The 288,358-nt window shown below is 37.5% G+C and overlaps 1 pseudogene; it reads right to left on the minus strand.

Moving 5' to 3' along the window:
* Window positions 1-56,832: 56,832 nt before the first annotated feature.
* On the minus strand, window positions 56,833-57,640 carry LOC102401022 (annotated as a pseudogene).
* Window positions 57,641-288,358: the final 230,718 nt, after the last annotated feature.

Below are 288,358 nucleotides of genomic sequence, written 5' to 3' on the forward strand. Positions count from 1 at the left end.
GTATAGTATTAAGGAAATGTATCCTAAAAGCAGAGGTGTTTTAAAATGCATTTTGACATTGCTAATACTTTTTTTTTTTTCCCAAATAGCTGATAATTCAGAGCCCTGAGCATGAAAAAGCATCAGATTTAGCCAGATCTCTAGAATATGGGTGAAAGAGATGCAGAATCACAAAATTCACATGTTTGCCTGGGGTCCTAAACATATCAAATCATCCACACTTCTCAAATGATCTGGATTGCTTTAACTTCTCGTCCTGGATCTTTGTGTCACAGCAGATACTGTGAGGGCCAGCGACCCAGTATCCATGGCCAATTTCTTTGTTTAGAGCCCCATCTGGTTATAAAACCTATCTTATTCCTTGGAGATAGACCAGAACCATGGGTCCAATTTACATGGGTTAGGTGGTACAAGTGCCTCTTCAGTTGCAATATTCTTCATAAGCTGCAATCCATTAATTGTGGTTTATTTAGTTTGCAATGACTTAGTAACAGCAGCAGCACGTGGTCTCCTGACCACATGGCTTGATGGCCATCATGGCCTCCCAACAGGGCTCTCAGCAGGGCTTCTGCAGTGCTCCCAGCCTGTGTAGAATGCAGCAGCACAGCCCCTTAGTGGTGTGAGTAACCGAAATTGGATTTGATTGTCTCTCCTCTGTAGTTTGGTTTGGGCTACTTTTGTGGTGGATTGACTCTCAGTTGGCTTTGCAGATTTTTAATGAGGAGCAAACATTGTTTTGGAGTGGCACAGCTGAGGAGCAGGGGCCTGGTGAAAGATGTTGTTTTTGGCAGAAATCATGGCAGAATCAGGAATAACAGCTGGGAAGAGTGCACTTAACTATGAAAAAAATAGAGGGTCTACTAACTGGAAAACTCAATTGTTGGTGAAGCTTCAGTCAATAGCTCTGAATTGAAAGTCATAGGTTTTTGCAAAATACTGAATTTGGAGTTATGGTTTCAAAGAATCTAAAAGAATCATGTGTAGGAACAAACCATGCTATTAGTGTTCCTTTAGCATCTCTATTGGATTTGGGGGTTTTGTCATATTATCATTAACTTAAAACATTTATGTATCCATCCATTTCTTTTCTGATTTCAACAATGAGTATTTCTTAAGGACTTACTGTTTACCCTTCAGATGATAGGAAATTTCATTAAACATAGCCCCTATCCTTAACACTTTGCAGTCTTACAAGTGGGGAAAAACATCTCTAAATAACTATGCAAAATGAGATGACATATAAAGTGTTATGGGAAGGAAATTTTTCTATCTAGAAGGGTTAGAAAAAGCCTTGAGATAGGGATAACACTTAAATATAGATTTGAATGAGTAGAATTGAGAAACTCAGTCATAGGAAAAAACATCTCAGTGGAGGAAAGGCAAAGTAAAAATACCAGATGTAAATAGTTGTTTACTTTTATTGAAATGTACAAGCTAACCAGTGGGAGGTATATTTGAGATATCTCCTGCTGAAACTTAAAAAAAAAAACAAACAGATCTTTCAGGCAAAAATACCAGTAAGACCATAAAAGAGCTTCCCGGGTAGGGGTAGTGGTAAAGAATCTGCCTGCCAATACGAGAGACACAAGAGACACAGGCTCAATCATTGGGTTGGGAAGTGGCAACCCACTCCAGTATTCCTGTCTGGGAAATCCCATGGATGAAGCAGCCTAGTGTGCTACAGTCCATGGGGTCACAGAGTAGGACATGACTGGGGATACAAGTGTTAAATACATTTAAAAAGCTATATAAGCTTTTTTTTTTTTTTAACTTTACAAAATTGTATTAGTTTTGCCAAACATCAAAATGAATCCGCCACAGGTATACATGTGTTCCCCATCCCTCCTCCCTCACCATACCATCCCTCTGGGTCATCCCAGTGCACCAGCCCCAAGCATCCAGTATTGTGCACCGAACCTGGACTGGTGACTCGTTTCATACATGATATTATACATGTTTCAATGCCATTCTCCCAAATCTCCCCACCCTCTCCCTCTCCCACAGAGTCCATAAGACTGTTCTATACATCAGTGTCTCTTTTGCTGTCTCGTACACAGGGTTATTGTTACCATCTTTCTAAATTCCATATATATGCGTTAGTATACTGTATTGGTGTTTTTCTTTCTGGCTTACTTCACTCTGTATAATAGGCTCCAGTTTCATCCACCTCATTAGAACTGATTCAAATGTATTCTTTTTTAATGGCTGAGTAATACTCCGTTGTGTATATGTACCACAGCTTTCTTATCCATTCATCTGCTGATGGACATCTCGGTTGCTTCCATGTCCTGGCTATTGTAAACAGTGCTGCGATGAACATTGGGGTACACGTGTCTCTTTCCCTTCTGGTTTCCTCAGTGTGTATGCCCAGCAGTGGGATTGCTGGATCATAAGGCAGTTCTATTTCCAGTTTTTTAAGGAATCTCCACATTGTTCTCCATAGTGGCTGTATTAGTTTGCATTCCCACCAACAGTGTAAGAGGGTTCCCTTTTCTCCACACCCTTTCCAGCATTTATTGCTTGTAGACTTTTGGATAGCAGCCATTCTGACTGGTGTGAAATTGTACCTCATAGTGGTTTTGATTTGCATTTCTCTGATAATGAGTGATGTTGAGCATCTTTTCATGTGTTTGTTAGCCATCTGTATGTCTTCTTTGGAGAGATGTCTATTTAGTACTTTGGCCCATTTTTTGATTGGGTCATTTATTTTTCTGGAGTTGAGCTGTAGGAGTTGCTTGTATATTTTGAGATTAGTTGTTTGTCAGTTGCTTCGTTTGCTATTATTTTCTCCCATTCTGAAGGCTGTCTTTTCACCTTGCTAATAGTTTCCTTTGTTGTGCAGAAGCTTTTAAGTTTAATTAGGTCCCATTTGTTTATTTTTGCTTTTATATCCAATTTCTGGGAGGTGGGTCATAGAGGATCCTGCTGTGATGTATGTCAGAGAGTGTTTTGCCTATGTTCTCCTCTAGGAGTTTTATAGTTTCTGGTCTTCTATTTAGATCTTTAATCCATTTTGAGTTTATTTTTGTGTATGGTGTTAGAAAGTGTTCTAGTTTCATTCTTTTACAAGTGGTTGACCAGATTTCCCAGCACCACTTTTTAAAGAGATCGAGCATGGTTAACTTTAAGTAAGTCACATAGAAATTTTCATTCAATAACTGCAAAGCACATATGTTCAAACGCACTGGGCATAGCAAACACTCTCTTCCAACAACACAAGATAAGACTGTACACATGGACATCACAAGATGGTCAATACTGAAATCAAATTGATTCTATTCTTTGCAGCCAAAGATGGAGAAGCTCTATACAGTCAGCAAAAACAAGACCGGGAGCTGACTGTGGCTCAGATCATGTACTCCTTATTGCCAAATTCAGACTTAAATTGAAGAAAGTAGGGAAAACCACTAGACCACTCAGGTATGACCTAAATCAAATCCCTTATACAGTGGAAGTGGCAAATATATTCAAGGGATTAGATCTGATAGAGTGCCTGAAAAACTATGGATGGAGGTTCATGACGTTGTACAGGAGACAGGGAGCAAGACCATCCCCAAGAAAAAGAGTTGTCTGAGGAGGCCTTAAAAATATTTGAGAAAAGAAAGGAAGCTAAAGGCAAAGGAGAAAAGGAAAGATATACCCATTTGAATGCAGAGTGCCAAAAAAGAGCAAAGAGAGATAAGAAAGCCATCTTCAGTGATCAATGCAAAGAAAGAGAGGGAAACAACAGAATGGGAAAGACTAGAGATCTCTTCAAGAAAATTAGAGATATCAAGGGACTATTTCATTCAAAGATGGGCACAGTAAACGACAGAAATGGTAGGGACCTAACAGAAGCAGAAGATTTTAAGAAGAGGTGGCAAGAATACACAGAAGAACTGTACAAAAAAGATCTTCATGTCCCAGATAATCACAATGGTGTGATCACTCACTTACAGCCAGACATCCTGGAATGTGAAGTCAAGTGGGCCTTAGGAAGCATCACTACAAACAAAGCTAGTGGACGTGATGGAATTCCAGCTGAGCCATTTCAAATCCCGAAAGATGATGCTGTTAAAGTGCTGCACTCAGAATGCCAGAAAACTTGGAAAACTCAGCAGTGGCCACAGGACTGGAAAAGGTCAGTTTTTATTACAATCTCAAAGAAAGGCAACCAAAGATTGCTCAAACTACCACACAATTGCCCTCATTTCACATGCTAGCAAAGTAATGCCCCAAATTCTCCAAGCCAGGCTTCAACAGTAAGTGAATCATGAACTTCCAGATATTCAAGCTGAATTTAGAAAGGGCAGAGGAACCAGAGATCAAACTGCCAACATCCGTTGGATCATCGAAAAAGCAAGAGAGTTCCAGAAAATCATCAATTTCTGCTTTACTGACTATGCCAAAACCTTTGACTGTGTGGATCACAACACTCTATGGAAAATTTTTCAAGAGATGGGAATACCAGACCACCTGACCTACCTCCTGAGAAATCTGTATACAGGTCAAGAAGCAACAGTTAGAACTGGACATGGAACAACAGACTGGTTCTGAATTAGGAAAGGAGTATGTCAAAGCTATATATTGTCACCCTGCTTATTTAACTTACATGCAGAGTACATCATGAGAAACACAGGGCTGGAGGAAGCACAAGCTGGAATCAAGATTGCAGGGGGAAATATCAATAACCTCAGATATGCAGATGACACCACCCTTACGACAGAAGGTGAAGAACTAAAGAGCCTCTTGATGAAAGTGAAAAGGAAGAGTCAAAATTTGGCTTAAAACTCAACATTCAGAAAACTAAGATCATGACATCCAGTCCCATCATTTCATGGCAAATAGATGGGGAAACAATGGAAACAATGGCAGACTTTATTATTTTGGGCTCCAATCACTGCAGCCATGAAATTAAAAGATGCTTGTTCCTTGGAAGAAAAGCTATGATCAACCTAGACAGCATATTAAAAAGCAGAGACATTACTTTGCCAACAAATGTCCATCTAGTCCAACTTATGGTTTTTCCAGTAGTCATGTACGGATGTTGAGAGTTGGACTATAAAGAAAGCTGAGTGCTAAAGAATTGATGCTTTTGAACTGTGGTGTGGAGAAGACTCTTGAGAGTCCCTTGGACTGTAAGGAGATCAAACCAGTTGATTCTAAAGGAAATCAGTCCTTAATATTCATTGGAAGGGCTGATGCTAAGCTGAAACTCCAATACTTTGGACACCTGATGTGAAGAACTGACTCATTGGAAAAGACCCAGATGCTGGGAAAGATCAAAGACAGGAGGAGAAGGGGATGACAGAGGATGAAATGATTGGATGGCATCATCAACTCTATAGACACGAGTTTGATAAGCTCCAGGAGTTGGTGATGGACAGGGAAGTCTGGTGTGCTGCAGGCCATTGGGCTCACAAAGAGTAGGGCATGACTGAGTGACTGAACTGAACTGACTGACTGAGCTGACTAAATTTTGAACACACCTTAGGCTATTAATTAAGACTCAACAACATGGCAATCTTATTCTCTAAACAGAAAGCAATTAAGTTAAAATTAAACAACAATAACAACAAAAACCATAAATAAAGCCAAGTAGAAACAACCATATTTGGAAACTTAGAAACATGTTTTAAAACCATTTGAAAGATTGAGTGCAAGAGAAGGGGGTGACAGAAGATGAAATGGTTGGATGGCATCACTGGCTCAATGGACATGAGTTTGTGCAGACTCAGGGAGATAGTGGACAAGGGAAGCCTGATGTGCTGCAGTTCATGGAGTCACAAAGAGTCGGACATGACTTAGCAACTGAATAACATGAAAATAGAGGAAAGAATACTCATATTGGAAATGAAACATTTTTAGAATGGAATAGTAACAAATACTCTACGTTGTAAAACTTAAGGCACACAGATGAAGTATTTAGAAAAGACATATATATCATGAACGAGAGAAAGCCTTAATGTACTATCTTAACATTAAGGAACTACCTTAAATACTTAAGAACAGAATTGACAAACCATTAGCCAGACTCATCAAGAAACAAAGGGAGAAAAATCAAATCAATAAAATTAGAAATGAAAATGGAGAGATCACAACAGACAACACAGAAATACAAAGGATCATAAGAGATTACTATCAGCAATCGCTGATATGTCAATAAAATGGACAACTTGGAAGAATGGACAAATTCTTAGAAAAGTACAACTTTCCAAAACTGAACCAGGAAGAAATAGAAAATCTTAACAGACCCATCACAAGCACGGAAATTGAAACTGTAATCAGAAATCTTCCAGCAAACAAAAGCCTAGATCCAGACATCTTCACAGCTGAATTCTACCAAAAATTTAGAGAAGAGCTAACACCTATCCTACTCAAACTCTTCCAGAAAATTGCAGAGGAAGGTAAATTTCCAAAATCATTCTATGAGGCCACCATCACCCTAATACCAAAACCTGACAAAGATGCCACAAAAAAGGAAAACTACAGGCCAATATCACTGAGGAACATAGATGCAAAAATCCTTAACAAAATTCTAGCAGTCAGAATCCAACAACACATTAAAAAGATCATACGTCATGACCAACTGGGCTTTATCCCAGGGATGCAAGGATTCTTCAATATCTGCAAATCAATCAATGTAATACACCACATTAACAAATTGAAAAATAAAAGCCATATGATTATCTCAATAGATGCAGAGAAAGCCTTTGACAAAATTCAACATCCATTTAAGATAAAAACTCTCCAGAAAGCAGGAATAGAAGGAACATACCTCAACATAATAAAAGCTATATATGACAAACCCACAGCAAACATTATCCTCAATGGTGAAAAATTGAAAGCATTTCCCCTAAAATCAGGAAGAAGACAAGGGTGCCCACTTTCACCACTACTATTCAACATAGTTTTGGAAGTTTTGGCCACAGCAATCAGAGCAGAAAAAGAAATAACAGGAATCCAAATTGGAAAAGAAGAAGTAAAACTCTTACTGTTTGCAGATGACATGATCCTCTACATAGAAAACCCTGAAGACTCCACCAGAAAATTACTAGAGCTAATCAATGAATATAGTAAAGTTGCAGGATATAAAATCAACACACAGAAATCCCTTGCATTCCTATACACTAATAATGAGAAAATAGAGAAATTAAGGAAACAATTCCATTCACCTTTGCAATGAAAAGAATAAAGTACTTAGGAATATATCTACCTAAGGAAACAAAAGACCTATATATAGAAAACTATAAAACACTGGTGAAAGAAATCAAAGAGGACACTAATAGATGGAGAAATATACCATGTTCATGGATCAGAAGAATCAATATAATGAAAATGAGTATACTACCTAAAGCAATCTATAGATTCAATGCAATCCCTATCAAGCTACCAATGGTATTTTTCACAGAGCTAGAACAAATAATTTCACAATTTGTATGGAAATACAAAAAACCTTGACTAGCCAAAGCAATCTTGAGAAAGAAGAATAGAACTGGAGGAATCAACCTGCCTGACTTCAGGCTCTACTACAAAGCCACAGTCATCAAGATGGTATGGTACTGGCACAAAGACAGATATATAGATCAATGGAACAAAATAGAAAGCCCAGAGATAAACCCACGCACCTATGGACACCTTATCTTTGACAAAAGAGGCAAGAATATACAATGGATTAAAGACAATCTCTTTAACAAGTGGTGCTGGGAAAACTGGTCAATCACTTTAAAAAGAATGAAACTAGAACACTTTCTAACACCATACACAAAAATAAACTCAAAATGGATTAAAGATCTAAATGGAAGACTAGAAACTATAAAACTCCTAGAGGAGAACATAGGCAAAACACTCTCTGACATACATCACAGCAGGATCCTCTATGACCCACCTCCCAGAATATTGGAAATAAAAGCAAAAATAAACAAATGGGACCTAATTAACCTTAAAAGCTTCTGCACATCAAAGGAAACTATTAGCAAGGTGAAAAGACAGCCTTCAGAATGGGAGAAAAAAATAGCAAATGAAGCAACTGACAAACAACTAATCTCAAAAATATACAAGCAACTCCTACAGCTCAATTCCAGAAAAATAAATGACCCAATCAAAAAATGGGCCAAAGGACTAAATAGACATTTCTCCAAAGAAGACATACAGATGGCTAACAAACACATGAAAAGATGCTCAACATCACTCATTATCAGAGAAATGCAAATCAAAACCACAATGAGGTACCATTTCACGCCAGTCAGAATGGCTGCTATCCAAAAGTCTACAAGCAATAAATGCTGGAGAGGGTGTGGAGAAAAGGGGACCCTCTTACACTGTTGGTGGGAATGAAAACTAATACAGCCACTATGGAGAACAGTGTGGAGATTCCTTAAAAAACTGGAAATAGAACTGCCATACGACCCAGCAATGCCACTGCTGGGCATACACATCGAGGAAACCAGAAGGGAAAAAGACAGGTGTCCCAATGTTCATTGCAGCACTGTTTATAATAGCCAGGACATGGAAGCAACCTAGATGTCCATCAGCAGATGAATGGATAAGAAAGCTGTGGTACATATACACAATGGAGTATTACTCAGCCATTAAAAAGAATACATTTGAATCAGTTCTAATGAGGTGGATGAAACTGGAGCCTATTATACAGAGTGAAGTAAGCCAGAAAGAAAAACACCAATACAGTATACTAACACATATATGTGGAATTTAGAAAGATGGTAACGATAACCCTGTATGCGAGACAGCCAAAGAGACACAGATGTATAGAACAGTCTTATGGACTCTGTGGGAGAGGGCGAGGGTGGGATGATTTGGGAGAATGGCACTGAAATGTGTATAATATCATATGTGAAAAGAATTGCCAGTCCAGGTTCAATGCATGATACAGGATGCCTGGGGCTGGTGCACTGGGATGACCCAGAAAGATGGGATGGGGAGGGAGGTGGGAAGGGGGTTCAGGATGGGGAACACATGTACACCTGTGGCGGATTCATGTTGATGTATGGCAAACCCAATACAATATTGTAAAGTAATTAGCCTCCAATTAAAATAAATAAATTTATATTTAAAAAAAGAAAAACAACAGAATCACCTCACCCAAAAAAAAATTGAGAAAGAAATTATAAAGATGAAACAAATTAGTAAAAAAAAAATAATGAAAACTAATATAAAGTTGATGCTTTCAAACTGTCATGCTGGAGAATGAGAGTCCCTTGGACTGCAAAGAGATCAAACCAATCAATCCTAAAGGAAATCAACCCTGAATATTCATTGCAAGGACTGATGTAGCTGAAGCTCCAATACTTTGGCCACCTGATGCAAAGAGCTAACTCATTGTGAAAGACCCTACTGCTGGGAAAGTTTGAAGGCAAAAAGAGAAGGGGGTGGCAGAAGATGAGATGATTGGATGGCATCATTGACTCAATGGACATGAATTTGAGCAAACTCTGGGAGATAGTGAAGGACAGGGAAGCCTGGTGTGCTGCAGACCATGGGATTGCCAAGATTCGGACATAACTTACAACTGAACAACAGCAACAACAATATATGAGGAAAAGGATAAAAAAAGAAAATGTAGTTGCTTGACAAAGCTACTAATGTTGACAAACATCTAGTAAGATTTATCAAGACCTGAAGACTAAGACTATAAATAAGTGACTTTAAGAAAGGAAAAGAGAACACGACCACATCTGCAGGTATATAGAGTAAGAAGGCATGTAGTTTATATATTATAGTAACAAATTCAGATTCTGCAATCAAATTGAGTATGTTTGAATCCAATTTCCACATCTTATTAATGTATTAAATGATCAGAATGTTAGGGGAAATATTGACTGAAACTGGCTGCCTTATCAGGAAAGATAATAGCCATTTATACAAGTTATCTTGCAAAAGGAGGTCCTCTCAAGGAATGTGGAACTAACAAGCCGCCCCCAACCAGAGTAATTCAAGAAAGGTCAAAAGGAAAGAGGAGACATCAGTCCACATGTCCTACCAACCTCCCAGAATCCTTCATGCTGGACTCCACGTTGGCTGAGCAACACGCTCATGAGCAGAAAGGACCCTGGGTCAGAATGATTGGCCAGAGACATCTCGGAAAGTAACCACGTTACCATAAAACCTGAGACTGCAAGCCATGTGGCAGAGCAAGTCTCCTGAGTTTCCTTACCTCTGCTCTCCCATCAGGCACCCCTTCCCAATAAAGTCCCTTGCTTTGTCAGCATGTGTGTCTCAGACAATTCATTTCCAAGTGTTAGGCAAGAGCCCATTCTTGAGCCCTAGAAGGTATCCTCTTTCCTGCAACACTAGCCTTCCCCAAGTTCCAAAGAGCAGATTTAACCAGAGAATTGAGAAAATGTAGAAACAAAGTAAAGCACTCAAGCCAAATAATAAAAGTTTAACCGTAAAGCAAGGTCAAGCACTTTCAGTTCCTCCTCAAGGGCTGGAGATATTATCCTGAGTCACATCCTTCAGTTGTTTTGCAGATGCTAAAATCCCCACCAGGTGGAAGAAGTTAACTGCATGCTGACCACCAACACACAGATGCCAGATAGGTGGGAACTAGAAGGTTGATGACTGAGATTCCAAGACATCACCGTGTTACCTCACCATCACCAATCAGAGCATTGTATAAGAACTGATCACACCCCCTGTGATCCTCTCCCTTCCACTTTTCCCTAGAAGTCATCCAGGAGTTTTGGTCTTTTGAGCATGAGCTGCCCATTCTCTCTGCTTGGTCCTGCAGTAGACACCAAGTTTTCCTTCACCACAACCTGATGTCAGAAGATTGGCTTTGCTGCACAACAACAGGCAGACTGACTTATTTGGTTCCACAATATTTGTAGTTGCAGTCTTTAAAAAAAATTACATTAGTTCTTCATATTATCTAAATTTTGATCTTATAGGTGACCAGCTTTAGTTTCTTATTCAACAACCTCCATGAAACTGTTCCTGATGATGAATTCTTAGGCAGCCTCTCTCAGCTAATACAGTACACATCCCATCAACTTATTAAAATGCCACTGCAATTTCATATGCTTTTCAAGGTCCCAGCTTGGATTTCTATGTAGAAACTTCATACTTTTTGATGCTGCTTTCCATTATCTCTTCATTTTATTAATTTAATCAACCAATGTTTATTGATTCTTTAATATATATCTGGGATAAGTCTTCCCAGGTAGCGCGAGTGGGAAAGAATCTGCCTGCCAATGCAGAAGACACAAGAGACATGGGTTCAATCCTTGGGTCAGGAGGATCCCTGGAGGAGGAAATGGCAACCCACTCCAGTATTCTTGCCTGGAGGTAGGAGACTGGTAGACTACAGTCCATGGGGCTGCAAAGAGTCTGACATGACTAAGCGACTGAACACATAGGATAAAAGAAACACAAATAAAACTACTTCCCCACCCTGATGGGTCTTTACAGCATAGCTAGGAAGACATATAATTCCTTGAGTGATGATGTAGAGTGTAATGACTGAAAGGATATAGCGCCTCAGGGATCTTTGAGGGCATAGTCCCTAAGCTTTTTTTCTTTTTTCTTGGCTGTGCCACACAGCTTGCAGAGGGCTTCCCAGGTGGTGCTAGTGGTAAGGAACCCACCTGCCAATGCAGGAGATACAATAGTCTTGGGTTTGATCTTTGGGTTGGGAAGATCCCCTCAAGGAGGAAATGGCAACCCACTGCAGTATTTTTGCCTGGAGAATTCCATGAACAGAGCCTGGGGGCTGCAAAAGAGTCAGACGCAACTGAGCAACTAAGTATAGCACAGCAGTGGCACAGCTTGCGGGACCTTAGTTTCCCAAACAGAGATTAAACCTGGGCCCTAGGCAGTGAGAGCACGCACAGAGTCCTAAACTCTGGAGTGCCAGGGAATTCCCAACAATCTCTTAAACGAGAAATAAGGAGTCAGGGAAGACTTCTTTAGTTTGTAGAGCCTTTGCTTCTGAGGGGATTTAAAGTTAGAACAGTCTACTGAATTGGTTATAAGTGGCAGAAACTTGAAACAAACCCTGGTTAAGTAAAAAGGGGGACTATGTTGGTTCACATGAATGATAAATCCAAGGGTAAAACTCATTTTAAACCAAGTAATTAATCAAGAATCTGTCCTTGTCCATACCTGCGTCTTCTTTCTCTTAGTTTTCATTTTTTTATTGACTTATTTTTTCAGGCACTTCTTATGGAGCAAGATGAAGCATTCTATCCTACCTGCTCACCACTCCTAGAGGTAAGACAATGTTTTCTTTTCGATCCACCTAGCAGCAGTCTGAGCTTGCTGCTTGTTGGTTTAAACCAAATGGACGTCTATTCCCTACCCACTCACCAGAGGAAAGGAATATAAAGCTCAGAGCACATGTTCACCCTTAGCATTGGGTGGTGCATATGTGAAGGCCTGGACTAAATACACGTGAGCGGCATGGATGAAGAAAAGGAGGCATTGCTTCCCAAAGGCAAATTGAAGTTTTTTTTTCAGAGAGGAACAGATGCTTGACAGAGAAAAAATAAAAAACAACAACAAAAAATCCAGAAGTAAAAATTTCCAAAAAACCCAAGCACAGTAGATATCTACTGTGGAGGAAGGTAGAAAGAACATTCTGTACAAAGAAATAAGTATGACACTCACAGAGATATTGCATAACTGGGGGAGCAATAGTAGTGGAAAGTGTTTGGAGCCAAGATGAGGAAGTGGTAGCTGAGGTTAAGAGCACTGTTTGGTAGAAGTATCTGAAAAAGTTACCTTTTGTAAACATTCCCGGTTATGACAGTTCAGGCATGGGTTGGAAAGAATTTCCAGACATAGAGCATTTCAGAAAGGAACGAGTTTATTAAGAGCAGAGGGCAAAGATACTGTGGGTGCTGCAAGCAAAGCAGGCTGACCTCCTGACAGGACAGAATCGACTTCTGAAGGGAGAATTAGAGTGGGAAACGCTGTTAAAAGAGCGAGCGAGCTCAAAGGAAAGCCACACTTCTCATGTGTTTCATAGCACAACACAAGACAAAGAAAATTTCTGCTGGAAGGGTGGCATTAGGTGATTGGTTAGGCTGCTCTTGGATGCATTCCAGGATGAGTATTTTGGGATGAGTATTTGGGATCAGGAAGCTGGCTGGTAAGGGCTTTTGGCAACAGTTACAGTGGGACTCAGTCAGTTCCAGAGATGACGTTGGTGTGGGGCTCCATGTCTGTGGTCTTGGTACAAAGCCTTGCGCTTGTGACCTTGGTATATGGGACTCCACCCCCTCCTTTCTCTGAACCCTGGCATTCTCATAGATACTAATTAAGAACCACCTCACCTGGTAACACAATCTGCAACCTTGTTTCTAGTTCAAGGGAAGTATTTGAAAGCTGCTTAAATTTTGTGGCTCTTCAGTTCAGTGGCTCAGTTGTGTCCGACTCTGCAACCCCATGAATTGCAGCACGCCAGGCCTCCCTGTCCATCACAAACTCCTGGAGTTCACTCAGACTCATGTCCATCGAGTCAGTGATGCCATTCAGCCATCTCATCCTCTGTCGTCCTCTTCTCCTCCTGCCCCCAATCCCTCCCAGCATCAGAGTTCTTTTCCAATGAGTCAACTCTTCGCATGAGGTGGCCAAAGTACTGGAGTTTCAGCCTTAGCATCATTCCTTCCAAAGAAATCCCAGGACTGATCTCCTTCAGAATGGACTGGTTGGATCTCCTTGCAGTTCAAGGGACTCTCAAGAGTCTTCTCCAACACCACAGTTCAAAAGCATAATTCTATGGCACTCAGTTTTCTTCACAGTCCTACTCTCACATCCATACATGACCACAGGAAAAACCATAGCCTTGACTAGACAGACCTTTGTTTGCAAAGTAATGTCTCTGCTTTTGAATATGCTATCTAGGTTGGTCATAACTTTCCTTCCAAGGAGTAAGAGTCTTTTAATTTCATGGCTGCAGTCACCATCTGCAGTGATTTGGGAGCCCAGAAAAATAAAGTCTGACACTGTTTCCACTGTTTCCCCATATATTTCCCATGAAGTGATGGGACTGGATGCCATGATCTTTGTTTTCTGAATGTTGAGCTTTAAACCAACTTTTTCACTCTCCACTTTCACTTTCATCAAGAGGCTCTTTAGTTCCTCTTCACTTTCTGCCATAAGGGTGGTATTATCTGCATATCTGAGGGTATTGATATTTCTCCCAGGAATCTTGATTCCAGCTTGTGTTTCTTCCAGTCCAGCGTTTCTCATGATGTACTCTGCATAGAAGTTAAATAAGCAGGGTGACAATATACAGCCTTGACGTACTCCTTTTCCTGTTTGGAACCAGTCTGTTGTTCCATGTCCAGTTCTGTTTCTTCCTGACCTGCATACAGATTTCTCAAGAGTCAGGTCAGGTGGTCTGGTATTCCCATCTCTTTCAGAATTTTCCACAGTTTCTTGTGATCCACACAGTCAAAGGCTTTGGTATAGTCAATAAAGCAGAAATGGATGTTTTTCTGGAACTCTCTTGCTTTTTCCATGATCCAGCGGATGTTGGCAATTTGATCTCTGGTTCCTCTGCTTTTTCAAAACCAGCTTGAACATCAGGAAGTTCATGGTTCACATATTGCTGAAGCCTGGCTTGGAGAATTTTGAGCATTACTTTACTAGCATGTGAGATGAGTGCAATTGTGTGGTAGTTTGAGCATTCTTTGGCATTGCCTTTCTTTGGGATTGGAATGAAAACTGACCTTTTCCAGTCCTGTGGTCACTGCTGAGTTTTCCAAATTTGCTGGCATATTGAGTGCAGCACTTTCACAGCATCATCTATCAGGATTTGAAATAGCTCAACTGGAATTCCATCACCTCCACTAGCTTTGTTCATAGTGATGCTTTCTAAGGCCCACTTGACTTCACAATCCAGGATGTCTGGCTCTAGGTCAGTGATCACATCATCGTGATTATCTGGGTCGTGAGGATCTTTAACACTGAAATCAGATTGATTATGTTCTTTGCAGCCAAAGATGGAGAAGCTGTATACAGTCAACAAAAACAAGACCGGGAGCTGACTGTGGCTCAGATCATGAACTCCTTATTACCAAATTCAGACTTAAATTGAAGAAAGTAGGGAAAACCACTAGACCATTCAGGTATGACCTATATCCAATTCCTTATGATTATATAGTGGAAGTGAGAAATAGATTTAAGGGCCTAGATCTGATAGAGTGCCTGATGATCTGTGGATGGAGATTCGTGACATTGTATAGGAGACAGGGATCAAGACCATCCCCATGGAAAAGAAATGCAAAAAAGCAAAATGGCTGTCTGGGGAGGCCTTACAAATAGCTGTGAAAAGAAGAGAAGCGAAAAGCAAAGGAGCAAAGGAAAGATATAAGCATCTGAATGCAGAGTTCCAAAGAATAGCAAGAAGAGATAAGAAAGCCTTCCTCAGCGATCAATGCAAAGAAATAGAGGAAGACAACAGAATGGGAAAGACTAGAGATCTCTTCAAGAAAATTAGAGATACCAAGGGAACATTTCATGCAAAGATGGGCTCGATAAAGGACAGAAATGGTATGGACCTAACAGAAGCAGAAGATATTAAGAAGAGGTGGCAAGAATACACAGAAGAACTGTACAAAAAAGATCTTCACGACCCAGATAATCACGATGATGTGATCACTGACCTAGAGCCAGACATCCTCGAATGTGAAGTCAAGTGGGCCTTAGAAAGCATCACTACGAACAAAGCTCTTCAGGAGAACCCAAATGGTCACTACTTTTTCTTATTTGTAAGAACAGAATTACCCTCCCTACCGTGGTTCTCAATGTACAGAAAGCAATAAGGAAAAGTATTTTAGTTATTTAAAAATAGTCTGCATATCTTTTTTTCTTTGTGAGGCTTTTGGAAAAAAATATTTTCTGAATCTGGCATTTTTTATCCTAGCATACCGCATACCCATTCACAGATTAATGCTTTCATTTTATTCGAATCTTAGTGTTTTCAGGTTTGATCTTTGTTTACCTTGTAACACAGTCATGTCTGTACATTTCTGATTTTGGTCTTGAACCTTAAGGGGACAAGGTAGATTCTTTTTCAAAATTTTGTGTGTATCTTTTTGTGAAAGCCAGTAATTTTCTTGCCATAATCTGTTCTCAATATATTTTGTTTTGATTGAGTTAGATTGAATTTTATCCATCAAAAGTTTTACAAAAGAAGTTGCCATTACTAAGCTTGATGTGACATCATTCAGACTCCCATAATATAGTAATGATTGTGTTTTTTATTGATATATAATCATCTGTTTTCAAAATGCAACAAGAAACTTGCAATAACATGATATTGGACTAAAGAGAAAGATGACCATTGAAAATATCAATAGATTAAAAGAGAGAGGAAGAGAAGTGGCAGAAAACACATCCACAAATTTGCAGCCTTAGAAGAAATTATAAAATAAAACTATAGGAATAAAGCCATAATACTACATAAAGAAAAATAGAATTTTGATATCAGTATCCCACATACTCATGATTCATATTCCAAAGTTTATAGAACTGATACATTTTCCTCATAATGATGAGCATGTAGGTAAAACTAAGTAATTTGAAATTCAGGAATTGGCTCATTCAAAATCAGAATACCTGAAGTTTTTCTCACTGTAGCAACAAAACTGAAAGCTGGAACCTACTGTTATATAATTTTATTTAAAATGTTAATATATGTCCTTGCTTTTAAAAATATATACCATAGAGTCTCATTTTATATTGGACTTTTTTGTAAAGTAAAACATTATAAGGCAAAATTAAGATGTACAAACTTATTCTTGAGAGTCCATTAAGTTGAAAACAAAGTACAGGGTACATGGCCAAACATATATTTCTATTGGAGAGTGGTTTACTACCTCTTCACAATGTCAAGCCATAAGTTTCGAGTGGCTTCTAGGTATACTTAAGGTTCATGTCATACAAAACACCTTATATTTAAGGTTGATGTTATACAAATAACAAAACAAAACAAAAAAACACAAAATGCACATCATAAGAAACTAACACTGCAAGAGACACAAGAGACAGGATATATGAACTGATGGGAGGAAAGGAAAATTTATCTTTTTCACCTAACTTTTGGTTATAAGCTCATTTAGTAGAATATCAGACAGTATCACTTTAGTTCATTTCAGTCTCTCAGTCGTGTCTGACTCCTTGCAACCCCACGGACTGCAGCACGCCAGGCTTCCCTGCCCATCACTAACTCCCGGATCTTATCCAACTCACATTCTTTGAGTCGGTGATGCTATTCAACCATCTGATCCTCTGTCGTCCCCTTCTCCTGCCTTCAATCTTTCCCAGCATCAGAGTCTTTTCCAATGAGTCAGTTCTTTGCATCAGGTAGCCAAAGTGTTGGAGCTTCAGCTTCATCATCAGTCCTCCCAATGAATATTCAGGACTGATTTCTTTAGGATTGACTGGTTTGATCTCCTTGCAGTCCAAGAGACTCTCAAGAGTCTTCTCCAACACCACAGTTCAAAAGCATCAATTCTTCGGTGCTCAGCTCTTTTTATAGTCTAACTCTCAGATCCATACATGACTACTGGAAAAACCATAGGTTGGACTAGATGGACCTTTGTTGTCAAAGTCACGTCTCTGCTTTTTAGTAGGCCATCTAGGTTGGTCATAGCTTTTCTTCAAAGGACAAGTGTCTTTTTTTTTTAATTTAAATTTATTTATTTTAATTGGAGGCTAATTACTTTAATTTCATGGCTGCAGTCACCATCTGCAGTGATTTTGGAGCCCAAAGAAATAAAGTTTCTCACTGTTTCCACTGTTTCCCCATCTACTGGAAAAGGTCAGTTTTCATTCCAATCCCAAAGAAAGGCAATGCCAAAGAATGTTCAAACTACCGCACCATTGCACTCATCTCACACACTAGCAAAGTAATGCCCCAAATTCTCCACCAGGCTTCAACAGTACATGAACCATGAACTTCTGATAGTCAAGCTGAATTTAGAAAGGGCAGAGGAACCAGAGATCAAATTACCAACATCCGTTGGATCATTGAAAAAGCAAGAGAGTTCCAGAAAATCATCCACTTCTGCTTTATTGACTACGCCAAAGCTGTTGATCGTGTGGGTCACAACACTGTGGAAAATTCTTAAAGAGATGGGCATACCAGACCACCTGACATGCCTCATGAGAAGTATGCAGGTCAAGAAACAGCAGCTAAAACTGGACATGGAACAACAAACTGGTTCCAAATTGGGAAAGAAGTATGTCAAAGCTGTATATTGTCATCCTGCTTATTTAACTTATATGCAGAGTACGTCATGCAAAACGCTGGGCTGGATGAAGCACATGCTGGAATCAAGATTTCTGGGAGAAATATCAATAACTTAAGATAGGCAGATGGCACCACCCTTATAGCAGAAAGCGAAGAAGAACTAAAGAGCCTCTTGAGAAAAGTGAAAGAGTGAAAAATTTGGCTTAAAACTCAACATTCAGAAAACTAAGATCAGACAGTATAGCCTATATTATTTAAAGTTTGAAGTGAAGTGAAGTCGCTCAGTCGTGTCCAACTCTTTGCAACCCCATGGACTTTAGCCTACAAGGCTCCTCTGTCCATGGAATTTTCCAGGCAAGAGTACTGGAGTGGTTTGCCATTTCCGTCTCCAGGGGATCTTCCCAACCCAGGGATTAAACCTGGGTCTCCTGCATTGCAGACAGACACTTTACTGTCTGAGCCACCAGGGAAGCCCCAAAAGTTTACCTTTTTTTATATTGCTATTTTTCCTAAAATCAGGTATTTGCATTCATGTAAGTGCATACACAGTGAGAATCCATGTATATCACATATACATTTACCAAATAGCAAATATCATTTAATTTTTCTTTTTTATGATCCAGACAAAGTCATGGTTGTAAAGAACGCATGAAAATTTGGACTTACTCCTTGACCTTCCCTGTCTTTTTTATCTATCTCTCTCCTTGGTGAAGACACACAATTTTTCCTAATCTATGTTGTTGTTTTTTTAATTAATTTATTTTTTAATGAAGGATAATTGCTTTACAGAATTTTGTTGTTTTCTATCAAACATCAGCATGAATCAGCCATAGGTATACATATATCCCCTCCCTTTTGAACCTCTCTCCCATTTCCCACCCCATTCCACCCCTCAGGTTGATACAGAGCCCCTGTTTGAGTTTCCTGAAACATTCAGCAAATTCCATCGGCTATCTATTTTACATATGGTAATGGAAGTTTCCATGTTACTGTCTCCATACATCTCACCTTCTCCTCCCCTGCACCACCCCATGTCCATAAGTCTGTTCTCTATGTCTGTTTCTCCATTGCTGCCCTGCAAATAAATTCTTCAGTACCATTTTTCTAGATTCTGTGTATATATATGTATCAGTATATGATATTTATCTTTTTCCTTCTGATTTACTTCACTCTGTATAATAGGCTCTAGGTTCATCCACCTCATTAGAACTGACTCAAATATGTTCCCGTGTATGTCTGAGTAATTTTCCATTGTGTATATGTACCACAACTTCTTTATCCGTTTCTCTGTCGATGGACATCTAGGTTGCTTTATGTTATAACTAACGTAAATAGTGCTACAGTGAACAGTGGGATACATGTGTCTTTTCCAATTTTGGTTTCTTCAGGGTGTATGCCTAGGAGTGGGATTGTTGGGTCATATGGTGGTTTTATTCCTAGTTTTTAAAGGAATCTCCATACCGTCTTCTATAGTGACTGTATCAGTTTATATTCCCACAAACAGTGCCAGAGCATTCCCTTTTCTCCACACCCTCTCCAACATTTATTGTTTGTAGACTTTTTATGATGGCCATTCTGACTGTTGTGAGGTGACATCTCTTTATAGTTTTGATTTGCATTTCTCTAAAAATGAGCGATGTTGAGCATCTTTTCATGTGTTTGTTTACTATCTGTATGTCTTCTTTGGAGAAATGTCTGTTTGGGTCTTTTTCCCACTTTTTGATTGGGTTGTTTGTTTTTCTGGTATTGAGTTGTTTGAGCTGCTTGTATATTTTGGATTAAAGACCTAAATGTAGGACCAGAAACTATAAAACTCTTAGAGGAAAACATAGGCAGAACACTCGATGACATAAATCAAAGCAAGATCCTCTATGACCCACCTCCTAGAGTAATGGAAATAAAAACAAAAGTAAACAAGTGGGACCTGATTAAACTTAAAAGCTTTTGCATAGCAAAAGAAACTATAAGCAAGGTGAAAAGAGAGCCCTCAGAATGGGAGAAAACAATAGCAAATGAAACAACTGACAAAGGATTAATTTCCAAAATATAACCCATGTTATTTTAACTCTCTTCACTCAAGGGTCAGCAAAGAATTGGGGAAGTCATTTTTGACTCTGTTTTTCTCTCACATCACAGACACAATTTGTCAAGAAATCCCAAGTGCCCAACCTTCAAAATGTATCCACAATTCAACTACTTTTCACCATCCCCATAGTTATTCAATCCACTCCAAGCAATTTGCGTATTGTCTTTAATTAACTTGTCTATTTACCTACTTAAATTTTTTTTGCCTTCTGCTAACAAGACAATCAGTTGACATTCAGTGTTCCTGGTAATATGCAGCAACTCTTTACCCTTTTTATTTCTTGCAACTGATATTACTGAGCTTATTAGAATTTAATAGAAAATAAGTCAGTGGATTTTGAAGAGAAATGTGAAATTCTAGTACATATAAAAAACATTTTTATACAATATAAATGAGTCATGGGCATGAAATGTACAGTATGAGGAATGGTGAATAATAACATATCTTTGTGTGGTGACTAATCATGGTGATCGTCCTTTGATGTATAGAGATATCAAATCAAATCACTGTGTTGTGAATCAGGAATGAACATAGTGTGGTAGGTCAATTATACTTAAAAAAAAATTCATAGGAAAAAGAAATCATATGTGTTTCCCATAGGTGAGGGTAGGGCAAGGAGGATTGGATGAAGATGATAAACTAGTTATAAATAAGTACTAGATATGTAATATACAACATGATTAATATAATTAACACAGCTCTGTTATATATGAAAATTATTAAAAGTCATAAGAATTGTCATCACAAAAAATATTTTTTCTTCAATTTTGTATTTATAAAAGATGACAGACATTTTCTAAATGTATGTTGATAATCATTTCATGATGTATGTTGAGTCATTATGCTATACATCTTAAACTTACACAGTGCTGAATGTCAATTATATCTCAGTAAAACTAGATGAAAAAATTTGTAAATGCATGGATTTGTGAATTTCTTTTGGCTTCTTAGCAGATGGTTTTGTTTATATTCTGTTTCTTATCTATGTTTCAGATAGTTGGTGTGCTTAGATAGTTATGTCCTGCTGAAATTAGTTTCATGGATCAAACAAAACTGATCCTTAAATTTTGGTCTTTTCTCAAATTATTAATGGATCATCAACTTGGAAAATGTTTTCACTTTGATTTTTAACACTTTATTAATTTTTTGTCAAAAAATGCCATTCTGTTTCAAGGTTTTATACTATCAACCTTTCCTTTAGTTCTTTGAGTTTGCTTTTTCAGATTTCAGGTATTTAACAGATATCTAAGTTTATATTAAATGGCATATTATCTACAAAAAAAAGTAATCTGAAACTCTGGATCTGCTTTTCAAATAAATAAGATAATTTTGAAACTGCTAATGTCTCAGGGTCAATTTTCATGATTTAGTATTTTAAAGAAAGAATTGAATGTGGCTCCAAATAGATGAATTACCTGGACAAAGCAATGCTTTTCCTAGTAAGCCATCAACTAGAAAAAAATTTTGAAAAAGATTGGAACTGAACTAAGTTACTTATCAGGTTAAAATAAGTTCTCTCAATCATCGATTCTTCTTTTTTAAAATGACATGACATTAAATTATAATTAATTAATGGAATTTATATTCTAGTTTATAAAATAAGTTTAAATTTAAAATATGCTCAATCTAAAATTTTATGAAGAGGCACATCAAAATGAACATTTTGTATGATCAATAGCTTAACATATAATTCTAACTCTTACAAACATGCATTTAATTATTCTCAGCTGCCCTATCCAATAATGATTGGGTAAATTGGATTCCAGTAACATCTTTTGCCATAAGTTGTGATTCAAAAAAAACTTGTGATTCAACCTTTTCATTTAATGCCTGAGCACCAGGTTTTTATTACAATTAATATTCTTGCTTAAGAGAGAATAATATTAAATGGGTGGAAGCTGGCTCTTGGATTATTCAGTAGGACAATGTGGAAATAAAACGCTATAGAAAAATATGTTTGTGTGTATTTTAACATAATCTTTTCTATATTATGAGATCACATGGATACCAATCAAAGTAGATTCTCCAGAACATAATTTTTTAAACTGAAAATCAATTAGATACTGAAATTATAGAAAGTCCTATATAACAAGGTACTTTTCCAAGTCTGACTGTGAAAGTTCAATGATGTGTAGATGGAGACTTAGACAAGATCATTGCTATCAGCTTCTGAAGTGCATATAACACAATCTAATACAGTGTTGAGGATCAATGCATCTGTTCGTCTTGCATATCTGCCCTGCTGGAGGGAGCAGCAGTCAGACCAGTGGAGAGATCACAGTTGCTGAGCAACGGTTCCATCACTGGACAGGCTCTTTGCTTTGCTTTGGTGCAAAGACAAGGAGTAGATATATTTTTATATACACTGAAACAAGTGTATCATGGAACAGAAGGTTAGCAATAGCAAAGAATTCTATGGTACAGTGTGAAGATTACAATTACTGATCTTTAGAGAAAATACATTTAGTCATACCAATGTGAAAGGAGATAATTTGGCTGTGAATTATACTGACACTGTGCATTCATAAATGATTGCTCTGTATGCAGAAAAGGACCAAAATTAGGCTAGTAAAATATTTTCTTAGAGTCTAAATGATTACATCTTTCCTTTCCTAACCTGTTCATCAGACTGCTTGCAGTGAAGAGATCACACATGTGGTGGTTTGGGGATGATTCAAATCACTTTTCAATTTGAAAGCACATTATGGTTTCTGTTAAATAGGGACATGGATAGTTGGGAATGCTCTGGATTAATGTCTAATTTACTCTATTTGCCTTTCTTCTTATAACTGGACAACTACTTGTAGTCTCATAATTTTTGAATCATCACCCATGAGTCTTAGGTCTTTAGAATGAACTTTCCGAGTCCTTGTTATTTGTTAGCAAATGTAAAGAACGGGGTGCATTGGCCAAATCTCCATATGCAAACCAAGTGGAAATTAAATGATCTAATGTAACAAAGGAACAAAATGAAATTATTTCTCGCAGTATCCTTTGTTTGTCTATTCTTAACTACCATCTTAGAGAAGTGTAAATTAAAAGTCAAAATGATTTATTTCAGAAACTAAATAAATAGAGCACACTGCTGCTTTTTCATTTCATTGTGTACCTTCACTTCTGGTATTTTTTTTCTCCCTCTGAAAGCGCTATTTCAACAAGACCATGTAAATGTCTATAATTGCGAGAGAAAATGTTAATATAACATTTACACAGTTCAACAGCTTCAAAGCTGTTTCAGTGACTATGCTTAAAAGGAAACTTACACACAGAGGCCCCAAGTCCACATAAATGATAGTTTAGTGGGACATTTGGTGACAGAGCCTTGAAAACAGAAACAAAAAGGAAGGGAAATCAAACAGCCCCATCTTCCAGCCTAATTCAAGCCATTTAGAAGCTCTGTGCTTAAGCCTGGGATTACCAGTGATACTATCTACTTCAGCTTTGCTGTTCAGGAAGAAATGTCCCTCTTATTAAAGAAAAAAGGCGAAAAAGAAAGGGGGGAAAAGAAAATAGTTTAAAGCCAAGTAATTCAGGCTTGCATAAATCTTTAATGGGTTCTGTCTTCATATGATTGGCTGTGCGTTCTTTCCTCTGCCCAGGGGAAACACTATATGTCTTAGAAGAGAATAATAGTAACTCCATCTTGTGTGTTATACGATATCTTCAAGTAATCCTGAGGATTTTGGCTTTGTCTGCTGTAAACAAAAGGCCACCCATACATAATGTGTCTGGGCTATTCCAGACTCCTCACCTTAGCAGGTGACACCCATAAGATGGACGCAGGCAACTAAGCCCGTATGTAGCTGGAGGCAGTTTTGCTCCCAAGATTACTCAGAAGATGTAAAAACAAATAGCACATTTCTCTTCTTATAAGAACAAAGTGTGATCAGCACCCTGTAGTTGTGTCAATTTTCTGGCTTTTCTCAGAAGTAAAAATGAAACACCATTCTTATGCTTTGCTTTGTGAACGATGAAGAAAATCCGTGCCGTAGATTCGTTCATTGAAAATGTATAAATGATTCCAAGCCCTCTATGTCAGACTGCAAAAACAAAAGAGAAATTAAGGAGTAAAAGTATCCATCATTTACATGTTAAGATTTTAGTGAAGATTTATAAAAGTTACATGGAAAAGTCTATTTTTACCATCATTCTCTTTTTGTTTGTTTTTCTGGGGATATGCTTACTGAATGGATAAGCTTCCTAGCTGATGGATTTATTCACTCAACAAATGTATACCTATTTCATATAAGAAACTTTCTTTCACTCTGACACTACGAGAAAGCTTTGACTTTCAGATGGACTTATTACACAGGCTAACATGGTAAAATTTCAAATCTTAGAGTCATAACGGATCTGCTCAATTTCTTTATTATCTCTGATGCAGTATTAGTTCTCAGCAATTCTATGGTTACTCATTACATTGCAAATAAATAAGCATGCCTTTATTTCACTATTCATTTAAGCAGTGCCAACAAATGTGGAGAGGAGGGGGGACTTCCTTAGTTGATTGGCTAAAGCCAATCATTTAACAAACTAGGTCTTATAGTAAAGAGTATTTTGAAAAAAGGCCAAAACAGTTTCTGCTCTTCAGTAAAAATCACAGATTGTTTCTAGGATACATTTACTTTTATGTACAAGTGCATGTTTATTTTTATTTCAAATTCCCAGAGAAGTTTTTCTGTGAGGTAGAAAAGAAATACGCATTGTCAATATCAATTCTCAGTGAGATGGTAAATTACATTTTTGAACCAATGAATCGATATAACAGAGGACAAGATGCTCATCAACAAACTCAGATAATAATTCTAAATATTGAAAATTTGCTGCAGTGTGTAATATATTGTGGCAAATATAGTAGCTGAAAAATAAAGTAGTTGGTAAAAGAGAAAATGGATTCCGAGAGATACTATTATTGTTATTTTTAATGTGGGTTTAAAGCATCCATTTCACAATATATTTCTGAGTAGAGTCATTATCTTTATACTGTGCTTCTTAGTTACCAGAGTTATATGAACTGATTCATTTTTAGACTATACATCATTAACTAACAAAATAAAATGGCCAACTAATCCTTCAACAGATCATGTTGCTTGATTTTTACTCAATCTCCCATATTTAAGTTTCACAAAAATTTTAAAAAGTTCCCAAAGAGGATCAGGGCATCAAAATGGCCCAATCATATTATGATCATGTGACTAATGTGTTAATGTATTTTTATATGACCCTTAATTAAATGGGAAAATATATGGAAAGGTTAAGGTTAACCTTTCTTCTTCCCTGGAAAAGGAAATCTTCAGGTTTCAGCATGCTCCATGTTCTCCTAGGCTCTGCTGTCATTCCTTCATTCAAACCACTGTGCAAACCACCTTTGAATTCATTTCTGTGTTCTGCCTATATTGCGGGCTAGGACTGTTTTATACAGTTTACAAAGGGTGCCCCCCCCCCCATACAAGTGTAGTTTATAAATATATTGTAAGCGTTATTTTTGTGGTTTTGATCATAAAAGTGAGGTGGAACTTAAACCAAAACACTCATTTTCCCTATATATGTATTATATATAATGAAAACTTCAATAATTATTATATGAAGTAAAGAAGGGACATTTGATCAATTGAGAAATCATTATGTCTTCACTCTGGAAAGGAGGTCTGGAAGACACTAAATAGAATGTAAAGATATGAATCCACTTTATTGTTAGTTATTTCAATAGAGTTAATATATAAATGATAAAAACAATACATATTAGAATTATTAACTTTGACATTAAACAGATGTGGGGCATAATACACATGTTATTATTTCTCTACATCATCCTTTCATTGAGATAACTAAAAGAATAATGTCTACCATTCATGAGAAGGGCTTTCCAGGTGACCCTAGTGGTAAAGAACCCACCTGCCAACGCAGGAGACATAAGAGACATGGGTTTGATCCCTGGGTTGGGAAGATCCCTTGGAGAAGGAAAAGGTAACATCTCCCATATTCTTGCCTGGAGAATCCCATGGACAGAGGAGCCTGGGAAGCTAGTCCATGGGGTTGCAAAGAGTCAGACATGACTGAAGTGACTTACGTTCACATTCATTATAAACCTCATATTATCCAGACAATCTATCAGACATTCTGATTAAAAGAAATATTATAATGTATTGAATACTTGGTGTCATTGATGGATATTAACAAGGATAATTTTAGCTGCAGTAACAAATAATGTTCAAGATTTCAGGGGCATAACACAATAGGGATTTATTTTTTCTCACATCACAGCTCAGTATAGAGATGCCTAGTTAGTACATAACTTTTTCATGATTAGGCAGGTTTTCAGGCTCCTAAAAATTAAAGGCTCCAATAATTCTTGAGGCTAGGATCTCTTTGTGCTCTGCACCTAGCCAGGGAAAGGGACAGAGAGCCTGCAGGACACTAATCTTAAAAGCACTTTCCACTTCTGCTCTTGCCCTGTTGTAAGATCTAGTGTCGAGTTCCCATTGAACGTGCATGCTAAGCCACTTCAGTCGTGTCCTACTCTTTGCAGTCCCATGGACTGTAGCCCACCAGGCTCCTCTTTCCATGGGATTCTCCAGGCAAGAATACTGGAGTGGGTTGCCATTTCCTTTTCCAGGGAATGTTCCCAACCCAGGGATCGAACTCATATTTCTTATGTCTCCTGCTTTGGCAGGCGAGTTCTTTACCACTAATACCACCTGGGAAGCCCTTCAGTGAATGTGAGGCATCTCTAAACTAGAGTTCCTGGCTGATAGCTGCCTCCCAGAGACTACTTGACACTACGGATATTTAAATCAGACAGTTTTCTGTCTCTGGTGCTTATGATATAGTGCTGGTAACTCTATATTCACTGTATATTTTAGTCCCTTACAAGCAATTTGAGCTTGAAATTATTATTTCTTATTTTACAGAAGAGTAAACTTAAGCTCAGAGAAGTTATTTGCACAAGGAAAAGTTTGAACTCAGGTCTAACAGTAAAAAAATCATGTTCAATAATTATGATATATGTTATAAATTATAAGACATATAATTATTTCCAATACTGATACTAATAATATTAATCAAATTTGAACTCTTTTTATGGATTTGGCACTGTTCTAAATATTACTCAGGGATGCCTTGTCTGAAAACCCTTGGCACCTTCTCTTCCTTCAACTGCCACCACCAATTTCAACCAAATGACATAACAATCATTTGTTAAGCAGAACACTAATGACTTTTTATGACTTTACAAACACAAGTGGGACACCTGTTGTAAGCACAAGCGAGATCAAATATGCCACTTCTCTCTTCCTCTCAGACACAGCATCAGATCTGAAGAAGATCTTAAAGGCACTTTGGTCTCAACATCCAGCAAATGTAAGTTCTTTATGATTTCTGGGTAAATATTCCTAGTAATGGAACCTATCAACTCACAAGATAACCTCCAGGTTTTGATAGAAACTACTTAGAATCATAGAGTCATATAAAATCAGTCTAAATGTAGTCTACAATTTTTTCTACTGTGTTAGTCTTACAGGTTTAGATCTATGAGATCACTTCCCAAATTTTGTATCTGTGAAAGTGTAGGCCATGAGTCTTCAAAAAATAAATTTGCCAAAAATCCATAGCTGATTTTTCTGGAACTTCAATGTTGACCCTGTCCTTGGAATTACTCAAAGCAATTAAAATTTCTTATCTACCTGACAGATTATTATTGTTCTTGAAACCAACTATCTTGTTTTCTTTACTTCTTTTCTTCTCCAAAAAAAACCCCAATTTTCTCATAATTGCTTATAAAAAAATCCTTTCAAGTATTGATGATTTGGACAGTTCTTTGTTTTTCAATGTCTCATAAATACCTTTCCTTATAACACTGAACTCCAAATGTGGTTTGACCAGGGCAAGATATAGGAGGAATAATTTCAATTTATTATTTGACTCTCTGCTTATGTTAATTAAATTTAAAATTAAGTTAGTTTTGCTTTGTTTTTTAGTCTAGATTTCCTGGATGGCTACTCATGATGTAGTTCCATAATATTTTTCCTCTGTCCTCTTCCTAAAAATGATATCTGAATAGATAGGCATTGTCAGACTCATGTTAGAGGGCAAAACTATGGATGGTGTTGTGGTCTTTCATGAAGAGACATATACTGTCTTTTTCAAATCCATACAATCTACAACACCAAGAGCGAAGTTCAACATCAACCATAGAATCCATGTGATTATGATGCCTCCGGAGAAGGCAATGGCACCCCACTCCAGTACTCTTGCCTGGAGAATCCCATGGATGGAGGAGCCTGGTAGGCTACAGTCCATGGGGTCTCTAAGAGTCAGAAATGACTTAGTGACTTAGCAGCAGCAGCAGCAGCAGCATGATGCATCAGTATGGGTTCATCAATGTAATAAATGTACCATTCTGGTGAAAGATCTTGAAAATAGGGGAGGCTATCCAAGTGTGAGGACAGGGGGATGTAAGAAATCTCTATCTTCCTTTCAATTTTTCCATAAACATAAAACTTCTGTATAAAAATAGTTTTTATTAGAAAAAGAAGTCTGACTATTCAAATTTTCTTGGCTTCCCTGGTGGTTCAGTAGTAAAGAATCTGCCTACTACTGCATGATACAAGGGTTTGATCCCTGGGTCAGGAAGATCCCCTGAAGAAGAAAATGGAAACTCTCACCAGTATTCTTGCCTGGGAAATCCCATGGACAGAGGAGCCTGGTGGGTTACAGTCCATGGTGTCACTAAAGAGTCGGACATGACTTAGCAACTAAACAACAACACAGTTTTCTTAGAATATGTCTTGTTGACCATTCTGTATCTATATTCTCAGGTAAAAAAGATATACGCTCTCAATAGGAGGCCCAATTTAAAAAAATTATCACATTTTTCTTGAATGAAAGCTTTTAATGTATTTTCTATTTTCGTGCTTTTGTTATGATTTTCTATGTTGGATTTTCTGTGCCTGTCTTCAATGAATATCAACACCCTTTAATTACTTTCTTCTTTTTTTCCTAAGGCAACATTGATTTATAACATTATATAAGTCTCATGTGTACAACATTTTATTTCCACTCTTGTATACACTGGGGGCTTCCCAGATAGTGCTAGTGGTAAAGAATCTGCCTGCCAATGCAGTACACTCAAGAGACGCGGATTAGATCTCTGGGTTGAGAAGATCCTTTGGAGTAGGGAATGGCAACTCCCTCCAGTATTCTTATGTAGAAAATTCCATAGACAAAAAAAAAGAAAATTCCATGGACAGAGGAGCCTGCTAGTCTATAGTACGTGGGGCTGTAAAGAGTTGAATATGACTCATGCCTGAGCACACACACCTGTATACACTACAGCATGGTCACCACCAAATATTTAGTTTCCATCTGTCACAATTCAGTTGACCTCCTTTACCTATTCCACCCTCTGCCTCATCGACTTGCTGGTAACTTCTACTGTGTTCTCTGTTTCTACATGTTTGTTTTTGTTAAGTGTTGGTTGTTCATTTGTTTGTTTGTTTTGTATTCCACACGTGAGAGAAATCATATGATATTTGTCTTTTTCCATTTGACTTGTTTCACTTAGCATAATACCCTCAAGATCCATCCATGTTATTGTAGATGGTAAGATCTGATCTTTTTATGGCTGAGTAGTATTCCATTATTCCATTGGAGAAGGAAATGGCAACCCACTCCAGTGTTCTTGCCTGGAGAATCCCAAGGACGGGGGAGCCTGGTGGGCTGCCGTCTATGGGGTCGCACAGAGTCAAACATGACTGAAGCGACTTAGCAGCAGCAGTATTCCATTATGTCACATCTTTATCTATTCATCCATCAATGGGCACTTATGTTGTTTCTATATCATGGCTTTTGTAAATAATGCTGCAATGAACAGAGGGGTGCATATATTTTTTCTAATTAATATTTTTATATTTTTCAGATAAATAACCATAAGTGGGATAGTTGGATCATATGGTAATCCTATTAACTTTGTGAAGAATTTCTATACTATTTCCTATAGTGGCTGCACCAATTTACATGAACAGTTCCCTGAATGTTCCCTATTGCCACACCCTCTCCAATGCTTATTTTCCCTTTTAGATAATGACCTTTCTAACAGGCATGAGATGATACTCTATGTGGTAATTGATTTAACAGCATGATATTGGCATAAAAACAGATACATAGATCAATGGAACAAAACTGAGAGCCCAGAAATAAACCCACACATTTATAGAAAATAAATGTATGATAAACGAGCAAAGAACACAATGGAGAAAAGATTGTCTCTTTAGTAAATGATGTTGAAAATACTGGACAATCACAATCAAAAAGAAAAACCATACCATATCTCACCCCCATACAAAAATCAACTCAAAACTTGGATGTAAGACCTGAGACCATAAAATTGCTAGAAGAAAACACACAGTATGCTCTTTGATATTGCTCTTAACAATATCACAGGCAAGGAAAACAGAAGCAAAAATAAACAAATGGGACTAAATTAAAATGCTTAATTAAACTACATCAAACTAAAAATCTTCTGCACAACAAAGGAAACCATTAACAAAACTAAAAGACAACCTACTGAATGGGAGAAGATCTTTGCAAATCATACAGCCAGAAAGAGGTTAATATACAACATATATAAAGAACTCATACAACTTAATAACCAAAAAAAGCACAATTAAAAATATAGGCAATATGGAGCTGAGTATACATTTTCCAAAGAAGACATAGAGATGGTCAACAGGCATGAAAATATATTGTGTCATTTTATTCTTTTCTTAAAGAAAACTAAAGTTTCTACTTTTGACTTTTTATTTCTCATCAGGCATTCTTTGTTTTGTAATATGTGTTTTTGTGTTTATTCTTTTTTATTTTTCACTCCTTAAGGGATGTTTTTCTCATTTATTTCTAATTCTATTTGAATTTTATCACCTCCTTTCTGTTTTTTTTTTTTAATTCTTATCTATAGAATGCTTGCATCTCTAATCATTTTCTTAACATCTACAGTGCACTGCAGATGGCTACAATTTCTTTGACACTCCTCTGGTTGATGCTAGGAGTGATGGTAAGGACTATGTCCCCTTTCTGCCTTCTTTGAGCACCAAACCACTTTGTAAGAAATATTACCCTGGGATCTGTGAAAAATTCAAGCCAAATTGACTGGATCTTAAGGGTGAGATTCCTTTAGGAAAGAGAGCACCAAAGAGCACCAAGCTGATGGATGTGTGTGTCAATGAAGAAGCTATCTTGGGATTGCATTTTCCAGCTCTAGTTGCTTGATCTGATGCCACATGGATCAGAGACAAACTGTCCTGACCAGGTGTCCCCAAATTCCTGACCCATGAAATCACATGGATGATTTTGAGCCACTACATTTTTGAATAGTTCGGTACCTATCAATCGATAACCAAAACAGTTTCTTCAGCTCCTTTTGAAATGCTTGTGCTTAGTTGCTCAGTTGTGTCCGACTCTGTGACCCCATGGGCTGTTGCCCACCAGGCTCCTCTGTCTTTGGGATTATTCAGGCAAGAATACAGGAATGGGTTGCCATGCCCTCCTCCAGGGGATCTTCCTTACTCACAGATTGAACCCACCTCTCTTATGTCTCCTGTATTGGCAGTGGTGTTCTTTACTGTTAGCGCTACCTAGAAAGCCTGTAGGAATTAATCACCTGCTCCTTACAGTCTTTTTTTTGTTTTTAAATAATATCTTTGAATGAGAGTTGACTTCCAAACTCCACTGTTTTTCCTTTTTACACCAGTTTAGTCTTCTTGATAGGTTCTCAAGGCTTTTCCAACATGAGACAGTTTCCTCCTCTAATGTTTTCATGCCATCTTAAAATATCTGGCAGCTGTTTTTCTCTTTTATTTATTTATATATTTATTTTTGGTGGTATCTTGGATCTGTTCTCTCACCTCACTTTTTCCAGGAGTCTCTCTCTCCTTTGTCTTTGCTCTTCTTTTCTGCTCAATTTTGATTCTACTCTTGACACTTTCTCTTAAATGCAATGCCTTCTCCTGTAAGGAAGCCAAGAGGTCAGTTTCACAATTTCATGGAGTCAACCTGTGACAGCTCCTTTAGACTGGACTTCTTGCACTTATTGGGATTAAAGAGGGTAAAACCTAGTCAGTTCACTGGTCCACCATGCTTGTTATCAACTGGGTTCTCTTGCTACAGGTCTGCCTGACACCGTCTTGATTTCCTCTGCTTTCTCCTTCAAGGTACTGCTAACAGAAGATCTTGGAAGTACCGATGGTTCCTTCTTTCATATTTCTATTTTGTTTTGAGGGAGATACCTCATCAACCTAGTTTTTCATGTGTCCTGTCCAAGTCTTGTTGGTTTTGCTCTCTAGTTAATCTTTCTGTTTTCACAGGGGAGTCAGGAAGATCCCCAAACTGCCGCCATCTCCACTATCTTTCCATAATCCACTCTTCGTATACTCAATTGTAGAATTATGTGCTTATTTTAAAAAAGTAAGTTCTTTTAAAATATAATCTATTTTGCTTACACAAGAGATCCCACTGTACTGAAAGTTTACTCCTCACATGTAGATATATAATTCTCCTGCATTTAAGTTTGTTCCAAGAGTAATATACAAATATAATAAAGAGTAGTTAAGCATCTAATTAACTGATTTTATTTGTCTTAGAATTTAGAAGAGTTTTTCAAGGAAAATTAGAATGGGTCTTGTAAAATAAATTGTGTAAGGACTTGTTACTGCTGTATTTCCTTTTAAGTCGAGGAAAGGATTTATATACAAAACTATTTCATTTACTTAGAGCCTCAGCAAAGTACTACAATAACTCAATTCCACAAGTTTGTGGTGAGGATGATGGCATTCTGTCCACAAAAACACTTTTATAAAGTAGGGGTGATCTAGTATTTTTTTATTTTAATTAGCAAGCATTTATTGACCAATTACTATGTGCAATTCTTTATACCCAACATAATGAAAGTTTAAAAGAATGGCAGAATCTTTGTCTTCAAGCACTCCAAAAACTGATAAATGAAATTAACATTTATGCAATTATCAATAATATAATTGAGAATGACAGTTTGAAAACTAGTTCAGTATTTATAGAGACAGCCCCCTCAAATATAGGACAGCTACATGACAATAACTGGGAAAAGTTATTAAAATGACCAACTTAGACTGAGTCTAAATTTATTTAATAGATGTGCACACTTACATAGAATATTAAAATATTTAGATACTCTAGGCCTTGATGTTTTCATTTGTAAAACATAAATTCTCTCAATTTTGAAGAGGTATCATTTTATACTTCTATGACTTCTTGGTAGATACCTAAGTTGTATGCATACCCTGAATAATCTTAAACTCCTAATTTCCTGTGTGCAGCAACTGACAGAAAGTGTACAAAGCAGCCTGGATTTCTCATATGTTTTCCTGTATATACATATGCTCAGAAGCACATATTTTCTATTTGGATAATAAGCAGATTTTTAAACTTTCTATAGTCCATTTGTAGCAGAACCACAATCTTGGAAAACTAATGCTTGTTTGAATTTACAAATTCTTTCTGTAATCCTTCCTTTTGATTTTTATTCTAGTAATTATGAGTCATTTGACTTTATATAGTTCCCTTATTAACCAAGTACACTGTCTCCAAAGGACCTAGAGTTCTCTACATACTAACGATAACTTCCGCCATGAGTGCTTCCATCTGTGACCTGACCAGTGATCTCAGAAGCAAAAGGGATAAAAAAGAGATCACCTTTGATTAAATCAATCATTTAATCAACAAGTATTAAGAGCTGTGAGAGAGATACAAAAAACAAGATAATCACCTCTGCTATCAAAGAGCTTATAGTCTTGTTAGAAATGTAATACATGCAAGAGGCAAGTAGAGAATAAGACAGTATATAATGAAGTGTTTTAATTGAGATGTGGGTGCAACCTCAGCTCTTTTGCTGTAAACTAAAGAGTTAGACAATATGGGCTTTAAGATCACCTCCAGGAGTACTGTCTCTGAAAAGTAGAATGTGGCTGCTGCTGCTAAGTCACTTCAGTCGTATCTGACTCTGTGCGACCCCATAGACAGCAGCCCACCAGGCTCCCCCGTCCCTGGGATTCTCCAGACAAGAACACTGGAGTGGGTTGCCATTTCCTTCTCCAATGCAGAAAAGTGAAACTGAAGTCGCTCAGTCATGTCTGACCCTTAGTGACCCCATGGACTGCAGCCTACCAGGCTCCTCCGTCCATGGGATTTCCCAGGCAAGTGTACTTGAGTGGGGTACCATTGCCTTCTCCTAAAAGTAGAATGAGAGAACATTAATGAAGGTAAAAGCCTTAAAGAAGTTGCTTACTTGCAGGGCAGGAGTAGAGATGAAGACATGGAGAATGGACTTGTAGACACGGTGGGGGAAGGAGCGGATACAGCCCAGGGAGCTCAGCTCAGTGCTCTGTGATGACCTAGAGGAGTGCGATAGGAGGTGGTGTAGGGGGGAGGCTCCAGAGGGAGGGGGTATGTGTGTACATACAGCTGACTCACACTATTGTACATCAGGAATTAATACAGCATTGTGAAGCAATTATTCTCTAGTTTAAGAAAGTAAGTAGGGACTTTGCTGGTGGTCTAGTGGCTAAGACTCCAACTTCCCAATGCAGGGGGCCTGAATTCAATCCCTGGTCAAGAAACCAGATCTCAGATCCTGTAACTAAGGGTTGAGATGCCAAAACTAAAGATCCTGCAGACCACAGCTAAAAAAGATCCTATATGCCCCAAGTAAGACCCGGCACAGCCAAATAAATAAATGTTAAAATAAAATAAAAAAGAAAGTAATTTATCTCTTTGCCACATATGTTTCTTTTCTCCATCCTACTCCCCTTCCATTCTAAATATTGAGGAAATGTTCTGTTTATAAAGTCTTGATTCACGGGTATAATTTTATTGATCATATCTCATAACTACAGACATAAACTCTTTTTGACAAGCCATCAACTGAAGTAGAATGACAAACACCTAAAATAGTATCAATGTTTAAAATTGTTTAATGTAATTATTTTTACTGGAAGAAGATATACATATTTTCAATAAAGGCAAAAGTTCTGAAACACTATAAACAGCGCCTGATTGGGTATGAATCTCCATTAGAAGAGAGGCAGGTTATCCGTGTCATGCAAATAAAGCAGTTACTGAAATGATCGCCAGAGACGACCCAGAGAGAAGGGCACAGTGAAGGTATGGCATTGCACACCGCATGACTACTTCCACCGGACATCCTGGGAAGACTGGGGAAACCAATGACTGACTTAAGGCAGCTGCTTCGAAATACGCTGGTGAGTTTAGAGAAGAAATTAAAATGCAGCCCTTTAAATTCTTATATTGAGATGACATCAGAAGACCATGATCATCCACGGATGTCCTAAAAGAATCATCACTTCGTTACCTCTAGTGGCAATTGCCTAACTAGACTGTCCAGTCTGACTCTAAGTTGCTAAATTATATTATAGGTTATATTCTGAACCTCCTCAAGGTTCTTGTAAGTTTTAGAGCACTTATTGGGAAAGAGTGAGATCTGCAAATTAGAAAACAAACATAATAAGTATATGACTTATACTTTATAAGTCTTCCATATATGACTCTGCAACCCATACTAGGAGACTGGCCATGATTTGTTTGAATACCTCATAAATACCCCTGCCTAATAACAAATGCTAGTTTTTCTGAAATCTCTTTCAAGGTCTCCAATCTCAGTTACTCACGTAATTGTGACTACAGCTGTATTAGAGAGTGGTAAGGAGGGGTGGGGGCAGAAGCAGAGGCTCAACTCTCAAAGTCCCCCTTTACTCCTAGATCTTTAGTTTCTTAGCTCCTAACCCAGGTCTGCATGTTCTGCCCGGTCATTCCTTCATTGTTATTTCTCTGCTAAGCTGTGGCTTGTGACGAATTTAGTCATGTGTTAAGTCCAATGTCAACAGCTGCTCAAGAACTTGTCTCTTTATTGAAGCATATCAACCCAATCTCTAGCACTGGGCATGAAACAATTATCTGGCAAAGCCAGGGTCTCTGTCTCAAGAAGCAGAAAATTCCAGGGCAATTGGTTTTCCTCTCAGTGACAATAGTATAACTCTATTGTATTACTCCAATTTGCCACTTTCTGGTTCTTTGTCATAATTTATTCTGCTGGTACCATGGTCAACTCATCATTGCATAGAGTAGTATGCAGGCCCACTCGATAGAGGTCTCTATGCTGATAGGAGCTGGAGAGCAAGAAATAACTATGATCTATGTGTGTATGTGGGACATGCATGCAAGAAGGTGAGAGCTGCATGCTGCAAAAAACCAGAGAAGCTTGTAGAGATCCAGTAGTGTGTCATAGGTAAGGTAATCTCCTCAAATGTAGAAGAACCCTTGCCAGACTGTGTATCAATTAGCATTGGAGAAAAAAAGGCATAATGCTTGTTGGACTTCTTTAGATTTAGAGGCAATTTAAACAATACTTGTCGGAGAAAGCAATGGCAACCCTCTCTAGTACTCTTACCTGGAAAATCCCATGGATAAAAGAGCCTGGTAGGCTGCAGTCCATGGGATAGCGAAGAGTCAGACACAACTAAGTGACTTCATTTTCACTTTTCACTTTCATACATTGGAGAAGGAAATGGCAACCCACTCCAGTGTTCTTGCCTGGAGAATCTCAGGGACGGAGGAGCCTGGTGGGCTGCCGTCTATGGGGATCGCACAGAGTTGGACACGACTGATACGACTTAGCAGCAGCAGCAGCAAACAATACTTGTGGGTGTTTTTATAACCCATTCACTGAGTATGCCTTGAGGCTGCCAACTTTGAGTGAGTCCCAGAGAAGAAAGGGCTTCCCTTGTGGCTCAGATGGTAAAGAATCTTCCTGCAATGCAGGAGACCTGGGTTCCATCCCTGAGTTGGGAAGATCCCCTCGAGAAGGAAATGGCTACCCACTCCAGTATTCTTCACCTTGTCTAGGCAGCAGTGGAAGAAGTTTCTCCTTTGGGCCTACATGGTACAGCATATATAATGATGCTTGAAGATGAGAAAAATAAATGAAGACTCTGGGAATGCTAGATAATCACTGACCAGGCCTGTTATATTTTGGAACAAGGCGTTTTGTGGTCAGTGAATTGTTCTGCTGGCATGCTACTGGAATGTATTGAACACCTGAGATACTGAGTGATTGTGTGTCTTGGACTCCCCATCAATAAGCAAGTGTTCTTATCACAAAGCTGTGGGGTTAGAAGTTCAAGCAGTAGTCCATAGTCCAAGTTGACACAGTTTGTACAAGATCAACCACAAGCATTTTCTGAAAATCATAAATAAGTTGCTAGGGAAGGTGTCTTTTCCTCACATGGTGCCTATTTTTTCCACACTGCCATTCTTCCCTTCCCTGCTACCTCTGGCCTCATGGAGAAGACCCATAAAAGCAATCTATTAGTTAACAGGTTGTAGAGGATGCTATGCTTTCCTTAACCAGAAGTGGATGCTCCCAGCATTGTAGCTGTATTCAGAAGTGGGCTTTAAGGGTAAATCTTCCTAGCAGGTAGAACCTTTGGCAACAGTTTTCTGGAAGGAGACATGACCAGGGCCTCTTCACTGGCTAATGTTTTGGCCAAGTGGTCAGGTGGAAGATTAGTGGCAAGAAAAATCTAAGAATTTTCTAAATTAGATTACTGCTGCACATCACAGGCAGGGAAGTGACCATCGCCCTCCCAGAAAACCACTGGGAGACTGGCTGACACCTGCAGAATAAGACACATCAACCTGTATAGGCAGATTCTTCAGGAATGACTGTTTGGGTTACTCTTCTCTATGAATAACAATGACCAGCTGGGTGTTGTGGCTAAGAGCAAAGGGAATGTGGACTGGGCATTAGAGGAAGGATTTTATCATATTCTGATTCTGAATTAATTGTCATTTACAGATGGTAAAAAATCTGCCTGCCATGCAGGAGACCTGGGTTCCCTCGATTAGAAAGAGCCCCTGGAGAAGACAGTGGTTACGCATCCTTGGCTGGAGAATACCATGGACAGAGGAGCCTGGTGGGCTATAGTCTATGGGACCCCAAAGAGTCAGACATGACTAAGCGATTAATGCTTTCTTTTTATAGAAATAAGACTGTTGTTACTATCCACAGTGTATATGTTTATACAGAAAACACACACATGCATAGCTCTTTGCAATGAAAGTATTTCAAAGGTAATGAGATTGGTTACTGACTTGCCTCATCCACCCAGTCCCTGCTTTCAAATGCTTCCCACATGGGATGGAAACGTGAAGCCCAGAGAAGAAGTAGCAAGCAGCTCCATCTCAGGAAACTGAGGGGTGGAGGGTGAGGCCCTCTGTATCCCACTGTATCAGGATGACTAGAATCCCTGCCAAAGTCCTAAAACTCACAGCCAGGGAAATGGCACAAATTCTCCCTGTTGATATTTAAGGCAGAAGAGACATTTAAGGCAGAAGGAACCAGGTGGTTCCTAATACGGAGGGGCTGGAACTTACTTGTTTTGCAGAAAAGTGAAAGTGAAAGTCATTCAGTTGTGTCTGACTTTTTGCAACCCCATGGACCATACAGTCCATGGAATTCTCCAGGCCAGAATACTGGAGTGGGTAGTGGTTCCCTTCTCCAGGGGATCTACCCAAACCAGGAATTGAACCCAGGTCTCCCGGATTGCAAGCAGATTCTTCACCAGCTGAGCCACAAGTAAAGCCCAAGAATACTGGAGTGGGTAGTGGTTCCTTTCTCCAGCAGATCTTCCCAACCCAGGAATTGAACCAGGGTCTCCTACATTGCAGGTGGATTCTTTACCAACTGAACTATCAGGGAGCTCTGTTTTGCAGAAGCAAGACCCTATTTAACTTGCAATACAGGTTCACGCTGGTCAATTCATTCATCTCACCTGATCCCCCACTTTATGTGAATGAATTTTTGAATCCTGCTTATTCCTTTTCCCCCCCTCTCTTTTATCTCATATATGACCATGGTTGCTAAGTTTATTATTCAGTATATATGATTTATATGGTAATAAGGCAGGATGGTAAAAAATCCACCTGCAATGCAGGAGACACAGGAGACATGAGTTTGATCCTTGGGTCAGGAAGATCTCCTGGAGGAGGGCATAGCCACCCACTCCAGTATTCTTGCCTGGAGAATCCCATGACTAAGGAGTCTGACAGACTACAGTCCACAGGGTCACAAAGAATTAGACACTACTGAAGTGACTGAGCACACACACATGAGGCAAGACTCTAGCTGAATTAGAAAAAAAAACACCTTATTAGAGATAAATACAGTAATGGATAGAACTTTGTGTCCACCCTTTGAGAGGGGGTGGGGCTTTTTCATTTCTATTCATTGTACTTGTGTGATGGAGACTGTGGCTGTTTTTCTTATCGATACTGTACCTGGGTACGACAAAAAGTGTATATATGGATATTATGGCTGTTCGGAGCAAAGAGCTGGACTGTTGAACTCTCTTGTCATGCTGTTTTATATTGAAGTGGGTAAAATGCTAAAAGCCGTATTTCCTAGGCTCCTTTAATGGTAGGTCCTGGATGTGACCAGGGGCCCCAGTCCAGTGCAGTCACCTGAGTCTGAAAGTCAAAGGGAGGCAGAGGCCATGCTTCTGAAATACCAAGTGTGTCTGCTGACAGGCAGTGCTGAGAAGGGTTTGATTTTTCTTCTCGACATTAACTATGAACTAGTGTCTTGTCAAGTTGGTGGATGGTGAGAGGGAAACTCCAGGATTCCACTGGTTGGAGAGAGTCATATTAGGCATGGCATGGTCCTGGAGCTAGTAGATAGCAGTTCACCTATTAGGTTCATTCAACAAATCCTATTGAGCTCTTATGCAATGCTAGACACTCTTCAAGGTCCATGGGGTTTCCGTGAATGGAGCACATCCTGCTCCCTGGTCTTGTAGAGCTTACCTGCCTAGTTTATGATAGTTATGCTTGTTCCCTTCATATGGGCAAGGACAGGGTGCTCTTGGCCAGGGATTTCCTGATTGGTGGAACACACAGCAGTTCCTTTGTGGCCTGAATCTGTGTCTGACTCTGAAAGTTATTTTAGAAAGTGCAACTGAAAACCTTTCCTCAGTTCTCCCAAAGATTTATAAGCTAAATAACACTTTATATTAAATTCCTTCTTGCTCAAGCTATTTAGAGAGAATTATGTTCTTTGCAAAGGGAGCCTAACCAACACCAGCTACCTTGGAGTGCTCATTCATTCCCACTCTGGCCACCTTGAAAGTCCCACACATTCTTTAATGTCCTTCAGCTAACATGTTACCTCTGACCCTTGTCTGTACCCCATGCAATTAATCACTATTTCCTCTGGCTACCACAGCATCAAAGCAATGCCTAAATGCTTCCTATATGGAGCTTATCAAGCTGTGTGCCTTGGCTGCCTCTCTTGCTCTCTTCCCGTCACCTACACGACACATAAGACAGGGACTGGATCTTATTTGCCTATAGTGCCTTGACAACTGACAGTGTTGGATGAGCAAGTCGCCCATGTTTCATTTACTCATATTAATAAATGAACCACAACATTCCTGATTACAGACATGTTTTTAACAGCATTTACACTCTTCTTTTCCATATACATGTATTTGTATCACTTAAAAAATTATGTAAGAAATTATCATTGAGCTCCAGATTAAGGAATAGCATCAGAAGTTAAGTAGTTCAGACTTTTCCAGGTCAGGAATTTCAGGCCAGAAAAATCTGGTTTCTCATTTCATGTTTAGTGTTCTTTTTTATGCTACAGTTACTGATAACATATTGGCTTGTGCTTGATCGGGTTTGTAATTTCAGTGAAAACATGTACTGTCTCTGAGACTCCTCAAGGTTCCCCAGGCTTTGCAAGTGGAGAGCATAACTGGCCATACAAGAATTCAGATTTTCCTCAAATATGCATTTATGGGACTGGTAATGCAGAGACAGGGTGTTTGCCTTTTATAGCAAGTAATTTTGTCAACAAATAGGTTTATGGACACTAGATAAACTGTAAAATATTTGATTCTGAATGGCACCCCACTCCAGTACTCTTGCTTGGAAAATCCCATGGATGGAGGAGCCTGGTAGGCTGCAGTCCATGGGGTCACTGAGGGTTGGACACGACTGAGCGACTTCACTTTCCCTTTTCACTTTCATGCATTGGAGAAGGAAATGGCAACCCACTCCAGGGTTCTTGCCTGGAGAATCCCAGGGATGGCGGATTCTGGTGGGCTGCCGTCTATGGGGTGGCACAGAGTCGGACACGACTGAAGCGACTTAGCAGCAGCCATAAATTATATATCTCTCTCTTCTACATTATAGTTTTACTCTGTGTGCTGCAAAATGATTCTAAAATATGAATGCACGTGCTTTTATTTATAAAGTGGGTGAGAACTAGTTAAATGTTTTAAAAGAGAACTTTGTAAAGATTTTTCTTCCAACACTTAACCAGTTTTATTCTAAGCATATTCTCCCATCTCTCCCAGGAGACTGGACCCCATGAGAGCAAACTTCATATCTTCATGGTTGTTGCTGTTCAGTCGCTCAGTCATGTTCGACTTTGTGTGACACAATGGACTGCAGCATGCCAGGCTTCTCTGTCCTTCACCATCTCCCAGAGTTTGCTCAAATTCATGGTCATTGAGTTGGTGATGCCATCCAACTATTTTATCCTCTGTTGTCCCCTTCTCCTCCTGCTTTCTATCTTTCCCAGCATCAGGGTCTTTTCCATTGAGTCAACACTTCACATCAGGTGGCCAAAGTATTGGAAACTTCAGCTTCAGCATCAGTCCTTCCAATGAATATTCACCACTGATTTCCTTTAGGATGGACTCGTTTGATCTCCTTGCTGTCCAAGGGACTCTTAAAGGTCTTCTTCAACACGATGGTTCAAAAGCATCAATTTTTCAGCACTCAACCTTCTTTACGGTCCAACTCTTACATCCATACATGACTACTGGAAAAACCGTAGCTTTGACTATAGGGACCTTTGTCGGAGAGTAATGTCTCTGCTTTTTAGTGCTCTGTCTAGGCTTGTTATAGCTTTTCTTCCTAGGAGCGTGTTTTAATTTCATGGCTACAGTTACCATCCACTGTGATTTTGGAGCCCCTGGCAAAATAAAGTCTATTATCACTGTTTCCATCATTTCCCAGTGTATATGCCTTGAAGTAATGGGACTGGATGCCATGATCTTAGTTTATGGAATGTTGAGTTTTAAGCCAGCTTTGGCACTCTCCTCTTTCACTTTCATCAAGAGGCTCTTTAGTTCTTCTTTGCTTTCTGCCATAAGTGTGGTGTCATCTGCATATCTGAGGTTATTGATATTTCGTTCAGCAATCTTGATTCTAGCTTGTGCTTCATCCTGCCCAGCATTTCTCATGATGTACTCTGCATGTAAGTTAATAAACAGGGTGACAATATACAGCCTTGATGTGTTCCTTTCTCAATTTTGAACCAGTCTGTTGTTCCATGTTCAGTTCTAACTGTTGCTTCTTGACCTGCATGCAGGTTTTGCAGGAGGCAGGTAAGGTGGTCTTAAAATTTTCTTTAAGAATTTTCTACAGTTTGTTGTGATCCAAAAGGTCAAAGGCATTAGCATACTCAATGAAGCAGCAGAAGATGTTTTTCTGTGATTGTCTTGCTTTTTCTATGATCCAAGGAGTGTTAGCAATTTGATCTCTGGTTCTTCTGCCTTTTCTAAATCCAGCTTATACATCTGGAAGTTCTCGGTTCAAATACTTCTGAAGCCTAGCTTGGAGGATTTTGAGCATGACCTTGCTAGCATGCAAGATGAGTGCAATTGTGTGGTAGTTTGAACATTGTTTGGCATTGCTTTTCTTTGTGATTGGAATGAAAACTGACCTTTTACAGTCCTGTGGCCACTGATGAGTTTCCCAAATTTCCTGGCATATTGAGTGCAGTACTTGAACAGCATCATCTTTCGGGATTTGAAATGGCTTAGCTGGAATTCCATCACGTCCACTAGCTTTGTTCGTGGTGATGCTTCCTAAGGCCCACTTGACTTCACACTTCAGGATATCTGGCTCTAGGTGAGTAATCACATCATCATGGTTATCCAAGTCATTAAGATCTTTTTCTGTGTAGTTCTTCTGTGTATTCTTGCCACCTCTTCTTAATGTCTCCTACTTCTGTTAGGTCCATACTATTTCTGTCCTTTATCGAGCCTATCTTTGCATGAAATGTTCCCTTGGTGTCCCTAATTTTCTTGAAGAGATCTCTAACTTTTCATATTGTATTGTTTTTCTCTATTCCTTTGCATTGTTTACCTAGGAAGGTGTTCTTATCTCTCCTTGCTATTCTTTGGAACTGTGCATTCAGATAGGTATATCTTTCCTTTTCTCCTTTTCCTTTCTCTTCTCTTCTTTTCTCAGCTATTTGTAAGGCCTCCTCAGATAACCATTTTCCTTTTTTTGCACTTGTTTTTCTTGGGGGTGTTTTTGATCACTGCCTCCTGTACAGTGTTACTAACCTCCATCCATAGTTCTTCAGGCACTCTGTCTATCAGGTTTAATCCCTTGAATCTATTTGCCACTTCCACTGTATAATCATAAAGGATTTGATTTAGGTCATACCTGAATGACATAGTGATTTTCCTTACTTTCTTCAATTTGTGTCTGATTTTTGCAAAAAGGAGATCATGATCTGAGCCACAGTCAGCTCCTAATGTTGGTTTTGCTGACACCACAGTGCTCTTCCATCTTCGGCTACAAAGACTATAATCAATCTGATTTCAGTTTGATCATCTAATGACCTTCATGGTAGTAGGTTTAATTCCTAATAAGGTTCTTGGCCGAGGCTATATGTTTTGTTTGTTCATGAAGGTTCTTATATGCAAGGCAACCAAACTACTACATTTCCCAAAATAAATGTGGTGAGACCATTTTCGTTTATCCCCTTAGACTAAGAGTTTATTCTTTGGAGAAATGGGTAGGTATTTCCTACTAGTTTATGGATTGTTCATTTAACTTTAACAAGTGTCTCAAGATCTTTCCACTATTTTAAGGAAGAGCAAAATTTCATTTGGTCTGTGTTAGTTCTTTGCAAAGGCTATTCAGTTTTCTTTCCCAAATCGCTCCACGCGGCATGGAGTATCTAGAGAACAGACCTATGAGTACTTTGAAATGACCCCAATTAACAAAGTTGACAACTACTTCAACAAATATCATCAAAAGTGGGAAAGGTCCATTTTTAAGTGGTACTTCTGAGAAGTGTGAACTCATCATGGAAGACATACTCACGTAATCACTTACAAATGATTCATCTTGAAAATGAGTCCTACACAAGTTAGATATAAAACAGCATGGTTCTGACAGAGCACACACATGTGAACTCTAATGAGTGTAACAAGATCCCTTTCCTGGTGACAGTCGTGGTTGGCAGCAGGTGCTGGGAATGAAGACCAGGGAATAGGAAATACAGTTGTTCAGGGAAAGTTGCAAATGAAGCTCGTGGTGACGATTCCTGTGTGCTTTAGAACAGGAGGAGTGAGCTGTGTGGACATTTCTTGATCTAAATTAAAAGATACTGCAAATTAAATGACATAATGAAAAACAGGAATCAAATTCAGTACTTGGGTACTTAGCTCACTCGGTCTTTTCATCATATTTCCTAGGTGAGTTGAAGAAGACATAAGAGGATGTTTTTGGAGGAATTTTAGATATCTCAGGGAATAATGCAACTTTTACATCCCAGACTACCCCAAATAAAAAGACAGCAAGAATTGTTTTCCACAAGAAGCTCACCGTGATTACCAATACACACTGAACATAAATGAGAGCCTCCCCACCCTTTAACACTCATACTGAAGAACTAGGTCCTATAAGCGATTAATGTGTTAACTTGATTCATTAATGCAGAGAATATTCACAGTTTTCCACCTTGGCAGAGACTGATTCTGTCATCGCTTTAATAGAACTCTGTTGGAAATCAAACACAATTTTTATTCTAGGGAATGATTACTGTGTCTTGTTTAATTCTCCCCTAACAAATGTCAGCACTAATGTATTACAGATTATTCAGTCAATTTGATGGTTCCAGGTGAAAGAAAGGAACACAAATCTCTTCTTTTAGTGTAAAAAGGGTCAGCCGATGACTTCCCCTGCAGGAGCCGAGATGAGGCTTGACATGAATCAATCAAGAAGGCTCAATTTTACAGTTATAGTGCCTAATGCCTAAACATGAGCGGACGGTTGGAAATTAGCACCCGATTATGAGCATACATGATCTTCCCCTGGAAGACAATAATATTGGCATTAAGCTTCTCAAGAGGGAAGATGCTGCTGGTTTTTAATATGTCTTAAATTATGTCAGGAAAAACACTGGAACATCACACAAAAGCCACAGTCAGTGTCTATTGCTATCTCATAAAGCTGGAGATCTTTACAACAATATTGACACAGGAGCAGGCAAGCAAATGTCAGCCAATATAACATATGAAATACTTAACGTAACCAATTTTCAGCTGTCAATCAGCAGGGAATAATGACTGATGCAAGGAATCAATACACCACAATTGAATTCCAGCTCACAAACTTGTTTCGTTCTGTGCTATAAAAGACTGTCAAATGTCACACCCCAAGAGATGCAACAGGATTCCAAAGATTTATTTATTTCAAGCTCTGAAGTCTATTAGCAATAGTGCTCCTTTGCTATTGGAAATAGAGCTTCAGTGACATTAAATTTTCAGAAATGACAACTCAAGTTTCTGACAAATTAATGATAGGACTTTCTTAGTCCCATATTTATTTATTTTTTGCCAACATGAAGTACAATTATACTCAACCAATTCTCAGGATTTCAGAAAGCAAATATTTGACATAATTTGTCAAGTAAACTGCTCACAGAGCCAACTGATCTTAGACAAGTTGTCCTATACATTGTAAATAAATGGAAATTGCATATGACAAACCTTAAGCTTATGTTAAATCCAAACCTTAATATTATGAAAATGCTTGATAGCAAATTAAATCTATGAAATGTTATTTTCCTCCAATAACAATATTAAATTCTATTCTTTCTACTACATAGTTAACTTTTAGCAAAAAAAAAAAAAAAAAAGTAGTGTATCTGTGTGTTAAAAAAAAAAAAAGTTGTGTTACCCAGAACACCAAGAGCTTATTTTAACTTGTTCTATTATTCTATGGCAGAAATTTTAAAGCTGATAATCTGAAGCTATGTTTTAAAAAAACCATTTTGGCATTAATCAAACATTTTTAAAATGTGACTTTGATGTGATGTAGTAAATCCAGAGATGCTTTTTATAAATGGGGAGAAAAATAAAACAGAAAATTGCTATTGACCCTTTCCTAACTGTTCCTACAAGAATATTTTGTTTTTCTTTTTGGCCTCTTTATTTTATATTTTGCTAAATATTCTTCCAAAATCAAAGGGAAAAAACATAAGACATTAGTTTTATGAAAGAAAGAACAGTATGTCAGTGGTGATATCCCAGCAAGCATTCATTTTCCCTTTGGGGCCAAAAAAATGAGTCACAGACTCTTCTGAGCAAAATGAAGCAGCAAGCTTACACCCCTCAGGGCCCAGTTGTATGCAGCAGACATATAGCAGTTTTTCGCCATCGCTAATGACTGTGAGGACGGGGCCAAGTGAAAGCCTGCTACTCTTTGGGCAGGAGCTCATGGACGCATCTCTAAAGGGGTACAGTTATCGCCAGGACTCTTATTTGGTCAGACACTTGTTTGTGGCCCTTTTCTTTCTTTTGTTTTTAATACGGAGTGTCAGTATGGTAGGCCCGTACATTGACGCCAAAGCTGTTGTCTCAGGTAGATTTTATGATCTCATGTCAACTCCCATTATTAAGTTGATCTGACTTAGTATTAAATGTTTTAAAGGAAATTATTTTCTTCAGATGTATTTGGCATAAAAAAAAGATAAAACCCAAATACAGCATGTTGAGAATCTGATGTTTGTTTATGAACAGATCAGAAAGAAGCCTACATTGTTTATAAGTGGGAATACAAAAAATACTGTTAAGGCAGAGTTACTCATGTGGTTGAGTGGGCTGATTAAACCCAGAGAGAGCATCTTGGGCAGAGCTGCTGTATCCTTCATTTGTTCTTCACTGAAAATGATAACATCGAACTGTAAAAGTTGAGATTGAAAAGCCACTAGTGTGTTGTCTAATTTCAACTGCAGAAGCTGCTGTGCTCTCTTGGTGACTTTATGAGGGAATAAGATTACAGGTCACAAGAGCTTCTTTATTTCCCACCTGTAGCTTCTAACAACATTTTATTAAGGATTTTCCCATCTTCTTTCTCTGACCTATAGGGGTTGAAATCCTAACAGCTGTTACAGGACCTTGACCAAATGGTATTAATATAGATTAGTGACTCTGAAACGAAGTACCTTTTATCAGAGCTGTATTTATGGGTGGCTACTAATATTTTCATTGTGCTAATAAGATAAACATAATATATCACTATGTAAATAAAAAGGGAACCCTCAATACAGTGAAAGACTTAGAGCTTCCTGTTTGCTTCACAGAAAATCACACCAAGCTCTTGTTATTTGAAGGTTTAATGTTAATTTGTAAAACAAACATGTCAGAGAGTTGTCCATAAATACCATCTTGACAGGGGGTTGCTTCCTGACTAGTTTAGATGGTTTTTTAATTGCTCACTCGCTGACAAGATCTCCAAAATAAAAACTAGGAGGAAAAACTTAAGTGCCTAGATGTATAGTAGACACTCTTATTGGAGGATATAAATTCTTATTTTCAAGAACAGTTTTTGAGATGAGATGTATGATTTCTTGCCTGGATCATTTTGAAGAGTAATAGATGATATTTGCAGGGAACTTGTAGAGCTAGGAAGGATGCTAACCACCCAATATGATCATTGGTCTTCACTCAGAGATATACTTTAACTGAATAAACGTGAACACAATGGAACAAGAACACCCTGTTCACCACTCTGGTAGACTAAAATTTGGAGGCAATACATGGGTCATTGGAATGTCTGAAGTTCGTGTATTCTTATTTTTGTTTGTTTGTTGTTCTTAATAACTGTCTTTATGCCAAAGGCAATGCTGCTTTTTTTTTTTTTTTCTTTTCTGGAAACTCAGTATTTCCAGACGTTAGCTCATTAATTCTGAATCTGTTTAGTTCCAGACACAGTCAAGTTAGGCTCCTAGGTTTAAGTTTTTAAATTGTTGGCAAACTTGTACTACTATTTAGGTAAATCAACCATAAAGTCCACTTTATTTTTTGTTCTTAGTAAAATGTGGGGGGGAAATGCCTTTCATTTGTTCTGCAGTCAAATGGAGGATTGGAGAACACTCTGACAATAATTATGCTTAAATAAAACATATCAAAAAGAGTCAGTCTGGTATTTTCAGTTGTCTTAATGACAAAATCAGATTGTCTGCTCAGCTGATTCAATCAATAGTGAAGAAATCGGTTGATACAGCAGAGTGATTGGAAAGAAAACCAGGGGATTCAGTACAGTCCTGCCTGTTTATCTAAGAACCAATGTGTTATTTACATTGAGGTATTTCTCTGCTCTGTATTTGTCCTTAGAAATGTATATATAAGTCTAGCAGAGAAACAAATATACATTGCCTAGGATGTCTTTGATTATTAAAATGGATCAGATTGAAAAGCCACCAAACTTTGGCCAAAATTAAGTTTTTTAAAATTTGGATTATGTGTTAATAGAAATTTCATTAGGTGATAAGGGTAAGAACTAAAAAGTGACAGTAAGGACAAATTTCAAAGGTATGTATTTAATCTAAAAGGAAGTGACTATTTCAAAACTAAGTTGATTTTGTCTTAGATGCTTTCTCTAGCCTCTCTTTGTCTATCCTCTTCTTTTTTATATAATGTAATCCTTATAAGGAGATCCCAGTATTCTACGGAGAAAGCAATGGTATCCCACTCCAGTACTGTTGCCTGGAAAATCCTATGGATGGAGGAGCCTGGTGGGCTGCAGTCCATGGGGTCTCTAAGAGTCAGATACGACTGAGCGACTTCACTTTCACGTTTCACTTTCATGCATTGGAGAAGGAAACGGCAACCCACTCCAGTGTTCTTGCCTGGAGAATCCCAGGGACAGGGGAGCCTGGTGGGCTGCCCGTATGGGGTCGCACAGAGTCAGACACGACTGAAGTGACTTAGCAACAGCAGCAGTATTCTAACCTGTACATCTTAGAGTGTAACATGATTGAAATGCAAATGTCAGACTGGATAAATCCAGCCTTATAGGTTGAACTGCATGCCCACAAAAGATGCTGAAGTTCCCCGCCTGCAGTTCTGGCGTGTGTGCATGTTCAGTTGTGTCCAGTTCTTTGTGACTCCATGGACTGTGGCCTGTCAGGCTCCTCTGTCCCCAGATTTTCCATTCAAGAATACTGAAGTGGGTTGCCACTTCCTACTCAGGGGATCTTCCCAAACCAGGGATTGAACCTGCATCTCTTGCATCTCCTGCACTGGCAGGCGGGTTCTTTACCACTGTGCTGCCTGAGAACCTAAGGCAGTTCTGGTGACCTTATTTGGAAATAGGGTTTTTTGCAGATGATCAGGTTAAGATGAGGTCACTAGAGTGGGACATAATCCAGTATGATTGTGTCCTTAATAAAAAGGGGAAATTTGAATACAGATACAAAAGGAGACCACTTTTTGAACATGAAGCAGAGACTGGGTAATGTGTCTGTAAGCCAAGGAACAGCAAAGACTAGCGAGCTAGTTTTAGTGACTAGGAGAGAGGCACAGAACAGATTCCCCTCCTTCAGAAAGCACCAAGCCTGCCAACACCTCATCTCAAAATTCTACTCTTGGTGTTGTTGAGACAATAAAGTTTGGTTAAGTTTGTGTACCCAGTTTGTGGTACTTGTTATGGCAGTTTTAACCAACTATTATACCCAGTGGTCACAGATTAACATATATTATCAAACTTTTATTTTTTATCCTTTGATTTATAATAAAAAAGGCAAAGAATAAAATCATCTGAGGAACCTCAAGTCTCCTGTAATTGCATTTTTTCCCTGAACGTATGTCTAGGGTAATGGTTGTTGTTGTTCATCTAAGTCATGTCCAACTCTTTGCAACCCCATTGACTAGAGCCTACCAGGCTCCTCTGTCTACTCTTATGCAAAGTTTGCTTAAACTCATGTCCATTGAGTCAAAGACGGTAATGCTATCTAGCCATCTCATTCTCTGCTGCCCCCTTCTCCTTTTGCCTTCAATCTTTCCCAGCATCAGGGTCATTTCCATTGAGTCAGCTCTTTACATCAGGTAGACAAAGTACTGGAGCTTCAGCTTCAACATCAGTCCTTCCAATGAATATTCAGGGTTGATTTTCTTTAGAATTGAAGGGTTTTATCTCTGGGGTGATGGAGTAGACCAAACTCTGCTTGAGAGTCTGACACAGAGGGTCAGAAAATTCCTGAAATCTCCAGAACATTCTAGGTCTTTTGATGAACAGGATTTTACATATCCTTGGGCAAGTACCCTACTAGCCGATTCATTTTTATATTTGGCAAAACTAATACAATTATGTAAAGTTTAAAAATAAAATAAAATTTAAAAGAAAGAAAGAAAGAAAGAAAATTTCTTCCTTGAGACTTGACATTGGATATATAGATTTTTCTTAGCTGCTTTATCAAAATAGAAGATTCTCACCAAAATGCAGTGGCAAAGCTAATTGAGTCAAATTATTCAGAATCTTGCCTGGGAAAGACCCCCATTAGTTCTCTCTTCAAGGAAACTGGGTCATCTGAGTCAGAATTAGTTTAGAAGATAAGATAGCTAAATGACCTTGTATTTGTGTCAGAAAATGAGCCCCTTTGGCTATAATGTGCCTGATGCCATTTCCTTGATGGAATTGATTTATTCCTCACCAAAACATGTTTTTCCTCCAACACTGAATATACAAATTGAAATTAAATTGACCTACCAAAAAGGAAAAATATACAGTGGACTCCCTGTATGAAAGGAATACTTTCTCATAGTTTAATATTTTCCAGTCTTAATAGGGACACTACATAAGCACAGATTTATTTACTATGCCCATTTTCCTCATATTTGGTTATTATTTTGAGATTGGACCTCCCAATGTATTTGTACATTACTAAACACTGGGGAAAAGATGAAGTCTACTGTTATGTAAGTAATACTCTAAAACGTCGTTCTCTCTCTCCACTTCCTCCCTCCCCCTTTCACCCCCACACCCGTTTTATTTCTCAGTAGCCCTCTGTCACAGGTGAGAAATCTCGGGATAGCACAATAAATTTGGAAAAACAATTACCTCAACCAAAGAATGAGGACAGTACGTTCAACCTTCTGATTGGTAGTCTGATATAATTACTCTCCAAACCAAACTTCCTGTCCATGTACTTAGCATGCAATATATATTGGGTTTAAAATTATATTTTCAAAGCCCTTTGCAATGCCAAAAGTACCATTATGTAGCCTATTCTCTTTATTAAAAGATAATATTAAAAGGTTATGTAAAGGCAAAAGATTAAATTGTTTAAAGTAAAAATAAGGGTCCTTTACAATTGAATTCTTGCCTGCATTTTATAAAACTGAAATGAGTTTATTTTGCTAAGTCAAGCAGTAAAAAGAAGGAAATACTTCTCTTTTATGGCCATGTACCTCTAAAACCACTGTCCAGGAATTTTCCAGCACTAACATTTTTTGGTCTAAAGAGACCAAAAATATGCAGATAAAGTTAGTCCCAGCAAAGATTCCACAATGTTACCAAGCTTTCCTTACTTACACAGGGGGAAAACCAACCCATCAACTTAATACAAATTTCAAAAAAATGTGGCCTTGTAAAACTGTCATTCGGTGATCAGTAAGGACTCTGCTTTATCTATTTAGTGGTGGACATTAACATTTCCTCTGGGCAGACAATGGTCAACACGGTAATAAGCCAGAAACCTGTGATGGCTTGCAGTGGGGTTTTTTCCTATGAACATATTAAAACTGCCGTATGAGATTTTATAAGATGCATGGTTACCTAATAACTGAAAGAAATCATTAAAAACAAAACAAACTTGAAATCAGGCTGTACAACAAAATTAGAGTTACATTCCAATAGGTGTTTGTTAAGTATCTAGAAGGTATCCAAAATTTTTCTACAAGCCACAGACATTTCTCTTCCTTTACTAAACACAGAATTGTTGTTAAACCCAGTAAGCTTCATTCTGAAATGTCACATTCCAAAAAGAACATCTTAATGTTTGGTGAATATTCGAGTCAGTTATTACAGGTCTTTGACTTGGGCTCTTTGACTGACAGTTGTCAAATGACACTGATGGACTGTCTGGGTTGGTTTGCCTTATCCAGAGTAATTTCTGATTAATTTATGGCATAATCTTTCATTTCACATATTGTCCCCAAACAGTTTTTCTCCCCAACAGTATTTTTTTCTAATACATTTTAAAAGAAATTTGTCATATCAGTCACAGATTAGGTATGATTAAAATCAATCATAATTCATCTAGAAAAAAAAAGAGGAACCAAATTTATGTGTCACCTACCAAATTTGCTCATTTAAAAATATTTTTTTAGCAATATTGCAGACAATATAAATGCTATTTATTATTTTTTCATGTTAATAAATTCTTGGTTAAGTTCAGTCACTCAATCAAGTCCAACTCGTTGACACCCCATGGAATGCAGCACGCCAGGCTTCCCTGTCCTTCACCATCTCCTGGAGCTTACTCAAACATGTCCATTGAGTCAGTGATGCCATCCAACCATCTCATCCTCTGTCATTCCCTTTTCCTCCTGCCTTCAGTCTTTCCCAGCATCAGGGTCTTTTCCAATGAGTCAACACTGCATCAGGTGGCCAAAGTATTGGAGTTTCAGCTTCAGCATCAGTCCTTCCAATGAATATTCAGGACTGATTTCCTCTAGAATTGACTTGTTTGATATCCTTGCAGTCCAAGAGACTCTCAAGAGTCTTCTCCAACATCACAATTTGAAAGCATCAATTCTTCAGCACTCATAGCTTTTCAGATCCATACATGACTACTGGAAAAACCATAGCTTGGACTAGACGGACCTTTGTTTGCAAAGTAATGTTCCTGCTTTTTAATATGTTGTCTAGTTTGGTCATAGCTTTTCTTCCAAGGAGCAAGTATATTTTAATTTCATGGCTGCAGTCACCGTCTGCAGTGATTTTGGAGCCCCAAAAAAGTCTCTCACTGTTTCCCCATTTGTTTGCTATGAAGTGATGGGACCAGATGCCATGATCTAAATAACAATAAAACATCTCTGTTATACCTATAATGATATTATGAACCTTCATTCTCCTGCTGACTAAAACTATTATAAAGATATCTAAAACCAAAGAGTCTTAAACTTCTGGATTTCAGATGGAAATCAGAACATTCCCTTTCTAAAAGTGGACCTGGGGAAGAACCAGGCACAAAGCAGGTTTGCTAACTGATTTTTTAATATATATATTAAGAAAGTCTGTCCCACATCACTATTTTAGATGAGTCACTTCATTACAACAAAAAATTAGGAAGACAAATGCTCGGACTAAAAGAATTATATTCACAAGACAAAATAATTGACAACTTTACCATCACACACATAAAAATTTTGTCTTTATTTTTCTTGTTTGGTCCTGAACTTGTGAAGATTTGCTCAAAGCCAACCCTGGTCTGAGAACTGGTATATGGGAACCACAGCGTCACATTTCCTTAAGGGGAGAAAGAAAATGAAGCATAAATTCTGCACTTTAGAAAAGACCTGTTCTGAATTAAGGACGCCTGCTTTAACTATTTAGCTGTCTGGTTATCTATTCATGATTATAATACTTGGAGTTTTTTTCCCCATAATCAGTATGTATTGATCATTTATGGTATACTAGGCACCTTAGAACATACAGAGAATATTGTCCCTGCTCTCAGGGAGCTTACATTCTAGAGGGAAAAAAGTACACCTCTTTTAAAATAATATTTTTGTTTGATGTTTTTTGCAAGGTACTGAGGAAATAAAGGGTGAGTTTTGGGTATAACTTAGTCCCATCAGTATTTAAAGAGAGGAAGAGGCAGGATTTTAAAGGTAAAGACAATGACAGATGATTCAAGATAGGTAGGGTTTATAGGGAGATAAACAGTCTCATCAACTAAGGAAAGATTTGCTGCAGTGAAAAGAAAGAGGGAAATAGTTTGAGAGATGCAAGCAAAGGAAGCAGGGTGTCCTTGAACAGAGTGGAGCCAGAAAGACCATGCAATCTTTCTCCCAAGTACTGGGTTGGCCAAAAAGTTCATTCAGGTTTTTCTATAACATCCTATGTAACATCAATACATGACTACCAAGTAGGAATGGTTGGTGACAGACAGAAGGCTAAAAAAGAAGCAATCCTGTGCTCCTGAAACATAGAGAGAATAATGTATCAAAATTGAAGGCACGCTACAAGTATCCAGAAATTCTTAAAAACAAAAGTGATTTCAAAGTACTAAACTGGCAGTTAAAGCTATCCAGTTGCCATGATGATGGATCAAGAACATTGTGGCTTCCTAAATTAGAAAATGCCATATACCAAAAAAATTTTAATATAATGTATTATTTTTTTCAAACAATCCCCTTGTTCTGAAAAGAAAAACATTTTATTTCAGGGGAAAGGATTGATATGAGACCTGGTTAGGAACAGTAGTATTTATCTTAGTAGTATTTTGTTGTTATAATAAACTTCATATTCAAACTTGGTAAAAGCCCCTTAGCTGCCAAGAGGGAATAAGGAGTAAATTTCCAAAAATGTACAATTTTCTTTAGAGAAGTTTCAGAACCAAAAGACTAATTTACATGAAAAGCTGTAGAGAAAGTAGCTGAAAAGTCCATGGAATAAAACTTCTATTCCATTTACACAAACTTAATACACATGTTCTTAACAATTATGCTTGGATTATTCTTGACAATCTCTTAAGACATTAGACAAAGCTAGCCATCATCTCAAGTTATTTCCCTGTTAACTAGTTTTATAGTACAGACATGTTAGGCAAGAATAATTAAAAAAAAACTAAACTGAAAAGTTAAATACACGTTTTTGTGTTTTACTGCCCTGCTTGATATGCATGAAGCAATGGATATCAGACAATTCATTTTTACTGCATCTTTTCCTGTTCTTAGGTTGCCTAAAGCATTTAAATATAAATAAAATGAGTATAGCAAAAATAATGAAAACAAACAGCAGGTAACTACAAATAATGGGATATGAATTATTTCTGCCCTTATCCGGGGAAAATTGGGTCACAGCTAAACGAACACTTCTGTAACTGTTGTCAACAGTGAGCACATTGAGAATGGATATTCCACGGATAACACCTGGTTTAACGTGTAATGCTCATGGGACATCCATTTCTACTACAGCCACATAAGCGCTTCGAATCTTAAAGTACCCACAGCTACACCTGTGACCGGAGCCCACTATCTCTTTTATCCCCCACCAGGACAAACCAATGTGTAGGCAGCTTTCTTTGCTTAGACATGGAAGCAGTTTTAATACTGGCCCTTGTGAAGCCACAATGTACCAAAAGTACTATGCCAAACTTTTATTTCTTGTTTAGTCACTCAGTTTAGTCCGACTCTGCGACCACATGGACTGCAGCACGCCAGGCTTCCCTGGCCTTCACCATCTCCTGAACCTTGCTCAAACTCATGTCCATTGAGTTGGTGATGCAATCCAACCATCTCATCCTTTGTCATCCCCTTCTCCTCCTGCCTTCAGTCTTTCTCAGCATCAGGGTCTTTTCTAATGAGTTGGTTTTTCACATCAGGTGGCCTTAGTATTGGAGCTTCAGCTTCAGCATCAGTCCTTCCAATGAATAGTCAGGATTAATTTCCTTTAGGATGGGCTGTTTTGAGCTCCTTGCAGTCCAAGGGGTTTCAAGGAGAGTCTTAAAGAGCCTTCTCAAATACCAGAGTTCAAAAGCATCGATTCTTCAGCACCCAGCCTTCTTTATGGTCCAACTCTCACATCCATACATGACTACTCAGAAACAGAAGCCAAGCTTTTATAACTTGTATAAAATTTCCATGTCCCCATATTGGCCACCTCAAGATGAGAACAGATAACTCCCGATATGTTAATTGGCTCTATGCTGGGCTTAGTCACTCAGTCATGTCCAACTCTTTGTGACCTCACCAAGCCCTCCAGGCTACTCTGTCCATGGGGATTCATTCTCTAAGCACGAATACTGGAGTGGGTTGCCATACCCTCCTCCAGGGGAACTTCCCAACCCAGGCATCAAACCCAGGTCTCCTGCATTGCGGGTGGATTCTTTCCCATCTGAGCTACCAGGGAAGCCCATGAATACTGGAGTGGGTAGCCTATCCCTTTCCAGGGGGTCTTCCTGACCCAGGAATTGAACTGGGGTATCCTGCATTGCAGGCAGATTCTTTACCAGCTGAGCTACTAGGGAAGCCTGTTAACTGGCTCTACTCCTCCAATATTAAACATAAAAAACACATGGAACATATAGAAATTCAAACAGCAGTAACATTAACCTGTGAGAAATCATAAATAATTATCAGTAGATAGCATAGATGACAGATGGTCTATGGTGCAAGTTTTACAATGAGGCAGAAAAAATTTGGAAGGCTGGGCAATTTTCTTCTTCATCTGCTTCAGCTTCATCTCTTTGGGTATCCAGTGTCCACAGGTCAAGTTGTCTCTCAGTAACTGTATTATTAACGTGCTGTCTTTGTGTGACCCTTTGCTTAATGTATCAAGTTCAGCAATGGCTCCATCAAATGCTGTTTTTGCACGAGAGCCAATTTTCTCAGGGAACTTCAAAATCTCATAATAGAACACAGAAGTTAAGGGAGAGATCCAATCTGATAGGATGTGTTAGTTGTATTTACTTTTTGCTGATTTCAAAAGCTTCTTGGTATGCTTGCCATGACTGATCCACAATCCCTCTCTTATTATCACCAGCAACAACCTTAGCCAAAGAACAGTAGTAGTCTCCTTTTATTTTCAAATAGAAGACTTTGCTCTCTGCTTGTGAAGCACTGGGGATCAAGAACTTTCCCAAAAGAAACAGTATATCATTGCAGATATCTCTCAGCTTTGTCTCCATTTTCTCTCTGTATTCTTGAACCATCTGCTGTTATCTCTCAGCACCTTTATCTTTTGATCAATACTTGAGACAAGCCTCCAAGATGACCTACAGGCTCCTACAACCTTTTTATAAGCATATAAGTCTTCACTGAGTGAAGACTCCTCTCCTCAATGGATAATTCAGCTCCTTGCTCAGTTACAGACTTCATACAGGCTGCCATATCATCATCTCGCTCAGCCTGCTTGGCCAGTTTGGCCTTCTGCACCAGTATATTTTTATCTATGTTCTGTGTCTGGAGTAGGTATGGCAGACGCATGGGACTCAGCAGTCTCTGGGCAGCAGTGCCAAGGCTGAGACTCTACCTGGAGTGTTTTAAGAGACAGACTTCTTATATCTTTTCCTGCAGGAGCAAGAAAACATACGTGGTTATTCAGGTTAAGTGCAGTCTAGATGTGTCCACAAGGACTTGGGCTGAAGGTTGGCTGCACCTGGGAAGATTGCCTGTATCTTTCAGTTCAGTTCAGTCACTCAGTCGTGTCCGACTCTTTGCTACCCCATGAATTGCAGCACGCCAGGCCTCCCTGTCCAACACCATCTCCTGGAGTTCACTCAAACTCACGTCCATCTAGTCGGTGATGCCATCCAGCCATCTCATCCTCTGTCGTCCCCTTCTCCTCCTGCTCCCAATCCCTCCCAGCATCAGAGTCTTTTCCAATGAGTCAACTCTTCCCATGAGGTGGCCAAAGTACTGGAGTTTCAGCTTTACCATCATTCCTTCCAAAGAACACCCAGGGCTGATCTCCTTCAGAATGGACTGGTTGGATCTCCTTGCAGTCCAAGGGACTCTTAAGAGTCCTCTCCAACACCACAGTTTAAAATCATCAATTCTTTGGTTTCTTCACAGTCCAACTCTCACATCCATACATGACCACTGGAAAAACCAAAGCCTTGACTAGACATACCTTTGCTGGCAAAGTAATGTCTCTGCTTTTCAATATGCTCTCTAGGTTGGTTATAACTTTCCTTCCAAAGAGTAAACATCTTTTAATTTCATGGCTGCAATCACCATCTGCAGTGATTTTGGAGCCCAGAAAAATAAAGTCTGCCACTGTTTCCCCATCTATTTCCCATGAAGTGATGGGACCGGATGCCATGATCTTCGTTTTCTGAATGTTGAGCTTTAAGCCAAATTTTTCACTCTCCTCTTTCACTTTCATCAAGAGACTCTTTAGTTCCTCTTCACTTTCTGCCATAACTGTGGTGTCATCTGCATATCTGAGGTTTTTGACATTTTTCCCGGCAATCTTGATTCCAGCTTGTGCTTCTTCCAGCCCAGCGCTTCTCATGATGTACTCTGCATATAAGTTAAATAAGCAGGGTGACAATATAAAGCCTTGACGTACTCCTTTTCCTATTTGGAACCAGTCTGTTGTTCCATGTCCAGTTCTAACTGTTGCTTCCTGACCTGCATACAGGTTTCTCAAGAGACAGGTCAGGTGGTCTGGTATTCCCATCTCTTTCAGAATTTTCCACAGCTTAGGAAAGAGCAAAGAAGAACATACTGTCTATAGTGGGTGAACGTTCTTCAAAATCTCTCAGTTTCATCTTTATATGGTTATATACTTTGGGAGCCCAAACAAGTGAATTCCCTATCCGTAACAGTCCTTGGGTGGGTGATACTCCAACACTTTTAAAATTAGTTTGTATAAAAAGAATGAAACTAGAACACTTTCTAACACCATACACAAAAATAAACTCAAAATGGATTAAAGATCTAAACGTAAGACCAGAAACTCTAAAACTCCTAGAGGAGAACATAGGCAAAACACTCTCCGACATACATCACAGCAGGATCCTCTATGACCCACCTCCCAGAATATTGGAAATAAAAGCAAAAATAAACAAATGGGACCTAATTAAACTTAAAAGCTTCTGCACAACAAAGCAAACTATAAGCAAGGTGAAAAGACAGCCTTCAGAATGGGAGAGAATAATAGCAAATGAAGCAACTGACAAACAACTAATCTCAAAAATATACAATCAACTCTTACAGCTCAATTCCAGAAAAATAAATGGCCCAATCAAAAAATGGGCCAAAGAACTAAATAGACATTTCTCCAAAGAAGACATACAGATGGCTAACAAACACATGAAAAGATGCTCAACATCACTCATTATCAGAGAAGTGCACATCAAAACCACTATGAGGTACCATTTCACGCCAGTCAGAATGGCTGCTATCCAAAAGTCTACAAGTAATAAATGCTGGAGAGGGTGTGGAGAAAAGGGAACCCTCTTACACTGTTGGTGGGAATGCAAACTAGTACAGCCACTATGGAGAACAGTGTGGAGATTCCTCAAAAAAACTGGAAATAGAACTGCCTTATGATCCAGCAATGCCACTGCTGGGCATACACACTGAAGAAACCAGAAGGGAAAGAGACACGTGTACCCCAATGTTCATCGCAGCACTGTTTATAATAGCCAGGACATGGAAGCAACCTAGATGTCCATCAGCAGATGAATGGATAAGAAAGCTGTGTACATATACACAATGGAGTATTACTCAGCCATTAAAAAGAATACATTTGAATCAGTTCTAATGAGGTGGATGAAACTGGAGCCTATTAGACAGAGTGAAGTAAGCCAGAAAGAAAAACACCAATATAGTATACTAACGCATATATACGGAATTTAGAAAGATGGCAACAATAACCCTGTATACGAGACAGCAAAAGAGACACTGATGTATAGAACAGTGTTATGGACTCTGTGGGAGAGGGAGAGGGTGGGAAGATTTGGGAGAATGGCATTGAAACATGTAAAATATCATGTATGAAACGAGTCGCCAGTCCAGGTTCGATGCACGATACTGGATGCTTGGGGCTGGTGCACTGGGACGACCCAGAGGGATGGTATGGGGAGGGAGGAGGGAGGAGGGTTCAGTATGGGGAACACATGTATACCTGTGGCGGATCCATTTTGATATTTGGCAAAACTAATACAATATTGTAAAGTTTAAAAATAAAATTAAAAAAAAAAAAGAAAGCCATGGTACATATACACAATGGAGTATTACTCAGCCATTAAAAAGAATTCATTTGAATCAGTTCTAATGAGATGGATGAAACTGGAGCCTATTATACAGAGTGAAGTAAGCCAGAAAGAAAAACACCAATACAGTATACTAACACATATATATGGAATTTAGAAAGATGGTAACAATAACCCTGTATACGAGACAGCAAAAGAGACACTGATGTATAGAACAGTCTTATGGACTCTGTGGGAGAGGGAGAGGGTGGGAAGATTTGGGAGAATGGCATTGAAACATGTATACTATCATGTATGAAACGAGTCACCAGTCCAGGTTCGATGCACGATACTGGATGCTTGGGGCTGGTGCACTGGGAAGACCCAGAGGGATGGTATGGGGAGGGAGGAGGGAGAAGGGTTCAGGATGGGGAATACATGTATACCCGTGGCAGATCCATTTCAATATTTGGCAAAACTAATACAATATTGTAAAGTTTAAAAATAAAATAAAATTAAAAAAAAGAAAAAAAATTAGTTTGTATATTTTTCTGTTAACTTTTAAGACAATGTGCTCTAAAACTTGTATTTATTTTAGACTGAGAATACAATCAGATAATGTCTCTGATTTCCATGGTCAGGAAAAAACAAGAGCATACTTTTCTTTTTACATAGGCTCTTTCTCCTATTGGGAGAGAAGTAAAAAGAGCAAAATATATGTATTTTGTACTTTCCGTATTAGGTTTCCTTTTATTATGCTTATAAAATAAAGTAGGGGAAATATGTGAGATGTGTTTTTACAAATACATATTGTACTAATGAGCTTCTCACGTGGCTCAGGGGGTAAAGAATCTACCTGCAATGCAAGAGACACAGGAGGTGTAGGTTCGATCCCTGGGTCAGGAAGATTCCCTGGAGGAGGGCATGGCAAACCACTCCGGGATTCTTGCCTGGAGAATCCTATGGACAGAGGAGCCTGGCAGGCTACAGTCCACAGGGCAGCAAAGAGTTAACACAACTGAAGCAACTGAGGACACACACATTGTCCTAATGGAAAATATAATAGGAGTTAGTTGGTACTCAAAGGAAAAAGATGAACTATCATTTATCATTTATCATTGGGAAACTCTGTAACTGTGTACTTATGACTAGACAAGTTCATAATGTGACCATACTGTTTTTTAATTTTATATTAGAGTTTATATATAATTTTATAAAATAATTTTATATAAGAGTTTTGAACTCAGGAAATAAAGGATTTTATTTTGCTGTTAAAAAAAAAAAAAAAAAAAAGAAATGTTGCTTAAATAGCTTATATGTTGACACCTCTCTTTCTAAAATTAAAAAAAAAATTAACAGCATGAAAATTACATTCTGTAATTAATTAATGAAGGAAAATTAATTTTCCTTCATTCAAATTTGAAAATAATTAATATAAAATTTAAAAATCCATAAAACATAGGATTTATAGCATTAGACCTAAAATTCAGAATCCTATCAAATTTGTGCTATTACAAATGCTCTTTATCTCATGAAAAGATTTGGCAAAACTGTTTCAGAAAATGCAGAGTGACAGGACACATTTCCCCCTTTCACCAAATCACCTTACTTTTGTGAATTTCTGTCAAAACTTAATTATTCATTCAATGTGGGAATAAAGAGCAGTCACCTTTTTTCAGTGGAGAAAAATTTTTTTCTTTTTAATATTTAACTCATAAAGCTGTACCAATAGATAACAGAGTTTAACAGGTTGATTAGAACTAAGATATTTTAAATTGAAGTTGGAAGAACTCTAACTTGCATGTGTTATTGGGCCACAGAAGTTTGAGAAACTAACAATAGAGGTGAATTCTGTTTGGTGGCAGTGATTCTGAGACTTTTCTCACCCCTCAGATAACATGGTTAATGTGGGGTAACCCTACTGGAAGTACCTTCTCACATATTTTGTAACTTCATGGGTCTTCCAAAGGATAGTTTATTTATTATATTGTAATAAATAATATTTATGTATTAAGAAAAATATAGCAGTGCTATTTAATACTCTTCAAGAGACTTTCAATCCAAGAAGAAAAGTCATTTCATAAACTCTGAAGCTCATTAACCTTCATAAAATACTGGTGAGTTAGGTGGCAAATGTTACTCTTCTCAGTTCATAGATGACTGATCTGAAGCATCAAGAGGTTAACTGATTTTTCCAATTCACAAAACAAGTCACGGCACAAAGTGAGGTCATGCAGAATTCTTGACTGTTGGTTCATATAGGGTTCTACTCTCTGGACAAATGCTTTATTAAATAAGCTCTTATTGATTGTCATTTTCTGGGTAATGCCATTTGGCATTTGTCCAGATATTTTGCTCATGACACAATTATCACTTCAAAAAGGACGAAACTGTCAGAATTACCCAAATACTATAATAGTTTGGATCATTACAGTTGAAAAATCAAAGGAAAAATTCCAGGCTGCTTTGTCCTAGTGAAACTATTAAAATATATGAATATTTTAAAAATTAATAGCTTGTTTTCACCAATAAGTAAATAAACATCACATTTAATGAACCTTCTATAAGGAAGTCTTCAAATATAATATATGGGAGAAAATCAGACACATTTTTATTTCTTGTTGCTAATGTAAAAGCAAAAGAATATCCAATTTTTTTAAAAAATTAGAAGTAGTAAGAAAAATAGGGATTCTATGAACACATTTGATGTGATATTGTTAAAAGCTATGTGATGGTTTAAAATGGGCTCCTTTTTATTATTTTTTTACCATCGTATGCTTTTTAAAGGGCTTCCCTCATGGCTCAGTGATAGAGTCCACCTGCAAATGCAGGAGACTCGGGTTCAGTCCCGGGGTTGGGAAGATCCCCTGGAGAAGGAAATGGCAACCCACTCCAGTATTCTTGCCTAGAAAATCCCATGGAGAGAGCCTGGTGGGCTATAGTTCATGGGGTTGCAAAAGAGTCAGACATGACTTAGTGACTAAACAATGACAAATATATTTTAAGTTTTAATTTAAAATATTAAGATAAGTGAATTATTGAGAACAACTTCTAGAACATGTAAAATAATTATTCAAAATAAAAATAAAATTGAAGTATGCATATTTAGCAGTGGACATCAATTTGATGTATTTTGACCAGTGATCTAGAGTGTTGTTTAATACCAAAACCAATTCAGATAAATAGAGTGTTTCCCAAGTTGTAAAAGGGCTTCCCTAGTGGCTCAGATGGTAAAGAATTCACCTCCAATGCAGGAGACCTAGGTTCAATCCCTGGGTTTGGAAGATCCTCTGGAGAAGGAAATGTCAACCCACTCCAGTCTTCTTGCCTGGAGAGTTCCACGGACAGAGGTGCCTGGTGGGATACAGTCCATGGCACCACAAAGAGTCTGACACGACTGAGTGACTAACACTTTCACTTCAAGTTGTAAAATGTTGAAACCAGTGAACCAGCAAAGTTGCTCAGTCATGTCTGACTTATTGCGACCCCAGGGACTGTAGCCTACTAGGCTCCTCCGTCCATGGAATTTTCCAGGCAAGAGTACTGGAGTGGGTTGCCATTTCCTTCTCCAGGAAGATCTTCCTGATGGAGGGATTGAACCCAGGTCTCCTGCATTGCAGGCAGATGCTGAGCCACCGGGGAAGCCACCAGGAAAATGTTGAAAGATGATCTTATACGTCAGCTTTTTTTTAGTGACAAAATAGAAAGAAGTGGTTGTTCAATATTAAATAGTGTGGTCATTTATTAATTGTATGGGAAACTACTTCCCTTTTCTTGCCTCAGTTTCCTTATCTATAAAAATGGAAATAGTAACATACTTCATAGTATTGTGAAAAGTCAATAAAAGACTTAAAATAGTATTTGACACAGAATAAGCAGTTGATGAATATTGTGTAATTATTATTAGTTCCCTTTTCAATAGACTTGTGGCGGATTCATGTTGATGTGTGGCAAAACCAATACAATATTGTAAAGTAATTAGCCTCCAATTAAAATAAATTAAATAAATAAATAAAAAGAAAAAAAAATAACCTTCTTTCAGTCAGTGTTTACCTCAGAACCTCCTTATTTCTCTCAGATTTTACCTTAGAATCTCCTTCTCTCTGTCAGATTCTCTACCATCTGAGCCACCCAGGATGTACTAGAAGAACTTAAGTTTAAAATTTCGGGATGCTGCTTCATTGGAAAAATTTTCTTGAAATGAAATCAACACTAGAAAATAGATCTGAGAGACTGGGAAATGGAAAAAACTGGAGAACTGAACGTATTTGAACTCATGGACTATCCATACATGAAAACAGTTCTATTCATGAGCTCTTCTCATATATGGGGGAATATACTTCCTTTTTCACTTATGTCAATTTGGGATTCTATCTCCAATAATATAAATTCAGTAATTACCACATAAACAGAATTGAATTAAATTGAACTGAGATTGTTTCCATTGCCACAATTCAACAGTAAACACACTTATCCATTGATTGAAGATATACCTAACAAAAATTAATTATAGAGTAGATTCTAGTTTGTGATGTTAGTAGCCCCTGATGCAATCTTTTCCAATTCCCAATGTAAGGCTTAAGAAGCACCAAAATTAGTGAAGTCTAAATGACACTGAAAATTAGCAGAGTATGATTCTATTGCCAGAACCTGGAAAGCGTTTCCACTAGCAGTAAAGTTGATAAAAACAGAACTGAAAAATACCAATCATCATGCACTACAGAATATTAAAAAAAAAAAAATCCTCATTGTGTCAAAGTGAATGGAAATAATTCTCATCCACCATTTCCTCTTTCTGATAAACGGGCTCTAAAATAACCTGAAAACTCTAGGAGCATTTTCTACTGCCTGGTAACTCTGTTTCTCTCTTCCCTTTTTCTTCAACCTCACAAATCCCCCATTAGTTTGTTCTCTGTGAGCAAATGTTCGCTAGGCAGAAGGTAAGATGGAATACTGGGGGTTTATTGCCAACCTGAGTTTCATCAGAATAGGAGAAACTCATTTCAGGATATCATAAATTCACAAGATACATGCCTACCAAGGTCAGATTTAGAAAAGCAGTTGTATGTTCTTGCATAGCCTCCAGCTTTAGATCTAAAAATGTAAATCATGCACAGAGAGTGAATCCGGTTAAGACCATATATGGAGTGATTCTAAGTGCATTTAGATTTAACATTTTCTGAGGATCAAACTTATTTCTCCTAGTTTTAGAATAAGTAAAAAAGAAATAATACACCATTATAAAAACAAGATAAAAACAAGCCAGGACCAACTGGAAGACTAAGAGGAGGAATAGACCTCAAAAAACAAAATGACACCAACTGGAAGACTAAGAGGAGGAATAGACCTCAAAAAACAAAATGACACAGAGAAGGAATACTTTATAAAATTCTTTGTCATTCTCAATATACAAAGATCTATGGTTCTTTGATGTGGAAAGAAAAAGCTAAAGAAAAAGCTGGAAGACTAAAATCAACCTGATGTTATAAAAAAAGTTTACTGTAACTAAGTAGAATTACATAAAAACTAAAAATTTAACAGCAATATGAAAATAACATGGGAAGCATTGAAGAATAGGATTTCTGCTTTTCCAATTTTTGGCTGACCTTCTTTCAATCTTTGACATTAGATTTTTCTAATACTTATTTTTTTTTAATACTGAGCTACTGAAAAATAGATCACAGAAGGAAAAGTTGAAGCAGGAGTTTGACAGGTATGAGGAGGGAAAGATGGCATCTCTAGTGTAGGTAAACCAAGATTTCTATGGGTTGAGACTTTAAGTTCAATACTACTGAGTTATATGTTCCCCTTAAGAGTAAAGACCTCAAAAACAAGTAAATGGGAATTGATTTCTGTTATTGTATGTGATGTGCTCTTGGGGGAAAAATTAACACCACCAAATTCATAGAATCAAATAGTGGAATGATGATTGCCATAGGCTGAGGGGACAGGAAAATGGGGAGTTATTAATCAGAAGGCAGAAAATTTCAGTTAATTATGATCAATAAGCTCTAGAGATCTGCTATATCCATTGTAACTAAATCAACAACAGTGGAATGTACACCTAATTTGTTAAGAAGGTAGATCTTAAGTGTTCTTACTGGAATAAGATAACTAATTTTTTTCTTTTTAAGAGAAGAATGACGAGGAAAAACAAAGTACCTGGAATAAGAGGGACTTAATATATAATTTAAGTTATTTTTCTTTTGTTACAATTAAGCTTTATAGATCAAATAGGTAAAAATTCAAAATTAATAAATCTCAATCCCAAACTTACCAGAAATGAGTCAAGAGAAAAGCTTAAATGCACATTGTCATTAATGAGTTGAAACAAAATTAAGGAATCAAAGGAGGCGGTGGTAAATGTTATAGTAAGAGTTATGATGCTGTGCATTAAATTAGTCAAATGGGATATTCATTAGAAATTTGTTCTTAAAAGTGTTCAAAATTTTAGAATGTATGCCTAAAGACAGAATGGATAATGGTAAAGTAAAATGTTAGTAATGATATTCTTGAGCTTCCCTGATAGCTCAGATGGTAAAGAATCTGCCTGAAATTCAGGAGACCTGGGTTCAATCCCTGGGTCAGAAAGATCCCCTGGAGAAGGAAATGGCAACCCACTCCAGTATTCTTTCCTGGAGAATCCCATGGACAGAGGAGCCTGGTGAGCTACAGTCCATGGGGTCTCGAAGAGTCAAACATGACTGAGCAATTAACAGAGACAGACAGAATGATGTTCTTGTTCCTAATTCCTCCCAAAACCTAGAAAGTGAAGAAAGATGGTGACAAGATGTGAAAGGAGTAAAGATAAGTTTATCTTGTCTCAAAGTATATCCCTTCTTGATTTTGATAAATAGATAAATATGTTTAAAATGTTCTTTAAGCATAAAGTATCTCAGAGAGGACTGGGTTGAGCCCCACGTGCCCATACAGTGGCTTCCCACTAGCTATTTCACATCTGGCAGCGTGTAGAGGTCAGTTCCACTCTCTCAATTTGTCCCACACTCTCCTTCCCCCACTGTGTCCAAAGTCTGTTCTCTTCACCTGTGTCTCTGTTCCTGCCCTACAAATTGGTTCATCAGCACCATTTTTCCAGATTCCATATACGAGTTAATATATTATGCAAAATTTGTTTTTTATCTTTCTGACTTACTTCACTCTGTATAACAGGCTGAAGGTTTATCCACCTCACTAGAACTGACTCACATGTGTTTCTTTTTATGGTTGAGTAATATTCCGTTGTATATATGCACTACAGCTTCCTTATCCACTTATCTATTGATGGGAGGGATGGGGTAGGTGGTGGCAGGGAGGTTCAGGAGAGAGGGAACATATGTTCCCTTGTGGCTGATTCATGTTGTTGTATGACAGAAGCCAACATAATATTCTAAAGCAATTGCCCTCCAATTAAAAATAACTTTAAAAATAAAACTAAAATATGACTAATAGATTTCTAAAAATTTAAAGTAAATTTCTAAAAATTTAAATCTCAAAGTGCTAAAGACTTAAAAAGTTGGAAAAGCAAGCATGTTGAAAACAAACAAAAAGAAAGAAAACATTTAAATAAAATTTTAATGACATTAGAATACTGCATTATTTAGTACAGCAAGAAGCCTGTGAAAATAAATACATGATATAGACTCAATTGTTCAACTCAATAAGAAATAACCAAAATGTTAGTGGTGGTTATATTTAGCAGTATGATTATAAATTGTTTTTTTTTTTTTCTATGAAATTGTCTTTGTTTTATGCATGGAGTACAAAATTACATTTGTAGTCAGAAAATAAGCTTTTATTTTAAAAAGAGCAGAAGCAAATGTGGCCACTGATGTAGACTAATTCTAGATTGTGAGGCAGAGAAACAGAGTTGAGGAAATGTGAGAAGAATTGAAGTGTTTGAAGCAAGAATTCAGAAGTATTATAAAAAGATGTACATACTTGTGGGGCAAGAAAGAGGAGAAGACAGCTTATATTTGCAGCTGTGTTTTTCTGAATTTTAAGACTGCTCCTGGGAGCACAATTTAAATGGAGATAAAAGCAGGATTGAGTCTAATAAAATAATGGAGTTTATAAAGTCTGTCTTCCAATTGAGTCAATATCTTTTTTTGTTTTCATTTGTTTGTTTGTTCTTAAGCTATATACCTTCTTTTGGAAATTTGTAGAATTATTAGGAAAAAATTCCTGCCTTTGCTTGGCCAGTGCCTTGACAAGTGTCTAATAGTCAAAACTATCACGGCTTCGTATTTCTTCCCACACCAAAGTCTCTTTTACATGATTCATTTATAAGCATTAACATTTAAGTAACCTATCAAATGTCTAAACCAGACTTTACCAAGAATAATGTCAGTTAATAGTGCTCTTTGTCTTAAATCAGATTAATTTGCATCATCAGTTGGGAGGAGAGTTACCTTGGAGAAACTAAAGCTTTCTCATCGTGACTGTGTTTTGGCCTAAAGCTTATGAGTCACACAGAGCAAACAATTCTCTCAGCCCCCTTTCCTTTCTTTGTTCACAGGAAGTCAGTGAAGTTTCTGGATTCCTTTTGAAGGGAATTATCAATGTCATTCCAAAGATGGACGTACAGGGATCAGTGTTTGGGGGCTGACATAAAATACCTATCGCCATTATCTGTTCCACAAGCTCCTTCTTGACTCTTATCTTAGGGGGAATGTTTTAAATCTTTTTCATTCTGTCCACATTGTTTTAATGAATGTTTAATCAGCATTCCTGTCTTCTACTAAGTATGGGACCTTGTGAAATTTCCTTAATCTTTGTAAAATAAAAGACTTAGATTATATTTATTCATTTGTTCATTTAATCTTCCCACACACTTCTAGTTAGTTCTAAGTATGTGTCAGCCATTTGCTGAGAGTTGAGGATAGAATTCTGAATAAAATAACTTTCTATCTTCATGGAGTTGGGGGTTCAGCAGTGTTTGATTTCAGAAATCTTTACATTCCACCATTTATGATTCTATTAGCTCTTCTATAACTATGATAGAGTGTGTCAAGGAGGACTTGAAAAGGCAGACAAGACACCTACTGGAATTTGCCATGGATGTCCTCTCTTCCTGTCAGTCCTTTACTTAATAGCTCCAAGAATTACAAAAGCAAGATCTAGCCAAAAGGGAGCTCTGTCTGCCTCCAGGGGTCAGCCTCTCCTTGAAAATCCTTCCCCGAATTGCCTAAAGCCACTTCTAAGGATCGCAGGCTCTCAGGTAGGAAGAAGCCTTCAAGAATTTTACTTGCATAGGGAAAGCAGTGCTAAGTTTTCTTTCAAACGTGAACTGAATCTCAAGCAAGTCTTTCCCTTTGATTGAAATAGAGGGGCTTGTGAGGGTGCGTGTGATTTGTACGTTTACATGCACTTTCATATGTCTTTGAAACCTAGACAAAGATTTTTGCCTTAGGCCACTAAGGGAGGGAATATCACAAAAGGGATTAGCATGCTGTACTTCATAGCATCACATCTTGTATTGGGGTATTAGATCATACTTTTAATTCAAATAACTTCACATATGTCCAGTTCAAGACAGAATCATGAAGGCACATGACTGAAAAGAGAAAAAAGATTGGCTTTACTTTGAAATGAATCTACTAGGATGGTTTACTTGGAAGACGAATAATCTTCTGAGTGCTTGTACATCCAGCACTAACATTCTAGCCCTACTAAGAGGCCGCTTCATAACCACAGGTGTGTGCCATTTAAGATCCGCCTGCTGTCTAGCACCCCTCCCAACCTTCTTCATTCTACCTTGTCCGGAAAACTCATTGAGCAATTAACAAAATGAAAGCATTCGCCTTCTGGAATTTTGACTTTCAAGGTGGGAATTTAATTTGCAAAACTGCCTGCAACTAATTAAAATGAGTAGTCACTGTTGGTTTGAAATGGATTATCTCTGAGAAAATCACACTTCAAATTGTCAAAAGAGGGTTTATATCCTGATTTTGAAAAAGCATTTCCCTCCATTGTAAATGCTTTCTCTGTTCAGCTGACTGATGCTCATTCGAATTAATGGAATCTGAAAAAAAGCCAAACTGAAGATGATTGATACTCCAAGGTTAGTTTTATACATAGATGCTTTACCTCACAGTATTTTTGAAAGGATTCTTATTCCTTTTTCCATTGTCTTCTCATTTCTTTCACTTCTGACCACTATTTCTATTGTGTAATATACAACCAAAGAAGTGATGTTTTAGATTTAGTGAATAAATTAAAAATACTTTCTAGCTCATCAGCTATGTATTTGTATTGCACATTATCCCCATGACTCTTCACAGTTAATTTCATGATAGTAATCTGAGAACAATTGTGTCATAATTAGAGGGGATATAGCTATAATTCTGCCAACTTTCAAACAGAGTTCTGTATGTGCCTGAATCTCAAAACATTTTAAGGCAAATTAATTTTTACAAGTTTAATCAAAAATTTAGGTTTCATCTCACATAAAAACTTGCATGGACTTATTTTCTTCCATTGATCGACTTGAATTAGTTTGGTTAGTCTAAATATAATAGGTCTACTAACATTTATCATTTTTAGTTAGAGCATTGATAATAGAAAGTGTTTACGATATGCTTTTACCTATGTATGCGCTCATGCCTTTTTCTATACCCAATACTCAGATCTTTCTTTTTAAATAAGTCGATTAACTATTGTATGAACTAAAAGATCAAGAAATAGTAAGGATTAAAGGAATTGATGTTTTAAATGTAAGTATCATTAAGCTACTGCTCATTATATGCAGTGGTAATGCAAACAAAAAGTTGTTTTCATGAATCTGAGTAAGGATAAATAATATTAAACAAATTTTAGCAATACAAGAAAACGAACAAAGACAGGATATTATATTTTGATGCCTTACTGTCAGTAAGTTCAGAAAGAGTTTTCTAATTAAATTCTTTCATTAGGAATAATAGTATTTCACACTATATGAACAAATGTATTGACTTAAGTTTTGAATTTCCGAAGAGATTTGAATGCTTGGAAATATAGAAAAGAGCTACTTCTGCTTAATTTTCTTAAATTATTGGAAACCTAATTTGTAATCACAAGTAACCAGTGATATTAAACAGAACTGTAATATAATGATGTTTAGAAATATCACTCTGAAGTGAACGTGAAATATATATTTTTATACATTTATTTGCATATATATGTTTTGTTACATTTTGGTGGTTTACAGCTGATTAGGAATTATCTTTAAGAAAGATATCCAGAACTTAGAAATAGTACTAATAACATTCTGGAAACATTTGCTATGACTAATCTGTCTAGATCATGCCACAACATGTATATAGTTTAAAAGACAAACAAATGTGCATCATACAGGAATATGCCTGAAATCGAATATTGTGCTAAAAGAAAGAACATTCAGAGAGAATGGGTGATTATAAACTGCAGAGCAGTAACAGGTATTGAAGCAGAAATACAAAATATATTAGGAAGATATTTAGAGCACAAATCCGTCTTGAACACACAGAAATGGGCCTGTACATCAATACTTAAATTTTGTTTTCTGGCAATGTGTTGCTCCCATAAATAACATTGATAGTTGACTTAGCTAATTTATGGGTTAACCTAGGTCATTCTCATTAATTTACCAAAAGCTTTAAAGCCATTAGCAGCACTTCCCTTTGATCATTTCTTAAGTTTGCCCCAGGATTCTTTTCTAAAACTGTTAGTTTACCCCTCCCTTTTTTTATGATATAATCCTTAATCTTTCAGTCACGTTGTGTGTTCTTTAGGTGTTGATCTGTGCCCCACTAAATCACTTCAGTTTTCCTTAATGGGTCAGGATTAAGAGTCTCTAACTTGAACACACACTTAGGTGCTTTTTCATGTACATTCCCTATTGCCTTCTATGCCAAGGGCAATGTGGAGCAAATGTCAGCCTTAAAAATTCATATTTTTTATATCTTTGGAAATAATTTTTAGAAAAAGTGGGGGGAAAATGACAATTGCTTGGAGGCATAACCCATAAGAAACAGCAAAATACTCACATCTGCTTCATAAATATATATATATATACATATATATCCCACAGATTTTGCTATCAATTAGAGAAAGTTTGGCTTAATTTTCTTGTCAAAGCTTTACAAAAAAATAAGAAGATTTGCATCTTGGAATGTGTTCCTGACTCAAAGGAGGGCGGACTCCACAATCAGGGATTTCACGAGCAACACAGAATATGAGCTAGCATTGCAAAGGGGTAAATTATACTTACTTCATACACGCTATGCCTGATGACATCTATCTACTTGTTGTATCTCAGCCCATAAAAAATGACAAATTCAACACAAAGTCTTCAATCTGACACTGAGACATACACCATAATCTTTCAACAATCTCTGCAACCATAACCATGGATCAAAACAGTCATAAAGGTGCAATAATCGTATGAAATAAACATGGGTATTTGAGTCAAGAGATCTGTGTTCAGATTTCAGTTCTTCTACTCTTTCTCTGTTCATCTATAAATAAGGACAATGGTATCTTTTCTTTGTGTTGAACTGAGATCACTGGAAATAATAAATGTTTTTCCTAGTACAATTCCTAGGATTCAGGGAATATGCACTCAAAATTTATTTCCATAACTGCTTCTACTATGACCAAGAACTCCAACTTTGGGCTAAAAGGAAAGTTTAAAAAAGCAAATGGAAATATCTTTTAATATTTCTGTTGTTACAGAATATTGTCAACAGCCTTGTCCTGAAGGCTGTATTTAAAGACACAGATAAAGAGGTCATAACTGTATCTGGTGCTCTTGCATGGATCTGTTCTTGTCATGGCTAAGGACCATGGATTCATCTAAGCTCGGTTTACATAGTGGAAGTATGACAGGGAAGCCCTCATTGTGAATACACACAGCTTTTAAAAAAAGTATTGTGAACTACTTTATTTTTTGAAAGATCTTTGTTTTAACAGTAAATACACACACACAAAATACTCCGATAGTAGTCTCCCAAAAAAGTACCTATTTTTTTGCTTTCCTGTCTTCTCATGCATGGGTTGGCAGTGTTTTTTTTCCTAGCTACTGATTTCCCTCTAGGAGTAAAATAGAATATTCTAAAAGATTTAGGACAACCTAGAGTCTTAGGTAATTTTAGATTTCACTGAGACTCATATCAAATGATTAGTATATGTTCAAATGCTTCAAGTTTTTAGAATTAGCCTGGGAAGGAGAATTGTCCCTTTATTAACTGTTGACTAAAGGATATCATGGAGACTTCTACTTTCTTAATCTGAAACCTAAGGTCCTTTAGAGCCTGATACATGACAGAACTAAGAGTTAAAGACACTCTATGAAGAGCCTGAATCTATAATTGTGAGTGCCTCAACCACCCCTCATCTTATGTTTTCCTATTACGTAGTTCAGAGTGGGGGAAGTGGTTCAGTTCAGTTCAGTCGCTCAGTCATGTCTGTTTTGCGACCCCATGGACTGCAGCACGCCAGGCCTCCCTGTCCATCACCAACTCCTGGTGCTTGCTCAAACTCTTGTCCATTGAGTCAGTGATGCCATCCAACCATCTCATCCTCTGTCATCCCCTTCTTCTCCTGCCCTCAATCTTTCCCAGCATCAAGGTCTTTTCAAATGAGTCAGCTCTTCACATCAGGTGGCCAAAGTATTGGAGTTTCAGCTTCAACATCAGTCCTTCCAGTGAACACCCAGGACGGATCTCCTTTAGGATGGACTGGTTGGATCGCCTTACAGTCCAAGGGACTCTCAAGAGGCTTATTCAACACCACAGTTCAAAAGCATCAATTCTTTGGCCCTCAGCTTTCTTTATAGTCCAACTCTCACATCCATATATGACTATTGGAAAAACCATAGCCTTGACTAGACGGACCTTTGTTGACAAAGTAATGTCTCTTCTTTCTTATACTTCAAATTGAATTTTATGATGTTGATGGCTAGCTAAGCAGAATCATTAGAGCAAAATTCAGTGGGACTAATTTTACCAAACTTTGTTTTGTATATTCTGCTTCTATCAGTTTGTTCTGTTATTGCCTTAGGTTTTTATCTTTTTGTTTTATATATTCTGAGTATATTATAGTGATCAGATCTTCATCTTCTCTGCCTTACAAACTCTCTTTGGTAGCAAATAACAATATCCGAAGTCTATACAAGTCTTTAATACAAAAAGTCTAACATAGTAAACAATAAATAGATATGCAAAGAGGGAAGACCATATGATCAATGATCAGAAGAAAATCAATACAAGGAGCTGATTCACATGACCTATATAATCAGGTTATAGGAGGTAAATTGGGTAAATAAAGGAAAAACTAGGTGAAAGCATGAAAACTTTCAATAAAGAATCAAGGTGTATGAAAATAAAAACTGTAAACTGGAATACTTGAACTGAAAATCGCAAGATCTAGAGTAAAAACTCAGGATTGTAATTTGATTAAAACTCATAATTTAAAAAATATCAGACAGAGAAGAACACAGACTAGTGAATTATAATGGGAAGAACTATGCTGGAGAGTGATTTTATCTTACTTAGAAGTTCATTAGCTAGTCTTTTATGGATGCTGGCAGAAGACAGGAGATCCTTGAGTCCAAAACAAAGAACTTTATTACTCACAGCCCAACATACAGCATGAACTTCATTTTGTACCAGTTCCTGCTGCTTTACAAGCCCACAGAGTAATGCGGGAGGTCGCCCATGTGGATGCCCACACAATGCCACATGGCATTTCAGGAAATAAACACTGATCTAGAGGATTCACCACTTTGATAGCAAGCAGCGATATCCTTGATCTTTGTCCAGCAGTAGATGCTACCTCAGTCCTCAAGACTGCTCATTGAAAACACAACCCTAGAAACTGTCACAGACAAAATATTGTCAGGCCCTTATATTCTTGGGCCAAGAACAAGCAGGGTTGCTCAGAGCCCATGGTGGAAATGTGGAAATGCAGAAGAGAATGAAGCACCAGCAAGGGTAAATAAATAGTGTGGATAAATAAAACTGAATATAACCTCCACAAAACAATACTTGTAATAGTTTATTCTAAAATATAAGTAGAACTAAAGTACATAACAAAAATGTAAAAGATGCAAAGGAGAGAACACTTTAACGTTTCTAAGACAAACATTTGTTTTGTCAGAAGATGAGAGAATACTTTATATTTTTCTGTTATTAAGAAAGCATGGTATAATCTCTAGGGTAAATGCTAAAAAAATATATTGTTTTGTTTTGTTTTCTCTCTTTTTATTTTTTAAATTAGGAAAATATGGTAACACATTTACAGGAGACTTGGAAAATACAGAGCAAATTTACATATAGTTCCACTATATATTACAATTCTAAAAGAACATATTATTAACAGATTACCAGAAGCCATTGAAAATTTGGTTGGTTTGTTCCAGAGCACTGTAAACTCTAACATACAGATATACAATAGAAAAGTAAGGAATGGGTCACCAGTTAGAAAAAAGCCTTAGCATAAAATAAATGGGACAGCTATTGTGTAATTATTATTAATAGAAGTGGAAGAATGAGTATCTGATGCAGGACAAGGAGTTAAAAAGAAATTACAGGACAGGCTTAAGTGATACCTTGTCAATAGGAAATTATATATAATCCCATGTATAAAATATACTATAAGAAGAAATTGAAAATATACTGTTTATTTTTATAATTATTGTCAAGGAAGAATAAAATACAATTAAGCAAGCTATGGAACACAGGAGGAAAAGCAGGTACAATGTAATCAAGTAACTTGACTTGACTTTATAATCACAGGATCAAAAGAGTGACTAGCACCTTAAAAATGACTTAAGTCCCAAAGTTAACCCTCAGGATAGCCATCTGGTCTCTGTTTAGAATCTCCAGTGCCAGAAAGCATTGTGCCTGAGAGACATAATGTTATTTTTTGACATAAAATTTCAAAATAATTTCTTATTTTCCATCCCTGAAACTCTCTTCTGATGCTATTTAGAGTGCACACACCTACTTAAAGGAGGTAGAAAGTCTTTCCACATGATTCAGGACATAACCTTCCATCCACCATCATCCTGTCGTCTTTCCTATCAATTCAGCATACATTATGCCTCCACCAGAACTTTATCAAATTTTACTGTAGTGTTCTGTTTACATTATGTTTCTGTAGGTGGGGTTGAAGTTTGTTGAAGACCAGAATTGTGTCTGCATCCATGCTGTTTGCTGTGTACCCCTCGTCATTGACACTGATATGGCACACAGTAGATGCTCAGGGAAAGGTTTGCTCAGTATAGTAAGGTGCATTTTGAAGCCGTTAGTAGCCAATCAGATGGCAGAGAAGTCAGTTTGGGTGCAATCAAAACAGAGAAACCACACACAATTGACTAAGAAAGTTTAATATTAAAAAGGAACAAAATTGAGTCATTTGTAGAGACATGGATGGACCTAGAGTCTTTCATACAGAGTGAAGAGAGTCAGAAAGAGAAAAAAATATTGTATATTAATGCACGCATGTGGGATCTGGAAAAATGGTACAGATGAACCTATTTGTGGGTAGGAATAGAGACAGAGACATAGGGGACTGATGTGAGGACACGGGAGGGGAAGGTGGTAGGATGAACTGGGAGACTGGAACTGACATATGTGCACTGCTGTGGGTAAAGCAGATAGTAGGAACCTAGGAACCTAGTGTATAGCACAGGAAGCTCAGCTTGATGCACTGTGACGACCTGAATGCATGGAATGAGAGGTGGAGAGGGGAGGGAGGCTCAGGAGGGAGCGGATATATATATATATATATATATATATATATATATATATACACACACATATAGCTGATTCACTTTTTTGTACAGCAGAAACTAATGCAACATTGTAAAGCAACTATACTCCAAAGAAGCTATTAATTATAACAGGGGATTGGAGCAACAAGGGGCTGGTATATAATGGCTGAAGACAGCTTGAAAGACTATAGGAGCATGGCAGTTACAAGGAACAGTCACTACTGTTAAGGCTGAGATAGCATACCCAAGGGAGATGACCTGACGCTTCCTTAGGGCTTCAGTCCAAATCATGCTGACGAGAGCATGACCATGCCCACTGATGACAGGGAAATTATTATGACATCATGCTGGCAGAACTTGCAAGAAATCCACTCTCTGGGGTGCTGGGGAAAGCTATTGCTCTCATCACTTCTTTAGAGTGATGGGAATAGTCTTTAGAGATTATTCCTGGATGCCTTCTGGTTGGGATGTCAATCAACAAGTAGTTACCAAGATGAGCGAAACTCTTTAGAATTTCCACCACAGCACATAAAAGAATATTTTAGAAGGAGAGCATGGTTCCACATAGGTCAACATCTAGCTGCTCTGATGCTTCTCAGCCACTGCCCAGGTGGTGCAGTGGTAAAGAAACTGCCTTCCAATGAAGGAGACACAGGAGATGTGGGTTTGACCCCTGCATTGGTAAGCTCACTTGGAGTAGGAAGTGCAACCCACTCCAGTGTTCTTGCCTGGATAATTCTAGGGACAGAGAAGTCTGGCAGGCTACCGTCCATGGAGTCTCAAAGAGTCAGACACATTTGAGTGACTGAGCACGCACATGTTGCCTACCAGGATATGTCTGCCATCCTAACATATGTCCTCACCTCAGGATTAGTGACAAGTCATCATTTACTTGCTAAAACATCCTGCATGTTCTTCTGTACCTCTCCCAGGAGTTTGGCTCTATCTTCTGTGAGGCAATCTACCTATGAGTAACCGCAAACTGGTCCAAAGATGCAGAATGTTTTATTTGTCTCTCTTCTCTCTATCTTGTTCCTGTCAACAAAATAAAATTGGTATTTGTTTTAATTCTCTCCAACTTCATGTTTTCTTTTGAAGGAGATTTTTTTTTTCTAGTCTAGGTAGAAAAATAGAGCACACCCAATATGAAATATAAAAACATTTGCCTATTCTTCTAAATCACTTGTTTGGGAAGAATATATTGTGGCGGATTCATGTTGCTATATGGCAAAATCAATACAATATTGCAAAGTAATTAGCCTCCAATTAAAATAAATAAATTTAAGTTAAAAAAAACAAATATTTTGTTTAGTGTGAAATAAAAATAAATATTTTTATTAGTGTGAAATGCTTCATTTTAGGCAGTTTTGTACATGCATATATTTTCATCTACATGCTATACAAATTCTAAAAGTGAAATATGTGATCTTGCAAAGAACTTTCTCACAGGGAGAAAGCTGATTTTGGCCGTGAACCTTCTTCATGGACTTCCAGGGAATTTAGATAGGTTTCTCAGGCAGACACTGCCCTTCAGATTTAGCAAGTTAGTCCAAAAAGAGATTAATCTCCATAGACGTTCATTTTGAGTGCATTTTTTAGGTACCTTAGATAATCTCAGCCTGTCACTTTGTATCTTTAAAATGTCCAATTATCTTGATAATTGGCAAAATGAAACACTAAATCCTCACTACTGATGAAAGACAAGCAACCAATTAAGGTATTGGATATGGTGTGGAACAGGCTGATTTTGCATTGCCAGTCCCTATACCTCTTTGTGCTGTTTCGAACACGGGCTTAATTTGTCAAATGTTTTGTACCTTTACACTGAGAGCTGGAATATATGTACATATATATATATCTTGGTTTTATTACTCACCCAAAATTTCAAATTATGTCTTGGGGAAGTAAAATTTTTTTAAATAAATGTTATATCTGAGATGTGAAAGTTTACAAATTATATGATAGCATTTTTACAAGTTTGTTGCAACTTAAAAAAAATTTGGTGTATTATTAAGTGAACCTTGTAATTCTTGTTAGTTGTTCTTTTGTTTCCGATTCTTTGCATTCATTAGCAAAGGTAATTTTTTTCTTTTTGGTCAACAATCAGAATCCTACTATTCTGAGAACAGCTGCTGTGAAACTATTGAAAAGTCCTCAGCTAGCTAAGATTATATATACATAAAATAGCTGTGTCATTCACGTCTTTCCATTTATAATTTATATGCTTTGAGCCTCAACCAATGCCCTGCTCTCAGCTAGTCCCTGAGGATAATATTTAGTTTGACTCAGAGTAGCCTAACACACTTATTGTCAGGTATATGTTTTGCTAATCAAATTTGCACTTCTAATCTAGAGGACTCAAGGGATAAATTTCTTACCCTCTATTTTACTTAGCTTACAACCCCATGGGCAAGAACAATTTCTATTATCTGAATTTTGTTCATGATTAAGCTACGCAGGAAGAGTAAAGAGCAGAAAAGAAAATATTCTTTTGCAAATGCATTATTATATACAGAATTAGGTTTAAAAGACCCCGTTTAATAAATGGTCATATTATGATGGATATTGCTCATGGCAACCACACACATTGTAAAAATTATTTACCTTACAGTTTTAAGTATCTTGAATGTTATTGTTTTTTGTTTTTAGCCATTATTAAAACAAATGCATTTCCTCCTACTTTGTGCATTTGCCTATTAATCACATAGTTTTATTTCCTGATTTGAGAAAAATTATTAAATTCTGTAAGATCTGATTGATCTATTTGAACTAAACTTGTTTTGAGTTCTAGTGTTTAGATTGACATGATCACAATCTAAAACTATTCTGAAACAACACCAAAGGCATTATTGAGTATTTTTTTGGCAGACACAAATTTCCTGTCTACTGAGTTCTCAAACAACAATTCAAAGATAATGTCCATGTAAATCTGTTCCCTTTCCCAGTCATAAAATTAAATGCTTGTAAGAATTTGCCTGTATCCAAAATGTATACACCTAATAACTGATTTTTCCCTTTATATTTACTTGTTCAATGTCTTTAAACATAACTACATTTTAATATATATGAATACATTAATAATTGTACAGTCTTGATTTTTATTCTAATTATTTGTCTTAGATAATTTATTTTAGTTTTGCTTTCATAGACATGCTATAATAGCTCTTACAGTGGTTTTTCTTTTATAATTTTTAATAATTTTCTTATTTTGACATTTCTCCCTTCTTTTTTCTTTCTCTGCTGTGTTTTAAGTATTCTGAAAGTAGAGCACTTCTGGGGTCCTCAGCAAATTCTAATGCCTCTGCTTAGATGTTCATTTCAGCTGTTACATTGCACTTTTTTGCTCTAGGACAGATAATTTTTCTTTGATGACACTAAATAAGATTCACTCAGACAACTTAGTTTATTTTTTCAGCTGTTCTTTCATAATAATTTTAATAAAAACTGTGAAACGATTCCAGTCCAGGGATGAGGCTAACTGAAGAACAATGGTGTACCAAAAATGCTTTTGTCTGATTTCTCAGATGGGTGCTATCACCGAGAAGGGCTTTCATTACAGCCAGAATGATGATGATAAAGCTGGAGCACTGTGGCTGTGAACTCCCTTTGGATAATGCTTCGTGACATATGGAAAATGTTTCCTGACTTAGGAAAACTAATATCAGAACAGAATTTACTAAAAGGCTCGGGTCACTGGGGTGAAAGAAGCATTAACACAACCTTTAAATATACTCTTTAGATCAGAAATATCCTACAAAAGAAAGAAGTATAAATTTTGCCATTTCTGAGTTTTAAGAAATTATAGGTAAAATATACAGTCATATACCTAATAGTTAATGGACAAATTTAAATAAATAATTCTACATTCTTGAGAAACAAGTACATGCACTAAAAATGATAACAAATTGAATACTCTATACTGATATTTTTATGGAAGTATTATAAATCTCATTTTTATAAATGAAAAGTTTTAAGTAGATTATTTCATTAGGTTAAAAAACTGTGGTAGGTTTTCAAATGACATCAAAAAATATATTAAGGGTGGGAATTCTCTGGCAGTGCAGTTCTTTCATTATTGAGGGCCCCAGTACAATCTCTGGTCACAAAACTTAAGATCCAAAAGCTTGATGTTGTGCCCCCCTCCACCAAAAAGAGTAATGGCTCTTTGACTTGATGTATACTGTACACCAGATCAGGAAGACCTCCTGGAATAGGAAATGGCAACCCACTCCAGTATTACTACCTGGAAAATTCCATGGGCAGAAGAGCCTGGCAGACTACAGTCCATGGGGCTGCAAAGAGTGGAACAAGATTGAGCAACCAAGCACAAATATCACTAAAATAAGGCTTATTAACAAGACATCAGCTGCTGCTGCTGCTGCTAAGTCGCTTTAGTCATGTCCGACTCTGTGCGACCCCATAGACGGCAGCCTACCAGGCTCCTCTGTCCACAGGATTCTGCAGGCAAGAATACTGGAATGGGTTGCCATTTCCTTCTCCCAGACATCAGCTAGTAACTCATTTAAAATTCTTGGCACCCTAGCTCAGAAATTCGAAGTTGCTGCCATTAGATAGTTGAAGTGCCTTATTTAGTGCCAAAAACTATTCCTCCAGCCAGGGAATTTGACATATTGGAAGGTAAAACTAAATTCAGACTTACTTTCTATATTTGCAAATGCAGGCCTCATCACTGAATTAACTGGCTATCATCAATGTATTTAACACATCTCATGCAGACTTCTCTCCAAATGACTGAGAAATCCAAGGTGACTTCACAATGGCAGTCTCAAAAACTGGGTTATCTACAAGGTTGCCTGACTGAGGGCAGCTTCGAACCTCTAAACCCCTTGCAAGCATCATGCCTTTTTTGTTGTTTTTCTTCTGACTCTGCTCTTCTGATTAATTCTAATTTGTTGTTGTTTAGTAGCTCAGTCATATCCAACTCTTTTGTGACCCCATGGACTGTAGCCCACCAGGCTCCTCTGTCCATGGGATCTCCCAGGCATGAACACTATAATGGGTTGCCATTTCTTTCTCCAGAGATCATCCTGAACCAGGGATTGAACCATTATCTCCTGTTTGGCAGGTGGATTCTTTACCACTGAGCCACCTCGGAAAATCAATTCTAATTTACTTTTATTTATTTCCTCATATTACAGCTCTAGTCAGCATCAGTTTGGAAGAATTTTGCAAACGTTAATTACAGATGTCCAAGTTATTGGCTCTACATTTTCTCAGAAAAATTCTGGACATCCTTAGAATCTCTGGATCTTGTGAAAAATTCTGTCTCAGACCATGGACAAAGTTCCCCAGATGGTACAGATGCAAGTGAAGTCTTCAATGGAGGGTCATCTAAGTTACCTGAGCTACCAAAGAAAGAATACTGCCTCTGGCAGGAATACTTCACTCCAAGATAGCCCTAAACTTTACAATTCTTCCCAAATAAAAAGGACAAAGCTATTCCATAAAACAGTTGGTTATAAACCAGGAAGTTTTTTTTCTTTTTTCAAGTTTTTGCAATTACAGTAGAATTGAAACCCTGACCCCAGACCAAGGCAAGTCCAATTCTGGGGATTTAAAATCTAACTTTGGGATTTTACTGCCATGCTGCTGCTGCTGCTGCTAAGTCGCTTCAGTCGTGTCTGACTCTGTGCAGCCCCACAGATGACAGCCCACCAGGCTCCCCCGTCCCTGGGATTCTCCAGGCAAGAACACTGGAGTGGGTTGCCATTTCCTTCTCCAATGCATGAAAGTGAAAAGTAAAAGTGAAGTCGCTCAGTCGTGTCTGACTCCTAGCGACCCCATGGACTGCAGCCTACCAGGCTCCTCCGTCCATGGGATTTTCCAGGCAAGAGTACTGGAGTGGGGTGCCATTGCCTTACCAATTTTCAATTGGTGGTCAGAAAACAAAGGCTCAATCTTTGATTATATCAATTGGATACTCTTCTTGCTTAATAGCTGTTTTCTCCACTCATTTTTCACAAACACACATGCACATTTTACCTGTTCTTCTTCATTATACTCACATAAAAGGCAACTTTTAAATGTTCCTTTTGAGGTCTGTCTCCAAATAGAAAGATAGAGAGAGAGAGAGAGAGAGAGAGATGATAGATAGATAGGTAGATAGATGATGTTAACTTGTAACTTTTTGATGTTTCTCCCCACATCGCTAACAACTAAGCAAGGTCAGAGTACCTAGGTAAATAGATTTTTAGCACAGGGTAGCACTGGCAATGGCACCCCACTCCAGTACTCTTGCCTGGAAAATCCCATGGATAGAGGGCCTGGTGGGCTGCAGTCCATGGGGTCGCTGAGGGTCGGACACAACTGAGCAACTTCACTTTCACTTTTCACTTTCATGCATTGGAGAAGGACATGGCAACCCACTCCAGTGTTCTTGCCTGGAGAATCGCAGGGATGGCAGAGCCTGGTGGGCTGCCATCTGTGGGGCTGCACAGAGTCGGACACGACTGAAGCGACTTAGCAGCAGCAGCAGCACTTTCTCTGATGGTATGTACTGTAAGCAGATATGCATAAGCTATGGGATAATAAAACTTGGTATTTGATTTTAATGCTTTCTCTGTGATCTTGGTGATATCATGTAATATCTTAGAGATAAATAGTTTCTATATGTGAGTGAGGATTAATAGTTTCTGTTCTGCATGTCTAATAGAGCCACTGAATAAAATAAATTAGAGCAGCACTTTTCACATTATTTAAAGGACAGGATCAGACATTAATGTATGTAGGCATGTATATACGTTTTTATTCTGATACATCACAGACTCTACTTTTTGTAACATACAATTCATGAAAGTTACTCTAAATATTTTTTAAAACAAAGAAAAGTCAAAACATACAAAATTCATCATTCCTTTTTAACTGTTAGATTTAACTAGCGTAAAATTACTCTGTTGAATTGTCATAAACGTTTGTAAGCATTTACTCAATTTTTGGATTTCATTGGAGACTAAAAACAGTTATAGCTACTCTTTTCTGTTTGAACCATTTAATATATAATTAAAATGGTTATTTTTGTCCACAAACTTTTAAACATGTAAATATATTTAAAATAGTTTCAACTCAGAAGATGACCCTTGTACTAAGAGCTAAGTTGGCTTCAGTCGTGTCCAATTCTGTATGACCCTATGGACTGTAGCCCAAAAGGCTCCTCTGTTCATAGGATTCTCCGGGCAAGAACACTGGAGTGAGTGGGTTGTCATTTCCTCCTCCAAGGGATCTTCCCCACCAAGGGACTGGACCCCCATCTCTTACATTTACCTGCCTGAGCATCTTTACCACTAGCGCCACCTGGGAAGGTTATGAACTTCATCTTCTATGCCAGTTTTAGTTGTTAAACTTAGCTATCGTGTCAGTTCTACACATGTAGAAGATTCGAAAAGAAACCAACAAAGACAAACACTATCTATAAATGAGAATCATAAATAATTAAACATGTCTAGTATGAAAGTGAAGAAGCACTAAAGAGCCTCTTGATGAAAGTGAAAGAAGAGAGTGAAAAAATTGGCTTGAAACTCAACATTCAGAAAACTAAGATCATGGCATCTGGTCCTATCACTTCATGGCAAATAGATGGGGAAACAGGGGAAATAGTAGCTGACTTTATTTTTGGGGGCTCCAAAATCACTGCAGATGGTGATTGCAGCCATGAAATTGAAAGACGCTTGCTCTTTGGAAGAAAAGTTATGACCAACCTAGACAGCATGTTCAAAAGCAGAGACATTACTTTGCCAACAAAGGTTTGTCTACTCAAGGCTATTGTTTTTCCAGTGGTCATGTATGGATGTGAGAGTTGGACTATAAAGAAAGCTGAGTGCCGAAGAATTGATGATTTTGAACTGTGGTGTTGGAGAAGACTCTTGAGAGTCCCTTGGACTGCAAGGAGGTCCAACCAGTCCATCCTAAAGGAGATCAGTCCTGGGTGTTCATTGGAAGGACTGATGCTAAAGCTGAAACTCCAATACTTTGGCCACCTGATACGAAGAGCTGATTCACTGGAAAAGACCCTGATGCTGGGAAAGATTGAGAGCAGGAGGAGAAGGGGACGACAGAGGATGAGATGGTTGGATGGCATCACTGACTCAATGGACATGGGTTTGGGTGGACTCCAGGAGTTGGTGATGGACAGGGAGGCCTGGCATGCTGTGGTTCAAGGGGTTGCAAAGGGTCAGACATGACTAAGTGGCTGAACTGAAGTATGATAAAGGAAAGATCTTAATGATGCTCCCTCAAAATGTCAAGTTTATAACTACCTTGTATCTTCTACTTCCTGTTTTCTACTTAAGACTCCACTACACCTACCTGTTTTCAGCTAATATGATGATACAGGACAAAATTTAGTTCACTAGTTTTATTTTAATCTCTGTATCTAAATATGCATCTGTAATTTGGATTGTGTATACATGCCAAGTGTTTTATTGGGGGGGGGGCTGCGTCTGAGCACCTATTGCAACAATATAAATGGCTATGGGAGTGAGATGTGAGACATTTTCATAGAACTAAAGGGAATCTAGGCAAAAAAACAATGTTGCTCTCTTAGGAAAAACAGCATGATGTGATAATGATAATATCCTAATGAAATTTATATGGCCAATCTCTCTAAAGAATTCAGAGAAAATTTCTATTGTTCTTTTCATCCTTTCTGTTAAGATTTCAAGGAGTTTGAGATTTCCATTAAGTAAGCAATGAAAACTAAAATTAGGCTTATTTGGAAAATGGAGAAATTGTGATATGTTTATGTCAAGTGATTTGTTCAACAATGCAAAGCAGATCAGTGAGAGCTAGAACTAAAATATGCTTTATAATTTTCCTGTTTTTTACTTTTCATTATGTATCTCTTATTAGTTCTTTTCTCTCATAGACTAAAATGTTGCAAACAAATGAGATTATTTTTAAAGAATTTGTTATGTAGCATGCTCAGAAAGTTAAAACATATAAAAAGGTCAAGGAAATAAGCTCTCTTTTTATACCATTTAAAAATCAGGGATAGAGATAGGTTTCAATTTACAGTCAAAGTATCTCAAGGACCACACACGATCAGCAATGCAATACACATAGCAGATTGTTAATCAGTGCCTGCACAAAAAGTTCATACATGAAGCGGGTTAGTCATGAAAAAATATGACATTTACATAAAATAAAATAAGTTGTCATGTTCAAAATTACTCCCTCGTTTGTTTATGTGTAATACGTAACAGGCAATAAATTAGTTACTCTGAACACAAGGCCCATTTCATGCTCTCAATGAGCTTATAGTCATGTCAGAGAAACACACAATAAAAAGTCAATTTATTCATAGACTATAAAGTCCTGTGACCTAGGTAAGCCCACACCCTCTGGTGGAATGTCCATAGGATCCTGGAGGAAGCAAAGTCTGGTGGGTTTTAGGCTTTCCAGAAAGAGGTAAGAGAATGTCTATCCCAGAAAAGAGCACTAGAGGCAATAACTCACTGTGCAGGGAACACAAAGTTCGAGAAATATTTATGCCTCATGGACATATGCACATTGAATATCTTTGCATTTTAATTAACTGAAACATCTTGAAGAAAATTTTGAGAGTTTTACTACAAGCACAGTTTGTGGGAGATTTGATATGCTGACACGCCCCCACTATCCATGTCTTCTTCTGGTGGACATCCCCAGCTGCCAAAGCCTGGAAGGATGGGAAGTTAACCCATTGAGAGTCACCTCTGAATCCCAGCAGCCTGAACTTGCATGAGATTTCTAAGAACAGACCTAAAAGACCACATCCCACTAGTTCAGTAGACGCTGCCATCAGGTGTGACCCTGGAGACCTCGGGTAGCCTTGCCCGAGCATTCGTGTGTCTGTCACTAGCTCAGTGACTGTCAAGGGGCATTGGTGGCTGCCAGAACTTCCTGGCCCAGGAAAACAGCTCTGGCAGAACTCTCTTGAATGCAATTCCCCTGCAGCCTCCCTGTGCCCCACACTCCTGAAGATTCTAAGGCATGTCCCCCACCCCTACCCAGTGCTGGGGCTCTGGGAGTTTTTCCTGGGGTCCTTGTGGAAGTCCCATTCCTCTAGCATTGTAGAACATTCTTGCCCTAAATCTCTGTCTACTGTGGTTGTTGTTTAGTCAAGAAGTCATGCCAGACTCTTTTGCAACCCCATGGACTGTAGCCTGCCACGCTCCTATGTCCATAGGATTTTCCAGGCAGGAATAATGGAATAGGTTGCCATTTCCTTCTCCAGGGGACATTCCCAACCCAGGGATGGAATGAACTCGAGTCCTCTGCTTGGCAGGCAGATTCTTTATTGCTGAGCCACCTGGGAAGCCCAAATTGATTTTTTAAATCTTTAAAATTTCTTGGTGTTCTGTGTAACAAATTGACTAGCTAATTCTTCTGTTTTCAGTTGTGATACATACACTAACCAACAACAATTTCTTCCATATGAAAGGCAACCATTCCAGGCAAACCATGGAGACAACTAAAGAGAATTCAATAGAAGACTGAAAGTATTGAGCCACTTGCATGATAATTTGCATATAGCTAAATTTGAGTTCTGGAAGCATTAGATAATGATTGCAAGATAATTTCTTCAGAATTTTGGCCAAAACTGGTGGCATTTTGTCTTCTCTAGTCCTGTTCACTAACAACATGAAGTGAAACTATTTAAGAGGTACCAATTTTGTTATTTTATAAAAAGGAGACTTTAAATCACCACGAGTCTGAGTAACAAATAAGCTATTCAAGACAGTCAGCCAAGATTATTTCTATTCATTCTTGATTATGATTATATTATAGATTACATAATAAATAAAACATAATATAAAATCAGAAAGTGAAGCATACAAGACAGCACGCATCACGTTATAATTACTATGGTATCATGGGTGAATGACAGGCATACAATTTTCAGCTCAAGACAAACCTCTATGCATGACTCAAGATATAAATATCAAACTCAGATCTAAATTATATCTGTAGATTCACTATCTGGGCTTCAATCTCTTTTCTTTAGTAACTTACTCATAATCAAAGTCATATAAATAAAACAAGACACTCTAGGCCTTCAGTGGGAAATAAGGCTAAAAAGAGCTCTGGCAAAATGTCTTTCTCTCTCCATAGCTCTCTCTTTACTCTCCACAGAAGTCTCAACAGACGCTTTGGCTACTTTCACCATACTTTCCTGTGGGCACATCACTAACAGCAGCTGCAAAGCCAGCTTCCGAGGTCGGGCATCACATTTGCTCTACTGAGCATGACCTGCTTAAGAAACTAACACTATCAAACTGTCAGTGGCTGCTGTCGTCTCATATGTAGGGAGTCTAGGCTTATGGCATGTTTGATAGGGAAAAATAGATTGATGGAAATACATCGGTGTTTCTGGGGGAAAAGCATCAAGGACTCAATGGGAGGGGATTTTTAAAAATGGAAAACATTCTAATCTCCATTCATTGATGTTTCTGACAGTTTGAAACAATGAGAGTAGACCTGGAGAATTGGTATGCTCTAGGAGATTCTTTAGGACTTGGGTAGAACGGGTTGGGTCTTGCTTACTGGTTGATAAGAATTGTTCTATCACACTGCACTTACGTGGTTCTAACAATTCTATTATTTATCCTCTTTCAATGGTGACTCCACCTTATATACTGTATTGATATCCATACATTATAGAATGATTTGAATTAATAAAAAGAAGTAGGCATTTTCCAGGTGATATGAACTGGCATACTCTAGTGAGTCACCTGGAGGTTTCAATTCATGGAATAACGTTAGTAGCCCGAGATGTCTGTAAATGAAGAGAAAAACAGATTAACAAACTAATAATAAGTATGTATATAAATACTGAGGGATAAGTGGGGTTGAGAATGACCTACTACTTCAGTACAGAGCTGGAAGTTTGAATCACCACATTATAGACAAGTCAGTGTTCAAAGATGAGAACATTTAGGTGAATTCAGCTTGCTTTAGTTGAATAAGATAAGACATAGAGGCATAGCAGGTAAGGAAACAGATTCCAAAGCATCCACAGGCCCCAGTAAATAGCTGTAATAGCATGTCGAAAGACATCATACTACTGATCCGGTTTCAATACAATTAGTTAAAATGTGAAAAATGTCACTTGCTTTGTCCGCATGATGTCAAGATGTCTCTTTGTCAGTTTCTCATGAATTACAGTAAATGCCTCATTAAACTATAGACTTTCCAGGATGTTTCATAGGAATAAATTTTTATTGGACTTAGTCCATCATCTTTTAAAAAACAGGTATTTTTAATCATAAATATTCATAGAAACGTACTTATTTTGTCTGCCACTTAATCAATCACGTTTGATTTAAGATGAAAATGCACATGAATAAACCAAAAATATCTCCTCTAAGTCTTTCATATTTAGTGTTATGCTTCCACTAGATTTTAATACACTCTTAAGGTTTCTCTAATAAGGGGTTTATCTTATAGCAGACCCACCTGTTTGTCACATATTATCATTTTATTTTCCTGATTCAGATGAAATGCTATTCACAAGATTCAATTTCTAAAATAGCTTTTGGCAAAAGGTTGGAACCTTTTGCAAAAGGTTGGAACATTTTTATATCTTATCTTGTGTCCATTGCACTATGTGTTATTACACTGTATAAGCAATTTATATATGCATTTGTTAGGTGGAGTCCAGGAAAAGGAAGAAAAAAGAAAGCGTCAAATGAGTGATTTTCAGGTCCATACTTTCCTTGGAAAGCAATATGGGGAGGGACACCAGCCTGTTTGTGAGATTGCATTATGATCTAGTGACCCTGAAAATAGGGTCAGAAGGAGGTCTCCCTGCTAACTGGAAAACTAATCAATATAATTCAATGTAAGGACTGGTGCACCCAAATCACATAACTTCTCTCCTTTTCTGTTCCCCTCCACTACCAACCCTAAGACAGCCAACCTCCTCCACCTCATGGTTTTTGCCCTCCATGGCTCATACACTCATAGTCCCACATGTAGGCAAATGTTCACCAAAAAAATTGTAAGAATCTTGGATTTTTCATTAGCTGTATAGAAATCAAGAACTTTCAGTTGAATGTCATTTTCATATTCAACTTGTTTGGATTGAGACTTATTTGTTGGAAATGAGATTTAATCTACTTAAAACAGTAACTTGGGAATGCAGTTTTTGTTTCAAGGTCAGATAAAGGTATAGAATTGTGTTTTTCTTGAATAGATCAACATTATTGCTGATACCAAAATCCAGCTATTTAGATTTGTAGCAGATTATCAGAGAAACTTCTCTATGGACTGGTCTGCATTTGATTCAAATCAGGTACAGTTGCTGAGAAGGAGAGCAAGACAAAGGGTAAAAGGTCACTGGTGACTAATTTTCTGAAAACTAGCGGCTTGTGTAAGTAATAGAACATTTATTGCCTTTCGATGTTGTCCCAGCAATGAGCTAGAAAATCCATAAGAATTCCCAGCCCCAGCCTTTATTAAGGCATAGCCCTGGATTAGTTTAATGTGCAATTTAAAGTCATTGCCTGCCAATAGTTTGCTTACTTTTCTTAAGTAGGGCCATTTTCCATCTCTACTCCCCCAATCAAGTTGTCAAAAAGATTAAAAAAAAAAAAAAGAGGTGTCCTTTTTTTAATCATTTGAGAGAGAATCATTTTCCAATCTAAGGTATGCACTTATTTCTTTTTATATAGTATGGATTCTGATAAAATGACCAACTCCACGTGAAGCTCTAATTATTCCCATAAATTCACCAGTGTGGAAGATGAGGCCTGTTTCCTTTGTGCCCGTCTGCTTCCTGCCCAGGTTGACCAGTCCTTTGGATTCCAGAGCTTGTGAAACATTCACATATCCCAGAACTATTTTATTTAATACTTTAAAGTATAATTACAATGCCGAAGTAATTTTTAAGACTCAAAGTGTTTTTAAACTAGATAAATTTTAAATATTTAGAAAAGAGTGAGTCTTAACATTAACACCATCAGATAAGTGGATAAGAAAGAAAACTAACAGTATTTGATGCTAAGCAGTGTGTATATTTTATCTCTGAATCCACTAAGCAGCTTCATAAAGTAGGCTACATTATCATCTTTTTCAGGATGAGCAAGCTGTAATTCTGGAAGCTTCATAAACTAGCCAGGGTCTCAGAACTAAAAGAATTAGTCAATTTTGCTGTAACCCAAATATCCCTAATTCTTTTTACATGACTCTACACTGTCTTCCAGAAGTATGTTGTGGGTCAGAAAATCCTTCAGGCTTCTGATAATGTCTTTTATTAAACTAGATCTTTTCCAACCTCTGAAGCATGTTTAAAAATGCCAACAAGTTTTTTTTAGGTATTTAAAACAATGCTGAGTCCAAGCTCATAGAAAGTAAAGAGCAAGTTTTATAAATAGAGGGTTTATAAAGGAAGTTTATTTTCTTTGGACTTTTACTCAAGAAAATGAGAATCAACATATGAATGCAGGTATCAAATGAAGCAGAAAAACAAACAAACAAAATTATGCTGATGCTTCTTTGCTGCTAATTTTCCTGATAGAAGTTATTTTTAAACAATGCTAAAAATTTTAAAGTTATAGTTCAATATTATTAAAATGATATTTCAGAGTTAGATATGCGTTTTGCCAAAATCATGAAAATAACAATGGGGTTGGAACCTGGTTTTAATAATATTGGTATCCTTGTTACCGCATATAGTTCTTGGCACATAGAAGGTGCTTTATGTCTGGGGCTGTACGTAATGGTCAATGAAATACATGTTGCTGCTGCTGCTAAGTCACTTCAGTCATATCCGATTCTGTGCAACTCCATAGACGGCAGCCCACCAGGCTCCCCTGTCCCTGGGATTCTCCAGGCAAGAACACTGGAGTGGGTTGCCATTTCCTTCTCCAATGTATGAAAGTGAAAAGTGAAAGTGAAGTCACTCAGTCGTATCTGACTCTTAGCGACTCCATGGACTGCAGCCTTCCAGGCTCCTCCGTCCATGGGATTTTCCAGGCAAGAGTACTGGAGTGGGGTGCCATTGCCTTCTCTGAATGAAATACATACCCCCACCTAAAAAGTCATTGTAAGCTTTCATACATTTGAAAGCTGTAACACAGAATATTAAAAAAAATGTCAGAACTGTTCCTCCCTTAGTTTGAACTAAGGTGCTAACACAAAAGATATTAGATCTCAAACTAAGATAAATTTCCAGTACAGATTTTTCAAAAGAAGCGTTTTAGAGCTGGATGGGGTGGAGGGGGGATCCTATTTGAAACAACTTTAGCCTAACAATGGGCTCTTCTTTAGAAAGAGTTAGATAAATGAATTAAGCGAGACAGTATGTGTGACTTAAAGTGAAGGCAATGCTGTCTGCAACTCTTTCTGTTGGGGATGCTCTTGAGACCATCGATGCACAAGATTGCACACTATGGTGCAATACCGCACAGTTGAACACGATGGTGTGCTCACTCACCTAGAGCCAGATATCCTGGAATGTGAAGTCAGGTGGGCCTTAGGAAGCATCACTACCAACAAAGCCAGTGGAAAAGATGGAATTCCAGTTGAGCTATTTCAAATGCTAAAAGATGATGCTATGAAAGTGCTGCGCTTGATATGCCAGCAAATCTGGAAAACTCAACAGTGGCCACAGGAGTGGAAAAGGTCAGTTTTGATTCCAATCCCAAAGAAAGGCAATGTCAAAGAATGCTTAAACTACCGCACAATTACACTCATCTCATACTCTAGCAAAGCAATGCTCAAAATTCTCCAAGCCATGCTTCAACAGTACATGAACCGTGAACTTCCAAATGTTCAAGCTGGATTTAGAAATGGCAGAGGAACCAGAGATCAAATTGACAACATCTGTTGGATCATCAAAAAAGCAAGAGAGTTCCAGAAAAACATCTATTTCTGCTTTATTGACTATGCCAAAGCCTTTGACTGTGTGGATCACAATAAACTGTGGGAAATTCTTCAAGAGATGGGAATACCAGACCACCTGACCTGCCTCCTGAGAAATCTGTATGAAGATCAAGAAACAACAGTTAGAACTGGACATGGAACAACAGAACGGTTCCAAATTGGGAAAGGAGTACATCAAGGCTGTATATTGTCACTCTGCTTATTAAACTTATACACAGAGTACATCATGTGAAACGCCAGGCTGGAAGAAGCACAAGCTGGAATCAAGATTTCTGGGAGAAATATCAATAACCTCAGATATGCAGATGACACCACCCTTATGGCAGAAAGTGAAGAAGAACTAAAGAGCCTCTTGATGAAAGTGAAAGAAAAGAGTGAAAAAATTGGCTTGAAACTCAACATTCAGAAAACTAAGATCATAACATCCAGTCCCATCATTTCATGGCAAATAGATGAGGAAACAATGGGAACAGTGACAGACTTTATTTTATTGGGCTGCAAAATCACTGCAGATGGTGACTACAGCCATGAAATTAAAAGACACTTGCTACGTGGAAGAAAAGTTATGACCAACCTAGACAGCATTTTTAAAAAGCAGAGACATTATTTTGCCAACAAAGGTCCTTCTAGTTAAAGCTATGGTTTTTCCAGTAGTCATGTATGGATGTGAGAGTTGGACTATAAAGAAAGCTGAGCACTGAAGAATTGATGGTTTTGAACTTTGGTGTTGGAGAAGACTCCCGAGAGTCCCTTGGATTGCAAGGAGATCCAACCAGTCCATCCTAAATGAAATCAGTGCTGAATATTCATTGGAAGGACTGATGCTGAAGCTGAAACTCCAATACTTTGCCACCTGATGCGAAGAACTGACTCATTTGAAAAGACCCTGATGCTAGGAAAGATAGAAGCAGGAGGAGAAGGGGATGAAAGAGGATGAGATGGTTGGATGGCATCACCGACTCGATGGACATTAGTTTGAGTAAGCTCCAGGAGTTAGCGATGGACAAGAAAGCCTGGCATGCTGCAGTCATGGGGTCACAAAGAGTCGGACACGACTGAGCAACTGAACTGAACTGAATGCTGTCTGACATTTGAAAACTGGACACCTTGAGCAGTAACAAAGGTGAATTAAACCCTCTTGACTCTCAATCCTGGTGGATTGGTTAAACATTAGAATACTAGCCTGGCTATGTTATTTATTCGGGTGCTCTATCAGAGACCACATTTACCAACAGCTCAAGCAAGAAAAAAGAGTGTTTCTCTCACTTCAATCTGGAGGGAAGCAGTTCATCTTGGCTCTTCAAGGATGTCTTGTCTATTAACACTGAGTTTTGAGAATGGCTTGCGGCTGCTTTCTTAGGCCATCAGTGGGGAGGGAGGTGAAGCAAAGCAAACATAATGGGAATTCAGATCATGAGAAGGTTTCTGCTGCATCAGAGAATACTTAGTACTGTGGGTAACATTTTAGTTAGCTTTAAAGTTTGTGTACATGTTCCTGTGGCTGGAGGAACAGTGGGAGACTCAAGAGGTAGTAACAGCATAACAAGATGTCATGAAGATAGAGAAGAAGATAAATGCAATGCTGATTTGAGGAAGACAAGTCTTTCTGGCTTGTCTACAGAAGTTGTCTGTTCATAAATTGTGTTCCAGCTAACTTTAAAACAATCTATTCTACTGTTGATGGGTATTTGGATAGTTTCCAGCTTTTGGCTAATGCATACAGTGCTGCTATGAGTGTTTGAGTATATGTCCTCAGGTAAACATATGTACACATTTCTGATGGGCATATAAAACTAAGGATAGCTTGGTCACAGGATACAGATATTTTCTACTTTACTAGATACATTTATCAGCCATTTTGATATACTCTTTTGTAGTGTGTATATTTAGAAAAAATTTTACCCACTTTTTATTGCTTTTTTTAAACTTCCTATCGACTTATAGGAGCAGTACATTTAGCAGTCAGAAGACTTCTAAAAATTATCTTAGAGGATCTGTAAAACGTGTGGGACCAACTTGAAATTCTATACAGGTCCTGGAAAGAATGTGTCAACATAGTTCAATAAGGAGTGTCAGGAAAGAATTTTTTTCATGATTGAATCATACTTAGCCCAACTCATCTAATAAAAATAGTTATCCTTGTACACATTTTATATTTATACTAAACATTTATGTGTATACACATATTTTGTTTATTTACCAAAATGAGATTGCATTACAGACACCAATCAATTTCTTTTTCACTTAATTTACATTATTTTGTGGACATCTCTCCAGTTAAACACATAGACATGTTTCATATTGTAAACATTAACTTGATGCCCTTGCTTTATTATAATTCATGCAACCATTCTTTTACTGATGAGAGTTTAGGTTGTTGCTGAGTTTTTGTCCTCACCGTGTTGCTATAAGTATTCTTGTCCATATATTCTCATATGTAAATGTGTATACACATATGTGTATTATATGTTTGTGTTGTGGTGCTTTCATGTCTGACTATTTGGTCTGTAGCCTGCCAGGATCCTCTGTCCATGGAATTTTTCAGGCAAGAATACTGGAGTGCATTACCATTTTCTCCTCCAGGGCATCTTCTCAATCCAGGGATCAAACCCACATCTCTTGTTCTTCTGCATTGACAGGCAGATTCTTTACCACTGAGCCACCAAAGAAGCCCCATGCGTGCGTGCGTGCGTGTGTGTGTGTGTGTATGTATACATATGTGTGAAGAATTTTATAACAACAATGTGTTTTGTTGTCATTGTTGTTAATTGCCATGTATTAAATTCCCGAAGTCAGGTTGCTTTATCAATATTTGTATCAATGTTTATGCCTTTGGCTCAAACACATTGTTTAAACACTGTAGTTCAGGAAGCTCAGTTAGCCTCATATATTATGAACAGAGTAGATGAAATAGCTCTCATAATGATCAATTCTCGTGCACTTTCTGATTTTCCCCCACATTCCTCACTTTTACACTGGTATATATTTGAAAAGCTCTTTGTGATTGTGCTAAGTAGGAATCTTAAAGCCAAAGTGGCATGGTTTCCCTCCACATTAGGAATGCAGTAAGTGTGGTCTGGAAGCAAATTTACTCTTTTTAAATGATTTCTAGGTAAAACATATAATAACAGGTTGCATTTGCTTCTGACTTGACTTTGCTTCTGAACAGCTAGTTCAGACTGGTACTGACTAGAGAGTTCGCCTTGAAATCAGCCCACATGTACTCACTAAGATTTTTTAAAAAATTGCAGGCAAAATATTGCCTTTAAAAAATCTGTGTTACTCAACCTTTAGACTTGTCTAATTTAATTTGTGTCAGTTTTACAATGGGCATATCCCATATATGTTTCTATTTATGCATTTCTTTCTCTTACTAATATAAAATTTTGATAAGTGATGAAGGAAAAATTGTAAGACAAGATGTTTAGAACTTTTAAGTAGCTGTCTGTTGAACTGCAGAACAGCATATGGGTCATCTGCTTGCATTCCTCCTGTATCTGCCTATTCCCCCAACAGCAACTTCCACTAAATCTTCTCTTGCTTCTGTTGGTTGTGGCGTACTGGTCTTCATTCAGCTTCTTGAACATACCAACTCTCTGGGTTCAGGGCCTTGGCATATGCTATGTCCACCCCTGGAAAACTCTCCTTCTTTCCGTCTTCCTAAATTCTTTCCATCTGATTAATCTCCTCCTATCTTTCATATCTTGACTCAGAGATTATTTCCAAGGAAGGCTTTCCTAAGCCCCCTAAACTGTGCCAGCTTTCTGTCATATTCTTTCAATGCATGTTAACCCATTTCTTCATAATACTTATCTGAGTGTATAATAATATCTATTATCTGTGTGATTATTTGATTTATATCTATCTCCTCATAAGTTTATGAGAGGCCTCTATTTTTTCCTTATTCATGTATCCCAGGAATTTAGTACAATGTCTTTCATATGGTAAGAATTCAATATTTGCATAAAAAAATAAAATATATTCATACTTTCCTTGGGCTTTCCGAGATCCATTTTGAGAGAATACTGATCTTCTAAATGGAATGTGCAATGCAGGGATTTGTGTAGTTCTATGTTGGGAAAGGCTCTCTTTATAAAAAAAAAAAAGCAATAAATAAAATATGTTTATATCAAGGTAAAATAGAAAAACATTGATATCAGAAAGGCTACTCAAGAGTGAGAAAAGCTATTCAAAATGTATTCAGTTCTCAGTGATGTTCTAGATGATGACTAAGGGTGGCATATATAGGGGTCCAACAACATTTCACTGGACTTCCTGACCTTGACATTGACAAAGAGAACTTACTTGAAGGGCTGGGATGCAATAAAATCCTACAGCAGCTAGACAGAGAAAATCTTTCTAGACACTTGAGTGTACATTTGTATTTCAGACATTGGTAGAAGCTTGGCTTCCTGGAGGAAATAAATGAGGGTGGAGCGCACTGAACGAGACACACTGTGGTGTTAGAGTCTAGCAGAAGCTGTGCCACCTGGAGGCAGCAGCCCATTTAAGAATTTTGAATTTCACACAGAGGCCCTAGAAAGCCACTGAAGATATTAAAGTGAGAAGTATATGGTAAGACTTATGTTTTGCAAAGATTTTTGGTTGCTCTATGAGAGTAAGCAAACATTCATTCAAGGAAGCATGTTGAGAGGGAAAAGATGATGGTAGACAGGGATCATGTGGCCACAGGAAATACAGAGAGAAATAGATACCTTTGAGGGGAAAATATCAGTGATGAATAGGTTTATATCTTGAGGAAATGAGTAGATTAAGTAACTGACACAATTTGCTGCAATGAAAGTGAGTCAAGAAGAAATAAGATTAGGAAAAAAAAAAAATCAAGAGTAGATTCTGGGCAAAATACCTATGAGACATCCAGCTGAATCTATGGATGTGAGGCACAAATGAACGATCTACACTGGAGATACAAAAGTAAGTAACACCCACGTCTGAACATCATTCACAATGATGGTACAGAGGAGACTGGGAAGGTGTTGCAAATGTATTGGTAGGGAAGGTAAGAAACATGTCACCACAAGGAAGGAATGTTTGGCAAATTATGGGGAGTAAAATGTAAGATGGAAATAGGAAAAAAATGCTATTTTGTTTTGGATCTTTGTCAGCTTGGGCTGCCATAACAGAATATCATAAACTGGGTGACTGAGACAATAGAAATTTATGTTCTCAAAGTTCTGAAATCTAGAAGTCCAAGAGTTCAGCACTCTTCATTGTGAAAACTCCCACTTCAGTCTTCAGATCATATTTTCACCATAGCCTCATGTAGCTGAGGAATCATTTCTCTCATGTCTCTTTTATAAGGACATTGACTTCATTCATGAGGACCCTTCCTGCGTGAACTAATTCCCACTTCCAAACACCTTAGCACTGAGGATTAAAGTTTAAATATATGGATTTTGGGAAAACAAATTCAATCCATAGCAGATCTGGTAACCTGGATATCATGAGTCATTTTCAATTGAATGGTAGTGCTTGGAAGAAGATTGATTAATTATTTTCATTGAAATGGGCTGAATATTCCAGGACATCCACTTTATAGTTAAGATTTAAAATTTTTTTCACTGTGTATGCCATACTCAACTTGCAGTATTTATTAGCATTTAATTTTAAAAAGTGTCACTGATTAAAAATCATAGTTCACATAAAAATGCTCTGGAGGGAAAAAAAATTACTAAATCTGACAACCGTGTGCCTATGTTCCTGAATGGCAATAATCAGTTGGAGCTCGCTGGTTTACCCTGTTGCGTGGTTGCCTCTGCTTCCAGTTTACTAGAGGCCCGATTACCTCATGTTGTTTCACACCACCACCAACTTCATGTCACCTTCCCATCTGCATGGCTGCAAGCAACTTAAGGAAGAAACTGTGTGCCGTCTTTTTTATACTCCACAATGCCTAACACAGAATGTCGTACAGAGTAAGCAACCCAATAACATTCTATTAAATCAAGTTGATTCAGGTTAATAAAATTGAGTAGCTTCAAAGAGACATTGGTAAATATATAAAAAAGGATTTTTAAGGAAGCTTCGAGGACAAGCTGACTTTACAATTTAGTCAATATTTGATCTGGCCATTTTTACTCTTATAGATAGCTTGCTACACAATTCAAACTCTGTATTTTATTTAGTTACTGTTTCAATCTGTGATCATATCTGATATGGTTAATATTTTGAAAATAATTTCTTTCTCTTAAATAATTTCTAATTTGTAAAAGTTTTTATTGGCGTACAACACAGTCAATGCAATTTCCAAAGGTTGTGTCAAATTTTTGCTCCTTCTTATCCTGGTAGACAATAGGAACGAATTTAGTGACTTGAGAGAATGAGATAGATTCTCTCCTTGAGGACCAGAAAGACATATGGTACCAACATGCATCGGAGCAAGAAAGAGGTCTTTTATGTAGCCTATCCTAGTAATATAATTGATGGGCAGAAGACAGATTCCCACTGCCAACCTCCTACCACATATGTCCTAAATTTGCTTCTACATTGTGGAAAGAGTATGTATATTTATATCTCTTTCACAAGTACTCTGAGAGCTAAAAATTAAAACACATGATACTTTGTGCTAGCTTAGAGCCCAGCACTATTTCATTTCATGCATATTCTGTCCTTCTTTAAATTTTATCAGTTAGCCGTTGACAGCCTCTTACACATAAACCATCTTGGAATGTAATCAGTAACTCTCACATTAGTGTGAATCACATTGTTATTCTCTTGACACCTACAGCAATATATCTCAGTGCTCACTGGAGTGGAGCAGAAAACTGAGACATCATAGAGCAGAAAAGATGAGATGCCAAAAGGCTTCAAACTGCAGAAGACCAGAGAGAGAGATGGACGGACAACAAAGGCAAAGTGATTATTTCAAATTTCTGTCTGGGTTTGTACACCCCTAGACTAGAGTACCATCACCTAAAGTCTCTCCTCCCTAGTACTGTTCCTGATTAATCTGTTTCTTTCATATGGAAAATCCAGATGTATTTGTTTCCTTTCCGGATCATCAGAGTGTATAAATGAACAAATCTCTTATTTCTATAGAGATGCCTATGTCCTAAGGTGTGATCCAAGAAGTTTCTGCATCTATGCGTGTGTGTGCGTGCACACATCTGTTCATGTAATTTCACTTTAAAAGGGAAAGTGTAGGTGGGACTTTGAAGACCTACTCATGTTCTACAGATAATGGTTTGAATACAATTTTCTCCACATGTGCTATCATTGTTTTCAATCCTGATAGTGAGACTGACTTAAGAAACATAAAACTACAAATAAAAAAATGCCCAAATAATTTGTTTTAAAGTGATCTAAGAGCGTAAACTGACAATTTACAGGAGAAGAACCCTAAAGGATTAATAAATATATCAACCAACCTCATTAGTAAAGAGAAAATTCACATTAAGCAGCATGATGCCCAATAGATTTAAAAGTCTGACAATACCGGATATTGTTAAAAATGTAGGAAAAATCATAGTTTAATACTGAGTGGAAGTGAAAATTCTTACAACAGATTTTGGAGACTTGATTTTTGCAATATCTGGTAAAACTGAGAATTTTCTCCTCTTAAGATGCAGCAATTCTACACTTCAATAAATACCCTAGAGATAGTTTTACTCAAAACTATAGACAAAGAAACAAGCAAGAATGTTCATAGTGGCCTTGTTTGTAATTGCACAAAGTTGGAAGCAAATCGATATTCATCAACTTGAAAACTGATCAGTAATAATGGTATATTCAAGTAACCAGGTGTGTTTTCAGCCATGAAAATGAATAGACTTTATGTCAGATTAATCTCTCAAAGATAATGTTGAATGATAAAATAGATTGTGAACATTTTGAAAAATGCCAGGCCATGATACATGTTTTTCCTAGATATAAACATAGATAGTCAAAGTTTCAAAAACATATAAAGAATTAATAAAACTTCTCTAGACGGTTTATTTTAAAGGAAAGGGGGGTACAAAATGGAGTTCAAATTTATTATAAGACTTTATTAAAATTTTTTGACTTGGAATTTTAGGAATTTCTAATAAATAAATCTACACTGTGTTGGTAATATTTAGTCTCTATAATTTTCTACATGTATAAAATACTACACAACAAAAGTATTTCAGAGTGTATTATCTGTGCAGACGTAATGTTACCACAGCATGAGGCACACGCATCTGTTATAACAGTAACCGCATTCTCTTAAGATTATCTCCTTAGGACATTGAGTTTATCTCTTTACGACATTAGGACATTATTGACGCCACCAGTCTAGGACTGTTTCTTATTCAGTTCTTAATTTATTGCCTCAATAATTGTTGGTGAATGACTATAACAACTTTATTACAATATTAGAAATAAAGGTTGCAAAATTATTCATAAAATTAATAGTATACTGATCAATATTACAGTAAAGAGATTATAAAACACGTGTCTCTACATAAAGGTTTTCTCCTTTCTCCAGTTCCCATCTCAATTATAGGATGTCATTTTATTACACTGACTTTTGCTGATGGTATGAGATGACTTCACAAAATGCCATGTATCTGGTACACATATACAAATGAGCTGATGGTATGAGATGACTTCACGAAATGCCATGTATCTGGTACACATATACAAATGAATTACGCAGTGTGGTTCATAGTCATGACTGTAAATGAATAAGCAAACATTTTAACTGAATTTTACATTTGTATTTTCTCTGAACAAGGGCACTATTTTAGGAGCAGTAAAAAATTGAGGAATCCTTTCAATCACTCATTCTTAAAATTTGCTTTCTTCTTTACTGAAGTATAATTGATTTATGATGTTGCATTAGTAAAACATTGTAAAACAACTTGTGACAAGCGCTTGTAGTTAGATTTCAATTTTTTACGATCAGATAAATATTTTGTTATGGTTACCTGCCTGCTCAGTCTCAATAGTGTGCGACACTTTGTGACCCTACGGACTCTAGCTTGCCAGGCTCCTTTGTCCGTAAGATTTTCCCGGCAAGAATACTGGAGCGGGTTGCCCATTTCTCCTCCAGGAGAGCTTCTTGATCTAGGGATCAAAGCTGCATCTCTTGTGTTTTTGTTATGGTTAACCAGGAGCTAGTTTTGAATTTTTAAATCAACAGAAAAAGATTGACCATTATTACTAAACCTTAAAAACAACATCATTAAGAAAATAAAAACTAAAACAGTTCTCACGTAAATATTTGATGCATTGATGTACATATATTGAGCATTTAAACTGGTTAAGAGAGTCCTTCCACAATCTGAAGGACACTCATCACCACTCCCCAAACCCAGTGTGCATTGTTACCATTGACTTTGATAGCTCCAAGATATTCTAATAAGGTTCAAGCATTTAGAACCAAACATGAATCAGAAACGTTTCTGGATAACCCAGGAGTGAATGAACAACATCCCCAAAGATTCTGGTATACAATAATCTTTGTAAGCATACACAATTAAAACAAAAATTAGATTTAAAAACATAATTTTGTTTCCTGGAAACTAATATGAGACTGGAAACATGACTATCAAATAGTAGAATATTTTCTTCTAGTAAAACATTAAGAGAAAGATCAATATGTAAATAGATAATTTAAAGATCCACAAATATAGATGGAGGGTAGCAGAACACCTCTTACCAGATGGTGGTATATCCTCTCTGAATCCTTATGATTCAGAGGAGCAGGTTTATAAATCACTGGCCCAGAGGATCTGTTTTTGATAATGGTGGGAAAGCATTTATTAGACTAATTCTCCCACAAATAATAATTATAATCTCTGGACAAAATATAAAAAAACAACTCTTTGAAGGTATCAAAATCTGGCAGAAACTGTGTTCTGTTTAACCCTTAAAAGAAGAAAACTGTAATGAATGATATGTAGGTTGAAAGGGCATTTCACAACACAGATAAATGAATCAGCTAGAACTTAAACAGAAAGCCAGTTTTATTGGCCATAGAAGTAACAGGAGATATTTGCAATTGCAAAAGCAGTTAGAAATTAAAGAAGGATCATCTGGATACAATGGAGTTACAGAGGAAAGAGCTCCAAAATGTAAGTATAGGTTTTCTTCTAATCCGTGTCTTCAACTGTAGATTATGCACACATGGGCAAGAATCCAAAAGTCCAAGGGAACTAACCAGATTTTTCAGCAAATGCTTACCATAGAGGAAACAAAGGCTCAATTTATTACTCATGAGGTAATGTACATCTATTGTCTAACGTTTGTATAATTGGTTCCTAGAGTTGAGAAGAAACATAATGATGTAAAAAATGTATTTTAATAAATATAGGTCAAAATGTTTCACATTTGGTAAAAATACCATCCCAAGGAGCAAAGTATCTAGATAAGCCATAAAGAAGACCCCACCTTCACACACAGTAGTCAAATTGCTAAAAATAAAAGCTGAAGAAATAAGTCTTAAGAGCAGTCAAAAGGAAAGGACAAATGAAATAAAGGGAAACATATCAGAATTATAACTGACATCTAATCAGAAATAATAGAGAGCATAAAAAAATGTAAATGGCATATTTAAAACGCAGGAAAAATAGAACCTATCAGCATCAGATTTTTACCCTGAAAAAAAAAAAAACCTTCAAAAAATTAATGTGAAATAAGGAATTTTCAGCATTCACATGAAAGCTGAGGAAAATTGTCACCAGCATAGATACATGATAAAATAAAAATGCTAAAGATGTTCTTTAGGTAAAATAAAATGATACCAGATGGAAAACTGGATTTATTAGAAAAAAGGAAGATCATGAGAAATAATAATAAATATTCTTTTACTAATTTTCTTTTAAAACTCAACTGCCTATATAAAGCGAACCTAACAAAGCATATGGAGTATATAAGATGTAGAGAAATAGAGTAAATGACAATAGCAACATAAAAATGGAAGGCTGTGAAAGGGAAATATAGTTCTGCTGTCTTAAGTTTCTTATATCAAACATTTGATATTATAATATTATTAAAATATAATATTGTGATAAATTGTAATTCAGAGTGCAATTTATAGAAAAGTCACCAAAAATAATACAAAGAGATACACTTAGAAAGGCAATACTCAACTAAATCCTCAAAGAAAATGCTCAACTAATCCAAAGAAGAAAGAACAAGGGAAAAATGAATAACAGACAAATGCAAAGAATATTTACAAAAGAGATACTTTAATTTGTTTTTCTAAAACAGTGCAGATTTTTATTTAATATCTTTTTAAAATTTATTTATTTGGCTGTGCTGGATCTTGACTGTGGCATGAAGGATCCAATTCCTTGACCAGGGATTGACCCCAGGCCCCTTGCACTGAGGACACAGTCTTAGCCACTGGCCCACAAGGACAAAAGAGACACTTAAAATTTAAGGATACCACCAAATAAATTAAGATGATATACAAAGATTTACCATAAAAACAATAAACTTATAAAAGGTGAGATGCCTATATTTATATCAGATAATTAGAAAATAAATCAAATATAATCACAAACGATCATTTTCTAATTAATAACTGACATAAGACATAAGACTCCTAAGTGTGCATACATCTAAACACCATTTTTCAAAGTACATAGAACAAAAATTTTAAAGAACTAAAGAAAAACTGAGCGCCGAAGAATTGATGCTTTTGAACTGTGGTGTTGGAGAAGACTCTTGAGAGTCCCTTGGACTGCAAGGCGATCCAACCAGTCCATTGTGAAGGAGATCAGTCCTGGGTGTTCTTTGGAAGGACTGATGCTAAAGCTGAAACTCCAATACTTTGGCCACTTCATGCAAAGAGTTGACTCATTGGAAAAGACTGATGCTGGGAGGGATTGGGGGCAGGAGGAGAAGGGGATGACAGAGGATGAGATGGCTGGATGGCATCACTGACTCGATGGACGTGAGTTTGGGTGAACTCTGGGAGTTGGTGATGGACAGGGAGGCCTGGCGTGCTGCAATTCATGGGGTCACAAAGAGTCAGACACGACTGAGTGAACTGAACTGAACTGAAAGAAAAACAGAAAAATCCACAATGATACAGATTTTAATTTCTACCGGTTATTATTAGAATAAACAGACAAAAAATAAGTAAATAGAAGATTTGAATTAAATACTAATCAAATAGAATTAACTGATGTTTCTAGATTTATATTAAAAAGAAAAATTAACTATGTAAGAATGTTTATGGCAGCATTAGCCATAATTATCCAAACCTGAAAATAAGACAAAATGCTATTAAGGAAATAATAGGGAATAAGAGGAAATATGGAACACTCAATAATGCTAAGATGCCCTTTTTTCCCCAAATTATCTATGAATCCAATACCGTCTCAATCATTAGGCCATTTTCTTTCCTGTTAAGAAAATGACAATTTGAGTCAAAGTTTTACATGGAAATGCAAAAGAACACAAATAGCTGAAGTAATTTTGAAAAAGGACAAAAAAATGGGTGAATTATACTGTTTAGAGGTCTTCCCAGATAGTGCTAGTAGTAAAGAATCTGCCTGCCAATGCAGGAGATGCAAGAGATGAGGGTTCCATCTCTGAGTCAGGAAGATCCCCTGGAGTAGGAAATGGTACCCCACTCCAGCATTCTTGCTTGGAAAATTCCATGGGTAGAGGAGCCTGGCAGCTTACAGTCCATGGGGCCTCAAAGAGTCTGACAGGACTGAGCAACTGAGCCACACAAACTGTTTAGAGGCTTAAAGTTACAATAAACCAGACTGTGTGGTATTGGCCACTGGAAAGACGAAGAAATCAATGGAACATGATACAGAGTCTAGAGGTAGATCCACATACATGTGGTCAGTTGACTTTCACCCCAAATAATTTAATTGCAAAAAGATGCTCTTTTCAACATATGGTGTTAGAAACCCTGAATGTCTCTGTGTAAAACAAGAACCATAAGTTTTGTCTCATGCCTCACTAAAAAATTAATTTAGGTAGAAAGCCCAGAAATAAAACCACACACCTATGGTCAATTAATCCATGACAAAGGAAGCAAGAATACACAATAGAGAAAGAACAGCCTCTTCAATAAGTGGTGCTGGGAAACTGGACAGCTCCATGTAGAAGAATGAAATTAGAACACTCCCTAACACAATAAACACAAATAAATTCAAAATGGATTAAAGGCCTAAATGTAAGGTCAACCACCACAAAACTCAGAGGAAAACATAAGGAAAACACTGTGACATAAGTCAGAGCAAGATCTTTTTTGACCCACATCTGAAAATAATAAAAAAGAAAAGCAAAAATAAACAAATGGGACATAATGAAACTTGAAAGCTTTTGCACAGCAAGGGAAACCATAAACAAGGTGAGAAGACAATCCTCAAAATGGGAGAAAATATTTGCATACAATAACTCTTAAAGTCTTTTCCCCACTGCCCCCCCCCAAAAGGTCCCTTTTTAAAAATTATTTATTATAATTGGGGGCTAATTGCTTTACGCTGCTGCAGTGGTTTATGCCATGCTGCTGCTGCTGCTAAGTCGCTTCAGTTGTGTCCGACTCTGTGTGACCCCATAGACGGCAGCCCACCCGGCTCAGCTATCGATGGATTTTCCAGGTTTTTGCCGTACATTGACATGAATCAGCCTCGATGCAGACGTTCAGCTGACCCCACTAGGACTCCGCTCTCTCCTGGCTTCTCCCCACTGCTTGCTTCATCCTCCGGCCTGAGACAGTTCTCCCCTGGAGGGGGCAAGGTGGCGTGGGCAGCTCCAGCCTCACTCCCCTGGGTAGGTCCACTTTTAAACATTTGATGTTTGTACCTTTAAGAGAAAGGAATAGAGAGACAATCCCCTCTTTTCAAATAGAATTTCAATGGCTGAAACCACTGGAATAGTGTTTTGGGAGCAGTGGAAATGCCAGGAGGTGAGGGCTGGGAATGGCACTGTGTGGTCCTTTCAGACTTCTCCCTTGCTTGTCTAACAGGACTTCTCTTGGGGCGGCTGGGGTAAATGAACTGAACTGTACTACTAATCATTTATGAAAATTTATCTTACTATGTATAGTATTTGTTATCTTCAGACTTACAATAAATATCTGAAGTCAATTTGAGAGTCTCTAGTTTACAAATGTAGAAGCTAAAGTAGCAATTATGTGTTTACTTCATTAATGAAAGAACTAGGGCTGTACTTTAATGTTAACACTATTTTTTTTTAAATTTTTTTAAAATTTTATTTTATTTTTAAACTTTACAATATTGTATTAGTTTTGCCATATATCAACATGAATCTGCCACAGGTATACACGTGTTCCCCATCCTGAACCCTCCTCCCTCCTCCCTCCCCGGATAGAACAGTCTTTTGAACTCTGTTAACACTATTTTTAACTGTACAACCTAAACGGGTGCAATTTTGCAAGGCACCCATCTTTCAGAAATTTAGAAGCTTTAATTATCTAGACATTGCCTAGTAGAGAAATTCAACAGGTCAATTATGTTTAGAAATTCTTCTCAGGCATCTCAATTCAGTAATAAAGCTTTTAAAGATCTGCCACCCAAATCTAAAATTATTTTTCCGTGATTTGAAAATAAATGTTCAATATTTTATAATGTGCTGCTGCTAAGTCGCTTCGGTCGTTTTCGACTCTGTGCGACCCCATAGACGGCAGCCCACCAGGCTCCCCTGTCCCTGGGATTCTCCAGGCAAGAACACTGGAGTGGGTTGCCATTTCCTTCTCCAATGCATGAAAGTGAAAAGTGAAAGTGAAGTTGCTCAGCTGTGTCCGACTCTTTGCCACGCCATGGACTGCAGCGCACCAGGCTTCTCCACCCATGGGATTTTCCAGGCAAGAGTCCTGGAGTGGGGTGCCATTGCCTTCTCCGATTTTATAATGTAACACTATATAAATTAACACATGTTCTAAATTGGTTTAATTAGTAGTCCTCCTTTATAAAGAAGTAATTCTGTCACTTAACTATTTCTCATTCATCCACTGAGCACGGACTTCCCTGGATTTGCGATCTTTTAGAGTCGGACATGACTGAGCGACTTCACTTTCACTTTTCACTTTCATGCATTGGAGAAGGAAATGGCAACCCACTCCAGTGTTCTTGCCTGGAGAATCCTAGGGACGCGGGAGCCTGGTAGGCTGCTGTCTATGGGGTCGCACAGAGTCGGACACGACTGAAGTGACTTAGCAGCAGCAAAATTAGAACACCAACATAGAACTCCACAAATACTTAACTCTTATGGGTGGAGTCATGTGCCCTGAAAAAAGAAACCCAAGTATCTCAGGGTTTGACCTTGTTTGAAAGGAGGATTGTTGTAAATGTAATTAGTCAAGATGATGTCATACTTAGTAGAATATATCCCCAATCCAATATGGCTGGTGTCCCTATAAGAAGACAGCCACATGAAGACAAAGACACACAGGAAAACATCACGTGATGATGAAGGCAGAGACTGTTGTGATGGAGCTGAGAGCCCAGCGACACTAAAGGTCCCAAAGGATTACTTTTTCACTTTGCTATTGTTTTGTTTTTTATAAAGTTGTAACTTCTGATTATATTAAAACTTGAAAAGTTCTTCCTGCTATGTTTTTTTCTCTTAGCATACTAATTACTAGCTCTAATACAAGACTTTGCCTTTTAAAAGGTTTTGCAAGAGCTTACCTGAAGAAAGCCAACTCCAGTTTACTTTTTCAGTAAGCATTTATGTTTTTTGGTAAGGAGATTACAGGGGTCGAATAGATTTTTCAAAACTTAATTTTAATCACCTATCTTTGCATATTTTCATTGCTGAGAAAATTCATTGGTTAACATTTTCTTAGCCCTGCAGTCTTGTGATGATGATATGAACTTCTGACCATTGAATGGAGTCAGCTATTTGGCAAATCTGCTTAGGATCTGTTTTCACAACGTGGAACTTATTTCACACCACCTTTCTCGTTCAGGCTTTGCACTGAAGCTTCCCTGCCCTTGGGCATGAGTAACAGTGTTATGACACTGGCTTCAATAAGCAACTTTTTATGGTGTTTAATCATGTGCAAATGTGTTAAAATTGGTAGTTTTTAGCAAACAGTTATGGAACATATTACCGTAAGGCATTTGTTCATGGCGTGACAATGATTGGCCCTTGGCCACTTAAATGTTTTATTTAATAATGTGGGAATTTCAGTGTGTTTTCCTTTCATTATTTTTAACTTGAAAACAGAAACGGAAAGCCCCTTCTTTTAAGTTAAAACTTTACTGCCTACAGTCTGTCAAAAGCAATATAAGCATCTGGATTTTGGAGAGGGGCTTTTGCAAGATGTTAATTTAATAGACTGGCATATTTCATGCATGCTTTTTGTATTTTGTATGCTTGAAGCTATCTACAGTGACCACCCAGGAATGATAGACTTATTTTCGAGATCGTGCACCAAAGAGCAAAAAACTTTGTTCAAATAGTAATACAATGCTGGATTCAGTTTAATTTCATCACACTTGACACAGTGCTTGAAATGCCAGATAGTCATCCATGTATACTAAAGAACGGGATATAACTTCTTAAGATAAAACTTTGCTATTCCACAAACTGCACTAATTTTTACTTCCCTCTCTCCAGACTATCTCACAGAATGGTTTTCTATGAAATATAAGATGTCCAGCAGATACTGTATAAAGTGAATTTTCAAATAATTGCTGAAAGTAATCTTGTGTTTCCAAAAAGTAGAATTTTTGATCAAAATGAAATACTGTAATATTCTGCTTGATTTCTATAGGGACAGAACACTGTATATTTTAATGTTTACTGATCTGCAAGAATAAAAATATTCTTTATTTTCAAAGAGCACAGCTTAGTACTGTTATTTAGTATCTGAAATGATTCTTTCAGCCTGACTTTAGAGACTTTTCATGAGATTTAGCTCTTAAGTTTAAACTTAGCTCCTCTCTATTAAAATAATAATTAACTATAAGAAACCAAACTTAAGCTTTAATATGCACATTAGACTTGCTTAATTTCAAATTTTGAAAGGTCTGTTAAAATCTGTTTTCAGTGTACAATTTATACATAGCACAAGTTTGTTTTGGTGGTCTGCAAATTCATTTACAGAGCTAAGCTATTGATCCAAAGAGAACAGATGGGAAAGAAGACCTTTATGTTGGGGCTATTTGGCTTTAAGACGGGGATACTTAGCGGTCTTGATCCAATTTAGCATGCACCTAGGAGAGGAAGATGATAAGAGGGAAGCCGAATGCATCCAAAGCTCTTCATGCAGATCAGCTATTGGTAGCTTTGGTAGACACCACATTCTTGACAACTGCCCATTAAGGCCCAGTCTGCAAGACTAATAATCTCTGTAGACAGCTGCTGCAGGGAAGATAGAGGAACCTCTTAGACACATCCATAGGTAACTACACAGAGCTTCCATCTTCAAATAGAAAGCAGGGGCTAACTCTGCTAAGTGTAAAATGCAAAATCTAAATATATAATCAACTCATTATATGCATCCTGGGGAATTATTTAAATATTTGTGTTGTTATTGTTGTTCAGTCACTAATTGGTGTCCAGCTCTTTGTGACCCTGTGGGCTGCAGTACACCAGGCTTCCCTGTCCTTCACTATTTCCAAGAGTTTGCTCAAATTCATGTCTATTGAGTTGGTGATTCTAAGCATCTCTTCCTCTGCCACCTTCTTCTCTTTTTGCCTCAACCTTTCCAAGCATCAGGATGTTTTTCAGTAAGTCAGCTTTTCATGTCAGGTGGCCAAAGTATTGGAGTTTCAGCTTCAGCATCAGTCCTTCCAATGAATATTCAGGATTGACTTCCTTTAGGATTGACTGGTTCAACTTGCAGTTCAAGGGACTCTCAAGAGTCTTCTCAAGCACCACAATTCAAAAACATCAATTCTTCAACACTCAGCCTTCTTTATGGTCCAACTCTCACATCCATACATGACTCCTGGAAAAACCATAGCTTTGACTATGTGGACCTTTGTCAACAAAGTGATGTCTCTGCTTTTTAATATGCTGTCTAGGTTTGTTCTTTGGAAGGACTGATGCTAAAGCTAAAACTCCAGTACTTTGGCCACCTCATGTGAAGAATTGACTCATTGGAAAAGACTCTGATGCTGGGAGGGATTGGGGGCAGGAGGAGAAGGGGACGACAGAGGATGAGATGGTTGGATGGCATCACCGACTCGATGGACGTGAATTTGAGTGAACTCCGGGCGTTGGTGATGGACAGGGAGGCCTGGCGTGCTGCGATTCATGGGGTCGCAGTCAGACATGACGAGCGACTGAACTGACTGACTGACTGAGGTTTGTCCTAGCTTTCCTTCCAAGGATCAAGCATCTTTTAATTTCATGGCTGCAGTTATCATTTGCAGACATTTAAGCCCTTGAAAATTTTTAATTAGACTTTTAAAGTGATTCTTCTATTGATGCTTTAATAGAAAGATTTTAAATATTATGGAAAATGCTACTCAAATGAGACCAAATTCTTGGGCTAAAGTACAGGTATTTTTGCAAAATACATTATCTTATTTGATAAATTATTTTTATTATAAAATAACGTACTAATTTTAGAAAATTTAAAGTATATTTTAAAAAGGCAAAAGGAAGAAAATAAAAAATCACTTATAATTTTGTCCACAGATTGAATAGTGGTAACATTTCAGTATACCATAAAATACAAAATGTGTATAATATGCCTTTCATGATGTACCAGCATGTTATATATGTAGAGGCATATATATGCCACTGCTCATATGTATATAAATGTGTATGTAAATATGCCTCTCTGTAATAGGACTGATGAATTTTTATTGCAAACTATGTGTTTCTGTTTTTAGAAATCCCTAGTTCCTAATTTTCTTACTACATTGATCATAAGAGCAGCAATTATTTGATTAGGAGTTTGGTGTTTCATTATTGGGCTTCCCTGGTAGCTCAGGCAGTAAAGAATCTGCCTGCAATGCAGGAGGCCCCAGTTCAATCCTTAGGTTGGGAGGATCCCCTGGAGGAGGGCATGGCAACCCACTCCAGTATTTTTGCCTGGAGAATCCCATGGACAGAGAAGCCTGACAGGCTGTAGTCCATGGAGTCTCAAAGAGTTTCCATTACTAAGGGCAAGCTGTGAGGTCTAATGCTCCCAAAGAACAGGAAATGCCTCTTTTAGAGAGGAGGAGGAACTATAAGGCCCACCTCCTCTGAACTTGAATAGCACAGAAAGAAATGGAGAGGCAAAAGGAATTAGTTGAGTGCTAGCACTTTATTTCCACCCCACCTTGGACAAACCTTGAAAGAATGGGATGCGATGATCTTGAGGTCATCAGAACTGGCATCCACTTCATCAGGCAAATGTAGGAAAGCATGCAAGCTTCTAGAAGAAGCCCGTGTCCAGTTTGGTACCATGACCAACCAGTAACATAGCATTGACAGTAAGAGATGAGCCTGTCGCAGGACTGCTGGCTTCCCATGGCCTTTGAAAGGTTAACTGGGGTGCAGAAATCTCAGTGAGCTTCCTAGAAGGGATGCATAATTTTAAGATTGGTTGGATGTACCAGTAGAAGCAAGATGCATGGACAAGGAGGTCACAGTGATCAGAGACACTGAAATTCAACATGAGTAGTCAAGGCTGTGAACATGAATGGTTGGTAACAACCTGAAATCCCAACAGAGCAGATGGGACTAGTGTCTCCATGATGAACACCAGAGCAATGGCAGGAAGAACTGAGCTGCAGGGATTAGTACAGATAAAAAGCCATTGGGGGAAGAGGACGTCTTTTTCCTAAACAGTCAGAAAGTCATATAATTTTCCATCTACCCATATGTTTCCTACAGAGAATCAGTATACATGGGGATGTGAGGGAGAAGAGGGAAATTCCAAAAACTAAGCATTTGCCCCAAAGATACTAGAACTTTTGAATGGACTTAAAGTGGAAAACCTCACTGCTATTAGCAAGTAAATTTATCCTGATATATCTATCTCCACCAGCCCAGCAGCACGGGAAATAGTGCGGAAATTGGATCGCTTGTAGAGAATAAAGAAGTTAAATTTATTTTCCATCTGTGGAGCAGAGTTTCAGTATGCAACTCCGATACATGCATGTGAATCTTTCAGTGTGTGTATGTAAAATAAAAACTAATAGAACCTATTATTTTCGGTTTGTAAAATGTCACAGTCTTTCTATGTCTTCTAGTTTCAGGTCTATGTGATCATATATTAAATATGCCATACTTATTTAACTAATCCTCTTTTATTAGACATTTATATTCTTTGCTTTTTTGTTTTATAAATGTGAACATTCTAAAATCAGCAGTTTTCAAAAGCTAAATTAGATGGTGATATTTCACAAAATTAAAGGATTAGATACATAAAAGCTTATTAATTAAAATAATGGTTAGCATTTTAGCATCAAAGTATAAATTCATATTTCTATAAGATCTTGTTATTACACAGTCTTCCAAATCCTTGCCCAAGAATATCTTACTTGAAAATATCTTCTTAGAACTTTAGAAAGTAGTCTCATTGAATAGGATCCAGAATAGACACGGATTATAGTAAACTTTACCAACCATAAGAGCAGAAATAATTTTGTACTAAAAAGAAATTTTAGCAATAAAGAGGATGGGAAATTGGAAATAAGATGTTGGTCATTATCAGAAGAAGGAAAGAATGGTGGGATATTTAAAGGCAAAAGTGGAAAAGTTGTTATTATTTCCAGTGAGCATAGTTAGAGCAACTCTTAGATCAAGTTTCTAATAGCTAAAATGTGGGGGTGGGGGTGAACTGGATAATTCAGAGAAAACTTATTTATACATACATAATTTCTATGCTTCAGTTTGAAAGAGGAGATGTCTTCTACACACTTTTTTTTTCTGCCTTTTCTTTTACTACATTGCAGATCAACTGTCTTAATTTACCCCAGAGATAGTCAGTGGCCACATGGGAAGCATTGCTTTGATTCATGCACTTTAATTCTCATTAAAGCAAGTGTAAGTTTGGTTATGGCACATTGCTTTGAAAGCAGTTGGGATGGTGAGGGACAATGAGAGAGTGTGTAAAAGAAACAACTGGTTCATATTCTGGGAACACTGCCAGCGTTTGATTCAAAACCAGAACAAGTGCTGGCTGTCAGCTGAATCTGTGCTTAAAATAAAAGAAGGCTCATAAGAGCCTAGATTAACAGGAAGGAGGAACGATCTGATGTTGAAACCTTAGTACAAGTAGCTGAAAATGGTGGGTGCTATCTCTGCATATTTTGTGGCTTTTAATATCATTGCAGAAGACTTAGCTGATAAAATAGGAGATAGAATTTCCCTAACCCAAGTGCCCTATGAAATATTTCCTTGGTAATATTTATGAAAACTGAGTTTATGAAAACCAAGAAGGATCACAAATAAAATTACCATAAAACATGTAGAGCAAGTTCAGAAATGGCTGCCAACCAATGTCTCATATTAACTGATTGTGTAAAAAAATCAATGAATTGTAGGTGCCCAGTAACTACATTTTAAAAATTTGCTATAACCTCATTAATTCTAATATTTGAGGATTAAGTTGTGAGCTGGGCCCAGGTTCTCTTATATACTCTTCAGGAAGAAATCAGTTTGGTAGACCAATTAATTTTATTATAAGCAAGTATAAACGGGAATAATTATTTCACACAAGATGACAGTAAACTATTTTTAACATTTTATATACCAGGTATATGAAATTGAGATGAAAATTACAAATCATTATCATGAAAATGGCCACTAAGAGCATATCTTGCTAGATTATTTTGGCTTGCTAGGTATATATATTTGGAAATAGTAGACATGAATTTATTTGAAAATGTTTTTATTGAGATATAATTGACATGTAATATTAATTTCAGGAGTGCAATATATTCATGATATGTATGCACTGTGAAATAATCACCATAATAAGTCTAGTTTGCATCCACCACCACACATTAACATTTTTTCTCTCGTGATAAGAATTTTTAAGATCTACTCTTTAAGCAACTTCCAAGTATATAATACAGCACTATTAACTGCAGTCTCTAGTCTGTATATTCTATACCTAAATCTTTTTGTTTGGTTACTGGAAGTTGGTGTGCTTTGACCACTTTCACCCATTTCTTTTAAAATATCGTGTATATCAAATTCTCTAATTCAGATAATCTCCCCACCAAGTCCCAGCTACTAAAGATTTACAGTGTCATTTAAAAGATACCTGACTTACTTGATTTCACAGACCTTCAATAGTACAGCAGAGAGAAACCACTTGGAGCCCTTTATTACCAAAGAAAGCAACGAGAAGAGTCACCCCTACTTATTCTTCAGGGTCGCCGTCAGTGATTCACATATTCAGTGATTCAAACTAGCTTGTGGCTGTGTGGGAAACCCTACACAATTCAGCCATCACAAAGTTGGCCAACATGCACGATTGCTTTGTACTATTCTGCTTTAAATAAATACAGATAATTAAATAAACCTTTGCAGCAGTAGAATAAAGCATAAATCCAAACTTTGCCCAGCCAAAGGCTGCCTTGGCCACTAGCCAGAAGCCAGAGGGCCAGGGCTAATTTGCATAAAATTGAACAGATTGCTGCAGCTGCCAGCCTTATTAATACTGAGGCGTAATCATAATCAGGAGACATTCCGTGCACGGCAGAGCCACCTCCTGTGCGGTGCCACCCATTGCTTTGTGGGACCTATAGATGCAGATATATGATCCCACTTTAAAGAGAAAAGCTATTTCTAACAAAACAAACAAAAAAAAAAAACAACTTTTTTTCAATTTGCTTAAAAAAAAAAAATCCCAGCTCTTTCTCTGAGTAGACTTACCAAGATTTTGGGCCTTTGACTTATCAATGTAAAACATTACAGATATTTTGTATGTTGTCATTACTTGGCAAAAATCAGTGTGTGGAAATGAGTGAAACCGTTGATTTCAAATTTTCCTCAAAGGGGTTGTAGGGAACTCTTCACAAGTTCCTTTTTTTTTACATGTCTGCAAAATATTATTTATGATACAGTGACTGCTACCAGTTGCTGATGATGTCACACTTGGCTTTTTACATTCTGTCACCCCGATTTCAACTTCAGGAAACTCTACACGGCAGTGAAATGCAGAGAGATGTCAAAAAGCATGTGCTATGACTTATCACGCCCCAAACATGCTGAGAACACAGACACTATGTAATGCCTGATAGAGCGCTTTTGCATCAGGATATCAACAGCTCTCTCTTTGTCAGAACTACCAAATGAATCGGAAGATTGCTGTTCTACAGTTTCTCAGTCAGAAAGGCTGTCAGCAGTTTCATAAGGGCCATCTGGGGAAAACAAACTCTTGGCCCACAGAAAGATGATGTAACCGACAAGGAGCACTGGCAAGAACGGGTTGGATTATATTAAAAACCTATCATATTTGTTAGCTAACTGTGGATGACAGCGGTGGAGTGTAACAACAACAACAAAAAAATTCTTTTATAGTGCTCTGAAAATCCCATGAGTTTGCCACACGGGAAGACATCTTGAGCTCATCTATTGGTCTGGACACAGACTGTTGTTTTTCTCTGATCATGTAACGTGCATCAATATAGTAAAATAAACTCTAAATACCCATTTAGTGCCAAATTTTGTTGGTAAAGTTTTAAAATTTGGTATGCATCCTTTCTGCATCCCTATTATTTGAGCATGTTTGATTTTATGGTTAGGATTATATATTCATTGCCACGGAATTCCCAGTGTGCAGAGGGCTATATCTCTATGCTAATCCCTAAACCAAGGATTAGGGATTTTTTAGCCATTCTCAAATAAATGATTAAAATATAAATACATAATCCATATCCTATTAGAGAGAAATAAAATATCTCATGTAGTTTTTTCTCTTTCCATCAACATATTTCTTTCCTATGTGTTCTATTATCTATATGTTAGTAATTCTTAAATCTACATCTCAGTTTATAAATCTCATTTTTTGTTGTTTATGGACATTTCTATTTTTGGAATTCCCCCATAAATATTAAGGAGAGACATCAAATGGGAGAACGAGCTCCCAAAATTCTACCTTGAGTTCCAAAAACATCTCCCTTTTCTAAGTTTTGCTTTACTTCTCTACATTTGAGCCTGTCCAAATCTCCATGGTCCTTGCTCTGGTTGTCAATAAAAATGAGCTGAAATATTATATCTGAATTTACAGTCATTTGCTTCTTCTTGATGTGCTTCCTGATTAATTATACTTCTGTCTGGCTTGCGTCCCTTACTCTTTGGATTCATCTCCTTGAACTTTGAACCTTAAATGCAAACACTTTCTAAAGACTATAGGATGCACTTGCACCTTTGACTTCCCCCTTCCCAGATGCCTGGGGATAAGGAAGTGGAGTATAGTTTCAGCTCAGATCTTAGAACTTTTAAGAGGGAAGCCTCTTATCATATAAAGAGAAGGTATACTGATTTACAGAGGGATGGAGATCAAGCAACTGTTAAACCAAACTACTGGTATTGGTATTAGTATTAAAAGGCTCTTGCAGCCATTTATCAATGTCTCTATTCACTTCTTTGGGCCTGCTATGCTTTTTGTCTTTGTTAATTATTTTCCACTCTAATTTCCCCTTCAGAAACTATGTGCGGTTAAAATGATGAAACAAACCTGGGGATAATTCCCACTCAGGACCAGTTCTCACTCTGAGACATTTAAAGTGTGACTCCAAATAAATGTATAATCATGTAAGAGGTTTAGGCTTGTGGTTAATGTAGGCAAATTAGGGAATCCCATGGGTTTACACACATCCTATAGCTATTTTTCACCTAAGGGTTTGAGCCCAGTCTGATCCAGTAACAAGTAACAACTTCAGATGACCTCATTTTGTTGTTGTTGTTGTTTGTTTGCCCACCTCCATCAGAAAATGGAGAGGGTGATGGAAATGATGCCAACTGTTTTAAACAGATTCAAAGAGCTAGAAATTCTCATGCTAGCAATATGCATCAGAGCTGGATGTTCTCCTGATCATCGCAAGATCAAGATGGTGTTTTACTTAAACCTCCCCCAAAATACCACCTACATTTTTCCACACCAACTCAACTAACAAAGTCATGAGTGTGGATTCCAGTCCCCCAGATGACCTTGAAGTTATCTTTATCTTCTGCCCTTTGTTTGATCCCTATACCTATGGAAGCACTGTAGAACCCATTTAAGAAGTTTGATAGTTATCTAATTTTTGTTATCTGAATTATTACAATACCCATCTTCCACTAAGAAGAGATGTTCTTCCTACAATACAAATTTTCATACTTGCCAACTCAAAGACTTTCAAAATCCCCTGCTACCAATACTATTAATTTTGAAGTACTGAGAATGGCAGTCAAGTAACTATAAGAGCTGATTTTAGCCTACTTTTTCAGCACAAATCTATCTTTTTTGTGACCTGTGGTCCACAGTTCATATAGTGAGACTGTTGCCATCTCCTAACATAATTCTGTGTCTCTTCTTCATTTGCAGTTACTCCTCCCTCAGCCTATTACCTTCTTTGCCTACTTGTCAAAATTTATTAAATATAAATATCACTCAGTGTTGGCATTACTTATCCATTCCTGATTTGATTATTAATTGTTCTCGAACATGCTAAACTTAGAGCTCCATGTTGCTGGGAGGTTTTGTGCTGAAAGTGACCTAGTCTAAATCATCATTCTGCAAGGAAGGAAACATTCTGGAAACACTAGGTGTTTGGTATCAGACATCTCACAGTTCATACCACATGCACTCTGATTCACATCATAGTTTGCAGTCAAGTTAAATAACTGTAAACTTGAAATTCACTTAAACACCTAGGCTTGTATTTCATTGACCCATTAGTCCCACTAATTTTCACAAATGCTGTGAAAAGAAGGGAAGTGAAAAGCAAAGGGGAAAAAGAAAGATATACCCATTTGAATGCAGAGTTCTAAAGAATAGCAAGGAGAGATAAGATAGCCTTCCTCAGTGATCAATGCAAAGAAATAGAGGAAAACAACAGAATGGGAAAGACTAGAGATCTCTTCAAGAAAATTAGAGATACCAAGGGAACATTTCATGCAAAGATGGGCTCAATAAAGGACAGAAATGGTAGGGACCTAAGAGGAGCAGAAGATATTAAGAAGAGGTGGCAAGAATACACAGAAGAACTGTACAAAAAAGATCTTCACAACCCAGATAATCATGATGGTGTGATCACTCACCTAGAGCCAGACATCCTAGAATGCGAAGTAAAGTGGGCCTTAGGAAGCATCACTACAAACAAAGCTAGTGGAGGTGATGGAATTCCAGTTGAGCTCTTTCAAATCCTAAAAGATGATGCTGTGAAAGTGCTGCACTCAACATGCCAGCAAATTTGGAAAACTCAGTAGTGGCCATAGGACTGGAAAAAGTCAATTTTCATTCCAATCCCAAAGAAAGGCAGTGCCAAAGAATGCTCAAGCTACCGCACAATTGCACTCATCTCACATGCTAGGAAAGTGATGCTTAAAATTCTCGAAGCCAGGCTTCAGCGATACATGAACCGTGAACTTCCAAATGTTCAAGCTGGTTTTAGAAAAGGCAGAGAAACCAGAGATCAAATTGCAAACATCTGTTGGATCATCGAAAAAGCAAGAGCGTTCCAGAAAAACATCTATTTCTGCTTTATTGACTATGCCAAAACCTTTGACTGTGTGGATCACAAGAAACTGGAAAATTCTTACACCAGACCACCTGACCTGCCTCTTGAGAAATCTGTATGCAGGTCAGGAAGCAAAGTTAGAGCTGGGCATGAAATAACAGACTGGTTCAAAATAGGAAAAAGAGTATGTCAAGGCTGTATATTATTATCCTGCTTATTTAACTTATATGCAGAGTACATCATGAGAAACATTGGGCTAGAGGAAGCACAAGCTGGAATCTAGAGCAGGGGGAGAAATATCAATAACCTCAGATATGCAGATGACACCACACTTACGGCAGAAAGTGAAGAAGAACTAAACAGCCTCTTGATGAAAGTGAAAGAGGAGAGTGAAAAACCTGGCTTAAAACTCAACATTCAGAAAACTAAGATCATGGCATCTGGTCCCATCATTTCATGGCAAATAGATGGGGAAACAGTGGAAACAGTGGCTGACTTTATTTTGGGGGCTCCAAAATCACTGCAGATGGTGATTGCAGCCATGAAATTAAGATGCTTATTCCTTGGAAGGAAAGTTATGACCAACCTAGACATCATATGGAAAAGCAGAGACATTACTTTGCCAAAAAAGTTCTGTCTAGTCAAGGCTATGGTTTTTCCAGTAGTCATGTATGGATGTGAGAGTTGGACTGTGAAGGAAGCTGAGCACCGAAGAATTGATGCTTTTGAACTGTGGTGTTGGAGAGGACTCTTGAGAGTCCCTTGGACTGCAAGGAGATCCAACCAGTCCATCCTAAAGGAGATCAGTCCTAGGTGTTCATTGGAAGTTCTGATGCTGAAACTGAAACTCCAATACTTTGGCCACCTGATGCAAAGAGCTGACTCATTGGAAAAGACCCTGATGCTGGGAAATATTGAGGACAGGAGAAGAAGGGGACGACAGAGGATGAGATGGTTGGATGGCATCACCAACTCAATGGACATGGGTTTGGATAAACTCTGGGAGTTGGTGATAGAGAGGGAGGCCTGGTGTGCTGCGGTTCGTGGGGTCGCAAAGAGTTGGACATGACTGAGTGATTGAACTGAACTGAATTGATTAGTCCTGCATGACTTCAGGGCTTCAAGTCAATCTCGTCCTACAGAGTTTGTCCTGTCAAGACAGAGAGTTCATGAGGGTGCAGTGGGGGTTCTGAGTGCTCTCTAGCACACTTATTACTTTAAGCTCTCCTGTTTATCCACTAAGTTTCTGCAGCAGATGTGCCATGTCAGTATGTTAACATGTCTATTGTAACTAACCTCAGTTCAGTTCAGTCGCTCAGTCATGTCTGACTGTTTGCGCCCCCATGGCCTGCAGCACACCAGGCTTCCCTGTACTGAGAAGGCCAAATCTAGGACTTCTCAACTCTATGCAACCTATCCCATTTGGGGCCACTGAGTGGACATAATCCTAATATTCCAAGAAAAAGACTTGGACTCTCCCTAACTTCGGATTACATTTTTATATCTGTGCTTTTAGACAACATTGTTTTGTCCCAAACTCTCTGAGTCTCTTGGAAATATTTCCTTTGATTTCTTCTGTATTCTTCATCTCCACAGGGACTCAAAATCAGCCCCTGGTACCAACAGGTAATCAACAAGTTAGCTAGTTAGCTACCTTCCACTGCATTTTCCTCTGTCCTCCAGCCATGTGTATAACCATATTTCTCTCACTTCCATCCAGTCAAAAAGGAAGTCCTCAAACATATTAACTCGAATAGATAGACACATAGAGACTTGTAGCTCAGCATGTTTCTTTGGAGAATAAGTTTTCCTACATGGTCTCCTTCATGAAAACTGCTGGCTAAGAGTAGGTCATGACCATGTCATACTCACCTTTGTATTCCCTAAGGCACCTTGAGAATGAATAGCAGATAGTTGGAGCTGAACAAATATTTCTAGTTTGAATGAGGAACAAATGAAACAATATAAATTCTAAAGGTAGGTGATCTAATATAAAGCATTTGGATTATCTCATAGGAATAATGCAATGTTTTAAATTAAACAGGTTTTGTTAAGTAACCACAAGTAAAACTAGAGTGCCCCTACAAAAAAGGTACACAGTGACTAAGTGGTAAGTGACCTAGAATAATGTTTTTAGTCATTCCGGTTTATTCTTTGATTTAACCATGACTTAATAAATTCCAATCCTTCTATATGTGCTAAATGAATCCAAAATACTAATTATAACTTTAGTTCTTTGGGGGTATGTTTTCAGTATTCAATATCCTCAAAATCCTTTTCCTCCATATATGATTTTGCCTTGATTTCTTTTTATTTTTAATGTCACTTTTCCATTTTCTTTTAATGTTATTTCTCCCTTTTAACATCCTGTGTGGTTCTTTCTGCATCAAGAACAGAGTGTTGGGAATGAACATTCCACATATTTTCCATCCTATGATTTAAAATATTGTTTTTTTTTAAAAAAAGGTGTTTTAAGTACCTATGGTCTAGAGTTATAAATTTGCACATGCTTGTCTTTAAACTGTTCTGAAAAAAAGGAAATAAATCCTCAGAAGGCTCCCTTTCCTCAGTCTCCTCATTCATTTTAAATGAAGACAAGAATTTGGTAAGTATGTTGTGGCTCATCAAACCTCTCTGAATGCCAACAGGGGCCTCTGGCTCAAGCCTACATTTCCTTCTATTAAAAAGGTGAACTGCAAAGTAGATTCTGAAAAGTTAATCCTTATAATTTAAACCCTTATTCGTTCCACATGAACTAACTTCCAGATTGTTACTGAAACAAATTTTCTTTTATTTGTGTATTCAAATAAGTATGATTCACTTAAAAAGCAGTCCCACTCAACCACATTTGCATATCCTAATTAGTTTAGCATGTTCATTTTCCATTCACATGTTTTTCAAATAAATGCTTTTGAAGAATAGTAAAACTTAACTAACATCTGAGGCTGCAAGTTCACAAAAAGAAAAAAAGAAAAAGAGCTGACACACATATTAGCTAAAAAAGGCAAGAATTTCAATGTGTGGCACAGAGGATGTGGATTTGATTCTTGTTTCATAATGGAGGCTTGATTTGTGTTTAGCATGTACCAGGATGTGGGTGGCTTCAAGGCTAGCTCATTTGTATATTTGTATAACCAACACAGGGTAGAAATCAAAGTAATATTCTAAGACTCTACTAATACATATTAAGAATTTATCAATGTTTGAAGAATATATTTTATAGTCTAAAATAAGTTGGGGGTAAAAAGTTACAATCCATCAGTAAGGAATACTAGGAGAAAAAGCTATTGATAAAAGTAAACATCAGATTCTAAAACGTTCTCTCACAAGCATAGGTGCACATTTTGTATCTTATGGAACTACATGCCATCGATTTGAAAGAAGTTCTTAGTGGAATATGGTCTGTGATTGGCTTTCAATAAAGGGAAGAGAGGGCAAAAAAGGTTCTGTGTCACAAGCATGGTTTCAAATACACAATTATCTGCCTAAATTATTTCCTAAATCTCATTCATTCCTACAAATTAAAAAAAAAAAAACAACACAGTTACAGAGCATTATGTTGCTAAACTCAGATCCTTATGGGAATGTTCACAGGTAATTTTGGAAATTGTTTTGACTTAAATCCACCCACTTAGCCAGTCTTGCATCTTCTTTCCTTCACTTGTAAGAAGTATGAGAAACACTCCTTACCTTTTCATTCTAGTCCAGTTCATAGATCAAATCTGGGAACCTCCTGTACACTTTCCATATTTCTTTTCATTCACTAGTACTGCATTTTTGGATTTGAGTAATTATTTAATTTAACGCATCTATACTATATGAAATAGTTAGTCAGTCAGTCAGTTCAGTCGCTCAGCTGTGTCCCCTCTTTGCAACCCCATGGACTGCAGGCCTTCCTGTCCATCACCAACTCCCAGAGTTCACTCAAACTCATGTCCATTGAGTTGGTGATGCCATCCAACCATCTCAACCTATGTTGTCCCCTTCTCTTCCCACCTTCAATCTTTCCCAGCATCAGGGTCTTTTCAAATGAGTCAGTTCTTCGCATCAGGTGGCCAAGGTATTGGAGTTTCAAGTTCAGCATCAGTCCTTCCAGTGAACATCTAGGACTGATCTCCTTTAGGATGGACTGGTTGGATCTCCTTGCAGTCCAAGGGACTCTCAAGAGTCTTCTCCAACACCACAGTTCAAAAGCATCAATTCTTCAGTGCTCAGCTTTCTTTATAGTCCAAGTTTCACATTCATGCATGACTATTGGAAAAACCAAAGGTTTCACTAGATGGACCACTGGCAAAGTCATATCTCTGCTTTTTAATACGCTGTCTAGGTCGGTCATAACTTTCCTTCCAAGGAGTAAGTGTTTTTTAATTTCATGGCTGCAATCACCATCTGCAGTGATTTTGGAGACCCCAAAATAAAGTCAGCCACTGTTTCCACTGTTTCCTCATCCATTTCCCATGAAGTGATGGGACCAGATGCCATGATCTTAGTTTTCTGAATGTTTAGTTTTAAGCCAGGTTTTTCACTCTCCTCTTTCACTTTCATCAAGAGGCTCTTTAGTTCTTCTTCACTTTCTGCCATAAGGGTGGTGTCATCTGCATATATGAAGTTATTGATATTTCTCCTGGCAATCTTGATTCCAGCTTGTGCTTCATCCAGCCCAGTGTTTCTCATGATGTACTCTGCATATAAGTTAAATAAGCAGGGTGACGATATACAGCCTTGACGTACTCCTTTTCCTATTTGGAATCAGTCTGTTGTTCCATGTCCAGTTCTACCTGTTGCTTCTTGACCTGCATACAGGTTTCTCAAGAAGCAGGTCAGGTTGTCTGGTATTCCCATCTCTTTCAGAATTTTCCAGTTTCTTGTGATCCACACAGTCAAAGGCTTTGGCATAGTCAATAAAGCAGAAATAGATGTTTTTCTGAAACTCTCTTGCTTTTTCAATGATCCAACAGATGTTTGCAATTTGATCTCTGGTTCCTCTGCCTTTTCTAAAACCAGCTTGAACATCTGGAAGTCCACTGTTCATGTATTGTTGAAACCTGGCTTGAAGAATTTTGAGCATTACTTTACTAGTGTGTGAGATGAGTGCAATTGTGTGGTAGCTTGAGCATTCTTTGGCATTGCCTTTCTTTGGGATTGGAATGAAAATTGACTTTTTCCAGTCCTGTGACCACTACTGAGTTTTCCAAATTTGCTGGCATGTTGAGTGCAGCACTTTCACAGCATCATCTTTTAGGATTTGAAAGAGCTCAACTGGAATTCCATCACCTCCACTAGCTTTGTTTGTAGTGATGCTTCCTAAGGCCCACTTTACTTCACATTCTAGGATGTCTGGCTCTAGGTGAGTGATCACACCATCGTGATTATCTGGGTTGTGAAGATCTTTTTTGTACAGTTCTTCTGTGTATTCTTGCCACCTTGTCTTAATATCTTCTGCTCCTCTTAGGTCCCTACCATTTCTGTCCTTTATTGAGCCCATCTTTGCATGAAATGTTCCCTTGGTATCTCTAATTTTCTTGAAGAGATCTCTAATCTTTCCCATTATATTGTTTACAATATTTTATTAATACCTGATGCAAAAAAGTAGTCATCACTAGTAGTCATCATTATATTGGCCCTCATTTAAAAGACAAAAGTAAAAAAGTCATTGTAAAATGGTGCCAAATCTATTTTGTTTTGAATATTTTATTGTTCTATTGACTATTTTAAATCACTAAGATAGTCAATACATGAATGCAATAACACAGATTGATATCATATAGTGCCCTCAGTATTAGGGGTGAAAAACTCTGAGTTATATATCCTGGAGTGTCCTTGCCCACCAGGACACTTTGCTAGCCCACTTTCAAGATTGCATAGGCAACTTATTTGGAAGAGAAATTCTACTCAATAGCAAGAATAATCTTGGCTTTGGGAGACAAAAAGAAGGTCTGAGACTAGAGAAGACTCACTTTCATTTTAGGATCAGAGTTAATTGGGTATATCCAATATGTATAAGAAATCATCTAGAGTTACAAATTCATAAGTAAATCACATAATCTATATTTTGCGAAACATTTTTTTTCACAATCACAATCAAAAAATCCACAAAGCAATATTTTGTTTGGTTTGTGCAAATTCACTCTCATATTTTGTACCTGAAGAATATATAAAAACAAAACAAAAGTGATATCCCAAAGTCCCCCGAAAACAGGAGTTTCAGTATGAAATGGATGACTTATGTTTAAAATGGTGTCACAGCCACACATTTCTTATTTTATTTACATTTCCTAGAACTAGAGGAATGTTGAAAAAATCTGAGAGTTAGCTAAGAGGGGACAAATGGAGGAGTATCTGTGCTCCAGCTGAAAAAAGTATAAGCGGTGTCATGCTGGAGAGCGTTTCCAACCCTCTGTCACTTTCTTGTGTGAGAAATGAAGCTGAAGTGCCTGGCAGTTCTTGTCAACAATATGTCCAGGCAGCGACTGCACGATGCTGTGGCAGCTGAGCTTTCAAACAAAAACACCAGAACCTGCGAAGTATGTGCCTGTGATTAGTACCTGATGCTATGCGTCATGGATGTCCGAGCTCATGTTTTTAATGGAATCTCTTCTGTATAAAGCTAACCATGCTTCCCGCTCCGTTCATCACATCAGTGTGGAAAAGATCATATGGCTGCAATCAGTTCTTTAGCATGAAAGAGTTTGTTTCTTCCCTTTCCAGATCCATCAACAAAAACACATGAATTGAAATGCCATTTTTGCCTAACTCTAGACATCAACTTTGACAAAAAACAGAAAAAAGATGTACACATTGAGGAGGATAACAGAAATGCCTAGAGCTCCTTGATTCAAAATAGCAAGAAATATGCCAGTTCAGTCCCACAACTTAGAGTCCTTCCAGAAAGATTATAAATTTGAAGAAGACAAACTATAACCTCTAATAATAGCTTCTCTTTAATGTATTTTCCAAATGAATACCGGATACATCCTTCCCATTCTACTCCTAAACATATATACCCCAATTGAACAGTTCTATTTGTAAGAACATGCACTTTGATTCTGTGTAGTTATTTAGTTATGTCATGTCCACAAGGTACTTACCTGATTGGCAATCTTGATTGTTTTTTTCAATGAATCATGTAGCTCTAAGAAAGACTGTTACCTGATGACACCATATATGAAAAGAATGGCTGATGTATAAAGCATGATGAGGAACTTGAATGAAAAGAGTTACTTATTATCAATGTTTTAACTGTATGTGTGTGTGTGTGTCAGTAAGCAGATGGTATATCGGGCTTCCCTGGTGACTCATTGGTAAAGAATCTACTTGCTAATGCAAGACTCAAGTTCAATCCCTGGGTTGGGAAGATCCCCTGGAGCTGGAAATGGCAACCCACTCCAGTATTCTTGCCTGGGAAATCCCATGGACAGAGAAGCCTGGCAGGCTATAGTCCATGGGATTGCCAAGGGTCGGACACGACTGAGTGACTACACAGGCACTCATTAAATATAAAACTCACATAATTAAAGTTATGTTTTATGGAGATAATACCAACAGTATTGGGAATATGGACTAGAAAAAGGAGATAGGAGACATTTGGGATGCTATATTTTATTACGGTCCAGATGAAAGACAATGAGGACATAACCCAGAATGAAAACAATGAAACTAGAGAGATGTTTAGAAAGTAGTTTCAACAGGGCTTTCGGGCCATTTGAACATAGAATGCATGTGAGAAGGAAAAGGGAGAAATTTAAGATATCCATTCAGTTTCCTGTATAAGTCATTTGGCAAATATGATCTTCTTAGAATAGACAAGGGACTCGAGGAGGAAGCATGGATGGGAAAGTGTAGCAAGATCATGAGCTAATGCCAGTGGTTTATCTACACATCAGACACATTAATTAAAAGTGAGGATGTTATTGTAATTAGCTCAATCTATTCTATCCTGCCTAAGGAGACAAAGTTTAGTAATACCAGAAATTAAAACATTTTGCAGCAGTCTTGTTGAATAATACAATATGTTAAACTTTTGCTCTTTTTTAAGTGAGGTAGTTTTGATTCCTCTAAAACAGACACTTGCCATCTTTTCCTTATCTTCCAATGTAAAATAACCACAAACAGCGTTTAGAAATCTGTCTTGCAAGGGGATGCTGGTCAGATGATTGTGTGATGTGGCCCATGTCATTCATGAGGTCTTCAAGCATCTTTAAGTCTTTGCTATTTTTTCAGATTTAGGACTTAATAAAGTCAGTTTTCTTTAACTGTAAAATGGTGATGATAAAATAATCCTCATCTGTTTTGGGGCTATTTTTGAACATGTAGGAGTTCTAGGAGATATTAATATGGATTCTTGATAAACCTTTAAATGCATGTGTTTGCATGAACTATAAGGTCTTGATTTTATTTTCAGATGATGTTATTGACAGTGACCGCTATCTAGCAGGATGCACTGGACTAAAGAGTTGATTGTCAATAATCTTTATTTTTTTGACTACCACCACATTTGGATACTCTCTTGTTGTTCATAAAGAAGTTGAGATTTTCAAATCTTCCTACAAGACATGATTTTCTGAGAATTTATGTTCAAACAAAATTTTCCTTTCAAGTTACTATTCGCTAAAGCAGACATCTAAATGTGTGCTCTGCATCAAAGTGTGGCCGGTGTTAGCCACCACGGTAAGAATTAAGCTCTGTTCTCCTCTTGTTCCACTAAGCAGTGACCCAAGCATGTTAACTCCTGTAGAAAGATCAGGAGTATCCAATCCCTCATAGACAAATGCATTATTCTGTTTATTTATGGTTATAAACCATCTGTCAAACTGAATTGTGTGGGCACTTGTCATTGTGCCCATCATTATGAGTTGTTTACTTAATTAGAATTATTGAGTTTAATTTTGTGTTTATTAAATTTTGGACTCTCTAGAGAGTCTCATATTGAAGGTCCAATTGCAATAAAGAGGTAACAACAAAGGCATTTTAAATAGTAAAGCAGAAGCCACGATTATCAAAATGAGTTATGAGTTATCAAAGTAAGTTATGCTGATAGTTGCTAGTCTAGTTCTTGGAATAGTAGCAATGACTTCACTTGAAAAAACAAAGGCAAAAGATATGTAAACATGAAATATATATGTTTATTCTTACACACATTTTTTCTTTTGTTACACCCCAGCTGGCAGAAGTTATAATGCATAGGCTTTCCTGGCATAAGACAGCTGTTAGATATGCCTCCATGTGGAGTGCTATTTTACAGTCTACAACAAGAACATTAGAATCAATTTTGTTGCTATAAATGTTTCTTGGTAAAGGCATGCTAATTAAGACAGTGACTAAATTAGTTCTATAAAACTGCAGTATTATTTCTTTACTTTAAAAAATTATAGAATTTTAAAAGTAAATTTTGTGTAATGCATATGATAAATATAAAGTAAATATAATATATAGTCTAATATCCAATGTAAATAGCAAGTATAATGTAAATAATGGCTAAGAATTCATAGACCTATCTCTTAAAATAGTCCTCAACGTACCAAAGTATAATAGATTAAAACTAATTCTATTAGGTGCTCCAAATAAGGGTGGTTAGCTGCATGATGGTCCATCTTGGTTAATAGATGAAATATCTAGTACAGAGGATGGAGTGTGGGAATTACTAGCAAAATTACTTTGAATAAAACCTTTTTGAATAAACCTTACAAGGATTCTTTGTTTATTGTAGCCAAAAGATCTTAACTAGTACAATCATGATGGCAAATATTGCATTTCAGTAGTGATCTCATAATAATAATTTGAATATTACTATAGTCATTGATTAGTTCTAGTAATTTTCTGGTGGAGTCTTTAGGGTTTTCTATGTAGAGGATCATGTCATCTGCAAACAGTGAGAGTTTTACTTCTTCTTTTCCAATTTGGATTCCTTTTATTTCTTTTTCTGCTCTGATTGCTGTGGCCAAAACTTCCAAAACTATGTTGAATAGTAGTGGTGAAAGTGGGCACCCTTGTCTTGTTCCTGACTTTAGAGGAAATGCTTTCAATTTTTCACCATTGAGGATAATGTTTGCTGTGGGTTTGTCATATATAGCTATTCTTCACAGAGCTAGAACAAATAATTTCACAATTTGTATGGAAATACAAAAAACCTCGAATAGCCAAAGCAATCTTGAGAAAGAAGAATGGAACTGGAGGAATCAACCTACCTGACTTCAGGCTGTACTACAAAGCCACAGTCATCAAGACAGTATGGTACTGGCACAAAGACAGAAATATAGATCAATGGAACAAAATAGAAAGCCCAGAGATAAATCCATGCACCTATGGACACCTTATATTTGACAAATGAGGCAAGAATATACAATGGATTAAAGACAATCTCTTTAACAAGTGGTGCTGGGAAATCTGGTCAACCACTTGTAAAAGAATGAAACTAGAACACTTTCTAACACCATACACAAAAATAAACTCTAAATGGATTAAAGATCTCAACGTAAGACCAGAAACTATAAAACTCCTAGAGGAGAACATAGGCAAAACACTCTCTGACATACATCACAGCAGGATCCTCTATGACCCACCTCCCAGAATATTGGAAATAAAAACAAAAATAAACAAATGGGACCTAATTAACCTTAAAAGCTTCTGCACATCAAAGGAAACTATTAGCAAGGTGAAAAGGCAGCCTTCAGAATGGGAGAGAATAATAGCAAATGAAGCAACTGACAAACAACTAATCTCAAAAATATACAAGCAACTCCTACAGCTCAACTCCAGAAAAATAAATGACCCAATCAAAAAATGGGCCAAAGGACTAAATAGACATTTCTCCAAAGAAGACATACAGATGGCTAACAAACACATGAAAAGATGCTCAACATCACTCATTATCAGAGAAATGCAAATCAAAACCACTATGAGGTACCATTTCACGCCAGTCAGAATGGCTGCGATCCAAAAGTCTACAAGTAATAAATGCTGGAGAGGGTGTGGAGAAAAGGGAACCCTCTTACACTGTTGGTGGGAATGCAAACTAGTACAACCACTATGGAGAACAGTGTGGAGATTCCTTAAAAAACTGGAAATAGAACTGCCTTATGATCCAGCAATGCCACTGCTGGGAATACACACTGAGGAAACCAGAAGGGAAAGAGACACGTGTACCCCAATGTTCATCACAGCACTATTTATAATAGCCAGGACATGGAAGCAACCTAGATGTCCATCAGCAGACGAATGGATAAGAAAACCATGGTACATATACACAATGGAGTATTACTCAGCCATTAAAAAGAATACATTTGAATCATTTCTAATGAGGTGGATGAAACTGGAGCTATTATACAGAGTGAAGTAAGCCAGAAAGAAAAACACCAATACAGTATACTAATGCATATATATGGAATTTAGAAAGATGGTAACAATAACCCTGTGTATGAGACAGCAAAAGAGACACTGATGTATAGAACAGTGTTATGGACTCTGTGGGAGAGGGAGAGGTGGGAAGATTTGGGAGAATGGTATTGAAACATGTAAAATATCATGTATGAAATGAGTCGCCAGTCCAGGTTTGATGCACGATACTGGATGCTTGGGGCTGGTGCACTGGGACGACCCAGAGGGATGGAATGGGGAGGGAGGAGGGAGGAGGGTTCAGGATGGGGAACACATGTATACCTGTGGTGGATTCATTTTGATATTTGGCAAAACTAATACAATTTTGTAAAGTTTAAAAATAAAATTAAAAAAAATAATAATTTGAATATTTACTATAACTGCATTTAGTGACAAGACACTTTTTCAATTAAAACAAAAGTCTCATTACCAACAAACTATTCTTTTAAAGTATTTTATGGCTATAATTTTTTCTTTAAGCAAAATTTATTGATATATTTGTTTTTCCTATTTTCAGTAGGAAAACCCTATCCATTTTTTATGCCTGATGATAAAAGTATTTGCTTGAGGTAGAACTATAGTTCTTTAAATATTGGTTTTTCATTCAGTATGTTCTCCTTATCCTCCCCTTTTCCTGACTTCTTTAATTTTATTGTTCATTTGGGATTTATGCCCTCAGAGAGGAATGGCAGAGCAGAAATAAACTGAAAGACACTCTTTAACATTTTCAAACCTTAGTAGCATTAAAGTCTTCTTGCTAGTTGTCTTTGAGGCAATATAACAAGTCAAAACAAGCAAAGAAACAAACCAACCAAAAATATTGTTAAGTAGTGGAGTACCTCTAAGGGAAAAGTAGAGGTTACTGGGAGAAAAAATTTCTTCTGAGATAATATATATACATAAATACACACACACACACACACACACACACACACACATATATATACACACCATGAATAGTATATATAATAGAGGTTGTGGAGTAGGCAATATCTGAAATTCTTTACCCAGTTTCTGTTTCTGTATTTTTAGGAATAAGTTACCTGACAGAATTATTAGATGCACAGTTTAGGCAGTAATTTAGAGAACAAATAATAAATTATAATGGCTCCTAAGCTCATTTGATCAGGTTATAAAGTCTCTACAACATTTTAAAAAATTTTAATTGGAGGCTAATTACTTTACAATATTATAGTGGTTTTTGCCATACATTGGCATGTATCAGTCATGGGTGGAAACAGTGGCTCTTCTTAACTCAGATGACCACATAATTCATCATCCATACTAGGACACTTATGAAAGTGAAAAAGGATGCTGCTAATAATCACACCAGGAAAATTGATGTAACAGGACTTTTCAAACAGAGATGTCCATTTACACTTTTCACATTTTTATAAAAAATGAAACAAGAAAGAAGAAAAGTTAAATTTGGCAACTGAAGTACTCATGTTCAGTTATAATAATACTTGTTTTAACATGATATTTTGATTTTTTTTCAACTTGGAAATCAGATCTAGATTAATAGCTTCCTTCTAATATATGTGATTTCAAATTATTTCCAGATTCAGTTTTCCATATGGGAACAAATAAAATGTAACTTGATTAACATATAGTATTAAAATCTGTCCCCAATAATTTCAGACAATATCATTCCAAAAACTGGAGAGAATTTGCTGTAGGGAACTTAGGCTTTGTCTTTTAAAGGCAAAATGGGTAAAGGAAAACATAATCTCTAACATATTGTGGCAAATGAGTGAAAACTTAGGTGGAGAAGTCGAAATCCAAGGAACAGTTTTATGGAAAGAATGTAGATGTCATTTTATCCCATGCTTACTATTTGAACCTTGAATTCAGTGGAAACTTCTTGAATGTCTTTAATATCAGGATTTAAAATAGAATTTCTTTTAATCTAGTGTGTAGGTCATTTATTTTAATGCATTTTTAAAAAGAGAACTAATACAATTTTATGAAATTGAAATTGATAGATTTGATAGAAATAGAGATATAAAAGCATATACTATATGATACATAGTAAATATAAATATTACCATACATTGTAATCAACTTAACTAATGAACAAAATTTTCTCTTAAGTTTTTAATGACTGTCCAATGTGTCATTGTTTTCATGTGCTATAGGTTATTGAATTTGATTTCATCCAAATAAGTCCCACCAAAACATTAGCCCATAAGGTGTTCTGGAAAAAAAGACAAGGGAATATATTTTTTGGTTACATACACTTGTAAAAATACCATAGTATAATCCCTTTCTTAAAGATTCATGGGATACAAATTAATCATGTACTTCTGCGTGAAGAAATTGTCTAAATTTTGATTACCCAGACTTTCTCACCTTTATTTTGTCAATGACTATTTTTTTCATGTAAATCCTTTTAATGTCCTACAGAATTAATAATTTCATGGAAACACATGTTAGGTAACATGATTTTTAAAACTGTCTGTAGTTCAACATTTAGGAAGTTTTCTATTATCTTTTGTGTCTTCCCTAGTGGTTCAGATGGTAAAGAATCTGCCTGCCATGCAGGGAGACTGGGTTCGATTTCTGGGTCAGGAAGATCCCCTGGATAAGGGAATGGCAACCCACAGTAGTATTCCTGCCTGGAAAATCCCATGGACAGAGGAGCCCGGCAAGCTACAGTCCCTGGAGTCCCAAAGAATTGGACACAAGTGAGTGACTAACACACACTATTATAATTAGCCAGTCCCATGGATGGAGGAGCCTACCAGGCTGCAGTCCATGGGGTCGCGAAGAGTCAGACATGACTGAGCAACTTCACTTTCATTTTTCACTTCCCGGCATTGGAGAAGGAAATGGCAACCCACTCCAGTTTTCTTGCCTGGAGAATCCCAGGGACGGGGGAGCCTGGTGGGCTGCCGTCTATGGGGTCGCACAGAGTGGGACACGACTGAAGCAACTTAGCAGCAGCAACACATTTCATGGTAGTAAAATGGTAAGAGTAGATAGCTAAAAATGTTATAATGTCTAGTAATGATTTACTAAGAATATATTAAATGTGTAGAGGTAAGAGTGAGCAAACTGATTTTCCAATTTTCTTTTCAGCTGTAGTAGTCTATAATTTGTCCTATTAATTTTAACTGCAGTGGAAGATATAATTTGAAAGGATCCTATGTTCTTAAGGAACAAATGTTGAGCTACATAAGGTTTTTTTTCTTACTAGTTATTTCACTATTTTAATTGGTCAGTGAAGAAAGAAACTAATTTTATAGTTTATATGTAATTATGATTAAATTAATTAAAATTCCATGTTTTGTCCAGATACTAAGTTGAACTAAAATACAGATAATAGAACAACTCAGATCTTGAAGCAGAAATACATTTATTTCTAATTTGAAATCAATTAAGGCATTTTGGAAATCACAAATAGGACTAAAATGAGTTGAGTTTGAAATCTGAGATATTTTATGGGTTATATCTATAAAATAGAAGAAATCCTGGATGTTAAAGGCAAACTATTTTTTAAGATTTAACAATGAAAAACTTACTTTTCACTGCATTCAGGAAATTTGGTGCTTCAGCTTTAGAATTATGTATTTCTTTGATTATAAATTATTGTAAGTACTCTTTTAGTTGATTATGTGGGTGAATTGGTTGGCTTTTGTGATTCCAGAATGATGGAAAATGAAGTGGATATTTGAGTCCTTCTTGCCTGCATTTTGTTTTTTAAAATAAAATTAATGAAGATGAGAGGTAAAACAAAATTTGACTTTGTAAATACCACAGAAACCAATATAAAATTTTTCATGTTTTTGATGATCTGGTAACATTTCATGAATTTCTAACTTTTCTATGCTATTTAGATTTTCAAGTGAGTCATTTATTTATATTTCCTGTTATGACAGCTTTGGTCTTTCATTTCTTTAAAAAACTTTGGATATAGTTGCTTTACAATGTTTTGTTAATTTGGAGATTGGGATTGACATATATACACTAATAGATCTTTCATTCTTTGGTTTGTTTAAATGTATAACCTTTATACCATAATGTTTGGTTTGCATGCATGCATGCATCCTTGCTCAGTCACATCAGTCATGTCTGACTCTTTGTAAAGAATCTATAGACTGTAGCCTGCCAAGCTCTTCTGCCCATGGGATTCTCCAGAAAAGAATATTGGAGTGGGTTGCCATGCCCTTCTCCAAGGGATCTTCCTGACCCAGGTATAAAATCCATGTTTCCTGCATTGCAGGTGGGTTCTTTACCCATTCACCCACCAGGGAAGCCCCCACTGTTTGGTTGATGTAATATAAAATCTGTCAAAGTGAAAGTCAAAGTCAAAGTGAATTCGCACAGTCATGTCCGACTCTTTGCGATCCCATGCACTGAAGCCTCCTAGGCTCCTCCATCCATGGGATTTTCCAGGCAAGAGTATTGGAGTGGGGTGCCATTTCCTTCTCCAGGGGATCTTCCCGACTCAGGGATTGAACCCAGGTCTCTGGCATTGCAGGCGGATGTTTGATCCTCTAAGCCACCAAGGAAGCCCATAAAATCTGTAAGGTTTATCTAATATTGATGTCCTAATTGTATCAAAAATATTTCCTTTTAAAAAGTTATTTTATATAACAAAAGTTCTCTCCACATTTAAGCTAATAAATATTATCGTCCCTCTACATTCTGCTTGGTTATTATGTAGATTATTTTATAAGAGAATTTTCATTCAAAGTGACTCATATATTGTACATTCTTTTCATGGAAATATTTCTTTCCCACATTAATGATATAGATACTTCTAGGTTGAAAAGAAATAACTGTTCAAAAGTGCAAAGCAGCAAATCTACAAGGCTCTATTTCTTTCCAGATCAGATGACTTTTGTATGGAAGTCACAGTTTCATTATCTTTTTTTCTATTAATCTCATGTAGAATTCCATTTCAGCCTCATGTTTCTTAAATAGAATGAGCAGGTAGGGTTATATTAGGAATCTGAAAACTCGTACATATACATTATAGATAATATTTCAGAAAGATAAAAAAATTTCAGCTCTTAAAGAATGCTTCACACATATTAGTGGTCTGATCATGGCACTTTCCCCCTTCCTCACAGATGTTATGTTTGTATAACTTTATACACCTTCAAGAATCTTGCTTTCAGTGTGAGTACTATGCACAAATTAACAAAGTGTGTAATATTTAAAATATTATTTATGACATTTTTTATTGCTCAAAAGTGAGATATTTGAACAGGACACCCCAATATCCTTGGACCTCTCTTGGTAAACCTTTATATGTCCCATTATTTTCCTCTGACCAAATGATGTCAGTCAGTCAAATTGTATACATTTTTCAGCCCAGACGTTCAGAAGGATATTTTATAAATCATTCTTTAGATATTTTCTCTGCTTGACTAACAGATCATAGTGGAAAATCATTTTATGTTGTTGCAAAATAGTTTTTTTATGTTATATATTCATAGAATTGGAAGCAAAATTCTTATACTCAAATCCTGTCTCTATTACTCATTTCTTATTATTGCATGTGATCTTAAGCAAGTGCTGAACCTCTTTAATATATGTTTTCTCATCTAAAATAAAGTTAAAATGTGAAATTGAAAATTTGCAGCCTATAGAGGGGAACTGGATACCTACTTCATAGTACTCATAGTACTTCTTAATACTCATTTTAATGAGTATTACAAATTTTTTGTTGTTCAGTTGCTCATTTATGTCTGACTCTTTGTGACCCCATGGTCTGCAGCATGTCAAGCTTCTCTGTGCTTCACTGTCTCCCAGAGCTTGAGCAAACTCATGTATACAATCATATGAAAAACAAATTAAATTTTTTGCTACATAAACACTATGAATGTGACAGCTGTTAATTAATATCATTTCTCTTATACTAGAAATCTTCAAAATATATCCAAAGTATGAATACAAATTCCCCTTATAGACCTGACTTCTCCTTGGGTAGTAATTATGAAATTATGCTGTAACAGAACACTATTAAGTCCTTGACTTGAATAGAATATAAATTGAATACTAAAAGTCTTTTTCCAACTTGTAGAAAAAATAAAGGCATTAGAATTTCTCAATTATTTTTCTGTATATTTTACCTTTTAACCTTTTCCATTTTTTAGTGCTTGATTTTTAGTAGTATCTGACAGAAAAGTAAGTGAATGAATGAGTGGCAAAAACTAATAGATAAACTAGAATATCTGAAAACATTTGAACATTCTTGGTGGTGGTTTAGTCATTAAGTAGTGTCCGACTCCTTTTCAACCCCATGGACTGTAGCCCGGCAGGCTCCTCTCCATGGGATTTCCCAGGCAAGAATACTGGAATGGGTTGCCATTTTCTTCTCCAGGGGATCTTCCCAACCCAGGGATTGAACTCTCATCTCCTGCATTGCGGGCTTCCCTGATAGCTCAGTTGGTAAAGAATCTGCCTGCAATGCAGGAGACCCTGGTTTGATTTCTGGGCTGGAAAGGTCCCCTGGAGAAGGGAAAGGCTACCCACTCCAGTATTCTGGCCTAGAGAATCCAAGGACTGTATAGTCCCTGGGGTCGCAAAAAGCCAGACATGAATGAGCAACTTTTACTTTCTCCTGCATCGCAGGCAATCTCCTGTATTGCAGGCAAATTCTTTACCACTGAGCCACCAGGGAGTCCACGTTCTTAGTTAAAGCTTTTCTCTTTGTTTACATGGTATTGCTTGAATTTTATATTCCACATAGATATTAACATACATATGCTAGAAAAGTATCCCTATTTCATTCAGTGGAAACAAAAAGTGGCAGAAAAATAAAGTGCATCTGATATTTTTAAGTTGTATTACTTAAAAATTGTAAATAAAGTTGTAATACTTTATTTACATAAAGAAGAATCAAATTATTCCTCTTAAAAGTTGTAATTGTAATAACGTTGTATTACTTTATTACATAAGGAAGAATCAGATTATTCCTCTATATGGAGAAGGAAACAGTAACCCACTCTAGTGCTCTTGCCTGGAAAATCCCATGGACAGAGGAGCCTGGCCAGCTACAGTCTATGAGGTCACAGAGTCGGACATGACTAAGTGACTTCACTTTCACTTTCACTTCTATGTTAAGACTCCAAATTGCAGTATTGTACTTCTTTATTCAGGATAAAGAATAGTTGTTAAACTATACATAAACCATCTCTGCAGTTTCTGCCCAGAACAGCATAGAATAATTTACTTCCCTAATATTCAGTTTCTTCTGTGTCTATGCCTGGGCTGGACACTGAGGATAAAAGTATGACTGCAAAGGACAATGTTTATAGAATAAGAGGAAAAGCCACAGACTGGGAGGAAATATATATATATATATATATATATTTAATGGCAAATCTGATAAAATACTATTTTATTCAAAAAGTACAAAGAACTCTTAAAATTCAACAATCAATAAATAAACAATCCAATTAGAAAAATGGGCCAAAGACCTCCAACAGATACTGCACCAAAGAAGATAAGACACATAAAAGGATACTCTATATTCTATATCTTGAGAAAAATTAAAATTAAACTAAGAAGACATCACCTATTAGAACAGCTATAATACAGAACACTGACAACATCAAATGCTGGTGAAGATGTAGAGCAACAGGAACTCATTTATTGCTGGGGGGAATGTAAAATGGCACAACAACTTTGGGAGACTGTTTAGAAATTTCTCACAAACTAAACATATTCCTACCATATGATCCAGAAATTAAACTCAGTATTTATGCAAAGGAGTTGGAAACTTAAATCCACACAAAGACCTGCATACAGATGTTTATAACAGCTTCATTCATAAGTTCCCAAGCTGGGAAACAATCAAGATGTCCCTCAGAAGGTGATTGAATGAATTAACTGTGGTGCATCCAGACAATGGAATACTATTCAGCACTAAAAACAAATGAGCTATCAGGTCAGGAAAAGACATGGAGGAAACTTAAACGCACATTGCTAACTGAAAGAAGTCAATTTGAAAAGGCTAAATAATGTTTGATTCCAAGTACATGAGATTTTGGAAAAGACAAAACTTTGGAGATAATAAAATAGTCAGTAGTTGCTAAGGGTTGGAGGGAGTGATGGATACACAGGTTGAGCACAGAGGATTTTTAAGGCAGTGAAATTGCTGTGGTTGATAACTTTAATTGTGGATACATTTGTCCAAGTCCATAGAATGTACAATATCAAAAGTGAACCCTCATGTAAAGTCGGGACTTTGGGTGCTAATGATGTGTCAGTTGTAGACACTTGTAGATGTGCAGTTGTAACAAATGCACCACTCTGGTGAGGGATACTGATAATGAGGAAAGTTATACAGAAGACAAAGTTCTGTATACTCAAAGCTATGGTTTTTCCAATAGTCAAGTATGGATATGAGAGCTGGACCATAAAGAAGGCTGAATGCTGAAAAATTGATGCTTTTGAACTGTGGTGTTGAGTAAGACTCGTGAGAGTCCCTTGTGGACTGCAAGGAGATCAAATCAGTCCATCCTAAAGGAAATCAATCCTGAATATTCATTGGAAGGACTGATGCTGAAGCTGGAAACTCCAATACTTTGGCCACCTGATGCGAAGAACTGACTCATTAGAAAAGACTCTGATGCTGGGAAAGATTGAAGGCAGGAGGAGAAGGGGATGACAGAGGACGAGATGGTTGGATGGCATCACTGACTCAATGGACATGAGTTTGAGTGAACTCCGGGAGATGGTGAAGCACAGGGAGGTGTACTGCAGTCCATGGGGTCACAAAGAGTTGGACATGACAGAGCTACTGAACAACAACAAGGGGCAGGGAGTGTATCGGAAATATCTGTACTTTCTGCTCAAGTTTGCCATAAATTTAAAACTGCTTTAAAAAATAAAATGAATTAATAAAAGAAACTAATAAAAATGATGAATAATGTATCATTTCCAACTTTGAGGAACTTCCTATTAATGTAGTGAGAAGAGCACTGGTCTTGGAGTCAGCACTGTGCATTACTTTTACTTTCCCCACTGTCTTGTGGGATCTTACATAAATCATTTAATCTCTCTGAGAATTTTTCAGTATAATCCAATTCATCGTCATCATCATAATATCTATCATCATCACCCTACTTCAATTCCTCTCATTTTTTTCCCCTAATTGGACAACTGAAGTTATGCCATTTACATGCTTCCTGCACTCAAATTCATTTTATACCCCACTGCCAGAGCAATTCTAAGCATCACTCTTCTGTTTAAATCCTTTAATAGCATCCCGTATCTTCGGTATCAGTATAATCTCCATAACACATTCTTAAAAGTCCTTTAGGATCTGGCCACTGCACTCATAGCTTTCCACCACTTTATGATGGTGCTCCAAGCATCCCAGATTTCTTCCCTACATATCATGGACCATGTCAAGCTCCTTTCTGTGCCTGCATCTGGCCACATGTGCATTCCTTTGCTTGAAATGCCCCATTATACTGTTTCTTCAAACCCTCCTGTACCAAAAAAACTCCCCAAAGGAGTTTTGAAAGACCTCTTTGATCCCCAGCAATCTAATTTACTTGGCCTTCTTTTGCCTCTAGGCAGAGGATTTATCACATTGTGTTTTCAAAATGTATTCTGGACTAATTCAGCGATGCGCCTTTTTGTCGCCTGCACCCAAATGCCTAATTGTAGCTGGAGAAAAATCACACAACCAAGTCTAAAGGTTTCCCATTGAGTTTCTTTCAACATACTCTAGAAATCCAAAAGCTCAATTACATTTCTATAGATACGTCATTTTTCCTCTGATAGTTATTATTAATTTGGTGATAACTATTAATTATTAGATTGATACAAATGTAATTTCAGTCTTTTTGCACTGCTGAAATTTGCAATTTGATATTGGAATTTTTAAATACATGTGGTTATGTTATGCATCATTTTAATGCATATTTCTTGCTTCCTGCTTTTTTTTTTGCTGGGGACTTATTACTTGCTGTGTATTTTATATTTATTTTAGACTATGGAAATAATGTTAAAAAGCAAATTTGAGAGATTTTCTTATTCAAGATCAAAACGAGTGGTAAAGCAGCGGAGACAATTTGCAACATCAACACCACATTTGGCCCAGGAACTGCTAATGAATGTACAATGCAGTGTTGGTTCAAGAACAGTCTTTTGGACTCTGTGGGAGAGGGAGAGGGTGGGATGATTTGGGAGAATGGCATTGAAATATATATAATATCATATATGAAACGAGTCGCCAGTCCAGGTTCAATACACGATACTGGATGCTTGGGGCTGGTGCACTGGGACGACCCAGAGGGACGGTATGGGGAGGGAGGAGGGTTTAGGAGGGGGAACACGTGTATACCTGTGGCAGATTCATTTTGATATATGGCAAAACCAATACAATAGTGTAAAGTTAAATAAAACAAAATTAAAACAAAAAGAAGTTTGCAAAGGAGACAAGAGTCTTGAAGATGGGGAGAACAGTAACTGGCCATCAGAGGTTGACAATGACTAATTGAGAACAATCATCAAAGCTGATCCTCTTAAAACTACACGAGAAGTTGTCAAAGAACTCAGCATCGACCATTCTATGGTAATTCAGCATTTGAAGCAAATTGGAAATGTGAAAAAGCTTGATAAGTAGGCATCTCATGAGCTGACCAGAATTCAAACAAACAAACAAAAATTGTCATTTTGAAATGTCGTCATCTCTTGTTCTGTGTAACAGCAATGAACCATTTCTGTATTGGACTGTGACGTGCAACAAAAAGTGGATTTTACATGACAACAGAAGATGACCAGTTCAGTGGCTGGACCAAGAAGAAGCTTCAAAGCACTTCCCGAAGCCAAACTTGCACCAAAAAAATAGTCATGGTCACTGTTGTCTGATGGTCCGCTGTCAGTCTGGCTCACTTTCTGAATTCCAGCAAAATCATTACATCTGGGACGCATGCTCAGCAAATCAGTGAGACAGACCCAAAACTGCAAAGCCTGCAGCCAGCACTGGTCAACAGAAAGGGCCCAATTCTTCTCCGCAGCAATGCCTGACCACATGCCGCACACAAGTGTTGAATGAATTGAGCTATGAAATTTGCCTCTTTCGCCATATTCACCTGACCTTTCACCAACCGACTACCACCTTTTCAAGCTTCTTGAAAACTTTTTGCAGGGAAAATACTTCCACAACCAGCAGGATGCTGAAAATGCTTTCCAAGTGTTCATTGAATCCTGAAACATGGATTTTTATGCTACAGGAATAAATTTATTTTTCCTTGGCAAAAAATGTGTTGATTGTAATGGTTCTTATTTTGATTAATAAAGATGTGCTTGAGCCTAGTTATAATGATTTAAAATCCAAGGTCTGAAACTACAATTACATTTGCATCAACCTAATACACTTTTTTTCTTCTATTTTAATTTAAAACATTTTTTTTTTTAGGTTTGAAAACTTTATAAGTGTTCCTTTATATTGGAGTGTAGTCGATCTATGACGTTGTTTTAGTTTTAGATATTCAACAAAGTGATTCAGTTATGCATATACATGCACCTATTATTTTTCAAATTCTTTTGCCATATAGATTATTAAGGAATATAGAGTAGGGGTCCCTGTTCCATACAGTAGGTCCTTGCTGATTATCTATTTTATATATTTAGTAGTGTGCATATATTAATCTCAAATTCTTACTTTATTCCTCCCACTTTTCCTCTTTGGCAATCATAATTTGTTTTCTAAGTCTGTGAGTCCGTTTCTGTTTTCTAACTAAGTTCATGTGTATTATATTCCACATATAAGTGATATGATATGATATTTGTCTATTGTAACTTCTTAAACTTCCTATATTCCTCTCACTAACCTCATACTTCATACAGCCTGTAGAGGACTTGAGACTCTTGTATTAAAAGCTAGTCCTCCACTTAGGCTTGAAATGAAATACACTCTCTGGTCTTGATCTCAAGGACTTTATTCCTTCTTTTATTTTTAATAGTACATTTTCTTATCTTTCTCTTCCAACAATTTGAATCCTTAGTGTGTAGATGCAATTTCTTTTGTCCCTGGAAACATTTCCAAAGAATAGCTAGGAAATTTAAATTTTTATATATGATCAATGAGAATTCATTTAAGGACTTTAGGCATAGACTAACATACTCAGAATTCAGTTTTGAAAAATCACTTTTATATCAGGAGCTGAATTGTTTGTATCAGATCAAAAGTGATGTAGGTTCATCAAATAGCAGTTTATTACAATGATTCAGGCTAAAAACGATGACCCATCAGTATGGAATTGAGATTCTTTGGCATATAGAGAGCAGCAGAAGCCATGGACTTCCCTGGTGGCTCAGATGGCAAAGCGTCTGCTTACAATGTGGGAAACATGGGTTCGATTCCTGGGTTGGGAGGATCTCTTGCGGAAGGAAATGGCAACCCACTCCAGTACTCTTGCCTGGAAAATCCCATGGACGGAGGATCCTGGTAGCCTACAGTCCATGGGGTTGCAAAGAGTCAGACACGACTGAGCGACTTCACTTTTACTTTCAGATGCCATGTTGTAGAGAAGATATGCCAAGAAGAGGACAAGACAAGACATGTAGGACCATTTCATATGGGAAAGTCAAAGAAGAGAAATTTGGAAAGCAAAGTGAGAAGGGGCAAATAAAGAGAGGAGAGTATCTAATCAGGTGAGCAGATGTTGCTGCTGCTGCTAAGTCGCTTCAGTCGTGTCCAACTCTGTGCGACCCCATAGACAGCAGCCCACCAGGCTCCCCCGTCCCTGGGATTCTCCAGGCAAGAACACTGGAGTGGGTTGCCATTTCCTTCTCCAATGCATGAAAGTGAAAAGTGGAAGTGATGTCGCTTAGTCATGTCCGACTCTTCGCGACCCCAAGGACTGAGCAGATGTCACTGCATTCTAAAGAGATGTTTCAAGAAGAGATTGATAGGATCATATGGCTTTAAGTGAATGCACAAAACCCCAAAGATAGCCATTTTACATAGAGAGGTGCTCAAAGACTAAATTCTTGAGCACACCAATATACAAAGTGCAAGAATATGCAGAATACCAGCATCTTTCAGGGATTGTCAACTTGTTGAACATCAACTCTATGTTGAGTTGTAGGTGGACACATTTACAAAAGAAAGATAAGATAGTCAACATTATCTGGGTTTTCTGAGAATAAATGTGATACTAGATGTAGAAATTACGTGTTATGATTATTATAGGTCTTTTGCACACTTGGTGTTATAAAGCTGATCAGTATTAGTTCACTCAGGGGGAGAACACTTCATTCCCTAAGAAATATCTTTTTTTTTTTATGATGTACTAAATTGCCCCTAAGGCAAATGAATCTTTTTTTTTTTTTAAATTATGGAGAGACTGTGAATTCTAAAAACAAATGGACCACTTCATGACTTATATGTTTAAATAATGGCTGTTGGTTTGATATAAAGAACACGAGAGTTAGTTTTGGCCTTACTCAAAAATGAAAAAAATAACATGGTTGTGATGTGAATATTTAAGAATAAATATACCTAAGACAACTCTTCAGTAATAAATAATTTACACTAAGAATTCCCTCTATTTGTAGAGAGAATAGCTAAATAAATTCAGTGTCTGTGCTGCTAATGATCACTTAATGGGCAGAGACTTTTCCAACAAACTGTTTCATATATATTTGGTGGCTATAGCGCAAGATTAGGGTATCTTTTAGCATGCTGACTTAATGCTATGTCTGAATGGTCAGGATTAGTAGCAAATGCTACTAACTCATACATCTATGGTTTTTGTGTAATTAGAGCAATGCCAACCAGATGCCCTAGAGATTCTTGAGCCAAGCAAGTTACAGGACAAAAAGCTGAGGCAAAAAAAATTTGAAAGACATCAGAGGGGCCCTTGAGGAAGTCACTCCAGTTTCATAAGCACTGATATTTCAGCATGAACATTTCTAAAATGTATATTTCCTAGGCCATTTGGAGCAAATACAAAGACATGGTAGGTTTCAAAACCTCATTCAAAGGGGAGAAAAGACATTTTGCCAATTACATCAAATTTTTACTGGTTTTGCACAGCTTTAATTTAGGCCAGCTGAATGTAACACCACGCTAATCCCACACACCCACTATATTAAAGTCACTGGATAAAATAATTGCTTCTAAAATACATTAATATAAATGACCAATTTAGCAAACAGCTGAATACCATTTTATTTTTTTCCTTCTACAGTAAGGGTTGATTTACCACAAACATCTTGGAAGAACACGGGTTCTCCCATCTGCTACAAATTAATGTGAATCAGATCCTAGTAGTCATATTGCCTTTTGTCTATTCTGGGTGCATAAAACATACAAGCCGAAGTGAAGGTAAATAAGATGCCCTGCCATTCACTGTATGCTAAGAAGCTCACTCTGTTAAATAGACTGCAGTGCACCCTGGGAAATGTTGGATCAGTGCCTGCGGTTCTATTTGTTCAAGTAGCTCATCTTGAAAGCGTGCCCAACCTCAGCTGTAGACTTGGAAGATACAAAACAAGCAATTTGGATTTTCCAAGTCATCAGTCCCTGCAAAGGCAGGAAGGAGTCCAGTAATGACAAAGACTCCTCTAATTCTTAAGTAACCAACCCCCACAAGATGGGGATCATCGGAAGAAACAGCTTCTTCTGCAAGCTCGTGTGTGTGTGTGTGTGTGTGTGTGTGTGTGTGTGTGTTGTCATCTCCATAAGGGTGACTGAAAAGTGCTTTCTATCATTTCCAACATCTGTGCTGATTGCTGCTGTTCCAACACAAGCTTTCAGATTTTGTGTCACACCTGCAGTGAAGCTGGCAATTGGCGTGGCAGGAGATCCCCGCCCCCACCCCCCCTTCCGCCGTGTACTGTATAGCGCTTCCAGTGCCAGTGTTGAGTTCAAAGCCTTTCACAAAAGTAAATCTTTGCAGGCAACGCCATGATATATTCAAACAGGTTTAACAGTGACTGAAAACCTGGCCCATGCTACATGGAAGTATGGTGACCTCTGAAATAAAAGCAACCAAACACACATGCACAAAAATCGTTGTTTTGCAGACTAATGTAAACTGAGGAAATATGCCAAGAAATATTTATTTGGTGGGGTTTATATCTATGCTTGGAAACTGCAATGGAGATTTGTTAGGCACAGATATTCTATATCAAAACATACTAATTTTAGGAACATTTCCACCACCATTTAGTGGAAATAGGAAGTTTTATATTTCTAAGATTTCATAGATGTAACTTGAATCTGGAGTAGTAAGAAAAAAAAAATAAACTTGTCCTACTGTGTATTAATGCATATGTCACACACATATTAAATTATTTTAAAATATATGTTTGAACAAAGGATATTAATTATTTTTAGGTGTGTTTTGAGAAAATATTTTTTAAAATTGGCATATTTTATTTTGTGTGTGGACTGTATTCAAATTATTATTGAATTTGAACCCAAAAACAAACATATTTTCTCTATTATTTTTTTACTCTTCCATTATTTAAGAAATAAATTAGAACTTGCATAAAATAAATAAGAAAATTTCCAGATACACCAAAAAAATAAGTTTTACAATTATGCTAGTCAGTTCAGTTCAGTCGCTCAGTCATGTCTGACCCTTTGAAACCCCATGGACTGCAGCAGCCAGGCTTCCCTGTCCATCACCAACTCCCTGGAGCTTACTCAAACTCATGTTCATTAAGTTGGTGATGCCATGCAACCATCTTCTCCTCTGTCATCCCTTTCTCCTCCTGTTTTCAGTCTTTTCCAGCATCAGGGTCTTTTCCAATGCTGTTGGTCAACTCCAAATATGTACACTGACTCTCAATGCAAAGTATTTTGTAACATGGCAGTAAGTTTTTAAGAGACATCAAACATATATCTGGCCCTCAAGCAGTTTTAAGTTGAGATGTGGTAGAAGATAAGCACATCAATTATTATGTAAGAAAAGATCATAATTTTGAGGATGGCCAATTTAGTTTTGAAAGATTATAGACTTTACAGTCATAATTACCATGTCCAGATCACATTCTGTGACTATCAGCTATGTAATGTAGGAAAGTCATTAGGCATTTATCATGAAGAGAATAGCCCTTTCTCTGGTTTTATGTCAATGCCCTTCTTGTAATTTACAATAGGAAGCCTTGCAGTCTTAGGAAACTTGTGTCTCTAGTTACTGGGGAGGGTGCATGATCTAACTGGGGCCAAAAAGAATAATTTCCTGATATTTTTTCTAAATTTAATGGATAAGATTCCTTTTTTATAGGCAAGATACCGTAAGGATTAGAATCATAGCCATTTAAAAATATTAGTTGCAAACAAGTAGGGATATCTATCATGAAAAAATAAGCCAGTATTTAGAAAGAAAAAGAAACAAGAAAGGATTCTGACAGCGTGTAGGTCCCTGGTTAAAGTTATTTCTAAGCTATTAATAGTTTTCTTCAACTTTTCACAAAGTTTAACTACGTGACCAATTGAGTAACTTTTTTTCCAAGTAAATGGTGTTTGAGCTGTTTCTATCACATCTGCTCAAAGGATTTCAACTAATACAGGCGAATGACTTATACATCTTGATTATAATAGGTTGTGTTTTAGTTTTTAATTATTAGTTGAATAAAACACACACATTTTTTACCCTGAAGAAAATCCACTGGAAGAGAAAAAGACAGAACACATAATTCCCAAATAGCTGCTGTGAAACAATAAAATTCACTAGGATAAACAGAATCCATGTATCAAAATACAGAGTATAATGAAGAAATAGAGCAAGAAAAAAAGTCAGAAATTATATAACAAGATGGTATGGTAAGACTAAACAGAAACATTTTAACATAAATGTTAATCAATAAAAAAATCTAACAGAAAAAAAAACAATTTGGGCGAAAAACATCAAAATCCCTCTCATATATTCTGTTCATATTAAAGTCATCTAATGTATAAATATAAATGATTAAAATACATGCATTTATCTCTATGATGACATGTATTTTTATTGAATGGCCTAAAAACTAGAAAATTTCTTTTCAAAGGGAATTTTTATGTTGCTTATGAAAAGTGGAAAATAATACCATTAATATGTCAGGAACTTAAATTTCTGCAAGAAAAGATGAGGCTGAGGACAGTATCTTAAATCTTGTCTGAGAAGCAAGCACACATTCTCACAGTGTGAACCTACTAGAACTTTCAGAGTAGTAAGCAGCAATTTTGTGCTGAGGTAGTTGAAGGACATTCCAAAATGTTCAAGGATTCACAGCATACCACTACTCACAACCTTCTTGAAAAAGTAGGCCAGAAAAGACATGAATTATAATTAAGAAAGCAAAGAAGAGGAATGTTGTGGTGTCCCAAGAGAGTAGTACCTCAACACTTGTTATCTAGTTCATGCTCTTACCAATTGGCTGTATGACAGGGCAATAAATCAAAAGACTAGATTTGGTGGCAAGGAATAGTGACTTAATTCCAGATGCCAGAGGACAGAGAAGGAGGCAAACTAGTGTAGTGTCCCAAAGAAACATTTACCCAAGTTAGAACTCGGGCTTCTTAGGGAGGGTGTGCCAGCAAGACCCTGGAGGGGATGTGATAATCCTTGGTTCTTGCAACTGTCCATGGAGGTTTGTTCAAGACATTCCTATAAACAACCACCAAGACAAATGTTATTCTCCGTTTGGCAACTTTTTATCTCTATATGAATGAAAAGTACTACCCCTTTAATGGTCAAGCCTGGGCAGCAGAACCTTGAGAAAGGGCTATTATGTTTATTTTAAGCCATAAGCAACATTCCTTTACACAGGTGCAGAGTCAGCATGACTAAGCATGGGCAATCAAGCACCAAGTTTAGAGCTGGAGAATAGATCCAATATGGATCAGGTTTATTCTGTTACAAGAAAAGAGAAAAAAGGAAAGTTGATTGGTCATCTCCCACTCTTTGCAACCCCATGGACTGTAGCATATCACATTCTTCCATCCATGGGATTGTCCAGGCAATAATATTGGAGTGGGTTACTATCTCTGTTACAAGCTCACAGCAATTCCTCTTTCTCTGCAACAGACCCTCAGACACAGGCAAGGTACTCTGAGAGTCTTCTCTGTGATTTGTAATTCTAACTCCTTTGGTCCTGTGATAGTTACCTGACTCAATTTAAACATAATGCAACATTTGAATTAGAGCCATCAAAAGAAAGACTGGAGCCCTCTCTGGTAGCCAAAGTCCCTAAATAGCCCCAGATTTTCTTTTAAATTAAGTCTTATGGTAAGATAATGTATTACTTTCTTTTATTAAAATTAATTTGTTTTAATTCAAGGATAATCACTTTACAATATTGTGATGACTTTTGCTATACATCAACATGAATCAACAGATATACATGTGTCTCCCCCATCCTGAACCTCTCTTCCATCTGAGTTGTCTCAGAGCACCTGCTTTGGGTGACCTGCTTCATACATCAAACTTGCACTGGTCATATAGTTTACATATGGTAATTTTTGATGATATCGGTCTGTCATCTTTGGAGAAAGCCAGTCTTCAGTATTAAAGAATATAGATAATCCTGAGGAAGAATAGAAAAAAGTGAGAGAGTCCCAGTTTCCTCTAAGTTACTATAGATATTCACTTGCCTTATGCTAAGGTATAAGCAGCCAGCCCTAGCAGCTACAATAATTTCTTCCCATTTATTTTATCATTAGAGGCATTTTCATCATCCTTATGGTAATAAGTACACAGGAAATAGTGTAACAAAATCATACTATATTGCACAACAAATATTTCTATTTTTTCAACAAGATTTCATACCAAAAATGGGTTCAATGTACATTGTTGTTTGAAATTCAAGGTGTACCTTTTCCTTTTTTGCCCTTTGGCATTCCTGGTAGGCCCAGGAAATCTCCTGTATTAAAATAATCATTTCAGCATAAATTTTCTGGAAAAAGAAAAAAGTGAGAAGAGAGAAACAGAAGAAGATAGAAGAGGATAAAAAAAGAGAGTGGGAAAAGGACATAGAAGAAAATGTATAAGAAAAAAATATCATAGAATGGCTGAAATAGAATCTTTTACTATTTATAGGTATAAACCATAACAGATAATACATGAACGCAGTTTTGAGCATTTATTCCAAACTGCTTTTTAAACAATCATTATTTCTTTTTTTATGATCATAGCATCATTAACTTTTGTTACAGGAAACTTTGAGAAGAACTCAAATATTTTTAATAGTTTATATACAAATGAAATATCTATCACATTGGTAATATATTTGTCTTTCAAAAGCTGGCTAACAGTGCCAGAATATTCAAATAAATTTATACTTGAGTCATTGAGACTCAAAATTTTATCCAAAAAAGTTCACCTGACTAATTTTTGTACCATGGTAACTTTTCTGGATTTTGCAAGATTCCTCTCATAAAGATACCTACGCATTTGAATCATTGCATATATTGGTTTTAATTCCATTATTTCCCTTAACCTACCTCCAAAAACTTTCTAGTAATTTGTACCTATGTTTTCATAATATTATGATGAACGTTCTTGTGTGGTTTGTATTTATTTTTATTTTTATTGCAACACCATGGAATAAGAAATCTTATTTCCCTACAAACCCCACACCCCCTTCAGTGGAAGCATGGAGTCTTAACCACTGGACCACCAGGGAAGTCCCTGTAGCTATTTTTAAAACAAATTTTGACTAGGCGAATACTTACGTACACACACAAGCACACATGCATACATTCCAAAATAGTGGTTTATAACTAAAGAAATCTTCAAAGTAAGTAACCAAGTATTTATATATTACAGCATTTCATTCTCAATTGTTTTATATCATTATAGATAATCACAGTCACTTTCTTGTTGGGTAGAACCCAATAAAATCACTAAGTATGATAAACACTTTTTTCTTTCTCAAAAATGTAAACAGGCTGAGCAGGTGTGAGCCTTTTGTTAGGAAGGGGCAAAGGTCAATAATCTATTCTTCATTTTCTGTGGTATGCCCTCAAGGAGAAGAATGTCAAGAACGCTGCCATATTTGTAGCATAGGGCAGTTCTGTAAATTAAGGAATACTGAAGAAAGAGAAGTTGTAGGAGAGAGGTGTTTAAGTATATAAAGTTAGTTAGGGATTTGATATATTTGGCAAGTCACATCCATTTAGTTTACTGAGTCTCTACTGAGTATATGATCATATGTAAAAGAATGCATTTCACAGTCTTGAAAAAAGCCATGAACTATCTACCTGAGCTCTGCTCTTGGTTCCTTGAGTCACACTATGTTAAATAGTAACTCTTTTTTTTTTTTTCAAAGTTAATATGCACATTTTTATATTCATCTTGCAACCTATTAGATTTGAAGCAAATTCAAATAGGCCTAATGGGACATATTACTCTATTTGACCAAATATTTTATACACACAAAATAGGTATAAAAAGAAAGACAGAAGTGGAAAAAATTCACAAGTTCTAGATAAATAAGAATGGGAGAAGCAGGATCAATTATTTGTGGGTGGTTTTCATGAGAAAGACATGGAGAACAATTATTCTAAAGGTAATTAATCTGATTTGCCAAAGCCTAGCTATAAAATCATAAAATGCAATTATAGCCCAATAAGGAGAAGGCAATGGCACCCCACTCCAGTACTCTTGCCTGGAAAATCCCATGGACGGAGGAGCCTGGTGGGCTGCAGTCCATGGGGTCGCGAAGAGTCAGACATGACTGAGTGACTTCACTTTCACTTTTCACTTGCATGCATTGGAGAAGGAAATGGCAACCCACTCCAATGTTCTTGCCTGGAGAATCCCAGGGACGGGGGAGCTTTGTGGGCTGCCGTCTATGGGGTCGCATAGAGTTGGACACAACTGAAGCAACTTAGCAGCAGCAAGGAGTTAAAAGTTTATAAAACGACTACATATGTAGTATGAGAGTGAGACCTAGCTCTTGTGTGAACTGCAAGATGGTATCTGACATCTCTGTGTCCCTCTTACTTTCATCTGGGAAATAGGGATAAAAATTTTACCTTCCTCACAGGGTTGTTTTGAGGATAAAAGAAGAAAACACATATAAAGTGCTTAAAACAGCATGTGGAAAGTACTCAAAAAAGCTAAGCATGCATTTATCATTTAGATATTTGCAATGATAAACATACATTGTATTGTTGAGAGGTATCTGGCTCAGTAATAATTATGTTATACTATACTTAGTCAATGAAACATATTGTTTTAATTAATAAGTGCACATAATAGTTAATAAGTTTACACAAGATTCAAGCATAATGATAAAGAAATAACATAATTTAACCAAAGTACAAATGAAAAATATCTTGATCATTGCATAGAGTATTATAAATATTTAACATCTGATCAACCGGAATACATGCCAAGCATGTATTTGTAGGGTAGAAAATGTCTGAGAGGCTCCTGTCCATAATTAACAAAAGACAATGAACTGAATAGAGAAGTATAATCAAAGTGAGGTATGTATGTGTACATATATGCATACATATACTGTTCTGTCTGTGCTTAGTCGCTCAATTGTGTCCCACTCTTTGCGACCCCATGGGGATTCTCCAGGCAAGAATACTGGAGTGGGTTGCCTGTGCCCTTCTCCAGGGGATCTTCCCAACCCATGGATCAAACCCAGGTCTCCTGCAATGGAGGCAGATTCTTTACCATCTGAGCCACCAGGGAAGCTCATGAATACTAGAGTGGGTAGTCTATCCCTTCTTCAGGACATCTTCCAGGCCCAGGAATTGAACCAGGATCTCCTGCATTGCAGGCAAATTCTTGACCAGTTGAGTCACCAGGGAAGCCATAAGTACATATATATACATGTGCGTGTGTGCATGCTTGCTAAGTTGCTTCAGTGTGTCCGACTCTTTGTGACCCTATGGACCATAACCCACTAGGCTCCTCTGTCCATGGGATTCTCCAGGCAAGAACACTGGAGTGGGTTGCCATTTCCTTCTCCAAGGGATCTTCCTGACCCAGGGATGGAAACCGAGTCTTTTGTGTCTCCTTGACTGGCAGGCGGGTTCTTTACCATTAGCGCCATGTGGAAATACATATATGATAAATATTAAGTGCTATGCAAGTTCTTGGTATCCTGACTAAAGTGCCTGAAGTGCACCATAAATCAAATAAACAGTTCAGCTCTCCAAATAACCTTCAGTTCATTCAACACTCCGGGCTCTTTCATCCTTCATGGCCTTCACACATGCTATTTTTCACCCTAAGTAATTTCTACTCCAGGTGGTTCAGTGGTTAAAAAGAAAAGAAATCTTCCTGCCAATTCAGGATACCCAGGTTCCATCCTTGGGTCAGGAAGATGCCCTGGAGAAGGAAATGGCAACCCATTCCAGTATTCTTGCCTGGAAAATCCCATGGACAGAGGAGCCTGGTGGGATACAATCCACAGGGTCTCAAAGAGTCGGACAGGACAGAGTAATTGAGCACTCAATCAATTTCTACACATCTCTTGGAGTTCACTTAAAATGTCAGTTCCTAAAAAAAGTCTTCTCGGATCTCTAATTCCCAGAGGTCAAAACTCCTTCAGAAATCCCTCTGCTGTAACCAGCATGGTATAAATTTCCTCTCATAAGGATACTTTCGACACTCTGGCACTTTCCTTTGTCGTAGGGTCCTTTGGAAAATTCTAGAGCAAGCCTGATGATTGAATTTCACAAGCCCCATGTTAACAAGGCTGCAGAGTACTCTGATGAGGGAAACATGCTGAGTCCATAAAGTAAGAGTTCAAACTCACATCTTATTTTAAACTTTATATTATGATTCAATATATCATCTCTCTGCCACCTGTTTTTGTAAATAAAGTTTAACCACCACATTCATGCTTCCATATCATAATAGCAGGGTTGAGTAGCTCTGACAGTCCACCACACAGTCCTTGAAGCCTAAAATGTTTGCCATCGGGACCTTTACAGAAAACTTGCCAACCACTTCCTTAATCCATCATAGAAACTCTCTGGTTCTCTGACTTAAACTGAGAAGGTAAAGCCCTGAGTTTATCATGTTCTTCCTGAGAACTCTCTAGTGAAGACAGAAGCAACCATGTCACTTGAATGTTAGAGGAATTCATTTTCACCATTATGGCAACCACCCTATTTACCAAAGCCCTGCTAGCAATAGGCACTAAATCTCTGATAGTCGCAGATAATAATTTTTACCACAAAATGCCATATGATGTCATTATCATATTTTCCATTTGTAATGTTGCTGCCACTGCTATTTAGTCACTAAGTAATGTCTGACTCCTTGCCACTCCATTCACTGTAGCCTGCCATGCTCCTCTGTCCATGAATTTTCCCAGGCAAGAATACTGCAGTGGGTTGCCATTTCCTTCTCCAGGGGATCTTTCCTACCCAGAGATTGAACCTGGGTCTGCTGCTTGGCAGGCAGATTCTTTACTGCTGAGAAGTCTCCATTTGTAATTGAATGCTTTGAAATCTAATTAGACCAAAGGTCCCAAATTTCAATCATTAAGGTTTGGTTTCCTGGGATAGCTCTTAGACTCAATTATTATGTCAGTCGGGGTCCCATTAAGGCAAAAAACAAACAAAAAAAGACTCTAAATATTTTTGACTGGATACATACACTAAACCAATTTCACATTTTTGGTTCTGTTATTTTCAGCATCTAAATCTTGTTAGAAGCTCCAGCAAGATGGTAGGCTCTGGAGCAGCAGCTGTGCAGTGCTAGAGAGATTTTGAGGAGATACTCCATGTCCAAGGGCAAAGGAGAAGCCTCAGCAAGATGGTAGGAGAGGCAAAATTGCATTTAGAATCAAACCCCATACCCGCCAGAGAAGCTCAGAGAGCTCAAACAAACCTTGTGCGCACCAGGACCCAGAGACCCCACAGAGACTGAGACAGAACTGTGTTTGAGTGTCTTCTGCAGAGATACAGGTCATCATGGACTGTCGCAGGGGCAGGGGCTCTGGGTGCAGCAGACCTGGGTGTGGCATAAGCCCTCTTGGAGGAGGTCACCATTAACCCCACTAAAGAGCTGCCAGAACTTACATAGGACTGGGGAAACAGACTCTTGGAAGACACAAATAGAAACTTGTGGGCACCAGGACCCAGAGAAAGGAGCAGTGACCCAGACTTGACCGTGAGTGTCCAGGAGTCTCTGGCAGATGCGTGGGTTGGGGGTGGCCTGCTGCAGGGTTGGGGGCACTAAGTGTAGCAGTGCATGCATGGGGCCCTTTGAAGGAGGTCGCCATTATCTTCATTACCTCCACCATAGTTTGGGCCCAGGTAAATAACAGGGAGGGAACCCATCAACAGAAAATTGGATTAAAGAGTTACTGAACATGGGCCCCACCCACCAGAACAAGACCCAGTTTCCCCCTTAGTCAGGAACCTTAGTCAGGAAGTCTTTCATCAGGAAGCTTCCATAAGCCTCTTATCCTTTTCCATTAGAGGGCAGACAGACTTAAAACCACAATCACAGAAAACTACCCAATGTGATCACATGGACCACAGCCTTGTCTAATTCAATGAAACTATGAGCCAGGCCCATGTAGGGCCACCCAAGATGGATGGGTCATGGTGGAGAATTCTGACAAAATGTGGTCCACTGGAGAAGGGAATGGCAAACCACTTCAGTATTCTTGCCTTGAGAACCCCATGAACAGTATGAAAAGACAAAAAGATAGGACACTTAAAGATGAACTCCCCAGGTCAGTAGGTGCCCAATATGCTACTGGAGATCAGTGGAGAAATAACTCCAGAAAGAATGAAGGGAGAGCGCCAACGCAAAAACAACACCCAGTTGTGGATGTGACTGGTGATGGAAGTAAAGTCTGATGCTGTAAAGAGCAGTATTGCATAGGAACCTGGAATGTTAGGTCCATGAATCAAGGCAAATTGGAAGTGGTCAAACAGGAGATGGCCAGCAAACTAAAATGGACTGGAATGAGTGAATTCAACTCAAATGACCATTATATCTACTACTGTGGGCAAGAATCCCTTAGAAGAAATGGAGTAGCCATCATAGTCAACAAGAGTCTGAAATGCAGTACTTGGATACAAACTCAAAAAATGACAGAATGATCTCTCTTTCCAAGGCAAATGATTCAATATCACGGTAATCCAAGCCTATGCCCCAACCAGTAATGCTGAAAAAGCTGAAGTTGAATGGCTCTATGAAGACCTACAAGACCTTTAGAACTAACACCCCAAAAAGATGTCCTTTTCATTATAGGGCACTAGAATGCAAAAGTAGGAAGTCAAGAAACACCTGGAGTAACAGGCAAACTTGCCCTTGGAATGCGGGATGAAGCAGGGCAAAGGCTAATAGAGTTTTGCCAAGAGAACATACTGGTCATAGAAACACCCTCTTTCAACAACACAAGGAAAGACTCTACACGTGGATATCACCTGATTGTCAATACCGAAATGAGAATGATTACATTCTTTGCAGCCAAAGATGGAGAAGCTCTATACAGTCAGCAAAAACAAGACTGGGAGCTGACTGTGGCTCAGATCAAGAACTCCTTATTGTCAAATTCAAACTTATATTGAAGAAAGTAGGGAAAACCACTAGACGATTCAGGTATGCCCTAAATCAAATCCCTTATGATTATACAGTGAAAGTGAGAAATAGATTCAAGGGATTAGGTCTGATAGACAGACTGCCTGAAGAACTATGGATGGATATTTGTGACATTGTACAGGAGCCAGTGATCAAGACCATCTCCAAGAAAAAGAATGCAAAAAGGCAAAATAGTTGTCTCAGGAGGCCTTACAAATAGCTGTGAAAAGAAGAGAAGCAAAAGGCAAACAAGAAAAGGAAAGATATACCCATTTGAATGCAGAGTTCCAAAGAATAAGGAGAGATAAGAAAGCCTTCCTCAGTGATCAATGCAAAGAAATAGAGGAAAACAACAGAATGGGAAAGACTAGAGATCTCTTCAAGAAAATTAGAGACATCAAGGGAATATTTTATGCAAAGATGGGCTCAATAAAGAACAGAAATTGTAGGGACCTAACAGAAGCAGAATATATAAAGAAGAGGTGGCAAGAATACACAGAAGAACTATACAAAAAAAGATCTTCATGGCTCAGATAATCATGATGGTGTGATCACTCACCTAGAGACAGACATCCTAGAATGTGAAGTCAAGTGGGCCTTAGGAAGCATCACTGCAAACAAAGCTAGTGAAGATGATAGAATTCCAGTTGATCTATTTCAAATCCTAAAAGATGATGCTGTGAAAGTGCTGCACTCAATATGCCAGCAAATTTGGAAAACTCAGCAGTGGCACAGGACTGGAAAAGGTCAGTTTTCATTCCAATCCCAAAGAAATGCAATGCCAAACAATGCTCAAACTATCACACAATTGCACTCATTTTACACTCTAGTAAAGTAATGCTCAAAATTCTCCAAGCCAGGCTTCAACAGTATGTGAACTGTGAACTTCCAGATGTTCAAGTTGGATTTAGAAAAGGCAAGAGGAAGCAGAGATCAAGTTGGAAACATCCGTTGGATCATTGGAAAAGCAAGAGAGTTCCAGAAAAACATCTACTTCTGCCTTATTGACTATGCCAAAGCCTTTGACTGTGTGGGTCACAACAAACTGTGGAAAATTTTGAAAAAGATGGGAATACCAGACCATCTGACCTGCCTCTTGAGAAATCTGTATGCACATCAAGAAGCAGCAGTTTGAACTGGACATGGAACAACAGACTGGTTCCAAATAGGAAAAGGAGTATGTCAAAGCTGTATATTGTCACCCTGCTTATTAAACTTACATGCAGAGTACATCATGAGAAACACTGGACTGGATGAAGCATAAGCTGGAATCAAGATTGCTGGGAGAAATATCAGTAACCTCAGATATGCAGATGACACCACCCTCATGGCAGAAAGTGAACTAAAGAGCCTCTTGATGAAAGTGAAAGAGGAAAGTGAAAAAGTTGGTTTAAAACTCAGCATTCAGAAAACTAAGATCATGGCATCTGGTCTCATCACTTCATGGCAAATAGATGAGGAAACAATGGAAGCAGTGATAGACTTTATATTCTTGGGCTCCAAAATCCCTGCAGATGGTGACTGCAGCCATGAAATTAGAAAACCCTTGTGCCTTGGAAGAAAAGTTATGACCAACCTGGACAGCGCATTAAAAAAGCAGAGATATTACTTTGCCAACAAAGGTCCATCTAGTCCAAGCTATGGTTTTACCAGTAGTCATGTATGGATGTGAGAGTTGGACTATTAAGAAAGCTGAGCACCAAAGAATTGATGCTTTTGAACTGTTATGTTGGAGAAGATTCCTGAGAGTCCCTTGGACTACAAGGAGATCCAATCAGTCCATCCCAAAGGAAATCAGTCCTGAATATTCATTGGAAGGACTGATGCTGAAGCTGAAACTTCAATAATTTGGCCCCCTGATGTGAAGAACTGACTCATTTGAAAAGACCCTGATGCTGGGAAAGATTGAAGGCGGGAGGAGAAGGGGATGACAGAGGATGAGATGATTGGATGGCATCACCGACTCAATGGACATGAGTTTGAGCAAGCTCCGGGAGTTGGTGATGGACAGGGAGGCCTGATGTGCTGCAGTCCATGGGGTTGCAAAGAGTCGGACATGACTGAGCGACTGAACTGAACTGAATTCCTGTTACCAAATTCTGTATCCATTTGGATCTTGTTTGGCTTTTTGTAATATGTATATCTACTGAACAATGGCTTAAACTATTAAGGGATTATTTTTCTCATAAAATAAAGAACCCAGAGGTAGGCAGCCCAGTGCTTGTACAGTGGTTTCCTGGTGTCATCAGGAACCCAGGCTGCTTCCAGCTGTTGGTCATCCTTTAAGATTTTTCACGTTATTTAAGCTAGCTCACAGACATGAGCTTCAGGAATTATGTCTGCATTCCATTAGGAAAAGAGGGAGACCAAAGAACGAAAATATCCCTTTGTTTTTAAATAAGTGCTTGTTACGTCTAATCTTCCATATTATAACGTTTCCCCAAATGTTTCACTGGGCAGCTTTGCTCCCATCTCTTTTGCTAGGTCTGTGTATTATGGTTGCCTTTTAGTGCAAGGAAGACTGGGGAAATTTTCACCCTAGATAAAATCAAAATTCTTATAGTGAGAAGGAAGGGAATGTCTCATGTCTTAACTATACTGTTTCCCCTTGTTCACCACAATTCATTCTCCCCTCAGCAGTCAGAGTACGCTGTCTAAGAGACAATCCTATCATATCAGTCCTCTTATAAAGCTCTTCAATACAATCCTATTGAACTTAGTATAAAATAAGTTCAAAATCCTTACTGTAGCCATCAGATATTGTACACACTGTCCCCTGCTCCAATTCTATGACTCATTTTTTATCCTAGTTCTCACCCTCTGTGCTTCAGTCACATGGGCCTCCCATGATTCATTTAGTTGAGCTTGACCTGCTATATAGTCTTGCCCTCACTCATCACCTGAATAACTTCTCATTCTTGAGATATTTATTTTAATATCATTTACTCAGATAAAGTCTACAACTTCCCAAATTAAGCCATTAATGTCCCCATTTCAATCTCATGTGATTCCTTTTATTTCTCATTTATAGCACTTGAAAAAATGTGTTATCATATGCCTGAAAAAACTTAATGGAATCTTGTTTATATCTCCTAAGAATCTGAAAGATGAAGAAGAGAGTGACTTGCACAGCTAGTCTTTTCTATAAGCTTTAAATACACACACACACACACACACACACACACACACACACACCATAACTTAGCGCTTACCTTAGAAAGCTAGAACACTGAGAGATCTTTATTTCCTCTAAATCAACACAGAAGCAAGAGATCAGACACCTTTCTTGTAGTTCTCTCCAAATTGTCCCTGATTCTGTGATCTGTCAGCCAGCCATTTGTCTTCTTCTCCCGATGGTCTGCTTTCCAGTGTAAAAGCTCTGCTGTGGCAGATTCATTTTGATATTTGGCAAAACTAATACAATTATGTAAAGTTTAAAAATAAAATAAAATTAAAAAAAAAATAAAAGCTCTGTCAGCACTGGGAAGAGGTATTCAAACAGGGTGTACCCACTGGTCTTCTTGCCTGATTCTGTCCCTATATAATTTATAAGATTGGTGTGAATCACAGTTGAGCTGTTTGAATCTTTTCTCAGCTGTGTAGTCCTTTATAAAGATAAATTAGAAACATTTACAAATCTTCTCTGAAGATTTCTTCTTTGACCAAGCTGTAACTCTACTTTTTGAGGGTCTAATTCAACTGACTGCTGTTATGAATTTAAATGTAATTTTCACCAAGATTTTCTGGTATATAAATCCTCTCTGCTACATAGATGAGAAGCAGTACATACTGAGTACGATAAACTATGATTTTCATAATTTTTTTTTCTAATGCAGTAGATGAAAGTGAAAGAGGAGAGTGAAAAAGTTGGCTTAAAGCTCAACTTTAAGAAAACTAAGATCATGGTGTGTGGTCCCATCACTTCATGGGAAATAGATGGGGAAACAGTGGAAACAGTGTTAGACTTTACTTTTTGGGGCTCCAAAATCACTGCAGTGAGATGGTGATTGCAGCCATGAAATTAAAAGACGCTTACTCCTTGGAAGGAAAGTTATGACCAACCTAGATAGCATATTAAAAGCAGAGACATTACTTTGCCAACAAAGGTCCATCTAGTCAAATCTATGGTTTTTCCAGTAGTCATGTATGGATGTGAGAGTTGGACTGTGAAGAAGGCTGAGTGCTGAAGAATTGATGCTTTTGAACTGTGATGTTGAAGAAGACTCTTGAGGGTCCCTTGGACTGCAAGGAGATCCAACCAGTCCATTCTATAGATCAGTCCTGGGTGTTCATTGGAAGGACTGATGCTAAAGCTGAAACTCCAATACTCTGGCCACCTCATGTGAAGAGTTGACTCACTGGAAAAGACTCTGATGCTGGGAGGGATTGGGGGCAGGAGGATAAGGGGATGACAGAGGATGAGATGGCTGGATGGCATCACCGACACAATGGACATGAGTTTGAGTAAACTCCAGGAGTTGGTAACGGACAAGGAGGCCTGGCATGCTGCGATTCATGGGTTGCAAAGAGTTGGACATGACTGAGTGACTGAACTGAACTGACTGATTGGCCAAGAGTAAAGATTGGATTGAATCATGTAAAGACAGTTGAGATCCTTTCATTGGCTCTATAAGTTCTGAGCCACCTTACCCTATTTTTTGTCCCTAGAGAGAAAGAAAAGATATCCTAACAATAAGAATCTATTTATTGATGTGTCTTTATTTTGAAAATGGTAATCAGTTCAGTTCAGTTCAGTCACCCCGTCATGTCCGACTCTTTGCGACCCCATGAATCGCAGCATGCCAGGCCTCCCTGTCCATCACCAACTCCTGGAGTTCACTCAGACTCACGTCCATCGAGTCAATGATGCCATCCAGCCATCTCATCCTCTGTCGTCCCCTTCTCCTCCTGCCCCCAATCCCTCCCAGCATCAGAGTCTTTTCCAATGAGTCAACTTTTCGCATGAGGTGGACAAAGTACTGGAGTTTCAGCTTTAGCATCATTCCTTCCAAAGAAATCCCAGGGCTGATCTCCTTCAGAGTGGACTGGTTGGATCTCCTTGCAGTCCAAGGGACTCTCAAGAGTCTTCTCCAACACCACAGTTCAAAAGCATCAATTCTTCAGCACTCAGCCTTCTTCACAGTCCAACTCTCACATCCATACATGACCACAGGAAAAACCATAGCCTTGACTAGACGGACCTTTGTTGGCAAAGTAATGTGTCTGCTTTTGAATATGCTATCTAGGTTGGTCATAACTTTCCTTCCAAGGAGTAAGCGTCTTTTAATTTCATGGCTGCAGTCACCATCTGTAGTGATTTTGGAGTAGTAAGACTTTATTTTTATAGAATTTGTGGAAATTTATCAAGAATTATTAAATAGTTGTGTGTGCGTGCTAAGTCACTCAATCATGTCTGACTCTTTGTGACCCCATGGACTGTACCCTATCAGGATCCTCTGTCCATGGGGATTCTCCAGGCAAGAATACTGGAGTGGGTTGCCATGATCTCCTCTAGGGATCTTCCTGATCCAGGGATCAAATATGCATCTCATGTCTCCTGCATTGGCAGGTGGCTTCTTTACCCACTGAGCAACCTGGGAAGCCCATTAAATATATATTAAATAGTTGAGCACATGTTAAATAAAAGCTCATGACTTTGAATCCTATACATAAAAGTCATGCTTAGGGCATATTGGAACTGTAAATTAATTTCTGTAATTATTAGCATTAACCTTTCTCCATTATTGAAATGACAAATGTTTTCACTACAGTACCTATAACATACTACCTAGCATAATATGTAAAATTTTTTGTATGTCTGTCTTCACAACTTCACAATTTGCAAAATCTTTGAGTACAAGGACATAGTGGCCACTAAAATTTTTTGTTGAATTATTGAATTTTTAAAAGGTATTTTAAAGAAACATATTTAATTAATATTATATGTGTTTTTTAGATAGACACTATTAAAAATACTTCTTCATAAATTATAAGGGACACTGACAATGTATTAGCTTATTATTTTATTTGTATAAAAGCATAGAGTAATTTAGTCTATCAGATACTAAATTTTCTATTAAAATGCTAAGTAGAGTATAAAATGGCTTGGTAAATTTTTTAATACAGGGGCAAATATCACATGGGGAATTTGATTGACAAATGGGATGCTATGTATAGGTATAGTAGTTGATATATATTGCAAAATTCTTTGGTTTTCTTTCTCTTTAGGAAGATTTTGAAAGTATTTCTAGTGTAACTGAAGAGTGGACACATCAAGAAGCTTTCCTAAGATCCTTGGTTTTACTTCAGAAATATTGTTTTTAATGTAAATCTTTCCCACAAATTTGTACTTGTTTGTTACCATGGACAAAAGTTTGTGAGGGTAAAACTTGTCTTCTTCCTCTCTAAAAACAGCTTGATTTCATATTAAGTACATTTCTCAATGGGGTGACATACATATTTAAATTGAAGATATTAATATTAAAACACAAAGGGGTAAGATTCATATTAAAGATAGTGGCACAAGTTTTAATTTAAAAAAGTCTCACTAATTCATATCCCCCCAAAATAATTTTAGCTCTCATAAATCAAAGACATTAATGGAAATATGGTGCATTAATATGTGAACCTATTTACACATGCTCAATTTAACGTCATATATTTTCTTACCATTCTCATTTTGGAGAGAAAAAAGATATTCCCCCTGATTTTCTGACTTTTCCATTTTCCTAGCCAACTCTCTTTGTCACATATCTATAATTAAAACTAACCTGATTTTCCCATGTGATAAATGTGAGAAACAGATTGCAAAGGTTCATAATCATTGAGATATTAAAACATATGTATGTCCCTTGTTGCCATAATTAGTCCATACCAGTTCTTCATTACCCAGCCTGTATCACCATATGCCCCTCAGAGAACATTGCTAGCATTGGCACAATTTCCTTGACATGATTTCATTTTATTCATCAGTGCACACTACTTTAATATATTAAAGTGGAAACAGGTAGACAGCTAAAGGCAAAAGTAAACATTGTTAGAAGAGCATATTTATTGACCCGATAAACCAGCTCAGTCTTTGCAGTTGCAGATATACCTTATTATAAAATTATTGCTAAACATTTAAAAATAGCATTTATAAGGAAACATAATCTTTTAGTAGTCTTCTTTTCAGATCCATGCTTATACTAAATGAAATAATAAATGACATCAGTGTACTGATGTATTTGAGAAAAAGCACTAGACATAGAGAAGTCATTCCCTAGAGAAATGGGTGAATAGTGTTTCTGAGAGTGATGTGCATAGCGTCTTGGTCTGCCATTAAGAACAGTAGAGGGGAGAGGGTGAAATGCCTGTCAGAATTTGTCTTTGAGTTTTCTTACCTGTGTACAATAGCAGTTCAATAATTTAATTCTTTATCTTCTCTAACGATTTGGAAATCGGGCCCATGATGCTGTGTCCAGTATGTGCATGGTAGGTATTTATGATTATAAAGAAGTTATAAAGATGCAGTGTGTATGTTTCGTAAGATCTATTACTGGGAAAGAGGGAGGGGTTGCAGAAAGCTGGCAGGTGAGAGTGGGCTCAGAAATCTATACTCTGGGGTGGACTCATTTGCCCGTGAGAATCTGCAGGCTGTGAAGAGCTGGGAGAAAGTCACTTCTCATGATTTCATTTCTTACTTTTCAGGAGAACTTCATTTATCATCAACTTAACTTTAAAAAACATAATTTACATCATTTAAAAAAATAAAAGTCAACCAGAACCCAAGAATTCTTTTGACCCAAAGCCAGTGGCATTAATAAATAGAACTGAGAGGCTTGAGGGACATTCTGGTATATTTGAGATTTACACTAGATCTGCCAGTAATTAATTGTGTGATACTCAACTGATCACGTGCCATCTCTAGCTTTCCTGTTCGTTGCTTGGAAGTGAGAGGTCAGAATTCTCCATGAGTTCCCTCATATGGGCTTGCGAGATTCTGGATGATGGGGGCTCTGTCTATCCACCCTGAAAAGTTGAAATAGGTTGTTGATTTTAAAGAACTTGCTCTGTCCTTTTGCTATAAATAATTACATGGAACCATTGAGAGAGTTCAGTGTTCTTTGTAATTTGTCCATTTTGAAGTTCTTTAATCTCAGTATTGTTTTATATGCTATTTAATCTCCTAGGTAGGTCAGAGATCTGTTTATACTTAAGATCTCTCTGATTTCAAGATTCTATAATGTTTTGCTTATAAGGACCAGGTTTACCTGATCTGTAATAGAGTCTTGGTTTCCTGACAGAGAATTTTTTTGTTTTGAGAGCAAGGGAAAAGGAATATTTGCTCAGTTCCAGCAGACCTAATGCACAGTCTATTTCTGGTTTTGTGGCCAGGGGCCTATTCCCACTTCTTCGGCAAATGTCACAAGAATTTGTGTATATAAAGTTTTGTTTGTTTTGTTTTCCCTGTGTAATAGACTAAAGTAAGAAGTTTCCTTATGATTAAAATTTTCACATTGATTTTATTAATCTTCAATTTCTGACCCAAGTATGACAGAATCCCTTCCAGCAACCACAGTTTCTTGTTGTTACAGTTCTTGACTCATCCTGTATGAGCGTACAATTACACAACTGCTATAAGATGTGTAGTAAGATATAGCTTCTCATGAAACCAGAATATAATAAATTCTTATTGAATGTAATTGTTTTTATCATCATCATAAGAGATACCATTTTTAGCGCATTATATCTGAGACTCTCTGTGGGGTGGTTTATATACTTTAAAGAGATAGATCAACATGTTCGCATATGTAGTTTACACATGACAAATCCACTGTCTCAACTTATTGCTACAATGAAAGAACCATAGATAAATAAAACATTTAAAACGTGCTTAATTATTAAGTGATCAGTTTACACTGTGACTTGTGTTTAAAGCAGTTTAAATAACTTAACAAATGAGTCATTATGTACTTCAGAGAGGACCTTATCATAATTCCATTTTTTTTGCTCAGGATGAGCCCCAATGTTTATAATAAATGTAATGAGTTTTCCCATCTTAAGAGTTATCCTTTCCCCCAAAGAAAATTTCTTGGGGACAAGTGACATTTTGTAGTTTAAACCCTTGAAATAAATACAAAGAATCTGATAGTACCCATTTTACCGAGCTACTGAACTACTAACCCAGTTATAGAAAACAATTTTCTGAATAAATATGTATTGTGTATATTTACACACAAATTCTCCACTGCATCAGTGTATTTTAAAGTACTAACTGTACCACTCTGGAGAAGGCGATGGCACCCCACTGCAGTACTCTTGCCTGGAAAATCCCATGGACGGAGGAGCCTGATAGGCTGCAGTCCATGGGGTCGCAAAGAGTCGGACAGGACTGAACGACTTCGCTTTCCCTTTTCACTTTCATGCATTGGAGAAGGAAATGGCAACCCACTCCAGTATTCTTGCCTGGAGAATCCCAGGGATGATGGAGCCTGGTGGGCTGCAGTCTGTGGGGTCGCACAGAGTCCGACACGACTGAAGCGACTTAGCAGCAGCAGCAACAGCAACAACAACTGTACCGCTCTGACTATTGAAAGGAAGAGCTTCCACATTTTGACCTCACTCCCATACATTTGGATGTGAAGGTGCCTGAAATGATAAATCCAGGACTTAAGAGGACGGTACAGGTGACAGGGCTTTAAATTCAAGTACTAGGAAAACCAAGGCCTGGGAAAAGAGCTACTGCTTTTTTGACCATGTTGGCCATGATTCTGCTAGTCGTTGCGGAAGGTGTCTTTCCCACCTTCTTGTGTAATCTACACACAGGGGATAACTTCTGCATCTCGAAAACTAAAGGACAGATGGGTTTGGTCTAACACTGTTTTCTGTCTCTGGTGGAGAATTATATACTTGTATTTTGTGATATTTAACCTTTGTATGAGGTTTCATCTAGGGAACACCTTATATGTAGCATAACAAGTAACAAGAATTCTTGAGAAATGACTAGCTCAAAAGACTAAATTAAGGTATTTGTTTCTTAAATAAAAAGTTTATTCCTCGGGAAATTATTTGTATTATCACCATTTCTATCCTGAAAGAAAGCAGATAAACATGGTAGTTTAATTATATATTTTAGACAAGTTCCATCTACCAAAACACGTACATATTTTTAAGAGTACAAATTAAGCATGTCTAAGGTTCATATAGTGACTAGATCTGAAAGTCCAGCACAGTCCTCTCTCCTGGGCCCCAGACTTGCCGTTGAACTTGCCACCTATTCCTGAGTATCTCCATATTCCCTTAAACTTAATATGACTTCAAAAAAAAAAAATCCAACTGCTCTCTCTACCAACATTGCCTTCAGGTTATCTGGAAGTAGAGTTATAATTCTCTGAAGAACCAACCAAGAGCCTCCTTTTTCTCCTGGACATATAAGGCAGCCACTTTCGTGAGGATGGAGGGTAATAGAATACAGATGGTCTGGTTTCACTTGGTTTGGTTGTTGTTGCTTCTGTGGTTGTTTCTTGGAAAGTTCCTGAAGCTCTAAAGGATCTTTAAAACTTCCTGTGCCTAGGAGTTTAAAGTCACTTAAGAGTGGTCAAGCAATTTTGAGTTACAGCCAAGGAGTAGTAATTGAACACTTATTATTATGAAGTACTATAAAATAAGTGCTTACAGGACAGATATGATTGAGAAAGTTACTGCTTATAAAAATCTCTCAGTCTAGCAGAAAAGGCAAATCTGTAAGACCGAAATTAACATACCTCAAAAGTGCCCTGGAAGAGGATGGCTTCTGAATCTGAAATCTTGGATAATACATGGATTCACCCAAATGAATATATTAAAAGAAGTAGGTCCTAAATTGGTTCTGATTTCTTTAGACACCTATGAAATAGATTTATCTAAAAATGGGTTTGATGTTATCCATTTAATTCTATTCTTAGTATTTTTCAGATTTCACATTTGCACTGAGAATAAGTAATGTTCATCTAATAACTGCATGGTCAGTTAAAAGATTTGGAAATTGAATTCAGAAATCCCTCAAAATCCTAGTCTCTTGTAAAATATTCAGCCTGTAATATATTCTGCAGCATCTTTGGTGTACGATAATAAAAGAATTATCTTTTTATCTGTTTGTTTTTATCAGAAGTCCAATTGATCAAGTCTTCACAATTCACTGCTGTGAATGATGAAGAAGTAAAATAAATTAAGTTCAGGAACGTAAAGGTTTTCATCACTTGCATTAAAGTAACTTCTATAGGAGATAATTTTATTAAATTCTAAGAAATGTCCTTTAGATGCAGCTGAACTAAAAACATTGCTGCCTAAAAGACCCAAGCGTTTCAGTGTTTTCTATTACTAAGTCATAGGAAATACATTTGGAGTTAATGACTGAGAAATGATAAAGTAATGATTAGCATAGCTACAAAAGAATTTTAAATACAGTGTTTCAGGTTTAAAAATAAAATAAAATAACATTAAAAAAAAAAAAAAAAGCCTTAAGAGATACGTAATAGAGGGAAGCTCTGTTAAAATTAGGTCATGCAAACTTTAGATTTGTGCCTTTTATTGAATGCGATGTAAGACATTTAAAAAACATTGTCTAAAAAGGAGCCCATTAAAGCATTTTTTAAAATTAAAAAAAAAATGCCCACTTTGTATTAATGTTGGGTGTTTATAAACCATTTTTAATAAGTTATTTTTAAAAATAAAATCTCATTGCTTTCTTTTAAAGTTGTCTTTTATTTGCCTTCCAATTTACTTTTTTTTCTTTTGACCACACCATTCTGGCATGTGGGATCTTCAGGGATCGAACCTGTACTGCTTGCATTGGAAGTGCACAATCTTAACGACTAGACTGTGAGAGAAATTCTATAAACCGTTTTAGTTTTAAAAAGTCAAAATGAATGTGTAGTACTGCCATAGGAATTTCCATGAGTTATATTTCCAGCATCAGCTTTGCTCATCAGCTTTACACTGTATCTCCCGAATAAAGATAAAATATTCAGCCTTGTCACACCATACACTGTGACATTCACTTACAACTGAGTACCAGTAAGAAAATATGAAAATTAATTTCTTAAGAATATGCTTCTGCTTAAAACCATTTAAACTTATCAAGAAATCTTTGTTTCTAAATAAAGAAGCAAAAATTCAATTAAGAACAGAGGCCTAACATGTGAATACGATTTACATGATTAAGCGGTGATAACACCCTGTTCTGCATTTAATTCCCACACACAGTATTGAACCAAATGTGAAACTGATACTTTGGTGACATTAAATATCCATAGCTTTGAAATGTGCTGCCATTTAATTACTACCAAAGCCATGTGCCTGAGAGTTTTTATTCCTCTGTATTATGAAGCTCTCAATACGGTGCTAAGACAAAGACACTGCAGTGCTATAAAACTAGGAAAAAGAGTGCGATAATTAAAAATCTCATGCATACTATCACAGTGTTGGCTACATTAACAGGAATGAAAATGATCTCTGTACTCTGACTCAAAACTGAGACTCAGAATTCATATCCAAATTTGTGTTGTTAGCAATATGACAGTTTCCAAACCATGAGCCTAACCAAACACACATTTAAATCATTAACATCACTCTTCTACTCAAAACAAAAAAAGGAATGTATGATTAAACCGATAACTATGTCAGGAATTAACCAACTCCGAGAATAATGTTCATTTGGGATCCCTCATGCTTTATTAAACTTAAAATTGAACGTTACTAAAATGCTGTTTTCTTATCCAAGGTACCAAAGAGCAAATGTATGTGGATATATGCAAAAACTAAGTGGATATATGATTCCTCTTGTCAGCATGTTACAGAAATGAAAGAGAAGGAAGAGTAGTGTTAGGCATGTTGACCAGACTGTTTTTCCATATTAGCAGACCACTTAGAGTCAGCTTCTTTAACCAGCTCCTCACCCTAAAGTGCTTAGATCTTTGGGACACATCTTTCTGTTGCTGCTGTTAGTATTGAAAATATCTCTTCTTTTTGTTGTATCATAATAGCAATCATGCTATGCTAAGTCACTTCAGTCGTGTCTGACTCTGTGCGACCCCGTAGACGGCAGCCCATCAGGCTCAATGCAGACAATTACAAAGAAAAAGTTAAAATCATCTGTGAGGTCATCATTCAAAGAAAACCAGTAATAAACTGTAGGGTGACTCTTTCTAGACTCGTTACTCCCCACCCCTACCCAACCCTATATCCCACATACCCTGAGTCCCCAAGCCGTCACTCTGCTAAGTTGAGGCTTTTGCTAAAAGTTGCATGAGCAGCAAAAGGTGTAGCAAGAGTAGGAAGTCTTTGTCCAGAACTTTGAAGGATTTTTGAATTTAAATCTCAAATCTTATAACTGAACTTGCAGCGATTAGCTAAACTTTACTTACTCTCAGTACAAATGTGAAAACTGAAAAATATTAAGTGTATAATTATATGAATAATATCAAACCCATTATCAGGGAATCTACTTGATACACATCTAAAGAAGAATTACTCACTTTGTGACATAGGAGCTAAAGATATTTCATTTATATATATATATATATATATATCTCAGACAAGATATAGCAAGAAGTTAAGTCTATTGACTCCATAAAAACCATAAACACAATTCAAATTTTTGTTGGAAATCTTTAAGGACATGTGTCCTATTATCTGTTGGCACCTTCATTGTATGTAGGTGAGAAGAAAATTTCCACATACAGCAAGGAACCTGAGAAATCACCAAAAGCTTAGAACACTTGGGAAAATTTATACGTTTACAATTTCAAGCCAGGACAACAAACAGTTGTCGTTTTTACATTTTTTTAAAATAATTGAATGAGTATTTTTGTAGTTGCTCTATACCCATTTGTTTAGTTGAACTGGTTATAGATCTTAAAGATCCCTGAATGTTTATGTAGTATTATACAGAATGAATGCACAATGATTTATTCTACTGCTTTATCCAAATTATTCACTCTCCATGAAGCAGAAGTAAATGCTTTTCTAGAATTCTCTTGCTTTTTCTATGATCCAACGGATGTTGGCAATTTGATCTCTGATTCCTCTGCCTTTTCTAAATCCAGTTTGTACATCTGGAAGTTCTTGGTTCATGTACTGTTCAAGCCTAGTTTGGAGAATTTTGAGCATTACTTTGCTAACATGTGAAATGAGTGCAATTGTGGGGGTAGTTTGAACATTGTTTGGCATTTACCTTCTTTGAGATAGGAATGAAAACTGACCTTTTGCAGTCCTGTGGCCACTGCTGAGCTTTCCAAATTTGCTGGCATACTGAGTGCAACATTATAACAGCATCATCTTTTGAAATAGCTCAGCTGGAATAGCTTTGTTTGTAGTGATTTTTTGTATTTTGGGGGCTTCCAAGGCCCCACTTGACTTTGCACTCCAAGATGTCTGGCTCTATGAGTGATCACACCATTGTGGTCATCTGGGTCATTAAGATCTTTTTTGTATAGTTCTTCTGTGTATTCTTGCCACCTCTTCTTAATATCTTCTGCTTCTGTTAGGTCCATACTGTTTCTGTCCTTTATTGAGCCCATCTTTGCATGAAATGTTCCCTTGTTATCCCTAGTTTCTTGAAGTGATCTCTAGTCTTTCCTGTTATATTGTTTTCCTCTATTTTTTTGCATTGGTCACTTAAGAAGGCTTTCTTATCTCTCCATGCTATTCTTTGAAACTCTGAATTCAGATGGATATATCTTTCCTTTTCTCCTTTCCCTTCTCCAGAAAAACATCTACTTCTGCTTCATTGACTATGCTGAAATCTTTGACTGTGTGGATCACAACAAACTGTAGAAAATTCTTAAAGAGATTGGAATGCCAGATGACTTTCCTGCCTCCTGCAAAACCTGTATGCAGGTCAAGAAGCAACAGTTAGAATCAGACATGGAACAAAAGACCAATTCAAAATTGGAAAAGAGTATGTCAAGGCTGTATATTGTCATCCTGCTTATTTAACTTATATGCAGAGTACATCATGTGAAATGTAGGACTGGATGAAGCATAATCTGGAATCAAGATTGCCAGGAGAAATATCAATAACCTCAGATATGCAGATAACACCACACTTATGGCAGAAAGCAAAGAGGAACTAAAGAGCCTCTGAATGAAGGTGAAAGAGGAGAGTGAAAAAGCTGGCTTAAAACTCAACATTCAACAAGAGAAGATTATAACATCTGGTCCCATCACTTCATGCAAATAGTTGGGGAAACAGTGGAAACAGTGAGAGAGTGTATTTTCTTGGGTTCCAAAATCACTGCAGATGGTGACTGCAGCCATGAAATTCAAAGAGCCTTGCTCCTTGAAAGGAAAGCTATGACAAACCTAGACAGCATATTGAAAAGCAAAGACATTACTTTGCCAACAAAGGTCCATATAGTCAGCCCTATTGTTTTTCCAGTAGTCATCTATGGGTGTGAGAGTTGGACCATAAAGAAAGCTGAGAGCCAAATAATTGATGCTTTTGAACTGTGGTGTTGGAGAAGACTCTTGAGAGTCTCTTGGACTGCAAGGAGATCAAAGTAGTCAGTCCTAAAGGAAATCAATCCTGAATATTCATTGGAAGGACTGATGCTGAGGCTGAAGCTCCAATACTTTAGCCACCTGTTGCAAAGAGCCAACTTATTAGAAAAGATCCTGGTGCTGGAAAAGACTGAAGGCAGGAAGAGAAGGGGATGATGGAGGACAAGATGGTTGGATGGCATGACCCACTTGAGGGACATGAGTTTGAGCAAGCTCCGGGAGATGGTGAAGGACAGGGAAGCCTCGCATGCTGCAGTTCATGGAATTGGCAGAGTCAGACATGACCAAGAGAGTGAACAAGAATAATTCACTCTCAAAATGTTGCTTCTAGTGAAATGTTGGTGTAAAAATTAACTTGGCCATCAGCATTATGTAAAAATAACCTTATCCTTCCTTGCATTTCTACTAACAGTAGCTATTTTTTTTTTTAATTTCTCTCAAACTTGTGGGGTAAAGTGTAATTTCATCATTAAATTGTGTTTCCATTCTTAATAGAAATTTAAACTATTTTCAAAATGTTTCTAGCCATTTTCATCTGCCCCATGATGATTTTTAATGTCTCTGTAAGTCATTTTGTTCTGCACTTTTGGGGATGACCTTCGATATCCATGTTTCCATTTATAGGGAACTTCTTAATACAATGTACAAATTGATAAAATGACTAAGTGAATTATAAATGACCCACAAAATGTAACTTTGTTTTGCCACTAAAAATATTCTCTGAACATTTTAATGTTATAGGAAATTGCTCATAATATTACTTGAAAGAAGTAGAATCTAGTTATATTTCATGGCATTATGATTTAAGTTTTATGAAATAAAAGTGTGTATAGTCACACATGGACATTATTTAAAAAACTATAAAAGCATATTCCTAAATGACCTGTATTTTTATTCATTTTAATGTTTTCTATACAGCTGTTTTTCAGTCATTAAGTTGTGTCCAACTCTTTGTGACCTCATGAACTGTGGCATGCCAGTCGCCTCTGTGCACCTCTATCTCCTGGAGTTTGCTGAAGTTCATGTCTATTGAGTCAGTGATGCTATCTAGCCATCACATCTCTGCACCGCCCCACCCCCTTCTCTTATTGCCGTCAATCTTTGCCCAAATCATGGTCTTTTCCAATGCGTTGGTTCTTTGCATCAGATGGTCAAATTATTAAAGCTTCAGCATCAGTCCTTCTAATGAATATTCAGGGTTGATTTCCTTTAGAATCCACTGGTTTGATCTCTTTGCCATCCAAGGGACTCTCAAGAGTCTTCTCCAACACCTTGGTCAAGAAGCTCTGTAGTGCCTCTTCACTTTCTGCCATTAGGGTGGTGTCTTCTATGTATTTGAGTTTGTTGCTATTTCTCCCAGCAATATTGCTTTCAGCTTGTGGTCCATCCAGCCTGGAATAGTTCATTTAGTACATTTCACATAATGTACTCTGTATATAAGTTAAATAAGCAAGCTGATAATATACACCCTTGACATACTCCTTTCCCAATTTCAAAGCAGTCCATTGTTCCATGTCTGGTTCTAACCATTGCTTCTGGATTTTTGTTGTTGTTGTTGTTTGTTTATTTGTTTTTTAACACCAAGAACATTTCCTATTGAGGCATAGCCAATTAACGAAGATGTGACAGTTTCAGGTGAACAGTGGAGGGACCCAGCCATTCATACCACCCTGAACACTCCCAATCTTGTCTAAGTGTTGTCTCTTGACCTGCATACACATTTCTCAGGACACAGGTAAGATAGTCTGGTATTCTCATCTCTTGAAGAATTTTCCACAGTTTGTTTTGATTCACACAGTCAAGACTTTAGCTTCGTCAATGAAGCAGAAGTAGATTTTTTTTTCTGGAATTCTCTTGCTTTCTTTATGATCCAACGGATGTTGGCAATTTGATCTCTGGTTCCTCTGCCTTTTCTAAAGTCTGATTGTGCATCTGGAAGTTTTCAGTTCACATAGTGCTGAATCCTAGCTTGAAGGATTTTGATCATAATCTTGCTAGCATATGAAATGAGTGCAAATGAACATTCTTTGGCATTGCCCTTCTTTGGGATTGAAATGAAAACTGACATTTTCCCGTCCTGTGGCCACTGCTGAGTTTTCTAAATTTGCTAACATATTGATCAGAAATGAGGAAAATCTTATGAACTTTAAAAAAATCTCTTAACTGACTCTTTCTATTCAGAAATATGATAAATCTTTATACCAAATTAACTCATTTTATATCTTTCAAAAAGAAATTATCGTGTTCTCATAATCTTATTATTCCTTGTTTAGATTATTCTCATATTTTTAATTTTATTCAAATTAGTCTTATGTTTTCCCATTTTATGTTTTAACTAACAAATAAGAAAATATTTTAAAGCACTTATATACAGTTACTTTTTATAAGAAATATATAATTTCTTACATTTCATTACCTTACCAAATTCTTCTTAGGACTTTTAAATGGATTAAATTATATTCTGTAAATGTACTCTATTAACTTATAATTGTGAAAATCATGTTTCTGCCTTTTTCTGGTTCTGGCATTAATGCAGTGATTAGAATTTGACATTATCTTGTATATATTTAATTGCTGTATAGGGGAATGTTAAGTTCTGCAGTATAAACATGAGTTTCTATCAACTTACTGTGGCGTTTCTAAATATTTGTCATATATAATTCGGTGCTGTTCTTGGTGAATCATTCAGGGTATATATGTGTATATGTATATATCATTGTTATATTTATTGTAGGTTATACTTTTAAATATATATTTCAGTATACCATATATACAGTAAGTTGCATAAATTGTGTCTGCATAGGTAAATACATTTTTGCACATACTATATCAACTTCGACATCAAGATGTAGAAAAGTTCTGACACAGAAGTCTCCGTGTGCTCCTTCCAGGTCAATAGCTTGTGCTCTCCCAGGGGTAATCACTGTTCCAAGAGTTAGCTTTGCCAGTTCCTGACCTTCAAGTGAGTGAAAAAGAGTACATACTAATGACCACTCCTCAGTTTGTCTTTGACAAAGGGACCAAGTGAAGGGGGTCATTAATCTAGATTTTTGCCAGGAAAACCATTGGGTTTAGTAATATTATTTTATAGATTAAAAAATCTAAGAAATATACTGAGGGTCAAGAGTGGAGATGGTATTCCTAGTCAGTTCTGAAAATACAATTTAGTGAATTCAATCTACCATGCTTTATGTGGCCTACAGTAGCTTGGAAAACTTAATATATCACCCAACACTTAATTATTATAAACAGTGCTCAAACAGAAGAAAATGCCAGCAGAAAAGACATACAGATTTGATTATTGTTGGAGTTTAATACATACATTCACCCCTCAGTAAATGAAATAAAAATCAACAAGGAAGACCTAAATCTCAAAGACCTACAATGCAATGCAAACTTAAAAGTTTGCACATTCCATCATTAGGGTACCGAATCCCATTTTGCAGAGAGCACTAGAGTAAAATTGTTTAACTGATACAGGCTCTAGATGATCACTCAACTGGATCAAAAGAAATTATAACTTTATTCCACCATTAAAGCTTCTAACTTGCTTAGGACTTAACCCTTTCTATCATCTATCATTATGAAATCATTATTCTCTATTACCTTGCACAAATCATTTGTCTTTCTACTACTGATAATTACTCAAAGGTGCCCTTTTTCCTGCCCTTTAAATTCCAGTAAGTCAGCTATAATTATCAAACAGTTTCCTATGTGTGACATCACTGCAATAGACCTTTATAGGCTATATAGTTAATCTTAGCCATAATGACACAGCTTGTAATATTCTAAAATCAAATCCATTTTACAGCTCATTTTACAACTCCATGGTTAGTTGTAACAGCTCCCATGTGATGAGATTAATATATCTTTTACTAAACATGTATAACATTTACTCAGCTAAGTTTTGCTAGTGATTTTAGTATTCTTCACCACTTCAATCAATCAATGACTAAAACATAAATAATGAGATATGCTATTCATATTTGAACTATGTTGGCTCTGAAATACGTAGGCTACACACGACCATTCACATGACACTTAACAATTAAGAGACTCCATTTCTTTTTTCCTTCTTTTATTGACCATTCTGTAAAAAATTTAAAAAGTCAGTGGAAACACTCTCCCAAAAGAAAAATAATAATTGAAGACAGCTGAAAAGCAGGAGCAAGCTATACTTCCCTGGTAGTTCAGTGGTAAAGAACTGCCTGCCAATGCAGAAGATATGAGATATGCAGATACGATCCCTGGGTCGGGAAGATCCCCTGGAGAAGGAAATGGCAACCTCTCCAGTATTCTCACCTGGGAAATCCCATGGAGAGGGGAGCCTGGCAGGCTACGGTGCATGGGATCGCAGAAAGTTGCACATGCGCAACCAACAAAACAAAATTTCTTGGATACTACACTAAAAGCATGATCCATAAGAGAATGAACTGACAACATTGACGCTACCAAATTTAAAATGTCTGCTGTTTGAAAGACACCATTACAGAAATAAAAAGACAACACACAGTCTGGTAAAAAATAATTGTAAAATCTAATTAGGACTCGTCTCCAGAATTTTTAAAGAATTTCAGAACTCAGTATTAAGAAAACATACAACCCAATTTAAAAAATAGGCAAAAGATTTAAATAGACACTTCACTAAGGATAGCATGTGAATGACAAACTACATGATAAGATATTCTACCTCATCATTATTAGAGAAGTATAAATTAAAACCAAAAGTGTCTAGCCCAATGCTGAGCTTGAAATATGAATATATATTTTCGGTAAATCACTTAAAAGTAAAATAAATATGTTGAAAGTTAGGACCAAATGTTCTCCAACCCTTATATTGAACAATCCCAATGTATCTCCTATTATTCAAAGAGAGGCAGAAATCTCAACTTGAAAAATTAAAATATTTTTGTTCAGCTTAATTTAATAAATAAATGCCAAAGGGCATTCTTAGAAGTGGACATGGGAATGTTGAAAATTTTATAATAGAGAGGTAATGAATAATCCTGATAAGCAACAATACAAATGCTTTCTTCTGAAAACTTATTTTCTCGCATGGTCTGATGTGGAATATCATAGGATACCAACAGTCACCTACCCAAGGGTATCACATCATATATGGGTATAACAGCTTTCCTCATCCAGTGAGTCTAGGCCACTTCCTCTCATCCCTCACAGATACTGCTAATCCTTTTCCCAGTTAGAGAATGTGGAAGAGAAGCAATACTTCCAATACCTTTGATATTAATATTATGAGAAACTTTGTATTGCACTGTTGATTTTCTGAGTTGGTCTTAAAAAGTATCTTTGCTTCACTTAGTTTAATCAGACTGGCATGATTCTGTAAGAGTGGAAACAGAGGAAAGGTCAGCTCTGAAACTGAGTCTTTAAGCTACCAAGTACCCATTTAAATCTCTGTTTTTTCTCCTCTCTGGCTGACTGAAGATGCCCTTCAGTAGGTAGACACTGGAGGGAGAGAAGAAAGCAGACAGAAAAGAGAACACACAAAATGAAGAGATGTAAGAACAAGGAAAATTTGAATTAAATATTATGCTAGATTCACTTTTAACAATATTATCACCATGTTTTATATCAAAGATATACTTTATAAAAGAATGAAAGTGTTTAACAGAGATCTGATTCCATTTAAATTCAAGAGGGGTGAAGAAAAATCAAAAAGACATAGGGATATAATACTGAGGAGAGAAGTTCTAAAACAAGACATTATTTTTCACTGTCAGCAGCAACCATGAAAAGGCAGCACCCAGCTGGGGGAAATTCCTCCTCTCTTGGCAAGCTGGAGAAGCTACCTGAAGTGTGAAGACTTTGGCTAAAACCCTGGAGAGGGCATTCTGCAATAAACGACTTGATACCACTTTATCTTGTCATACAACCCTGAAACTCTTCACAATAATTTGAAAATATGCTCCTCTGCTTGGTACACAGGCAAAGCTCCCACTAGTGTCTGCATAAGAACAGGATCAAGCATTCTGTGTCTAAGTGGAAGAGCCCTGGTCACCCAGGCAGCTCTCTTGCTTCAATTGTTGTATTAGCTCTAATTCTTCAAGGAAATCTTTAAAAAAGAAAATGCAAACACCACAACAGCTGGAGGAAGCAGTTGAGTCCTTGGATTATATCCAAGCAATGTTTCACCTTAATGTTTTTGGACGTTAACTAGAAACAATCAAAATGGTCCATGCATATTTATGTGTGTGTATGTGTGTGTGTGTATATATATGTATACACACACATATACACAACACATATGCACATATGTGCATAGGTGTATATATACATTCATTGATCAAAATGATTATTTTGGCATTCATATTTAAAAGTACTATAGAACACATTTAACTATGCTGAAAGTGAAAAGTGAAAGTGTTAGTCACTCAGTTGTGTCCAACTCTTTGCAACCCTATGCACTGTAGCCCACCAGGCTCCTCTGTCCATGGGATTCTCCAGGCAAGAATACTGGAGTTGGTAGTCATTCCCTTCTCCAGGGGATCTTCCCAACCCAGGAATCAAACCCAGGTCTTCTGCACTGCATGAAGATTCTTTACCATCTGAGCCATTCAGATCAGATCAGTCACTCAGTCATGTCCGACTCTTTGTGACCCCATGAATCGCAGCACGCCAGGCCTCCCTGTCCATTAGGAAAGCCCTAATTATGCTGATGTGGACATTGTTCTCTACTGAGAATAATGATATCTATTGCTTCAAAGATATCTATTGCTGATTAAAGAACATATCACATAGATAGTTAAATACAAATATTATACCATAGTAATTATTCTTTGGCTCTGTCACAGAACATTTGAATAGAAAATATTCTAGTGATTAAGCTTTTTTGTTCTGAAATGTTCTTTACCAAACTAAACATGATGGTTATCTCTAATTGTGAGAATATGAGTTTGTTTTGTTTCAGTTGTTGTTGAATTTTGATTGGCTTCTCTATTTTTCTACAATCATCATGATTTGGCTGCTGCACTTCATTTTTTAGTTATTGTATTTTTTTTTTTTAGGTATTGCTTTTTATTTTGTTTTTAAATTTTATTTTATTTTTAAACTTTACATAATTGTATTAGTTTTGCCAAATATCAAAATGAATCCGCCACAGGTATACATGTGTTCCCCATCCTGAACCCTCCTCCCTCCTCCCTCCCCATACCATCCCTCTGGGTTGTCCCAGTGCACCAGCCCCAAGCATCCAGTATCGTGCATCGAACCTGGACTGGCAACTCGTTTCATACATGATATTTTACATGTTTCAATGCCATTCTCCCAAATCTTCCCACCCTCTCCCTCTCCTACAGAGTCCATAAGACTGTTCTATACATCAGTGTCTCTTTTGCTGTCTCGTACACAGGGTTATTGTTACCATCTTTCTAAATTCCATATATATGCGTTAGTATACTGTATTGGTGTTTTTCTTTCTGGCTTACTTCACTCTGTATAATAGGCTCCAGTTTCATCCACCTCATTAGAACTGATTCAAATGTATTCTTTTTAATGGCTGAGTAATACTCCATTGTGTATATGTACCATAGCTTTCTTATCCATTCATCTGCTGATGGGCATCTCGGTTGCTTCCATGTCCTGGCTATTATAAACAGTGCTGCGATGAACATTGGGGTACACGTGTCTCTTTCCCTTCTGGTGTCCTCAGTGTGTATGCCCAGCAGTGGGATTGCTGGATCATAAGGCAGTTCTATTTCCAGTTTTTTAAGTTATTGTATTTTTAAAAGTCTCTCTTTTGAAAGGTTTATTTATTTTTACTTCTTTGCTTTTGATTGTGCTGGCTTTCTCTAGCTGTGGTGAGCAGGGGCTACTCTTTGCTGCAGTTCTCAGGCTTCTCGTTGAGACAGCTTCTCTAGTGACAGAGTGCAGGCTCTAGGGCAGGTGGGCTCATAGTTGCAGCTCACAGGCTCGAGTTTAAGTGCTCTTAAATGGCAACCCACTCCAGCATTCTTGCCTGAAGAATCTCATGGATTCTCCAGTGATTCTCATGGATTCTTCAGCCACTGGTCAGTGGCTGTGGTGCATGGGCTTCACTGCCCCATAGCATGTGGGATCTCCCCAGACTAGGAATCGAACTCATGTCCCCTGCATTGGCGGGCAGATTCTTAACCACTGGACCACTAGGGAAGCCCTACATTTTTTATTTAATTTTAAACTATAAAAATGTGCCCCTCCAGACCCAGTCTCCAATTTTCCTTTCCCCGCTTCCTCTGTGTCCAAGATTCTGGTACATATAGAGCATAGGCAGGCTTTATTGTCATTTGGCTACCATTTTAAGTTTGGTCAATAAGTGGCAGACAATCACTGCATTAATGAAATTCAACATTAATTCATGAATTTAAAATTCGTGGTAAACTAGGGATGGAAGGCTTACAATTACTTCTACTAACAGAGTCACAGATTTATATAGTTCCTGCTTGTCTAAAGTTACTTAATATTTTTTGAAGAATTAAGTCATTTCATTTAAATTATCAAATACAACCATGTAGCTTTTTAAAATATTAAAGTCAGGAAGGAAATAGCAACTCACTCCAGTACTCCTGCTTGGGAAATCCCATAGACAGAGAAGCCTGGCGGACTACAGTCCATGGTGTCCTTTTGGACACAACTTCGGGACTAAACAACAACAAAGTATAAACGTCTGCAGGAATGGTTTCTCTCCTTAACATTCTTAGTCTTGGTTCTTTTTTTCACGTTTTTCCTTCTCTGTCAGTTTCATAAGATAATAAAATTTTCCCTGAAATTGAAATAAGACAAAGATGGAAGTTAACATCATAGCTATTCATCATTTTACTAAAGGTCCTACTTACAGCAATTATGCCACTCCTGCTCAGATGCTCAGTTGTGTCTGACTCTTTGCAAACCCATGGACTTAGCCTGCCAGGCTCCTCTGTCCATGAGATTCTCCAAGCAAGAATGCTGGAGTGGGTTGCCATTTAAGAGCACTTATACTCTTGTCTGGAGAATCCCATGGATGGAGGAGCCTGGTGGGCTGCCGTCTATGGGGTCGCACAGAGTCGGACACGACTGAAGTGACTTAGCAGCAGCAGCAGCAGCAGTTCAGTTCAGTTCAGTTCAGTCACTCAGTCGTGTCCGACTCTTTGCAACCCCATGAATCGCAGCACGCCAGGCCTCCCTGTCCATCACCAACTCCCGGAGTTCACTCAAAATCATGTCCATAGAGTCGGTGATGCTATCCAGCCATCTCATCCTCTGTCGTCCCCTTCACCTCCTGCCCCCAATCCCTCCCAGCGTCAGAGTCTTTGCCAATGAATCAACTCTTCGCATGAGGTGGCCAAAGTACTGGAGTTTCAGCCTTAGCATCATTCCTTCCAAAGAAATCCCAGGGCTGATCTCCTTCACAATGGACTGGTTGGATCTCCTTGCAGTCCAAGGGACTCTCAAGAGTCTTCTCCAAAACCACAGTTCAAAGGCATCCATTCTTTGGTGCCCAGCTTTCCTCACAGTTCAACTCTCACATCCATACATGACCACTGGAAAAACCATAGCCTTGACTAGACAGACCTTTGTTGCCAAAGTAATGTCTCTGCTTTTGAATATGCTATCTAGGTTGGTCATAACTTTCCTTCCAAGGAGTAAGCGTCTTTTAATTTCATGGCTGCAGTCACCATCTGCAGTGATTTGGGAGCCCAGAAAAATAAAGTCTGACACTGTTTCCACTGTTTCCCCATATATTTCCCATGAGGTGATGGGACCGGATGCCATGATCTTCATTTACTCTTTACTTATTTGTGTGCACTATATTGCTCAGTGCTTGCATCCATAAAAGTGAAAATGAACACAAACATACATGGACAATATATGACAATGGAGCAAAGAATACACAGCGGAGAAGAATAGCCTCTTCAAAATAAGAGGAGACTATTTTTTCTGGTGTTGGAAAACCAGACAGCCACATGCAAAATAATGAAACTAGACCACTGTCTTACATCACACAAAAAAGTAACTCGAAATAGGTTAGAGTCTTGAGTGTAAAACCTGAAGTCATAAAATTCTTATAAGAAAACATAGGCAGTAATCTCACTGACACCTTGGTGCTATTTATGTGGAACCAGCTCCAAAAGCAAAGGAAACAAGTGAAAATAAACAAATCAGATTACATTAGACTGTAAAAGCTTCTGTACAGCAAGGGAAACAGCAGTCAAAAGAACAGTCAACCTATTGAAAGGGAAAAGATTTTTATAAATCATATTAATATATCCAATAAGGGGCAAATATTCAAAATATATAAAGAACTCAAGCAACTCAACAACAACAAAAGAAACAACTCAATTTAAAATGGGCAGAATTTGTAGATAGATTATTTTTCCAAAGAAGACATACAGATTTCCAACCAGCACATACAAAGATGTACAACATCACTAATAAGGAAAATACAAATCAATACAACAATGAAATATCACCTCATACCTGTTAGAATAGCTTTTACTAAAAAGACAAAAATGACAAATGATGGAGAGGATGTGGAGAAAATGAAATTCTTTTGTACACTGTTGGTAGAACTGTAAATTGATGAAGCCACTATGGAAAACAGTATGGAGATTCCTCAAAAAAAAAATTAAGAATGAACCTACTGTATGACCCAGCTATTCCACTTCTGGATATGTATCCATGGAACATGTAAACACTAATGCAAATACATGCACCCTTATGTTCATTGCAGCATAATTTCCATAGTGTGTGTATATACATATAATGGGATACTATTTAACCATAAAAAAATGAAATTCTGGCATTTGTAACAACATGAATGGACCTTGAAATTATTATGCTAAGTGAAGTGAGTCAGATGGAGGAAGACAAATACCATATTTCTCTCATATGTGGATTCTAAAAAAGAAAAACAAAACAAATACAAACTCATAGATATACAGAGAACAGATAGTGGCTACCAGAGCAGAAGGGGGTTGGGGTGTGGAGAAAATGGGTAAAGGGAGTCAACTTTATGGTACTGGCTGGCAACTAGACTTGTGATTGTGATCACTTTGTAGTGTATAGAGAAGCTCAACAATAATGCTGCATTCCTGAAATTTATATAATAAAAATTCTAATTAAAAAATAAAATTTAGACGTAATTTTGAAAGGTATAAGCAGATAGACTGGACAAGTCTTACTGAAGCTTTCCCATTTGCCCTCAGGATATTCTCCTAGAAACTCTGCATTCTTTTACCATGTTGGGGGATGGAGATTATCATCACTGCTGTAAAATACATCTAGTTTAGCACATCCCAACTGTGAACCCAGACACTCTGTGTCTAATGCCACAATTTAGCTTTAACTGACATGGGCATAAATACAGAAAGGTATGAAGTCATACGGTGTTTTGTCCATGTCTTGAATAAAGAGGGCTCCGCCAGGTACCTACATATTGATTTGTGTCTTATATATATCTTGCCAAGATATATTATTGAAATTCAGGGTGGCCAAAAGGGATAACTGAAAAAAATTTACGTAAGAGAACCTGTAAGATACTTCAGTTCCAGGCTTGCTCTACAACAGATCAGCTTTAGAAAAGAGCAAATATGGTAGGGAAGAATTTAAAAAGTTGACTCCTTTAATATTATTCATGCCCTCATAGCACATAAAAGTCTTTATGAATCTCCAAAAATATGAGTAATCCAGTTTAAATACTGCAGAGTACCTGCATCCTGGCAGATTCTCAAATACAGTTTGCAATGAAGTCTCTGCTGCTTTAACCTGACCCAAAATGGGACTACGTATTTTAAGTTCTACTTAGAGAAATTTTGAAATTCATCTAGACTCTAAATACTAAGTATAACAGCATTTTTTACATTGTTGGCTCAATCTTATATTTCATTTCACTAAAACTCCAGTCATCTTTAAAATTAGAACCTCCCTAGTATGGAAGAGAAACAAATGAAAGAAACAGAACAGTTTCTCGAATTAATCGATATAAGTGCAGTTTATGTTCTTTTTTATTCTTTCAGATTCATTTTGATATTTGGCAAAACTAATACAATTATGTAAAGTTTAAAAATAAAATAAAATTTAAAAAAAACACACAAAAAAAAACAAATAATTGAAAGAAACAAAGTTTAGGAATTGTCTATAATGTTTCTTCATCTTGGAATCCAAATGACAGAAGTCAAGGTTAGCATTTGAAAAGAGAAAAAGGAAATATACTCCTCTTCCAGATGAGATAATATAGTATATAGAGAGAAGCATACTCCAGTGGAAAGGCAAATGTGAGTGGATTATTTGGGATGGTATTGAATACAAAACTCTGCAGTCTTTATTTGCATGGATGTTTCAAAAACAATGTTCACTGATGTGTTTGTTAAACTACATGATTCTTGGGTTTGAGATAACGCATATAGTCAGGGGAATTTACTAAGGTTTGTTATTAGGATTGCTTTAATTCTGCAGTATAGGTAGACTCAGTTCTAAAATGAGAACCCCAGTTATGCAATTACTTCTTTCCAGCAATTATGGTTATTACCAAAAAGCATTTTAAAGGGACATGCCTACCTTAAAAAATAGTCAAGGGGTGGCAGTTCCTTACCAACCGTCCAGTTTAGTTTTTATGCAGTAGTCAAAGTATCACAAAAAATATACCTGAAAACAGTTTTCTGCACACACACACACAGACACACAAGTACAGGCAGACACTTGACAGTAAAGTACTGCCTAATTGCTCTCTAAAGGCATTGTGGTAATTTAAGATTTATGGCTCCCTGTTCGTTGCCTTGCCAAACTTATTGTTTGCTGTCTTAGTGGTATTGATCTGGGAGGTATGAAATTTCATATTAATTAATTTGATTGCTATTAAGGTTGCATGCATTTTAAAAAATCTATTGTCCACCTGGTTTTCCCCCTCTGAATTTCCCGTTCATATTCTCCTCCTATTTTCATTGAGTTGTTCAACTCTTCCTTAATGATTTGTAGAAGTTCTATGATTATTCTCCCTGGAGAAGGGCATGGCTACCCTCTCCAGCATTCTTGCCTGGAGAATCTTATGGACAGAATAGCCTGGGGAGCTACAGTCCATGGGGTTGCAAAAGTCAGACAGGACTGAGTGACTAACACTCACTTTTTATGACTATTCTGCCTGCCAACTCTTTGTAATTTTTATGGGAAGCAATATCACTTTCCAGTCTACAGATTGTGAATTTATTTCTATTTATATATTTACTTATATTTATGCTGCAACATCAGTCATTTCCTCATATCATTCATTCACTTTTATAATTGCTTCTTCATATGATTCTGATCTCTTTTTAAACACTTCCATTTGCATTCCTATCAAACATTTTCACTTCCAAAATTTCTATTTCCTTTCCTTCTGCAACCAAATCTTTTTTTCCATAGGTCTCCATTTCCTTGAGATAATTCCTTGTATCCTAAACTGTGCAAGTCATCTCCAAGATAATTTCACATTTATTCTGCCAGTTAATCACTACCCAGAGGCCACTTTTGTTTTGTTACTCTTGTTTCTTTCTTCGTTGGAATATGTGTGTGCATACAGTGATTTATTATGGCCGCCAGTGTTTTCACAGCTACTTGATGCTCCAAATTTTATACAGGGTTTCAGTTACACTTAGTCATGCTATGACAACTCCATATACCCTGCCTTTTTCATTGCCTGAGAATAAAAACTCAAGCCTTTGTTTATCTCTTTGTTATTAAAGAGATGGGAATACCAGACCACCGGACCTGCCTCCTGAGAAGTTTATATGCAGGTCAAGAAGCAACAGTTAAAACTGGACATGGAACAACAGACTGGTTCCAAATTGGGAAAGGAGTATGTCGAGGCTGTATATTGTCACCTTGCTTATTTAACTTATATGCAGAGTACATTATGTGAAATGCTGGACTGGATGAAGCACAAGCTGGAATCAAGATTGCCAGGAGAAATATCAATAACCTTAGATATGCAGATGACACCACCCTTATGACAGAAAGTAAAGAAGAACTAAAGAGCTCTTGATGAAAGTGAAAGAGAAGAGTGAAAAATTTGGCTTAAAATCCAGCATTCAGAAAACGAAGATTATGGTATCTGGTTTCATCACTCCATGGCAAATAGATGGGAAAATAGTGGGAACAGTGACAAACTATTTTGGGGGGCTCCAAAATCATGGCAAGTGGTGATTGCAGCCATGAAATTCAAAGACGCTTGTTCCTTGGAAGAAAAGCTATGACCAACCTAAACAGTGGGAGAGGGAGAGGGTGGGATGATTTGGGAGAATGGCATTGAAACATGTATAATATATATGAAACGAGTTGCCAGTCCAGGTTCGATGCACGATACTGGATGCTTGGGGCTGGTGCACTGGGACGACCCAGAGGGATGGTACGGGGAGGGAGGAGGGAAGAGGGTTCAGGATGGGGAACACAGGTATACCTGTGGCGGATTCATGTTGATATATGGCAAAACCAATACAATATTGTAAAGTTAAAAAATAAAAAAAATTTTTTTTAATTTAAAAATAAATAAATAAATAAAAAGCAGAGACATTACTTTACCAACAAAGGTCCATCTAGTCAAAGCTATGGATTTTCTAGTAGTTATGTATGGATGTGAGATTGGACTATAAACAAAGCTGGATGCTGAAAAATTGATGCTTTTGAACTGTGGTGTTGAAGAAGACTCCTGAGAGTCCCTTGGACTGCAAGGAGATCCAACCAGTCAATCCTAACGGAAATCAGACCTGAATATTCATTGGAAGAACTGATGCTGAAGCTGAAACTCCACATACTTTGGCCACCTGATGCAAAGAACTGACTCATTGGAAAAGACCCTGATGCTGGGAAAGATTGAAGTGGGAGGAGAAGGGGACAACAGAGGATGAGATGCTCGGATGGCATAACCGACTCGATGGACATGAGTTTTAGTAGGTTCTGAGAGTTGGTGATAGACAGGGAAGCCTGGTGTGCTGCAGTCCATGGGGTCGCAAAGAGTCAGACATGACTGAGCCTGAACGACTAAGCCTGAGCAACTGAACTGAACTGAACTTTATCTAAGCTTGATAACTCTATCTCTCCCTACCCCAGAAGCATAGAGCAGCATTAACATCAACTCAAGTGCTTATATATTGATACTTTGAATTTTGTGTTCTTTATTTTTGGCAGTTCTCTCTCTCTCTCTCTCTCTATATATATATATGCTGCTGCTAAGTCGCTTCAGTCATGTCCGACTCTGTGCGACCCCATAGACGGCAGCCCACCAGGCTACCCTGTTCCTGGGATTCTCCAGTCAAGAACACTGGAGTGGGGTGCCATTTCCTTCTCCAATGCATGAAAGTGAAAAGTGAAAGTGAAGTTGCTCAGTCGTGTCCGACTCCTAGCGACCCCATGGACTGCAACCCACAAGGCCCCTCCATCCATGGGATTTTCCAGGCAACAGTACTGGAGTGGGGTGCCATTGCCTTCTCTGATATATATATATATATATATATATACACTTGTATATACATGTATATATATCTATGTATATTTGATTTGACTTGGGGAAAACATACTACATTAGCCTGCTATTTTTTGTGTGTGTGTTTTACTAGCTTTTGCCAGAACTATTATTTTCCCTATTTAGATATTGTGCTTATGGTGGGGACAGACACAGACATATGCATACTCAGCTTACCAAGAAGTCATATCAGATGAATACACTTGTTAGAAACTGACTTCAGAAAATGGAAGCATATTTCCTCTTTCAGAGAGGCAGAAAGAGGTCTTTTGTCCTTCAAAGATTAATATGAATGAGAAAAGTTCATTATGGTCACCTTCAAAACAGAAAATCAATCAATCTACTCACACTCTTATTGAGTGTTCGACTTCAAATAAATCCCAACTTTAGGAAGAGTGTTAATGAATTCCTAATACATCACCCTTCTTACTATTTATATGTGTTTCATTGGCCAAAGATATTTAACAAATTCTTTCTCATGAATACACTTTTTTATTTGAATTTATCAAAGATATCAAACTCACAATAATATATTTGTGATTTTGAAATGATTCTTCACAAGCCACAAGTCAGAAAGAATTTACCATAAAGTAGTCTTTTAGTGGCTAAGTTGTACTATTTTGCTTTAATTCAGCAAAAAATAAAACAAAATTTAGTACATAGCATAGAGTAGGCTAAAAATACAAATAGCTTTAAAAATAACTGCTAACAAGCAAATTAGCTGCTGAACAGATTGGCAGCAGATCAATAATGACAGTAAAACTACAGAGTTCTTGCTGATCTCATATTGTTTGTGAATGCAAACTGTAAAAGAGGTCCCCACAGGCCTCCAACAATAACCTACAAAGAATGAGACACAAAGGGTATTGAGCATAAAGATAGTTCAATTTCCCAAGACAGCCAGCTCTTGTCACATCAAACTACCTATTAGTCACAAACTCATACAACTAAGAATTCTCTGGCCTCCCGAGATCACCTGTCATCTTGAAAGAGATAATACCAATGAAAGGCACCAGTTTCTTTTGTAACATATTTAGTTTATTGTTTTCAATAGCTCACACAATTTATGATGTTGCTATTACATATAAATAAGATGCTATACGCTTAGATTGGAAAATGGCATTAATGTGTCTGCAAATGGAAAAGGAAAGGTGAACAAAATAAATGTGGAAATATAGATATATACCCCAAAGAGCACACAGCCTCCTATATTTCATGTACCTTTATATGATTTAGAATTACTCAAAAATGTAGTAATCCAAACAATAAAATAAAATTAAGAAATTTAAGTTTTCATAGTATGGTTAAAAGAAATTAATTGGATTGGATGGCATCACCAACCCAATGGACATGAGTTCGAGTAAACTCTGGGAGTTTGTGATGGACAGGGAAGCCTGGCATGCTGCAGTTCATGGGGTCGCAAAGAGTCGGACACGACTGACAGACTGAACTAAACTGAGTATAATTAAAAAGTAGCTTGTCTAATCTCCTTATTCAATAGATATGAAAAGTGAGGCTCAATGAATTTAAGTAGATGAGGTAATGTAGTAGTTTAATACCAGTATAGGGACAGGACTCTCAAGTCAATGATATGAAATGACTCTCTATGATATGAAAACGTTTTAGAATTATTTAGTATGAACATAATCCAAAACATTTCCTCCAAAGCTATAGCTATTTATAGGTCATATGATGCCACAGGAAAAGCAACAAATTTGTGACTTGTCATCTTTATAAATGAATATTGAGTGGCTGGGAGCTTCCCTGGTAGCTCAGCAGTAAAGAATCCATCTGCAATGCAGGAAATGCAAGAGACCCAGGTTCAATCCCTGGGTTGGGAAGATTCCCCTGGATGATGACATGGCAGCCCACTCCAGTATTCTTGCCTGGAGAATCCCATGGACAGAGAAGCCTGGTAAGCCACAGTCTACAGGGTTGCAAAGCGTCAGACTTCACTGAGGTAACTAAGCACACACACATTGAGCGGCTATGGTCTGTCAGGTTCTGAGAGAATTGCTAGGGTTCTAAAGATGGTATCCACCCTCCAGCAAAAGAGACACTGATGTATAGATCAGTCTTATGGACTCTGTGGGACAGGGAGAGGGTGGGGAGATTTGGGAAAATGGCACTGAAACATGTATAATATCATGTATGAAATGAGTCCAGGTTCGATGCACAATACTGGATGCTTGGGGCTGGTGCACTGGGACGACCTAGAGGGAGGGTATGGGGAGGGAGGTGGGAGGAGGGTTCAGGATGGGGAGCACGGGTATACCTGTGGCGGATTCATTTCGATGTGTAGCGAAACTAACACAATATTGTAAAGTTTAAAATAAAATAAAATTAACAACAAAAAAAAGAATTACATAGCCTAATAGGAGAATGCAAATGGGTGTTTCACTTTGGAAATAATTGGGTTTTGTGATGCTATTTGAATACAGAGAAGAGACATCTAAATTGTACTGCAAAATTGGGAGGATTCTAAAGACTTTCTAGAGAATGAAATTATTGAATTGTCTGAAATACAGTGGAAGACAGCTAGAGAGAAAGTAAAGGGTCTAAGAGTCCTTCAACAAAAGACCACAGCAGAAATGAAAGGTGAGAGCACTTGGAGAAGGAAGACAGAGCAGGGAGACAGGTGGTGATGCAGAGAGTTAAAGACCTTGTGAATCTGGAAAAATATTTTCAGGAGTTTTTTTTTCTCTATGATATGAAAAGAATTTAATATTTTAGTTAAAAGGTCACTCTGCAAGCATTGTGGAGCGTAAACTGACTAGAAGCAGAAAGAAACTCTAAAAGGTTAGTGGAAGAGGCCAGAGATTTTTGTCAATGGGTAGAATGGGAAAGAAGGACTGGATTAAAAAGGGAATTTGTGGAAGGTGGTGTCTACAGAACTTGGTTGCTACGTGGTTTGAGAGAGATGACTGCAGCTGTAACCAGGCCATTGTGTTGGTTTCTCAAAAGCTAAGGAAGTACAATTGAAAGAGAATATTTCAGAGTGAGAAAAAAGGAATATTTCTATTAGCTTTGGGCGTGTTGCATTTCAGACAGTGATAGGACATCCATATGGATGTGTTGTGCAGTTAATGAGGTGTAATGGAATTTGGGTAGCAAAGATTTGGAAGTCATCAGTGCCTAGGAAGATCTGAAGTCATATGTTTAGATAAAGAGAACATATAAGGATAAGAAAGCAAAGGTTTGAGGAAAAACTTTTAGGGCATCCAAATTTTTAACAAGAAAACAAGAAAAGAGGACCCAAGAAAGGGACTATGGAGTTAAGAGAGAAATAGGAAGATTAAAAAACAAACAATAAACTAAAGATTTATAGGAGCCAGAGTAGAAGAGTTTTTGAAAGAAGCACTCATTAGCCTCATTGCTGTAGAAAGGTCAAGTTGGAGAATATTTAAGTGTCCAATAAATCATTTTAATTTGAAGGCCATTGGTAACATTGGTGAGAAGAAATTTAATGTACCCTCTAGGTGGAGCTGATCAAATTAAAGTGTAATTAGGAGATATGAAATTGGAGAGTATATGTACAGATAGCATTTCTAAGAGAATTCTCTGTGAATAACAATTATTACTATATGGTTAAGCCTTTTGAGTGGTTACCATGTGCCAGGCTCTGTGCCAAGAATTCTGTAGTAACTAAGGCATTGAATCATTAAAATCTATAAAATAGGATTTTATATTTTATATCTATCCTTACTTTACACTGATAAAAATCTAAGACTTTCAAAATTTATGTGATATATCTTAACTCCCAGAATTACTAATATTCATAACCACTACACTGATGCCCACTAAGATAGGGAGATATTTACATCTGGCAATAGAAACAATAGATTGAGGAAAGGCATTTTTCTTTAATATATATATGAGATGAGATTGATCCAGTTTCTATTCTGGTGGAAAGGACCAAGATCAAAGGAAAAGCTAAAAATAAAAATTGAAGGAAATAAATCCTAGGGAAAACCAGAGCTCATAGGGTTATTACACACTTGAAGAGACTATCCTTGTGGAAGAGATAAAAAACATACACTTTCTAGGACAGCAGAACTGAGAGCGATGTATAATTACGGTGGTGGTTTAGTTGCTAAGTTGTGTCCAGCTCTTTTGACCCCATGGACTGTAGCCCGCCGGACTCCTCTGTCTGTAGGATTTCCCAGGTGAGAATACTGGAGCGGGTTGCCATTTTCTTCTCCAGGGGATCTTCCCAACCCAGGGATCTAACCTGGGTCTCCTGCAATGCAGGGAGATTCTTTACCGCTGAGCCACCAGGGAAGCCCATCTGTGACTGTATCATGGCTTGGTATCCTAAAACTTAAAAGTTTTAAAACTTAAAAAATTTAAAAACTGAAATTAAAAGACGCTTACTCCTTGGAAGAAAAGTTATAACCATCCTAGATAGCATATTGAAAAGCAGAGACGTTACTTTGGCAACAAAGGTCCGTCTAGTCAAGGCTATGGTTTTTCCAGTGGTCATGTATGGATGTGAGAGTTGGACTGTGAAGAAAGCTGAGCACTGAAGAATTGATGCTTTTGAACTGTGGTGTTGGAGAAGACTCTTGAGAGTTCCTTGAACTGCAAGGAGATCCAATCAGTCCATTCTGAAGGAGATCAGCCCTGGGATTTCTTTGGAAGGAATGATGCTAAGGCTGAAACTCCAGTACTTTGGCCACCTCATGTGAAGAGTTGACTCATTAGAAAAGACTCTGATGCTGGGAGGGATTGGGGGCAGGAGGAGAAGGAGACGACAGAGGATGAGATGGCTGGATGGCATCACCGACTCGATGGACATGATTTTGAGTGAACTCCAGGAGTTGGTGATGGACAGGGAGGCCTGGCATGCTGCAATTCATGGGGTCGCAAAGAGTCGGACATGACTGAGCGACTGAACTGAACTGACTGATCCTAAAACTTCAGTTTTCTCAACTATAAAAGGAAGATGGCAATAATTCCATCTGAATTTTATGAAGAAAAAGAAAATAAGAGAAGCTGAAGAATGTAAATTGGACCATGCCAATTTAAAGGGTAAGGTTAGCAGCAGTCAGTAGGCACATATGTGTGTATACTAGAATAGCAGAGCATTCCTGAATAGGGCTGAATCATTAGCAAACTTGACCCGTCTACCACACAGTTGTGGTTTCTAGGTATAACCTGTCTACAATTGCTCAAAACCTTTCCTTCTCCCCATTTTTCCATTTCCTTTTTTGGAGCTTATTGTCTGTAGCAGGCATTAAAGATCTTATTGCTCCGCATAATGCTCTAGGGCATTCCCACAACACTCCTGTATCCAGACATCATTCATCTTCTGGCTTTGGTCACATGGAAAATGTCTCGTGGTCCTTCCTTAGAAAAAGAGGTGCCTTCTCATTTTAAAGGGCTTCCCATGTGGCACAGTGGTAAAGAATCCACCTGACAATGCAGGAGATGCAAGAGACATGGGTTTGATCCCTGGTTCCAGAAGATCCCCTGGAGAAGGAAATGGCAACCCACTTCAGTATTCTTGCCTGGAAAATTCCATTTATAGTGGAACCTGGTGGGCTACAGCCCATGGGGTTGCAAAGAGTTGGACAGGACTGAGCACACCATTATCATTTTAAAAACAACTCTCTTCACCCGTGTCCTAGATTTCATCATTGAAGACCAACAAGAGGCAAACAAAATCAAGGTGTATTCCTACTTCTAGTGCATAATTAAGCACGTAACTTGGGACAATACTTTAACCTCATTGAATTTGGAAGTCCTCATTTGTAAACTGAGAATAAATCTAACTCAACAAAATCGCTTGAGGCTGAAGTTAGGTATTGTATGTGGAAGTGTGTGAAGAATCTGTTCCTATTCTGTTTCCTAATCTTTGGGATATATATATATATAGATATAGATATAGATATAGTATCCTTTTACCTCTTAATTTTCCATTATTTAATCTCTCCTTGTTATAAAAATTGTCACAATAATTTTAGTTTCTTTTTCTTTTCTATATACAGTCTTCATCTAACTTCTTGAATAAATTGCTTACAAGGCCAATGTTCACCTGTAGGCCATTTTCACATCTACCCCTCCCCTCTAAATTAAATCTCCTATAGGCCTCTGCAGAAGACAAACTACATAAGAGGTGCTTGTTGGATTAATGAATGAGTAAAGTACATGTGTTTACAAGTTCATTTTATAAACACTTCAGTAAACTATATCTTGATTACAAAATCAATAAGCTAAGCCACACATTTGGTTTATACAAATGAAAACACAAAATGGCTTATTATATCAATATCAGTAAATTTAGATGTCAGCTATGGCAGAACAAAGATCATTGCTATAATGGCCCAGCATTTTACACTTTGCTAGTTACATTGATTTGGTTCAGAATGCGGGTTAGAGCTGGATCTGGAAGAGACATAAGGACGTAGCTGAAAAGATACAAGCAGCAAAGTGAAAAGAGAAGTTTGCTCTTCTACCTTTCACCGTGTCATTGCCATTCCTCCTTTGCAACAATTATTCATCAAAGTGGATCAAGTAGATTTTATCTATTCTGGTTTTTACATAATTACTTATTTTTTAAAAAAATTTTGTTCTTTTAGAAAGTGATGTAATAAGTGATTTTGGCTCTCAATAAAATATAAGCTTGACTGGTTGCCAGAATCCCATTCAAGGGCAATGTTTACTAGTTTTACTTCTTTCTGTACGAGTTTCATCTTGCCACTACTCACCAAAGAGAGAGTGTACAGGTAAGCATTTCAAGAACTCTACAGGAAATTTCATAGAATGCAGAGTACTCATTTCCCTTAACACACTCAGAAGACTCCTTTCCTAGTATACATCCCTATAAGATGCGATCCTTATTCCCTGATCAAGTATTATATATATACCGGCATGTGCTCTGATTTGAGAAGTGCCAGAAACTACCCTCCCATACCACTAATTTGTTCACCACCCTAATTGCCAAAACATGTTAACGATACATCCTTGTGATAGTCCAAATGCAGTTTGATTGCTTGATTAAATCTTTTACCCATTCCCTATTGAGTGCCTCTCATAGCTTACACAATCTAACCCAAGTAGAAAAGAGAAGCACTCTGGAAAAATTAAATAACAGTTGACAGCAGTCTATAATTAGGCAACAAACAGAAACCTATAAAGCATGTGTATGGTTCAGGATATATAATCATTATATCTATAAGCATTAAAGAAGAGTAATCTGTACCACACTTGGGAACACCCTCTTTTTTGCTGGGCGGGGCTGAGACCAGAAGGGGCGGAGCTTAGACCAGAAGTGGCTGGGATTTTTTTGTTTTCTTTTTTGGTTAGGGTTAGGGTTAGGGTTAGGGTTCGTGTACCCCCTCACCCCAAAACTCCACACCCCCAAACTCGAGTTAGACTTAGCATTAGGCTTAGGGTCAGGGTTAGGGTTAGGGTTCGTGCACCCCCTCACCCCAAAATATTAACATTATGAATTTGCATCTCCTATGCCCACCAGCTTTTTGGCTCAGCCATAGCTCAGGGCACAAAGACATCATTCCGTACAATACATCTTAACAGAGGGGAGGGAGAAAAAAAAACCACAACCAAACATGTCTGGGGAAATATCATGAAGGATTCAGGACATGCACACAGTTTGATGCATGGATAAGCTTGGGGAGTTGAATAATAGAGCTCATTAATTGGATCTAATGCCCATGTATGTGGAATTAAGAGAATTTCAAAGGCCATCTGATGAAAAAACTGATAATAAAACTTTGTATCAAGATGTTTTTAAAGCTTGCTTAACATACTCCTTATAGGCTCTGTAGTGATGTTATTAGTAATACGTTGTACATATTTTATCATGTTATAAAATGGTCCTTGAGGGTAAAGAAAAGTAATTATTGACTGCATACCTTTTATTCCCAAATGGCTAAGTCTGCCTGCAATGCAGGAGACATGGGTTCAATCCCTGAGTCAGGAAGATCCCCTGGAGAAGGAAATGGCAACCCACTCCAGTGTTCTTACCTGGGAAATCCCATGGACAGAGGAGACTGGCAGGCTACAGTCCATGGGGTCACAAAGAGTAAGACATGATTGAGTAACTAAACAACAAGCAACAACAGCCTTTAATATAGGAGGACTGCTGCATACACATTTTTTTGTGTGCCAGTTATAACAACAGGAAAGTTTCATGAAGTGAGAAGTTAGTCTGTCTTGTTCACTGTTCTTTTCCTATCTCTCAGAACTTCCCTTGGCATATGGAAGTGATTCAATAAATACGTGTTGACTGAAGAGTTAATGTTGGAACAAATAATATGATCACTATTTTATGGATAAGAAGGCTGAAATGATTAGAGAGTTCATATTTATGCTAGCTTGACTCTTAAAATATGCCCTATTCCATTGGAAGAAAAATTCTGACAGAGTCGAATTAACATTATGAATTTGCATCTCCTATGCCCACCAGCTTTTTGGCTCAGCCATAGCTCAGGGCACAAAGACATCATTCCGTACTATACATCTTAACAGAGGGGAGGGAGAAAAAATGATTTCCCCTTTCCATTTTGTCTGTCTCTCTATCTCTCTGTCTACCTACCCGTCTCTCATATCTCCATTATGTCTTTTATGTGTTGTAAGAATGTCCGATGGAATCGGGTTCCTCCCTCCCAGTCCCCTCAGGCTCCAGCTGGGCCCTAAACTTGTAACTGCATTTGTGAACAATGTGGACTCCAGACTGAAGGGAATGAAGAGAAGACCCTTGCCCCTCCTTTCCTTCAGAATAACAGTATTTTCACAGTTCAGTTGTTCAGATGAAAAGTTAGCATGGGTTTTATGTCAGCCATCGCATGCATGCTTGCTCAGTTGTTCCAGTCGTGTCCGACTCTCTGTGACTCTATGGACCGTCACCTGCCAGGCCCCTCTGTCCACGAGATTCTCCAGGCAAGAATACTGGAGTGGGTTGCTGTGCCCTTCTCCAGGGGATCTTTCCAACCCACGGATCAAACTTGTGTCTCTTACATCTCCTGCATTAGCAGGCAAGCTCTTTACCACCAATGACAGAAGTATGTATTTTAAAGCTGTTAATAACTATTCTTTTTTCTCTCTTTATTTAATTTATACAGCAGCAGAAAAATAAATCACAATTATGTGTTTCTGTGGTTTACTTATATTTTCAACTGTTAAAACAAACCTGTATTAAATTCAAAAACTTAAAAGATCAATGTAGCTATTTATTATGGTTTTTAAAATACTTGTCGTAAGGTCACCAGTTTTTAAATGGGTGTTTGTGTCTATCTGTGTGAGAGAGAAACAGAGAGACACAGACGGAGACAAAGACAGAGACTGCAGGTATAAAGGAGGCAACAGACTGAGCTCAGGAATAATGAAAATACAAATGCTTCCTGACCCATCACTGACTTCAGGAAGTCTTCAGTGGCTTGGCTGGCCTCAGAGTCTATTTGATGTGGTTCTTTCAACCCTTACATATGTGTACATAGCCAAATCCACAGGGCTCTTTTTCCAAACCATATTTTTTAAAGGTCTGTTTCAACTAGCAGTTTGGGATGACTATCCTGACTGAGATTCACCAATTATGTTGGTAATATCTTGGTAAAAGTAAGGAAATCACTCTATTTAGCAAAATATTAAAATTAATATTTTTATTTGGCAAATTCAGAAATTATTTTATTTTCATATTAATTATAAATTAAATGCACATCCACACATTGGATTTAAAGATAAAGTGTAAAGAAAGATTTAATCAAATCAATCTCATAGAATCCTCTGGTTCTCTTTTATAGTGCTTATCAAAATCTTAATGTAATGATCATGCAATGTTGATTTAATGTCTTTTTTCTCCTCTTATTTCATGAAGGCAAGGTTTCTGATGTCTTTCTAAAGAATATACTCTGTGTCTAAATATATATATATATATATATATATATATATATATAGTGCCTGGCAAATATTAGCTAAGTATAAATAATTATGTGTTTGAATAAATGAATGACCACTGAGAGCATACTATAATTTTAGTACCCCGCAAGTAGTGTCAAAAAACATGTTTCGTTCAATTAAAATGCTGTAAATTTTCAGATGAGTGCAACAACTTATTCATAAAGGAGTATAGCTTTTGTGGTGGTTTATTTGCAGACACATAACTGATGTATCTTCAGTTAAGAAAACTTTCGGATTTCTCATTTCATGAACTCATAGCAATCAACTTGTATGACCATCATGTACCATCGTCTCTGTTAAGGACAATCAGGACACTGATTATTTAGCTTTGGGAGTCTGCAGATAAAACAAGTCAATTTCCAGTTATATTTTAGAGATCAATAGCCACAAACTATAAGCTTATTGAAGTCAGCGATTTCAATTTCTTGAAGTTTCCAGTATAGTGTTAGCTCCATGGTTTATACACAGCAGACTCAATAAAATAAACGTCAGTCAGCGTGAAGGCACTTTACAGTACGTGGAGACTGTACTGCGTATGTGTCTCTTACTGCATGGACAGCATGAGCACTTAGAGGGAAAGTGTGAAAGTGTGCGTTGCTCAATTGTGTCCGTTTTTGTCTCTTTGTGACCCCACGGATTCTCAGCCTTCCAGGCTCCTCTGTCCACAGGATTTCCCAGGCAAGAATACTGGAGTGGGTTGCCATTGCCTTCTCCAAGTGGGCACTTAAATGGCTTGCATTTTTTGTGAAGTATATTATTTCATAATGAGGTGAAGGGTCACACACACTCCAACAGATATGGGAAAGCAAGCAAGGGCTATAGTTTCTTTAGTACAAATCCACAGTCCGTTTTTCAGCCCTTGCTGCAAAGAAGATAAATTCAAAATGAAAAAAGCAATAGTAAGCAAGGTTGCCAGGAATGCCTATAGATTCTAGAGAAAGAAGTGAAAAGGGGAAAGATGTTCCGAAAAGGAAGATAATCAGAAAAGAAACTGAAACTAGAACACTCAACACAGAAAGAAAAACCTTTTGCCTGTTCTTGTGTCCCATTAAATGCCCATTCTTAGTTCTTGATTGATTTATTTTCTTAAACTTGTCTCACATTAGCAATGTTTCTCATTGGGGATTTTTTTAAACTCCTGCTAGAAATTGAAGCCTAATAATATATACAGTTTTTTTTTAAAGCTCCAATACTCTAAACTCAGCAGAAATACTTATCATTGCCTCCTCAAATGCATTTATTCACTTGACAAATAAACACCATCTGCCTACTGTGTGCTAGTTACTGTTCAAGGTGCTGAGGACCCAGTGATAAACTAAACAAAAAGGTCTGCCTTCACAGAGCTTAGTATTAATAAATGTGATCTCTGACAGCAAGAGCTAGGTGCCAAAGTGTTTTCTGTCAGTTATTTCATTTAGTCCTTCACTGATAATATTCACATTTCACATATGAAGAGATGGCTTTGATAGCTAAGTGTGTTAGTTGCTCAGTCATGACTGACTCTTTGTGACCCCATGGACTGTAGCCCCACCAGGCTCCTCTGACCATGGAATTCTCCAGGCAAGAATACTGGAGTGGGTAACCATTCCCTTCTCCAAGGCATCTTCCTGACCCAGGGATTGAACCCGGGTCTCCTGCACTACAGGCAGATTATTTACCGTCTGAGCCACCAGGGAAACCCCAAAGCTATTTGCAAAGATTACCTAGCTTGTAAATGTCAGAGTCAGGAACCAAATCCATTTAACCTCCAGAGTATTCACCTGAAACAGCACTCTGCATTGCTCCTTAAATATCTGAGAATGAGTGCAAAAACAAATCCTTTACATAATCTCAGAGCACCTGGCTCTTGGTTTGAGTTCTCTAGTTCTTATATACACACACACACACACACACACACACACACACACACACACACACAGCTATGAAACTAATTCATACCTTCCTTTGTTAAGAAAGAAATTTGAGATAAAAGGCCCATTTCCTCATCAAAGAGCCTTTTTTAGTAAATCACTGACACTTGCCCAAGCAATTATGGAAGAGAATTGGAAACAAGGGGAACATGCTTCCGTAACATCATAGTTATTAAAAGACTGGAAAACTCTAAAGGCCACAAATTTTTATAGCTATTTGACAGCTATTTTAAATCAGTACTAGACAGGGAGGGAAATGAAAATACATTATATTTTCAACTTTCATTGGCAATCTGTTGTAAGAACTGAATGTTGGATGAAGCAAGTCATCCATAGTAAATATAATCATCATCATCAGTTTTTGTTATTAACATGCTTCAGGTAAAAACCAAAAGAGTCAATTTCATCTTAATATATCAAAGTTTGAACATGCTTTTAACATTTATAAATAGGAATTCAACTTGACTTGGATGAATCCTTAAGCTTTGTGCAATAAGACAGGCATCACTCTGCTTACTATCTTCCCTTGCCAAAGTCCCCATCAGAGCAACTGCTGCTCTAGTCTTCATTATCTTTGTCTCTGGCACTTTTGTTTTGGCATTTATGTCACTGCTCATAACGCAAAACTTGGTCTCTAGGCCACATTAGTCTTCCAATCCCTTCTAAAATTGGCCCTTGAAGTTCACATGACTGCTGTCAACAGGCTCCTCTCAGCTAGCTTTTTGTCTATGGCCAGCAGCAGATAAAACTCTATGCTCCTTCAAAAGATCATCAGCCACAAATGTTGGCCCACTAGAAGCATTTCAGCTTCCCAGTCGGTGCTGGTGGTAAAGAATCCTCCTGCTAATGCAGGAGCTGCAAGAGACTGGCGGTTTGATCCCTGGGTAGGGAAGATCCGCTGGAGAAGGAAATGGCAACCCACTCCAGTATTCTTGTCTAGGAAATCCCGTGGACAGAGAAACCTGGTGGGCTACAGTCTATAAGGTTGTAAGAGAGTCAGATACAAACGGGCATATACACACAGAAGCATGCCTATGGTCCTCATTAAAATGTACAAAATTTCAAAATAAGAATAGCAAATTAGGTCACACCAAACAAAAAAGCAATTCAAATGTTCTAATATTTGTGTTTCAGAGAGGAAAGAGGAAGAGTAAGGTTTACTCCAAATGTGACAATAAAGAACATTTTCTTTAAGAATTAGGTAAATGCCACAAATTATTCCTTAGTAAGTGGTGTGTTTCCTTTGTATTTTCTAATTAGCCCCAAGCTTTCTTCTCAATGCAAACCAGTCATTGGGAAGACAAAACCAACAAAAATCAAAGTGACCTCTGTGTGGAAAGAGCCTTAGTCTATCTAGTTTATAAGCTTGGACCCAAGGGATGTTATCTCAGATGCCTCTAGAACAAAATGGAATTAGCAATTACACAGATTTTCTCCACAAGAATTGCATTAAAAATAATTTAACATACTTGTTACGTATACTTTAATCATATTATCCCATAAGTAAAGAACCACTGATCTCAAAGGTCAGTATATAATTACAATGTATGTACAAGGGGGAATACAACCCTGGACATTGGAATGTAATGTTGGCGCTATGATTCTTTTTTTCCTTCCTTATACAGTTCACTTGAAGAAACTAGATTCTTACCTCTCTTTGTCAAAATGATGAATAGAATTCTAAGAGGAAAGACTCTCTAGATCTGGCACGTTGCTTGAAATCTAACAAAAATACACTGTTTTCATATACAAAGATAATATCATCGTTAAGTATCTTTGTTGCTGTTGTTTTCAATCTAGTTATATGCAGAAGTATTTACAGTGGAATAGTGAACCTCAATCAACCATATACATGTATATTTAACTCATGACCTTTGCCAGAGATACAAAAATAATTGTATATTTTTTCAACAATCTTGGTTGTGTGCTACCATAGCAAACTGCACTTCACAGATTTTCTCAGAGTTAGATTCTGTACTTCTTGAGCATGGAATGGGAAAATGTTCTCCCTGTTACTTATCTAACCAGAAGTCTATTATTGAAATTTATGCCAAATAAGCAAAAAAATGATACTGTCTCCCTTTGTTGTTCTCTGGTGTTCAAGAAATTTTTCATGCATGCCCCTTATGATATATAAACTATTCTTGTTCACAGAGAGCCAGAGATGATGTGCTAGAAATATAGTCTAGCTTAGGCTTCGGCGCTTTCTGGCTCTGCACTCTTGTTCAGCAAATAGGGTCTATAACACAGAGAAAGGATGATGGCTCTCTCTCTCTCTCTCTCTCTCTCTGATATATACATATACATATATATATATTCCGATGCCACTACCTTGTATGTGATTCTACTTTGAACACCAGAGAAAAATATGCCAAGTGCCCTTCTTCCAAAGAAACATTAACAAAAGTAAATCAATACCTCTTGGTCTAAAAATGGAAGCAGTAACATGTCTAGTTTCCAAAGCTTAGTGAGAAGAAAACAGGAGAAAACCTGCTTACTGACAGTTTTATGGTGAAGAATTCTAGGCACTCACTTATTGGCAATCTGATAAACAATCAGTTCCTTAGCATTTATTTTTTTGGAATGATGATAATTCTACCTCACAGTCCCTCAAACTGTGTGTTGGGCATAAAGATTTACTTGCTAGCTCCTAAAGCTCTGATCTTTCCCAAATTAAATATGTCCCCAATCTCCTATTCCTCAAAAAATACATTTTTTTCTATTTAATGAAATAAATAATGAATAAAAACCAGGCAAACAAAAATTCAATTTTTATAGGGACTATTATTAAAAAAATTAGAACCTTGAGTAGAAACAATTTATGTGTTTTTATTTTTTTTGGAAAGAAGAGAAACATCCCAATCAATTAGAAAATTAAATTATTACAAAATAATGCCTTTCTCCCTATCTGTTGAGTATATTGCTTTAATAATAGAGTAGCCACAGTAATAGTTAGGACCTTATTCTAAACTAGTTATGTGTCTTTCACATACATTACACATACATATAATGAGTATTATCATGCTTTATAATATAAAGAAATAGCCTATGCAGTTGTACAATTAATATTTAAGCGTTTGGGCTTTTTTGTTTGCTTGCTGCTTTTACCCTTTTGAGTGCCTGGCAGTTTGTTCTATGACGCATCCATCTGGGGCTGCCTCACATCAACGTTAGCCATCCCAGTGCTTTTAGCTGCCCTGAGTCACTATTTGCCAAAGTTGCCTATTACCACTCCCCAAACATTATTCAAGGGCTATTGTTCCCATCCATGAACCTTAATGTTTGCAAGTATAACATACTACGTGGCTAGGATGAGTTCAAGATAGGACCCCCATTTCTACATTTTGCAAGTAAGCAAAGTTTACAAGATCATCATTTCTCAATTTTCTCTGCATTTGTACCTACTTTTCATTCTCTCTCATCCCAGCTAACTAGTTTCCATGGCTAAACTTTTAATTTGTACATTTATTCCAGACTTTTCCTCCACCAGTGATCTCACTCTCTCAATAGCACCTTAAATCAGTCTTTTACTAGATTTCCTCCTTCATCTATAAACATAGTCAAGCTTCCACATCTTAGGCAAGAAAATTGCATTTTCTACCAGTCATCATTGTACTTCCTTGCCTGAACTATTATAGTGGCTTCCAACTTGCTCCCTCTTTGTCTAGTCTCACTCCCTGAAACATAGTCTTTTTGCATAGATACAGCAATCACAGTGATCTTTTTAAAATATGAATTATGTGACTAGCTCCTTTGCTCCAAATCCTCCAGACAATCTCTCTTAATTTTCTCATATCCTCCACTCTGGGTCAGGTGCCCCTACTTTGTGCTTTTATAATATCCATGTATGTTTCTATTATGAGAGATGGCAATAATCACATTAATTGTATCTTTCTTCCATGGAATTCTTTTAATTCAGCTTACAGTATATTATCTGTTTTTGAATTCACAATGTCTAACAATAAGAGGGGCTTAATAAATGTTTCCTCATAAGTGAAAGAATAAATGAATATATTCTGAAATTACAGAATATAAATGAATATATTCTGAAATTTTTCCTTTATAGCCTTCTGGGTGTTACTTCTGAGTGTTACAGTTACATGATCTTTCTCCTGCCATAGTATTCTCCATCCTAAATTTAGCTTTCATGTCTTTCCCATTTCAAGCTATCATAGCAAATGGTAATCAATCTCCAAAGGAAAGACAAAGATTATCCCAGGGGAAAAAATCTTTGGATAAGAAGCAAATGACCTGAATCAAGTCTTTCAGGACTTTTCTAGTATGTGCCTTTGGTTAAGTCACTTACTTAGTTTTTTTATCTTAAAATGAATTTATAGACTTATAATAAGAGTCAAAGTATAATACTTGAGAAAAGACTTAGTAATATGTCAGCTCATACACAAATAATAATGCATATGAAGGTTTATAATTTAGGCATCAGAAATCATTCTAACAGCATCAACTATTTTAGCTTATTTAATAAGGGGCTTTTAAAAGGTGACTTGTCCCCATCTAATGCGGGTATCTATATATTCATATTTTACAGATGAGTACATTAAGGCACAGAGGTGTTATACCAGGCACTAATGAAAACATGGCAAATAAGTAGCAGAGCCAATATTTGATACCAGGACAAGTTTCTCTAGATTCTGAGTTCTCTACCTCAAGCAAAACACACTCATCCAAAATATTTTAAGAGAAAGAGATACCTAGAAGCATCATGGAATGACCATAACCGACCTCACTGTCTAGTAGACATAACTATCACTGAAAAATATTCTAAGGAAGGACAAGGATAATTGAGGATACTAAATGGATAATCCTTTTGCTTCTCTTCATACTTTCTCTGTATTCTCTGGTTTCCTCTATTCCTGCATCAAATCTCCCTGGCTATTTGCCACTTGCAGTTCACAGAGACATTGGAGCCAAGGGTGAATGGTGGGGCTGCAGCCTACAGATGACCGCTGATAGGGCCTGGGCCGCAGGCACCCCAAATTCTGGCGAGCTCTGCAGATGCATCCCAGGGCACTGCAGGCACTGTGCAGAGGCAGAGCAAGAAAAGGCAAGTCTGGAAGAAACTCCTCAAAGGAGGGACAAATCATCTCAAAACTTGGAAACGATTGTGTGTAGTCCTTTCCTGGTACTCATCCCAGGGATGAACTCAGAACAATATTCTGTCCGCAGGTTTCACTGACCCAGGAGTGCAGCATTTGTAAAAAGGTAAGAGTGAGGAGCCTTCTTAATTAGGTAGCTTTTCAGAGACCAAGAAAAAATTCCGCTTTTATCCAGCATTTTTCTTGAATGGTAGAGAGAGATTTGGATATGAGTGTTAATTTATAAATTTAGCACCTCATAAACTCAAGGATAAAGCAGCCAAGACATTGGAAAGGAGTTTTGTATAATCATTTGGATTAAGTAGTAATTTTTGCAGTTGTTTCATGACAAACTGAAGAAAAATAAATTCAATATGGTTTAGCAAATGCAACACAATGGTTGTAATGCAAGAAATCAAAACTAATAATTATGGGGAGGGAGAAAAGAGAATTAATGATGCATGCATCAAAATGTTATGCTGTAGTTTACACTAAAATTTGTTCTGACTTAAAAAAAAAAAAAAGAGGATCTAAACTCTATGGCCATTTTCAAACATTGTATCAAGGAACAATGAAAATTGCTCATTGGAATTTTTGTACTTGCTCCAAGATGTAGGGATAAACACAGGTCTCAATGGTTCTAGAGGACAGGGAAAAGGGAAATGCAAAAGGAAGTAGGATTATTACTGCAATTTTAAGTTGGAAACAAAATTCTATTTGAAAAATAAAAATTCCATTGTTTTGGATGTAATTTCTCAATACAAAACAAACAAAAGACAAAGTTAAATACATTAAAATATCTGACACTTAGAGCTTATCAGTAGCAAATATTATAATGCAGATTTTGATAAATGTTTGTGACATGTTCAGTTTAAGCAAATTTTGGCTTTAAAATTTAGAGAAAAGTAATTGCTAAATACATATTTTATTCTTTTAACCCAAATCTTTCAGGGGGAAAGAAACAAACAGGAATTGCCCCCAGTGTTTTACTTCCTTGATATAATCCTTAAAATACGTTCTCTTTGCTATGCTTTATTTCTTAGACATATATATTCTACTCAATGCAAAATAGTTCTTCTAAATAAATCTTATTTTTCAGTACTTTGCACAAAAAGGAGCTGTAGTTTCCTCTTTAACATTACATGGTAAAAAGTTTGGCTATGGCCATATAAACGATGGTCAAAAATTCTAAAGCAGACTTAAAAATACATTGACAGGAGCAATGATAAGATAGTGTCAAATGCTTATTACAGTGAACAAAATTTTAAAAGCATGAGGGTAATAAAAACAATTTCAAGAAGTGTAGTCATTAAATATTCCAATATTATGGTAACCAAAATATAGAACAAAGTGTATGTTCTTTTGAACATTTTCTGTATCTAGGATCCAAATCAACATCGACAACTGAACATGATCAGTATCAGTTTGAGTTTTGTCACAGTTAACAAGCCAAATTGATGCAGATCAAAACACCTTTTTCATGTCAGGAACAGAGCTTGGTTGTCAAAAAAGCATAGTGATGAGTGACCATGGGGAGAGATCCCAGCAATAATCAATTGCCAATCAGTCATGGAAAGTGCTTATTCTGCCCTTCTACAAGCCTCTTCATTACTTGCTGTGTACTGATCTCAGGAGAGAGAAGATAAAGGTTCCTTTCAATGAATAGAGCAATAGTTTTTATGCAGAGAAATGGAGAGGAAAGCAGATTAGATGGGGTTAAGAAATCACTTTTGTTTTTTAATTTTTTTTCCATTTAAAAAGATAACTTTAAGTGGCAATAGAAATAACTAAAATGGTGCTAAAATTTGCTTTTCTCAAAATGGGTAATTCAGCATTTCCTTAAATAATAAGTCAGAGATCTAAATATAAGTAGTAGGAAGTGATTAACTGAAGTGAATATGTTCTCTTTAAATATATATACATACACATACATATATGTTAGACTATATCTCTGTATGTATTTATGAAGAATGGCATGATGGTACATGGCAGCAGTTTCTTAAGAATATTAAAAGGTTAATCAAAATAATAGTTTCAAGTAAAGTTTACATAAATGTGCATGATTCATAAAGGCAAAATCCTCAGGTGGCTTGAATTTACAGATGCTTTTTTTTTTAATTAAAATTCTGTTCTCTTGGGATCTGTACACAATAACATTGAATCCCACTAGAAGGCCAAAAAAAAGTTATTTCTCCTTTTCTGCCTATTTATTTTTGAAACAGAAGCATTCTCTTTTCCTTAAGTGAGTCCACAACTACTTTGGCACCTACCCTGAGCTGCTCAGCATAACTAAATGCTTATGGTAGGAAAGCTGGTCAGGGAAATGATTTTGAATGTATTTTCGTAGTGGAAAACAGGTTTGCCAAAATAGTTTGACTTTATGAAAGGGGAGAACAGCTGTATTTGGTTTATAATAAATCTTTCACAAATCAGTAAAAGCAAATAGACAGCACAACTGCAGCCCATAAAAGTGGAAAATATTAAACAACAGTCAGTGAAGTTGTTAAACTTTCCCACAGACATTGCAGGTTTGAAAAAAAAAAAAAAGCATCTAGAAAATCCACACAGGCAACTCACAAGAAAAAGTGGACAGAATCACATTAGAAGGAGAGAAAGAATTATTGCTGATTAGAGGAAGAATTCCGTTAAAGTGACTTTTCTAGGCATCAGGATGAAGGTGTCCACAGCAGTTTCCTCCTCCTATTACGGAATGTTAGTGCAGAATAATTACTTGCTTGCCCAAAATGACAGGACACTGACCCTGCAGACTTATTGAATTATCATTGCCTGCCTCCAGGCCATGTCGGGGGTTATTCAATTTTGCCTGAGGAGGACAATCTATTATGAGAGATGAGTCAAGAAGGCATCCTCCTTGATTGCCCACCAAAACCATTATCGCAGCACAGAGAGGGCATTGGCAGGGAGTGGACAGACAAGACAACACTGATCTCGATTACCCAGGGACAAGATACAATTTACATTACTTGAAGCCACAGGACAGAGGGCAATCAGCCCTGGGAATCGGGCGGCAGCCCCGGAGTGAGCAGGTATTAACAGCAGAGCTGCATCTGAGCCACTTGCATATGCTGCTCATGACCTTTAGCCTGAGAAGGTAGTAACTGATTGGTTTGATCTGTAATTATGTAAATCATTTTACATTGAGAAACAGGATTGTTCTCCAAAACTAGAAGCAAAAACCAGAGTGCTAACATATGAAAACCTATGTATCATATTGACTTCATCATATCTGTCTTAAATTTTCTGCACTAAGGTAATTTCCCTGCCCTAGCAGTTAATTTGACCTAGGGAACTTGTTGCAACTAAAATTGTCTACCAGTAGTGGAAACAACAGCCTCAATCCTAATCTCAGCTGCAATCCCTGTAGCCTACAATGCTTCCTGTTGTTTTTTTCCCCAAAGTTTTGGATAATGAATGAAAGCATCCTTTGAGCATAAGGCCCCAGTGTGCATTGTGACTAGAGTGATGTAAAATTTTGATTTGAGACCCTGCTGAATAAGCTGGTTTTACGGGGCTAATGATAACATATAATGAAATTGAATAATGCTTTCTCTTTAGACTTGATCATTAGCTAAACTTTACTGGATCCCAATATCCTGTTAAACTTCTACTAAATTGGAAAATCGTACACTATTTTTATTTCATTCAATAAGAAATGTTTTATTACATATTTTTTAAAAATGATTTAATAGAGACAGAAATGCGTACATTTGCTGTGGATTATAAAGGTCAAGGACTATGGTAGGGGGTTCTCAATATAATGATATGTTCAATTTAACATATTGGAATAATAGTCTTCTCAAAAGACCTAGTAATGGGTAGATTTTTCTAATCTTGTGAGTTCCTGTCAGCAAGAGATAAAATTCCAATAGAAACAATAGCTCACATTTTCTAGATAATTATATAAGAATCCATGGGAAACTGCTTCAAATATGAAAAATAATCCATGTTATTTCAGAATTCTCCTGCTATGCTATTAGTATATCTGCAGAAGCTGAAAAGCAAATAACCTCTCATTCCCTTATGAACACTGATTAATTAGGGCATGAAACGAGGGTGATTTGTGAGAGAGCTTTGCAAAACAAAAGCTTTGTGTGATTTTATGCTTGAATCCTATTCTGAATCAGGCTAGCAACTAAAGAAAATTATATTAAACCACTGACTTAAAAATTAGAATATGTGCTAGAAAAAGGTAAAACATTACTGTCAGTCCCTCTTTTCAAGTTAGAATTTATTAAATAATCAAAATGCTTTGTGTTTGCGTTCAATCCCAGCATATACACAAATTGATATACCCCGAGTTCGGTATCCAAGGCGCATATGTCGTTCACTTCAAATGGTTCGTGAAATTGATGTCAAGAAAAAGAAAAGAAGAAAAGTTACTACTAAATTTAGCATATAGTGGGCACTGAAAATTATTGATTGGCAGATAACATAAAACATAGATTTTTAGTAAGCATTGGACTAAAGATCACAGGATATTAATATGTGTAAGGGACCCTATATTTTACAGTCGAGAAGATTAACCCCTTCATGTTAGGCTTACAGGGGATGTACAACTTAGGGGTTTAGAGCAAGTCCCTGGAGTTAGACTCTCTGCTCTGGAATCGTACTGTGTATCTTTGAGCAACTTACTTAGCCTCTCTGGCTTCAATTTTCTCACACACAATCTGGGGATAATAATAGTACTTGCCACACATCGTTGTACAGATTAACTGGAATAATATACTCATAAGAGACATTTATTAGGTACTTGGCACAAATTATGCCCTCAATAAAAATTAGCATTTACTGGTAAGTGCACAGCCAAAGGTCATTCAGCTGGGTGAAGGCAGAGCATCAATTAAAAGACAGGCTACCATTTTATTAAAATACATTATCACCTCTCCTCTGGGTCTTTTTGTATTAATTGCATCAATTTTGTACATTCAGTTTAGAAAAAGTAGAAAATTCAAATAAACCAAGCATATATATGTTTGAAATCATCTGTAAGCCCAACATCAAGAAAGAAGAGTCAGCAGGTTGGCATATGTTTTACCAGGTAGATTTATTTGTTTGCATATGATGTGTCTACATTAAAATGCTGCCACACACTATAAATGGGGTCTGAAATTTTCAATTACATAAAATGTAGATGGATTTTATTGTGACAGTAACAAAAAGACAGGATAATGAACCAGCACAGCTAGTTATCTAAACAGGAGAGCAGAGGGTCTGGTAATCGACTGACAGCTACAGAAGCTTTATCACAAGGTTTCACTTTACACATACACGTGTGCATACACTTTTTGTACATATGAAATCATGTTAGTGATTCATAAAGTTTGGATGCTCACTTCCTTTTTTAACAGTAGATTATGAGCATTATCCCATGCCAAAACTGTATCACATCAATTAAAATCTCTGGCTCTGGATTCAGACAAATTTGGGTTCCATTGTTAACTCTGATACTTACTAGCTGTGTGTCTCTGAGCAACTTACTAAGCCTCTATCTATAAATAAAGGGCATTAATCATCCATACCAGTTAGTTCCTAGGAAGCGTTAAATAGAATAATCCATATTAAACACATAATACAGTTCTCCAAAATTATTAGTTTTTTAAAAATTTTATCTCTATGATAATTTTAAATGCCTGGTTAGTGGTCCATCTTGTGGCTAGAATATAATTATCAAGAATTTAGAAATTTAGTTGTCTTTCCTCATCACTATCATAAAAAGGTTGTCATCTTACATATATATGTTTGCCAATTGTCAGATTCAATCATTAGAATCAGTTACTAGAAGCAAAATTTCCCAGATGTATATGGCAGAAACCAATACAATATTGTAAAGCAATTATCCTCCAATTAAAAATGAATAAATATATAAAAGTTCCTGGATCAGTGCACAGGCATTAAAAAAAAAACTTTTTGTCATATTTTGAAATTGCTTTCAGAAAGATTATATCTTTTCTATCAGTATTACATAAGATTCCAACTTCCATATTGTCATTTTTCTAAAATGAGGTGTAATCCCTATAGTACAAATTGCAAAATTTTAACCATACACCTGCATAGATTTTTACATACATATACATCTATGTAACCATAACCCAGATCAATATAAAGAAACCTCCAATACCCCGGAAAGTTAATACCTCCCAAGTCAGATGTAAATTCTATTCTGACATATACTAATATAAGGCTAGGTGTTTCTTTTATTAATTTGTTGCTTTTTCTTAAACTTTTTTAAAATGTTGTGTTTTAAGCCAACTTTTTCACCCTCCCACTTTTATCAAAAGGCTCTTTAGTTCCTCTTTGCTTTCTTCCATCAGGGTGGTGTCATCTGCATATCTGAGATTATTGATATTTCTCCCGGCAATCTTGATTCCAGCTTGTGCTTCATCCAGCCCTACATTTCGGATGATATACTCTGCATATAAGTTAAATAAGCAGGGTGACAATATACAGCCTTGACGTACTCCTTTCCCAGTTTGGAGCTAGTCAATTGTTCAATGTCCCATACTAACTGCTGCTTCTTGATCTGCATACAGATTTCTCAGAAGGCAGGTAAGATGGTCTGGTATTCCCAATTTTTTAAGAATTTTCCTCAGTTTGTTGTTATCAACACAAAGACTTTAGCATAGTCAATGAAGCAGAAGTAGAGTTTTTCTGGAATTCTCTTGCTGTTTACAATGGATTTTGGCAATTCAGTCTCTGGTTCCTCTGCCTTTTCTAAATCCAGTTTGTACATCTGGAAGTTCTTGGTTCATGTACTGTTCAAGTGGTGGCTCAGAGGTTAAAGCGTCTGCCTGCAATGCGGGATACCAGGGTTCCATCCCTGGGTCGGGAAGATTCCCCTGGAGAAAGAAATGGCAACCCAGTACTCTTGTCTGGAGAATCCCATGGATGGAGGAGCCTGGTGGGCTACAGTCCACGGTGTCGCAAAGAGTCTGACACAACTGAGCGACTTCACTTTCACTTGCTAGCATGTAAAATAAGTGCAATTGTGCGGTAGTTTGAACAATGACATTGTCTTTCTTTGGGATTGGAATGAAAACTGACCTTTTCCAGTCCTGCGGCCACTGCTGCATTTTCCAAATTTGCTGGCATATTGAGTGCTGCACAGATGGCATCACTGACTCGAGGACGTGAGTCTGAGTGAACTCCGGGAGGTGGTGATGGACAGGGAGGCCTGGCACGCTGCGATTCATGGGGTCGCAAAGAGTCGGACACGACTGAGCAACTGAACTGAACTCAACTTTTAAGATTTAAAATAGCTCAGCTAGAAATCCATCACCTCCACTAGATTTGTTCATAGTGATGCTTCCTAAGGCCCACTTGACTTCGCAATCCAAAGATGTCTGGCTCTAGGTGAGTGATCACAGCATCGTGGTTATCTGGGTCATTAGATATTTTTTGTCTAGTTCTTCTGTGTATTCTTGCCACCTCATCTTAATATCTTCTGCTTCTGTTAGGTCCATACCATTTCTGTCCTTTATTGTGCCCATCTTTGCATGAAATGTTCCCTTGGTATCTCTAATTTTCTTGAAGAGATCTTTAGTCTTTCCCATTCTATTGTTTTCATCTATTTTTTGCATCAATCACTTAGGGAGGCTTTCTCATCTTTCCTTGCTATTCTTTGGAACTCTGATTTCAGATGGGTATATCTTTCCTTTTCTCCATCTTCACTTCTCTTCTTTTCTCAGCTATTTGTAAGGCCCCCTCAGACAACCATTTTGCCTTTCTTTTTCTGGGGGTTAGTGTTGACCACTGCCTCATATACAATGTTATGAACCTCCGTCTGTAGTTCTTCAAGTACTCTGTCGGTCAGAGCTAATCCCTTGAATCTATTTGTCACTTCTACTGTATAATTGTAGGGGATTTGATATAGGTCATACCTGAATGGTCTAGTGGTTTTCCCTACTTTTTTCAATTTAAGTCTGAATTTGGCAATAAGGAGTTCATGATCTGAACCATAGTCAGCTCCTGGTCTTGTGTTTGCTGACTGTAGAAAGCTTCTCTATGTTGGGCTACAAAGAATATAATCAATCTGATTTCAGTGTTGACCATCTGGTGATGTCCATGTGTAGAGTCGTCTCTTGTGTTGTTGGAAAAGGGTGTTTGCTGTGACCAGTGCGTTCTTTGGCAAAACTCTGTTAGCCTTTGCCCTGCTTCATTTTGTACTCCAAGGCCAAACTTGCCTGTTACTCCAGGTATCTCTTGACTTCCTACTTTTGCATTCCAGTCCCCTATATTGAAAAGGACATCTTTTTTTGATGTTAGTTATCTTAAACTTAAAATAAATGAAATCACACAATACCTGTTCTTCTGTGTATGCCATCTTGTGCTCAGAAAATTGTTTCTGAGATTCATCCTGCTATGTACCAACAGTTTTTTCCTTTTTATGCATTCTTCCTTTATACAAGGGATTGCCGGGTGGTGCTGTGGTTAAGAACTCACCTGCTAATGCAGGAGCCACAGGAGATGTGGGCTCAGTCCCTGGGTCTGGAAGATCCTCTGGAGGAGGAAATGGCAACCCACTCCAGTAATCTTGCCTGGAAAATTCCATGGACAGATAAGCCTAACAAACTATAGGCCATGGGGTTGCAAGTTAGACATGACAGAGCAACTGAGCACACACATAGAAAAAATAAATTATTTACACAAAATAAAGAATTTAAAATTTAAGTTGAGACAATACCAATTAGTACTTAAAATCTCAAAAATGTCATATAATAAGGAATAAATGTCAAGAAGAATGTAGAAGCCTTTACAATAAAAGCAAAAAAAATTGGTGAAATTAACCACCTAAAATGGAGAACCATAATATTTTAATTGGATTAGAAGATCTAATATTATGAATGTATTGATTTTCCAAAGTTGATTTAGATGTTTTTATTTAGAGTCAATAAAATGTTATAAAATGTCATAGCAGTAACTTTTGTTCAAATAGATAAACTAACTTTTAAATTTATTTGTAAAGGCCAAAAATTTAGAATAGACAAGCCCATCTTTAAAACAAACTGTAAAATGTCAATAGTCATGATAGAGCTTTAATATAATAATTATGTAAGTGTGATATTGGCATAAAGGTAGGTAAATAGACCAAGACAATAGACCAAAGAACCATAATGTAAACTGGCACATATGTATTCACTTGATTTGTAGCAAAGGAATCAACACCATTTAAAGAGAAAAAATTACAGTATATCATGCTGAAGCAATAGGATATTTATAAGGAAGGAAAAGAAAACCTTGATCTCTGCCTCACACATACAAAAACTTAATTGGAGATTAAGACTTTTTTCCTTAGGAATATCTTATTTGTAATTTAATACATAAAAATGGTGTCTTGGTGACACTCCATTTGCATTTCTTTGGATACTAATATAATGTAACTTGTAAAATTTTCTACTTGTATTTTTCTCTTTATGATATTTGTCTTTGGAGTTTTTTATTATTTTCTTATTAAGATATCCACTAATTTCATAAATAAACTCTAAGGGTAAGTCTAATAACCCCTTTCTATTATATATGTTGTTAATTCATAGCATGCTTTTCATAACATAGTTTTTTTAATTGGATAAAATTGCTTTACAATGTTGTGCTAGTTTCCTTTTGCAAGGAAGTGAATCAGTAGATGTATACATATATCCCCTTCTGACTCTTGAACCTGACTTCTACCCCCACATCCCACCCTTCTAGGTCACCACAGAGCACCAAGCTGAGCTTCCTGTGCTAGCCAGCACGTTCCCACTAGCTACTTTACACACAGGAGTGAATAATGTCAATCCTAATCTACCAGTTCATTCCACATTTCCCTTGCCCTACTGTGTCCTCATGTCCCTTCTCCTTGTCTATGTCTCTATTCCTGCCCTGTAAATAGGTTCATCTGTACTATATTTTTTATATTCCACATATATGTGTTGATATTTGACTTATAAAATTAATAGATTTATTTAGGCAAATTTATTAATTCTTTTCCTTTACACCTAATGCTATAAGTGCATGCTTAGACATTCTTTTTCCAATATAATGCAGAAAATATTGTGGTTTTATTTTATGCTTTTAAATAACAATCCAGTTAATATTAACATTGGAATTTTCTTAGAATTATTGCTATGACTTTATTTTAAGCAATAGTTATCTTGTTGTCTCCATATCATTTACTGAATGGTTAACAAATCTTTCTTTTAAATATTTTGAGAGGTCATCTTCATAACTTCTAAAATTGAATGTATTTTTACATTTAATGGACTTTATAGTTTATTGTTTTGATCTGTGTGTTTTTACCTATGACAATACATCTACATAAAATACTATTTATAGTTTGAAGAAGACAGAGAGAATTGCCTCTAGGATTAGCTAGAAATTAAAGTGCAATGCTTTAGAATTGATATCAGCAACCATCCTCGTGTTGAACCTGACCAAAGCTTTCAGACATGATTAGAAGGATCAAATGTGTTGGAGAACATTCTTGAGAGTCCCTTGGACTGCAAGGAGATCCAACCAGTCCATCCTAAAGGAGATCAGTCCTGGGTGTTCATTGCAAGGACTGATGCTGAAGCTGAAACTCCAATACTTTGGCCACCTGATGAGAAGAGCTGACTCATTTGAAAAGACCCTGATGCTGGGAAAGATTGAAGGCAGGAGGAGAAGGGGACAACAGAGTATGAGATGGTTGGATGGCATCACTGACTCAATGGACATGGGTTTGGGTGGACTCCAGGAGTTGATGATGGACAGGGAGGCCTGGTGTGCTGGGGTTCATGGGGTCTCAAAGAGTTGGACACGACTGAGCAACTGAACTGAACTGATGATTAGCTAACACAAAAAGAATCTAAAGTCATGCTTCTCCTACAACTTTTTAGCAGCAATGTGACCATAAGCGACTAGAGTCGGCATGTTAACGCTAGTTGATAAGCAGGAAAATTTTCCTGTGGGCCTTCTACTGTCTTAATTAAGCCAAGAAACATGGGTAGATCCAACACCTGGTTAGAACTCTGCTCCACAAACCAAATAAAACAACAACAATAAAAATATCCCTAGTTTGTGTTTTTTATATCACAGATGTGATTGCAATCCTAAGAGCAATATTGACTAGGTCATAGTATGGATAGATATCTTCATGTCTCAAAATGAACATAAGTAATATTTTAAACTTCAGTGATCTAGAATAATGCATGAATCTTTGCTACTGCTTCTCAGGAATGGCAGATGGATATAAAATAAAGATAATAAAAATAATAAAGATTAAATATACTTACATACATACATATAATTAGAAATTTCACTTATGGTTTTAAATATATGGAGAATTTAAGAAGGATAAAAATTAACAAGTAATATTTTACTGAAAGAGCTTGTTGTGCTGCTTCTAACAGAAGTATATTGCATGCTGAGTGATAAGTATACAGAGTTCTGTATTTCATTATGTGATTACAAGTGCTAAATGCATATGAGTTCTATGACCAAAAATTTTAAAGTTAAATAGAATACATTTAGAAGTGGAATATGGGAATGTTATTATAAGCCCTCGGGAATCAACAATTAGGAGAGGAAAATCTTTGCTTGTCTCAAAATATTCCCTGGTATGATCAGAAAGAGAATTCTGAGAGAAGAGGCATCTTTTGTCTGACAATCTAAAAACATCCCCTCATTGTCCCATTCATTTTTATAAAATACTCCTTTTTGTGAAACAAGAGAGCAGATATTGCCCTATTTAAATCCTATTTTAAACTGCATAATTAGATTTATATTCCCTACAGAAGTATAATTGAAAAGTATTCCAAATTAGCTCTCATGGAAATGTCTGTAAATTGGTGAAAAAGAACAACCTGTTGGTTCTGTGTGCAATAATTCTTACTGTACACATTCTTACAGTTATTTAGTTCACTCACCTATTCATGTATCTATTCAACAATCACTGTGGAGCTCTAGGTATATAAGCTGGACAAAGCTTTGGAGCTATTAAACACCTTTAGATTCAGAACTACACTGCAAGAGTTTACAGTTTAGTGACCATCAAATTCTGAAAGAGATGGGAATACCAGACCACCTGACCTGCCTCCTGAGAAATCTGTATGCAGGTCAGGAAGCAACAGTTAGAACTGTACATGGAACAACAGACTGGTTCCAAATAGGAAAAGGAGTACATCAAGGCTGTATATTGTCACCCTGCTTATTTAACTTATATGCAGAGTACATCATGAGAAACGCTGGGCTGGAGGAAGCACAAGCTGGAATCCAGATTTCCAGGAGAAATCTCAATAACCTCAGATATGCAGATGATACCACCCTTATGGCAGAAAGTGAAGAGGAACTAAAAAGCCTCTTGATGAAAGTGAAAGTGGAGAGTGAAAAAGTTGGCTTAAAACTCAACATTCAGAAAACGAAGATCATGGCATCTGGTCCCATCACTTCATGGGAAACAGATGGGGAAACAGTGGAAACAGTGTCAGACTTTATTTTTTTGGGCTCCAAAATCACTGTAGATGGTGTGCAGCCATGAAATTAAAAGACGCTTACTCCTTGGAAGGAAAGTTATGTCCAACCTAGATAGCATATTCAGAAACAGAGACATTACTTTGCCAGCAAAGGTCCATCTAGTCAAGGCTATGGTTTTTCCAGTGGTCATGTATGGATGTGAGAGTTGGACTGTGAAGAAAACTGAGTGCCGAAGAATTGATGCTTTTGAACTGTGGTGTTGGAGAAGACTCTTGAGAGTCCCTTGGACTGCAAGGAGATCCAACCAGTCCATTGTGAAGGAGATCAGCCCTGGGATTTCTTTGGAAGGAATGATGCTAAGGCTGAAACTCCAGTACTTTGGCCACCTCATGAGAAAAGTTGACTCATTGGAAAAGACTCTGATGCTGGGAGGGATTGGGGGCAGGAGAAGGGGATGACAGAGGATGAGTTGGCTGGATGGCATCACTGACTCGCTGGATGTGAGTTTGAGTGAACACCGGGAGTTGGTGATGGACAGGGAGGCCTGGCGTGCTGCAATTCATGGGGTTGCAAAGAGTCGGACACAACTGAGTGACTGAACTGAACTGAATTGAAGAACGACAAAGTGGATCGTTAATCTTCAACTGAAACCTTTTCTGCAAATTTCGTATCTTGTAAATATGTTAAAAATGCATCTAAGCCATAGGAAACTACCTGTCATATTAGAAAGAATTAAAGATGATTCTATGACTCAGGATTTTCCTGATGGCTCAGATAGTAAAGAATCTGCCTGCAATGCAGGAGACTTGGATTTGATCCCCAGGTTGGGAAGATCCCCTGGTGAAAGGAATGGCTTCCCATTCCAGTGTTTTTGCCTGGAGAATTCCATGGATAGAGGAGCCTGGCGGGCTAGAGTTCATGGATTTTCAGAGAGTCGAACATGACTGAGCAACTAACATTTTCACTTTTCACAATTTGATCATAGCATGGTTTTCCCATTTTCAAAGGAAGAGAAGGATCTATCCAGACAGAGGAAATGTGGGCAAAAGCTTAAAGACATGAGCGTGTGTCACGTCAGTAGAGTAGTGGTGAGTTCCATATAATCAGAACATGGGAGTCAAGGATAGAAGAACATTAGTTTAAAGAGGGAAGGGGGGAAGTTCATGAAGGACTTTTGTGCCAGACAGAGTTAGAGTATAGTTTGGATGCATTTGAAGAAATTATAAAATGGGAGCATTTCATGCTTAGGGTTATACAAGGACACTTTCTTATGTTTGTGTATATACAGGGATTATTAATGGGGATAGGTAGACTCAGGAAGAAAAGAGGAAGCAATGGTGAAAAGCCATAGCCGGGGGAGTCATTTTAGAATGGTATTTTAGAAGGCAATTTTTAATGTAATACAGGAAGACTTGATCTGTTTGAGTTAATTACTGTATACCCAAAGGTTAGCATGGTGCCTTATTTGTAACAGACATTTAGAAATTATAGCATGAATATAGAAAAGAGTTTAGAAACAAGTGGTTGGAGCTTATCTTTGAAACTAAAACCAGGAGATATCATTTTATTACTTTTACTCTGAACTGAATTCCTTGCTTGTGCTATAAGGGCATTTTCCCATGCAATTACAATAAGGTGCTTTGGATATACATTACTATAACTTTTATAAATATATTACCATCCTTATCTTAAAACTAAAGATAATTAAATTTCTCCATTCCTAAAGTATGAGTTGGAGAAATGTATACTTTTTAAATGTTTAATATTCTTTAAGGGTATAATTTCTTTGTATCCAATTAGTAGAAATTCTTCTAAAAAGTATTTATCAAGTTCTAAAAAGAGCACAGAAATTCACAAAACTAGTACTTTGGAAAATTTATACATTGTTTCAGAACAGTTCTCACTAACCTGTGATTTGGGACAAATGATTTAACTTCCTTGTGTTTAACGACTCTTTCATTTGGCAGAAGAGACTAGCTTTATTAATCAGTTAATATTGGCTGCTGCTGCTAAGTTGCTTCAGTCGTGTCCGACTCTGTGCAACCCCAGAGATGGCAGCCCACCAGGCTCCCCTGTCCCTGGGATTCTCCAGGCAAGAACACTGGAGTGGATTGCCATTTTCTTCTCCAACGCATGAAAGTGAAAAGTGAAAGTTAAGTCGCTCAGTTGTGTCCAACTCTTAGTGACCCCATGGACTGCAGCCCACCAGATTCTTCCGCCCATGGGATTTTCCAGACAAGAGTACTGAAGTGGGTTGCCATAATATTGGCAAGGATTATTAATATGTGAAGATGCAAATTATTATTGCTTTATCTTTCTTTTCCTAGTTTTACATTTTCAGAATAAAATTTAGTTTCATTAATTAAACTTTATTTTTAGTTATTATTTATATGCAGTACTTATATGCAGAGTACATCATGAGAAACGCTGGACTGGAAGAAACACAAACTGGAATCAAGATTGCCGGGAGAAATATCAATAACCTCAGATATGCAGATGACACCACTCATATGGCAGAAAGTGAAGAGGAACTCAAAAGCCTCTTGATGAAAGTAAAAGTGGAGAGTGAAAAAGTTGGCTTAAAGCTCAACATTCAGAAAACGAAGATCATGGCATCCGGTCCCACCACTTCATGGGAAATAGATGGGGAAACAGTGGAAACAGTGTCAGACTTTATTTTCCCGGGCTCCAAAATCACTACAGATGGTGACTGCAGCCATGAAATTAAAAGATGCTTACTCCTTGGAAGGAAAGTTATGACCAACCTAGACAGCATATTCAAAAGCAGAGCCATTACTTTGCCAACAAAGGTCTGTCTAGTCAAGGCTATGGTTTTTCCTGTGGTCATGTATGGATGTGAGATTTGGACTGTGAAGAAGGCTGAGCACCGAAGAATTGATGCTTTTGAACTGTGGTGTTGGAGAAGACTCTTGAGAGTCCCTTGGACTGCAAGGAGATCCAGCCAGTCCATTCTGAAGGAGATCAGCCCTGGGATTTCTTTGGAAGGAATGATGCTAAAGCTGAAACTCCAGTACTTTGGCCACCTCATGCGAAGAGTTGACTTATTGGAAAAGACTCTGATGCTGGGAGGGATTGGGGGCAGGAGGAGAAGGGGACGACAGAGAATGAGATGGCTGGATGGCATCATTGACTCGATGGACGTGAGTCTCAGTGAACTCCGGGAGTTGGTGATGGACAGGGAGGCCTGGCGTGCTGCGATTCATCGGGTGGCAAAGAGTCGGACACGCCTGAGCGACTGATCTGATCTGATTATTTATTTAACACTTTCCCAGGTGGTGCAGTGGTAAAGAATCCACCTGTCAATGCAGGAGACATGGATTTGATCTCTGGGTCTTGAAGATCCCCTGGAGGAGGAAATGGCAATCCACTTCAGTATTCTTGCCCAGAAAATCCCATGGACAGAGGGGCCTGGTGGGCTATAGACCACAGGGTCAACAGAGAGTTGGACATGAGCATGTTGGATAAAACCTAAAAGATGATGCTGTGAAAGTGCTGCACTCAATATGCCAGCAAATTTGGAAAACTAAGCAGCGGCCATGGGACTGGAAAAGGTCAGTTTTCATTCCATATACAAAGAAAGGCAATGTCGAAGAATGTTAAAACTACCACACAATTGCACTCATCTCACACGCTAGCAAAGTAATGCTCAAAATTCTCCAAGCCAGGCTTCAAGAGTACATGAACCGTGAACATCCAGATGTTCAAGCTGGATTTAGAAAAGGCAGAGGAAACAGAGATGAAATTGCCAACATACGTGGATCATCAAAAAAGCAAGAGAGTTCCAGAAAAACATCTACTTCTGCTTTATTGACTATGCCAAACCCTTTGACTGTGTGGATCACAGTAAACTGTGGAAAATTCTTAAAAAGATGGAAACACCAGATCACCTTACCTGCCTCCTGAGAAATCTGTATTCGGGTCAAGAAGCAACAGCTAGAACTGGACATGGAACAACAGACTGGTTCCAAATCGGGAAAGGAGTATGTCAAGGCTGTATATTGTCACCCTGCTTATTTAACTTATATGCAGAGTACATCATGCAAAATGCTGGGCTGGATGAAGCACAAACTGGAATCAAGATTGCCGGGAGAAATATCAATAACCTCAGATATGCAGATGACACCACCCTTATGGCAGATAGTGAAGAAGAACTAAAAAGCCTCTTGATGAAAGCGAAAGAGGATAGTGAAAAAGTTGGCTTAAAGCCTAACATTCAGAAAACTAAGATCATGGCATCCGGTCCCATCACTTCACGGCAAATAGATGGGGAAACAGTGGAAACAGTGTCAGACTTTATTTTCTTGGGCTCCAAAATCACTGCAGATGGTGACTGCAGCCATGAATTTCAAGATGCTTGCTCCTTGGAAGAAAAGCTATGACCAATCTAGACAGCATATTAAAAAGCAGAGACATTACTTTGCTGAAAAAAGTCTGTCTAGTCAAAGCTCTGGTTTTCCAGTAGCCATGTACAGATGTGAAAGTTGGACTATAAGGAAAGCTGAGTGTCGAAGAACTGATGCTTCGAAATGTGGTGTTGGAAAAGACTCTTAAGAGTCCCTGTGGCGGATTCATTTTGATATTTGGCAAAACTAATACAGTTATGTAAAGTTTAAAAATAAAATAAAATAATAAAAAAAAAAAAGAGTCCCTTGGACTGCAAGGAAATCCAGCTAGTCCATCCTAAAGGAGATCAGTCTTGAATATTTATTGGAAGGATTGATGCTGAACCTGAAATTCCAATACTTTGGCCACCTAACGCGAAGAACTGACTCACTGGAAAAGACCCTGATGCTGAGCAAGATGGAAGACAGGAGGAGAAAAGGACGACAGAGGATGAGATGGTTGGATGGCATCACCAACTTGATGGACATGACTTTGAGCAAGCTCCAGGAGTTGGAGATGGACAGGAAATCCTGGCATGCTGCAGTCCATGGGGTTTCAAAGAGTGGGACATGACTGAGAGACTGAACTGAACTGAGCTGAGCATGCACACGCATTTGCACATGGGCCAAATAGTGTATTATAGTTGTAAAAGCATTATTTTTTCTGTCAAAAACGCCCAGGTGAGTAGCATTCCCATTGTACAGAAGAGTAAATAAGGTATAAAGAGGTAAGTGATCTGCTCAAGGTTACACAACTATATATCAAGAAACTTGGAAACTGTGATCAAAACTAATATGTTACAGTACTTAATGTTAATATCTGATATTATATATCAATCATAAACATTAATGGACCTGCTACTTCTCTTAATCTGTGGAGATTAAAGCTTAGCTAATCAATGTAGTTTATTCCTTACAATGACATAATAAGTAGGTAATATTCAATCACTTACTGTTTCTTCACTAAATTTGTTAACTCTCTGCATATATTCCCTGCAAAACATGTTTAGTAAAAGAAATACAGTGAAGAAAAGTAAGTCTTGTTTAGTAAAACAAGTCAAGTATCTTTATGGGTTCTATTATTTCTAAATCATAAAATAATTTTTATTATTACCAATACTACCTCCATTAATATTTCATTGCTCTAGTCTTATCAATTGATATGCTTATTGATTATCACATAAATCAATACATGTAAATATTGTGCATTTACTATCTCAATATGTAGTGACTTTCTATTTTAAAGAGTCTGAAATAGTCTCTGGTCCAGGAATTTTAAGCACTAAAATTCCTAACCACTTATGTTTCAGCATATCCAATGACAGCCTTTTATTTTCACATTTTGTGTCTCTAATCAAAATACTTTCCCTGAAATCAGCATTATTAAATGGCAAGACACCTTTAAAAATTTTTTTTTGATTTCATATACTAATACAATTCTTCATCAGGTTTAATTTCCCCTTAGTCTTCTTGATAGAATCTATTTCACCTACTAGTTTTGACATTCCAGTTAAGGAAATGTTATCTTTCTATCTCTATTATGTTCAATAGGTCATATTCTCCATCATTTAAAAACATTTCCAGTTAATCTTTTTAATTTCTCATTTACTTTGTAGTTACTTATAGACAATTAGGTCCGGTATGTTAATATTACTTATCACTTATCTTATATTTCATCTTCGCTTGTAGAACTCCCTTTTCTCTCCATTGTACATGTTAAGATTATTTGGGCTAAGCAAAAGATCCTCCTTTAATACCCAATTTAAAGCCAACTTAATGAGCCCTGCCAGTTCTGAACACAACAGGGAGTTTGGTATCCCATCTGGTTAAGTGGAGACTACAATAACTTCCATGATGAGGACATCTGTTTAGACAAATCAGAGTCCCATAAATCCAATACTCGCCTTCCTGTACCATTGAAACATTCATTGTTTGTGCATTATCTTTATTCTCTTCGTTCATTATTGCAAATCTTCACGATGACGCTCTTTCTTCAATTCCCTTTAACTAAACTGGATAGGTATAAAATAAAGCATACAAAGTTGATATCATGTAACAAGTTCAGTTTTGCCCCACTGTATTCGTGTCAAGTACATTTAGAAAAGTGATAAACGTATAGCTTTGATGATGGCCATAGCAATAATACTAGTCAACATTTATACAATGTTCACTGTATAAAAGACACTTTACTAATCAATTTATATTCAGTATTTCCTTTAAACATCATTTTAATCTTGAAAGTGAAAGTGTTGGTCACTCAGTCATGCCTTACTCTTTGCGACCCCACGGACTATAGCCTGACAGGCTCCTCTCTTCATGGGATGCTCCAGGCAAGAATACTGGAGTTGATAGCAGTTCCCTTTTCCAGGGGATCTTTCTGACTGAGGGATCAAATCTAGGTTTCCTGCATTGAAGATGGATTCTTTACCATCTGAATCACCTAATCTTAGGAGGAAAGTGGCAAATAAATGAGCATTGTGATTGTCTCTTCAAATGCAGTCCTCATCAATTGTGTAGCAAGTAAGAACATAGTAAATATACACTATAAAACATTCCACACACACACACACACAATTCCTTCCCTCCTCAGTTTCCATTTTCTCTTTCTCCTGACACCTTATTACCTGTGGAAGCCTGACCTATTTTCATATATGAACTGAGAAATTAATTTCCTCATGCTACCTATTTCAATGTTATTTTCACAATTTTACAGTGGAAACAAAAGAAACTTTATGCTTTAGTATACAGATGTGGGGAAATAAACCTTAGGTATGAATACCTCATCAAAACAAAAAACAACACAAAAGCATACCCTTGTATTTATGACAATTCAATTCGGCATCTACTCTTAGGACCTTTCACAACCATGCCAAATGTTGTGATAATAACGGAAAATACAAACAGAGTGAAAGACATGCTGGCATTTTCAAGGAGAATAATACTGGAGTGGGTAGCCTATCCCTTCTCCAGTGGGCCTTCCCAACCCAGGAATTGAACAGGGGTCTCCTTCACTGCAGGCAGATTCTTTACCATTTCAGCTGCCAGTACAGAAGATACTAGAAAGTAATAAAAACCTCTAAAGTAAGTAAAAATATTTATCTAATGAATATTATTACTAGAAAAAGCCTTAGTTTCTCTCTGCCTCTCTCTCTCTTACCTTATTTACCTCTATGTTACATACCATTTTAATGTCTAAAACAGCGTAACATCTTATATACAAGAACTTAGAAGAATGACTTGCTTATTTGGAGTAAAATGTGATTCTTTTTTTTTTTTTAATTTTATTTTATTTTTAAACTTTACATAATTGTATTAGTTTTGCCAAATATTGAAATGAATCCGCCACAGGTATACAGTGTTCCCCATCCTGAACCCTCCTCCCTCCTCCTTCCTCATACCATCCCTCTGGGTCGTCCCAGTGCACCAGCCCCAAGCATCCAGTATCGTGCATCGAACCTGGACTGGCAACTTGTTTCATACATGATATTTTACAAGTTTCAATGTCATTCTCCCAAATCTTCCCACCCTCTCCCTCTCCCACAGAGTCCATAAGACTGTTCTATACATCAAGTGTCTCTTTTGCTGTCTCATACACAGGGTTATTGTTACCATCTTTCTAAATTCCATATATATGCATTAGTATACTGTATTGGTGTTTTTCTTTCTGGCTTACTTCACTCTGTATAATAGGCTCCAGTTTCATCCACCTCATTAGAACTGATTCAAATGTATTCTTTTTAATGGCTGAGTAATACTCCATTGTGTATATGTACCATGGCTTTCTTATCCATTCATCTGCTGATGGACATCTAGGTTGCTTCCATGTCCTGGCTATTACAAACAGTGCTGCAATGAACATTGGGGTACACGTGTCTCTTTCCCTTCTGGTTTCCTCAATGTGTATGCCCAGCAGTGGCATTGCTAGATCATAAGGCAGTTCTATTTCCAGTTTTGTAAGGAATCTCCACACTGTTCTCCATAGTGGCTGTACTCGTTTGCATTCCCACCAACAGTGTAAGAGGGTTCCCTTTTCTCCACACCCTCTCCAGCATTTATTGCTTGTAGACTTTTGGATCACAGCCATTCTGACTGGCATGAAATGGTACCTCATAGTGGTTTTGATTTGCACTTCTCTGATAATGAGTGATGTTGAGCATCTTTTCATGTGTTTGTTAGCCATCTGGATGTCTTCTTTGGAGAAATGTCTACTTAGTTCTTTGGCCCATTTTTTGATTGGGTCATTTATTTTTCTGGAGTTGAGCTGTAGGAGTTGCTTGTATATTTTTGAGATTAGTTGTTTGTCAGTTGCTTCATTTGCTATTATTTTCTCCCATTCTGAAGGCTGCCTTTTCACCTTGCTAATAGTTTCCTTTGATGTGCAGAAGCTTTTAAGGTTAATTAGGTCCCATTTGTTTATTTTTGCTTTTATTTCCAATATTCTGGGAGGTGGGTCATAGAGGATCCTGCTGTGATGTATGTCAGAGAGTGTTTTGCCTATGTTCTCCTCTAGCAGTTTTATAGTTTCTGGTCTTACATTTAGATCTTTAATCCATTTTGAGTTTATTTTTGTGTATGGTGTTAGAAAGTGTTCTAGTTTCATTCTTTTACAAGTGGTTGACCAGTTTTCCCAGCACCACTTGTTAAAGAGATTGTCTTTAATCCATTGTATATTCTTGCCTCCTTTGTCAAAGATAAGGTGTCCATATGTGTGTGGATTTATCTCTGGGCTTTCTATTTTGTTCCATTGATCTATATTTCTGTCTTTGTGCCAGTACCATACTGTCTTGATAACTGTGGCTTTGTAGTAGAGCCTGAAGTCAAGTAGGTTGATTCCTCCAGTTCCATTCTTCTTTCTCAATATCGCTTTGGCTATTTGAGGTTTTTTGTATTTCCATACAAATTGTGAAATTATTTGTTCTAGTTCTGTGAAGAATACTGTTGGTAGCTTGATAGGGATTGCATTGAATCTATAGATTGCTTTGGGTAGTATACTCATTTTCACTATATTGATTCTTCCAATCCATGAACATGGTATATTTCTCCATCTATTAGTGTCTTCTTTGATTTCTTTCACCAATGTTTTATAGTTTTCTATATATAGGTCTTTAGTTTCTTTAGGTAGATATATTCCTAAGTATTTTATTCTTTCCGTTGCAATGGTGAATGGAATTGTTTCCTTAATTTCTCTTTCTGTTTTCTCATTATTAGTGTATAGGAATGCAAGGGATTTCTGTGTGTTGATTTTATATCCTGCAACTTTACTATAGTCATTGATTAGTTCTAGTAATTTTCTGGTGGAGTCTTTAGGGTTTTCTATGTAGAGGATCATGTCATCTGCAAACAGTGAGAGTTTTACTTCTTCTTTTCCAATTTGGATTCCTTTTATTTCTTTTTCTGCTCTGATTGCTGTGGCCAAAACTTCCAAAACTATGTTGAATAGTAATGGTGAAAGTCGGCACCCTTGTCTTGTTCCTGACTTTAGAGGAAATGCTTTCAATTTTTCACCATTGAGGATAATGTTTGCTGTGGGTTTGTCCTATATAGCTTTAATTGTGTTGAGGTATGTTCCTTCTATTCCTGCTTTCTGGAGAGTATTTATTATAAATGGATGTTGAATTTTGTCAAAGGCTTTCTCTGCATCTATTGAGATAATCATATGGCTTTTATTTTTCAATTTGTTCATGCGGTGTATTACATTGATTGATTTGCGGATATTGAAGAATCCTTGTATCTCTGGGATAAAGCCCACTTGGTCATGGTGTATGATCTTTTAAATGTGTTGTTGGATTCTGATTGCTAGAATTTTGTTAAGGATTTTTGCATCTATGTTTATCAGTGATATTGGCCTGTAGTTTTCTTTTGTAAATGAATCAGAGAGGATAAAAGAAAAACGAATTTAAAGAAATGAGGACAATCTCAGAGACCTCCAGGACAAGATTAAACGCTACAACATTCGAATCATAGGGGTCCCAGAAGAAGAAGACAAAAAGAAAGACCATGAGAAAATACTTGAGGAGATAATAATTGAAAACTTCCCTAAAATGGGGAAGGAAATAGCCACCCAAGTCCAAGAAACCCAGAGAATCCCAAACAGGATAAACCCAAGGCGAAACACTCCAAGACACATATTAATCAAATTAACAAAGATCAAACACAAAGAACAAATATTAAAAGCAGCAAGGGAAAAACAACAAATAACACACAAGGGAATTCCCATAAGGATAACAGCTGATCTTTCAATAGAAACTCTTCAAGCCAGGAGGGAATGGCAAGACATACTTAAAATGATGAAAGAAAATAACCTACAGCCCAGATTATTGTACCCAGCAAGGATCTCATTCAAGTATGAAGGAGAAATCAAAAGCTTTTCAGACAAGCAAAAGCTGAGAGAATTCTGCACCACCAAACCAGCTCTCCAACAAATACTAAAGGATATTCTCTAGACAGGAAACACAAAAACGGTGTATAAATTCAAACCCAAAACAATAAAGTAAATGGCAACGGGATCATACTTATCAGTAATTACCTTAAACGTAAATGGGTTGAATGCCCCAACCAAAAGACAAAGACTGGCTGAATGGATACAAAAAGAAGACCCCTACATATGTTGTCTACAAGAGGCCCACCTCAAAACAGGGGACACATACAGACTGAAAGTGAAGGGCTGGAAAAAGATTTTCCATGCAAATAGGGACCAAAAGAAAGCAGAAGTAGCAATACTCATATCAGATAAAATAGACTTTAAAACAAAGGCTGTGAAAAGAGACAAAGATGGCCACTGATCAAAGGATCAATCCAAGAACAAGATATAACATAAATATATATGCACCCAACACGGGAGCACCACAGTATGAAAGGAAAAATTAACAATAACACAATAATAGTGGGAGACTTTAATACCCCACTCACACCTATGGATAGATCAACTAAACAGAAAATTAACAAGGAAACACAAACTTTAAATGATACAATAGACCAGTTAGACCTAATCGATATCTATAGGACATTTCATCCCAAAACAGTGAATTTCACCTTTTTCTCAAGCGCACATGGAACCTTCTCCAGGACAGATCACATCCTGGGCCATAAATCTAGCCTTGGTAAATTCAAAAAAATAGAAATCATTCCAAGCATCTTTTCTGACTACAATGCAGTAAGATTAGATCTCAATTACTGGAGAAAAACTATTAAAAATTCCAACATATGGAAGCTGAACAACACACTGCTGAATAACCAACAAATCACAGAAGAAATCAAAAAAGAAATCAAAACTTGCATAGAAAAGAATGAAAATGAAAACACAACAACCCAAAACCTGTGGGACACTGTAAAAGCAGTCCTTAGGGGAAAGTTCATAACAATACAGGCATACCTCAAGAAACAAGAAAAAAGTCAAATAAATAACCTAACTCTACACCTAAAGCAACTAGAAAAGGAAGAATTGAAGAACCCCAGGGTTAGTAGAAGGAAAGAAATCTTAAAAATTAGGGCAGAAATAAATGCAAAAGAAACAAAAGAGACCATAGCAAAAATCAACAAAGCCAAAAACTGGTTCTTTGAAAGGATAAATAAAATTGACAAACCATTAGCCAGACTCATCAAGAAACAAAGGGAGAAAAATCAAATCAATAAAATTAGAAATGAAAACGGAGAGATCACAACAGACAACACAGAAATACAAAGGATCATAAGAGACTACTATCAACAATTATATGCCAGTAAAATGGACAACGTGGAAGAAATGGACAACTTTCCAAAACTGGACCAGGAAGAAATAGAAAATCTTCACAGACCCATCACAAGCACGGAAATTGAAACTGTAATCAAAAATCTTCCAGCAAACAAAAGCCCAGGTCCAGACGGCTTCACAGCTGAATTCTACCAAAAATTTAGAGAAGAGCTAACACCTATCCTGCTCAAACTCTTCCAGAAAATTGCAGAGGATGGTAAACTTCCAAACTCATTCTATGAGGCCACCATCACCCTAATACCAAAACCTGACAAAGATCCCACAAAAAAAATGTGATTCTTTATAACCACAGGAGAGGGAATCTTTGCAAAGACCTGGGAGTGTGTGTTCTCAGTCGTGTCCGACTTTTTGTGACCCCATGGATAGAGTAGCCCACCAGGCTCTTTTGTCCGTGGAATTTTCCAGATGGGAATACTGGAGTTGGTTCCCATAGCCTCCTTCAGGGGTCTTTCTGAGCTAGGGATCAAACCTGTGTCTCTTGCATCTCCTGCATTGGCAGGTGGATTCTTTACCACTGAGCCACCTGAGGATTTCCCTTTAAAAGACCTACAAAGTTAAAAAAAAAATTGATGGAGATATATACCATGGAGGCAAACAAACTACAATAAGCCCTAAGGAAACTATTATAACACATTGAATGATTAGTGATCATAATAATGTCAAGTCATAAAATGGAGTGAAATTATGATGAGTGCATTGCATTTGAAAATTCACAGAAGTATACAGTACATTTAAAATACATTTTCATTTAAATTAATCTTGTCTTTTTAAATGATTCAGCTTAAGAGCATTAATCATCAGTTATCCAGTGAACTTTGACGATACAGACCTTTGTCAGCAATGTCTCTGCTTTTTGATATGCTGTCTAGGTTGGTTGTAGCTTTTTTTCCAAGGATCAAGTGTCTTTTAATTTCATGGCAGCAGTCACAGTCCACAGTGGGTTTTGAGCCCAAGAAAATAAAATCTGCCACTGTTCCCACTTTTTTCCCCATCTATTTGCTGTGAAGTGATGGGACCACATGCCATGATCTTTGTTTTTTGAACGTTGAATTTTAAGCCAGTTTTTTCACTCTCTTCTTTCACATTCATCAAGAGGCTCTTTAATTCCTCTTCACTTTCTGCCTTTGGTGTAGTATCATCTACAAATCTGAGGTTGTTGATATTTCTACCAGCAATCTTGATTCCAGCTTGTGAGTTATCCAGTGTGGCATTTTGCAGACTGATGATGTACTCTGCATGCAAGTTAAATAATCAGAGTGACAGTATATAGCCTTTGTCATCCTCCTTTCTCAATTTTGAACCAGTCTGTTTTTTCATGTCCTGTTGTAACTGTTGCTTCTTGACCTGCATAGAGGTTTCTCAGGAGGCAGGTAAGGTGGTCTGGTATTCCCATCTCTGTAAGAATTTTTCACAGTTTGTTGTGATCCACAAAACTGTAGTCAGTGAAGCAGAAGTAGATGTTTTTCTGGAACCCCCTTCCCTCCGGTATGATCCAACGAATGTTGGCATTTGATCTCTGGTTCCTCTGCCTCTTTGAAACCCAGCTTGTACATCTGGAAGTTCTAGGCTCATCCATGAAGGGAAACAAGGAGTTTTACTCTCTCCCAAATCTCTAAGAATTTCCAGGAAGCTAAGGGTCCTGTGATCATTTTTGGTTCTGCAGCCACTGAATTACCATTTTGCATTTGCTAACTCTTTAACACAAATAAATTCACCAAAGGAACTCAAAAATGATTTCCTTAAAATTTTAAGACTAGGAGTAAATGAGTGTCTTATGCCTGATAAGGGTTTAAGAGTATTTACATGACCAAAATCCTGAGACTTGAAAACTTCCAGAAAAAATGGACAGAGAGGTGTCGGTATACTTAACCCCACAGGTGGGAAGGTTAATTTTAAAATGCTAGACAGATCAGAGATCTGACAGTATTCTAAAGGTACAACTCCCAAATCAGTGGTAGTATATTGAAAGATTAGATTCTACTTCATTTTAGTTTGCTCTCCCCAGATTCCAACAACATTCTCAGTTGCCAAAATGGAGACAGTCCCCTCAAAAGCGAATATATAGGAAATTTCAAAGACATGAATCTCATTTATATGCAAATCACTATTTTAAGAAAAACAAGTCATATTCTCTGAATATAAAATCCTTTTGCACATCTAGCTCCAGCATTCATACTAATAAGCTCCACATCACTCCCTTCTCAAGACTTCAGTAATAGTTTTACATCATTCCCTATGTCCTTTTTATTTTAAAAATAGCTTTATTATATGTATAACTGAAATGCAATAAATGACTCATGTTTGAAGTGTAATTTGTAAAATTTTGACATATATACTAGTCCACTTCCCTGATGGCTCAGATGGTAAAGAATCTGCCTGTAATGAAGCAGATCCAGGTTCAATCCCTGGGTTAGGAAGATTCCCAGGAGAAGGGAGTGACAACCTACTCCAGTATTCTTGCCTGGAGAATTCTATGGACAGAGGAGACTGGCGGGCTACAGTCCATGGGGTTGCAAAAAGTCAGACACAGCTGAGAGACTCACACACCACAATAAAAACATAGACCCACAAAATGATTACTACAACAAAGAATATGAATATACCTATTATCCGCATTTTCCTATGCCCCGCTTAATCCTTCACTATCACCCTTACCTCCCACGTCACCTTTGCCGCAGACTCAGGCAAACACTGCACTGCCACTGTAGGTTACTTCGCATTTTCTAGAATTTTAAACGAATGGAATCATACAGTATGCTTCTTCTTCTTCTTTTTCTTCTTCCCACTCCAGTCCTCTTGCCTGGAAAATCCCATGGGCGGAGGAGCCTGGTAGGCTGCAGTCCATGGGGTCGCTAAGAGTCGGACACGACTGAGCGACTTCACTTTCCCTTTTCACTTGCATGCATTGGAGAAGGAAATGGCAACCCACTCCAGTGTTCTTGCCTGGAGAATCCCAGGGACGGGGGAGCCTGGTGGACTGCCGTCTATGGGGTCGCACAGAGTTGGACACAACTGAAGGGACTTAGCAGCAGCAGCAGCAGCTTCTTCTTTTTGTCTAGCCTCCTTCTTTTATATTGAATGAGTAGTGTTTGTCTTAGGATATACCATGGATTATGCATAGGTATGGCCTTCCCTGGTGGCTCAGTGGTAAAGAATCCACCTGCCAATGCAAGCAACACTGGTTCCATCCCTGAGACCAGAAGATCCCCTGGAGGAAGAAATGGCAACCCACTCCAGTGTCCTTGCCTGGAAAATCCCATGGACAAAGGAGGCTGGCAGGGTAGAGTCCACGGGGTTGCAAAGAGTCGGACTGAGCATGCACACGTGGAATATGAATAGATATATAGTCCATTCACCTGCTTTGTTTCTTGTCTGTTCTCTGTGCCCACCCTAAGTCCCATGCAGGAATTTGGTTGCCTTACTTCTGAAAATCTGCACACATCTGAGTCTGCCTGTGGTTTGTAAATCCCCAAATCATTGAATCTCAAATTTGGCTGCACAATGAAATCTCATGAGGAAATTTATCACCATGGGTACCTAAAGTCTCACCCTAGAGATTCTGATTTTATTAGTAAAAAGATTTGTAATAACTCTCCTCGTGATTCTAATAAGCAGCAAAGTTTGAGAACCATTGTTCTACACTACTCAAAATTTCCAGTATGTTTACGTTCTATGACTAGTATTAAGTACAAATTCTGCTATGATTGCAACACTGAACACATGTAGGAATATATATTCTTAGTCTGAAAATGAAAGACAAGAGCTTCCTGAAGCAACAACAATCTTTTTCAACCTGTATGTCTTTGCTAGAGGGATTGATACACTTTCCATTTCAGAATGTTTCTTCCTTGACCTTTTGCAGTCGACCAGATGCTTCATTATTTCTTATTATGAGTTTTACAGAATCAGATGAGTGCTATTTGCATTGGCCTCTATCACTTCCTGGTTAGGGGCAGATTAAAATTACTATATTACCTTTAGAAGAATTTCTCTGTTAGCACTAGTTATATTCAGGAGACCTTTTAAAAGTAAACAAGACAACCCTTCCTAATATAATCTATTTTGGAGGATGAGATTTGTGGTTGATTGCATTCACATTATTGTTTAAAATAACTGCAAAAGAGAGAAGAGGCACAAAATATAAAAAACTAAGATAAGGCATTATAAAATACTAATACTAATTGTAAAATACTAAGATATGACATTAAAATAAATATGTAAATTTTATAATTCACTTATTTGACTTATTGAATAATTTTATTTGAAAAGATCTTTTAAAAATGCTTTTTAGTTGTGGATTTGAAGTTTCTCTCAAGCATTTTTTTTTTTTTTTTTCTGCCAGCAGAATTCTCTGAGGCAAATCGAGTGAAATATTTCGCTGGAGGGGATACTTTACTTCCAAGAAGCATTCCTTTGCGTCATGAAATATATCAAGGAAAGAAAAAAAAAAGACAATGCTAAAATTTGTGGCAGGCAAAAAATATACTATTAATATTGTCATGAGATCTTTAACTGTCCTACAGCTTTAATCATAGTTTTGAAATATCTCTGTTAACAATTCAAGTATTAAAACATGAACCCACATAGTTTTCACTTCTTTCATTTAAATATTCGTTGTTTTTCCCTTTGATGGCATGTCAAGGGAAGAGAATGCCCTTTCCTACTTATCTCAGACATCTGCTGCTAAGGAAACTTCTGTTAATTATACTGACATATCTAACCTGTGAGGATTTTTTTTTTTTAAAGATGAGCTGGAGACTAAAAAGTAAAAAGAAAATAAAAGAGGAACTACATTTAAATCATTCCGTAATTGAATGATATATCTAAGTCATTTTCCCATTAAAAACTTGGTTCATTTTCATACACTCAGAGTCTGTTTAACAATTTAAGGTCTAAATAGTCAGAACATGCTTCCTAAGCAATTGGAAGGCAAAGGAGATACGTCAAATGTAAGAATGCTCACTTTGTGTTTAAGGCTCTCTTTTTAAAAGTGTGTGTGTGTGGTTTTATTTTATTATTTTTTGGCATAGTTAATATCCCAGGTCCTTAATAGTATCTTGCATCATTATATTAAGGAGGTTCTTGCCTGAAGGAAAAGAGAAGATTTATTCCAATGAGATTTTCTAAGATATTGTGTGGATTGTAGATGGCATAGTTTTACATTTATTGAAATTGTCTTTCCTCTTGGGTCTTAAGAAAATGTGCCTAAAGCTATTATCGCATCTATTGACTCTGTGGGATTTCATGAACGTGGCTCTCCGTCCCAAGTGATTCAAAAATGACCTTTATGAGCCAAAGTTCAAGCTGAGTGAAGGTTCTGAGATGGAGATTAGAGACCTGTCAGTTGTCTGGAAGGATAAAAGTGTAAAATCATATGTGGCACTCAGTTCAGTCACATCAAACATTGAGAAATGTTTACTGAATGAACTACACCATCCCTAATCACGCTTGTCCCTCAAGTGTCCACATTATCATGGGCCCCAAACACCCAGAGATGTTGTGAATGCAGAGCTCCTAATAAGTATGCACCAATTACAGCAGGCATGTGCTTGCACCTTAATTTCTTACAGCAATTATATTTACTGTTCAAATGAATTTGACTTGTTGTTGGAAACTCTCCATCCCATTCCTCCACTTCTTTTAATTAACTTTTCAAAATTAAGAGAGAACAATCTTAGACATCATAGATGTTACTAAATATAATGGGAAAAGCAAAGCAAAAAACATGCTTATGAGAACAGGATATGAACATTTCCTGAACCATGGTGTTTTTAAAGAACAAGTTCCCTTTATGCACAGTTCAATAATATCTAATTCATGGGAGTAATAAAGGGGAATTTAAGTGACAAATGCAAAGTAGGTAACTGTGAATGTAAGACTTGCAATTTCTGGAGGTCAGATACTCTTCTGCTGCAAACACCACTACCATGCAAATGAATGAAACTGGAGTGGAAATCTTCACTAGGAATACCTCCTGTCTCCCATTATACCCGCTACTGTGTCGCCACAGTCTTTTAATTTGCCACATCTTGGTTGTATATTTTCATTCTCTGAACAGCTGAAGACATTCTGCATGCCACACTAATGTATCATTTGGAAAACAAATTGGCACTAATCGGCTTGTTATATTTACATGATGCAATATTATATGCATTTGGTTATTTGAGACTTACATGTCATTGTTGGAAAAAGAATAAGTTAAGCTAATGAATTATTTGGGATAGTAGCCAAACTTTCTAAAAGGCAAAACTGTACTAAGAAAATTTTAAAAAGCTAAAATCATAAATCTGGGCCCTGGAAGTCGTGTTATTTAAACAACTGCTTATTTTTTATTAGCTACTCAAAACTAGTTTTACTATAGCATTGTCCATTATGTACTTGGAGGTCTAAAGATTTCAGTACATTGTTCTTCCCATATAATAGCTGTCAGATTATAATTAGATTCAGTATTGCCTTAAAGCACATGTGTTTCCTTTAACATTTATCTTTAAATAGATTTCTAACTTATTATTAGTTCTTTTATTTTAATGCTTACACAGAGAACTGATTTCCCTAAGTTAAATTTAAGTAACTCTTGATCTTCACTAATTCCAAATTGTGTAACATCATAAAATAATCTAATTAGAAAAGCAAAGGTCTCTATTTTACATAATATATTCAACAACCAACAACTAAAAACTCCTGTGATTTTTTTTTTTTTATCTGTAAGGGAATTATATAGACAAGAGCTTAGTTAAAGTTGATCTTTATTTTATGTCTTTATAGATAGAGAATTAGAAGAATAATGCTCAAAATTTCTATAACTAATATATCAATCTCTGCCACCTTGAAATGATTCTGTTTTTAAGTGGAGGAAAGATTGTTTAAAATCTTCTCTATCCAAAACTAAATTATAAACACAGAATAAATCGTATGTATAATGCTTAAACTATTTAGAACATTTCACCTCTCCCATCAAAGTGTAAGTTTGTGACTCACGTCCTTTCCTTCAAAAGATCATAGATTTAAGTAATATATGGACTTGCTACCTAACAGTCAAGAGAATTGCTATCAAAAATACATTTTAAAAACACATGATGAATATTTACAGAATTGCTTCTGCTTTGACAAATCATAAAGTTACAACTTTGGGAATGTTGCTATAAAGCCTTCCAACCTAAGGATCAGAGAAAAGTCCTCCCCCACATCTGGCAGCTGGAGGGGGAAAGTAACCATTTTCAAAACATGCTCAGGACCCTCTGTTTTCCTTAACAAGGCCTGCCCTCAAAAAAAACAATTTTACTGGAGCCTAACTGACTGGTATTTTCCAAAACCTAACAATCTGAGGAAAGGGATATACACAAATTCAGCTCTTCCAGCCTTCCATGCGGAATACGAAACTGAGACCTAAGCTAAGACCAAAGACTGCAGCCCCTGCCCTACACCTCACTCAGAGGATGAGAGCTAAAAGAACTGCAAGCCTCAGCCCCTGAGGTTCCACTAAGGAGTCTTTGCTGCTGCTGCTGCTGCTAAGTCGCTTCAGTCGTGTCCGACTCGGTGCGACCCCTTAGACGGCAGCCCACCAGGCTCCCCCGTCCCTGGGATTCTCCAGGCAAGAACACTGGAGTGGGTTGCCATTTCCTTCTCCAATGCATGAAAGGGAAAAGTGAAAGTGAAGTCGCTCAGTCGTGTCTGACTCCTAGCGACCCCATGGACTGCAGCCCACCAGGCCCCTCCGTCCATGGGATTTTCCAGGCAAGAGTACTGGACTGGAGAAACCCAAAGACAACAGGGAAGACAAAAACAGGGACACTAGAGGGAACTGTAGCCTGTGACACCACAAGAGCAAACACGAAGCACCAACTAACTGCCAGTCATACAACCAAGACCTTACCCTAGAGGCCTGTTCCCCTCAGTTTCTTTTTCCTGACACATAATGTCCAACTTTTGATAAAAACTCACAAGTCATGCTAAAAGGCAAAAAACACAGCCTGAAGAGACAAAACAAACATCAGAACTAGACTCAGATATGGCTGAGATGTGGAAATCATCAGAATGGGAGTTTAAGTTTCCTATACATCTGAACCTAATACAACATTGTAAATAGATTATATCCCTAATGGATTTTTTAAAGTAAGTTTTAATACACAAATGGAAAAGGTGGACAGTGGCAAAAATATATGGGTAATGTAAACAGAGAATAGAAACTCTAAGAAAGGATCAAAAGGAAATATTAGATATCAAAATCATGATGACAGAAATGGAGAATACCTTTAGTGGCACTAGCTTGTAGACTAGATGTGGCTGAAGAAAGAGTCAGTAAGTCTGACAGTAAATCAGTAGAAAGTTTCTAAATTAAAAAAGAAAAGAAAGAGAGACAGAAACAGAAAGAATGGGGGAAAACAACAACTACAATGAAATAGAATATCCAAAAATGTGGGACGATTACAAAAGATGGAATACCAGAAGGAGAGGAAAAAAAAAAAAAAGGTAGGGAGGAGAAATATTTGAAACCATTGTGAATAAGAATTTTCCAAAATTAATGACAGATATCAAACCACAGATCTAGAGATCTCAGAGAACACCAAGCAGAATAAGTGCCAAAAAAGCTATCCTGAGCAAATTATATTAAAGTGCAGAAAACTGAAGACAAAAAGAAAATCTTGAAAGAAGTTAGAGAAAAAAATCTTATATTTATATTGAATTTCTTTTTGGAAATTATGTAAGCATGAAGAAAATGAAACAAAATATTTAAATATTGAAAGGCAAAAACATTAACTGAGAATTAGGTATTCTGTGAAATTACCTATCTAAAACAAAGGAGAAATACTTTATTAAACAAACTATCAGGGATTTTGCCACTAGCTTTCCTGGTGACTCAGATGGTGAAGAATCTGCCTGCAATGCAGAAGACCTGGGCTTGATCTCTGGGTTGGTAAGATCCCCTGGAGAGGAGAATGAACCCACTCCAGTATTCTTGCCTGGAGAATTCCATGGACAGAGGAGCCTGTTGGGTTACAGTCCATGAGGTCGCAAAGAGTCGGACACGACTGAGCAATTAACACTTTCACTTCACTTTCAGACCTGCCTTAAGTAGTGTTAAAAGAAGTTTTTCAGAGAAAGGCAAAATGGCATAGGTCAGAAACTCAGATCTGCATAAAGAAAGAAAGAATAAATGCTAGAGAAGAATACATAAAGATAAAAACAAAAAAAAATGGGCAAAAGATTTAAATAGGAACATCACAAGAGAAAATATTCAAATGGTCAAAGAAACATTTAAAAAGTGCTTAACATCAGTGTGTGTGTGTGTGCGTGCACGCGTGCACGTGTGTGTGTGGGTGTGTGTGTGTTAATCGCTCAGTCACGGATCTTCCTGACCCAGGGATCAAACCCCATCTCCCACATTGCAGGCAGATTCTTAACCATCTGAGCCACTAGGGAAGCCAGCTTAACATCATTAGTTAACAAAAATGCACAAATTAAATTAATTAGATGCCATTACATACCCCACAACCCAGCCACCCCTTGACAAAAGCTAAAAGACAAAAATAAAGTGACAGGAATAATGTGGAGGAACTGGAGTTCTACACAGCTGGGGAAATAGAAATTGATACACCCACTTTAAAATACAATCTGACAGCATTAACAAAAACTGACTGTATCTGCTTCATTCTAGGACTCTGAATCCTCTCTTAAGAATATACCCAAGGGATAGGCATCTAAAGTTCACCACATGAGTCTAAAGTTCACCACAAGGCACGTTAAAGAATGCATGCACTACCCACAATGGACTAGCCATACAATGGGATACTATGAAGTGATGATGTGAGCAGATGATTCACTGAAAAAGTCCCTGATGCTGGGAAAGATTGAGGGCAAAAGGGGAAGAGGGCATCAGAGGATGAGATGGCTGGACAGCATCACCGATGCAACGAGCATGAACTTGGGCAAATGCCGGGAGATGGGAGGCCTGACGTGCTGCAGTCCATGGGGTCTCAAAGAGTCAGACATGACAGGGCGATTCAACAACAACAATGAGAATATACCTTATATAATAGAATAACATGAGTCAATTTCCAGTCTAATGTTGAGCAGAAGAAGCCAAATACAAGAGAGTGTAAACGGAATGAGTCAGCTGTGTCAAGTTCAAAAACAGGCAAAGCTAATCTATAGTATTTGAAGTCAGTCCCTAAGTCTCTTAATGGAAATTCCAGGGACTTGGGAGAAAACAGTTTGGAAATGACTAGTTTATAGAAGAAAAGGGAAGTACCCCCCCCCCCACCGCCCTCAGACCTGTTTAATCATTTGGAGCCTCAAAGGAGCTTGTTCATGCATATAGGATGCATCAAAAATTACTTATCAATATGTCTCAGATTATGGAAAAGGCTTGGATATCTATATTTTTACTCAATAGTTCTGATCACATTTACGCTGAGGCAAGTCTGGAAAACGTTGCCCTGGAAGCTATCTTAGAGCAGTGGTTCTCAAATTTCAATGATCAGACTCTCTGGTGTGCTTTTTCAAAGGCTAAATTTAGAGCTCCATTCCATAAAATCTGAATCAGTTCTTATAGAGTAGAATCCAGGAATATGAATGAACATTTCCCTTACTCTGGAGAACACGCCTTAGAAGTTGTATGATTACAGTCAAGGAAAATCAGATCCTTAGAGGCTGAAGACCCATGTAAAGTTGTAAAGCCATAGTGGGACCAAGAATGGAAAGTCTCCTGACTAATGGTTCAATACACCTTGTTCAACATCCCCATATACTTGTGGTTACCCATTTCTAGTTCTTTGGTCAGAGATTACACACATGTCCTGTGTTCTCTGCTTTAGCTTCATCAGGATCTGGTTACAAAATCAAATTTCACATTACATATCAAATTACATGGAGATACAGAACAGCGGAAAATCCTTGGACAATTAGAAAATCTGTTACTTTCAGAGGCACTCTTTGGATTACTCATTTTCCTGCTTCTCCTCTTATTATTGCCATAAGCAGAAAGGCTTTGGTGTGGTATTTTGCTTTCTGTGTTGTAAGAAACACGTAGATAAAGTTTATAAACTCACTGGGATTCAAGTCAAAGGTGAAGTGGTTCTTAAAGGAAGATCATTAGTGTACATATTATTTTTAGAAAGGAAATCCAGGAAAAAAATTCTCCATCATTCCCAAAAGAGGTTTTTAGGCTCAGTAAAATTAGGCATGGAGGTTATACCTACTGAAAATCTGGACAAAAATATTTGTTGTATTAGATTTTTTCTACATCAGATATTTAAGCAGTTTTGCTTTTTTCTATAAATATTTCTCCAAGAAGCAGAGGGTAATAATAGTAAACATGTAGTATCAAAACTAATAACACTATTCCTAATGGCCCAGAGCTAGAAATGATCCAAATGTCCAATAGCAAAATGAATAAATATAGGCTTCCCTGGTGGTTCAGTAGTAAAGAACCTGCCTGCTAATGCAGGAGATGTGGGTTTGATCCCTGGGTTGGGAAGATCCCCTGAAGAAGGAAAGGACAACTCACTCGAGTATGCTTGCCTGGGGAATCCCATCAACAGAGGAGCCTGGTGGGCTACAGTCCATAGGGTCGCAAAAGAGTCAGACACAACTTAATAGCTATACAACAACATGCTTAATAATGTGCTTACATGTCTTACAGTCTTGTCAAGGGATATTATCAGCAATGAGAAGTACTAACAACTATACATCATAAACTTTTTAAAACAAAGGGTGCGTATAAGTCTGGCATGAGAGAATATACGACTCTTTACGACTCCCTTTACATTAAATTGAAGAACTGTCCAAACTAACCTGCATTGTTCAAAGACAGGATAGGGATTACCCTTGGGAGGAAGCATGATTGCACAGGAGCCCCTGGAGGCCTCTAGGCACTGGGAATGTTCTGTTTCTGGATCCAAGTGAAGGTCACAGGGGTGTACACCCACTTGTATGATGGTAGGATTTGGGGCATGAGAATTACATAGACTTTGATGCAAATCCCTGCTGAGTCTCTTCTTAGATTTGTAATTTTGAGGCTGTTAAACAATTGATTTGAGCTTTTAGTTTCCTCATGTGTGAAACAAGGATAATACTACATGGACCCTGAAGTAAGCCTGAGAGGGTTGATTGAAATTATTGAAGTATTTAGTATATGTCTGGCACAGAATTGGTGCTCCAAACTGTAGTTACCGTGACACTGAGATGCTTGTGGGAGTATTTCTGTCTATTTGCCAGTCTGCCCTCAGCGAATACATTTACCTCTATTAGACATCCCTGGTTTGTGTCAGGGGTATTTTGCTTTGCATTGTCTCCTTCGTGATGCTCCCATACGGATACTCAACAATCAGGTTTCAAAGCAGTTTTCAAGCCCTTGTGTATTTATGCATCTGTGCAGAAAAACAAGATGTTACTGTCTCTCAGTTTTTTCCACTTTCCCAGTTAGCTCCCATTGCATTTACATTTTCAAAACTGTTTAGAGTGCTAAACTTTTGCTGAGAGCCGCTGCTAATGAAATGACTGTTCTCTGAGAATCAAAAACCCTCTTCCTAATGGGGCTGCCTGATCTAAGGCTTCATAAACCTGCTGTTGCTTCTTAAGAGAAAGAGCAAGAATTGCTCACCACATGGAATTACCTCTTACTTAGGGGTCTCAGCTGGATATTTGTTTAACCTGGTTCACCTCAAATACTGTGTACATTTCTGCTGTCACCTAAATGACCTTTCCTGGTTTTTTTTCTCTTTTCATTTGTATTTTGAAAGTGCTTCTCAAACATTCACTGCCAAACCTCCCAGCTGCCAATAAAATAGGTCAATGTTATTAGCCCCATTTTACAGATGAGGTGAAGAGAGTTCCAGAGGTTACAAAGGAGTTAGGGGGAAGGGAGCTGACATTTTCTTGGATCTGCAGTTTTATGTTACACAGGTTCCAGGGCTGTGGGGAGAACAAACCAGACTGGCTAAAACTTGGTAAAACTTAGCTGAATGGGAACCTTTTCCTGAACATATTTGTTATAATGGCATCCGCTGTATTGAATTTCTAAGACAAATTGTGTTTTTAATGATGTTTTACTACCTGTGATTTTACAACTGAAAAATGTACCAATCAAACTATCTACCTCCCCATCACCTGTCTAGCTACAAATCTCTCTATTAATATTACAGTCACTTTAAAAAAAAAACTATTTATATGAATTGGAGGATAACTACTTTACAATATTGTGATGCCTCTGCCATTTAGTCACTTTTAAGTTACAGACTGCTCATTCAATAGAATCTCAAAATTCCTAGAAGCTGGTTATAGGGAAATTTTTACAGGTAAAAAGTTGTAGCATAAATAATGAAGACTATTAGTTCTGACTAGATTTTACTAAATGCCTATGAAGAGGGTTTGATTTAGGTCATACCTGAATGGTCTAGTGGTTTCCCTACTTTCTTTAATTTAAGTCTGAATTTGGCAATAAGGAGTTCATGGTCTGAGCCACAGTCAGCTCCAGGTCTTGTTTTTGCTGACTGTAGAGAGCTTCTCCATCTTTGGCTGAAAAGGATATAATCAATCTGATTTCGGTGTAGGCCATCTGGTGATGTCCATGTGTAGAGTCTTCTCTTGTGTTGTTGGAAAAGGGTGTTTGCTATGACCAGTGCAGTCTCTTGGCAAAACTCTATTAGCCCTGCTTCATTCTATTTGCCCTGCTTCATTCTATACTCCAAGGCCAAATTTGCCTGTTACTCCAGGTGTTTCTTGACTTCCTACTTTTTCATTCCAGTCCCCTATAATGAAAAGGACATCTTCTTTGGGTGTTAGTTCTAACAGGTCTTGTAAGTCTTCATAGAACTGTTCAACTTCAGCTTCTTCAGCATTACTGGTCTGGGCATAGACTTGGATTACCGTGATATTGAATGGTTTGCCTTGGAAACAAATAGAGATCATTCTGTCATTTTTGAGATTGCATCCAAGTACTGCATTTCGGACTCTTTTGTTGACCATGATGGCTACTCCATTTCCTCTAAGGGATTCCTGCCCACAGTAGTAGATATAATGGGCATCTGAGTTAAATTCACCCATTCCAGTCCATTTTAGTTTGCTGATTCCTAGAATGTCGATGTTCACTCTTGCCATCTCCTGTTTGACCACTTCCAGTTTGCCTTGATTCATGGACTGAAAATTCCAGGTTTCTATGCAATATTGCACTTTATAGCATCAGACCTAGCTTCTATCACCAGTCATATCCACAACTGGGTGTTGTTTTTGCTTTGGCTCCATCCCTTGATTCTTTTTGGAGTTATTTCTCCACTGATCTCTAGTAGCATGTTGGGCACCTACTGACCTGGGGAGTTCACCTTTCAGTGTCCTATCTTTTTGTGTTTTCATACTGTTCGTGGGGTTCTCAAGGCAAGAATACTGAAGTGATTTGCCATTCCCTTCTCCAGTGACCACATTTTGTCAGAACCCTCCATAATGACCCATCCATCTTGGGTGGCCCCACACAGCATGGCTTAGTTTCATTGAGTTAGACCAGGCTCTGGTCCATTATGATCAGATTGGCTAGTTTTCTGTGATTGTGGTTTTAATCTGTCTGCCCTCTGATGCCTTCTCTCAGTGCCTACTGTCTTACTGGGGTTTCTCTTACCTTGGATGTGGGGTATCTCTTCACAGCTGCTCCTTACCTTGGACATGGGGTATCTCCTCCTGGCACCACTCCTTACCTCAGACGTGGGGTATCTCCTCTCGGGCGCCACTCATGACCTTGGACATGGGGTATCTATCTCCTCTCCACTGCTTGCTGCTCCAGTGCCACACAGTGGAAATGAGAAATAGATTTAAGGGACTAGATCTGATAGACAGAGAGCCTGATGAACTATGGACAGAGGTTCGTGACATTGTACAGGAGACAGGGAGCAAGACCATCCCCAAGAAAAAGAAACGCCAAAAAGCAAAATGGCTACCTGAGGAGGTCTTACAAATAGCTGTGAAAAGAAGAGAAGCAAAAAGCAAAGGAGACAAGGAAAGATATACCCATTTGAATGCAGAGTTCCAAGGAATAGCAAGGCAAGATAAGAAAGCCTTCCTCTGTGGTCAGTGCAAAGAAAGAGAGGAAAATACTAGAATGGGAAAGACTAGAGATCTCTTCAAGAAAATTAGAGAAATCAAGGGAACATTTCATGAAAAGGTGGGCTCAATAAAGGACAGAAATGGTAGGGACCTAACAGAAGCAGAAGATATTAAGAAGAGGTGGCAAGAATACACAGAAGAACTACACAAAAAAGATCTTCATGGCCCAGATAATCACCATAGTGTGATCACTCACCTAGAGCCAGACATCTTGGAATGTGAAGTCAAGTGGGCCTTAGGAAGCATCACTACAAACAAAGCTAGTGGAGGTGATGGAATTCCAGTTAAGCCATTTCAAATCCTGAAAGATGATGCTGTGAAAGTGCTGCACTCAATATGCCAGCAAATGTGGAAAACTCAGCAGTGGCCACAGGACTGGAAAAGGTCAGTTTTCATTCCAATCCCAAAGAAAGGTAGTGCCAAAGAATGTTTAAACTACTGCACAATTACACTCATCTAAGTTCAGTTGTCACTCAGTTGTGTCCGACTCTTCGCGACCCCATGAATTGCAGCATGCCAGGCCTCCCTGTCCATCACCAACTCCCAGTGTTCACTCAAACTCATGCCCATCGAGTCAGTGATGCCATCCAGTCATCTCATCCTCTGTCGTCCCCTTCTCCTCCTGCCCCCAATCCCTCCCAGCATCAGAGTCTTTTCCAATGAGTCAACTCTACGCATGAGGTGGCCAAAGTACTGGAGTTTCAGCTTTAGCATCATTCCTTCCAAAGAAATCCCAGGGCTGATCTCCTTTAGAATGGACTGGTTGGATCTTCTTGAAGTCCAAGGGGCATTCATCTCACATGCCAGCAAAGTAATGTTCAAAATTCTCCAAGGCAAGGTTCAGCAATACGTGAACCATGAACTTCCAGATGTTGAAGCTGGTTTTAGAAAAAGCAGAGGAACCAGAGATCAAATTGCCAGCATCTGCTGGATCATGGAAAAAGCAAGAGAGTTCCAGGAAAACATATATTTCGATTTATTGACAATGCCAAAGCCTTTGACTATGTGGATCACAATAAACTGTGGAAAATTCTGAAAGAGATGGGAATACCAGACCACTTGACCTGCCTCTTGAGAAACCTATATGCAGGTCAGGAAGCATCAGTTAGAACTGGACATGCAACAACAAACTGGTTCCAAATCAGGAAAGGAGTATGTCAAGACTGTATATTGCCACCCAGCTTATTTAACTTATATGCAGAGTACATCATGAGAAACAAGCTGGAAACAAGATTGACGGGAGAAATATCAATAACCTCAGATATGCAGATGACACCACCCTTTAGGCAGAAAGTGATGAAGAACTAAAGAGCTTCTTGATGAAAGTCAAAGAGGAGAATGAAAAAGTTGGCTTAAAGCTCAACATTCAGAAAACTAAGATCATGGCATCCAGTAGCATCACTTCATGGCTAATAGATGGGAAAACAGTGGAAACAACAGCAGACTTTATTTTTCTGGGCTCCAAAATCACTACAGATGGTGACTGCAGCCATGAAATTATAAGACGCTTACTCCTTGGGAGGAAAGTTTGACCAAGCTAGATAGCATATTAAAAAGCAGAGACATTACTTTGCAACAGAAGTCCGTCTAGTCAAAGCTATGGTTTTTCCAGTAGTCATGTATGGATGTGAGAGTTGGACTGTAAGAAACCTGAGCACTGAAGAACTGATGCTTTTAGACTGTGGTGTTGGAGAGACTCTTGAGAGTCCCTTGGATTGCAAGGAGATCCAACCAGTCCATCCTAAAGAGCAGACATGGGTGTTCATTGGTAGGACTGATATTGAAGCTTAAACTCCAATACTTTGGACACCTGATGTGAAAAGCTGACTCACTGGAAAAGACCCTGATGCTGCAGAAGACTGAAGGTGGGAGAAGGGGACGACAGAGGATGAGATGGTTGGATGGCATCACTGACTCAATGGACATGACTTTGGGTAAACTCCGGGAACTGGTGATGGACAGGGAGGCCTGGAGTGCTGCAATTCATGGGGTCTCAAAGAGTTGGACACGACTGAGCGACTGGATTGAATTGAACTGGTAAAGAGGAAGGAAAGACTGTGGGAAAACAACTCAACTTCCTCATGCTCCTGGAAGTGGCAATTTCCAAGGCTGTCTCATCTCTCCCCACACTTTCCACTCCAATTCCAGATCAGGGTGGGAACCTCAGTTACAGGGAACAGGATAACTGTATGTCAGTATGGAGAACAATGCTTGTTTTGGGGATTTTTTTTCTTTTTTCTTTTTTTTTTCTTTTTATTATTATTTTTTTTAATTTTATTTTATTTTTAAACTTTACATAACTGTATTAGTTTTGCCAAATATCAAAATGAATCCGCCACAGGTATACATGTGTTCCCCATCCCGAACCCTCCTCCCTCCTCCCTCCCCATTCCATCCCTCTGGGTCGTCCCAGTGCACCAGCCCCAAGCATCCAGTATCGTGCATCGAACCAGGACAGGCAACTCGTTTCATACATGATATTTTACATGTTTCAATGCCATTCTCCCAAATCTTCCCACTCTCTCCCTCTCTCACAGAGTCCGTAAGACTGTTCTATACATCAGTGTCTCTTTTGCTGTCTTGTACACAGGGTTATTGTTACCACCTTTCTAAATTCCATATATATGCATTAGTATACTGTATTGGTGTTTTTCTTTCTGGCTTACTTCACTCTGTATAATAGGCTCCAGTTTCATCCACCTCATTAGAACTGATTCAAATGTATTCTTTTTAATGGCTGAATAATACTCCATTGTGTATATGTACCATGGCTTTCTTATCCATTCATCTGCTGATGGACATCTAGGTTGCTTCCATGTCCTGGCTATTATAAACAGTGCTGCGATGAACATTGGGGTACACGTGTCTCTTTCCCTTCTGGTTTCCTCAGTGTGTATGCCCAGCAGTGGCATTGCTGGATCATAAGGCAGTTCTATTTCCAGTTTTTTAAGGAATCTCCACACTGTTCTCCATAGTGGCTGTACTAGTTTGCATTCCCACCAACAGTGTAAGAGGGTTCCCTTTTCTCCACACCCTCTCCAGCATGTATTACTTGTAGACTTTTGGATCGCAGCCATTCTGACTGGTGTGAAATGGTACCTCATAGTGGTTTTGATTTGCATTTCTCTGATAATGAGTGATGTTGAGCATCTTTTCATGTGTTTGTTAGCCATCTGTATGTCTTCTTTGGAGAAATGTCTATTTAGTTCTTTGGCCCATTTTTTGATTGGGTCATTTATTTTTCTGGAGTTGAGCTGTAGGAGTTGCTTGTATATTTTTGAGATTAGTTGTTTGTCAGTTGCTTCATTTGCTATTATCTTCTCCCATTCTGAAGGCTGTCTTTTCACCTTGCTAATAGTTTCCTTTGATGTGCAGAAGCTTTTAAGGTTAATTAGGTCCCATTTGTTTATTTTTGCTTTTATTTCCAATATTCTGGGAGGTGGGTCATAGAGGATCCTGCTGTGATGTATGTCGGAGAGTGTTTTGCCTATGTTCTCCTCTAGGAGTTTTATAGTTTCTGGTCTTCTGTTTAGATCTTTAATCCATTTTGAGTTTATTTTTGTGTATGGTGTTAGAAAGTGTTCTAGTTTCATTCTTTTACAAGTGGTTGACCAGATTTCCCAGCACCACTTGTTAAAGAGATTGTCTTTAATCCATTGTATATTCTTGCCTCCTTTGTAACATGTGTTTCATTGAGTTATGTGCCTTTTTAGAGGTGCTCTGTTAAATGTGGAGATTTTAAGCCTCATAGGTTGAACAGAAGATCATGTACTTGAGCAACAAGTAATTTAATGATTTTTGAAGCTGCCTCAAATAGCCACCGGACAAGGCAATGGCACCCCACTCCAGTACTCTTGCCTGGAAAATCCCATGGGCGGAGGAGCCTGGTAGGCTGCAGTCCATGGGGTTGCGAAGAGTTGGGCACGACTGAGTGACTTAACTTTCACTTTTCACTTTCCTACATTGGAGAAAGAAATGTCAACCCACTCCAGTGTTCTTGCCTGGAGAATCCCAGGGACAGCGGAGCCTGGTGGACTGCCGTCTATGGGGTCGCACAGAGTCAGACATGACTGAAACGACTTAGCAGCAGCAGCAGCAAATAGCCACTATAAAAATAAACACTTTAAAAATCTCTGAATCTCTTCCCTCTAAATATGCTAACTAATTAATTTATTAAATGTGAGGTAATAATGTCATGATCTGATGACAAAGCTCTGGAAAACCCAGCATGTGATGCAATGATAGATAATTTTTCTATGTAAAATAAAATATAAGGATATGTGAGTTGGGGGAGAGAGATAGAGATAGAGAGATGTGTGAGGGGTGGGTGGTAGAAGGAAAGAAATACATGGCAATGTAAAGTAAAAAAAATCAAATCAAATTTTTGAATTAATATCAAATATAAAATGATAGGAACACATAGATCTTTAAAAACATGATTTAATGTGGATCTTTAGGCAAGAAAATATGTAATTATAAACAAATAACATGCCTAGAGTACATCAAATTTTTATAAAAAATAGATTTGTGTAATTAGTATGATGCTGTGAGAGCATTTTCAAAAGATCTCACACAGACAGTACAGTACATTAACACTTACATACATTAACTATCATATGTATTAGTGCCAAATAACTGAAAATATAAATAAATTTGTTTCAAGATAGCTTCAGTGTATCTCCATTAAAACACTATCATTTTTCTTTAAGTATTAAATTGAATATTTGTACTATAATAATATTATGGGGAAACAGTTTCTCAGCTCACAACTTTTGCTTAAAAACTTACATTTTATAATTTTTGTATTTAAAGGAAACTTCCTGAAGTTTTTTAATCTTGTAATTCAACATAATTGAAAGGTTGGCTTTGGGCTTCACCTAGACCAGAATAAGCCAATCTCACTCTTTCATCATATGTTTTCAGCTTCAATAAAATGACTTTTTTTTCACTCAGAAGTCTCACTGCTTATGCAAAGTCCTTTGCTATTTATACTATAATGGAAGTGGTTATAAATAATGGCAGCGGTTCTGCCACCTCAATAAATGCTCTCAGTTTGTCCATTCTGATTTTTATAGAGGCATCAAATATTCTATAGATTAATGCCAATAGGCTGCTTCCTTTTGCTAGCATGAATTTAGGGGAAAATCCATTTAAAAATTAAGTGAAAAGCAAGGAAACTTGGGAAACCAAATGCTTTTTTCATTATTATTTTGTTTTTTATAATATAATAATATCTATTCACGCCAGATTTGTTTTATGATTTATCTAGAAGTTGGTGTTTCTTTTAATTATTTATTTAAAACAAAATTCTATGTTACCACTTTTGTGGAATCTGCCTTATCATCAGGTATTAAAATATGGAAATTTTCCTGTATGTCTTCCTTCAAGTTACTGCTGAAAATGGCCATCATTTCTAATAATGTTGAAATTTATATTCTAATCAAATCAGACCTCTGCTTTCTTCTGAGATTTAGGCACTGAGGACTAAGGACTAAAAAGACTGTAAAATGTGAGTTACCAGGACATATGCTTGAAGTGCCAGGCAATGACTCAAATATGACAAATCGAGAGGTAGATGTCATGTTTAAGATGGCCTTTCAGAAGAATGAACTGACGTGGAAAACAGTTGTTATGTAGACATCAGTCCAAGCAGTTGAAGAGTCAGAATTTCAAGACGAAGTCTCTGTATTAGGTTACCATGGCTGCCATAACAAAGTTCTACACACCGAGTAGCTTAAAACAACAGATATTAGCTTTACAGTTCTGGACATTAGAAATCCAATATTGCAGTGTTAAGGAGCAGAGCCATGCTCCCTTTGAACCTGTAGGAAAATTCTTGCTTGCTTCTGGTGGTTTGCTGGCATCTTTGGCATGACTTTCTGTGGCTTGTAGATGCATCATTCATTCCAATCCTTGGTTTCCTCATGGTGCTTCTCTTGTGTCTCCTCACATTATCTTACCTCTGTGTGTTTCTTTGTCCAAATTCCCTGTTTTTTTATAAGGACACCTGTTATATTAGTTTAGGGCCCACAAAGATATCCTTTCAACTTGATTACCTCTGTAAAGACCCTATTTCCAAATAAGGTCACATGCTGAGTTACTGAGAGTCAGAACTTCAACAAACCTTTTCAGGGGAAACAGCCCACAACCCTTCCAATAAAATGGACAGAACATAGAAATGGACATAGGGAAGGACAAGGTAAAAAGTAGCAGGAATTCTGGAGGAACAGATGAGTCCTGAAGTTCAGTATGTAGTGGTGGAAGCAATTTCAAGAGCTTGGCCAGGAGGAGCAGATTTCAGCAACTTTGTGTACATCAGCTGTCCCCACACCAGGGGAAGCACATTTTTAAAAATACACAACACACTTGGTCAGGACACCTCTATTTCGGTGAGCAATCTTATTATGGTAAACAGATTATGTTCACAAATGGTTTGCAGCTTCTCCTGAGAGGAAACAGAATTAATCTCACTATGACTTGAATCTGGCCCAGCCTGATTGCTTTCTACTAAACTGCAACATAAATGACATTGGGTTCCAAAGCCTAAACCTCAAGAAACTTGGAGCATCTTTTTCTTGGAAAATACCCCAAAATGGCTATGGGAAGAAATTAGTCTAGCCTACTAGAGGATGAAAGGCCCTGTGGAGAAGAACTTAGGTATCCTACAAGATAGAAGCAACTTCTGAACTTGAGTAAGGCCACCTTGATCCTTCCTATGAAAGCAATCTGCACTTAAATGCAGTTGCAAGAATGAGCATAAGAGAATCCAGCATAGAACCCTCTTAGCAGCTACAGAATCATAAGGAATAATAAATCTGTAATAATAAATAAATATACATATTTATAAGAAATATTAAATCTGTGATAATAAAGATACATATTTGTATTTAGGAGAGATATATAGATATAGAGATAGATGTCACCTAGTTGCAGAAATGTTTTTGTCAAGTTGAAAAGAAAAATAAGATAAAGGGATAACTTGAGTTAAAAGTAGGGGAGATAAAGAAAAGGAAAGTATTGGTAGGGTTATAAAATAGAACTAGGAATGAGAACCCTAAAAAAATTCATACCATACTGACTTAGTAGTGGTGGGCCACAGATGTGGCCCTAAGCTTTCTAGCAGTCAGTGGGAAAACAGAATGCTGATCAGCTACACAGTTTACAAGAAATATAAGATAAAATAAGAACAGTTGTTTGGAGAAGCAAAATTATTGCTGTTACTAATATCCGACAGAAATTTCTCCCCATGGTCCTCATAAAACCAACACCATGTAATATACTGGCTTATACCCTCAACTGCAGTTTTGGAGTATGCACAATGACAAGTTTCATAGCATTTTCAGCATCATTCTATAAACAACATTTCAGCAAAGGCAGCTCTATGGGGGTCAATACAATACTATCCAGGACATAATATGTCCTCTGATTTGACCAAATCTAGTAGTGGTTTTAAAGTGTGGAATAATGGATAGATGTCATCTCTTGGCAATTCTTTCTATAGACTGTTTCTGTCTGCAGATCTTTTGCACAATATTGGAAAGCAATGCATTCAAAGTTACACTTTTAACAAGCATCCAGAGTTCACGTTATTTACATTCAGAGTGGGCTTCCCAGCTGGCTCAGGGGTAAAGAATCCACGTGTCAATGCAGGAGCTGCAGGTTCAATCCCTGGGTCAGGAAGATCTCCTAGAAGGAAATGGAAACCCACTCCAGTATTTTTGCCTGGGAAATCTCATGGACAGAGGAGCCTTATGGGCTACATTCCATGGGGGTCACAAAAGTGTTGGACACAATTTAGGGACTAAACAACAACAACATCTTCAAGGTGAAATATGGACCTACATATTTTAATCAATAGCTGATTTGGTGGGGGGTTTCCATCTGTCATTTAAAAAAAAAGATCAGAGAAGAACCTATACCTGGATTAAAGGTCAGTTCTTCTATATGCAAATATTAACTGATGGAGAACCCATAGAATTCTGTTCCAAAATTCTCAGAGAAAGCTAGTCTAACACATAAAAAAACTGAGGCCATAAAATAATAGCCTGGATATATGTTTTACTTATTTGGTGATTCTTAACTAATATTTAATCTTAATAAAGCACCCAGACCATGATCAATTTGGAGCTCTTCTAATAAATAATATTTTGAACTTTTGCTCAATCTGAAATTCTATTAAGGTTTTAGTTCTGGAAAGAAACTTGAGATCACTTAATCCAATAGGGTATTTAATACATAATAAACTTGCATCAAAAGAGGTAAAATTCCTCTCATAAGATTATGTACTTGAAGAGTAAAGCGAAAGTCTTTCTTCACTTTATTCATTGACTGCTCTGTTTGTGGACACATGGCTGCATGCCTCAGCGATTCCAAGGAAACCCTGTTGCATCCACTCCATTACCATGAAAATTGCTCTTCAAGGAGAGAAATTTAGTACTTCAATTCATATTTTTCCTTTTCTTTCTTTTCACATCTGGACATCAACGTTAATGTGATTTTCATGGCTTACCCTCTCATTACCTGGAGTAAATAGATCATTGCATCACAATATTGCTCTGAGTTCAATTACATGAAGAAATACTATTATCTGATAAAATGCTTCGTTCTATTAACAGGAGGAAAAGAATAAATCCCGCCACCCTCAGCCAACAACATATTCTTGCAATGACATACCAAATCAAAATGTGCAAGATGAAAAATTATTTGATTAGCTTCTGAATTGTGAGTACTTTAACCTATGAGAGCTGCCAAGTCCAAGCCACTGTGGCTCACACTATAATCTTGCCGCAGTCCTCTGGGCCCCTCCGTAACAAAAGCTACCATCTTGCCATCACTGTCCCTTCACGTATTCAATCTCTAAAGCTCTGTTTGTTGTTTCATTCTGTTCTATGTCTCCCCTAGGAACACCTTCATTTTAATATAAATAGAGAGTTTCATCATGCGATGGCAAAGAACCATGGAAGGTATGACTCTCAATATTACTGGACACCCTGCATACAGATGTATTCCAAAAAGAGGACTGAGGAAGCAAAAAGAAAAAGAAAAAAAACAAGTTTAATAAAGGGGCACCAATATTATTTATCTGCACATAATGCAAACCATATGTCTATAAGAGTCAAAAGTAAAAACTATAGGTGAGGCTATTACATTTTGTGTTTATGGCTATTGCCAGGATATAGGAAGTGGCTATTGGAGAGATCCTATAGCTCTTGGTCAGGTCTTTACATATCAGATTACTTTCATTACCTTGCCTGGAATGAGGGCCATGTTTGAATCCTAAGTAATTTTTAATACACTACTCTTATATGAATTTAAAAATATTTTTTGAGAGATGTTCTGAGACATAAAAAATTTAAGTGTAATCCTAGTTTGCATCATCCATATTGACTGGTTAGAGCAGGAATAGGGAGCAATGATAAATTAAGGTGACCAGAGCAAAGAAGTCTTCTGTCCTTCAGAAGTTTTCCTAAATATCTCATCAGCCTTCCTGTATCTTCTGACAGTCTTTTGGGCCAGCTTTTTTTTTTTTTTTTGGATTGCTATTCCTTCTCTGTATTTTACCCCCTCCAATGGTTGTTGAATTTGCTTGCTTGATCAATTAACCAACCTGGCACCATCCCAGTCACAGTATGCACACTACGACCCTGTAAGATCAGGAGACAGACACGAACATTTGGAAAGACAAGACTATCATATATGAAAGGCTTCCTTTACAAAGATCCTGAGTCAGCACTAAGAAAGTAAACCAAGCACCTCCTTTTACTGTCTTCTACCTTATAGATGTTTCAATGTCTATTTGAAGCCTTTCTTTTTCTCATACTCCAAAGTTGGGCATTTTATATTTCATGCTGTTTTTTGTTAGAAAAATTAAATTAAACTTAAGTTCCAGTGGGCTTCCCTGGTGGCTCAGAGGTTAAAGCATCTGCCTGTAATGCGGGAGACCTGGGTTTGATCCCTGGGTCGGGAAGATCCCTTGGAGAAGGCAATGGCAACCCACTCCAGTACTCTTGCCTGGAGAATCCCATGGAGGGAGGAGTCTGGTGGGCTACAGTCCACGGGGTCCCAAAGAGTCAGACACTACATCTTCTCACTCTATAACAGTGCTGGCTGTATGACCTCATGTACAATGATTCCAAAGTTTTAGGTAAGTCCTAGGCTTCCTCTAGAGGTGCTACAAATGCTGTCATTATTATTCAAGCTAAATTGTGTTTTGACATATTTTTAGAATACTTAGTATCTCTACTGTCCAAAACATGTGTAATTAAAAGTTTAATTATCTTTTCTCAACATACACACACACTTAAAAATCATTTATGATTCATCAGTTTTTTAATGGTGCTTATGTGCTCATTTCAAAAAGAATAGTTTAACATTTTTCTCTCTCCCTTCTATCTGCCATCACATTTTAAACAGAAGGGAAGAATGTATTGCATATCCCTCCTCATGCTGTACTTTAAACCAGTCAGTGCGGAAGTCTACGGAGAAAGGCAGCATGGAGTCTAGCATTTTGGTTTGCTTTGTTTAAATTGTTGGTATTGTTCAGCCACTAAGTCATGTCTGACTTTTTGTGACCTCATGGACCGTAGCACACCAGGCTCCTCTGTCCTCCACTATCTCTCAGAGTTTGCTCAAATTCATGTCCATTGAGTCCGTGACGCTATCTAACCATCTCTTCCTCTGCTGCCCCCTTCTCCTTTTGCCTTCAATCTTTCCCAGCATCAGTGTCTTTTCCAAAGAGTTGACCTTTTACATCAGGTGGCCAAAGTATTGGAGCTACAGCTTCAGCATCAGTCCTTCCAATGAAGATTCTAAGTAATGTCTCTGTTTTTTAATATGCTGTCTAGGTTTGTCATAGCTTTTGTTCCAAGGAGCAAGCATCTTTTAATTTCATGATTGCAGTCACTATCTGTAGTGATTTTTGGAGCCCAAGAAAATAAAATCAAATCACTGTTTCCACTTTTTCTCCTTTTATTTGCCATGAAATGATGTGACTAGATGCCATGACCTTGGTTTTTTCGAATGTTAGTTTTAAGCCAGTATTTTCACTTTCCTCTTTTACCCTCATCAAGGGCTCTTTAGTTCCTCTTCACTTTCTACCATTAGAAATGGCAGAATGATATCATCTGCATATCTGATATTTCCCCCAGCAATCTTGATTCCAATTTGCGAGTCATCCAGCCTGGCATTTTGCATGATGTAGCCTGCATAGAAGTTAAATAAGCAGGGTGACAAGATACAGCATTGTCCCAATTTTGAACCAGTTTTTCCATGTCTGGTTCTAACTGTTGCTTCTTGACCTGCATATGGGTTTCTCAGGAGGCAGGTAAGGTAGTCTGGTATTACCATTTCTTTAAGAATTTTCCAGAGTTTGTTGTGATCCACACAGTCATAGGCTTTTTCATAGTCAGTGCAGCAAAAGTAGATGCTTTTCTGGAATTCCCTTGCTTTCTCCATGATTCAATGAATGCTGGCAATCTGATCTCTGGTTCCTCTGCCTTTTCTAAACCCAGCTTGAATATCTGGAAGTTCTCAGTTCACATACTGTTAAAGCCTAGCTTGAAGAATTTTGAGCTTAAGCTAGCATGTGAAATGAGCAAAACTGTATGGTAGTTTGAACATTCTTTAGTATTGCCCTTCTTTGGGATTGGAATGAAAACTGTTTGAATAGGTCTTAACAAAGTCCAAATTGGTAGACTAGAAGACAGGGAGATGATACATTGATGAAGAAAAGGACTTTGGTATATAGTAGGCATACAATAAATATTAGTTCTTATCTTTTATCTCCCTTTTTTCTTTTGCTGTATGAATAAATAGTGATTATTTAAAAACAGCATAAGGACTTCCCTAGTGGAGCATAAGACTCCATGCTCCCAATGCCGGGGGCTTGGGTTTGATCCCTGGTCAGGGAACTGGAGCCCATGTGCTGCAACTAAGAGTTTGCTGTGGCTAAAAGATCCCATGTGCTACATCTCAGGACAGCACAACCAACTATAAATATTTTGAAAAACAACAATGTAAAACTTCTCTAATCTGTAGAATGCCATCAAATGGACTCAGTAAATATGACTGGCATCTAAGTAGACTAATGGATTATAACAGTAAATATTTATCTATAGCCTAGATATGATTTTGTAATGTGAGCATATGCAGTATGTGTGATCCTACCACAGGGAATAGGAAATAAATGTGTGTTAAATGAGCAAAAATGATGGGATGAAAGAGTTGATGCTGTCAGAGAGTTAGAGCAATTTTGTTTGGCAAATTCAAAGTTCACAAGTGGAAATATGTGATTTGGGCAAATGAAAATGCAAAAAAGTTAGATTTGTTACACATAACATAAACTGAGTTTCTTTTGTTTTTGTTATTGTGAAAGTGTTTGCAGTGTATTTTCTACAAACTTTGTTTTCCAAATCAGCCTTTATTCCATGCTACTGAAGCATTGCCTTTTTATTTTAATGTCAACGTGTAAAGTGGCATACAGCCAATTTAAAATAACTTACGTGATACTGACATATTTATTCTTAGAACTTAGCATTAGATGTACAGACATAGGACAGTGTTTTACAAAATTTTGTACTAATTTCATGTTCACAGTATTTCAGAAATGAAATCTGCTCTAAACCATCTTATTGCATTATATATGTTGCCTTTCCGTGAAGGCTGTTTCTGGAAATAATGGAAGAGAGAAAAGAAGAAAGGAAATAGGAAAACAGGAGAAAAGAAAGGCAAGAAGAAAGGAAGGAAGAGTAAATGTTCTTTTCCACAGTCTCATATCCAATTAGAAAATGCTATATTTTATATTGACCCTCTTCTGGGTTTAGGATATTAAACTCTTAGAAGTCTCTCATGAGAAAAACCTATTTAACTTTATTAAAGACCAAGTTTTTCAAATTTAGCTTAGAATAGAAATTTTTAGTGTTAAAACTATTAACATACTCTAACATACACACTAGGGCACTATTTTTTAAACTGCAAGTCATAAAACCAAGTCCAGTTTGTGAAATCAATTTAGTTAGCATGGTCTTCATAACCATCGTTTAGAAGATATGAAATAACATGGGTTCAAATTGAATAGACTGGATTACAGCATAATGCACAAAAGAAAGTCATATTTTGTTTCATAAAATTTTTCCTTTTGCTATGTGTGTGTGTATGTGTGTGTGAATATGTATGTATATATTTATGTAATTAGCTGTGATACAAAAAGTATTTTTAGGAATCAGTACAAAAATTGTATTATATTTTTGATTTTTAAAGGAATTAAATTTTAAAAGTCAGTAGCTGATGCTATGTATATTTTTTCAAGGAAATAATATTTCTTTAATATGTATTTTTATTTTATTTTATTTTATTTTTAAACTTTACATAATTGTATTAGTTTTGCCAAATATCAAAATGAATCCGCCACAGGTATACATGTGTTCCCCACCTTGAACCCTCCTCCCTCCTCCCTCCCCATACCATCTCTCTGGGTCGTCCCAGTGCACTAGCCCCAATCATCCAGTGCATCGAACCTGGACTGGCAAAAAACGAATTTTAAAAAAATTATGGGATTAATTATTTTTTTAAATTCTTGAATATATAGTACCATTCTTTAATAATGAAAGTTAGTTAGCTCTCAATTTGGATTAAAATTTTTCATATCATATGATTTAACTGTTTAAATGACTTTGATTTAGCAGCCTTAATGTTAGAAGTTAAATGTAACAAGTTTCTAAATCTCACTTATTAACAAATTTGTAACTTTGTTCAGTGATTAATATTATTAATCACCTATATCATCTATTAGATATTACTATTTATCATCTGTATCACTCAGTATTTGATTAGGAGAAAGCAGGTATAATCCTAAGAAATTTGCATACATTATTTAGTACTTTAAGATTCCTATGTGATTATAACTATTAATTGCCTCATTTTACTTCTTACGGACACTAAGTCTGAGATCTTTTAAGTAACAAGTCCAAGATGCCTAACTAGGAAACAGTAAAGCTGAAATTCAAACTAGATATTTACCATTAGATTTTAACAAGGATGCTAAAATAGTAATTAAATAACATCTCATTTCAAGTATGTTATTACAATTAAGCAAAACAAAGCCTCAAAATCATCATGAATGAGACTCAGACTTTTCTAGCTTTCATGTCTGATCTTATGACTCAGAAAGATCATTTTCAATTAAATAATTTATTTTGAGACTCCAAAGAGACTTTCATATTAGTCTATTGATTTGATAAGTCTCTTTTTCACCAGGTCTGAAATATTCCAGAACAAACCTGATCCCACCTCTCCCAGCTCCAATGTCACCCCTGTTTGCTCACCTGTGCCTCCAGCACCTAAGAGCAGAGTAGAGAAGATGATCAAGAGTTTGTGAGAAGAGAGTGTTTTGAAGAAAAGCATAAGATAAGACTTCCCTGATGGGTCAGGGGTAAAGAATCCACCTGCCAATGCAGGAGACGTGGATTTGATCCTTGGGTCAGAAAGAGCCCTTGGAGAAGGAAATGGCTGCTACTGCTAAGTCACTTCAGTCGTGTCCAACTCTGTGCGACCCCATAGATGGCAGCCCACTAGTCTCCTCCGAAGGAAATGGCAACCCACTGCAACAGCTGCTGCTGCTGCTAAGTCGCTTCAGTCGTGTCCGACTCTTTGAGACCCCATAGACAGCAGCCCACCAGGATCCCCCATCCTTGGGATTCTCCAGGCAAGAACACTGGAGTGGGTTGCCATTTCCTTCTCCAATGCATGAAAGTGAGAAGGGAAGGTGAAATCGCTCAGTTGTGTCCAACTCTTAGCGACCCCATGGACTGCAGCCTATCAGGCTCCTCCATCCATGGGATTTTCCAGGCAAGAGTACTGGAGTTGGGGTGCCATCACCTTCAACCCACTGCAATATTCTCGCCTGGGAAAATCCCATGGACAGAGAAGCATGGCAGGCTACAGTCCATAGGGTAGCAAAGAGTCTGACAAGACAATAACAATAAGAATCTATTTATTGATGTGTCTTTATTTTGAAAATGGTAATAGTAAGACTTTATTTTTATAGAATTTTCCAGGCAAGAGTACTGGAGTGGGTTGCCATTGCCTTCTCCAAAGGAAATGGCAACCCACTGCAATGGCAACCCACTGCAATATTCTTGCCTGGGAAAATCCCATGGACAGAGAAGCATGGCAGGCTACAATCCATACGGTAGCAAAGAGTCTGACAAGACTTAATAACTGAACAAGGGACTTCCCTGGTGGCTCAGATGGTAAACTGCCTACAATGTGGGAGACCTGGGTTGGGATTATCCTCTGGAGGAGGAAATGGCAAACCACTTCAATACTCTTGCCCGGAAAATCCCGTGGATGGAGGAGCCTGATAGTCTATAATCCATGGGGTCACAAAGAGTCAGACATGACTGAGTGACTAACACCATCCAGTAGAATGCTTTCCTCTTACTTTAAATACATCACTTCAGAAACAGAAATAGAAAGATCACTATGACGTATTTTTAAAGCAATACACTTCAAAGTGAAAGAAATTGTATGGAAGAAATTAATGCTTTCAAATGTAAGTCCAAGGATTCTACCAAGAGAGACTTATTATTTTTCATCAAATGCATTTTATCCAGAAATGAAAATGAGACAATGCACTCATTACACAACTAAATTTGCATTTGTCTTTTATTCTAGGAGCTGTGAGCATACAAACATTCCAAACCTTTGCTAATTACTGATATTCAATCCCAGGTACATTTACTTCAAATATGTGATTAATAAATTCACAAGTTGTACTTGTATATTATCAGTGAAACACGTATGTCATCAATTCGTTTACACCTCTGATATGGCATGACTTGGACTGGCAAATGACAATTTCCTCTTACATATTCTTGCCATCAAAACCCTCCTCATACAAATTGCCAGAGCAGTCTACAACTGAGAATAACTGAATATAAATGTACTTCACCTAGACAAGAAGTGAAATTATTAAGTAAATTATTACTTTAAGGATTTAGTAACATAAAAAAAGACTGACATTTGATCACATTACTATTATTATTTGGTATGTGTTTCTTTCAGAATTATTTCAGCTCTTCTGGGAGCCTCATCAATCCTGGAAATAAAATAATAACTATCATTCTAAATTCAGAATAAGGAATTCCAGTTGAAAATCATGTGACTAACTTAATACATTACTTTAGGGTTTCAAATTTCCATTGTGATTGGTATCTATTAACTGAAAGATAATGGATTTGAGGCAAGTCTACTATGATGTCAATCCCTCCTGCTATTATATTTGCAGTATATGATGAATGTGTCCTTGGAATTACAAAATCTATTTTTTAATCAATCTTCTTTATTGTAATTTTCATTTAAAACAGAAAATGAATATATCCATCTGATTTAGTATTCATTTTGAGAGTAATTGGGCTTCTCTGGTGGCTCAGATGGTAAAGAATCTGCCTGCAATGCAGGAGACGTAGGTTTGATCTCTAGGTCAGGAAGTTCCCCTGGAAAAGGGGGTGGCTACCCACTCCAGTATTCTTACCTGGAATTCTCATGGACAGAGAAAGCCAGTCCATAGGGTTACAAAGAGTTGACTGAGTGACTTTGACTTTCACCTTGATAATAATTATAGTCTTGTTTATTTCACGATGCTTCAGTGATGCTGTAATTTTCAGCAGAAGACAATATGACAGACTGAACTTAGTAATCATGACATTTCCTCAATGTCCTTCACTGAGTATACTCTGCTGTCTGATATTTTTAACTTTTAGATTATAACAGCATACATGCATCTCAGTGATAAGGATTATCCTATTTCAGTTAGGAATTCACAAAAGGAAATCATGAAGCAATTAGGATGAGTGTAATTAACTCCAGGATATTTTCTATTAATATATATTTTTCATAAGATTGTCTTATGTACAAGAAAATATGAGAACACTCTCACAAGTTTAGACTTAGCAGTAGGTATGGAAAAAAAAGAAGCCTATGAGAACAAGCAAAATAAAGTATTCACTTTGTCTTTTTTTGCACTATTTAGAGCAAATTCCTTTTGTCAGCATCTTAGATCAGGATCTCCAATCACCATAATAAAGGCTATGATAAACATACAAGTTCTTGGATTTCCCACTATATATGTGTTGCCTAGCAAAATAATGTGACTTATAATCATTTAGATCTGGTAAAATTTATATGAAAATTACTTTAATTGGGTTCTGTAGAATTTGTATGACCCTGATTTTTTCAGCATTGGATGAGCAGTTTTATAACTGCAGTACATGTGTTTAGAAAACTACCTGGTTCAAAGTAGTTAATGAATAAGAGCATTGATATGTCAGAATAGGAACTTTGAATTTAATAGGCAATGCAACACAGGGACTAGTCAGAAAAGGCCAGAACTAACAAGCTAAAAATTGGAGAAGGAAATGGCAACCCATTCCAGTATTCTTGCCTGGAGAATCCCAGGGACGGGGGAGCCTGGTGGGCTGCCGTCTATGGGGTCACACAGTCTTGGACACGACTGAAGCGACTTAGCAGCAACAAGCTAAAAAGTAGGTGTGCCCACTGTTGTGAATCACATGCTTGAGAATGATGCCATAATTGCGGGTGGAGGAGGAAGACATTGGAGTCAGACATAATGGACTTCAAATTCTGATTCCCCCCATTTCATGCAAAAATATAGGAGTACAATAAGTTGACAGGAAACTTTGAATTAAATTATCTTTTAGTTTGAATGTTGTAACAAAGATAGAATCATACCAGGTTTGGGTAGCTTCTTGTTCGGAGGTACGAAACTCCTTTAAAAACTAAGCATATAATTGTAAATGCATTCAGAGGCAGCAAAGACCTCAAGGCCCATGAAATTATCTGCTATTAGTGATAGTTTCTCATGGCTGAAATGAGGATTTACATACCCAGGAGTTTTATCAATATCACATTTAAGCTATACTTAGTATCAAATTGTGTGATAGAACATAGACTGTAAAATCCAAGAGAAGAGGCAAATTCTCAGCAGTGAATTGTTATTCCTTGTAACAAATTGATTCTAGTCTGAAAATCTACAGAAAATAAATGGCAAGAAGCAACCAACTAGATGTTGGATAACCGTAACAGGCCAGATAAAAGGATGCATTTTCAAAGCCAAGTTGAGAAAACAACCTCAAAGGTGGGTGGCTGTTTGAATTCAGTGGAAAGCACACTGAATGCAGTAACAAAAGATCTTGCCTCTGCTGACCATGGCATCACTCAGGTTGTGACATTTATCTCCCTACACGATGTTTAGAATAGCCTAGCACTTGGTAGGCACTCAATAGTTGTCTAGGACATGCGTTTCCTCAACTTTAAAGTCAGTGTTCATAGAAACGCTATTTACAATAGCCAAGACATTCAATAAATGTCCATCAACAGGTGAATGGATAAAGAGGATGTGGTGTATATATATATATATATATAATGAAATATTACTCGGCCATAGAAAAGAATGAAATAATGCCATCTGCAGCAATAGGATAGACCCAGAGATTGTCATACTGAATGAAGTAAGTCAGAGAAAGACAAATATATGATATCGCTTATATGTGGAATCTAAAAACTGATACAAATGAACTCATTTATAAAACAGAAATATACTCCCAGACATAAAAACAAACCAAAGGGAAAATGGGAGAAGGGATAAAATCAGACTTTGGGATTAATATAGACACACCAGTAGCTGTAGTGTTAGTTGCTCCGTTGTGTCTGACTCTGCAACTCCAAGGACTGTAGCCTGCCAGACTCCTCTGTCCATGGGATTCTCTAGGCAAGAATACCAGAGGGAGTTGTCATTCCCTTCTCTGCGGGTTCTTTCCAACCCAGGGATCAAATCTAGGTCTTATGCATTGGAGGCAGATTCTTTACCGTCCAAGCTCCCAGGGAAGCCATATGCACACTACTATGTATAAAATATTGGAGAAGGAAGGCAATGGCAACCCACTCCAGTACTCTTGCCTGGAAAATCCCATGGACGAAGGAGCCTGGTGGGCTGCAGTCCATGGGGTCGCTAAGAGTCGGACACAGCTGAGCGACTTCACTCTCACTTTTCACTTTCCTGCATTGGAGAAAGAAATGGCAACCCACTCCAGTGTTCTTGCCTGGAGAATCCCAGGGATGGGGGAGCCTCATGGGCTGACGTCTATGGGGTCGCACAGAGTCAGACATGACTGAAGTGACTTAGCAGCAGCAGCAGCGTGTATAAAATATTACCAACTAGGACCTACTGTACAGCACAGGGAACTATACTCAAAATCTTGTAATAACCTATAATGGAAAAGAATCTTAAAAAAAAAAAATCACTTCGCTGTACACCTGAAACTAAAACATTGTAAATCAACTGTATTCCAAAAACATTTTAAAAAAAAACAGAAAAGTTATCTAAAAAATAAAGTCAGATGGTTCTAGTAAATAAGAATTAATATAACCTCTAGCCCAAATTTTCCCTAAATCTCCTACATACCTATAGGCTTCTCAGACATCCTACCATACAGACACCATCAGTTCAGAGAACTAAAGCCAGAGGGAATGGAAACTCATTTCTTGCAAATGTGTTTGGCCAAAGAGAACATGACAAAAAAAATTACTCTAAGTTGTGCAACCGCCATCCTACAAATATTGTGTTTGTGTGTTTTTGCTGAGCATTGAAGATGGCTTCTTGTTTGTTGGTCTTCACAGGCACACCGCATGGGGCCAGCCTTAAAGTTTCAATGGCATAATTTTGAAATATAGAGATGGGGGATCGTGCTCCTAGTAAAATAAGAGCAAAACTTTAAATGTTCATGTGTTTTTATTTTTCTTCACTTTATTTGGATAGTTCATGTATCAACCTGGCTTTCATTCCCTCTCCTTTGAAACCATAATATTTATTTTCATTGAAATCATTTTCTGCTTGGTATAAAAATATACTTTAGTAAGCATTAATGCTAGTTAGGGGTTAAGTTTTAATGAAATTTTAAGGCAAAAAAGTCTTAAATCCAGCATGATTCACTTCAAAAGCATAGGTCAAATATCACAGTCCTCGGGGAAATCTTTTTCCCGCCATTCCTTCCTTTACTCTTTAAGCATTCTGACCTTCCATTAAAATTATAATATTGGATCACCTAAACAAACAGCCTTTGCCTAGCCTCTATCTAGTCTCCTTTCTTCTCTCATTTATTCCCTTACGTTTCTTCCCATCTCCATCTCTACCACCTTATCTTTAGCATTTTATTCTTTTCAGGATTTTAAGAAGGCAGCCCCTCTGGAGCCCAACTGCCTGAGGTCAAAATTAAATCCGCCATTCAGTGGATGTGTGACCTTGAATGACTTACCTAAACTCTCTGTAGCTCAGTTTCTACACTGGTAAGTTGATGAGACTATGTATTTATGGAACCTACCTCAAAAGGTTGTAAAGAGTTGATGAATTACTATATTTAGAACATTCAAATCATTATACTGTACCCCCTTCAACTTACACAGCACAGTATATCAATTGCATTTCCATAAAACTGGAAAAAATATAGTTTACAATATGTAAAGTAAGGCTTATACCATACTAAGCTGACAATGGATGTCTACTGTTATCGTTGCTATTATTTTACAAATATTTACTTGGCTCCTCAGGGCAACTTGTTCCACTCATGATAACACGGAGTGTCTCTTTCAAACATCTTGGGTGTTCTTGAACCTTTCTTGCCTTCGGTCATATGCATACGTATATTTAGATGCTCAAGAAACCAAATAAGTGTTATCCACCTCCACCCACTCCCTCCCCACCCTGTCCTTCTTGATTGGCCTATGAGAAGGGAAAGCATTCTCTACATCTGTCCTCAACAATAAACCTGCAAAGAAATAGCTATAACTCACAACCATGTATCTATTTGTGGCTCTGATTCTTTATATCACCTGTGTTAAAATATCACAATATTTCAGCTGTTAATTGAAGCACTCTGGCGTCTTGAGTTATTTTTATAGTCAACTTGAGATGACATGTGATAGTTCAGATTAATGGGAGCTGTGAGTCAGAAATTCTGTCTCTAGTTATGGTTATAACTTTTAACATGTGCTAACATGTGATATCTACAGATCATGTGACCTGTAGTTATTTCTAAAATGGGTATTGGAAACAATGAACTTTTGTCATGGTAACACTTTATGCTAAATGAAAGCAACACACTAGTCTCTCGAAAATTTTTTTTCTGGTACCACATGTCTTAATAAAAAGCAGTCATTCTAATGTTTTTCAGATGTCTTCAGCAAACCCAAGGGTATTTAACTAAAATAAACATGTACCAGGTGAAATAGGTTTATCAACCTTTACAAGATTATTTATAAAATGCTGATCATGAGTAAGAAAACAAAGAAAATTGATTTGTGGGGGAAAAAGTCCATCTATGTTTAAAGTTCCTCTACTGTGGAGGGAATAGAGTCTTTCTAAGTCTATGAAGCATTCAGGAAACCAATGCACATTAAGTGTGAACTTTCTCTGAAGGCGGCCTGGAGATCCTTTTAAGTGATGTGAGCAGTGAAGCTCTTAAAATGGGGCTAATTAGCTGTTTGATGTACTTGACAGAGAAAGATGTATGCAAGCAGAGAGAAAAGACTGCAAACACAGATATCCCTGATTGCATTATTGTCCAAAACTTTAATTAATTTCTTGAGGACTATCTTTTCCATAATTTAAAATGGTTTAAAAGATGTACAACTAACAGGTTCAAAGTGTTTCTTTAGCTAATCAGTTGCACTGCGGGAGGCTGAAAATTATAAAGTACATTTTATATACTCCTCAAGCTGTCCAAGAATTCCTTTTACAGGCTCTCGCTTTCATTCTCCCCCTTGTTTGCGTACTGGTATGGAGAAATGTGTGACCTGACTTCACTGATATGTTGTTCAAAGCCCAAGAAACCACTCCTCTAATTTTCATGGCTGGGAAGGTGTGTAAGTGTCTTTTGGCATGAAAATGTTCTCTTGGTACATTTGTGTTGTAAGAGATAAACATCAGATACTGGTTATGGGCTCAGTTAAAAAAAATACAGTTTTCTATAGTTTAAAATAAAAACGAGTCTTTCAACTAGAATTACAAGGTTCTATAAAATACAATTCATAAAGAAAAAAATGTCTAATACCAACTGGGGACAACTTTCTGAATAAAAATAGTGTTGGCAGTTTATACACAGCAGCAATCAAAACATAAATGTGCAAATAGAGTTGCTTCTGTTTCTTTTAGATATCCAAATATAAATTACACATTTTATAACTTGGCTTTTTTTCTCCAGTGAATAATTTTTGTGTGTGTGAAGTTTTATAAGATAGTCATTACTTTAGAATCATTCTGCTAGTATTTTCAGGAAAACAGCAAGGATCATTAATCTAAAAAAAATACTAAGAGATAATCAACTGAGATATGTAAGGATGATAATTTTATGTAATATTCTCATATAAGCCATAGCATCCTTTGCAAGTAATCCAAATTTACAAAGTTTACTCAGAAGTCAAAAATAGTATTGACAGGGACTTATATTAGAGATATCTAAGATTTTTCCCGAAATCATGGATGACAGAAATTCTATGAGGTTTTCGATCTCTACTTACTTGCATGTTTGAGTATCTATAGGAAAGTTCATTCATTCATTCAGTAGATACTTATTGAGGACTTACTATGTGTCCCAGTTATGAGTGATACAGCAGGAAGGTAAACAGACCAAACTTCCTTCAAGCAGCTCCCATGCTTGTTGGAGTGAGGAGTTTAAACTAACAATCCAATAAGTAACTAAAATGTTGTATTAGAAGATCAAATGGTCCTCCAAGGGAAGAGAGCAGAGCTCATAGTCTGGGGGCTGGTGGCCCTTTGGTGTTTACATGGAAAGGGATGGAGAGATTTTGAGCAGAGGAGTAACAAGATCTGACTTGCATTTTTAGACTCACTCTGGCTGCCTTATTGAGATGATTCTAAAGTGGAGACTAAATGTAAATAAGGAGACCACTTTGGAGACTGAGCAAGTGACCTGAGCAAGAGACAATGGTGGTCTGGGCTACCACGTCATTGTAGCAGGGAGAGCTACAAGCAAACAAATGCTTACAATCCCATGGGGGTTGTCTAAGGGCAGGCATACCATGCTTTTCTTCTGCACTTTGATCTTCCCTTCTATCATCTCCTTCTGGACTGGGCCTTGTCAATTATCCCAGCCTATCAATCCCTCCCACTCTATTGCCTTCTTTTCCAAACAGGTCCAAGCCTCTCTCATTTAAAAAAAAAAAGGGGGGAAGAAAAAAGACAATTTTTTTCCTTTAGCCTTTGTAAATGTCAGAGACGAGGTGATGTTTGAGTTTAGACTTAGAGACTGAGTTAGAGTTTAGCAGACAGATAAAGAAGATGAATCCGGGTAAAGGCAACCACAGAAGGTAGCATGCCACGTCCTTAGGCTCTGAGAGGCAGGGACCTGTGAGTAGTCTGGGGTTGCTGCAGTGTCCCGGGGAGGGGGAGGGAAAGTGGGCAGTCTGAGAGCAGGTTACCATGTGCTATCAATACTGCTCTCAAGAGTCTGGTGTTGCATGACTACTGTATAGTGTGGTGAAGACGGCTTCCACTGGCAAAGTAGGAGGAGGGTGTTGCCCTGAGAACCTCACTCGGCAACTGCATTGGAGCAGAGGAGGGTGAGAACTGCCCCATCCAGAATCAGGTGCACAATGATAGCGGCTGCTTCTTAGTGGGCACCGTGTAGACTTGGGATCTTTGCGAAGAGGCCCCATTGACAGAGGGAAGAGAAGTCTATTCATCAAGAAGGAGAACTGACATTTAGGGGTTGGTCTGCCCAGAGCAATTCAGGGGTGGCCCGCTGGCCAGAGCCAGGGCTGCTCTCATAGAAAGTACCCATTAATCCTTTTAAAAGCTGCAGCACAAGCCGACAGCACAGGTATTTCAAAAATAGCTTTGGGGCCTAAACTCAAATTATAATTTTACAAAGAGGCACTGGGCTGCTTTCAGGGGACACGCTGGTTTCCAAGAAAGCAATTCTCCTTAATCAAGTTGTGTTTTCTTAGTGCATCCTAGGCTCTAACCCAGCGAACTTCCCCAAGGCCCTGGTGAGAAATGCAGAAAGACAAGGAGAAATTCTAAAAAGAGGAATAACAATGTGACTAGATGTGTATTTTAGAAAGACACCTCTGGAAGCAAGGTGGTTAAGATAGCCAAGAGGCCAATTATGCTGAGACCAATCGGGGGGCTTTTGCAATACTTCAGGTAGAAGTGATGGAGAATTAAAAATGTAATGCACCTACTCAGGCACATATATCATGTTAATATAAATGCTAGCCATAGATAAGAAAACATTTGGAAATAAATTTTGGAAGAGGAAAGCATAACAGTGGGAAATCCTGCTGGCACTGAACCTCCTTAATAGCGAGAGGCTAAGGACATTAAAGTAGCAATTTATTTGATAAGCAATTGATATCTGGAAGTCTAGCAACAGCCTTGTTGCCAGGAGAGTACGGTTACGGTCTCAGCCTGTGACTTTAAAAACTTCACTGGGGGAAAAATTACAGTCGGGCAAGCAGCAGCAGGCCATGGCCTACGGCACAATATGCCGATAACTAAGTCCCAGGGAAAACTGATTTGTGGCTTCTGAGCACATGCGTTGAGAGCGTCTGCTATTGACTAGTTGTGGTTCATCAGGATGTAGATCTATCTTGGCTAACAAGAAAGCACTAGAGGTCTTCATTTAGCCACTGAGCCCGTCTCCAGAGACTGCGTGTGGCTGTCTTTACCTTCTTACCCATCAACACATCAAAAGCTGCAGAATATATTTTCACTTTCAAAAAAATGCAAACTGCAAGCGAGATAAAGTTGCCAAACTGGACTTGAAACGGGGTGAATGATTACAGCCCGGCTCCAGATATAAAGAATAAATCATGTATGCCCAGCCAGAATTTTCTTATATGTGTCAACAAGAAAGATAACTGAGAATCTGTATCCATAGGACATCATCCCCACCATATTAATTTGACTTGAACAGATTAAAACAATTTACCCTGGATTTCTGACTTGAATAATTGTGAGCAGCATACTTCCAGAGGCTCTCTCACTGAAGAGAGCAGGTTATAATGAAATGATTAGAATATGCATCTTAGGACCGCTCCAATAATTACCCAGCTTGGGTTTTTCACTCAAGCCATGAAGATCAAGGCAAGAATATAATTCATTTTTCATTTCATTTTCAGCAAGTCCCTTCCTGGAGGTTTGAGATTCCATTGAAATAGATTCTGCACCTTTAAATGTTTTCTCAAATTATCAGCTCTTTTGACATTGATTCTAATATCACCAAGACCTTTCCTCCCAGATGTTTTCCAGGAAGACTTACTTACAAAAGGTCATTGCTGTTTCCCAGCCTTCAAGGATCATTTAGTTTCGGCACTCTTGATTTGGGATGTGTGCAGGTGCATGAAAAAGAGAGAAGGTTACCCTTTGGTAAGCTCTATTTAATTCTCTAAAATGAGGGAAAGGTCACACTGAGGAGGTAGGCTCCTTATGCATTTGAAATAAAAGCCAGTGCTTTAGTTTTAAATTCCAGGTGGCCCAGTAAGGATTGGAATGCATGGTTTGCACTGCTTCCCTTTCAGTTAGCTCTTCAGGGAGATACCACTTTGATTTACTGGACTAACACGGGTTCCTTCGGGGCTGTGAACAGGCCAGGTGCTGGATCAGCATGTCAGTGTACTCATCTCTTGGTGCAGGCAGTTCCCTGATTGGGAGCTCTGTCTGGGAGGGGATCGCTGGCTCCACATCCCCTGCCTCAGTGGTATCTCCTCACAGTTTGCGTTTTTTGCATATGTGTTCATTTGTGTCCGACTCTTTGCGACCCCATGGACTGTAGCCCACCAGGCTCCTCTGTCCGTGTGATTTCCCAGGCAAGAATACTGGAGTGGGTTGCTATTTCCTTCTCCAGGGGATCTTCCCAACCCAGGAATCAAACTCAGGTCTCCTGAGTCTTCTGCACTGGCAGATGGATTCTTTACCGCTGTGCCACCCGGGAAGTCATTTCCTCACAGTATTTCTTCCCAACTCCTTGGAAAGATTCGTATTATCTCACTAGTTCATGTATCTGGTATATCACTGATGTACTAGAACTGCCAGCCTGAGGTGCCACATGGCCTTTTATTTTATCTCATTCTTTTGAAAAATAAACATTAAAATTAATTTTAAACTTAGTAAACATGGTTGTGTGATGTAGAAACAATTTTTTTTGGCCAGAATAAAAACCATAAACAGATATACCAATTTCAAACCTGAACTTTCATTCTAAAAGTTTTTCAATTCCCTTGTTCACATTTTCAGACTGCAGCCTAAGTGCCAGGTCTCATTTCAACACTTTTATTAAGAAAATCGACGTTAATAGCTTTCAAGCCCATTCATTCCACAGAGGTTCTTAAAAAGCTTAAAAGAATGTCTATTTCCACATGAAGGACTAGACAACACATAAACTAAACTTGCAAGACATGCCATTTTACATACCTTTGTAACATCCGGATTAGACTATGACAGTGCCTACCTCCTGGGGCGATTCTTAAAGACCACCCAGGAAATTCAGCCCCTGCAGAATGTAGCAGGAGTCTGCTGATTTGGAAATGGAGACCATTTCGATTGTGTCTGCACTATAACAGCAACCCATTTATTTAGAGCACAATAAAAGATCTCCGAGACAAAATGTGAGTATCTGGCTTCTTTAGAATGCAGCTCCTTGGTGGAACACTTTTACATCCTCTCTCACATGCCAACGTGTGGTTTCTAAAACAGGTCTTGATCCAGTTTTGTGTATGTCTACAAAAGCAGCTGAAGGGCTTCAACAAGGATCTGATTTAATCTGCTGCCCTACCTAAAAAATAAAATCCTGAGTTAAGTGTAAACCTAATCGCCTAAATAAACACATTTCATTTACTTATTTATAAATTAAATAAATAAAATATTTAAAGCTTATTAAGATGTATGGCAGGGGTTCCTAAAAGGTAGTAACACCCAAATAGATATTTTATATGTAGCTTAGCAAGAGTCAAAGGTCAGTGGGTTTGAATAGAAAGTAAATTTTACTTGCATTTCTCTAATAAACAGATCACCTAGTCTGTTAATTTTGATATGCTAATCATTGTTCTCTTCTCTGACACATTGTTTCCTCTGCCCAGTATTAGGGACTAGGCTTCCCTGGTGGCTCAGCTGTTAAAGAATCCGCCTGCAATGAGGGAGACCTGGGTTCGATCCCTGGGTCAGGAAGATCCCCTGGAGAAAGGAATGGCTACACACTCCAGTATTCTCGCCTAGAGAATCTGCATGGACAGAGGAGCCTGGCGGGCTACAGTCCATGGGGTCGCAAAGAGTAGGACACGACTGAGCGACAAGCACAGCACGGCAGAGGCTCTGGACTAGTAAGCAGGAGCTGATCTCCTTTAATATGTTAACATATCAATCGGAGTTTGCCTCACTAATGATCACTGGACTCAGTAAAACTCCCAGTGCTGTGTATGTCATCAGGATGGCTCCCCAGATACCAAAATGCATGTGCAGTTTTATACTGTCACTCTCAACAACAACCCTCCCAACAGTCAGCATTTCTCCTTTATTTGGGCATGTATGTGTATGTGCTCAGTCGTGTCTGCTCTTTGCGACCCCATGGACTGTAGCCCGCCAGGCTCCTCTGTCCACTGGAATTTCCAGGCTAGAATACTGGAGTGGGTTGCCATGTCTTCCTCCAGGGGATTGTCCCCGTTCAGGGGTCAGACCCACATTTCTTGTGTCATCTACATAACAGGTGGATTCTTTAGGTTAGATAATAATAAATCTATAATTTGGGGCTTCATCTTATTCATATAGTAGAAACTATTTTCTTACAATTAAAAATAAATGTGTGGCTACCAAAGGAAAGAAGGGGAATAAATTAGGAGTTTGGGACTAACATGCACACACACTATATATAAAATACATATTTTATATATACAGCACAGAGAGCTCCTCAATATTTTGTAAAAGCCTATAAGGGAAAAGAATCTGAAAAAGAATAGATATGTATATGTATAACCAAATCATTTTGCTGTATACCTGAAACTAATACAAATTATAAATCAACTATACTTCAGTAAAGACTTAAATTTAAATTTTTAAAAAGAATTTAATTAAAATTTAAAAAGCAAGGCAAAAATCACCTCAATTTTAAAAATGCATCATAGTCCTTTGAGACATTCTTTAATGTAAAGTATGCATAATGGCTTAGAGGTAGGAGTTTTGTTTGGGAGGAGTTAGTTTTAGCTGTGAAGTATCAGGTGAATGATTTGTCTTATGTAAGAGGCTGTTGAGGAAGTAAATCTCTTTTCATACCTGAGCCAATGAGTTAGATCCTTTCTTTTTGTTCTCCTAGACAGGACCAAATATAGTTTCACTGATGGTAATGACCCAGTTACTGTTCTATTTTCACCAGGCAACTTGGACACAATAAAATTATTGGTATAAAGACAGTTTACAGTATATTTTGGAATATATGAAAATTATCTAAAGAAGTTCAAGATTATTAATAATTGGAAATATTAATACACATGGAAAACACAGTATGCTTTTTTAATGTTCACTTGGAGATGTGAAAACACCTTGTAACTTATTCAGGGCAGCTTTCTTCAAGGATGTGGCTCTCTGGCGAGGGTGACCCCATATCAGCCAAACCAGAACCTCTGAGAGTGGGAAGAGGAACTGAGTTCCTGAGGGACAAGTTAAACCAGCACTGCTCTAGGCAAACTTAGAATCAGTCTATCTACAAATAACTTTTAGACTCCTCCAAATATAACCCTTTGCCACTGTAAATAATTTATTTCATTTTCATGTTAAACTTAGAAACAATGGTTGAAAATGCCACTCCAAACCAACGAACACTCTTCATAGTAACAAAACAAACTCCCAAATCTGTGTTTTCTCATACTTTTGGTGTGTCGTCCCTAATAAGTGTTTTGGTTTTGGAAGACAGTAAATATTTGTGCAGTTGAATCTACTTTCTATAATTTATATCTAGCCTTTTTAGACTTAAAAATATATTTCAGAAACATTTCCAGTGGCATAAATAGCCCCAGAAATTACTAATAAAATTGTGTAATAAAAGCAATGCCCATTTCTGAATTTAACCACTAATAAAGGTAATTTTCAGTCATTTAGCAGTAGATCACAAGTAATAACCTGAGCAACTGTGTATGTGTATCTGCATGCTGTGAGTCTGTGTTCTGAGGGGTTAGACACACGCAAAACAAAATATTCATTCAGCTTTCCTTTGAGAATATTTTAAAGGCAAATGTAACAGGTTTTATGCTTTATTGCTTATTTTGGGTGTGAGTACTAATTCATTTAAGACATGTTTTACTTACATGCAAGTAGCCTGATATGAAGGAAGGAGACTGAACTTTGAATTGAAACAAACTTGAGCTTGAATCCCAATGCCATCACTTACTTTTATGACTTTGAACAAATTGCTAAAAGTCAAATTCTCATGTTTAGTTTGTAAAGTGGGCACCGTAATGCCCACTATGTGGAGAAGGCAATGGCACCCACTCCAGTACTTTTGCCTGGAAAATCTCATGGACGGAGGAGCCTGGTGGGCTGCCATCTATGGGGTCGCTAGAGTCGGACACGACTGAGCGACTTCACTTTCACTTTTCACTTTCATGCATTGGAGAAGGAAATGGCAACCCACTCCAGTGTTCTTGCCTGGAGAATCCCAGGGATGGGGAAGCCTGGTGGGCTGCCATCTATGGGGTCAGAGTCAGACACGACTGAAGTGACTTAGCAGCAGCAGCAGCAATGCCCACTATGAGGGTTATTTACTAGATGGGAGACACATGCTGGCTCACAGTAGGCACTTACTAAGTAATTATTTTATACCACCTAGTTTCAGAAACAGAACAAAATAAAATACACTAGGCGAAACAAAATTTTACTTTACTCAAATGATTCAGAAGGCTTTTCAGGGTCATATAGGTTTCTTTTTTTGTTTTTTTGTAAAGCACTGCTAACTAACATGATTCACTCTTAATACACCATAGTTTTCACTTCCAGCCTTAAGAAATATGCCTTTAAGAAAGAATGCGTGAAAAGGCTGATTTCATTGTTTAGCAGCTTGAGAAAACTGCATTGTAAGCAAGCAAAGAGCAGATTCAATACCAAAAAATACAAGCCTTCATTTTTAGTTTTGTAGTAGATAAAATTCTGAATTAGGGCTCCTTAGAAATGTGTTGCAATCATTTGCATTATCTTAAGCAAATTAAAAATTCTTTTGTGAACCTGTTTTCCCATATATAAAATGAAGATTTGAGGTGGATCATCTTTTAGGCCCTTTCTAGCAATAGACATGCTTATCTTTATTGCTTTTCCTTTTAAGAAACAAATAAGAAAACAGTTTTCAAAGCTATTATTTATAGGCCCTCAAAAGGCAGCTATGTCTCCCACTCACTAGTGGCAACAAGGAAATAACCAGGAGCTGAAACACAGCTGATAAAAGAGGATCATTTATCTTCCATATTTTTTCTATAAATTTGTGGTGAAAGGGATAGAAATTTGGGGGAGGAACAGGAACAATAGTGGGTTTGCCTGATTTAAAAAAAGGAAAGAGAGAAAGAAAAAAAAAAAACCATTAATCAAAATGGCCCCAACTGAAACTTCTTGATAGAAGAATTATCTCACACTTTCTTGGTCAAAAATATTAGAGGTCGCCAGTACAACCTTTCCCACATGGGCTGCATTCCTCTGCTACTCAAATCCTGCCTTTCATGCTGCATTCAAAACTCTTCAGGAAATGACCTGGGTTGTAAAAGGAAGATAGTGTTCGATGTTGCCCTCATTTCCTGCAGAAAGTATTCAGATGTTCATCTAGGAAAAATATATATATAACATTCGGCCCTAAAAAAAAAAAAGAAAAGAAAATACGGGTTTAAAACAACAACAAAAACCTTTATTCAATCACAAACACATTACAGTCAGTAGCTGGCCTTCAGCCTACAAAGCACAGTGAAAGCCAGTTTCTATCAACATAACCTATAAAATGCCTTTTTAACTCAATATTGTTAGAAACATTCCAGTCTAGATTTGAAAGGATTTCCCTATTATTTTCAACCCTAAAGATTTAAGTATTAAATAATGACCCCCAAAATAGATACCACCTTGTTTGTTAAGAAGACCTGTCTTACACTTTCTAACATTATAGCCAGATTTCACGGTCACGGGAAAACAAAACACACATAATGGAGTGGTTATTAATTCAATAAATCCAGCAGCTCTTGTGCTCTGGGCAAAAGGCAAAGTTAAAAGCAGCTGTTCATTGACGACATATGGGACATGGCCAGGATGAGGTAGCTGCTTCAGCACGTCATCCACCACTTTTAAGGCTGACTGCACTCAATTTCTTAGACAATCTACACACCATTTTCAGTTCTGTACCTCCATAATTTATCACAACAATACCTCAAGCACGCAGATCGGAGGGGGAAAATGAAAGCAATTTACAGTACCGAGATGAAAGTAGCTGGGTGGATAGGGAAGACCTACTATGTAAATCATATCCACAACTTCAAGGAATGTTGACATAATATTCTGGAATTAATTTTTTCCAGCATTCCTATGTAGGTCACACAAAGGTAAATCTAGTTTCTCCTCCTTACCTCTTATATCTGGAGTTGTTTATCAATATGTTAAAGAGGAAATTGATTTTACCTCTCCCTTCTACAAGGACAATAAGAACCTTATGTAGAAAACTCACCAATAACAATGAAAGGAATCAGTTGAAACACTAGCATGCAATCTTTATATATGTCTCCCAGTTAAAGGTCACGGGATGACAGCAATAATAAGAAAAAAAGCAGAAGCACAGACATATAAGGGACAGCAATCTGCTCGAAATAGTGGTATGGATTATTGTAGACTAATCTCATTATGTCTTCCTTTAAAATATGTCCCTAAATTCTACCTCAGATTCGTATAGGTAAACCATGTTGATGACAAATATCTTAATATAGAACAGTTTAAGTAATGAAAATTTCATATCATCCTATAATGTGTATTTCATGGGGAGTGGGCTGCTTCTTTAATGGGAATAGTGTGCTAATAGGCAATTAATTATTTCAATCTCCTTTTCCACCTCCGTGCCACTCTAGTCCTCTCAGAGTTGATTGAAACAGGATAAGGATAAGCAGTCACAGGGTGGTGAGAGATATTTCAAGAAAGTGTATCAGGGCAAAAGGTAATAAACAAAAAACGGAACATATAAGAATACTCTAGAAATCTTCAGAAATACTCAAGTATTGGATTTCCTGAAGGCATAAAAGACAAGGGATCGACCCTTTAATTTAGATAGTGAAGGAAAAGTAGACCTTCAAAACTGAAAAAACTTGTCAGCATACTCATTTGAGACATGTCTTCTTCTTTAAACTAACTAAATAAAATAATTTCCTGGTTTTTTATCTGAAACAAAAAAAGTAATGTATGTATTGTAGATCATTTGGAAAATTAAAAACCAAGAGTCTTGCCTCATCCTAACAGTGAGAGAGCCTCCATCTTTAGCTTTCATTCTGTCATCTATTATTTGTTATGTGAAATGCATGTAAATGTACAGGTTCTTTTATTTCTTGATTCATCTTTTTCATGTAAATGTGTAAGAAGTATTTTATATTAATGATGCTGATTTTTAAATATCATATATATTAATACCCTCATTTTTTTCTATTTGCATTCCACTGTTACACTGTTCAATGAATATTATTTTATTTATTCCTCAAAAAAGTCCTATGTGGCACTTACTGTGTAATAGTCACAATAATAATGGCAATTATTAACATATTTTACAGATCAGAAAAATTGAAGCATGTAGAATTAAGCACCTTGCCCAAATCTTGCTTAATAAATGGCAGAGCTGTTTTTTTTTAAATCCAGATGTCCCTTCTTTCAAAGTCAGTGCTCTTAACCACTGGGTATATTATCATTACAGATGTTTATAATTTTAATGTTTTAATTTGTCTGAATTCTTTTCCATTCACCATGCCTAGAAAGACTTTCTTCACCCTATTAAAAGTCATTTTTATCTTTCTTCTAGTTCATTTATTTCTTCCTTTACATATTGTTCTTTTATCTACCTGAAATTTATTTTAGGATATGGAAAGAGGTATCTTTATTTTTCTAACTACTAGTAGTAACTAGTAGTTAGCCAACTCATCTAGGAGAATTTAATTAATTATCCATGTTTTGCTTGATGCTTAGAAAAGTTGATATACCAATATTAGTGATTTTATATGTTTTGGCTATACTATTTTAACTGGATGGTAAGATCTAACAAGGTACACTCATGTGGTTTCATATATTTTTGCCTATAATTCATCTGCATATTTTTTCATATAAACTTCACAAATGTGATAAAATATGATTGTGGGAGAAAAAGTGCATTAAACTGATTTAAAAATTGAGAAAAGTGCATTGAGCTTATAAATAAATTTGGTCTATTTCTGTGGCCAAAGATTAACCTGAATGATGAGGCAAGTCATAACTCAATTATTTTTGTTTGCTATTTTTTTTTTATGGTTTTGGCATGAATCTTTAAATCTTTTGGAAGGCTAAAGAAGTTTTATTTTCTATTCCACTTTATTTACTGGTTTATCTCAAGAATCAAAGAATTTATGAGCTTAAGTAGAACAGATTTATTCTTAATATGACCCTCTGTTTTTCACAAAACAATATTGTTTTTAACACATTTAAAAATCTTGATTTTATTAAAGATTTTACCATTTTTTAGAAGTATGACAATGAGAACTTAACAGTTGCCTGTGGACCTTTTCTTTTAAGTGAAGATCACAATCACTATTTTATTCACTCAAATTATTATTAGAAACCTATGTCTTAGGCATAATGTTTGCTTGTAGGTTAAAAAGAAAAGAATAATTATAATATTAAATCTTAACCAAGTTCAAAATGTGTGTCAAACGTTGTTCTAAGAGCTTTATTCATTTAATTCATTAAAGAGCCCAGTTATTATTATTAGCCCCAGTTTACTGATGAGTTATTTCTTTCCTTTCCCTTGCTCACATGGCTTATAGGTGATAGAACTCTAGGATTTTAACCCAAGCATTAGGACACCAAAGCCCTGCTCTTAACCTATGTGCTATCCCCCCTATCTAGAGTGTCACAATTCAGTGTAAAAAACTAAAGTGCAAAGCTATACAGTTTCAACGACATGATAAGTACTGGCTATGATAGGAGGCCTAGAGGAGCAACCCCACGTCCAAGGAGCAGCGGCTGTGCAGGCACAGGAGGGCCGAGAGGAGTGACTCCACCTTTAAGGTCAGGAGGAGCGGCAGTGAGGAGATACCCCTCGTCCAAGGTAAGGAGCAGCGGCTGCACTTTGCTGGAGCAGCCATGAAGAGATACCCCACGCCCAAGGTAAGAGAAACCCAAGTAAGACGGTAGGTGTTGCGAGAGGGCATCAGAAGGCAGACACACTGAAACCATAATCACAGAAAACTAGCCAATCTAATCACACTAGGACCACAGCCTTGTCTAACTCAGTGAAACTAAGCCATGCTGTGTGGGGCCACCCAAGACGGGCGGGTCATGGTGAAGAGGTCTGACAGAATGTGGTCCACTGGAGAAGGGAATGGCAAACCACTTCAGTATTCTTGCTTGAGAACCCCATGAACAGTATGAAAAGGCAAAATGATAGGATACTGAAAGAGGAACTCCCCAGGTCAGTAGGTGCCCAATATGCTACTGGAGATCAGGGGAGAAATAACTCCAGAAAGAATGAAGGGATGGAGCCAAAGCAAAAACAATACCCAGCTGTGGATGTGACTGGTGATAGGAGCAAGGTCCGATGCTGTAAAGAGCAATATTGCATAGGAACCTGGAATGTCAGGTCCATGAATCAAGGCAAATTGGAAGTGGTCAAACAGGTGATGGCAAGAGTGAATGTCGACATTCTAGGAGTCAGGAACTAAAATGGACTGGAATCATTAATTCAGATGACCATTATATCTACTACTGTGGGCAGGAATCCCTTAGAAGCAATGAAGTAGCCATCATGGTCAACAACAGAGCCAGAAATGCAGTACTTGGATGCAGTCTCAAAAACAACAGAATGATAGAGATCATTCTGTTTCCAAGTTCGTTTCCAAGGCAAACCATTCAATATCACAGTAATCCAAGTCTATGCCCCAAACAGTAATGCTGAAGAAGCTGAAGTTGAACAGTTCTATGAAGACCTACAAGACCTTTTAGAACTAACACCCAAAAAAGATGTCCTTTTCATTATAGGTGACTGGAATGCAAAAGTAGGAAGTCAAGAAACACCTGGAGTAACAGGCAAATTTGATCACGGAGTATGGAATGAAGCAGGGCAAAGGCTAATAGAGTTTTGCCAAGGGAACTCACTGGTCATAACAAACACTCTCTTCCAACAACACAAGAGAAGACTCTACACATGGACATCACCAGATGGTCAACACCGATCTCAGATTGATTATATTCTTTGCAGCCAAAGATGGAGAAGCTCTAATACAGTCAGCAAAAACAAGACCTGAATCTGACTGTGGCTCAGATCATGAACTCCTTATTGCCAAATTCAGACTTAAATTGAAGAAAGTAGGGAAAACCACTAGACCATTCAAGTATGACCTAAATCAAATCCATTATGAGTATACAGTGGAAGTGAGAAATAGATTTAAGGGACTAGATCTGATAGAGTGCCTGATGAACTATGGACAGAGGTTCTTGACATTGTACAGGAGACAGGGAGCAAGATCACCCCCATGGAAAAGAAATGCAAAAAAGCAAAATGGCTGTCTGAGGAGGCCTTACAAATAGCTGTGAAAAGAAGAGAAGCAAAAAGCAAAGGAGAAAAGGAAAGATATAGGCATCTGAATGCAGAGTTCCAAAAAATAGCAAGGAGAGATAAGAAAGCCTTCCTCAGTGATCAATGCAAAAAAATAGAGGAAAACAACAGAATGGGAAAGACTAGAGATCTCTTCAAGATTAGAGATACCAAGGGAACATTTCATGCAAAGATGGGCTCAAAAAAGGACAGAAATAGTATGGACCTAATAGAAGCAGAAGATATTAAGAAGAGGTGACAAGAATACACAGGAGAACTGTACAAAAAAGAGCTTCATGACCCAGATAATCACAATGGTGTGATCACTCATCTAGAGCCAGACATCCTCGAATGTGAAGTCAAATGGGCCTTAGAAAGCATCACTATGAACAAAGCTAGTGGAGGTGATGGAATTCCAGTTGAGCTGTTTTAAATCCTGAAAGATGATGCTGTGAAAGTGCTGCACTCAATGTGCCAGCAAATTTGGAAAACTCAGCAGTGGCCACAGGACTGGAAAAGGTCAGTTTTCATTCCAATCCCAAAGAAAGGCAATGCCAAAGAATGCTCAAACTACCACACAATTGGACTCACCTCACACGCTAGGAAAGTAATGCTCAAAATTCTCCAAAGGCAGGGTTCAGCAATACGTGAACTGTGAACTTCCAGATGTTCAAGCTGGGTTTAGAAAAGACAGAGGAACCAGAGATCAAATTGCCAACATCCACTGGATCATGGAAAAAGCAAGAGAGTTCCAGAAAAACATCTATTTCTGCTTTATTGACTATGCCAAAGCCTTTGACTGTGTGGATCACAATAAACTGTGGAAAATTCTGAAAGAGATGGGAATACCAGACCACCTGACCTGCCTCTTGAGAAACCTATATGCAGGTCAGGAAGCAACAGTTAGAACTGGACATGAAACAACAGACTGGTTCCAAATAGGAAAAGGAGTACCTCAAGGCTGTATACTGTCACCGTGCTTATTTAACTTCTATGCAGAGTACATCATGAGAAATGCTGGGCTGGAAGAAGCACAAGCTGGAATCAAGATTGCCGGGAGAAATATCAATAACTTCAGATATGCAGATGACACCACCCTTACGGCAGAAATGGAAAGGAACTAAAAAGCCTCTTGATGAAAGTGAAAGAAGAGAGTGAAAAAGTTGGCTTAAAGCTCAACATTCAGAAAACGAAGATCATGGCATCTGGTCCCATCACTTCATGGGAAATAGATGGGGAAACAGTGGAAACAGTGTCAGACTTTATTTTTGGGGGCTCCAAAATCACTGCACATGGTGATTGCAGCCATGAAATTAAAAGATGCTTACTCCTTGGAAGGGAAATTATGACCAACCTATATAGTATATTGAAAAGCAGAGATACTACTTTGCCAACAAAGGTCCGTCTAGTCAAGGCTATGGTTTTTCCAGTGGTCATGTATGGATGGGAGAGTTGGACTGTGAAGAAAGCTGAGCATCGAAGAATTGATGCTTTTGAACTGTGGTGTTGGAGAAGATTCTTGAGAGTCCCTTGGACTGCAAGGAGATCCAACCTGTCCATTCTGAAGGAGATCAGCCCTGGGATTTCTTTGGAAGGAATGATGCTAAAGCTGAAACTCCAGTACTTGGGCCACCTCATGCGAAGAGTTGACTCATTGGAAAAGACTCTGATGCTGGGAGGGATTGGGGGCAGGATGAGAAGGGGACGACAGAGGATGAGATGGCTGGATGGCATCACCGACTCAATGGACATGAGTCTGGGTGAACTCCGGGAGTTGGTGATGGACAGGGAGGCCTGGCGTGCTGTGATTCATGGGGTGGCAAAGACTTGGACATGACTGAGCAACTGAACTGAACTGAACTGATGATAGAATTATGATAGATACATAGACTTATGACCTGGGAAAATTAGGAAAGACTTGATGGATGAAATAAATATGAACTGAAGTTTGAAGGGTGAGTAGAGGTTCACTAGGAGCATAAAGGAAAATGGGCTGTTTTAGGCAGAACAAGCAGTATATGTAAAGGTAGGAAGTAAGGAATAATCCACCTGCCAATGTAGGAGACACAGGAGACACGAGTTTGATCCCTGGGTGGGGAAGATCCCTTGGAAGAGTAAATGTCAACCCACTCCAGTTATTTTACCTGAGAAAACCCATGGACAGAGAAGTCTGGTGGGCTACAGTCCATGAGGTCACAAAGAGTTGGACATGACTGAGTGACCAAGCATGCATGCGAAGAAGAGCACAGCTCATTTGGGAGAACCAGAGCACAGAGCATTGTGGGAAGAGCAGGAAAGGCACCCAGAAACCATGATTGTTCCAGGACCCTTGAGCCTCTTCAGGACTCTTGGTTGTCTGTAGGAAGATCTGAATTCATATTCATTTTGTCATTCTGTAGAAAAAAGTCCTATATTCCCATTATGTAGTTACTGTTACCTAACTAAGACATCTTATTTACCTAGAAAAAAATATAGAATGTCCATAATGAGACAGATGCAAGGTGGGCGACTGGAGAAAAGAATGACTATTATCTCTATAAATTCTTCTTTTGATGATCCCGTAGCTGTCAAGGTGGGTAAAACGACACGGATCACCAAGTATATTCACACATACTGTATAATTTCATTATCATCCTTATTTTGAGACAGAGGAATCACTTAAGAATCATCTCCATTTTATCCATAAAGAAACTGACTTGCAAATGATGAGAGCCTTACTCAAAACTGGAAAGTTACCTAAATTGGAGTGGAACGCATGTCATCTTCTAAATTATAACAGCAATCCACAGGCCAAATAACACTTATTCTTAGGATGAAGTTGTGGAAAATGAAGAGCAATGAAAATACGGCTTATGTTAACTGGCCTTCATATCTACTCAGGATTCAGCACTACAGTTAACTCAAGTGGTGTAAGCACACCAGGAAAAAGCAGCACTGTCTGAAAATTCCTAAAAGCGTTTATTGCCCTACAATCATTTTATTGAATTCAAGTGTCAGGTCTTTGATCTAATATGTCTTTTCTTTTCCAAAATTTTTGACATTCTACATTTAAACTATATAGAAATTGCAGATTTCATATAAGTAAGATACTGATCCTCCAGCTAGGTTAATTTTGCTGCTTGGGAGATACAAAGAAACTTCCATTGATAATTTCTCTCTGAAACTGACCTTTTAAATACTTTTCAAGTCCCCCAATGTTTTTCAGAAATATCTTTAGCATCAAACATATCTAGTTAAGATAAATACCTGAAATACATTCTTAAACATTTTACAATTAAGTTACTTTATGTACACATGAAGGTTTGAGAAAAATACATATGTTGGTTAAGTTTAGATAGATTTGCTGGATATCTTATAAGTTATTTTCAAGTGTTTAAATCTTATCCTATAGAAAAGCCTACCTTCTGCTGCAATTCCACTGAGGATTATTAAAAAAAAATTAATGCATTGTTTACTAAAAGTTTCAGTTTATTCATATCTTTTTTTCACCATTCGCTAGGTTAACCAAAACGTTGCTGCTTTGCAGAGAGTAGGAGTTGGGGGTCAGCAGAGCAAGCGAATAGTTCACCGTCCGAGTGTGACTTGGACAACAGCAACACACTGGAACACTCACACGGCACTTCATTGCGAGCCAGGTTTTGTTCTAAGTGCTGAGTTAGGACAGAACATTAATCCTTACAGTAACCTAGTAAAGTAGATCTTGTCATTTCACATCGGAGAGGCTGAGATGGAAAATGACTTGCAGAAGGTCTTTGCCAGGTAGTTTATACTGAAGTTATGGTACAGACTCTGAAACAATGCTCTGCCTTCAGATCAGTGATATTAAAAAAAAAGGTGAATGTTAAAGTGAAGCTTAAAATGCTATTTTGTAAAATTTTCGAACATCTTTTGAGTCTAGATAATTGACTAAAGAGTTCTACTTATGGAAGCTCCAAAGACTAACTAACTCATAAACTGTGCTGTGTTGTGCTTAGTAGCTCTGCTGTTGCTGCTGCTGGGTCACTTCAGTCGTGTTCGACTCTGTGCGACCCCATAGACGGCAGCCCACCAGGCTCCCCCATCCCTGGGATTCTCCAGGCAAGAACAGTGCAGTGGGTTGCCATTTCCTTCTCCAATGCATGAAACTGAAAAGTGAAAATGAAGTCGCTCAGTCATGTCCGACTCCTAGCAACCCCATGGACTGCAGCCTACTAGGCTCCTCCGTCCATGGGATTTTCCAGGCAAGAGTACTGGAGTGGGTTGCCATTGCTTTCTCCAAAGAACTACTGGCTTAAAAGCAAATGCATCATGGTTGCTTGGAATCATTTCTCTGGTTAGTCTCAAGCTATCCGTATTTTATATAATAAGGTAGAAAATACCTATGGAGGCATGACGGTCACCAAACTGAGTAATTTATGCAAAAATGCAAATTTGCTTTGGAATTCTTGAAGTTCTGTCCTATTATAGGAGGGGAACACAGCCAAATAAACTGTGCTGGATGGAAATGTGGCCTTTTTATTTAAAAAAAAACAGTTTGTACAAATGCTGCTATTTATTTAAGATGTTTTAGGCTTAGAGATAATGTATGCCAAGTTTATTAAACCAATTTAAGCTCTCTTTCACCTATTTATGATTAAAATGATTTATGATTAAAATGTACAATTCTTTCAGTTCAGTTCAGTTCAGTTCAGTTCAGTCTCTCAGTCGTCTCCAACTCTTTGCGACCCCATGAATCACAACACACCAGGCCTCCCTGTTCATCACCAACTCCAGGAGTTCACTCAAACTCATGTCCATTGAATTGGTGATGCCATCCAGCCATCTCATCCTCTGTTGTCCCCTTCTCCTCCTGCCCCCAATCCCTCCCAGCATCAGGGTCTTTTCCAGTGAGTCAACTCTTCGCATGAGGTGGCCAAAGAATTGGAGTTTCAGCTTCAGCATCAGTCCTTCCAATGAAAACCCAGGACTGATCTCCTTTAGGATGGACTGGTTGGATCTCCTTGCAGTCCAAGGGACTCTCAAGAGTCTTCTCCAACACCACAGTTCAAAAGCATCAGTTCTTTGGCCTATTACCTTGTTTATTGCTGACCAAGGGCCTAGGGTTGAGGAAAAGCACAAAGTGGACCAAGCCTTTGCAGGCCAAGGACCTGAATCAAGTTGTGAAATAAAAGGCCCTGTACTGCAGTCACACCTTGCCAAATACTTGGTAAAATTAGTTAGCTAAATCCAGTGAGACACTTCTCAAAGATATCAGACAGATGCTGCTGCTTTTATAGCTGTGCCCATCTGGGACATGCAGCTACAGCATTCTTGATACTACCAGTCCTCAATCCAGTGGGACCTTGCGCCAAGATCAGTGCCACCAGGTAGAAGAACATGCAATCTGACCGTATTTGCTACTTCCTAAACAAGTATAAGAATATACTTGCTAAGTTTGTTTATTGCCGACAAGTGCTAAATTGTTCTGCAAAAAGAAAGATGACTAGAGGAAGACATTTTTAGAAAGATAGGGCACCTGGAAAATAAGAAGCAAAAAAAAAAAAAGCTTAGGAGAAACACTACAGTACTGTACACTTTAAAATTTAAGATAACAAATAAAATAAAATTTTAAAAATAAAATAAAATAAAATAAAATTTAAGATAACAGACCTCATGTATGTATTTTACTACAATTAGAAGAAAATCTTAGAGGGTAATTTTTGCCGTTTAAACTCCTTACTCAGTGCCCCCTGCGAAACTGTCAGTAAAATATATATTATGTATTAATGCCTCATGAAGTAAATTAAATTCTCTTATTGGTGAATGTGATTAAGTGCACAGTTCTGTTTTAAATCTTAATATGTCAAAGGTTGCCCAAGGAAGGCAACTACACGTAGGATGTACATAAATTGGTGACCAATTTTTAGGTTCAATACAGCTTTGTTAATTGCTTTATAAAATGCCAGCACCTCACTGAAGAGTCCATCATTTCAAAAGAAAATCTGGACAATGCTTATTAAACTTCAGTTAACTTCATAAGTAATCTGTTAAGTAATAAAGTATTCATAGTAATCTGTGGTTCCACTGCACTGAAACTTTTACTTGGTTAGTGCCATATTTGAAGGTTACTTTCCTAATAAGGAGACAAATAATTGTTTTCCATTTATTAATGTCACCTATCCCATTAATTATTTTTGAATACTGAGCATGATTCAGGCCCTGACTCACAATTTCCTTAATGCATTAGCTTGTTTCTCTTTGAAATACGGGTAGTGCCAACAGTATACTTCCCTGGTGGCTCAGCAGTAAAGAATCTGCCTGCAATGAAGGAGATGCAGGTCCAATCCCTGGGGTGGGAAAATCCCCTGGAGAAGGAAATGGCAACCCACTCCAGTGTTCTTCCCTGGGAAATCCCATGGACAGAGGAGTCCGGCGTGCTACAGTCCACAGGGTTGCAACAGAGGCAGACACGACTGAGTGACTAAACAACAACATGATTCTTCAGAGAAAGCTGTTGTATGCCCAACTATGCAGCACTCAGCAGAGGACTAAGTAAAACCCCTACCCCTACAAAAGGAGTATGCACTATATGTTGCTCAGTCGTGTCCAACTCTTTGTGACCCAATAAACTGTAACCCGCCATGGGGCTACAGCTCCTCTGTCCATGGAGATTCTCCAGGTAAGAATGCTGGAGTGAGTTGCCAAGTCCTCCTCCAGGGGATCTTCCCAACCCAGGGATCGAACCCAGGTCTTCCTCATTGCAGGCGGATTCTTTGCCATCCGAGCCACCAGGGAAACCCCAACTCATAAACCAGACCCAAACAATAAAATTTGGAAGTAATTTAAAGGAAAAATATTCTATTTGATGGAAACGAAGCTCTAAGCAGCTACCTAATTACTAACCAAAGAAAACTATCCATGCAAAATTGGATAAGAAGTCAAGGCTGCCCTATGGCTGAGAGCAATTATGACAAATGAAAGAATTTTATTTAAATTATTACTGGTGAAGTAGCTTTTCTAGGCAGGACATGGGTATTTAAAATTAATTTCATGTCATGGTTTAATTACTAATGAATTTGGTTTTTTGAAAGTCTGATGACAAAGGTCATACCCATCTAATTTGAATCATACCCATCTAATTTGAATGGAAGTATTAGTCATTGAATTAATTAAGAATATTACAATATCAATTTAAATTTTAATATTAGTCTCAGTGTGCAAATTTTTATTTTATTTTATTTTATTTTTATAATCTCCTCTCCCCTCTTCAAAAATGTTTTTTTGGAAAAGGACAGACCAAATTTAACAATAATACTAACATGTTTAGGTTCTGATTCTTAGGCTGAATTTTGTAATAAGTCATTTATTATATATCATTTCTCTAAGAATCACTGTCCTTATATCTGTGTTATATTCTTAATTGAATTGTAGTAGCACTCTATTGTAAGTACTAAATATTGTAATTATCATTAGATATGAGATGAGTTTTTCTTACATATATGAGAATACATAAAATTTTTTAATGTTTAGGTACAAAGATTCCCAGGATTAAAATTCAAGGGAATAAAGGTAAGGTACTTTTTTTCATTTCTCTAGCAAACTAGTATATAAAATCATCCAGTTTTTACTTCACAAACAAGAGATAACTGTTGTTGCTGTTAAGTCACTTCAGTCCTGTTCGACTCTGTGCGACCCCATAGACGGCAGCCCACCAGGCTCCCCCGTCCCTGGGATTCTCTAGGCAAAAACACTGAAGTGGGTTGCCATTTCCTTCTCTAATGCATGAAAGTGAAAAGTGAAAGTGAAGTCTCTCAGTCATGTCCAACCCTCAGTGACCCCATGGACTGCAGCCTTCCCGGCTCCTCCATCCATGGGATTTTCCAGGCAAGAGTACTGCAGTGGGGTGCCATTGCCTTCTCCGGATAATTGTTGTTAGGCAACTTCAAATGTTTTATGATTTCTTTATCTTAAGGGTTAGTTGGATCTTGTGCCAGAAGTGAATTTCTTTTTTAAATTTACCATATGAATCTTCTAAAGTTATCTCAACAGTTTTTAGGCTCTGTAATAGTCAACTTAGGAGAATTCAACAAGGTAGAGATTGATTTTTATTTAGGCATTAATACATGTTTTTTTGTTTGTTTGTTTGTTTGTTTGTACAAAATTTGTGCTTATTAATGTATAAGGGTGAAAAAAGATGTCATTCAATAAGAATAATATATCATTGACTTGGGTTTTTATATGAAAATTTTAAAATATATAACAAACGTGAAAGAAGGTGAATACCCATACACTCATCACCTAGATTGTATTATTAAAATGTGGTAATCTAGAAATTCTTGGTTTTTTTCTGTTTTTTTCCTGCACTGAATCACATTTTCCTGCTTCTTCATAGATAACTTCCCTGGTGGCTTCCCTGGTGGCTCAGACGGTAAAGTGTCTGCCTGCAATGCGGGAAACCTGGGTTCGATCCCTGGATCAGAAAGATCCCTTGGAGAAAGAAATGGCAACCCACTCCAGTATTCTTGCCTGGACAGTATTCTCATGGACAGAGGAGCCTTGTAGGCTATGGGGT

The sequence above is a fragment of the Bubalus bubalis genome, chromosome 7, assembly GCF_019923935.1.
Source record: "Bubalus bubalis isolate 160015118507 breed Murrah chromosome 7, NDDB_SH_1, whole genome shotgun sequence".
In the NCBI taxonomy this organism is placed as follows: domain Eukaryota; kingdom Metazoa; phylum Chordata; class Mammalia; order Artiodactyla; family Bovidae; genus Bubalus; species Bubalus bubalis.